Source organism: Salvelinus namaycush, chromosome 5 (assembly GCF_016432855.1).
Source record: "Salvelinus namaycush isolate Seneca chromosome 5, SaNama_1.0, whole genome shotgun sequence".
Lineage (NCBI taxonomy): Eukaryota > Metazoa > Chordata > Actinopteri > Salmoniformes > Salmonidae > Salvelinus > Salvelinus namaycush.
The window spans coordinates 19,428,702-19,717,059 of NC_052311.1; the positions used below are offsets into that span (position 1 = coordinate 19,428,702).

The 288,358-nt window shown below is 41.3% G+C and overlaps 5 protein-coding genes and 1 pseudogene across 8 annotated transcripts; 3 read left to right on the plus strand and 3 right to left on the minus strand.

Annotated features, from left to right (window-relative positions):
- The first annotated feature begins 5,289 nt into the window (after positions 1 to 5,289).
- LOC120046957 (uncharacterized protein C4orf45-like) lies at positions 5,290 to 6,953 on the plus strand. The gene is given in 4 exon segments (XM_038992509.1): positions 5,290 to 5,356; positions 5,727 to 5,950; positions 6,568 to 6,626; positions 6,809 to 6,953. Coding segments are annotated over 4 exon segments (495 nt in total).
- An 11,418-nt stretch (positions 6,954 to 18,371) lies between these two features.
- On the plus strand, positions 18,372 to 22,324 carry LOC120048029 (peptidyl-prolyl cis-trans isomerase D-like). 2 transcript variants are annotated; one of them, XM_038993703.1, is made up of 10 exons: positions 18,372 to 18,533; positions 19,048 to 19,188; positions 19,477 to 19,583; positions 19,719 to 19,907; positions 20,129 to 20,251; positions 20,484 to 20,590; positions 20,787 to 20,931; positions 21,193 to 21,279; positions 21,509 to 21,551; positions 21,781 to 22,324. In XM_038993703.1, the coding sequence occupies exons 1-10, from the start codon at positions 18,449 to 18,451 to the stop codon at positions 21,867 to 21,869; spliced, it is 1,116 nt and encodes a 371-aa protein (XP_038849631.1). In that variant the 5' UTR covers positions 18,372 to 18,448; the 3' UTR covers positions 21,870 to 22,324. The 2 variants fall into 2 exon arrangements, with proteins under 2 accessions (XP_038849631.1, XP_038849632.1); XM_038993704.1 differs by lacking the exon at positions 21,509 to 21,551.
- Positions 21,549 to 46,540, minus strand: LOC120048028 (electron transfer flavoprotein-ubiquinone oxidoreductase, mitochondrial-like). Of its 3 annotated transcripts, none has more exons than XM_038993701.1 (13): positions 46,386 to 46,540; positions 45,140 to 45,292; positions 43,655 to 43,884; positions 42,075 to 42,156; positions 41,819 to 41,937; positions 41,430 to 41,507; positions 41,091 to 41,237; positions 40,668 to 40,808; positions 34,240 to 34,383; positions 33,186 to 33,354; positions 32,353 to 32,535; positions 31,875 to 32,096; positions 21,549 to 22,907 (listed from the first exon to the last, which is right to left on the minus strand). In XM_038993701.1, exons 3-13 carry the CDS (start codon positions 43,874 to 43,876, stop codon positions 22,744 to 22,746), a joined length of 1,671 nt encoding a protein of 556 aa, XP_038849629.1. In that variant the 5' UTR covers positions 43,877 to 43,884; positions 45,140 to 45,292; positions 46,386 to 46,540; the 3' UTR covers positions 21,549 to 22,743. The 3 variants fall into 3 exon arrangements, with proteins under 3 accessions (XP_038849629.1, XP_038849628.1, XP_038849630.1); XM_038993700.1 differs by having other exon boundaries at positions 46,314 to 46,540; XM_038993702.1 differs by lacking the exons at positions 45,140 to 45,292; positions 46,386 to 46,540 and adding an exon at positions 44,468 to 44,498.
- A 4,554-nt stretch (positions 46,541 to 51,094) lies between these two features.
- Positions 51,095 to 183,650, minus strand: LOC120046958 (relaxin receptor 1-like). Its single transcript, XM_038992510.1, has 19 exons — positions 183,569 to 183,650; positions 157,719 to 157,865; positions 106,515 to 106,598; positions 80,850 to 80,955; positions 78,917 to 78,988; positions 77,790 to 77,861; positions 77,515 to 77,586; positions 77,239 to 77,310; positions 76,943 to 77,011; positions 76,783 to 76,854; positions 76,442 to 76,513; positions 75,798 to 75,869; positions 75,565 to 75,636; positions 74,847 to 74,918; positions 69,851 to 70,080; positions 67,582 to 67,992; positions 53,297 to 53,515; positions 51,332 to 51,640; positions 51,095 to 51,156 (listed from the first exon to the last, which is right to left on the minus strand). Exons 1-19 carry the CDS (start codon positions 183,648 to 183,650, stop codon positions 51,095 to 51,097), a joined length of 2,367 nt encoding a protein of 788 aa, XP_038848438.1.
- Positions 183,651 to 249,989: 66,339 nt separating this feature from the next.
- LOC120047416 lies at positions 249,990 to 250,333 on the minus strand (annotated as a pseudogene).
- A 1,168-nt stretch (positions 250,334 to 251,501) lies between these two features.
- Positions 251,502 to 260,493, plus strand: gask1b (golgi associated kinase 1B). Its single transcript, XM_038993705.1, has 4 exons — positions 251,502 to 252,601; positions 256,020 to 256,237; positions 256,399 to 256,625; positions 259,122 to 260,493. Exons 1-4 carry the CDS (start codon positions 251,665 to 251,667, stop codon positions 259,327 to 259,329), a joined length of 1,590 nt encoding a protein of 529 aa, XP_038849633.1. The 5' UTR covers positions 251,502 to 251,664; the 3' UTR covers positions 259,330 to 260,493.
- The last annotated feature ends 27,865 nt before the right edge of the window (positions 260,494 to 288,358 follow it).

The window sequence follows — 288,358 nt, forward strand, 5'->3', positions numbered from 1 at the left end:
GGTACATTTACATTTTGTAAAATTGGAGAAGTTCAAAACAACTGGGAAATCTCCGTTTTCCAACTTCAGTGTGTTTAATTTCGCGTTCATGTGCTTTTTCGGGACTAGGAAACTCGGATATGTACGAATTGCTAACTGGTTGAACGCAACAGGTGTATAACTACAATACAGGAGGCTGCTGAGGTTTCGGAGGCTCATAATAATGTCCGGAACGGAGCTAATGGAATGGCATCAAACACCTGGAAACCATGTGTATGATGTATTTGATACCATTGCACTCACTCCGCCCTAGCCATTACCACGAGTCTGTCCTCCTCAATACAGGTGCCGCCAACCTCCTGTGAACTACAACCAGTTAGCAAGTCGTACATTTCCGAGTTTCCTAGCACTTGAAAGCACAAACTTACTTGCACTAGCACAAAAATAAAGAAGACTGGTAAAAATAATTTTGAACCATCATCCAACTCGGAATTCCAAGTTTCGACTTTTCGACTTAAAGATCACTGATGTTATGATTTCGTTTTTTTACAAGTTCCCAGTTGTACAGGGTCTTATTTCACTGATTCCAAAGCCTGATAAAGACCCTTCTTTCATTGACAATTGGAGACCAATTACTTTATTAAATATTGATTACAAATTGATTGCTCTGGTTTATGTCAAAATATTTAAAAAAGGAATAGATACCATTATAAATTAGACTCAAACAGGATTTAGAAATGGCCGTCATATATACTCCGATATTATATTCAGATGAAATGGACTCAAATGCTGTTGTTTTATGTTTGGACTTCTGTAAAGCCTTTGACACAATTGAACATTAATTTCTCTATCGGTCTCTTAAACTTTTTGGTTTCGGTGAAAATGTTATCAAAGTCATTCGCATGTTTTACAAAGATATAAATAGTTATGTGATACGAAACCGTAATACATACAAAGATTCAGTATCAACAGAAGTGTACGACAGGGATGCCCATTTTTGCCCTTTTTATTCTTTTTTGGTAGTGGAATTTCTATCTCTAGATATTATGAATAATGCAAATCTGCAGGGTTTATCCATTTTTAACAGGGATATCAAAATTCTCCAACTTGCAGACGATACTACTCTTTTTTGAAAAGATAAAGACAAGGTTTCCCATGTCCTTAATGCTATCACTGTGTAACAGTTTAACTTTACGTCGTCCCCTCGCCTTGACACGGGCGCGAACCAGGGACCCTCTGCACACATCAACAACAGTCACCCACGAAGCGTCGTTACCCATCGCTCCACAAAAGCCGCGGCCCTTGCAGAGCAAGGGGCAACACTACTTCTAGGTTTCAGAGCAAGTGACGTAACTGATTGGAATGCTAGTAGCGCGTACCCGCTAACTAGCTAGCCATTTCACATCCGTTACAACTGCATTCTCTATTGGATCTGGATTAAAACTAAATGTTTCTAAATGTGAAATCTTATGTTTATGACTCTGATGATAAAGAAATAGAAAATGCCTGTAAAGTACTATGTTAAATATTTAGGAATACATCTATCAAAAAACCACTTAGTCAGACAACATATGAATTTCTCTCCTAAAATTAAGAAAACCAAGAATATATTTAATAATTGTCTACAACGGGATCTTTCTATAATTGGGAGAGTGCTTCTGTCCAAGGCAGAGGGACTGTCTCGCTTTGTGTACCCCTCATTATCTTTATTTGTAAATATCTCTACCTGTAAAGAGATCAACAAGACATTTCTTGACTTCATCTGGAAAAGTAAGTCTCACAAATAAAAAAAAAGTCAGTCCTCTCAAATAAAAAATCTGAAGGTGGTCTGGAAGTGTTGGATTTTGTTTACATAAATAACCCTTTCAAGATCAATTGGTTGAAAAGATGTTTGGTCAATACAGAATTAATTTGGTATTTCATTCCAAACAATGTGTTTAATAAATTGGGAGGTCTTCAATTTTTACTGAAATGTAATTATATTCCAGAAAGATTACCTGCTAAAGTTGCTAGATTTCACCAACAAACTTTAACGTCCCGGAAAATATGTTTCCTGCACAATTTTTCCCCACATAAAGCTCTTTTGTGGAATAATTCAGACATAACTGTAAGGAATGAGTCATTGTTCTACCCTAGCTGGCATGAGAGGAATATTTACTTTGTTCATGTTCTTGACAACAGAGGTAATATTCTTTCATCTGAGCAATTTATGACATTGAATGAGTTTCCAATACCTTTTCAGAGTTTATTTATGTGATCAAAGCCATTTCCAGTGGTCTAACTACAATAATGAAAACTCATTTTAGCTTTGGGGATGATCACAGAGCTTATCCAGAACTCAGTTTGGAAGGTGTGGGTGTCACACCCTGATCTGTTTCACATGTCTTTGGGATTGTCTCCACCCCCTCAAGATGTCACCCATCTTCCCCATTATTCCCAGTGTATTTATTCCTGTGTTCTCTGTTTGTCTGTTGCCAGTTCTTCTTGTCAAGCTTACCAGCGTGTTTTTCCGAGCTACTTTTTTTTCTAGTCTCGGTTTTTCTAGTCCTCCCTGTTCTGACCTCTTGCCTGCCTTGACACTAAGCCCGCCTGCCTGATCATTCAGCCTGCCCTGACCTCGAGCCTGCCTGCCGCCCTGCAACATTTGGAACTCTGAACTGGTTTATGAACTTTTGCCTGTCCTCGACCTACCTCTTACCTGCCCCTTATTGTTCAATAAATATCAAAGACTCGAACCATCTGCCTCCTGTGTCTGCATCTGGGTCTTGCCCTGTGTCGTTAGAGTGGGCGTACTTGTGAAATCTTGTTATAACAAATAAGACAAATTTCCCATTCATGGAACCAACTTGTTGGCCCAGTTGAAACATTTTCTGGAACATGCTTATTACTGACATTGTCTCGAAAAAGCTTAGTTAATGCCTTACAAATATTGTATACCCAACAAATGTAAGGATGTGCACTTTAAGATTCTACATAAGATAAATCCATGTAATTCCATGTTGTCCAAATTTGTTGATATTGATGATATCTGCGTTTTCTGCAAAAATGGGGGTGAAAATCTGACTCACTTGTTCTATGAATGTAAATCTGTGAGATATTTTTGGAAAAACCTTGCAGAATACTTACTTACTTTTTTTAACACAACCCATGTTTTTGACATGAATGATATATGTTACTATTGCAATGATAAGGCAATTGAAATTATTGTGAATGTTTTTATTCTTGTTGCCAAATACTTTACAGAAAAAAATCCAGATTTCTATACTAAAATAACAAATATTTTTGATTGAATTTAATCCTATTGTAAAGACATTGTCCATAGTGAATCATCATAATGCGATTTTCTTCATAGTGAATACAATTGCACTATAATTGTCATTTTATATATATATATATATATGTATGTGTGTTTTATGTTATTTACTGTATACACTACAGTTCAAAAGTTTGGGGTCACTTAGAAATGTCTTGATTTTTGAAAGAAAAGCAATTTTTTTGTCCATTAAAATAACATCAAATTGATCAGAAATGCAGTGTAGACATTGTTAATGTTGTAAATGACTATTGTAGCTGGAAACAGCAGATTTTTTAAAAGGAATATCTACATAGGCGTACAGAGGCCCATTATCAGCAACCATCACTCCTGTGTTCCAATGGCACGTTGTGTTAGCTAATCCAAGTTTATCATTTTAAAAAGCTAATTGATCATTAGAAAACCCTTTTGCAATTATGTTAGCACAGCTGAAAACTGTTGTTCTGATTAAAGAAACAATAAAACTGGCCTTCTTTAGACAAGTTGAGTATCTGGAGCATCAGCATTTGTGGGTTCGATTACAGGCTCAAAATGCCCAGAAACAAAGAACTTTCTTCTGAAACACGTAATCTATTCTTGTTCTGAGAAATGAAGGCTATTCCATGCGAGAAATTGCCAAGAAACTGAAAATCTCTTACAACTTCCTTCACAGAACAGCGCAAACTGGCTCTAACCAGAATAGAAAGAGGAGTGGGAGGCCCCAGTGCACAACTGAGCAAGAGGACAAGTACATTAGAGTGTCTAGTTTGAGAAACAGACGCTTCACAAGTCCTCAACTGGCAGCTTCATTAAAGAACCCGCAAAACACCAGTCTCAACGTCAACAGTGAAGAGGCGACTCCGGGATACTGGCTTTCTAGGCAGAGTTGCAAAGAAAAATCCATATCTCAGACTGGCCAATGAAAAGATTAAGATTGGCAAAAGAACACAGACACTGGACAGAGGAAGATTGGAAAAAAGTGTTATGGACAGACTAATCTAAGTTTGAGGTGTTCGGATCACAAGGAAGAACATTTGTGAGGCGCAGAACGTTTTTTAAAGATGCTGAAGAAGTGCTTGACGCCATCTTTCACGCATGGTGGAGGTAATGTGATGGTCTGGTGGTGCTTTGGTGGTGGTAAAGTGGGAGATTTGAATAGGGTAAAAGGGTTCTTGGAGAAGGAAGGCTATCACTCCATTTTGCAACACCATGCCATACCCTGTGGACGGCGCTTATTTGGAGCCAATTTCCTCCTACAACAGGACAATGACCCAAAGCACAGCTCCAAACTATACAATAACTATTTAGGGAAGAAGCAGTCAGCTGGCATTCTGTCTATAATGGAGTGGCCAGCACAGTCACCGGAACTCAACCCTGTTGAGCTGTTGTGGGAGCAGTTTGACCGTATGGTACGTAAGAAGTACCCATCAAGCCAATCCAACTTGTGGGAGGTGCTTCAGGAAGCATGGGGTGAAATCTCTTCATATTACCTCAACAAATTGACAACTAGAATGTCAAAGGTCTACAAGGCTGTAATTGCTGCAAAACAAAGGATTCTTTGACGAAAACCAAATTTGAACGACACAATTATTATTTCAATTAAAAATAATTATTTATAACCTATGTCAACGTCTTGACTATATTTACTCATTTCATGTATGTTTTCATGGAAAACAAGGAAATTTGTAAGTGAACCCAAAATTTTGAACGGTTGTGTGTGTGTATATATATATTTATTTTCAATTTTTTGGTATGTACTGTATTTAGTAATTTCTTGTTTATACCTGTGTTTTGTTATTTTAGACATAGACAGTTTGATGTAGGGATGTAAATTGTTGATAATTTTGTATAATGAATAAAAAGTAAAAATAAGAGTTCCCAGTTGTCTTGAAAGCATGGCAACAGCCCACTGACCCCATCACCAGCGCACACTGGGCTCACATATCGACCGCGGGCGTCCTGCGGTAACTGTGTATTTGGCTGCTAGTAGGCTATCTAGTATGAAAATAAAAGTTCCAATGGAGATAAGCACAATGATACAAGGAAGGCCCCCAAAAGCCTATGGTCAAAGGATGGTTTATACCGGTATGTGTCATGTAATTATTGGGTTTAATGTAGAATTTTGTATAAATAGGTTACAACAATCACTTCTTATTAGCTACGTAGGCTATGGTGTGTACAGTATGTTCCATTTTATTCATGGTGCAATTATAATTAGGCTTATTTTTAAATTATACATTGGGGATGTTTCATGATATGCTTATTGGTATTTTGTGATTTCAATGACATGTAAATGGTTCAAGACAAGGAACTGTGGGGGGGAGTGGATAACAGATACTTGACACAGCCCTTTCATTGGCAAATGCCCTCTAAAGGGTATTACTTTAGATTAGGGTTCTGTGTTGTTCACTATGTATGAATGGTTCTCACATTTCACTATGTTGATTCTAACAAGGTCCAGATGGAATTGGAGACTACAGTGCAAGATTGATCAACTTTCCCCGCTAGATTGGGGTTCGCCCTTTGTCACCTATGGGTACAAGCGATTTGAATGACCTGTGCCGGCCTACTCCCTGCACCCCACCCCCCAAACAGTGCTACATTAGAGGGGTGGGATGGGGCATGCAATATCACCAGCAGCTGAACAGTAGGACTCCGCTCAGCAATATGCAAATTAAGGTGGAGCCCAAATGAAGCCTGTGAGCTGGATGTTAATTAGATTATTAATAAAGGAGGGAGTTAGGCGTTGTGGTATGACATAAAGCGAATGTAACATGCTAATGTAAGCTTGTCTTATCTAGACTTATATCAGTATTGTTTTGAAAAGTCATTCAGCACGTTTAAATGGTTCATGGTAACATTATTGATTTGACCTGCCACAATGGTAAGAATGTTGTCATAAAACAATACTATAATAATGATGTCATAATGCTCACCTGTCACAATGGTCATTATGTTGTCATAAGAGAATAATGTAGTCATGATGTCAAAATGCTCACCTGTCACAATAGTCCAAATGTTGTCATAAGGCAAAACTGTAATCATATGATTCTCAACAAATTATGTCACAATTGTCCCATGTCATAATGCTCAGAGTGTTGTAAGACAATACTCTAATCACAATTCCCAAAGTTGTCATGGCTCATGACCCTATTCTTACACACTCTCATTCTGATGACAGCATTACATGGGTATTAAGACAAAGCCACTTCAATTGTGACATTTTTATTCAGCCACCCATTTAACTGTTATAACATAGAGGTTTTGAAGTGAATCAGACCATGTTGTTCCGGTAGAGAGCTGAATTCCGCTCCGGCCTTGAGGACAGAGTCACCAACAGATATCAAAACCCATGGTAGGCCCCACATGTGGTAACCCATACTTTATTGAATGTATTTTATTTTCAGTCAGTCAGAATCATTTTACCTGCGCTCTGTGTACATTTCCAATGGGAAAGTGATAGCACCAAAGCAGGCATGTTGAGTAAATGTAGGTGCATTGTTCTCCAACCATTATTCACCACTTCCACTTTTGCAGGCATTCACCGCCCCACTTTCTAAATAAGCAATCTGTCGAGGCCCGCAGCAAATTCGTTTGGGCGCACAACAAGTATGAAAATTACAGCCAAGACAACAACAAATATGTTCTTCTCAACAGTAAGTCATTAACTCTAGGAATGTGAAATTTCCTCCCTTACCAAAGAATGTAGGACACATTTCATAGCTGGATATACGCTATACAGTGCATTCGGAAAGTATTCAGACCCCTTGACTTCTTCCACATTTTGTTACGTTACAGCCTTATTCTAAAATGTATTAAAATAGTTTTTTTCCGCCTTATCAATCTACACACAATACTCAATAATGACAAAGCAAAAATAGTAGTTTTTTTACATTTTTGCAATTGTATATATAAAAAATAAAAATATCACATTTACATTAGTATTCAGACCCTTTACTCAGTACTCTGTTGAAGCACCTTTGGCAGCGATTACAGCCTCGAGTCTTCTTGGGTATCAAATCAAATTTAATTTGTTACATGCGCCGAATACAACAGGTTACAGTGAAATACATACTTACAAGCCCTTAACCAACAATGCAGTTAAGAAAAATATCCCCCCCCCAAAACAATAAATAAAAGTAACAAATAATTAAAGAGCAGCCGTAATATAACAATACCGAGGCTATATACAGGGGGTACTGGTACAGAGTCAATGTGTGGGGGCACCGGTTAGTCGAGGTAATTGAGGTAATATGTACATGTAGGAAGTGTTATTAAAGTGACTGCATAGATAATAACAGAGAGTAGCAGCAGCGTAAAAGAGGGGGGAGGGGCAATGCAAATAGTCTGGGAAGCCATTTGACTAGATGTTCAGGAGTCTTATGACTTGGGGGTAGAAGCTGTTTAGAAGCCTCTTGGACCTAGACTTGGCGCTCCGGTACCGCTTGCCGTGCGGGAGCAGAGAGAACAGTCTATGACTAGGGTAAATGGAGTCTTTGACAATTTTAAGGCCTTCCTCTGACACCGCCTGGTACAGAGGTCCTGGATGGCAGGAAGCTTGGCCCAGTGATGTACTGGGCCGTACGCACTACCCTCTGTAGTGCCTTGCGGTCAGAGGCCGAGCAGTTGCCATACCAGGCAGTGATGCATCCAGTCAGGATGTTCTCGATGGTGCAGCTGTAGAACCTTTGAGGATGTGGCGGATGTGTTGTTACCTACCCTTACCACCTGGGGGTCGGCCCGTCAGGAAGTCCAGGATCCAGTTGCAGAGGGAGGTGTTTAGTCCCAGGGTCCTTAGCTTAGTGATGAGCTTTGAGGGCACTATGGCGTTGAACACTGAGCTGTAGTCAATGAATAGCATTCTTACATAGGTGTTCCTTTTGTCCAGGTGTGAAAGGGCAGTGTGGAGTGCAATAGAGATTGCATCATCTGTGGATCTGTTGGGGCGGTATGCAAATTGGAGTGGTCTAGGGTTTCTGGGATAATGGTGTTGATATGAGCCATGACCAGCTTTTCAAAGCACTTCATGGCTACAGACGTGAGTGTTACAGGTTGGTAGTCATTTAGGCAGGTTACCTTAGTGTTCTTGGGCACAGGGACTATTGTGGTCCACTTGAAACATGTTGGTATTACAGACTCAGACAGGGAGAGGTTGAAAATGTCAGTGAAGACACTTGCCAGTTGGTCAGAGCATGCTCAAAGTACACATCCTGGTAATCCGTCTGGCCCTGCGGCCTTGTGAATGTTGACCTGTTTAAAGGTCTTACTCACATCGGCTGAGGAGAGCGTGATCACACAATCGTCCGGAACAGCTGATGCTCCCATGTATGTTTCAGTATTAATTGCCTCGAAGCCAGCATAGAAGTATTTTAGCTCGTCTGGTAGGCTAGTGTCACTGGGTAGCTCTCGGCTGTGCTTTCCTTTGTAGTCTGTAATAGTTTGCAAGCCCTGCCACATCCGACGAGCATCGGAGCCGGCGTAGTAGGATTCGGTCTTAGTCCTGTATTGATGCTTTGCCTGTTTGATGGTTCGTCGGAGGACATAGCAGGATTTCTTATAAACATCCGGGTTAGAGTTCCGCTCCTTGAAAGGGGCAGCTCTACCCTTTAGCTCAGTGCGGATGTTGCCTGTAATCCATGGCTTCTGGTTGGGGTATGTACGTACAGTCACTGTGGGGACGACGTCATCGATGCACTTATTGATGAAGCCAGTGACTGATGTGGTGTACTCCTCAATGCCTTCGGAAGAATTCCAAAACTTATTCCAGTCTGTGCTAGCAAATCAGTCCTGTAGCTTAGCATCTGCTTCATCTGACCACTTTTTTAATGACCAAGTCATTGGTGCTTCCTGCTTAAATGTTTGCTTGTAAGCAGGATCAGGAAGATAGAATTATGGTCAGATTTGCCAAATGGAAGGCGAGGGAGAGCTTTGTATGCATCTCTGTGTGTGGAGTAAAGGTGGTCTAGAGTTTTTTTCCCTCTGGTTACACATTTAACATGCTGGTAGAAATGAAGTAAAAAGGATTTAAGTTTCCCTGCATTAAAGTCCCCGGCCACTAGGAGTGCCGCCTCTGGATGAGCATTTTTCTGTTTTCCTGCTTATGGCCGTACACAGTTCATTGAGTGCGGTCTTAGTGCCAGCTTCGGTTTGTGGTGGTAAATAGACAGCTACGAAGAATAAAGATGAAAACTCTCTTGGTAGATAGTGTGGTCTACAGCTTATCATGAGATTCTCTACCTCAAGCGAACAAAACCTCTAGACTTCCTTAGATATTGTGCACCAGCTGTTGTTTACAAATATACATAGACGGTCACCCTTTGTCTTACCAGGCTGCTGTTCTATCCTGCCGATACAGTGTATAACCCGCCAGCTCTATGTTATTCATGTCGTTGTTCAGCCACACCAAACTTAAGATATCACAGTTTTGAATGTCCTGTTGGTAGGATATATGTGCTTTTAGTTCATCCACTTTATCTTCTTTGTGTATGACAACAGCCACTTCAAGTGCAGGGCGCGAAATTCAAAATTTATTTTTTAGAAATATTTAACTTTCACACATTAACAAGTCCAATACAGCATATGAAAGATAAACATCTTGTGAATCCAGCCAACATGTCCGATTTTTAAAATGTTTTACAGCGAAAACACCACGTATATTTATGTTAGCTCACCACCAAATACAAAAAAGGACAGACATTTTTCACAGCACAGGTAGCATGCACAAAACCAACCTAACTAACCAAGAACCAACCAAACTAACCAAGAAACAACTTCATCAGATGACAGTCTTATAACATGTTATTCAATAAATCTATGTTTTGTTCGAAAAATGTGCATATTTGAGCTATAAATCAGTTTTACATTGCAGCTACCATCACAGCTACCGTCAGAAATAGCCCCGAAGCAACCAGAGTAATTAGACACCAACGTCAAATACCTAAATACTCATCATAAAATATTTCTGAAAAATACATGGTGTACAGCAAATGAAAGACAGGCATCTTGTGATTCCAGCCAATATTTCCGATTTCTTAAGTGTTTTACAACGGAAACACAATATAGCATTATATTAGCTTACCACAATAGCCAGAAACACAAGCCATTCCCCAGCAGCAAAAGTTAGCGATCGTAACAAACCAGCAAAAGATATATAATTTTTGACTAACCTTGATAAGCTTCATCAGATGACAGTCCTATAACATCAGGTTATACATACACTTATGTTTTGTTCAAAAATGTGCATATTTAGAGCTGAAATCAGTGGTTATACATTGTGCTAACGTAGCATCTTTTTCCCAGAATGTGCGGATATTTTTCTGACACTCACATTCTGACCAAATAACTATTCATAAACATTACTAAAAAAATACATGTTGTATAGGAAATGATAGATACACTAGTTCTTAATACAATCGCCGTGTTAGAATTCTAAAAATAACTTCATTACGATATGCAGTTTACGTTATGGCGAGAGCGTGCCCAAAACCTGGCCGCAAACTACTAGTACACATGTACGACAGATATATGAAATAACATCATATAATGGTTCCTACTTTTGATGATCTTCCATCAGAAAGTTGTACAAGGGGTCCTTTGTCCAGAACAATCGTTGTTTGGATTTAGAATGTCCTCTTCTCCAGTCAATTAGCACGGAAAGCTAGCAAAGTGGCGCGAAGCTCTCCTTCCTGAACATACGCAGACAAAGCAACACGCCTAACGTCCCGAAAAAATTTCAATAATCTAATAAAACTATATTGAAAAAACATACTTTACGATGATATTGTCACATGTATCAAATAAAATCAAAGCCGGAGATATTAGTCGTCTATAACGACAGCTTATCAGAAGGCAATACCAGGTCCCTTCTCGCGCTCTCCAGAAAACAGGAAACTGGTGACACGTCATACAAAGAGCTTTTATTCGACCCCAGATCAAGTTATACACTCAATTTCTTCTCTCACTGCCTGTCGACATCTAGTGGAAGACGTATGAAGTGCATGTATTCTAATAAATATCAAGGACATTTATAGGCAGGCCCTAGAACAGAGCATCGATTTCAGATTTTCCACTTCCTATCAGGAAGTTTGCTGCAAAAGGAGTTCTGTTTTACTCACAGATATAATTCAAACGGTTTTAGAAACTAGAGAGTGTTTTCTATCCAATAGTAATAATAATATGCATATTGTACGAGCAAGAATTGAGTACGAGGCCGTTTGAAATGGGCACCTTTTATCCGGCTACTCAATACTGCCCCTGCAGCCATAAGAAGATTTATTATCCGGCGATTGTACTTTGGCCAATAGTACCGATGGAAAAGGTAGATTAGCCACTCGTCGCCGGAACCTCACAAGGCACCCTGATCTCCTTCCGCAAAACCTCCATCTCTTTCTCCTGCGAATGACGGGGATGAGGGCCCGTTCGGGTGTCTGGAGTAAATCCCTCTCGTCTGACTCATTAAAGACACTACAAGCTTGGCACACCTGTATTTGGGCAGTTTCTCCCATTCTTCTCTGCAGATCCTCTCAAGCTCTGTCAGTTTGGATGTGGAGCGTCGCTGCTCAGCCCTTTTCAAGTCTTTCCAGAGATGTTCGATCGGGTTCGAGTCCAGGCTCTACTGAGCCACTCAAGGACATTCAGAGAATTGTCCCGAAGCCACTCCTGCATTGTCTTGGCTGTGTGCTTAGGGTTGTTGTCATTTTGGAAGGTGATCCTTTGCCCCAGTCTGAGGTCCTGAGCACTCTGGAGCAGGTTTTCATCAAGGATTTGCTCCGTTCATCTTTCCCTTGATCCTGGCTAGTCTCTGCCGCTGAAAAACGTCCACACAGCATGATGATGCCACCACCAAGCTTCACTGTAAGGATGGTGCCAGGTTTCCTCCAGACGTAATGCTTGGCATTCAGGCCAGAAAGTTCAATCTGTGTTTCATCAGACCAGAGAATCTTGTTTCTCATGGTCTGAGAGTCCTTTAGGTTCCCTTTGGAAAACTCCAAGCGGGCTGTCATGTGCCTTTTACTGAGGAGTGATTTCTGTTTGGCCACTCTACCATAAAGTGCCTGATTGGTGGAGTGCTGCAGAGGTGGTTGTACTTCTGGAAGGTTATCCCATCTCCACAGAGGATCTCTGGAGATCTGTCAAAATTACTCTTGGGTTCTTGGTGACCACCCTAACCAAGGCCCTTCTCCCCCGATTGCTTAGTTTGGCCGAGCGGACAGCTCTAGGAAGAGTCTTGGTGGTTCCAAACTTCTTCCATTTCAGAATGATAGAGGCGACTCTGTTCTTGGGGACTTTCAATGTTACAGAAATTTTTTGGTACCCTTCCCCAAATTTGTGCCTCTTCCCAATGCTGTCTAGGAGCTCTACAGACAATTCCTTTGACCTCATGGCTTGGTTTTTGCTCTGACATTATATAGACAGGTGTGTGACTTTCCAAATCATGTCCAATCAATTGAATTGACCATAGGTGGACTCCAATGAAGTTGTAGGAACGTCTCAAAGATGATCAATGGAAACAGTTTGCACCTGAGCTCAATTTCGAGTCTCATAGCAAAAGGGTCTGAATATGTATTTAAATTATTTTTTTATTTTTTTATACATTTGCAAAAATTTCTAAAATCCTGTTTTCACTTTGTTAGTATGGGTATTGCTCCATTGTATGTAGAGTGATTAGCGGATAAAAAAAATATTTTACCCATTTTAGAATAAGTCAATCATAAATTAATGAACAGTTAACTGGAGAGGTTCCAACAAACTTGATGCACCATAGTGAACGTCTGTCAGGAGCTCTAACGGGGCAGTCCCGTTAGTTCCCTCCCTTATACAAGTTAAATTTGTATGATTTAGCTTATTCATCATTCATAATTAATGTTTGCTTCATTCACGTGACGACCAATACCGGGTCATGCATGTGACAGACCAATACCACAAGAGGATTCTTCTCTTTAAGCTGAGACCTTGAAACTGAGAGATCCCTTTCTCTAAACAAGGTTATGGGCGTACTGCCAATTTTCAGATACTAATAGTGAGGATTTGTTCAATCAGTCACTTGCATGAACACAGAAATGGGTTATTTTATGAAGCACATGAATAGAACAGAAATTGGTTATTAGAAAATCACAAACTTAAAAATGTCCATCACAGGCTGTAAAGTATCAAAATGTGGAAAAAGTCAAGGGGTCTGAATACTTTCCCGAATGCACTGTATATAAAAATAAGTATGTGGACACCCCTTCAAACTAGAGGATTGGGGTATTTCAGGCACACCCATTGCTGACAGGTGTATAAAATTGAGCACACAGCCATGCAATCTCTATAGACAAACATTGACAGTAGAATGGCCTTAATCAAGAGCTCAGTGACTTTCAACGTGGCACGTTTATAGGATGCCACCTTTAAAACAAGTCAGTTTGTCAAATTTCTGCCCTGCTAGAGCTTCCGCAGTCAACTGTAAGTGCTGTTATTGTGAAGTGGAAACATCTAGGAGCAACAACGACTGTACCCTGTTTTGTGCTGTTACCATGTTGTGCTGCTGCCATGTTGTGTTGCTACCATGTTGTTGTCATGTGTTGCTGCCATGCTATGTTGTCGTCTTAGGTCCAGTGTTGCCAACTCCTCAGTAAGGAAGTAGCTATTGGCTGTCCTAAAAGTCGCTAGAAGTCGCTAAATGACGTCATCACCTAATTTGCATAATTTGCCATGTGCATGTAATTGTGATGGACGCTGTAGGAGAGAGGAATAACGTCGTGGGAGAGACAAAAAGTGAGTAAAAAAACGAAAAGTGAGTAAACTACAAATGAACTTTCTTCTGTCGATTCTTGTTTAATGTCACAATTCCAACCCTCCTCCTTTATCCGGGTTTGGGACCGGCAAAAGTGACCCAAAAGAGACACTCTGGCGGAGTTACTTAGTTTTTTATTAAATTTTTTGTTTTTTGAGTTTAGTTTTCTTAATTTGGTTTGGGTTTTAACCTCATGGTCCACTTAGGAGCCTACAACAAGTCACAGTAACACATGAACATTTTTAACCATAACATAAAAATTTAAAAAATGTATACAATAACAATCTAAATGGACCAAAAAGAGACAATAAAAAAAACAGTCAATGGCAATTTGAGAAGATTATGGTAACTAGTCTGGCCCTAATTCAGGTTAATAGTTTTTTTTAAATGTAAACCAGGGCGGGATCAGCCAGTGGCGGCTTCCTGCATGCGCGAATCATTTGCATTCTGGACGCGGAAGGGTGAACATCTCCTGCTCTGACTGCAGCTGGGAGGGACTGCTGCGCGAGGACTGGGTTGCCTGTGAGTGCTTTGGGACAGCGGTGGGGCCCACGGCAGCACCCGCTGCTCGTTGAGAAGAGTAAAAATGATACGTGCTTTCACGTCAGTTTCCAAAAGTCTCCAATAACACCAGAAAAAGTCGCTAGATTTGTCGCTAGTCTTTTTTTTGAAAATGTGTCGCTAGAAGTGTCTGAATACTCGCTAAATATAGTGACAAAGTCGCTAAGTTGGCAACACTGGACACGGCGCAGTTGTTGTTATTCTTACGAAGTATAACCCCAGACTTTGAAATTACAGAGGAGCTTGCTTCGGTGAAGTCAGTGAAGAGCACAACCACCGGGAAATATTTATTGGAAGAGGTTAATAAGTGTGTGGCAAAGCTGGGATTGAGTTTTGAAAAGTTATCCACTGATGGATGGGTGCCCAAACTTGACAGGGAAAAACGTTGGCCTTTTTAAAAGGATACAAGATCCAAGTAGCTGAGCTGAACCCAGATCAGAAAATTATTTTCCTGCGTTGCATAATTCATCAGGATGTGCTCTGTAAATGTGTTCCGAAAATGAGCCATGTTGTGGATACAGTCACTAAAGTGGTAAACTTCATAAGAACAAAATCTTTAAACCACAGGCAGTTTGTCTCACTGTTGGAAGAGACAGAGTCGAGTCATGCAGATCTCCCCTACCACACAAATGTGAGATGGCTGAGTCTGGGGAATGTGCTTAAAAGGGTGTGGGACCTGAAGTCAGAGATTGCTGAGTTTTTGCAAATGAAAGGAAAATATATGAATTTCTCTCAACTGCAAGATAAAGTATAGTTGACTGATTTTGCTTTCCCCGTGGATATCACGGCCCTCATGAATGAACTGAATTCCAAACTACAAGGGAAGTGCCTTTTTGCACATCAGATGTACAGCCTTGTCAAAGGCAGACTTAAAGGGAAAATTACTCCTCCTGACCCACCAAGTAGAAGCCAAAAATCTCACCCACCTTCTGACACTACTAGACTGTTCCCTGTCAGATGACCAGCGGGAGAGGTATACATCGCTGCTGCGTGCTTTGAACGGTGAGTTTTCTCGTAGTTTTGAGGATTTCAAAGTGTTGGAAAATTACATGCTGTTAATTTCCTCTCCTTTCACCTTCAATGCGGATAACGCTCCCACTGACCTACAACTTGAGCTCATCGATCTTCAGTCTGATGCAGTGATTGGAGAACTATTCAAAACAATGTCACTGACGAGGTTCTATGCATCTCTCCATGATCAAAACTTTCCAAAGATAACTAGTCATGCTCAGAATATGTTTGTACTGTTTGGGTCAACCTATGTATGTGAACATACATTTTCAGTGATGAAATATAACAAGTCAAGGCACAGATCATATCTTACTGACTCTCACCTCTCAGCAATCCTGCGCATAGCGACGTCAGAAACTATACCTGACTTCAACTGCTCTAGTCAATGCCCATCAGAGACTTCACTCCTCACACTGACTGAGTAGTTTAAATGTAATGTAGAGCTCTCTCTATTTCCTGTGTTTTTGTGCATACCCGTTAACAAGAGTTCTGTCCGTGGTGCTGAATGCACAGTGTACTTTCCCCTCCGTGTAGTTCATTGCATGTTTAATAATGAAAATACCTACAAAAAGGAGAACATGGATGTGGTTTATTTTTGTGCATGTTAAAAAAGTAAAATAAGTAGCATATCTGGAGGTGATTTACAGTAGATATATCTGTCAATAGTCATAGTCATTATGTATAATCATGTAATATGATTCTGGCCCGTGATGGCAAAAATATATTCTAATGTAGCCCTCCATGGAAAATAATTGCCCAGGCCTGTGCTTGCAACTTTGTGGCAACAGTTTGGGGAAGGCCCTTTCCTGATTCAGAATGACAATGCCCCCGTGCACAAAGCGAGGTCCATACAGAAATGGTTTGACAAAATCGGTGTGTAAGAACTTGACTAGCCTGCACAGAGCCCTGACATCAACCCCATAGAACACCTTTAGAATGAATTGGAACGCCGACTGCAAGCCAGGCCTAATCGCCCAACATCAGTGCCGACCTCACTAATGCTTTTGTGGCTGAATGTAAGCAAGTCCCAGCAGCAATGTTGCAACATCTAGTGGAAAGCCTTACCATAAAAGTGGAGGCTGTTACAGCAGCAAACTCCATATTAATGCCCATGATTTTGAAAGGAGATGTTAGACGAGCAGGTGTCCACATACTTTTGGTCATATAGTGTTTATTTGACCCACTAAACTCAATTGTACACACACTCCTATTTCTGCACAGGCCTTGTTCTCAGGGCGTAACTGACCTCTCATTTGCTATATCACTTCTTAGAACTATTATGAAACTATATCCACAGCATTTGAGGTGAATGCTGTGAATGAACCCATTCAAACCACACATGCTAGACCATTTCTGTATGTGGTATTTTAAGTGAACAGTATTCAATAGAGACATCATTATTTAGGGATTGTTATGATATTTTTGACTGACAAATACCTACAACTCATAAATGCTACATTGTTCTTCCCTTCCTAGGGAGATCTACTCCTTCAGAGAAAAGCTGCAGGTACCTCACAATTGAGTTTCCTTTAAATTCATTTAAAGTACGGAAGATGATTCAATCGGCTGTGTTGTCCTGAAGACCTGACCAATTATCTGATATACACCACATTGTTATCTACTGTATATAAACGTGAATCAAACTATTTTACTCTCCGTCAGTACTCAATTACATCCAACAGTCTCATGAATCATTTGCATGTTCTATTTCACTGAAATGGTTTAGGATCACCACAAGTAAGCTACTCTACCACACCTACACTGGTGTATTTTACATTTAGTTATACAGCAACATTTACAGTAAATTAGCAGTCCTTAAAATCCTCAAACAAGGATTTGATTAGAAGGATGAAAACATCCCCAAGTTGTCTGAAGAGTTACATTTGACATTTTAGTCATATAGCAGACACTCTTATCCAGAGTGACTTACAGTTAAGAGTTAAAGTATAGTTTATGTAAACCCGCTTAAGTAAATCATTCATATTTGGTTAAACCCATTGGCTCCACTTTAAAATCTCAAAAGTTTTGACAAACTATTTGGAGATAACTTATCTAAAAGTACTCAAATATTGATAGCTGTACATGGGGAACTAAGAGAATAAAAAAGTTAATTCAGCAAGGATGACTTGGACACCAGTATTGGATACCACAGGTCTGGGATCCAGGTATCTCCTATCGTATGACATAGATTCAAACTTTTGATAACAAGTATGAAGAAGATAATCCATCCCCTGAGCAAAAGCCATTACAATCCCCAAAGTCTAGCTCAGATAGCTGTGCTGCTAACTGAAATAGATTGGGAGAGGAGCCTTTATCGCACTAGAGAATTCCAATGTGTTGTTAGCTCAACTTCAATTTGGTGGTAATCTTGCCTCCAGTTAATGGCTGACCCTTTCTAATACCTTACGAAAAACATGATTTTATCTATTATAGTACAGTATTTCCAATCAATAGATGGCCAACATATTCACATGCACACCTTTGGGACATTCAGGTAGGTTATAGCAGTGGTTGAATCGAATGGGATTAGGCAAAGGGTTCACTACTTTAGGATTGGGGACAGAACACTGGGAATAGAAAATATTTTAGTTAAACAAAAACATTTTGGAAAAGCTATAGTTACTTTTTTGGGGTACAGTTTCCCCGTCTTCAAAATTCACACAGGTTATTGTAGTTGCACATCCAACTCAGTAGATGGCAGTGGTCCATGTTTTGCAACGTTTGAATCAACGCATCGAATTTAGAGGAAGTAAAATCATCGAGATTGAAGCTCGCAGTCAACCGGGAGTACCTTGAAAGTAGATAACAATTAGAATTGTGTAATTTTAGAAATGTCTAACGCAACACCAGTGATCAAGCCTTCAAACAAAGAAAACACCCGTGTCTTCCTTGATGTAGACATTGGTGGTGAAAGAGGTTAGGATAGTTTCAATAAATGCGTTTAGTCAAAAAACTGGACTCGATAGGCTAATGGCTAGCTAGCAGAACCGGGTAATATTAGTTTATTGAAAAAGCACATTCATTCAAGCTAGCTAGCTAACTTTATCGTATTGTTAACGTTACGCTACAGCAAAACTGCAGCGACCAATGTAGCCATGTTAAATAAAAAATGTGCCATTTGCATGCTGTTTTAAACATTTAGATGCTTGTTTTGTTAGCTAATTTTACTGTCTGAGTGTACGTTAGTTAGCCTAGCAACTATGTTACCGTTCATTCGCAATTATAACTTACCAGTACATTGCATTTGAAGCACGTGCTGTCATGTCTTGCATGAATAGTCAACACACACCAGTATCTACCCGAGTATCCAGTTCAGGACTAACTTAAACGGCTTATTTTTATGAGTTAGTTACTACAACTACTTAGAAAATTGCATTTATCAAGACCAGCTGTCCACACAGTCGTGAACTTTTTTGTTTGATGTCACCAGTTGGCCGAATCGTGTTCGAACTGTTTGCTGATGTTGTCCCCAAAACTGCTGAAAACTTTCGAGCACTCTGTACTGGTGAAAAGGGAACTGGCAAAACCACAGGGAAACCACTCCATTTCAAAGGATGTCCTTTTCACAGGAGTAAGTAAATATGGCTTTCCACTGTTTGTGTGGAACTCCGCCCCAAACACCCACAGTTTCAAATTCATAAGTGGTTTATAGCTATGTAACTGATGCTTTATCTGCAGTAGCCATGTAGCTACATTTCCCCTCTCATTTTGTTCTAAATTACTACCTTGAAACCTATTTTACCGATGCATAGCTATTATAGATCACATCTATAATTCAGTAGTAAAAACATTTTATAGCAACAAACTTCAGAAAGTTAATGACCTCTTACTTGTATTTTACACTGTCAATCAATTTCAGTCATCAAGCAATTCATGATCCAGGGAGGTGATTTCTCCAACCAGAATGGCACTGGAGGAGAGAGCATCTATGGGGAGAAATTTGAAGATGAGAACTTCTATTACAAGGTAAGGATTTTCATAACGGCATGGAATAACATATAGCTGGGGCTAGTATAAATACCTGGCCCTAATCATAACATATACTTTTAGTTTTCTTCGTCATCTCTAAATTAACATGTGGGTGTTGGGTCTCCTCTCCAGCACGACAAAGAGGGCTTGCTGAGTATGGCCAATTCTGGACCAGCCACCAATGGCTCCCAGTTTTTCATCACCACTATGCCTACTGCTCATCTAGATGGCAAACATGTGGTCTTTGGACAAGTCTTGAAGGGGATGGGGCTGGTGAAAACACTGGAGGCCATAGAGACCAACGAGGACACGCCTGTCAAGGTAAATCAGTGAACGCAACTGCCACATTAAGTAGGAGCTTGGTGTAATGTGTGTGATGACATTATCATCAGAGGTTGTTTTGGGGCATATTAAAACTGCAGCAAGCTGTATGTTTTGTAGCCAGCAGGTAGATTACCTAGTATTTTTCTGTAAGGTGTGTGACACTTGTGAAATGCTCATCATGTATTAACAGTTTTGCTCTGATGTTTCTTTCCACATAGCCATGTGTAATTGCTGAGTGTGGTGAGCATAAAGATGGCGACGACTGGGGAGTAGCACCGAATGATGGCTCAGGGGACACCCATCCAGACTACCCAGAGGACTCCAACGTTGACCTAAAAGATGTTAGTAGGCCTACCTTTTTTTCTCTGAATGCTTCTCTTAAAATTTTCAGAGAATATTAGTAGTTCTTACTACTAAGTATTAATAAGCAAAGAATATTGTCTTAACCCTTATTCAACCTGAATCAGCATAGGTGTATTGATTTAGTCTGTCAAATTAAAAGTGTATCATGAACTATGAATTGCTATGATTGTGAAAATGGCATAAAAGTCTCACACTTGTCTTTTTGGTTAGGTTGACAAAGTCCTGTCTGCTGCTGAAGATATTAAGAATATTGGGAACAACTTCTTCAAGAACCAAGACTGGCAGTCTGCAATCAAGAAGTACTCCAAAGCTCTCAGGTGAAACATGGTCCCGAGCTCACTCTTTTCTTGCTGTGATTTGTGTGTGTACTAGGCCTGCTTGTGAACTAGGCCTGTCTGCTTGTTCATGACATGCTTTTGAATGTGCGATGACCATAGAAGTTGGCCAAATGGCACAGACCTGGGACCAGGCTAGCAAAGTGTGGACTAAATGGTGAAATGTGTCTCTTGCCAGGTATCTGGCGCTTGGCGGAGACGAGCAGGAGATTGAGAAGGCCCAAGCGAAGCTGGAGCCCACAGCGTTGAGCTGCATTCTCAACACAGCTGCCTGTAAACTGAAGATGCAGCTCTGGCAGGAAGCCATGGACAGTTGTGACGAGGTAAGTATTTTAGGCCAGCCAAAATCCTAGAAGCAAGCCCTATCACGCTACCATCACTAGGCTACAGTATGATTGTTTATTAATGGCAAAGATTCAAAGGCCATTCGTGGTCAGTACTGTAAGTCTCTATGGAACAGATTGAGTGCAACTTAGGATACGTGTATTTGTAGGTCAATTTGTAGATAAACATTTAAAAGAAACACTGAAGTGTGAAACTTAGTGCAGTTACTATTTAGTCTGATTTTGTGTGTTTGTTTTCAGGCACTGGAGTTGAACCAGAAAAACACTAAGGCTCTGTTCAGGAGGGCCCAGGCCTGGCAAGGACTGAAGGAGTACAGTAAAGCCATGGTAAAGAAAAACTTATCATACCAGACATATTTCTGACTTCAAAATGTGTAGCCTTGGTGCCAGCCTAACTAAAATGTGCTCTTTCTGGACTGGAACCCATGCCACAAAACTATTTATTTGCACTAAAGGATGCCGTCAAGAGTTGGGCCGACTCGTTTCTTAAATCAGTGAAGTTGACTTGTCACGGTGTCTGTTGACTCACTGAAATGTTTTCAACTTGTTCCATTAGAGTGATCTGAAGAAAGCTCAAGAAATTGCACCAGAGGATAAAGGTTTTTACTGCTTTTTTATTGTGACAATCAATGTCCTCACGTGTTCCTTTCAATATCCCAAAGGCTAACTATAGAATACATGGTCAATAGTGAGAGCAGTATATTTATCAAATTAAACTTGTTTAGAAACCCCCGTTGACAGATGTGCAACATTAGATTTTTCGTTTCATCATGATCGGTTGTTTTCCTTGCCTGACCAAGTGAATTTACTTTTTGCATCCTTTAACAGCAATCGGAAACGAGATGAAGAGAGTCCAGATAAAAGTGAAGGAGGAAAAGGAGAAAGAGAAGCAAATCTATTCCAAAATGTTTGCATGAAGGTATCGGACAATAATTTGATATAGGCCTATCCTTAAAGTCCACTTGCCAATAGTTATTTCGTTTAGGCAGCTAGCTCCAATACAGGTCCATATTGAAAACCAGGACCGTATAATCATATTGGCTGTTTAATGAGTGGCACACAAGGGTAGCTGAAAATGAAGTATAGATACGTAACAAAATGTAAGCATTTTTTTTGTTGAGGAAGCATAAACCTGTCAGCATTTTGTCAAGAGTATTTCACTGTATTAATTTCATATTCTGTCATGTTTACTCTGAATAACTAGTGTAATATCCCTTTATTTATATTTCTGAATGTTTAATATAAGCCATAAAGATGAAATGTGGTTGGTTAGTTGACTCTATTTCTAGAAATTTCCGTACTCCACCTGTATACAATGCAATTAAATACTACCTGTACGTTCAATGAGAGAAGTATAGAGTAAGACACCGAGGCACGGTAAATATTTTATTCACCCTCATACATTCTACCCACTAATGACATTATCTCATAGATCACATGCTGTTGTTGCTAATGGCACCTGCAACTAGCTAATGAAATAACCCTAAATTTTGGCACTGATTCAAAGAGATTTTGATCCATGTCAATGTAGCTTCTTCTGCTTATGGCATACAAATATATAAAATACTTTTTAGCTGCATTCAGAAAACCGTACATGAACCAAAGTCACTGTTTAATGCCCGTACTTTACAATGTTGACATTCAGTTCCATATCTAGGCACACAGTATAGTAGATTCTAAAAGCTGTCTTGGCAGCAAGCCCTGAATGTGTTTTTGCAGACACCACACTTGAGGTTTCTGACCTCACTGCTACAATTGGTGCCTCGTGATATGTCTGAATGAAAAGGGCAATCACATTCCGTTGTAGGCTGGTCCTCCGCTGCCTTCGGGCACCACCCAGTTGATGTTCTGGCTGGGGTCCTTGATGTCGCACGTCTTGCAGTGGACGCAGTTCTGAGCGTTGATCTGCAACCTCATACCTTCTCCAGTTTCGAGTGGAACGTACTCATATACACCTAGTGAAAGGGGAATGAAGGGAGTTAAGACAAATCTATTGACAACCCTAACTAATACTGTAAGTCTACTCTTGTGAAACATAGGTTAATGACTGATGTGAAAAATTATAGCTGTGCAGTGCAGTCCTCCCAGACAGTCACAATTCATTATCCATTAGATAATGAAATTACATTTCAATGGTGGTACTACTTACAATGAACAAAAATATAAACGCAACATGTAAAGCGTGTTGGTCCCATGTTTCATGACCTGAAATAAAAAAATCCCAGAAATGTTCAATTTTGTTCAGTGTAAATGCATGGTACTGCACAGAACAAAAATGCAACGATTTTACAGAGTTAGTTTATTTATTTCAATTTACAGATTTCCTGAAATTAAGGTTAAATAAAATGAATTTAACTAGGCAAGTCAATTAAGAACAAATTCTTAATTACAATGACGGCCTAACCGGTCGACGCTGGGCCAATTGTGCGCCGCCCTATGGGACTCCCAAACATGGCCGATTGTGATACAGCCTGGAATCAAACCAGGGTATATAGTGACGTCTCTAGCACGGAGATGCTGCGCCACTCGGGAGGCCCTAAACTATGGCTTTCACATGACTGGGGGGGGGGACTAGAATACGCTGTCATACTTGTTGATCCAGAGCATCCCAAACATGATCAATGGGTGACATGTCTGTTGAGTATGCAGGCCATGGAAGAACTGGAACATTTTCAGCTTACAGAAATTTTGTACAGATTCTTGCGACGTATGGGGCCGTGCATTATGTTGAAACATGAGGTGATGGCGGCAGATGAATAGCACAACAATGGGCCTCAGGTTCTCGTCACGATAGCTCATGCCTGCCCATACCATAACCCCACCACCACTGGGCACTCGGTCCACAACATTGATATAGGCAAACTTCTTGCCAACACATCTGCCCCATACAGTTGAAACTGGGGTTCATCCATGAAGAGCACACTTCTCCAGCGTACCAGTGGCCATCGAAGGTGAGCATTTTCCCAATAAAGTCGGTTACGACGCCAAATTGCAGTCAGGTCATGATCCTGGTGAGGACAACGAGCAAGTAAATTAACTTTCCTGAGACGGTTTCTGACAGTTTGCAGAAATTCTTTGGTTGTGCAAACCAAAAGTTTCATCCGCTGTCCGGGTAGCTGGTCTCAGACCATCCTGCAGGTGGAGAAACCGGATGTGGAGGTCCTGGGCTGGCGTGGTTACACGTGGTCTGCGGTTGTGAGGCCGGTTGAACGTACTGCCAAATTCTCTAAAACAACATGGGAGGCAGTTTATGGTGGGAGAAATGAACATAACATTTTCTGGAAACATCTCTGATAGACTTTCCTGAAGTCAGCATGCCAATTTCACGCTCCCTCAAAACTTGAGACATCACGGGCATTGTGTTGTGTGACCAAACTGCACATTTTAGAGTAGCCTTTTATTGTTCCCAGCACAAGATGCACCTGTGTAATGATCTTGCGGTTTAATCACCTTCTTGATATGCCACACCCGTCAGGTGGATGGATTATCTTGGCAAAGGACAAATGTTCACTAACAGGGATGTAAACAAATTTGTGAACAAAATTTGAGAGAAATAAGCTTTTTGTGCGTGTGACAATTTTTGGGGATCTTTTATTTCAGATCATGAAACATGGGACCAACACTTTACTTGTTGCGTTTATATTTTTGTTCAGTGTATTTAATGGGTGGTACTAAAAAGTTTTTAATTTACATTCTTTATGGATGGGAAACCATGAAAGAGATGCAGAAATATAAATCCCAGGTTCTAGGTCAGTAATTTAGGCCAGACATCTGGAGAAGACTGATTTCTAACAGTGTTGTCTGCATATCAAATCAATCATACTGTATTTATTACAGCTCTGCCTCTGTAGCAGTATTGGGTTTGATATTAATTTCACAGAGAATAAACCTGGCTGTGCCGAACAATATCAATGTCGAGTCATATTGGTTGTGCAGGCAATGACAGCACTTGGAAGCAGCAATGGTGTGCACTCTGCTTGGGTTTACTTTATTGATAGAGGGTCAGGTCTTTCAGTGGACAGTCATAACAGAGAGGAAGAGGCGATGCGAGAGGTTTTAAATCTGTCCAGGAAAATAAGCCCACCAAGTAGGGTTGCACATTTTGGGGAATATTCAAAAAGGTGGAAACTTTCCGTGGGAATTGACAGGAATATATGCAAATTAATATTAATACCATTTAAATGTAGATGTTTTTTGCATTGGATATATTTACCATATGGGGACAGAAACATAAACCTTTTACCTTATCATAAGTAGACATAATTGCAAATGATTAAATTCTTCCAATAGAAAAAAACAAAACAATTTAGTTACAAATTGAACATTAATTAAATGAGTTGACTCTTCATATGGGATGATATCACTGAGCAACAAAACAAAGTGAATATTGAATGAACCCCATTGATCCATCGCATCTCCCAAAAACATTTTCAACGTAGATCTGTAAAATGATAGTCTAGAAACTAAAGCTTTGGTTGTCTTCCTCTCAGGCTTCCATGTCTTCTTCCTGGAACTCCTCAATGTCCACCTCTTGAACATCAGACTGAGGCCTCATCTTCACTGTCACTTTCCAACCTTGTTGAGGATGGCTCGTTGTCAGGCTCAAAAAGCCTCAAATTTGCCCGGATGGCCACCAACCCTTGTATTGGTCAGAAACAAGGACCAGTTGCGCTCTGAGGCGACTGATGTTGGTGGGATTTGGAGGATGATGGAGGCAACAGGGGAAAGAGCCTCAGATCCACAAAGTCCCTTCCACCAGGTGGCTGATGAGATACGTTGGCACGACTGCCATATTGCATCTCCATCCCAAAGCCCTTGCTTGGAAGTGTACTTTGTCAGACTGGCAAGAATCTTGCCCTCATCCAGGCCAAGGCAGCGATAGTAGTGATAACACCATAGGCCTTGTTGATCTCTGCACCAGGCAGGATGCTCTTGCCAGCATACTTGGGGTCCAGCATGTACGCTGCGGAGTGTATGGGCTTCAGGCAGAAGTTAACACGCTTTTTGATGTATTTCAGAACTGCAGTTTCCTCTGCTTGGAGCAACTGTGAAGTGGGCAGGGCAGTACGGATTTCTTCTCTTACATCTGCAAGCAGTCTGAACATCAGACAGGATGGCATTGTCTCCATCAATCCGTGCAATGGCTACTGCGATAGGTTTCAGGAGTTTCAGGCTTCTTACCACTCTCTCCCAAAATACATCATCCAGGAGGATCCTCTTGATGGGGCTGTCTATATCGGCAGACTGTGATATGGCCATTTCTTGAAGATACTCCTTCCCCTCCAGGAAACTGTCAAACAAACCTTAACAGGTGTTGCTGGGCAGCTTCAATGTGGTCTTCTTATTCTTCTCACTTTGCTTGGTGAGGTAGATTGCTGCTGTAACTTGATGACCCTTCACATACCTAACCATTTCCTTGGCTCTCTTGTAGAGTGTATCCATTGTTTTCAGTGCCATGATGTCCTTGAAGCAGATTCAATGCATGAGCAGCACAGCCAATGGGTGTGATGTGAGGGTAGGACTCCTCCACTTTAGACCAAGCATCCTTCATGTTCGCAGCATAGTCTGTCACCAGTGCAAATACCTTCTGTGGTCCATGGTCATTGATGACTGCCTTCAGCTCATCTGCAATGTAGAGACCGGTGTGTCTGTTGTTCCTTGTGTCTGTGCTCTTGTAGAATACTGGTTGAGGGGTGGCGGTGTAGTTATTTATTCCTTGCCCACGAACATTCGACCACCCATTAGAGAAGATTGCAATACAGTCTATGATTTGCTTGACCTTCACTTGAACTCTATTGAATTCTGCATCCAGCAAATGAGTAGATAAATCATGTCTGCTTGGAGGGGTGCATGCTGGGCGAAGAACATTCAAAAATCTCTTCCAATACACATGGCCTGTGAGCATCAGAGGTGAACCAGTTGCATACACAGCTCGAGCAAGACATTCATCAGCATCTCTCTGACTACATTCCCCCATTGAGTCAAAAAACATCTAATTCCAGGAGGACCATGAGCTGTTGATATCAATAAGGTGTCTGATTCATAATTTTCACCTCGAATAGAAGTAGAAGGACTTTTGTCAGAGGTTGTGAGCGCTGAGGGAACTTTATGCACTTGGCCAGATGATTCTGCATCTTTGTTGCATTCTTCACATATGATTTGGCACAGTATTTGCAAATGTACTAAGCTTTTCCTTTTACATTAGCTGCAGTGAAATGTCTCCACACATCAGATAGTACCCGTGGCATTTTCCTGTAAAGATTAGGGGGGAAAATGACAAGAAAAAAAACTAAATACAATTCCATGTACAGATAAATAGTTAAGCAGTTAGATTAAACTCCTTTGTAAGATAAATGTTTTAAAATGAAACATGGAAACGGGTGTGGAAACAGGTGAATTAACACTCAGTTAGCAGGCTCAAGCAAGCTAAAAACCCACATGGTACCAAAAACAAACTAGCAGAAATTGTTAACAAGTTAGAAATTATTTAAACACTTTGCTGTAGGCTACTATTTACTAGCTAACAAAAAAATAATGTGTCATATAAAATACACTGCTCAAAAAAATAAAGGTATAAAAATAAAAATAAAGTCAATCACACTTCTGTGAAATCAAACTGTCCACTTAGGAAGCAACACTGATTGACAATAAATTTCACATGCTGTTGTGCAAATGGAATAGACAAAAGGTGGAAATTATAGGCAATTAGCAAGACACCCCCAAAAAAGGAGTGATTCTGCTGGTGGTGACCACAGACCACTTCTCAGTTCCTATGCTTCCTGGCTGATGTTTTGGTCACTTTTGAATGCTGGCGGTGCTCTCACTCTAGTGGTAGCATGAGACGGAGTCTACAACCCACACAAGTGGCTCAGGTAGTGCAGTTCATCCAGGATGGCACATCAATGCGAGCTGTGGCAAAAAGGTTTGCTGTGTCTGTCAGCGTAGTGTCCAGAGCATGGAGGCGCTACCAGGAGACAGGCCAGTACATCAGGAGACGTGGAGGAGGCTGTAGGAGGGCAACAACCCAGCAGCAGGACCGCTACCTCCGCCTTTGTGCAAGGAGGAGCACTGCCAGAGCCCTGCAAAATGACCTCCAGCAGGCCACAAATGTGCATGTGTCTGCTCAAACGGTCAGAAACAGACTCCATGAGGGTGGTATGAGGGCCCGACGTCCACAGGTGGGGTTGTGCTTACAGCCCAACACTGTGCAGGACGTTTGGCATTTGCCAGAGAACACCAAGATTGGCAAATTCGCCACTGGCGCCCTGTGCTCTTCACAGATGAAAGCAGGTTCACACTGAGCACATGTGACAGACGTGACAGTCTGGAGACGCCGTGGAGAACGTTCTGCTGCCTGCAACATCCTCCAGCATGACCGGTTTGGCGGTGGGTCAGTCATGGTGTGGGGTGGCATTTCTTTATGGGGCCGCACAGCCCTCCATGTGCTCGCCAGAGGTAGCCTGACTGCCATTAGGTACCGAGATGAGATCCTCAGACCCCTTGTGAGACCATATGCTGGTGCGGTTGGCCCTGGGTTCCTCCTAATGTGTCAGAGTGTGTCAGCAGTTCCTGCAAGAGGAAGGCATTGATGCTATGGACTGGCCCGCCCGTTCCCCAGACCTGAATCCAATTGAGCACATCTGGGACATCATGTCTTGCTCCATCCACCAACGCCACGTTGCACCACAGACTGTCCAGGAGTTGGCGGATGCTTTAGTCCAGGTCTGGGAGGAGATCCCTCAGGAGACCATCCGCCACCTCATCAGGAGCATGCCCAGGCGTTGTAGGGAGGTCATACAGGCACGTGGAGGCCACACACACCACCGAGCCTCATTTTGACTTGTTTTAAGGACATTACATCAAAGTTGGATCAGCCTGTAGTGTGGTTTTCCACTTTAATTTTGAGTGTGACTCCAAATCCAGACCTCCATGGGTTGATAAATTTGATTTCCATTGATCATTTTTGTGTGATTTTGTTGTCAGCACATTCAACTATGTAAGGAAAAAAGTATTTAAGAATATTTCATTCATTCAGATCTAGGATGTGTTATTTTAGTGTTCCCTTTATTTTTTTGAGCAGTGTATATTCAACCCACCCAGTATTGTAATCAAAACTTACCAGAAAGGATGTAGTCCTTGGCTCAGACAGTGTAGTAGTGTGGGCTCAATAGCATCTCAGTAGTATGCAAGATATTGAGAATCAGCTGTACATGTGATGGAAGAGTGCGCTGCAAGTGCGCTGATGGAAGAATGCACTGTGCATGCAAAGGTTGCAATTCCATTGAATTGGGGATAGTTTAACCAAAATATGCCACTATACTAAGAATTGCCTCATGTGTATCCCACAAAAAAAGCTAACTGTTTTGATGAATTTAAGCAAAATTCCCCCAAATTCCCAGGCTTAATTTGCCATGGAAAATTTCTGAAATTTTTCGTCCCTTTGCAACCCTACCACCAAGTGAGGCATTTTTGTATAGAGGTCAACGAGTGACGAATTTGGTTAACAAATAATGTATTGCTAATGTGCTACGTGAGGTTTATTTGATCTAATATAATTTCGTAATGGTTAGGTTGTAATGAATGCACTGATAAGTGGACACACGTGGCATTTCGGCAACTTTGGAAAATAAAAATACTTCTTTATATCAGAGTTTTGCTGGTTGTAATAGAGATCGAGGACTCATGGATATAACACTTTTTAGCATGGACATTGCCATAGAGGGCTTCCACCATTTTAAAGTAGTCAACTGGGTGGGGATTCCTATGAGCTGAGAGCAATCAGCCAATGAAGAAGAAAATTGACTACTATGTTGCCACAGACACTATAATGCAGGGCTGCCCAACCCTCTTCCTGGAGATCTACCGTCCTGTGGGTTTTCAGTCCAACCCTTTAACACACCTGATTCTACTAATTAGCTGATCAACAAGACCTTAACTAGCTTAATCAGATACGCTAAATTAGGGTTGGACTGAAAACCTACAGGACAGTAGATCTCCAGGAAGAGGGTTGGGCAGCCCTGCATAATGGCACAGATCCAAAGATAAGTCCTTCATCACTATGGCCCATTGTTCACACGCGTTCTAGCGCACCTGATCTTGCCTCCTCCCGCCTGCCTTCCATGTTTGAGGACATGTATTACCATTGTTAGAGTGGTCACGTCTATCTTGTCAATATAATAATCAATCTTTGGTAATATCCAATTATACCCCTGGCCTAGCCCCATACCTCCTACTTGGAGTTCCATGTTCCAGGTCGTCCTCATTGCAGTCATGCTGCACAGATTATCCTACACTACAAAAGTATGTAGACACCTGCTCGTCAAACATCTCATTCCAAAATCATGGGCATTAATATGGAGCGATTAGACCTGGCTTCTCCAAACTGTTGCTACAAAGTTGGAAGAACAGAACCGTCTAGAATGTAATTGTATGCTGTAGCGTTACAATTTCTCTTCCCTTCACACAACTAAGGCGCCTAGCCCGAACCATAAAAAACAGCCCCAGGCCATTATTCCTCCTCCACCAAACTTTACAGTTGGCACTATGTATTAGGGCAGGTAGCGTTCTCCTGGCATCCACCAAACTCAGATTTGTCCGTCAGACTGCCAGATGGTGAAGCGTGATTCATCACTCCAGAGAACGCGTTTCCACTGCCCCAGAGTTCAATGGCAGTGAGCTTTACACCCCTCCAGCCGACGCTTGGCATTGCGCATGGTGATCTTAGGCTTGCGTGCGGCTGCTCGGCCATGGAAATCAATTTTATGAAGCTCCCGACGAACTCGGTAGGGAGTGTTGCAACCGCAGACAGACGATTTTTACGCGCTTCAGCACTTGGTGGTCCTGTTCAGTGAGTTTGTGTGGCCTACCACTTCACGGCTGAGCCGTTGTTGCTCCTGGACGTTTCCACTTCACAATAACATCACTTACAGTTGACCGGGGCAGCTCTAGCAGGGCAGAAATTTGACAAACAAACTTGTTGGAAAGGTGGCATCCTACAACTGTCCCACATTGAAAGTCACTGAGCTCTTCAGTAAGGCCATTCTACGCCAATGTTTGTCTATGTAGATTGCATGGCTGTGTGCTTGATTCTATACACCTGTCATATACACTTGTCAGCAACGGGTGTGACTGAAATAGCCAAATCCACTCATTTGTATCTCAAAACGCCTGGAGGCACCACAGTAATATTACACAGCAATCTTCAGAGATGCGAAGCACGACTGCAGTAGAAGACAACCTGGCAGAGGTGGAAAAAGTACCCAATTCTCATACTTGAGTAAAAGTATAGATACCTTAATAGAAAGTTACTGAAGTAAAAGTCACCCAGTAAAATACTACTCGAGTAAAAGTCAAAGTATTTGGTTTTAAATATACTTAAATATGAAAAGTACATTTAATTGCGAAAATATACTTACGTATCAAAAGTAAAAGTATAAATAATTTCAAATTCCTTATATTAAGCAAACCAGACGGCACGATTTTCTTGTTTTTAAAATGCATGGATAGCCAGGGTCACACTCCAACACTATTTACAAAAGATGTATGTGTGTTTATTGAGTCTGCCAGAACATAAGGCAGTAGGGGTAACCACGTGTTCTCTTGATAAGTGCATGAATTTTACAATTTTCCTGTTCTGCTAAGCATTCAAAATTTAGAGTTCTTTTGGGTGTCAGGGAAAATGTATGGAGTAAAAAGTACAATATTTTCTTCAGGAATGTAGTGAAGTAAAAGTTGCCAAAAATATAAATAGTAAAGTACAGACACCCAAAAAAACTTTAGTACTTTGAAGTATTTTTACACTACTGCAACCTGGAACACAACCCTTAACATATTGCTCAATTCTATCCAACCCTTTAAGATCTAAGTGATGTTCCTATGGTGTATGGGCGAAGGATGGATGTGTAATTGTGCATCAGTGGTACCTGCTGGACAGAAGCGCTGCTCAGGCCCATCATAGATGGCCAGGTTGTTGGTCACGGGGATGCTGTCATCCTTCAGGGTGAGGTGGGGGGGCTGGTCCCCCTCGTGGTTGGTGCCACTCAGAGCCACCGAGGAGAGCAGGTCGAAGCTCAGCTTGCCGTCGGGCTTGGGGTACTCGATGGCCGTGCACTCCTTAGCCGGTTTCAGCTGGGCCGAGTCCAGGCCTAGGGTAAAAGAGTTGGAAGTTATCAAACCTTACAGGGCAGACCAGATAAAATAACCTTGGTTTGTTCCCTGAGGCAATACACTCAGCCTGAGCATGATTTTGCTGTTGCCTTGTCCGAAGACAACTTGGCTTAAACAGAAAGACTAGCATCCAGGAGAGGGCTACTTGTTGTTCTTACTTTTTCTCACATTTAAAGAGTTGCTATATAACCATCTGATGAACGTATCATACAAAACAACCTCAATATGTTGTACCTGCATGTTTCAGTGTCCATGGCTCCTTCCCTCTGAGTATCCAATAGAAGACACCGGTGTAGACCATGCCCCCGTACAGCCCAAAGTAGTTGTGGAACGAGGGCCTGATGTTCCTTACTGAGTACAGCTCTTTCCAGATCCAAGACTTCTTTAAATTGTCCTCATATTCAGGTACATGAAGTCCTGGAGGACATCAGATAATAACTCATTGTAAAGCAGAAGATGTTAGAATATCACCCACAAATTAAACTGCTCATTTACTTTGTGTAAAAACTCCATTCATGTACATACAAAAATGAAACTGGAAAGAAGCAATTAACATCAATGTTCTCCTATTGGCTTTAGTGATAAGAGTCTCTTCAACAAATTACACTCTTTAATAGTGTATTGAGTGCATATTTTATTGTGTTGAAATGTGCCTCAGGTTTCACCTCAAGTAACCAGAGGTGTGTGTGTGCATTTAATCAAAGGAAAGGGTTTTGGTCTGGCTTAATCCTTAAGAGTCCCCGTGCGTCAGTCTCATTACCACAATAAAAAAATCCCCATCAAAATCTGTCTGTTTAAGCTAGATATGTTTTTTTTTTGGTATGGGCTGCATCTTAATCCACCGCATCCGCTTATGTGGGCCTTCCGCCGCTGAGGTGGAAGGTGGCTGAGCTACAGTGGTGTTTGTCAGACCAGGAGATATCCCGAAAATCGGTCTTCTCACAAAAACGTTTGTGGAGTCCAACTGGTTTGGCCTAGAAAATAATATGATCACCATGGAAATGAGACTCTCACAATGGTCTTCTCCATTTTGCTCTAAGACACCCCCCCCCCAGCAGTTAGGTTACCTGCAGTTTCAGATGCTAGGTCCTTGGCTGTGACTTTGGGGAAGATGGCCTCTGCGGCCAGCATGCCACTCTTCATGGCCGTGTGGGTGCCTTTAATCTTTGGTACGTTCATGAAGCCCGGACTGCATCCGATAAGCATACCCCCAGGGAATGTCACTTTAGGTAGGCACTGGATGGAAGAACAGACAGGTAAAGATTATAATCTTGAATGTAACCTCAGAACCAGTGGAAAACCTGACATCAGATTGATGCATTTCCCATTTTTGCTGCCAAGACACACAGTAGCCAGGTTTCCATTGACCCAGGTTTATTAAACACAAGCAATGTCGCTAAAATGTTTTTCAAAAATCAAAAAACATTTTTATCTATTTGACAGGGATGGATTTTTCTTTTGTGAAACTTTCTTTATAATGGAAACTGATGACTGATTAATAATTTCAAGGTACGTGGGGCACATGATGTCATCACGTAACCATAAAGCTCCACTCCACATTGAATTGTAGATGCTACTGCTTGCTAAAATCACATTTTTCAACTATAAAGTGTTTATTTGCAGGATAAGGATTGTCCTGACTTTCGAGAATGCCTGTATTGCTTCACCTTGCATTTCTGGTTGGCTGGCAAGTTTTGCCATCCAATTATTTCAGATCTGAAGGAGTGCAAGTTGGCACATGAGAATTATTAGAATATGGATGATATTAGTTAATTCTTGAATTCTATCCATGCTGGCTTTAGGGTCTATACCTGAGACATATAGGTAAGAGGGCATATAGGCTGTCCCCAATTTATTAATGCACAACATCTAAATGAATAATGGAAACACTTTATTTTTTTTGCGACTTCATTACATCATGAAGTCCAGCTGTTTTTATTGACACAAGACAGTCCAATGGAAACGCACCGTAGCAGGCAATTGTCACATCTACTTTCTATGCAAACTCTAAAAAAACTGGACAAGTTAATGGAAGCAGTTATCGTCACTGAAGCATGCACAGAGCAACACACTCACACACCTTTGAGTAGTTCATAAATAATATACACATGACACACACACCTGATAGCCTCCCTCATTGAGCGCCCTGGCTCCGTAAGCGATTCTGTTCCCTCCCTCCAGGGTCTTGGCAATGAAGGGGTGGTGCTTCCATCGCTGGAACTCTCTGAAAGGGCTGAGGTACGGGTTGGTGTAGTCAAGCCCAACCTGGGAGTGGGGTAATACACAACATTCGTTTTTGACCTCAATGTATGATCTACATAAAAGTTTTAGCTATACACATCTCAAGTAGGGCTGTGGTGGTCATGACATTTTGACAGACGGTTATGCCAGTCTCACGGTAATTGACCGTTAATTAACATAAACACATTTAGCATCTCCAGGCCTCAACGCAAACATGCCACTGATGCACGCCTTTGGAACATCCACATAAAAAAGGCTAATAAATCCATTTAATATACACCATCACAATAAATCCACTATTTATTTTAGGCAGTTCCAAAGAAACATTATATGAAGAAAATGTATTTTAGAAGAACAGAATTTGAGTGTCTGCTGTATGGTATCTGGTTATGCGCCATGCCATAGGCTTGTTAATTTAGCAGACAAGATATGCTTAGAAGTCTCCTGCAATTATTTTATATTATAGTAAGAATAATATAATTGAACTTAGCTGAATAAAATAGAGTATGCATATAAAGTGGCTATGTTGAGCGTAAGAGTGATAACTTTAAACAGTTCCTATACGCTAGATTTAGAGTTATTTAGCAACTTTATTTGTGAATTATACAAACCTTAGAATGTCTTAGAAATCAAAACATAACATGGTGCGACTATAGGCTATTGATGATTTAAGAAAGTCGCAAAAAAGCTTGCCCCCTGTTCCTTGCCTCAGGTTGCACATGCTGTTCTCTCATCAAGTGATCATATTTTCACCCTCCAGACTATTCTCAATGTAATTTTGTCTTTACTTACATGTAAAATTAGTTTCGATTTAGAATGGCCCATTATCAAATGGACAGGAACAGGTGCAGGGGCCAAAATACATCCTTATGCACCCGAATAGCGAATGGAGGCCGCTTTCCCACGGTTAGTTTTTTAATCATGCCAGGTAACCAAGTGAAATATGTTCAGAAACATCGATAGTAACACGTTTTCACAATGAAACACATTTCATTAAACTGTTGACAGCCCCTCTTTCTGCGCGTTTGAGAAAGGAATGAAGGAGAGATGGAGATATTCTGTAGCTAAACGTAAATGTGTCAGCCTATTAATTATGAAAATATATTATTACTAGGCTATTCAACATCAAATACAAATTCACTATCATTGTAGGCTAACTCTGTAAGCCGCCCTGCACAATAAATGAACCAACAGCATCTCCTAGGCCTACAGTATATATTCTCTCCCAGACTCATGCATAGAACGTTTGGAGCGTAACATAAGATAACTAGTCCATCCAGAACGTATACTATTACAGTCCACACTCAAATGCGATTACTAGAATTTGTAAAAAAATAAATAAAAAAAAGACAGCGATTACCGCTGTGAGTCTTCCTGGGTAAGTCTAAGAGCTTTGCACACCTGGATTGTACAATATTTGCACATTATTCTTAAAAAAATTCTTCAAGCTCTGTCAAGTTGGTTGTTGATTATTGATAGACAGCCATTTTCAAGAATTGCCATAACATTCTTCTTGATAAGCAACTCTAGTGTATACTGTATTTGGCCTTGTATTTTAGGTTTAGGGCTGTCCCCCCCCAAAATTATAATCTTGGTCAACCAAGAATGTGGGAGATCTGTCGACGTGCCCTTGAGCAGGGCGTTGACCCTGGATGCTTCGTTGTGTCGCTCTGAATGGGAGTCTGTTGGATGACTGGTGTGGTGTAGTTGTTGAGCGGCTTCACTGCAAGTATATTGTATGTTTTTGGATATTCAATAAAAATAATAATTAAACATATATATTTTTTTTTTAAGTTGTCTGTTCTTTCGACCAATCAATTGGCCGACATTTTTCCACGTATTTTTCCACATATTAGATACATCCTGTGTGTTTTAAACAAATCAACTATACGCACTGAGCTTGTCTGATGCCTTAAGCGAACTGTTTGATTAAATAATTAAGACACACAAATGACTAGAGGGATTCCAACCGCAACTGATTTGATTGTGCCGGGCCTGGCTCAGACTTGCTGTGACGTGTAAAAAAAGACAGCTAGTGACAGTGTGACAAACACCCGTTGTCTTGCTCTCCTCCCTGCTGCAGCAACTACCACAGAACATCAACAGTGTATCGCACCTTCCGTGTTGCTGAAGCTGCAACATAATTACAGCCATTTGACTGAAAGGTTGTTTACCGAAATCACTCAATTGTTTCGAAAAATAACATTCCCTATTCCCTCAACCCATGCTCTCTTTATGTGACATGTAACATCACATGTACGTGACAAATAAGGCCTGACCTATAGCTAATCATAATCACATTAATAAATAGGTTATAACACATGTAACTGCAATATGGATGCAGAGGATGTGACAAATAAACTCGAAATGGGGGAATGTTTACTGGTTGCTCAGGAGGTAAAGGGGAAGTCAGATGTGTGGAATAAAATTGATTAGTTGTGGAAAATACTGGAGATCAAGAAAAAGGTCCTGTTAGATTACAATATAATTTTTCTGACCGTTTGGAACAATGTAAACACTAATTAAATTAAGCGTATCAGAGAGTCTGTTGCAAAAAATTGTAAAGCCTTTATCACAGCAAAGACTAAAAACTGTTGCATTCATTCGGGTTAGGCCTATTTATTGTTTATGCTAATTATTCAATGGTCGCTTTGTTATTTTATTTTAAAACAAATGCTTGTTTGCATTTCACATCATAAATGACCCGTATACTGTGTGATGACATGAACAAACACATTATTGATTGATACAGTGGCCTATATGTATTGAAATATAAGCCAGAGTACGCTACGGTATTAAGACTAAACACTACGCACTCTTAGGCCTACAGCTAGATGGTGGTTATACAACACCGCTATACTAAGCCTACTAATGATAATGACATTACTTATAATGATCATAATAATAACAATAAGTAGCTCAATGAAAAAGGGTTATTATTATAATAAATATAATTTTAGACAATTTGGAACAGTGTAAACACTAAATAAATTATAAATAATACCAGAGAGGCTGGTCTAACAAAAAAAGTGTAAAGCCTTTATTACAGCATAGCAAAGATTAAAAACAGACGAATGTGTTGCGGGAGGCTTGGTGCTCACGGAATCAGTAGGCTATTAAACAAACACTCAACAGAAGCAGGATCTGTCTAATTTCTAAAGATGTATGTGGATGATTTATTTAACAGTTAGGCTATTGATTATAGATCAAATTAAGTTGGGGTTTCCTCTCCAACTTTCTTAGACAATTAAGGCCAGGGCTGTTTTCTCGTCCCCTAACGCTGCTGCTGCCTCCACTGCATTGTTTTCAACACCAATATGCTGGTTAACTTTGTTATTATGCACATAGCAACATGGTCTAGGAAAAGGCGCCAATTTAACAGTGCACTGATGGGTTTTAGAACCACTATGCAATGTGGGAGAAAGCGCATGTTATAAAATGTATAATACCGTGTAATAATATAACCATATACAATTTTAGTAGCACGTCTTAGACTGATGGACTGTGCCACCCCCACGGCCTCCACAATGGATCAGTCCACTCAAATAGGCACGAATCAGACAGGTTTCTTGTACACCACGATTTCTTTGTTTATTTGCTACTGCTCGACTAAAGAAATCTCGACCAGTCGACTAAATGGGGTCAGACCTATTTAAGTTATTGTCCTGCTGAAAGGTGAATTTGTCTCCCGTGTCTGTGGGAAAGCAAACTGAAATGTAAGTAGTTCTGTCCTTGACCTGTTCTTGTCTACTGATGTTCTGTATTATATGGCAATCTGTATTGTGTTTCATGTTTTGTGTGAACGCCACGAAGAGTAGCTGCTGGTTTTGCAACAGCTAATGGGGATCCTAATAAAATACCAAATACAAAACCAAGTTTTCAAATTAGGTTAGTATTGTGGAATAACTACAATGTTGTTGATCCATCCTCAGTTCTCACAGCCATTCAATTCTGTAACTGTTATAAAGTCACTATTGGCCTCGTGGTGAAATCCCTGAGTGGTTTCCTTCATCTCCGGCAACTGAGTAGTGACTGGGTGTATTGATATACCATCCAAAGTGTAATTAATAACTTTACCATGCTCAAAGGGACACAACAAAATGTGGAAAAAGTCAAGGCATGCGAATACTTTATTATTTTGTATAATACCCCCCCCCTTTTCTTTACTCCAAACTTACAGAAACAAACAGACTACATACATGTCATCATCAGACTACATATAATCTGCCCAGATCTCCATCTCTAGTGTCTGAATTATTGTTTGCCACTTGGCCTTAAAATTGTATGGTCGCCCATGCTATTTCAATAATAAGTAATTAGATTTTTCCATTGCGTCTCAATGATGGCGGATTGATTGACTTCCAAGTTTTTAGTATACATTTTTTCAAGATAAGTAATGAGAAGAATCATCCAGCCCATTGGGCATCTCATGTCTTCAAATATGCAGACAGACGGATTAAAGTAAGTTTACATTGTAATACCTCTGACAGACAGCTTTCTAGCTCCACCTACAAGTTCCAGACTTTATAACATTCCCAGAAAGCATGGGTTATTGAGTCATTATTAGTTTTACACTTAAGTCATGACTCTGCCATTGTGCTGTAGAATTTGTGAATTTTGACTCTTGTATAATCAATTCTATACATTAGGTTTATACTGGATTAAGAGTACATTTTCATTAACTGTAATTGCATTAGTTATGCTCCAACTTTCCTCCAAGTCTTGGTTCCAATAGTTTATATATTTTTTTCTAAGAGATTTTTAGTTGGATATGCTCTCTGCAAGGTTTTGCATATCTGCCCTATTACATGAACATCCTTTGACTCAAATACGATTCCCTCAAGGTTGCTCTGATACCACAACATTTTGATTTGAAATCTTCTGGATATGTAAATTGCATGTATTTTAAACTAATCTACATTGGTCAGTACAATATTTTTATTAAAATGTATTAATTCAGCTGGAAAGTTGAAAGCTTCCGAAGTTGACTGGAAAAGGCCATTCAAGATGAACGCCTTTTCGCCATGAACAGCCATTATTGATCAATCTATATCTTGTTTTTTTGCATATTGTATTAAACTTGTTCTTGTATTTGTTTGTAAGTGTCAATTTTTAATAAACTGTTTGGTTGATATGTGTCAAGTCTGGTAAGACTTTTGCCATTCTATTGATTATAAGCTTTGTTATTATTCGTCACAATTTATTAAACTTAGGGGTCTATAAAATCAGCAGGTGACTACAGATTTTCCTGGTTTTAATATAACCGAAATAACTATTTGATACCTGGAACTAGGAAGCACTGAATTGAATGATGTGTGTTGTCATTTGTGTAAATAGAGTGGGGGGGGCTACTTTGTCCCAAAATGTTGAATAGAATTCCATGGGAAAGCAATCCATTCCTGGTGCTTTTCTCCGTGTGAATGTTTAACAGTATCTAATATTTATTCTTGGGTGATCTCTGTTTTTAGTGATTATTTTTGGTTTGCTGATAGTTGCTTCAGAGTTGTTGAGTCTAAGAAGGATATAGGATCCGTCCAACTGTTGTTTAATTCTGATTTATATAAATTGTGAATGCTTTCTGAAGGCACTGTATAGGCCTATGCGTCTGCATAAGCTAATGGTCTACATGCTACGTATTAAACGCTTTGAAATAATCGTCACCTTAGAAAGCACTGTCCTTTTCGTTGTGTTTGGCTTTGAAACATCCTCAACGACCATGTTTTCCACTCAGTTTCAACCTGCTGTTGAACATCTTTCTTCAAATTGATCGATCACAGTGAGGTCAAACAATGTAGCCTAACGGTAGGTTTTAAAACCATGATACTGTTTTGATTATGTGTTTGATATGAATTTCGAAGGTATTTGCATTGATGTCAGAGCGGTTAGAGGGACAATAGAGCGCTGAGTAACAGACCATTAGCGACTTGATGGTTAGCGAGTTGGTACCATACCAATGCATGTCCAGAGTGCATAAAAGGAGATTACCGTGACTCAGCGGTCACGTGGAATTTGACTGCGGTCATGTCTCATGACTGCCGGTGTGGTGGTAATACGGTCACCGTAACAGCCCTAAGTTGTTATTTTAGGCCTAATTAAGATTCACATGATAAGCTGACAAACATCCCCTTAAAAAGGCCAATAAGATAATGGGTAGAGGTATACTACATTGACATACACTGACCTCAGTGGTAAAAAGGTTACTTCATTTAGAGTTCAGACCGTTTGAAAGTGTTAGCATGTCTAGTAGTTTGACTGTTGCCATTAAATGGCATCAAGAAGCCAAAATGGCCACCATAACAGGGACTCACCACAACGCCCAAGGCCACCAGTGGCTCGCCCTCGTTCAGGTGGTAGAGGAAGGAGCCGCCGTACGTGTTCCTGTTCAGCGGCCAGCCCACCGAATGCTCCACTCTGCCCGGTCTCCACTTCTTCTCATCAATCAGCCACACCTGGTCAAACAGAGAAATAACACCATTCATGGAAGTCGTTCTGCATAAAAGCATCTGCTAAATGACTCCAATGTAAAATGTAATCAATATGCCATTCTAATTTGGATCCATTTAGAAATAATAGCTACTACAAATTATAATAAATGAATGGACCATTTCAATCTGTAATGGATGACTGGTTGAAAACAGAAGACCAAGTATAGAGTATTTGTTTAATTCTGCCCAAATACAAAGACACTTTGAGAAAGACACTTTGGGATTTGAGTAGGCAGGGGGAGTTACCTCTTTTAGGCCAATGGCGTAGGTCTGTGGTTCACAGTTCTCCCTGAGGTTGAACTGCCTGTAGAGCTGCTTGGCCAAGTGGCCATGGCAGCCCTCTCCGAACAGTGTCACTTTAGCATGGAGTTCCATCCCCCTCTCAAACACGTCCTGCAGAGGCAATGTAGAGGAGCATGTTATTCTGATACACCAGGGATGAGGCTACTTGTCATAAATACTCTATTCAGTGCTGATTCTTCCTTGTTTTTAATCAAACTTGCCGTTTTTACAGTCCAACTCTAAACTTCCAAAGTCATACTGTATGCTTCACATTGGTGAATAAGTGACTGTACTGAAGTTTACCTTTGGCGAACCATCCTTAGCGATACCCACGTCATTGGTGGCAATTCCTTTCACACTTCCATCTTCATGAAATAAAACCTAAAAAACACAATCAGAAATTAAACACTTTTGAAAGTAGAATACAAGCGAACACGATCAATGAAAGCCAGTCATGTCCCGTCAACACATCGCAGTGAAATCAGTTATCGATCTCAGGCATGAAAACGACTCAAAATATCACGGCCTATATTTGGACAACGGCATCCAATTATGTAAATGTTTACAGAGAAAAATCTGACATTCGAGAAAAGATCAATGTAGCTTGTCAACAGTAATTGTCACCCCTACATTAGTAAGATGGCCTGTGTTTTCTTAAAATGTGAGAGAGGTAGAGAGTGGGCAGGGCTCACCTCAGCAGCAGCGTAGCCGGGGTAAATCTCCACTCCCAGCTCCTCAGCCTGCTCTCCCAACCAACGCACAAAGTGGCCCAGCCGCACAATGTAGTTCCCATGGTTGTTCATGGGCAGACCTATAGGAAAATCAAACAATTGCACAGAAACAGACTGAACATTCAAGGCTAATACCATAATTTCTGTATGTTTATAACAGAGCTTACAGGTGACAAGCTAGAGGTGTCATTTCATGTAAACATGCATGTGACTTTACCTGGCAACATTGGGACAGGGATTCTGTATTTCTTGGTTAGAAGGCTAAACACATCCTCTGTCACTGGTGTGTTCAAGGGTGCCTAAGGGAAGAGTACAAAAATAGCGTTAGCACTTTATCTTTAGCCTGTGTTGCTTGAAGACATTCCAGTGGGAAGTATCACAGTGTTGTCTGGGACTGTGATGCACTGTCATAGTTGTCTAAGAATGAAAAAAAAGACCAAGAAAATGCCAGGTCCATATCCTGTGTGTATCCGTCTAACACAAGATGTCTGTGAATTGAGCATATGCTGCATATCCCTCACAGCCTTTCTAATAATAAAGAGCAGAGATGTGGACAATTTCATTTTAATCTCTCTCAGTGGAAAGAAACTACTGCAGAGTAAACTCAGTGAGAAGATGCTTCTTTCCTCTGAATGACATTGTAATATTGTAACATTTCCAACAGACCGACTGAAGCAGCCTCCAATTTTATTTTTTACTTTAGTTTCTTTAGTAAATATTTTCTTAACTCTATTTCTTGAACTGCATTGTTGGTTAAGGGCTTGTAAGTAAGCATCCATTCTATCCTACCCTGCCTTTCCAACGTCTTCGAAAGCCAAGTCAACAAACAGATTACCGACCATTTTGAATCCCACCGCACCTTCTCAGCTATGCAATCTGGTTTCAGAGCTGGTCATGGGTGCACCTTAGCCACGCTCAAGGTCCTAAACGATATCTTAACCGCCATCGATAAGAAACAATACTGTGCAGCCGTATTCATCGACCTGGCCAAGGCTTTCGACTCTGTCAATCACCACATCCTCATCGGCAGGCTCAATAGCATTGGTTTCTCAAATGATTGCCTCGCCTGGTTTACCAACTACTTCTCTGATAGAGTTCAGTGTGTCAAATCGGAGGGCCTGTTGTCCGAGCCTCTGGCAGTCTCTATGAGGGTGCCACAAGGTTCAATTCTTGGGCCGACTCTCTTCTCTGTATACATCAATGATGTCGCTCTTGCTGCTGGTGAGTCTCTGATCCACCTCTACGCAGACGACACCATTCTGTATACTTCTGGCCCTTCTTTGGACACTGTTTTTTAACCTCCAGACGAGCTTCAATGCCATACAACTCTCCTTCCGTGGCCTCCAACTGCTCTTAAATACAAGTAAAACTAAATGCATGCTCTTCAACCGATCGCTGCCTGCACCTGCCCGCCCGTCCAGCATCACTACTCTGGACGGTTCTGACTTAGAATATGTGGACAACTACAAATACCTAGATGTCTGGTTAGACTGTAAACTCTCCTTCCAGACTCACATCAAACATCTCCAATCCAAAGTCAAATCTAGAATTGGCTTCCTATTTCGCAACAAAGCATCCTTCACTCATGCTGCCAAACATACACTCGTAAAACTGATCAACTTGTTCTCAACTGCCCTACCCGGTTAAATAAAGGTGAAATAAAATTTAAAAAAATATCTAGCATTGAATACCTGAAGACTTGGTGCGACCAAATCATGTGTTGGTGCCATCAACTTTAAAAAGTTGGTCGCAAGTGTCACCAGTGGAAAAAGTCTTAAGCCCTGCACACTAACATACCCCTCTCTCCTTCCAGTCTGGGAAGAGCTCGTTGAGGGCGCTGGGCTCCAGGCAGGCCCCGGAGAGAGTGTGTGCGCCGATCTGAGAGGCCTTCTCCACCAGGCAGACACGCAGCTCCTTCTCCTGCTCGTTGGCCAGCTGCTTCAGCCGGATGGCTGCCGACAGCCCTGCGGGACCCCCGCCCACTATCACTACATCAGCCTCGTCGGCAAACCGCTCCATCTCCACACCTGGCCATAGACAAAACACCACACACAAATAGGTATGTCACCAATTGGGTTTGGAACTTGGGTCGTCTGAGCGGCACAGGACTGTGTTAGCCCACTGAGCTACAGCGACAGTCATTAGCTTGGGAGAGCTCACACAAGTCTTCAGGACTCGGGCAAGGTTACACAAGCCTCTGTATGACAAACTGGAATGAATAGCAGTATGTAGTACTATCTAATATCAAAAGTGGAAATGTGTAGTGCTGACATCAGAGTTCCAATAACTTAACTTACAATAGTATACACTGAAGGACAAATGTTTGTTTTAGGAAGACATAAGCCTAATATATTCCCCAGTCACTCACATATGAGATTATTTAAAAGTTAACATGAGATTAGGTGAGAAAAACAAAGGTGTTTGGGTGTTGCATAATGCAATACATTCCATTTCAGACTGTGTGCCATAGATGAGGTGAACCATAGATGAGGAGGATTACCCCCATAGCAGGTCTTTGTCCCTGGGGCAGATTGTGTAATGTGATGTTATGTACCTTCACGTAGCAGGGCTTTGTCCCTGGGGCAGATTGTGCAGTGTGATGTTCTGTACCTTCCCATCGTGGGTCTTTGTCCCTGGGGCAGATTGTGCACTGTGATGTTATGTACCTTCCCATCGTGGGTCTTTGTCCCTGGGGCAGATTGTGTAATGTGATGTTATGTACCTTCCCATCGTGGGTCTTTGTCCCTGGGGCAGATTGTGCAGTGTGATGTTCTGTACCTTCCCATCGTGGGTCTTTGTCCCTGGGGCAGATTGTGCAGTGTGATGTTATGTACCTTCCCATCGTGGGTCTTTGTCCCTGGGGCAGATTGTGCAGTGTGATGTTATGTACCTTCCCATCGTGGGTCTTTATCCCTGGGGCAGATTGTGCAGTGTGATGTTATGTACCTTCCCATCGTGGGTCTTTGTCCCTGGGGCAGATTGTGTAGTGTGATGTTATGTACCTTCCCATCGTGGGTCTTTGTCCCTGGGGCAGATTGTGTAGTGTGATGTTCTGTACCTTCCCATCGTGGGTCTTTGTCCCTGGGGCAGATTGTGTAGTGTGATGTTATGTACCTTCCCATCGTGGGTCTTTGTCCCTGGGGCAGATTGTGTAGTGTGATGTTATGTACCTTCCCATCGTGGGTCTTTGTCCCTGGGGCAGATTGTGTAGTGTGATGTTCTGTACCTTCCCATCGTGGGTCTTTGTCCCTGGGGCAGATTGTGTAGTGTGATGTTATGTACCTTCCCATCGTGGGTCTTTGTCCCTGGGGCAGATTGTATAGTGTGATGTTATGCGAGGCGTTACTGCGGACGAGCATTTCCATCTCCATGTGTAGAGCTGTGGAGGTGCATGTTCTGCTTTCACTGTTTTCAACGCTCTTATACACCTCTGGGCTGCAAAGAACAAGGCAGATCCGGTCAGTGCCGACTGGGACTGGCAAGGAAGCTGATTAAGACAGATCCTACTTTACACAAGTTATCTTATGCACTGTACTAACAATCACATAGTCAAAAGTATACTCATGGTGGCCTGGGCAACTCATGTCACTGGTTATGATGGATCACACAACTGAAGGAGAAGTAACAAATTATCATGACGTCATTATGTGAGTGTTTATTGTGCTATACAGCAGAACTGTATAATACACTGCAACTGAATGTGTCACTATTCTTCTGCCTAGCAGCTTGTGATATATTTGTATGGGCATGTGCACTTGTCAATAGGCACTCTCTTTTCTGAGATTGTCAGCAGAGTACTGGTATCAGCCAGATAAGTTATCACATATAGTAGTAACAAATCAGTACGAAAGAAAAAAAAAGTCCTAGCCCTCTACATGATCCTCAAGACTCTTCGTCAATCATCTCCCTGACCACCTTCCTCTGATCAAGCCATAAACTGTCCCTCTGAATCTTTGGAGGATCCATGCACTCAAAGACTTGGCCTCTATTGGTTGCAAGAACTATAGCAAGCTACAAAGTTAGCTAGCTAGCCAGCCAAGTTACTTTCAAAAGTTAATATATTTATATTATTCTAAGAGTGGTTTCAAAACACACAAAGTAAGAGGAAACGTAGCTACCAATTTATCTTTGTTATACACGTACTAAAATAATATTCTGACCCAAGGACAGTCGTTCGTGTGCACTATATCTGATTTCAACTTTGCCCTACATTTGGTTTGGCTAGTTAGCTACAGTGCCAGAGTGGAGATAGCTAACGTTAACTAGTTAGCGTTAAAAGATTTCACAAAGCTAATGTCACCCATCTTATTATGAAAATCTTAGTGCATGCCACTCTCAAATTATAGCTAGGTAGTTTTGATAACTATCATTGACAAGTTAGGGGGACCAATATGTGTCAAAAGGCAAGAGAGAGAACATGGAAATTGACACGCGTGTGCATAGATAGCTAACTTACCTTGAATTGAATATCTGCTAGCTGGAAACATTGTATGAATTAAAATTAGTCAGCTAGTACTAGCTAGCTCACCAGTTAGCAGCGGTAGTCTTTGGGTACAGCCGAAGTGCTCTCGCAGCTCAGCCACCCCAATGCTCGTGTAAGTCTGATTGGACCACAAATCTCCTCCAGAGACACCTTATGAAATTCGTCTCATAACACATACATAACATACCGTCGAGATGATCAGTAACTGCGCAGAAGCTGCAATGTTCTGACACGTTCACGTGAGTGAAAAGAGGCGGTACCTGCGTAAATGTAGATCTCACACTGACTGGATTGACTCAGAGACATGTACACTGTAATTAGTATCCATTTCATAATCAAATCAAATTTTATTCGTCACATGCACCGAATACAACAGGTGTAGTAGACCTTACAGTGAAATGCTTACTTACAAGCCCCTAACCAACAGTGCAGTTTCAAAAATGACTGATAAGAATAAGATATAAAAGTAACAAGTAATTAAAGAGGAGCAGTAAAAAATAACAATATATACAGGGGGGTGCCGGTACAGAGTCAATGTGCAGGGGTACTGGCTAGTTGAGGTAGTATGTTCATGTAGGTGGAGTTAATTAAAGTTACTATGTATAGATGACAACAGAGAGTGGCAGTGGTTTGGGGGGGGGGGGGGGACAATGTGAATAGTCTGGGTAGACATTTGACTAGATGTTCAGGACTCTTATGGCTTGGGGGCAGAAGTTATTTTGAAGCCTCTTTGACCTAGACTTGGCGCTCCGGTACCGCTTGCCGTGTAGTAGCAGAGAGAACAGTCTATGACTAGGGTGGCTGGAGTCTTTGACAATTTTTAAGGCCTTCCTCTGACACCGCCTGGTATAGAGGTCCTGGATGGCAGGAAGCTTGGCCCCAGTGATGTACTAGGCCGTTTGCACTACCCTCTGTAGTGCCTTGCGTTCGGAGGCCGAACAGTTGCCATACCAGGCAGTGATGCAACCAGTCAGGATGCTCTCGATGGTGCAGCTGTAGAACCTTTTGTGGATCTGAGGACCCATGCCAAATCTTTTCAGTCTCCCGAGGGGGAATAGGTTTTGTCGTGCCCGCTTCACGACTGTCATACTGTGCTTGGACCATGTTAGTTTGTTGGTCATCTTGAAGCTTGAAGCTCTCAACCTGCTCCATTGCAGCCCTGCTGATCAGAATGGGGGCGTGCTTGGTCCTCTTTTTCCTGTAGTCCAAAATCATCTCCTTTGTCTTGATCACGTTGAGGGAGAGGTTGTTGTCCTGGCACCACACGGCCAGGTCTCTGACCTCCTCACTATAGGCTGTCTCGTTGTTGTTGGTGATCAGGCCTACCACTGTTGTGTCATCGGCAAATGTAATGCAAGTTTCTTTGTTTTTACTCTTCTAGAAGCCAAATAGGATAAAATAACAATACATCTGTAAAATATTAGAATTATCAAGTTACATCTAGAAAGCAAACAAATCATGCATATTTGTTTTTATTTCCAAGTTTGATGCTGTGCAAATCTTAAAAACATCTTATGTAAACAACAGTGTCTTGAAACCACCACCAGGGTCAAATGCACGAGACACATAACTCTCCACTAAAAACACATTCAGTAGTAGTGACATAATGTAGGCTACAAAGCCAGCGCTCACGTCCAAACTATAGATTACATCACTTTTGCAGTTCTCCTCGTCCTTCCATTATTGAAGTCTGAGCACGTATGGGTTTATCATATGAAAGCAAGTTTCAATTCAGCAGATAAGCCTTTTTAATTATTTTGGTCATCATGTGATTCAGTTCATGAAAAATAGCAAGAATCAAACAATATGTCCACAAAATAATATCCACAAAATCATTGAATAAAAAATATTTTAAGACCAATCAAAACTTTTTGGCTCTTGATTTTATTATATATAATTACAACAAATAAAATAACAAATGATAACACACATATTGTAATGTGTGGGAGTGACTGAGGGCAAATAATGTTATGATGACTTCCTTCCAAAGGAATGACACATTACCACTGTTATCAGCAACTGTAAATTGAGACCTTTGAACAAACATTCTATCATGCCTTTGAGAAAATGCCTCCTGCGGTCATCAAATCAAAATCAAATTTTATTTGTCATATACACATATTTAGCAGATGCTATTGCGGGTGTAGCGAAATGCTTATGTTCCTAACTCCAACAGTGCAGTAGTGTCTAACAATTCACAACAATACACACAAATCTAAAAGTAAAAGAATGGAATTAAGAAATATACAAATATTAGGATGAGCAATGTCGGAGTAGCATCGACTAGAATACAGTAGAATACAGTATATACATATGAAATGAGTAAAACAGTATGTAAACATTATGAAAGTGACTAGTGTTCCGTTATTAAAGTGACCAGTGATTCCATGTTTATGTACATAGAGCAACAGCCTCTAAGGTGCAGAGTTGAGTAACTGGGTGGTAGCCAGCTAATGATGGCTATTTAGCAGTCTGATGGCCTTGAGATAGAAGCTGTTTTTCAGTCTCTCGGTCCCAGCTTTGATGCACCTGTACTGACCTCGCCTTCTGGATGATAGCTGGCCATCAAAGATGGACGCAAACCCAAAATCGACTGCCCTTGGAACATGACATACTGTATCTTTGTGTTGCAATAGCAAATGCCATGAACAAGTCACCTCTGCTGTCTCCATAGCCTGCCTGTACATTAAATAAACAACATGAATTTGTCAGCAGTTCACTACTCTTCTCAGAGATGATGTCATAATTATTTCAAAGACAAAATGAAAACCATTAAAACATACAGTACCAGTCAAAAGTTTGGACACACCTAGTCACTTAAAATCAGATACCACCTGGTGCCTCTCCCCTGACAAATAGATGTCTGACTCAGTAGCATCAGTTGCCCTCTTTGTGAAGAACATGCAGATTGTTTTCTTCACATTGAGATGCAAACATGAGCCACTGAGCCACTTTATATCATGGACCATTACAGTAGTGAGTTCTTGTGCAGCTTGTTGTTTGCTCTTTGCATGCACATACAGTACCAGTCAAAAGTTTGGACACACCTACTCATTCAAGGGTTGTTCTTTATTTTTACTATTTTCTACTTTGTAGAATAATAGTGAAGACATCGGAAACTATGAAATAACACATATGGAACTCCTTCATGTAGTAACCAAAAAAGTGTTAAACAAATCAAAATATATTTTATATTACAGTAGCCACCCTTTGCCTTGATGACAGCTTTGCATACTCTAGGAATTCTCTCAACCAGCTTCACCTGGAATTATTTTCAAAACAGTCTTGAAGGAGTTCCCACATATGCTGAAGACTTGTTGGCTGCTTTTCCTTCACTCTGCGGTCCGACTCATCCCAAACCATCTCAATTTGGTTGAGATCGGGGGATTGTGGAGGCCATGTCATCTGATGCAGCACTCCATCACTCGCCTTCTTGCTGAAAAACAAATGATAGTCCCACTACACATAAACCAGATGCAAAGGTGTGTCGCTGCAGAATGCTGTGGTAGCCATGCTGGTTAAGTGTGCCTTGAATTCTAAATAAATCACAGACAGTGTCACCAGCAAAGCACCCCCACACCATCACACCTCCTCCTCCATGCTTCATGGTGGGAACCACACATGCGGAGATTATCCGTTCACCTATGCTGCATCTCAAAAAGACACAGCGATTGGAACCAAAAATCTCAAATTTGGACTCATCAGACCAAAGGACAGATTTCCACAGGTCTAATGTGTTTCTTGGCCCAAGCAAGTGTCTTCTTCTTATTGGTGTCCTTTAGTAGTGGTTTATTTTCAGCAATTTGATCATGAAGGCCTGATTCACACAGTCTCCTCTGAACAGTTGATTTTGAGATGTGTCTGTTACTTGAACTCCGTGAAGCATATATTTGGGATGCAATTTCTGAGGCTGGTAACTCTAATGAACTTATCATCTGCAGCAGAAGTAACTCTGGGTCTTCATTTCTTGTGGCAGTCCTCATGAGAACTAGTTTCATCATAGCGCTTGATGGTTTTTGTGACTGCACTTGAAGAAACTTTCAACGTTTTTGAAGTTTTCCGCATTGACTGACCTTTATGTCTTAAAGTAATGATGGACTGTCATTTCTCTTTGCTTATTTGAGCTGTTCTTGCCTTGGTCTTTTACCAAATAGGGCTATCTTCTGTATACTACCCCAGCTTTGTCACAACACAACTGATTGGCTCAAACGCATTAAGAAAGAAAGAAACTCCACAAATTAACTTTTAACAAGGAGCACCTGTTAATTGAAATGTTTACCAAGTGACTACCTCATGATGATGGTTCAGAGAATGCCAAGAGTGTGAAAAGCTTTCTTCAAGGCAAAGGGTGGTTATTTTGAAGAATCTCAAATATAAAATATATTTTGATTTGTTTAACACTTTTTTGATTACTACATGATTCCATTTGTGTTATTTCATAGTTTTGATGTCTTCACTATTATTCTACAATGTAGAAAACAGTACAAATAAAGAAAACCCCTGGAATGAGTAGGTGTGTCCAAACTTTTGACTGGTACTGTACATGACGAAACATCCCATTCCAGAACAGAGAATGGCAGTGATTGATTTATTATATACAATACTCTATACAGTCTAGTCTGTACATGAAGAGTGGTGGACTTTACAGAAATTGATGTTTATGGGAATGATGATTGATGTTTTTTCTTATAACCATAAATCATAGAAGTGTGTCAATAATCACATGGAACTGAAAGCATGAACAAAGCCAAGGTCTAATCCTCAACAGAGTAGAACGGCACATAGTCCAAAGTGTACCAATGAGCTCCTTTGATGTCTGTATAAATCACAGAGGAAGAATGTTATCAACTCTACAACAATCAACATGCTGTAAACATACTATTGCACATGAAACGTCGGCATAAAAAAAAGACCTGCGTGGGAGTCAAGCCGCTCCTCCCTCTCTGCCGGGCAAATTGTTGAACCTGAAGGGCATTATTTGGGGTTTGTACTTTCCACAGGCAGTGGCTGAGACGTGCCTGACGTGCACGATATTGTGCAGGACATTTCCAAGGGATGCGTCAGGTTGTCGCCGGGCGAAGTCAGAGTCTGGTTGTTCTCTTGGAGTGGCCACATCTCCTGCAACGTCAATGAGGGGTGGTGGGCTGGGTGGCTGCTCATTAGTGGTCTCCTCTGCCTGTAGTTGGCCCACACCTGGAGGATGGTTTCTTTGAATGGCCGTGTGGTCAAGGTGTACAGGATGGGGTTGAGGGCACTGTTGATGGGCAGGATGAAGATCACCACCCAGGAGCTGATGGTTCCTATTCGGGAAGAAGAAGATTACATTATTATCCATTTAATACATCAGCAACGGAAATTGATATTCTGCAATCCCATTCTCCTCGGTAGACATACACATAGGGCCTACATTTAGTCACGGATGGTAGAAAATGTGCCTAACTAAACTAGCCAGTCTGGCCAAATTTCACAAGGCACACATTTTTTACCTGAAAGTTACCCAGGCTAGTTGAAATTATGTTCTACAAGCCAGGCTGGCTTGTGCTCTAAATCCTTAAGTTCCATTCCTGTGTATAAAGTTCATGCATGGGAAGTGGGGTGAGGTGTGGTGGGTTGAGAAGAGACAATGATGGCTCGAAGATGTTCTGTGATGCTGGTCCATTTGTAAACATGCTTTGAGTACAACCACACATTTACATTTAGAGTACCCATCAGTCTGGAAGTGTGCTATTCAATTTACAACCATAAAATAGGATTAATTATGGAACTAATCTGAATGATGTAATGTTACAAACTCCCTGCTGGAGACTCATAGCAAACCATCTCAGAGTCCTCTCAGAGACACAAACACTAACTTTCTAACCTTTGCACTAGGCACCCCTCACCCACTGGAACCTAGCAGGCCAGGCTATGGGTTATAATGTCATAAACTGTCTTCACACCTAGGGCCTTGGCCACTGATTGGTTGACAGGGCAGTTGCTAGGGGGCCACACATCTGCTCCTCTTTCTGACTCTCCAGGTCACACACTTTCCAGTCTCTTACAAGCAGTCACAGAGAAGGCAGCAAACTCATCTCTGTCCTGCACAACAACTGGACTCATTCATATCTCTGGACATGAGGCATATCTCTGGACATGAGGCATATCTCTGGACATGAGGCATATCTCTGGACATGAGGCATATCTCTGGACATGAGGCATATCTCTGGACATGAGGCATATCTCTGGACATGTGGCATATCTCTGGACATGAGGCATATCTCTGGACATGTGGCATATCTCTGGACATGAGGCATATCTCTGGACATGAGGCATATCTCTGGACATGAGGCATATCTCTGGACATGAGGCATATCTCTGGACATGAGGCATATCTCTGGACATGTGGGATTGCGTGCATGTTTAAAGTTAGTTGTGTATTTGTGTATATTACTGCTAGTTGTTCAGCAGTATATCAGCTTATATTTCTATACAGTCCTTTATCATTTATTACTGCTTTATTCTTCAAGATTCTGTATCTGTGCATTCTTGCCCTGGTGTGTTCATTCGGTATGTGTATATTCATTGCCTCTGTTTCTCCTGTTACAGAACCACTACCATTCCACTACCTTTCTAAATGTCCATTGCATGTCCATTTCATTCCTGTGTGTGTCAATAAAGTATACCATGTGTGTAACTCTGAGGTTGCCTTATTCCCCTCTGACCGGGGGAGGTGCTAGCAGGTCACAGATTGGCCCAAATGGAAAGTTGCTCTCTTTCATGCAAGTATAATATCTGTAAAAGAGACTGATTGAAATACTTATCTTTGATGTAAGATGGCACTGCACAGTAGCCTACATATTGTATGTTTTATAGCCTACAAATTGACCTTGTCTGTTTGATACAATGTTAGGGTTTCAAAATAACATGTTTGAAATGATAAAAGTAGTCACAGATTATGACAGTACTGAAACTCCTACCTGGAATCTCCACCTGCAACAGTGATAGAATCTTGAGAACAAAGATGGGTATCCAGCAAAGGGAGTCTGTGATGACGATGGAAAAGAACCTCTTGGCTATGGTCACCTCGTTCTTGATATGGTTACTATATTTAGTCGTCTGTGTCCCTGTCCTCTGGATGTTGTAGAACATACTCCCATAAGACAATACGATTATGAGGAACGCTACCAGGTTCAGGCCTGTTGAGGAAATAACATTCATTGTGAGCTCCTTTGAACTCCTTGTAATCATACAAAGTAAAATTGTTAAAATACTTTAACTTTCAGAACAATTCAAACAATTGTTACAGTTAGCAGATAATAAGAAAAGACAAACAATATTTACCTGGCTTAAAGAGAAGGAATATAATACACTGCTCAAAAAAATAAAGGGAACACTTAAACAACACAATGTAACTCCAAGTCAATCACACTTCTGTGAAATCAAACTGTCCTCTTAGGAAGCAACACTGATTGACAATACATTTCACATGCTGTTGTGCAAATGGAATAGACAAAAGGTGGAAATTATAGGCAATTAGCAAGACACCCCCAATAAAGGAGTGATTCTGCAGGTGGTGACCACAGACCACTTCTCAGTTCCTATGCTTCCTGGCTGATGTTTTGGTCACTTTTGAATGCTGGCAGTGCTTTCACTCTAGTGGTAGCATGAGACGGAGTCTACAACCCACACAAGTGGCTCAGGTAGTGCAGCTCATCCAGGATGGCACATCAATGCGAGCTGTGGCAAGAAGGTTTGCTGTGTCTGTCAGCGTAGTGTCCAGAGCATGGAGGCGCTACCAGGAGACAGGCCAGTACATCAGGAGACGTGGAGGAGGCAGTAGGAGGGCAACAACCCAGCAGCAGGACCGCTACCTCCGCCTTTGTGCAAGGAGCAGCACTGCCAGAGCCCTGCAAAATGACCTCCAGCAGGCCACAAATGTGCATGTGTCTGCTCAAACGGTCAGAAACAGACTCCATGAGGGTGGTATGAGGGCCCGACGTCCACAGGTGGGGGTTGTGCTTACAGCCCAACACCGTGCAGGACGTTTGGCATTTGCCAGAGAACACCAAGATTGGCAAATTCGCCACTGGCGCCCTGTGCTCTTCACAGATGAAAGCAGGTTCACACTGAGCACATGCGACAGACGTGACAGAGTCTGGAGACGCCGTGGAGAACGTTCTGCTGCCTGCAACATCCTCCAGCATGACCGGTTTGGCGGTGGGTCAGTCATGGTGTGGGGTGGCATTTCTTTGTGGGGCCGCACAGCCCTCCATGTGCTCGCCAGAGGTAGCCTGACTGCCATTAGGTACCGAGATGAGATCCTCAGAGCCCTTGTGAGACCATATGCTGACACATGCACATTTGTGGCCTGCTTTAGGTCATTTTGCAGGGCTCTGGCAGTGCTGCTCCTTGCACAAAGGCGGAGGTAGCGGTCCTGCTGCTGGGTTGTTGCCCGCCTACGGCCTCCTCCACGTCTCCTGATGTACTGGCCTGTCTCCTGGTAGCGCCTCCATGCTCTGGACACTACGCTGACAGACACAGCAAACCTTCTTGCCACAGCTCGCATTGATGTGCCATCCTGGATGAGCTGCACTACCTGAGCCACTTGTGTGGGTTGTAGACTCCGTCTCATGCTACCACTAGAGTGAAAGCACCGCCAGCATTCAAAAGTGACCAAAACATCAGCCAGGAAGCATAGGAACTGAGAAGTGGTCTGTGGTCACCACCTACAGAATCACTCCTTTATTGGGGGTGTCTTGCTAATTGCCTATAATTTCCACCTTTTGTCTATTCCATTTGCACAACAGCATGTGAAATGTATTGTCAATCAGTGTTGCTTCCTAAGAGGACAGTTTGATTTCACAGAAGTGTGATTGACTTGGAGTTACATTGTGTTGTTTAAGTGTTCCCTTTATTTTTTTGAGCAGTGTATATATTGTTTACAGGAAACTCATTCAACAATTTTAGATTAAGTTGTGTGAAAAAAGGACTGGGTGGGGTTGAAATATACTTCTCCCATGGGCAAAGAAAAACTCAAAAGGGTTGATGATATTAATTAACAGTAATTTTGATCTGAATGTACAAATTGTCCAAACAGATCTGCAAGGTAGATGGATGATTTTAAATATGTTATTGGACCATAAACAGATATGGCTCATTAACCTTTACGGACCAAATAATGATGATCCACGTTTCTTTGAAAATATATATAATAAATGATCAACCCTACAAGCAATACAAGACTCTATTATTATGTTGGGAGATTGTAATACTGTTTTAAATACCTCTATGGACCGTAAAAGGAAATCACACTACAAACTATCACCTTCATGGAAATCCCGAATGTCATGGATATATTGGACCTAGTGGATATATGGAGGCTTAAATATCCTGACCTAGTGAGATAAACTAGTGAGATAAATGGCCGAAGCTCATACAAGCTAGTCGTCTTGACTACTTTATGTCATTCTTGTTTGCACCAAAAATGTAAAAAGTGTTGATAGGGGACAGAATGCGGTCGGACCATCAGATAATTGGCATATACATTACTCTTACTGAATTTTCACATGGGCGAGGATATTGGAAATTTAATCAAAGCCTATTGGATGATAACTTGTTTTTAACTATGACAGAGGAATTTTAACTGAATTTTTCTGACATAACATAGGTACAGCAGATCCCGTTATAGTATGGGACACTTTTAAATGTGCCTTTAGAGGCCATGCAATTCAGTACTCAGCTCTAAAACAAAAGCAATTTAGGTAAAAAAGGAGTCCATTTTAACAAAGGAAATAGAAGGTCTAACAGAACAGATACAGTCAATAGCAATACAAACTGTACCATAAAGGCTCAGAATAAGTTAGAGGAAAAACAAAAATAAATGGAGGAACTTATTCAAGAAAGGTGAAGTGTAATGTATTATAAAAATCAAGCACACTAGATAGAATATGGGGAAAAAGGCACCAACTTCTTTTTTAATCTAGAAACATAGAAATGCTACCAAAAATAATTTTCTGAAACTTGTTACAAATGATGGAGTCACCCATGATTCACCAAATTATATTTTGAAAGAGGAAACAAAGTCCTTTAGCATATGTTTTCATTTCAGTCTCCTCCATCTCCTCTAACCGAAGCTAATTGTATGGATTTTTTTCTATTAATGATGTAAAATTAACAGCTGTACAGAAAGACTCATGTGAAGGCGAAAAGTCCGGGAAAACTCCAGGGCTGGATGGCATACCAGTTGAGGTATACCAAACGTTTTTTTGATATACTCAGAGGACTGTTATTAGCATGTTTTAACCACTCCTATGTGAATGGTAGATTATCGGACACTCAACAAGAAGGTCTGATTTCATTATTACGGAAACAGGATACAAGTGGTAAATATAAACATGCTGTACATTTAAAAATATTGGAGTGTTGTGATGCAAAAAGTCTAGCAAAAATATATAGCACAAGAATTAAGAAGGTATTGTCGGATATTATTCATTCTAATCAGACAGGTTTTTTACATGGACGATACATTGGAGATAATATAAGACAAGTACTGGACACAATAGAATAGTATGAAAAATTTGGGAACCAGGCCTGCTATTCATAGCTGACTTTGAAAAGGCTTTTGATAAAGTACGACTGGAGTTGACATAATTGCCTGGAACTTTTATTTATTTTATTTAATAAAGGTTAAATAAATAAAGAATATTTGGAGAATTTCTTTTAAAATGGGTGAAAGTCATGTATAGTAACCCTAGGTAAAAAATAGTAAATATTGGTGTCACGCCCTGACCTTAGTTATCTATGTTTTCTTTATTATTTTGGTTAGGTCAGGGTGTGACGAGGGTGGGTATGCTTGTTTTTGTATTGTCTAGGGTTTTTTGTATATCTAGGGGTTTTGGTATGTCTAGGTATATGTAGGTCTATGGTGGCCTGAATTGGTTCCCAATCAGAGGCAGCTGTTTATCGTTGTCTCTGATTGGGGATCATATTTAGGTTGCCATTTTCCCTTTTGGTTTTGTGGGTTCTTGTCTATGTGTAGTTGCCTGTTCAGCACTCTTTGTATAGCTTCACGGTTCGTTTTGTTGTTTTGTTAGTTTTGTTCAGTGTTCATTCTTATAATAAAAAGAATGTACGCAGGGCCTCCCGGGTGGCGCAGTGGTCTAGGGCACTGCATCGCAGTGCTAGCTGCGCCACCAGAGTCTCTGGGTTCGCGCCCAGGCTCTGTCGCAGCCGGCCGCGACCGGGAGGTCCGTGGGGCGACGCACAATTGGCATAGCGTCGTCCGGGTTAGGGAGGGTTTGGCCGGTAGGGATATCCTTGTCTCATCGCGCTCCAGCGACTCCTGTGGCGGGCCGGGCGCAGTGCGCGCTAACCAAGGGGGCCAGGTACACGGTGTTTCCTCCGACACATTGGTGCGGCTGGCTTGGGATAAAAAAATAAATAAAAAAAAGAATGTACGCATACCACGCTGCGCCTTGGTCTCCTCCCTACGACGCCCGTGACAATTGGCTACTTCTCAGAAAGTTTTAAACTGTCAGGAGGAGTAAAGCAAGGTTGTCCACTATCGGCATATCTATTTATTATGGACATCGAAATGTTAGCTATTAAAATCAAGATCCAACAATAATATCAAGGGGTTAGAAATCCAGGGCTTAAAAACAAAGGTGTAGAGAGCTCCCGAGTTGCGCTGTGATCTAAAGCACTGCGTTGCAGTGCTAGCTGTGCCACAAGAGATCCTGGTTTGAGTCCAGGCTCTGTTGCAGCCGACCGTGACCAGTAGACCCATGGGGCGGCACACAATTGGCACCGCGTCGTCCAGGTTAGGGGAGGGTTTGGCCGGCAGGGATGTCCTTGTCCCATTGCGCTCTAGCGACTCCTGTGGCGGGCCGGGTGCATGCATGCTGACACAGTCGCCAGGTGTACGGTGTTTCCTCCGACACATTGGTGTGGCTGGCTTCCGGCTTAAGCAGGCATTGTGTCAAGAAGCAGTGCGGCTTGGTTGGGTCATGTTTCGGAGGACGCATGGCTCTCAACCTTCGACTCTCCCGACTCTCCGTATGGGAGCTGCAGCAATGAGACAAGACTAACTACCAATTGGATACGATGAAATTGGAGAGAAAAAGGGGTGCTTTTTTTAAATAAAAAAATATAAATTAAACAAAGGTGTTATTGTACAGTGATGATTCATGTTTTCTTTTAAATACACAATTTGGATCCCTCCACAGCCTTATAGAGAATCTAGATACTTTTTCTAACCTCTCTGGAGGTTACAACCAAATTATGATAAATGTACTATATTACATTTTGGATCACTAAACTCTTTAGTCATATCCCAGTTTACCTATTTGCTTATGGTCTTGCCTACACCTAGTGAACAGTTATTTAAATTATATGAGACAAACAATATTCCATTTTATTAGGAACTGCAAGCCAGACAAAATTAAACGGGCCTATTTATATAATGAATATGAATTCGGGGGGGCAGAAATTATTAAATATTAGAGCATTAGACGTCTCACTAAAGGCTTCAGTCATACAAAAGTTATACTTAAATCCGAACTGGTTCTCATGCAAATTAATAAGAATGTCTCACCCCATGTTCAAGACTGGCCTTTTCCCCTTTATTCAGATTACAACCTCGCACTTTCAGTTATTTGAAAAGCAAATCATCTCCCAAATATCGCAATTTTTAAAACATGCCATAGAAAGTTGGTTGCTATTTCAATTTAATCCACCAGAAAAAAAACAGAACAAATAATACAACAAATATTGTGGTTAAACTCAAATATACTAATAGCTATATAAACAATATTTTTTTATTCAATAAAAAGGTATAATCTTTGTAAACGCATGGAGATATGTCACACATGCAGCTAACAAAAATATATGGAAATGTCTGCTCTACCCGAAATTACAACCAACTAATTGCAGCATTACAGCAAAAAATGGAAGAGGAAAGTCGAAGGGGAAAAATAGGGAACTTGTCTGTCAGCCCTGCATTAAAGACCATAATTGGTTAAAGAAAATTGTGATAAATAAAAAAGTATACCAGTTTCATTTAAGGACCAAAAATGGACAGCTGTGCCATATAGATTGCAAAATAGTTGGGAAGAGATTTGAGGTACGGATTCCATGGCACATGGTTTATGAACTGATACGCAAAACGAAGCCAGATTCAAAACTTTAATGATTATACAAAATTCTTGCAACCAATAAAATGTTATATATACAGGCGATACAACCTTCCCAGCTCTGCAGATTTTGCTGCAAAGAGACAGAATCATTAGATCATTAGTTTTGGGTACTGTGAATATGTAGCTTGTTTTTGGTCACAGGTCCAGGAATGGCTGAAGAATTGCAACATTTACCCGGAGGTAATTCTGCAGATAGCACTACTGGGTGATCTGAAAAGTCATAGTCAATCGAGCAATTATATAATAAATACTTTCAGGAAAAAAGTGTATTTTTAAATTACAATCTGTAGAAATTATGAAAATAGAAAGGTTCAATACTTTTGTGAAACATCACAGCACAGTTGAAAAATATATGGCAAATAGAAATCCCATATGGATGGTGTTAAGAGATAAATGGGAGGGGTTGAATGGAGTTGAAGGTTGGGAAAAATAACAACTAATAACAACAAGATACCTAATGTAAAACATACTGTGTCCATAAAACGTATATAGGTTCATAACATTTGTGAAAGAAATAGATGGATAGGTTGAGGTTACAGGAAGGACAGGAGTAAAAAAAAATAAAAAAATAGAACTGTAAAATAGACTGTGCCCGTAAAGTGTATATAGGATATAAATTGGAAGAAGAAGCCTAAGCGTTTTTGTTCACTAGTTTACTACATTTACGGGAGGGGTGGTAGGGTTAGAAAGTAATAAAGGAAAATATATATATTTTTAAAGATGTGTATATATACAGTTGAAGTTGGAAGTTTACATACACCTTAGCCAAATACATTTAAACTCAGTTTTTAAGAATTCCTGACATTTAATCCTTGTAAAAATTCCCTGTTTTTGGTCAGTTAGTATCACCACTTTATTTTAAGAATGTGAAATGTCAGAATAATAGTAGAGAGAATTATTTATTTCAGCTTTTTTCTTTTTCATCACATTGCCAGTGGGTCAGAAGTTTACATACACTCAATTAGTATTTGGTAGCATTGCCTTTAAATTGTTTAACTTGGGTCAAATGTTTTGGGTAGCCTTCCACAAGCTTCCCACAAAAGTGTGGGTCAATCTTGGCCCATTCCTCCTGACAGAGCTGGTGTAACTAAGTCAGGTTTGTCGGCCTCCTTGCTCTTTTTCAGTTCTGCACACACATTTTCTATAGGATTGAGGTCAGGGCTTTGTAATAGCCACTCCAATACCTTGACTTTGTTGTCCTTGAGCCATTTGCCACAACTTTGGAAGTAAGCTTGGGGTCATTGTCAATTCGGAAGACCCATTTGCGACCAAGATTTAACTTGCTGACTAATGTCTTGAGATGTTGCTTCAATATATCCACATAATTTTACTGCCTCATGATGCCATCTATTTTGTGAAGTGCCCCAGTCCCTCCTGCAGCAAACCACCCCCACAACATGATGCTGCCACCCCCGTGCTTCACGGTTGGGATGGTGTTCTTTGGCTTCCAACCCTCCCCCTTTTTCCTCCAAACATAACGATGGTCATTATGGCCAAACAGTTCTATTTTTGTTTCATCAGACAAGAGCGTACTTTCCAAAAAGTACGATCTTTGTCCCCATATGCAGTTGCAAACCGTAGTCTGGCTTTTTTTATGGTGGTTTTGGAGCAGTGGCTTCTTCCTTGCAGAGAGCCTTTTAGATTATGTCGATATGACTCGTTTTACTGTGGATATAGATAATTTTGTACCTGTTTCCTCCAGCATCTTCACAAGGTCTTTTGCTGTTGTTTTGGGATTGATTTGCACTTTTCGCCCCAAAGTACGTTCATCTCTAGGAGACAGAACGTGTCTCCTTCCTGAGCGGTATGACGGCTGCTTGGTCCCATGGTGTTTATACTTGCGTACTATTGTTTGTACAGATGAACGTGGTACCGTCAGGCGTTGGGAGGTCTACAATTTTTTTCTGAGGTCTTGGATGATTTCTTTTGATTTTCCCATGATGTCAAGCAAAGAGGCACTGAGTTTGAAGGTAGGCCTTGAAATACATCCACAGGTACACCTCCGATTGACTCGAATTATGTAATTTAGCGTATCAAAAGCTTCTAAAGCCATGACATAATTTTCTGGAATTTCCCAAGCTGTTTAAAGGCACAGTCAACTTAGTGTATGTAAACTTCTGATCCACTGGAATTGTGATACAGTGAATTATAAGTGAAATAGTCTTGTGTCATACTTGTGTCATACAAAGTAGATGTGTCATACAAAGTAGATGTCCTAACCGACTTGCCAAAACCATAGTTTGTTAACAAGAAATGTGTGGAGAGGTTAAAAAACGAGTTTTAATGAATCCAACCTAAGTGTATGTAAACTTCCGACTTCAACTGTATGTATGTATGTATGTATGTATGTATGTATGTATGTATGTATGTATGTATGTATGTATGTATGTATGTATGTATGTATGTATGTATGTATGTATGTATGTATGTATGTATGTGTATATATGTATATGTATGTACAGTCGTGGCCAAAAGTTTTGAGAATGACACAAATGTTAATTTTGACAAAGTCTGCTGCCTCAGTTTGTATGATGGCAATTTGCATATACTCCAGAATGTTATGAAGAGTGATCAGATTAATTGCAATTAATTGCAAAGTCACTCTTTGCCATGCAAATGAACTGAATCCCCCCAAAACGTAATCATTGTTCTTTCTCTGTCAACCATGGTTACTGTAACGGCTTTCTTCCTGGGGTGAAGGAGAGGACCAAAATGCAGCGCGGCTAGTGTTCAATATGATTTAATAAAGAAGAGACAATAACGTGAACACTATACAAAATACAAAATAACAAATGTGAAAACCGAGACAGTCCTATCTGGTGCAGAACACAAAGACAGAAGACAACCACCCACAATCCCCAACACAAAACAAGCCACCTATATATGATTCTCAATCAGGGACAACGATTGACAGCTGCCTCTGATTGAGAACCATATCAGGCTGAACACAGAAACAGACAAACTAGACACACAACATAGAATGCCCACCCAGCTCACGTCCTGACCAACTCTAAAACAAGCAACACACATAAGAACTATGGTCAGGACGTGACAGTACCCCCCTCCTGAGGTGCGGACTCCGAACGCACCCCTAAAACTCAAGGGGAGGGTCTGGGTGGGCATCTGTCCGCGATGGCGGCTCCGGCGCAGGACGAGGACACCACTCCACCATTGTCTTTGTCCCCCTCCTTAGCGTCCTTTGAGTGGCGACCCTCGCCCCCGACCCTGGTCTAGGAACCTTCACAAAGGTCCCCCCTAGATAGAGGAGACAGCTCAGGACAGAGAGGTAGCTCAGTACAGAGAGGTAGCTCAGGACAGAGAGGTAGCTCAGGACAGAGAGGTAGCTCAGGACAGAGAGGTAGCTCAGGACAGAGAGGTAGCTCAGGACAGAGAGGTAGCTCAGGACAGAGGGGCAACTCCGGACTGAAGGGCAGCTCCGGACAGAGAGGCAGCTCTGGACTGAAGGGCAGCTCCGGACTAATGGCAGCTCCGGGCTGAGGGGCAGCTCATGACTGGAGGGCAGCTCATGACTGGAGGGCAGCTCATGACTGAAGGGCAGCTCATGACTGAAGGGCAGCTCATGACTGGAGGGCAGCTCATGACTGGAGGGCAGCTCATGACTGGAGGGCAGCTCATGACTGGAGGGCAGCTCATGACTGAAGGGCAGCTCTGGACTGGAGGGCAGCTCATGACTGGAGGGCAGCTCATGACTGGAGGGCAGCTCATGACTGGAGGGCAGCTCATGACTGGCGGGCAGCTCATAACTGGAAGGCAGCTCATGACTGGAAGGCAGCTCATGACTGGAGGGCAGCTCATGACTGGAGGGCAGCTCTGGCAGCTCCTGACTGGCTGGCGGCTCTGGCAGCTCCTGACTGGCTGGCGGCTCTGGCAGCTCCTGACTGGCTGGCGGCTCTGGCAGCTCCTGACTGACTGGCGGCTCTGGCAGCTCCTGACTGACTGGCGGCTCTGGCAGCTCCTGACTGACTGGCGGCTCTGGCAGCTCCTGACTGGCTAGCGGCTCTGGCGGCTCCTGACTGACGGACGGCTCCTAGCGGCTCCTGACTGACGGACGGCTCTAATGGCTCGGGACAGACGGGCGGCTCTGACGGCTCGGGACAGACGGGCGGCTCAGATGGCGCTGGGCAGACGGATGGCTCAGATTGCGCTGGGCAGACGGATGGCTCAGACGGCGCTGAGCAGACGGATGGCTCAGACGGCGCTGGGCAGACGGATGGCTCAGACGGCGCTGGGCAGGCAGGCAGCTCAGACGGCGCTGGGCAGGCAGGCAGCTCAGACGGCGCTGGGCAGACGGATGGCTCAGACGGCGCTGGGCAGGCAGGCAGCTCAGACGGCGCTGGGCAGGCAAGCAGTGCAGGCGGCGTTGAGCAGACGAGGAGTGCAGGAGGCGTTGGGCAGACGGCCGACTCTGACCTGCTGAGGCGCATAGTAGGCCTGGTGCGTGGTGCCAGAACTGGTGGTACTGGGCTGGAGACACGCACCTCAAAGCTAGTGCGGGGAGCAGGAACAGGGCACACTGGACTCTCGAGGCGCACAGTAGGCCTGGTGCGTGGTACCGGCACTGGTGGTACCGGGCTGAGGGCACGCACCTCAGGGCGAGTGCGGGGAGAAGGAACAGTGCGTACAGGGCTCTGGAGACGCACAGGAGGCTTGGTGCGTGGTGCCGGAACTGGAGGTACTGGGCTGGGGCGGGAAGGTGGCGCCGGATATACCGGACCGTGCAGGCGTACTGGCTCCCTTGAGCACCGAGCCTGTCCAACCTTACCTGGTTGTATGCTCCCCGTAGCCCGACCAGTGCGGGGAGGTGGAATAACCCGCACTGGGCTGTGTTGGCGAACCGGGGACACCATGCGTAAGGCTGGTGCCATGTATGCCGGCTCGAGGAGACGCACTGGAGACCAGACGCGTTGAGCCGGCTTCATGGCACCTGGCTCAATGCCCAATCTAGCCCTACCAGTGCGGGGAGGTGGAATAACCCGCACCGGGCTAAGCACACGTACAGGAGACACCGTGCGCTCTTCCGCATAACACGGTGTCTGCCCGTACTCCCGCTCTCCACGGTAATCACACACCTCAGGGCGAGTACCGTGTATACTACGCCAAACCAACATCTCTCTCTCTTCGCTCTCCTCCAATATCACCAACAACTCATCAAATGTCTCATAATCTCTCATCCTTTCACTTTCCTCCAATCTGTCCAATAACTCCTCTACATTCCCCGACTCGTACCTCAATTTAGCCAACTGCTCCTTATGGTAAGCACGGGGAACTGGCTCAAGTCTCCCACTTGACCCAACCACACTCCCCGTGTTCCCCCCCCCCCCCCCCAAGACATTTTTGGGGGAGCCTCTCGGGCTTCCAGCCACTCTGCCTTGCTAGCTCCTGCTGCTGCTGCTGCTGCTTCCCGTAGCCACGCTGCTTGGTCCGAGTTTGGTGGGTGGTTCTGTAACGGCTTTCTTCCTGGGGTGAAGGAGAGGACCAAAATGCAGCGCGGCTAGTGTGCAACATGATTTAATAAAGAAGAGACAATAACATGAACACTATACAAAATACAAAATAACAAATGTGAAAACCGAGACAGTCCTATCTGGTGCAGAACACAAAGACAGAAGACAACCACCCACAATCCCCAACACAAAACAAGCCACCTATATATGATTCTCAATCAGGGACAACGATTGACAGCTGCCTCTGATTGAGAACCATATCAGGCTGAACACAGAAACAGACAAACTAGACACACAACATAGAATGCCCACCCAGCTCACGTCCTGACCAACTCTAAAACAAGCAACACACATAAGAACTATGGTCAGGACGTGACAGTTACCTGCAAGGAAACACGTGCCGTCATTATTGCTTTGCACAAAAGGGCTTCACAGGCAAGGATATTGCTGACAGTAAGATTGCACCTAAATCAACCATTTATTGGATCATCAAGAACTTCAAGGAGAGCAGTTCAATTGTTGTGAAGAAGGCTTCAGGGCGCCCAAGAAAGTCCAGAAAGTGCCAGGACCGTCTCCTAAAGTTGATTCAGCTGCGGAATCGGGGCACCACCAGTACAGAGCTTGCTCAGGAATGGCAGCAGGCAGGTGTGAGTGCATCTGCTTGCACAGTGAAGCGAAGACTTTTGGAGGATGGCCTGGTGTCAAGAAGGGCAGCAAAGAAGCCACTTCTCTCCAGGAAAAACATCAGGGACAGACTGATATTCTACAAAAGGTACAGGGATTGGACTGCTGAGGACTGGGGTAAAGTCATTTTCTCTGATGAATCCCCTTTCCGATTGTTTGGGGCATATCCGGAAAAAATCTTGTCCGGAGAAGACAAGGTGAGCTCTACCATCAGTCCTGTGTCATGCCAACAGTAAAGCATCCTGAAACCATTAATGTGTGGGGTTGCTTCTCAGCCAAGGGAGTGGGCTCACTCACAATTTTTCCTAAGAACACAGCCATGAATATAGAATGGTACCAACACATCCTCCGAGAGCAACTTCTCCCAACCATCCAGGAACAGTTCGGTGACGAACAATGCCTTTTCCAGCATGATGGAGCACCTTGCCATAAGGCAAACGTGATAACTAAGTGGCTCGGGGAACAAAACATCGATATTTTGGGTACATGGCCAGGAAACTCCCCAGACCTTAATCCCATTGAGAACTTGTGGTCAATCCTCAAGAGGCGGGTGGACAAACAAAACCCCACAAATTCTGACAAACTCCAAGCATTGATTATGCAAGAATGGGCTGCCATCAGTAAGGATGTGGCCCAGGAGTTAATTGACAGCATGCCAGGGCGGATTGCAGAGGTCTTGAAAAATCTTTGCTTTAACTTCATGTAATTGAAATGCTTGTAATTATACTTCAGTATTCCATAGTAACATCTGACAAAAATATCTAAAGACACTGAAGCAGCAAACTTTGTGGAAATTAATATTTATTTCATTCTCAAAACTTTTGGCCACGACTGTATATATATATATATATATACACATATATGTATATATACAGTACCAGTCAAAAGTTTGGACACACCTACTCATTCCAGAATTATTCATATTTTTACTATTTTCTAATTGGAGAATATTAGTGAAGACATCAAAATGATGAAATAACACATATAGAATCACGTAGTAACCAAAAAAGTGTTAAACAAATCAAAATATATTTTATATCTGAGATTCTTCAAAGTATCCACCCTTTGCCCTGATAGTAATTAAAAATAGTAAAAATAGAGAAAAACCCTTGAATGAGTAGGTGTGTCCAAACTTTTGACTCGGAATGTTTATATTTGCAAAAAATATATATGGGGGATTGGAAGTGATGCAGACAATTACATTGGTGGATGCTACAATCTATCTGACATTTTAAAGCTGATCTACCCCCTCCATTTAAAAATATATATAAATAATTAAATAAAAAACAATTATTACAGTTCGACACACATGGGACAAAGGCCTGTGACAACTTTCATGAGCCAAAATCAATTTGTTTTAGGGGCCCAATGTGGTACTGCCTTTGTAACAGATAACGAGATACATTATAGAAAAGCACTTATATAGAAACCTTCAGCGATTATGGAAATATGTCTTCTGTTCTCAACCCCATGAGAGTATGTACCCCTCATTGACAGGCTGAAAGCGCAACATTACCACCCACAGTGTAGCAACCCTAGAGCAATTCGCTCAAGGGAACAATGGAAGTATACATGGTAGTTGGGATTCTGACAACAGCAATCTTCTTGTTGCCAGTTCTTTTACCAGACTTGGGATTTGAACCAGGCAGCAACCCTCCGGCTACTAGCATGCCTCTTTAAGCTCTGGGCTAATAAGTGAGCCTCATGATTTTAAAATGGAAGCTACAATTAATAAGCAGCACTTGGAAATACATAGAAATAGGCCATCTTCCTGTCAGTGACATTGGAACAATGCTCATGTCAGAGTGGCATTGGAACAATTCTAATTTCAAACTGATATTGGAAATGGACAATACTCATTTCAGAATGACATTTACATTTTGACCTTGACAGTGACATTAAGTTAGATAAGACACCCACCCAGGAAAATGACGATGGAGTACACCTGCGCCCCTGTCGTCTCGGGCTGCTCCGAGTGTAACGGAAAACACACGCCGTTGGTACCGTAGAAGTTCCGGAACAATCCCTTGAAGACCAGGGGGAGGAAGGCGATGACGAAGCCAATAAACCAGATGCTGAGGAGAATGGAGACGGTGCGCCGGCGGCCCGGGGTTAGATACCGGAAGGGGTAGACGATACAGATGTACTTCTCCAGGGTGAGGTAGGTGAGCAGCAGGACGGAGACCTCAGTGGAGAGCATGGCGAGGGAGCCGATCACCTGACACTGGACGCTGTCCATCCAGGCCTGGGCGTGGCGGTTGTACTCGCCACGGAACTTGAGATCATAGGCGCCGATCATGAAGAGGTAGACACCCATCAGGCCATCGGCACCTGGGTGGTGGAAGTGGGTTGCAACAGTAATTACTATGATCCAATTGAACTCAGTGTATAGATTGATTCTGCTGGACTTTTTACAGTGAAATAGATCCCTAACGTCGTAGTTCGGTTACCTGTGCACTACTTTTCAATCTATCTCCTTGGTTAAAGGGACATCTCACTCCATAGTCAATCAATTCTACTGTCATTTGGGAGTCATAAAGTGCAGAAAAGAGTTACTGTAGAGTTACATCAATGCAAACTTCTGTAATTTAATGGGCCAAGCTTTTAGTCACAGTAGTATGCCTTCAGAGCATCTACAAGTGGAATATAGGCACAGCTCAACTTCAAGACACTTCTGAGGTATAAATTTGACGGACAAATTGATTTCAGAGTGGATCTGTTCAGGATTAATAGCAGTGTCATGTACAAACTGATATGTTATAATCAGCAATGACAAACTTCTGGTAATATATTAACTTTATCTTACACAAACTTTGAAGTCTATTTGACTCTGCTGAGATGTCCCCTTTTTCAGTAAGCCATTCATTAACATAGAGATGAAATATTTGTGCAACAAAATCAAACTAAAATTTAAATCGAACTGAAATTTCAGACGTAAATGAAATACATCATTTTGGTCCAAGATGAATTTATCTGTCTGGTGTTTGACTTTGGCCACGGTGATGCCAAAACAGACAACATATTTACCGCTCACACTTCCCCTCAGTAAATGACACTAGGGTCTGTCTAATACAACATTCAGTGACTCATTGTATAACATAGCGCTAGACCATGTAATTGCACTTCCTTTGATATGAAAAGGTACCAAATGTGCATGTCAAAAGCATTTTTCATCTGACACATTACAGTGTGAAGCATGGTGGATTGCCAAACCCATTCTGATCTTCACAGGGATAAGTCCTAAACATATACTGTCTATCTAGTTAAATTGAACAGAAAGGTGTGTCTTACAGTGCAGGGCACAGAGACAAGTCAGGTAATCTAGCTATCCCACTGACTTCCAAGGGACTAAGACATTAATATGTCTCTCATTCCCTGCATCACGGTATCTGAGACAAATCTAGTTTAATTGAGCAAAAATGTGGGCCTGACTTTGTAGCAAAGGCATAAAGACATGAAATGTAGCCATGTAATGTTGACTCCCTCTGACTCCTAGGGTAGTACAACATTAACGTACTAATGGTTCAGTGGTGGTTACTGCGATTGTCGACAGTTCAATAATTAAATAAACCTGCATATTAAAGCTAAAGACCCCAATTCAATAGTTTGCGGATCAAGGAAACCTGCACTGAGGGTTCACTAAGAATGTTCACTCTGTATCTGTGATGTTCACATTTTAAATCGACACACCCCGGAAGTTGTCCCTCTCTTGGACATTGGAGCCAAACCTCAACTTCCCTTAGGATACAGAGTAAACATTCTAAATGAAACTGAAACCTCACCTTCCCTTATGATACAGAGTAAACATTCTGAATGAAGCTGAAACCTCACCTTCCCTTACGATACAGAGTAAACATTCTGAATGAAGCTGAAACCTCACCTTCCCTTACGATACAGAGTAAACATTCTGAATGAAGCTGAAACCTCACCTTCCCTTACGATACAGAGTAAACATTCTGAATGAAGCTGAAACCTCACCTTCCCTTATGATACAGAGTAAACATTCTGAATGAAGCTGAAACCTCACCTTCCCTTATGATACAGAGTAAACATTCTGAATGAAGCTGAAACCTCACCTTCCCTTATGATACAGAGTAAACATTCTGAATGAAGCTGCAGTAAGGTTTTCCTTTATCTGAAATCAATTGACTGGAGGCCTGAGTTGAAAGATCTGAAAGCTGTTTCTTACAACACAAGGAGATTATACACATGGCATGGAGCTTGTTCTCCGATCGGATGTAGGAGCGCATGCAGATGACAAAGATGTTGCCGAAGCACGTGGTGGCCGACACCACCCAGACGAAGACCCTCAGGACGATGTTGGCCAGGAGGTCCTCGAAGGAGGAGATACCATCCGTGTTGGGCTTGCAGCTGCGCACATGAGGGGCGTACCCACAGTACTGGAACTTCTTAAAGTAACTAAACACAACAGGAGATAAAATCAATGAACAGGATGAAAGAGGGAGACTGTCCAAAAACAATCCCTAGCCCCTAGGCTCTACCCCTAGCCTCTAGTCTCTTACCCTAGACTATAGCCTCTAGGCCACTCTCTAGCCCCTAGTCTTTAGCCCCAACCCCTAGCCTCTAAGCAGTTCATGATCTTTAATAAATGGACAGGTATAAGCAACATGGGAGTTCTCTACTTTGAGCTTTAATATGCTAGGTGGCATTTCTGCCACATTACTTACAACCACACATGTAGAATCTTAATTTGAGCCAGTTTGCTACAGCAGAAAAATTATCCTGCAGCAACAGGAAATGTGAATTATTATGTGGATTATTGGACATTTTTGAAGGGGTTGATACATTTTCCATAACAGAAAATCAAGCCTGAAATGTCAAAGTGGAAATTATAAACTTCAGAAGCATTTTTAAACCCAAAATGCACTACAAGTTTTACATTTCCTGCATTGCAGTTAAGTTCTCCTTTGACAGGGTGATCAAATTAAGATCCTACATCTGTAGCATGTCCTTTGTGATCTACACATGCGTAGAGTGTAGCAGTTAGGGATGGTTTCAGGGCCCCTATCAGGATAGGGGATAGTGCACATCCAAAGGTTGCACAGAAGCTGGCCAAAAAAGTATGTGATACAAAGTTGTGCAGCATATGGCGGGAGTATGAAGTTTTCAGTGAATCTCAGAATGGACCTGTGTTTTGTGTTCTGGGATGACCTTACTCAAAAGTATATACAGTGCCTTCAGAAAGTAATCACACCCCACAGTTGAGCTCATTCAGTCTAGCTGATTGGCTATTATTTTTGGCTATTATTTTATACTTTTTTATCAAGGGAGGCCAAATGCTCGTTGGCTTCCCTTGCATTCAATGCTATGGGCGGCAACAATGTCAAACGTTTTTTGACCAGACAGCATCAGATAGATGGTCTACACATACAGAGACAGAGGGGCGCTGTTTCACTCACTCGGATGCTTTCTCCGGTGAGATACAATCAGCCTCTTGTGAAATGAAGGAAAATTATGAAACAGAGAGAGACAAAATATACATCATTATTATTTAATATACACTGCTCAAAAAAATAAAGGGAACACTTAAACAACACAATGTAACTCCAAGTCAATCACACTTCTGTGAAATCAAACTGTCCACTTAGGAAGCAACACTGATTGACAATAAATTTCACATGCTGTTGTGCAAATGGAATAGACAACAGGTGGAAATTATAGGCAATTAGCAAGACACCCCCAATAAAGGAGTGGTTCTGCAGGTGGTGACCACAGACCACTTCTCAGTTCCTATGCTTCCTGGCTGATGTTTTGGTCACTTGAATGCTGGCGGTGCTTTCACTCTAGTGGTAGCATGAGACGGAGTCTACAACCCACACAAGTGGCTCAGGTAGTGCAGCTCATCCAGGATGGCACATCAATGCGAGCTGTGGCAAGAAGGTTTGCTGTGTCTGTCAGCGTAGTGTCCAGAGCATGGAGGCGCTACCAGGAGACAGGCCAGTACATCAGGAGACGTGGAGGAGGCCGTAGGAGGGCAACAACCCAGCAGCAGGACCGCTACCTCCGCCTTTGTGCAAGGAGGAGCACTGCCAGAGCCCTGCAAAATGACCTCCAGCAGGCCACAAATGTGCATGTGTCTGCTCAAACGGTCAGAAACAGACTCCATGAGGGTGGTATGAGGGCCCGACGTCCACAGGTGGGGTTGTGCTTACAGCCCAACACTGTGCAGGACGTTTGGCATTTGCCAGAGAACACCAAGATTGGCAAATTCGCCACTGGCGCCCTGTGCTCTTCACAGATGAAAGCAGGTTCACACTGAGCACATGTGACAGACGTGACAGAGTCTGGAGACGCCGTGGAGAATGTTCTGCCGCCTGCAACATCCTCCAGCATGACCGGTTTGGCGGTGGGTCAGTCATGGTGTGGGGTGGCATTTCTTTGGGGGGCCGCACAGCCCTCCATGTGCTCGCCAGAGGTAGCCTGACTGCCATTAGGTACCGAGATGAGATCCTCAGACCCCTTGTGAGACCATATGCTGGTGCGGTTGGCCCTGGGTTCCTCCTAATGCAAGACAATGCTAGACCTCATGTGGCTGGAGTGTGTCAGCAGTTCCTGCAAGAGGAAGGCATTGATGCTATGGACTGGCCCGCCCGTTCCCCAGACCTGAATCCAATTGAGCACATCTGGGACATCATGTCTCGCTCCATCCACCAACGCCACGTTGCACCACAGACTGTCCAGGAGTTCTGGGAGGAGATCCCTCAGGAGACCATCCGCCACCTCATCAGGAGCATGCCCAGGCGTTGTAGGGAGGTCATACAGGCACGTGGAGGCCACACACACACTACTGAGCCTCATTTTGACTTGTTTTAAGGACATTACATCAAAGTTGGATCAGCCTGTAGTGTGGTTTTCCACTTTAATTTTGAGTGTGACTCCAAATCCAGACCCCCATGGTTTGATAAATTTGATTTCCATTGATAATTTTTGTGTGATGTTGTTGTCAGCACATTCAACTATGTAAAGAAAAAAGTATTTAATAAGAATATTTCATTCATTCAGATCTAGGATGTGTTATTTTAGTGTTCCCTTTATTTTTTTGAGCAGTGTATTTAAAAAAATGTTGATTGGTTAATTTTTGGGGGAGGCGTCCCTCTGCATCCACTGTTTGCAGTATTACTTTAGTGCCTTGATGCAAACAGGATGCATGCTTTGGAAAAAAATGTAGTCTGTACAGGCTTCCTTCTTTTCACTCTGTCAATTAGGTTAGTATTGTTGAGTAACTACAATGTTGTTGATCCATCCTCAGTTTTCTGCTATCACAGGCATTAAACTCTGTAACTTTTTTAAAGTTACCATTGGCCTCATGTTTCCCTCCTCTCCAGCAACTGAGTTAGGAAGGACACCTGTATCTTTGTTTTGACTGGGTTTATTAATACACCATTCAAAGTGGAATTAATACATTTACCATGCTCATAGGAATATTTCATGTCTGCTATTTTTATTTTTACCCATCTTCCAATAGGTGCCCTTCTTTACGAGGCATTGGAAAACCTCCCTGGTCTTTGTGGTTGAATCTGTGTTTGAAATTCACTGCTCGACTGATGGACTTTACAGATAATTGTATGTGTGGGATACAGAGATGAGGTAGTCATTCAAAAACCATGTTAAACACTATTATTGCACACAGAGTGAGTCCATGAAACTTATTATGTGACTTGTTAAGCACATTTTTACTTCTGAACTTATTTAGGCTTGACATACAGTAACTAAGGAGTTGAATACATTTCAGCTTTTCATTACATTTTTTTTTATTTTAAATACTTTTAAATTCAGGCTGTAAAAACAAAATCCTGAAAGTCAATGGGTGTGAATACTTTCTGAAAGCATTGTATGTGATGTAATGCACAGCTTGGGATCATACAGTTGGGAGTGGACATTCATGGGTCATTGTCCTGTTGAAAAATAAATGATAGTCCCACTAAGCGCAAACCAGATCGCTCCAGAATGCTGTGGTAGCCATGCTGGTTAAGTGTGCCTTGAATTGTAAATAAGTCACTGACAGTGTCATCAGCAAAGCACCCCCAAAACATCACACCTGCTCCTATATGCTTCACGTTGGGAACCACACATGTGGAGATCATCCGTTCACCTTCTCTGCATCTCACAAAGACACGCCGGTTGGAACCAAAAATCTCAAATTTGGACTCATCAGACCAAAGGACAGATTTCCACCAGTCTAATGTCCATTGCTCATGTTTCTTGGCCCAATCAAGTCTTCTTCTTATTGATGTCCTTTAGTAGTGGTTTATTTTCAGCAATTCGACCATGAAGGCCTTATTCACACAGTCTCCTCTGAACAGTTAATGTTGAGATGTGTCTTTTAATTGAACTCTGTGAAGCATTTATTTGGGTTGCAATCTGAGGCTGGTAACTCTAATTAACTTATCCTCTGCAGCAGAGGTAACTCTGGGTCTTTCTTTCCTGTGGCGGTCCTCATGAGAGCCAGTTTCATCATAGCGCTTGATGGTTTTTGCGACTGCATTTGAAGAAACATTTAAAGTTCTTGACATTTTCCAGATTGACTGACCTTCATGTCTTAAAGTAATGGACTGTCATTTCTCTTTGCTTATTTGAGCTGTTCTTGGCATAATGTGGACTTGGTCTTTTACCAAATAGAGCTATCTTCTATATACCACCCTTACCTTGTCACAACACAACTGATTGGCTCAAACGCATTAAGAAGGAAAGAAATTCCTTTAAATTAGCTTTTAACAAAGCACACCTGTTAATTGAAATGCATTCCAGGTGCCTACCTCATGAAGCTGGTTGAGAGAATGCTAAGATTGTGCAAAGCTGTCATCAAGTCTAAGGGTGGCTACTTTGAAGAATCTAAAATAGATTTAGATTTGTTTAACACTTTTTTGGTTACTACATGCTTCCATATGTGTTATTTCATAGTTTTGATGTCTTTACTATTATTCTACAATGTAGAAAATAGTAAAAATTAAGAAAAATGAGTAGGTGTGTCCAAACATTTGATTTGTTTTGTATGCATTTTGTATTTTATTCCAGAAATAAGAGGTACAAATGCTTTTTAAACAACTTACCACAACATCCATCACAAATCAATCATAAAAAAGTGTTCAAAGTTTAATTTGGGATTGATCTTCAAATACACTTCCCAAATCTTTATGATGAAACAAAATGAACTAAGTACTCACATGTGGGTCAAGTGTTTGAGTGGTTCAAACATCCTTCGCTGTATGTTCCCAATCTCAATTCCCTCTATGCTCCTTAAAAACACAAACAAAAGTTGTTCCCCTTAAGAGCTTACATAGAAAAACAAACGAAACAAAATATTTGAATTTCAGAGGCCCTCTTTGCAACGCTCTTTACACAAAATTGTTGGTCTTTCACAAAGTGCTTTTGATAAGCTTTGATATATTACCTACAATGCTATTTGTTCTCTTTCTTGATATGTGTGAATGAGAGAATTCCTGATGTGTGGGCCAGTAAGTGCACTCTGTTCCAATACGATAATACATTGAACACATAATACACAAATGACATGTTAAGTGCCACATAATTATCTTGTATGATAGGGTGCAAATTGAAAAAGTGCATCATCAGGGGATGATGCAAGCTATGATTATAGTGTATGTAATTGAAATGAGTTAAATAGATGGATGGATTTTTAGTTAGTCTGAAAGAGCCACAGAAAGGGATGTAGAAAGAGGATGTACTAACTGTACACATGTTCTTGTGGTTGGGAAATTGTTCAAAAAAAAAAATGATTATGTAGATTTCATTTAAATAGTCTCTTGCATATTTACAAGAACTATATATTTTTTCTAAACCTGATATTACTACTAATGGATCACCTCTCAAGTGTAACATTCATTCAGAAAGTGAGCAGTGAAAAACATACAGGCTACTTACAATGATTTTAATTTATGCAAGTTATCAAAGTGGTCAATTTGTAGATCCGCGATAGGGTTATACGAGATGTTTCTGTAAGAACATAAATTATTAGACATAATATTCAACAATAACTATAGCACCATAGCTGTATTATAATTCCTATGTGTATGTCTTTCAACGTTAGTGCAAGAAAAACATTTAAAATATTCAAATAACGTTTGTGCATAGATTCGAGTGTGGATCTGACTCACAGCTGTAGTAAATCTCCCAGATGAACAAAGAGATTGGGAGGGATTGCCAGGAGTCTGTTGCTGGACAGATCTCTGTGGAGACAAAGCTATTTATTCGAAATAACATATGAAACTTACATTAGGTTTACATGGCTTACATGACCACCTAATCACGCATGCATGCTGTGTTCCCATTCATGTTAATGATAAATTCCTGGAATCCATTAGTCTACTTGATAAGCATCGTGTTAAGCTAGATGCACCACATATTTGTGTTCACCATGACTAACATGGTTATGTGTATGCGTATATTGGAGACACTCCAAGACTCCCCACTGTTCTGCAAATCCGGAAACCAGTGGAAGAGCATGTTAGGATAAATACTAGGATTAACCAAAACGCATAAAATATAAATCATAATGAACATCTTCTTGGCTTGGGAACATGTTGTTTTCCTATTCGGGCACATTTTGGGTTGCAATACATTTCAGCCTAGTACTGCACTGTATATTTATAGTGCAGTCTTTACTAATAATATGGTAGTATCTGAGTTCTTCAAAAAGTCAGTGGAATAGATGATGTGCAGTATCACTGTGTGTCTGGGGATGATAAAGGAAGATGTCATGCAATTTCATGTCTGAGGCAAACAAAACATAATAACTTACAATTCCCCAAGTTTTTGCAGAAATGAAAAAGCCTGTTCATGTATGTGACTGATTCTGTTACTCTGTAGGACGCTAGAAAGAGTTGAAGAAAGACAGTCAAAACAAGAATTATAAAACAGAGAAAGCAATTTTCTTACTTTATTCCCCTCATCTTCTCTGTTGGTTCTAAAAGCAATTAAACAAGAGTGTTGCTTTTGGGTCTAATATTTCGAACCCCTTGTGGAATCAAATTGCTGTTGATATTTGGGATTGTAATGGGTTATCACCTACTGAGAAAGCCAAGGACACAGATGGGGAAAACAGAATCTCTTCTGAAGATTGAAATGTATTAAGTCACTTACAGCACAGTCATCATGTTGCATGACCAGAATGTTACGTTTCCGACACTTTCGATTTGATTCCCCTCCATGTCCCTGGAGACACACAAGTGCACAAAAACATATTTAAAAGTAATATCATGCCGATAACAAAGCTCTTTGATTTGCTGACTTCCAAACTTACAGCCAGTTAAGTCTTGGCATTTCCAGGCAGATGTCATCCAGCTTTGTCAGAGCGTTGTTCAACAAAACCCTGTGAACCAATACAACAAAACAAGAGCGGTCTGATTTTTGTAACAAACAAGAGCGGTCTGATTTTTGTGCCGATCAAAGAAAACACTCCGCCAATATACGTAAGCATATCAAATAGGCCCTTAAAAATACTGGGGCACTTCAATTAAGTGCATATGAAATAACTTCTTAGAGGGTAAAAGCAAAACATGACCAACTCAAGAAGGTAGAGGTAGAAATGAAACTCACAGGAGTACCAAGGAGCGCAAGCCTGAAAAGGTTGTGGGGGATATCTGATGGATACTGTTGTTTTCAAGGATCCTACAACCAGAGGGTAGAGTTTATTTTCAGCTCTTTTATTAAGTGAAGTATTTGGCTGAGCATTGGTTCAAAGGAAACTGCAGCGATACAAGCTTTTTTTGCTGAAGGCTGTCTAAAAATGTGATGTCTTTGTTCCATTTATGTTAGCAGTATGTCTATATTGGCACACAGGATATACAGAATGTGCCAGTAAGGAAAACCTACAACCACTCCAGTTTGTGTAGATCTTGGAACACCCCAGGCATCAGGATGGATATCTTGTTGTAGCTTAAATATCTGAGGCAGAGAATACTTATTTTAAATATGCACGGTTCTCTGAAACAATTCATAGGAATTATTTACCCTTTATTTCAAACATAAGCAACTTTGATGAGGAAAACTTAAATCAACAACATTCATTATGAAGGACATATGTTTGATCAAGAACAAAGTTCAACATAACACTCAATTGCATGGATGGATGAATATAATGAACTCACAGTCTTGTTAGATTGTACAGTCCTCTGAATGCATTAGGGCTCACAGCTCGGATTCTGTTATGTTGTAGATATCTGAAGTAGTTTGTTAGAAGTATGTTACAAACATTCATAGAATTTGTGTGTTGAGGGGAAAAACTGCCACAATGGCTAACACGTTACAACACGTTACATCAAGTTACAACACGTTACAACACGTTACATCAAGTTACAACACGTTACATCAAGTTACATCAAGTACAGAAGCCTCACATTTCTAACATGAACTGCACTTCAGACGAAATTTAGATCACAGGCTGATCAACCCACCCAAAATTGTATTTTATGTCAGGTGTCGTATAAAGCCTTTCCAATTTAGCTTGCAATACTGCTAAATAGAACAGACAGGCAATGTTTACAGTGCTGAGGAATCTTTTTGGCAAGCTGTCAAGCGAGATTAGGATTTTGGCATGGTTGTGAAAGCAGCTGACAGAAGATTTCATCCATTGAAGGGCTTTTCAATAGAACTTAGTTGAACCATAGCATCTACATAGCAATAACTGTCTTGTTATTTTATACATAAAACCTAAATATAAATGGCTCCCTGTAGATTAGAACAACAAAATAAAAATACCAATTGGTACATACTTTCATGATATTTGGTTTGCTAACATTTTTTTGAATAAGAAAAATAAAATTGCAAGCAACACTTGAATGAAAGATTACCCAAACAGTACTACATAGCTGACTTAATTCGATAGATAGTTCTTGGCAGTCTATGAAGCATGTGTTCAGTCTCCTCATCACTCTACTACTTCCACGATGCCAATATGTTTCAGGCACCACAGATAGACTGAATGATGTGGTGAACAATCGTGAAAGTCCACTTTCCTCACAACCATCATCCAAAGGTGAGTCTTGATAAGACATCCTTTTTAAGCTTGTTTTGGCCATCAAAAGGGGACAAACAATGCTTAGAATTTTGTCCATGTCTGTCACAGTGGACTTGACAGGTTGGTCTATCAGTGTGTTTTTGAAGTGCTAACAAAATGATTTCTGAACAACTGAATGCTTTACTAGCAGACTACAACTCAACCAAGTGACTTCTCTTGCCTGAATGCATTTTTTAAATAAATGTAATGACAACTTACAATTTCTGAAGACTCTGGTACTTATAGAATATGTCGCCATTCAATATCCGGAGTCGGTTCCTTTGCAGTGACCTGTGAGATGTGAATAGTTCATAAGGTCGACTAGGTAAAATAAAAAATGTCATAAACATAACATTGTGCCACCAAACAATACTGTGTCAATTAAAGGCCAAAACCTTTGATCCATTTTTATTACTATGTTCTCGGTCCAGTGTCTGTTTAAGGTTTCTATGTGACCACACGTTGTCCCGAATGCAAACAATCTTCCAATTATGTTTCAAATGGGACTGGTGATAAAACACATCATTATTCCAAACAGAAGAGGAACATCTTTCTTTATGGAGTGACAGAGATAATGCATAATTTTGACATTTGTAGCTGAATCGTTATCTAAGTTCATTCCACCTCGATTAGCACTATGGCCACGTTTACCCGAGGTTACGGAGATACACTTTGAATTAGTGAAGAAAGCATTTTAATTGAAAATGAACAATGTGGAAAATGCTGCAGTAGTCTACAGCACCTTGATGAAAGCTGAGCCAATTGGAGAAGGAAAAGGCGGCGATGATAAGCAATTGACATAATTGAATTATTCTGCATGCAAATTGGGCCTTCGAGGTTTACCCATCAAGCAAACACATTGTTTTGTTGATGAATAGTCAAGTGGAACTGGATGTCCCCAATATGGAAGGATGAGAAACATGGGGCCCAAATGGGCCATTATCTAAACGATGTAGGGCCAATATGATAGGGAGACATACTAGATTGTGAGACTGAGAAAGGGCGAGCTCGATGTGATAATTTATAGTCATTGTTGTCATTCTTTTGCATAATGTATGAATTGTGTATGTATGAATTATTTTATACATCATCTTGTTATAAATACATTTTGTTATAATCGTATCCTTACCTTCAGTTTGTCTCACATTCCAGTAGGTTTTAGTAGGCTTCAGTAAAGAGATTCCAGTAGGCTTTAGTTTGCTTCAGTAAAGAGATTCCAGTAGGCTTCATTAGGCTTCAGTAAAGAGATTCCAGTAGGCTTCAGTAAAGATATTCCAGTAAGCTTCACTAGGCTTCAGTAGGTTAAGTAAAGCGATTCCAGTAGGTTTTGGTAGGCTTCAGTATGCTTTAGTAGGCTTCAGTAAAGAGATTCAAATAGGCTTTATTAGGCTTCGGTAAAGAGATTCCAGTGGCCTTCATTCGGCTTCCGTAAAGAGATTCCAGTAGGCTTTGCTAGGCTTCAGTAGGTTAAGTAAAGCGATTCCAGTAAGTTTCGGTAGGCTTCAGTATGCTTTAGTAGGCTTCAGTAAAGAGATTCAAATAGGCTTTATTAGGCTTCGGTAAAGAGATTCCAGTGGCCTTAATTCGGCTTCAGTAAAGAGATTCCAGTAGACTTTATTAGGCTTCAGTAAAGATATTCCAGTAGGCTTCAGTAAAGAGATTCCAGTAGGCTTCAGGAGACTTTAGTAGTCTTCAGTAAAGCGATTCCAGTAGCATTAGTAGGCTTCATTAAAGATATTCAAGTAGGCTTCAGTGGGCTTTAGTCGGCTTCAGTAAAGATATTCCAGTAGGCTTCAGTAAAGATATTCCAGTAGAATTCAGTAAGTTTCAGCAAGCTTCAGTAAAGAGATTCAAGTTTCATTTTCCTCTTTCAAAAAGACTGTTCCAGTACAGCAGAGAACAGCCCTAGGACTTAAACCAACCTCCACAAACAAACTTCCATCAAGACACTCATTAGCTAACTGAGCGAGACACTTTGTTTAAATCCTTTTTCTCTTCCAATTCATAGGAGAAACAGAAAAAAGTATGCACACTTCCAGTCAGATGCAAATGTCTCAACGAAGAAGGCTATCAGGTGTGTATGTGTGTGAGTGAGCGTCATTATGTGCATAGTATTTATGAACTACTCAAAGGTGTGTGTGTGTCAACTCACATCATGGTGACGTTAATGGACACTGCTGGGACATGGTGAAACTGGGCGCCGTCACAGTCCAGCTCCAGGTCTCTGCACTGGCACAGCTCTGGAACAGCCCCCAGCACTGGAGGAGGAAGAGACAAGACAGAGGAAGAATATATTATTGTCTAACGCCAGAGGAGGTTGGTGGCACCTTAATTGGGGAAGACTGGCTCGTGGTATTGGCTGGATCCGAATTTGTGGAATTGTATCAAATACATCCAACACATAGTTTCCATGTGTTTGATGACATTCCATTCGCTCAGTTCCAGCCATTATTATGAGTTGTCCTCCCCTCAGCAGCCTCCTGTGTCTGACGAACATCCACGAGTCATACTGGACCAAAAAAAGATAGCAATGAAAATAAATTACAACAAGGAATTTGGACAACATTGTTGTTATAGAACTAGCGTTAAAGAGAAAATCCACTCACAAACTATCTTTCGGTATTTTCTTAATTAGTCCACCCACTGTTGATACAGTCCCAAAATGCATAGGCAAGACATTAGACTTTCAAGTTTTTGACTGCTGTCACGAATGTCGTAGAGAGGAGACCAAGGCGCAGCGTGATTTGAATACATACTTCTTTTAATAAAGAAATATACTGAACAAACGAAAATACAAAACGAACGTGAAACGTATAAACAATGATTGCAGACATGCAACATCACAAAGACAATAACCCACAAACCAAACTGGAAAATGGCAACCTAAATAGGATCCCCAATCAAAGACAACGATAAACAGCTGCCTCTGATTGGGAACCAATCTAGGCCACCATAGACCTACATATGTCTAGACTAGACACATACACCTAGACATACACAAAACCCTAGATAAGACAAAAACACACATACCACCCTCGTCACACCCTGACCTAACCAAAATAATAAAGAAAACAAAGAATACTAAGGTCAGGGCGTGACAACTGCTGACATACAAAACATTTTGGGATTGTATCAACAGTGAACTAATAAAAAAAATAAGATCTGAGAGACATAGGAGAGCATCAGGGACCAATCTTAATCACTGCCTATGTACGTTAGAGACACGTGACTTGTACTTGCTTTGCAGTTTTGCTTCCTTCCCTGTCTGGGCACACTGTTCTTACAAAGGCTAAAATCAGAGACCTTCTGCATCGCAAACGCGTGACCCCCCGCCAGACAACGTATTTGCCCATTACTCCACCGAAAAGGTACCAATTCGATAGCACTAGCGGAGACATTTCAAGATGTGGAATGAGGTTACGGCACAATCTCAACACCGTTACAAATGGCCACAGAGAAACAATGCGAAGCTGCAATCGATTGAATTGGGGCCTCATGTCAGAGGCTGACTCGGAGGCTCCAGGAATAGAGAGGATGACTGTGATTATGTGAGTAGTTTATGGATTATTTGTCAAAGACAAGAAGTCCAGGTTCCGGCAGGACATTTTTAAATGGATAAGGGACCATGTTTGATATAGGATACAGTAAAGTGGATATCATCAGAAAAAAATCCTTTATATCTGAGGGGAATTATAATCAGTCATAAAGGAATGGGAATACTAAAATATCAAGGGTATTCAAATCACGTCTTCAAGTTCTGTAGTGTTGATTTCCTTTTTCATTACTAGTTAATTTTTTGATCAGTGTCATCGAGTACACATATATTGTGTCATGACTAAATTAGGGGAAGAATGACAATCAGCAGTGTAATATTGATGTACTGTTGAGGACATATTTGAGGACACATTTGAATCATGTTCTGATGTTCAAAGAAAGAAACATCTGTAGAAAAAGAATGACATCTAATGCAATGCATATCTAATGACTAAAATGAAGAGGAGGTTTGCATTTGACCTGAAGTGTGACATCTCATATTCCTCACTCATTTCAAAAGTATTTTTGATACTATTGACGAAGAGATGTGGGAGGACATTTGGAGATATGCAAAAACAATATCTATATGTAATCGTACTAGAGCAATTCAATGAAGAATAATACACATATTGCATATATCCCCAAATCGCAGACATGCTTTTAGCCCCTCTTCCTCTTCTCCTCAGTGTCTTAAATGCAAAACTGATACAGGCACCCTAACACATTGTTTATGGTCATGTACCAAAATACAAAGATACTGGTCTGGTGTTCTGCAAGAAATTGAAAAGATCCTAGGGGTTGATCTAGAATTGGACCCAGTTTCTTTACTGTTGGGTCTCCCTAGTAGGCATGTTACTTCTGTGGGTAAGAGGAGGCTTTACAACATCCTTACCTTTGCAGCAAGGAAAAACATCATTTTACAGTGGATTAGTGATAAGGTTCCTTCTATTAAAGATTGGCATAAGACACTATTTGAATGGGTGCCTCTGGAATATTTGACATGTACATTGCATTCTAAAACAGATCAGTTCTACAAAGTATGGGAACCCTATCTAAATTACCTAGAACCTGAGGTATCAGCTAGTATGCTGCAAGGATTCTCTTAGAATGGTGGTGATCTATGTATTTCAGAATTACACTGTACGTTCCATGTGTGGAACCTAACTTCTTAGTTTAAACTGAGCTTTTTTGTTTAATTTCTGTTTGTAAGTTTGTTTAAAATGTATGTATTGAGAGACGTAATGATGGGGATGGGGTGAGAGAAGAGGGGAGAGGAAAATGGTGTGGGTATGTGTGTGTATGTGTATGTATATGTATATATATATATGCGCAGGTATGTGTAAGTGAGTGCTGTTTTTTTTGCTTTGTCTCTGTTGTTGTATCTCATAATATGGGTGAAAATTGTGAAATTCCAATAAAAATACTGTTTAAAAAATAAATAAAAAAGTATTTTTGAAAGAAGGGAAATTTGCAATTTTAAAACTTTCTTATCAGTGACCTCTGTCCTACTAACAATTTAGGAATGTTCTAGCAAGGAGATGTCAGACAAATCCTCATCTGTTTAAAGCACTGTCTTAATGCCTCGAGGCAGCACAAATGGACCATTCGAAACTGCTAGACTTCCATCTGGCCTGTATTATTCAGTTCCAGAACCACAAACTTAAATAAATAAAGACTTCTGAATGTTAGAATTGGAGATTAGGGACATCAGGAGAATTGGAGTGAAGCAGTTGCTATATTAAAACTTTGCTTCAGTCGATACGTTTTGGCTACATGTAAAGTTAGTATAGTTGTTCTACCTTTGACCTTACAGTACACAACAAATCAAATCATCAAATCAAATTTTATTTGTCACATACACATGGTTAGCAGATGTTAATGCGAGTGTAGCGAAATGCTTGTGCTTCTAGTTCCGACAATGCAGTAATAACCAACGAGTAATCTAACCTAACAATTCCCCAACTACTACCTTATACACACAAGTGTAAAGGGATAAAGAATATGTACATAAAGATATATGAATGAGTGATGGTACAGAACGGCATAGGCAAGATGCAGTAGATGGTATAGAGTACAGTATATACATATGAGATGAGTAATGTAGGGTATATAAACATAAAGTGGCATAGTTTAAAGTGGCTAGTGATACATGTATTACATAAAGATGGCAAGATGCAGTAGATGATATAGAGTACAGTATATACATATACATATGAGATGAGTAATGTAGGGTATGTAAACATTATATTAAGTGGCATTGTTTAAAGTGGCTAGTGATACATTTTTACATACTTTCCATCAATTCCCATTATTAAAGTGGCTGGAGTTGGGGTTTCAAACAACTAACTCACACATGTGGGAGGAGCACAGGGTCAGTTGAAGGGTCAGCTGCAGTGCCGCGGCTCTGGAGATATTAAGAGCACGTACCTTGGATCTGAAACCCTGGCCATCTAATTGCCAGTTCAACCCCCACATGTTTTACTGCCCTACCATCCACTTGCCCGTTCAATCCCCTCATGTTTTACTTCCCTGCCATCTCCTTGCCAGTTCAACCCCCTCATGCTTTACTGCCCTGCCATCTACATGCCAGTTCAACCTCCCCATGTTTTACTGCCCTGCCATCTACATGCCAGTTCAACCTCCCCATGTTTTACTGCCCTGCCATCCACTTGCCAGTTCAACCCCCTCATGCTTTACTGCCCTGCCATCTACATGCCAGTTCAACCTCCCCATGTTTTACTGCCCTGCCATCTACATGCCAGTTCAACCCCCCCATGTTTTACTGCCCTGCCATCCACTCGCCAGTTCAACCCCCTCATGTTTTACTGGCCTGCCATCTACATGCCAGTTCAACCCCCTCATGTTTTACTGCCCTGCCATCCACTCGCCAGTTCAACCTCCCCATGTTTTACTGGCCTGCCATCTACATGCCAGTTCAACCTCCCCATGTTTTACTGCCCTGCCATCCACTCGCCAGTTCAACCTCCCCATGTTTTACTGGCTTACCCCAGCCATACAGAGTGATTTCATTGAATTAGCTAAATATAACCCGAGGGCATTGTTCACCCATGGCTGTTTAATCATTCACTATAATATGCTATGTCAAATACATCATAAAGTATAGTAATATTCCAAGTAGCTCATCATTAATGAATGCGTATCATGGATGTATAATGAATACTTTTATCATGGTTGTGTAATAAATACTTTTATCATGGCTGTGTAATAAATACTTGTATCATGGCTGTGTAATAAATACTTTATATACTCATGGTTTATGTAAATGACTAAAGGAGATTTACAGTATTCTCTTGGATGAATTTCTGATGTACAGTACCAGTCAAAAGTTTGGACACACCTACTCATTCAAGGGTTTTTCTTTATTTTTACTATTTCCTACATTGTAGAATAATAACGAAGACATCAAAACTATGAAATAACACATATGGAATCATGTAGGAACTAAAAAAGTGTTAAACAAATCAAAATATATTTTACATTTGAGATTCTTCGAAGTAGCCACCCTTTGCCTTGATGACAGCTTTGCACACTCTGTAACTACTGGGGAGAAAAAGGAGTAAAAAGTACCCCCCCCCCCCCCCCCCAAAAAAAATAATACTGTGCAGTGTTACCATTCCCCAGATTACCAAGTTTTCCACAAATTGTGTGTAATTTGTTAATCTGCATGATTAAAATCTGTGTTCAGACGTGTTAGAAATTGAGAGTTCCTGCACCCTCGCAAAAGGAAAATCTCAGCTAAAGCACCCCCCCTTCTGATCTGTGTGGGCAGATGCAAAGAACTCGAGGTGAATCCGTTTAAGCACCGCCTTCGCCCAATCCTGATACGTTCAAATAACCAGTGACGAAAACCCACAAACCAGAACTAATGCTGCTCATTATCTCACGCATCCCATTCAGTGCCGGCAGATTCTTCGGTCTACACACATAATCTGCCCACGGGAGATTAGGCATTGCTAAACCATGTTTTTTTTAAACACAGGGGAATCAAAACTATTCCTAAAATGTTACGTGGCTCCTATAATATCTAGGTTGAAGTAATCTATACTCACAGAAATTAGTTAAAGTAAAGCTTCAAAACTTGAATTTATTATCCTGAATTAAAATATATAACAGTAGTTGAGAGCTGCTAACTTCACTGCAGCTCTGAAATCTGTTCAGCTCTGGTATTTCAAGTGAAGTCAACAGAGATGATTCTGAGAGAAGTGGTGATTGACAACACCCAGTGGCGACCCGTCATTCAGGGTGGGTGGGGCAGAGCTCCGATTGAGAAAATACGTTTTGAACAGCCACCCAACTCGGAATTCCAAGTCGGGAACTCGGGCCTATTTCTAGAGCTCTGATTCGACCTTGTTTTTTTCCGAGTTCCCAGTTGTCTTGAAAGCACCATAAATACAGAGAATGACAGACTTTGATGACTAAATTTGCCCACAAGAAGGACCCCAGCGCCACCTTCCTGTTCAAGTGAGCACAGCACAACAATGGTCCCAAAATGTATTGTATGCTGCTGCATAAATTATGTAATATGCCAGGGAGATATGTATACTGTAGCTAAGAAAGTAATACCAAGTGTATGTTGTGTAGTAAGCTGTTAGTAACCCATGTGCCTCACCCTTATAATTTGGTCCCTTTCCCCGTCAGAACTTAGCCTACTGTTCTGACTTGGTGGTGCACATGTAGCCTGTAGCCTGTGTTAGAGAAATCATTGAATATTGTAAGAGCTTTCTTTGTCTGCTTATATGCCCCCGTTATTTATCCTATGGTTCTGACTTGGTGTACAGGGAGAATACTGTAAGAATGGCCCATGTTCTGAATTTTGTCACTGTACATTTCAAAAGTGCTGAACAAATAGTTGTATTGACTATGTCCATCGTAGCTTGCTAATTAATGTCTTCATCAAAATTACAGATTGCCTCTTATGCGCTCATCATTCCCTTATGCCATAGTTTGTACATCTCAATTGTTATAGGCCTATTGCTTTATATATTCATAATTTTAGGCAATGTTGGAAGGATTTCATTGTTTTGCTTACTTTGTGTATTATAACTAGCTCATGTGCTTTTCTTGACGAGGAGGAGATACTATATAATGTTGTTTGGTCTGTAACCATGTTTGCCAGTGGCAATCTCTTCCCATTCAAATATTTGTTTTCAACAAAAAGTTCAGTAATAGACCCATGTAATTCCAGTTGATATTGTGAGGTTTGTTATGTTTGCACAATGCGCTGTATGTGCGTCAGTGTATTCTATATAAAAGTGGATTCTCATGATTGTATTTTCCTTATTTTTTAGACCACATAGGCCTAATAAAATAGTTTAAATGGTAGGCTAGCCGAGTCTCTCTCTCTCTGTCTCTGTGTGGTGTTTTTCTGTGGTGACTTAAAGAAGAGTAAAGTTGAGGCCTCAACATCTTGCCGAATTTATCTGAACTAACATCTCCATTTTTAAAGTGCTGAACAAATAGGCCTACCTCGCTGCAGCTCTTTTGCTTGCATTTGCTTATACTTAGAGCTAAGTGTTAATGATATAAGAATAAACATCATGAATTTAATGAACATAAATGTAATAATGTTTGTGTATGGTTCAAAAGTCAAAACTAATTTTGGCATTTGTTATTATTGAAGGAGAATGCAGCTCTTATCGACTTACACAAATCCACAAGGATTTGTTTAAGTTCACTCCATGGTGCTGAAAGGAAAGCTCTGCTGTTGGGACAGCTTTATGGAGGTCTTAACAGTGTGTGGGCACCATTTGTTCCCATTACAGTGCAACTATTATGTATTGTTTAGTGTTGTGTGTTGTGTTGTGTAGTTGCTTTGCTGGAATGCATAAAGAAAAATATGTTGAATTTGCCACACCAAGATTTACATACTAAAATCACCACTGACAACACAACAACAGATTCCGGAGAAAATTAGCGGAAGGGAAAGTTATCAGTGTAGGCAGATTGATGGTATAAAACTATATTAAAGAACATACTTTTAAATAACAATGAAATGTGAATCAAATGGATGTGGAGAGAGCAATTGGACTAGGATTGTGTTTTTCTGTCAAATACTTTTGAAGAGCAGTAATTGTAGATGAGCACACCCCATATCCTACACAGACTGTTATATGGACATCTGATGAAAGGCCTCATTTAAATGTGATACTCTTATCGTCTATTAATGATGAAAACTCATTTCCGATGCCGTGACATTTTGCATTGTACACTGATTGGCAACCACTAAAGACATAATTATGTCCCTATAAATACTTTCACTTTGAAACATCCAGAGAAGCAATATCCATCTTCATATCCATGCCCAAAAGTAATGAACATGGTTAGTTGGAGAACAATAATAGATTTTGGGACCTATAAAAGGTAAAACAACTGAAGGAGTCATATTGCTCCAGACAGTGGTGGAGTCCATTCATTGTTCATTTCTATCATATTTTATGACCATTTTGCTCTAATGTTCATTGAAAAAACACATATTTGACCATATCACTTCAAGACAATTGTCACGCCCTGACCTTAGTATTCTATGTTTTCTTTATTATTTTGGTCAGGTCAGGGTGTGACGAGGGTGGGTATGATTGTTTTGTATTGTCTAGGGGTGTGTGTGTAGTCTAGGCATATGTAGGTCTATGGTGGCCTGAATTGGTTCCCAATCAGAGGCAGCTGTTTATCGTTGTCTCTGATTGGGGATCCTATTTAGATTGCCATTTTCCAGTTTGGTTTGTGGGTTATTGTCTATATGTAGTTGCATGTCAGCGCTCGTTATATTAGCTTCACGGTCGTTTTGTTGTGTTGTATAGTTTGTTCAGTATTCTTCGTTAAATAAAGAAGTATGTATTCAAATCACGCTGCGCCTTGGTCTCCTCGTTACGACGAACGTGACAACAATAACAATGAATAAACCTTTGTGTGCCCTTTCAAACCTGAATTTGTAATAATCTTCTGTTGAATCTGACAATTAATCTTGATGGTTGTACAGTCGTCTTAAATAAAACTGTGAAGGACCTCGGCGTTACTCTGGACCCTGATCTCTCTTTTGACGAACATATCAAGACGGTTTCAATGACAACTTCTTCCATCTACGTAACATTGCAAAAATCAGAAACTTTCTGTCCAAAAATGATGCAGAAAAATTAATCCATGCTTTTGTTACTTCTAGGTTAGACTACTGCAATGCTCTACTTTCCGGCTACCCGGATTAAGCACTAAATAAACTTCAGTTAGTGCTAAATATGGCTGCTAGAATCCTGACTAGAACCAAAAAATGTGATCATATTAGTGCTAGCCTCCCTACACTGGCTTCCTGTTAAGGCAAGGGCTTATTTCAAGGTTTTACTGCTAACCTACAAAATATTACATGGGCTTGCTCCTACCTATCTTTCCGATTTGGTCCTGCCGTACATACCTACACGTACGCTGCGGTCACAAAACGCAGGCCTCCTAATTGTCCCTAGAATTTCTAAGCAAACAGCTGGAGGCAGGGCTTTCTCCTATAGAGCTACATTTTTATGGAATGGTCTGCCTACCCATGTGAGAGACGCAGACTCGGTCTCAACCTTTAAGTCTTTACTGAAGACTCATCTATTCAGTAGGTCATATGATTGAGTGTAGTCTGGCCCAGGAGTGTGAAGGTGAACGGAAAGGCTCTGGAGCAACGAACCGCCCTTGCTGTCTCTGCCTGGCCGGTTCCCCTCTCTCCACTGGGATTCTCTGCCTCTAACCCTATTACAGGGGCTGAGTCACTGGCTTACTGGTGCTGTTCCATGCCGTCCCTAGGAGGGGTGCGTCACTTGAGTGGGTTGAGTCACTGACGTGGTCTTCCTGTCTGGGTTGGCGCCACCCCTTGGGTTGTGGCGTGGCGGAGATCTTTATGGGCTTGTCTCAGGATGGTAAGTTGGTGGTTGAAGTTATCCCTCTAGTGGTGTGGGGGCTGTGCTTTGGCAAAGTGGGTGGGGTTATATCCTGCCTGTTTGGCCCTGTCCAGGGGTATCATCGGATGGGGCCACAGTGTCTCCTGACCCCTCCTGTCTCAGCCTCCAGTATTTATGCTGCAGTAGTTTATGTGTCGGGGGGCTAGGGTCAGTCTGTTATATCTGGAGTATTTCTCCTGTCTTATCCGGTGTTCTGTGTGAACTTAAGTATGCTCTCTCTAATTCTCTCTTTCTTTCTTTCTCTCGGAGGACCTGAGCCCTAGGACCATGCCTCAGGACTACCAGGCATGATGACTCCTTGCTGTCCCCAGTCCACCTGGCCATGCTGCTGCTCCAGTTTCAACTGTTCTGCCTGCGGCTATGGAACCCTGACCTGTTCACCGAATGTGCTACCTGTCCCAGACCTGCTGATTTCAACTCTCTAGAGACAGCAGGAGCGGTAGAGATACTCTCAATGACCGGCTATGAAAAGCCAACTGACATTTACTCCTGAGGTGCTGACTTGTTGCACCCTCGACAACTACTGTGATTATTATTATTTGACCATGCTGGTCATTTATGAACATTTGAACATCTTGGCCATGTTCTGTTATAATCTCCACCTGGCACAGCCAGAAGAGGACTGGCCACCCCTCATAGCCTGGTTCTTCTCTAGGTTTCTTCCTAGGTTTGGCCTTTCTAGGGAGTTTTTCCTAGCCACCCTGCTTCTACACCTGCATTGCTTGCTGTTTGGGGTTTTAGGCTGGGTTTCTGTACAGCACTTTGATATATCAGCTGATGTAAGAAGGGCTATATAAAATACATTTGATTTGATAATATCAATTCATTTAATGTGGACCCCAAGAAGGGGTCCAATAGGAAAGCTACTGAAATAAAAGATCCCAGAAATGTTCCATACGCACAAAAAGTTTATTTGTCTCAAATTTTGTGCACACATTTGTTGACATCATTAGTGAGCATTTTTCCTTAGCCAAGATAATCCATCCACCTAACAGGTGTGGTATATCAAGAAGCTGTTTGAGCAGCATGATTATTATACAGGTGCACCTTTTGCTGGGGACAATAAAAGCCACTCTAAAATGTGCAGTTCTTCCACAGGAGGGGTGCGTCACTTGAGTGGGTGCCACAGATGTCTCAAGTTTTGAGGGAGCGTGCAATTGACATACTGACTGCAGGTGTGTCCACCAGAGCTGTTGCCAGAGAATTTAATGTTAATTTCTCTTCTATATGTCGCCTCCAACATTGTTTTAGAGAATTTACCCCATGGTGGCGATGGGGTTATTGTATGGGCAGCCATAAACTATGGACAACAAACACAACTGCATTTTATCGATGGCAATTTGAATGCACAGAGATACCGTGACGTAATTGTTGTGCCATTCATCCACCACCATCACCTCATGTTTCAGCATGATAATGCACAGCAATATGTCGCAAGGATCTGTACACAATTTCTGGATGCTAAAAATGGCCCAGTTCTTCTATGACCTGCATACTCACCAGACATTACAGCTATTGAGCATGTTTGGGATGCTCTGGATTGACGTGTATGACAGCATGTTCCAGTTCTAGCTAATATCCAGCAACTTTGCACAGCCATTGAAGAGGAGTGGGACATTCGACAGCCCACAATCAACAGCCTGATCAACTCTATGCGAAGGAGATGTGTCGTGCTGCATGAGGCAAATGGTGGTCACACCAGATACTGACTGGTTTTATGATCCTCACCCCTGTGTGACCAACATATGCATATTTGTATTCCCAGCCATGTGAAATCCATAGATTAGGGCCTAATGAATTTATTTCAGTTAATTGAATTCCTTATATGAACTGTAATTCAGAAAGATCTTTGAAATTGTTGCATGTTATCTTTATATATTTTTTCAGTATACATGGGAATGGTTTGTGTTATGTCATTTCAATTGAAATGGTTGCCATGAGATGTTTGAAATAGCATAGTTTATAGGGAAGGCTCAACATTTATTTTGAGTACAAAAATGCATTTTTCACTACAGCTATAACCACTGAGAGGAACTTCATACAAGTGGGAGGAACTTCATACAGGCCAAATCAATGGAATAAACCCTCAATGATACATGCTTCCTACGTTGGTCTTCAGTCTGTGACAAAAGGACAGGAATCCTCTCTTCTACCTCGAAATGAAAACACATATAAGCTCAATCTTGAGCAGTCCAAACAGTCCTGAAGATTTGAACAGAGCATGGAAAAAGGTTCATTATTCATACCACTGGTCTTGGAATTCCCTCTAAGCCAACCTACACCTCCAGGACCTGGTGTCCCTGGAGGAGTTCAAAGGACAAATAGATGAACAGGTTGTTGAGACGTAGTTGTTTCTAGTTGTCACCGAATGTCACTAGTTTGTTTTGCCTTAAGTAAGGAAGCATGTTGTTTTACTTCTCACACACCACACACATGCCTGCAAACACACACACACACACACACACATCCACTGTTTGTTTGCTGTTGTGTTTGTGCTGTTGCCAGTCTTCTGTCTGTGCTGTCAGTTTTGTCTTACATTGAACCCCGCACCCACAGGAGGCCTTTTGCCTCTTGCCAAGCCGTCTCTTTAAATAATAATTTGTTCTTAATTGACTTGTCTGGTTAAATATAAAATAGTTGGGTTGCAATATTGCAGAACTTGTATTCTTGTTTGCAGGGAATTGGATTTGGAATCAGTGGTACATGACATGACTTGAGTCTGGACAAAAAGTACATTTAAATTAAAGTGTGATATATGTCGAAGCAATCACATATAGGACCGTGGCGGTCACAAAATTTCATCAGCCGGTGATTGTCAAGCAAATAACTGTCGGTCTCATGGTAATTGACCGTTCATTAACATAAAACACATTTAGCATCTCCTGGCTTTCACACATAGCATGAAAGTCACTGATGCAGACCTATGGAACATCTACATTTTAAAAAGTAAAATAAATCCATGTAATATAGCCTACACCTTCACAATAAATCCATTATTTATTTTAGACAGGTATAAAGAAACATGATATGAAGAAAATGTAGTGAAGAACAGAATAGCATACTCTGAGTTGTCCTTATGTTAGGTCCTGATCTGGCTATGCCATATATATATATGTCTGTGGGCTACACTAGCTCATTTAGCAGACAAGGTTTGCTTAGAATTCCATGGCATTATTTTATATTAGTTTAAAGTATGAAGAATACAATGGAACAAAGCTAAATAAAATAGAAAGGATATTTTTTCCAAACGATTTGTGGTTAACAAAGAAATAGGTACTCCTATATGCTTCATTTCGAGTTATTAAGGTCATTTTAGTTGTTCTCCAAATGCTGGGCTATATGTTTTGATATTTAATACATTGTAAGGCTGCATGATGTGACTCTAATGATGATTTGAAAAAAGTTGCTTGAAAGGCATGAGCTCTGCTTTGTTTTTTTGCGCAGGCTGTACACACAGTCTCTCATTCACAATTTGAGAAGCACTTGATAATGCTTCGAATTTCCCGGCGGCATCCCCTTTGTGTGGCCATAATGCACCCTAAAAAAATCCAAGCCTTTTGCAGCCCTTCACACATCTCTCCATCACGTCTGGTCTTTCTCACAGGCTACAAGTGAAGAACAGACACATCGGGGACGCAACTGCTCGCGTTGTTTCCAATTCCGAGGTGCATATTGTACTATCCCCCATAGTACAAAAGTTGACCTATTATATTCTGTGCGAGAAATAAATATAACAAACATAGTCTGGGACAGTTGTGGGATGCGATAGATCCCAAATTAATAACACCAGCATACATTTTTTTTTTTTACACAATGAGGCTGACACAACAGATCAGAACTTTCAGATTAAAATGATGATAAACTATTAGGCTATTTCTTAATATTACGGCAGTAGGCTATAAGCACAAAAGTTCCATATGCGGGAAAACGCCATTATCAGAAGTGACCACAAATGCGATTATCCATGTAATGGTTTTGTTATGAAGGTGCATTTTTATGGTGAAAATGATCTTACCCAAACTTGAAACTCATGCGCTGCTTATGTATGCCAGTAAGGCTCTACACCCCTTGTAAAGCAGATTAATGTGCTTAAAGTTATTTGGCCACTTTAGTTATGATACAAACCTTATCAAAACATATAGAACTATGGGCTAGGCTTCATGAGGTGTGCGACTATGATTAAAAAAAGTTTAAAAAAAAAGGGATTGTTCCTTGCCTTAAGCTGGGCATCATTCACAAGTGATAGGCTAATATTCTAACCATTAGACTATTCTTGATTGAATCTTGTCTTTACATCTACTAAATAATAGATGTGTGAAATTTGTTTTGATTTAGAATCGACCATTATCATGCACCTGTCTCAAAACAGGGGCAGGGTAAAAAAGACATGTCATCTCGGCACTTGGAGGACGCTTTTCCTATGGTTCATTTTCATGCCAGCCAGGTAGGCTATACTCCCATTGTATAGATAAGCAATGCGCTTAGTATTAGCTTAATATTAGGAAAGTATTTGAGAAACAAATATAGTAGGCCTAGCATATAGAAAGCTTTTGGGATCCTCCTCTTTTTAATAGAGGCCATCACTCTGTTTTCTCGCGCAATTTCATAGCCTATAGAAATGTTGCGCAAAATGAGCTAATGGGCTCTCATGAAGGGTTTGATTAGATTTTCGATAACATTTGCATTGATGTCAGAGTGATTAGAGGGACAGTAGAGAGCTAAGTACCAGGCAGTTAGCAAGTTTGGTTGGCTACTAATGACCAGCAGCAGCATCAGAGCTTGGAGAAGACTAATTACCATGACTAAACAATCACATGGAATTTGACTACTTCATGACTAGTGACCACCGGTGTAGCGGTAATAGGGTCACCGCAACAGCATATCCTGAGGCATGCACAGGTGTGCTTTACTCTGTTGCAACGGAACAACTGCAGGACCAAAACAGCGGAGAAGTGTAGCCGTGCGCTTCACACTCATAGCTTTTACGGAAGTCGGCTTAATATTGCTGTTTACTTTGTGAATCAGGTGAATCACTGACTCTACCTTTAACGACGAAGTAACAGTAACATTTTACTTGAAGCAGCTTCTTATAGACCCGATGTCACAGGAAGGCCAAAAAGATCATCAAAGACAACAACCACCCGAGCCACTGCCTGTTCACCCCGCTACCATCCAGAAGGCGAGGTCAGTCCAGGTGCATCAAAGCTGGGACTGAGAGACTGAAAAATTGTTTATATCTCAAGGCCATCAGACTGTTAAACAGCCATCACTAACACAGAGAGGCTGCTGCCTACATACAGACTTGAAATCATTGGCCACTCTAACAAATGGATCCCCAGTCACTGTACTACTTTAATAATGAGGTTTACATATCTTGCATTACTCATCCCATATGTTTATACTGTATTTTATACCATCTATTGCATCTTGCCTATGCCGTTCGGTAATTGCTCATCCATATATACATATTCTTATTTCATCCCTAAACTTAGATTTGTGTGTATTAGGTAGTTGTTGTGGAATTACTTATTGATATTGCTACACTGTTGGAACTAGAAGCACAAGCATTTCGGTACGCTCACAATAACATCTGCTAACCATGTGTATGTGACCAATACAATTTGATTTGATTCATAGCACCTTATAGATGCAGTCATAACGTAATACTGTATGATACTGGTATCTCTCGAATATATCACAGTAAATGTGTCTCTCATGTAATATCACATGATCATCCTGTAGTTTCATAATATTGTTAGACTTTTCTATGCTTATACGCTGGAGGGTGTCTCCCTGTTGAAACTGAATTTATTCATGATTGACTTGTTCAGAGAACACTCTTCTCTTGTATTCACCTGAAAATCCCTTTTATAGACAAAAACTTTTGAACAGTTTAACATTTGTATTTTAAGTATAAAACACTTGGACTCAAACTTGAAAAGAGAAGTTGAATGTTCATGACTTCACTAAAGTAGCCTACATAAGCTAAGTGTGGTGTCAGGAAAAATAACCTCACACTCAATGTCAACAAAACAAAGGAGATGATCGTGGACTTCAGGAAACAGCAGAGGGAGCAGCCCCCTATCCACATCGAACGGGACAGTAGTGGAGAAGGTGGAAAGTTTTAAGGTACTCGGCGTACACATCACGGACAAACTGAAATGGTCCGCCCACATAGACAAGCGTGGTGAAGAAGGCGCAGCAGTGCCTCTTCAACCTCAGGAGGCTGAAGAAATTCGGCTTGTCACCAAAAACACTCACAAACTTTTACAGATGCACAATCGAGAGCATCCTGTTGGGCTGTATCACCGCCTGGTACGGCAACTGCTCCACCCACAACCGGAAGGCTCTCCAGAGGGTAGTGAGGTCTGCAAACGCATCACCGGGGGCAAACTACCTGCCCTCCAGGACACCTACACCACCCGATGTCACAGGAAGGCTAAAAAGATCATCAAGGACACCACCACCCGAGCCACTGCCTGTTCACTCCGCTATCATCCAGAAGGCGAGGTCAGTACAGATGCATCAAAGCTGGGACCGAGAGACTGAAAAACAGCTTCTATCTCAAGGCCATTAGACTGTTAAACAGCCATCACTAACATTGAGTGGCTGCTGCCAACATACTGACTCAAATCTCTAGCCACTTTAATAATAAAAAATTGGATGTAATAAATGTATCACTAGCCACTTTAAACAATGCCACTTTATATGTTTACATACCCTACATTACTCATCCCATATGTATATACTGTACTCTATACCGTCTATACCGTCTGTCTCTATACTGCATCTTGCCTATGCCGTTCGGCCATCGCTCATCCATATATTTTTATGTACATATTCTTATTCATTCCTTTACACTTGTGTGTATAAAGTAGTTGTTGTGAAATTGTTAGATTACTTGTTAGATATTACTCAATGGTCGGAACTAGAAGCGCAAGCATTTCGCTACACTCGCATTAACATCTGCCAACCATGAGTATGTGACAAATAAAATGTGATTAGATTTGATTTGGAAAGGCACACACCTGTTTATATAAGATCCATAGTTGACAGTGCATTTCAGAGCAAAAACCAAGCCATGAGGTTCTCCGTAGAGCTCAGAGTCAGGATTGTGTCGGGGCACAGATCTGGGATAGGGTACCAAAACATTTCTACAGAATTGAAGGTCCTCAAGAACACAGTGGCCTCCATCACTCTAAAATGGAAGTTTGGAACCACCAAGACTCTTCTTTGAGCTGGCCGCCCGGCCAAACTGAGCAATCGGGGGAGAAAGGCCTTCGTCAGGGAGGTGACCAAGAACCCGATGGTCACTCTGACAGAACTCCAGAGTTCCTCTGTGGAGATGGGAAAATCTTCCAGAGGAACAACAATCTCTGCAGCACTCCACCAATCAGGCCTTTATGGTAGAGTGGCCAGACGGTAGCCACTCCTCAGTAAAAGGCAAATGACAGCCCGCTTGGAGTTTGCCAAAAGGCACCTAAAGGACTCTCAGCCCATGAGAAAGAAGATTCTCTGGTCTGATGAAACCAAGATTGAACTCTTTGGCCTGAACGCCAAGTGTCATGTCTGGAGGAAACCTGGCACCATCCCTACGGGGAAGTATGGTGGTGGCAGCATCATGCTGTGGGGATGTTTTTCACGGACAGGGATTGGGATACTAGTCAGGATCGAGGGAAAGATGAATGGAGCAAAGTACAGAGCGATCCTTGATGAAAACCTGCTCCAGAGCGCTCAGAATGGGGCGAGGATTCACATTCCAGCAGGACAATGACCCTAATGCACACAGCCAAGACAAAGCAGGAGTCACTTCGGGACACGTCTCTGAATGTCCATGAATGGCCCAGCCAGAGCCTGGACTTAAACCAGATCTAACATCTCTGGAGAGATCTAAAAATAGCTGTGCAGCGACACTCCCCATCCAACCTGACAGAGCTTGAGAGGATCTGCAGAGAAGAATAGGAGAAACTCCCCAAATACAGGTGTGCCAAGCTTGTAGCATCATACCAAAGAAGACTCGAGGCTGTAATCGCTGTCAAAGGTGCTTCAATAAGGTACTGAGTAAAGGGTCTGAATACTTACAGTTGAAGTCAGAAGTTTACACATATTTTTGTAATTCCTGACATTTAATCGTAGTAAAAATGTCCTGTCTTAGGTCAGTTAGGATCACCACTTTATTTTAAGAATGTCAAATGTCAGAATAATAGTAGAGAGAATGATTTATTTCAGCTTTTATTTCTTTCATTACATTCCCAGTGGGTCAGAAGTTTACATAGTATTTGGTAGCCTTGCCTTTAAATTGTTTAACTTGGGTCAAACGTTTCGGGTAGCCTTCCACAAGCTTCCCACAATAAGTTGGGTGAATTTTGGCCCATTCCTCCTGACAGAGTTGGTGTAACTGAGTCAGGTTTGTAGGCCTCCTTGCTCGCACACAGTTTTTCAGTTCTGCCCACACATTTTCTGTAGGATTGAGGTCAGGGCTTTGTTATGGCCACTCCAATACCTTGACTTTGTTGTCCTTAAGCCAATTTGCCACAGCTTTGGAAGTATGCTTGGGGTCATTGTCCATTTGGAAGACCCATTTGTGACCAAGCTTTAACTTCCTGACTGATGTCTTGAGATGTTGCTTCAATATATCCACATAATTTTCCATCCTCATGATGCCATCTATTTTGTGAAGTGCACCAGACACTTCTGCAGCAAAGCACCCCCACAACATGATGCTACCACCGCCGTGCTTCACGGTTGGGATGGTGTTCTTCAGCTTGCAAGTTTCCTCCAAACATAACGATGGCCATTATGGTCAAACAGTTCTATTTTGTTTCATCAGACCAGAGGACATTTCTCCAAAAAGTACGATCTTTGTCCAAATGTGCAGTTGCAAACCGTAGTCTGGCTTTTTTTATGGCGGTTTTGGAGCAGTGGCTGCTTCCTTGCTCAGTGCCTTTCAGGTTATGTCGATATAGGACTCGTTTTACTGTGGATATAGATACTTTTGTACCTGTTTCCTCCAGCATCTTCACAAGGTCCTTTGCTGTTGTTCTGGGATTGATTTGCACTTTTCGCACCAAAGTACGTTCATCTCTAGGAGACAGAACGTGTCTCCTTCCTGAGCGGTATGACGGCTGCGTGGTCCCATGGTGTTTATACTTGCGTACTATTGTTTGTACAGATGAAAGTGGTACCTCCAGGCGTTTGGAAATTGCTCCCAAGGATGAACTAGACTTGTGGAGGTCTACAATTGTTTGTGGTCTTGGCTGATTTCTTTTGATTTTCCCATGATGTCAAGCAAAGAGGCACTGAGTTTGAAGGTAGGCTTTGAAATACATCCACAGGTACACCTCCATTTGACTCAAATGATGTGAATTAGCCTATCAGAAGCTTCTAAAGCCATAACATAATTTTCTGGAATTTTCCAAGCTGTTTAAAGGCACAGTCAATTTAGTGTATGTAAACTTCTGACCCACTGGAATTGTGAAACAGTGAATTATAAGTGAAATAGTCTGTCTGTAAACAATTGTTGGAAAAATTACTTGTGTCATGCACAAAGTAGACGTCCTAACCGACTTGCCAAAACTATAGTTTGTTAACAAGAAATTTGGAGAGTGGTTGAAAAATCAGTTTTAATGACTCCAACCTAAGTGTATGTAAACTTCCGACTTCAACTGTATGGAAATGTGATATTTCAGTTTTCTATTTTTAATACATTTGCAAAAGTTTCTAAAACCGCTGTACCGTGGGTCTATTCTCTGCTGATGCACAGTGAATTGAATATTCATTCAGATTATTTATTGGACATCCATGTAATGTTTGTTTATCTGGGCTGTATTATGTTCATAGACACTGTGATTAAAAAACATATGCAGACAGTGAAAGCTATTACATTGCCAATTATAATAATAATAATCTGTCCCACATGCTCTATAATTGTTTACAGCACTCAATAATTGTTTACTGCATATATTATAGTTTATGTAGATTCAGAAGCTGTTAAGACTCATAAAGTGAATGTAATATCAGAGACCTTGAATGGTTGCTTTTGTCTTGCTGTTGTAACTTCCACTGAGGGTATCTTATCTCAAATCAAATCAAATTTTATTTGTCACATACTCATGGTTGGCAGATGTTAATGCGAGTGTAGCGAAATGCTTGTGCTTCTAGTTCCGACCATTGACCGTTTTTCTGTCTCTCGGTCCCAGCTTTGATGCACCTGTACTGACCGCGCCTTCTGGATGATAACGGGGTGAACAGGCAGTGGTGGTTGTTGTCCTTGATGATCTTTTTGGCCTTCCTGTGACATCGGGTGGTGTAGGTGTCCTGGAGGGCAGGTAGTTTGCCCCCGGTGATGCGTTGTGCAGACCTCACTACCCTCTAGAGAGACTTACGGTTGTGGGCAGAGCAGTTGCCGTACCAGGCGGTGATACAGCCCGACAGGATGCTCTCGATTGTGCATCTGTAAAAGTTTGTGAGTGTTTTTGGTGACAAGCCAAATTTCTTCACCCTCCTGAAGTTGAAGAGGTGCTGTTGCGCCTTCTTCACCACACTGTCTGTGTGGGTGGACCATTTCAGTTTGTCCGTGATGTGTACGCCGAGGAACTTAAAGCTTTCCACCTTCTCCACTACTGTCCCGTCGATGTGGATAAGGGGGTGCTCCCTCTGCTGTTTCCCGAGGTCTACGAACATCTCCTTTGTTTTGTTGACATTGAGTGTGAGGTTATTTTCCTGACACCACACTCCGAGGGCCCTCACCTCCTCCCTGTAGGCCGTCTCGTCGTTGTTGGTAATCAAGCCTACCACTGTAGTGTTGTCTGCAAACTTGATGATTGAGTTGGAGGCGTGCATGGCCACGCAGTCATGGGTGAACAGGGAGTAGAGGAGAGGGCTTAGAACGCACCCTTGTGGGGCCCCAGTGTTGAGCATCAGCGGGGTGGAGACGTTGTTTCCTACCCTCACCACCTGGGGTCGGCCCGTCAGAAAGTCCAGGACCCAGTTGCACAGGTCGGGGTCGAGACCCAGGGACTCGAGCTTAATGACGGGTTTGGAGGGTACTATGGTGTTAAATGCTGAGCTGTAATCGATGAACAGCATTCTTACATAGGTATTTCTCTTGTCGAGATGGGTTAGGGCAGTGTGCAGTGTGATTGTGATTGTGTCGTCTGTGGACCTTTTGGGGCGGTAAGCAAATTGGAGTGGGTCTAGGGTGTCAGGTAGAGTGGAGGTGATATGATCCTTGACTAGTCTCTCAAAGCACTTCATGATGACGGATGTGAGTGCTACGGGACGATAGTCGTTTAGCTTTCTTGGGAACAGGAACAATGGTGGACCTCTTGTAGCATGTGGGAACAGCAGACTGGGATAGGGATTGATTGAATATGTCCGTAAACACACCAGCCAGCTGGTCTGCGCATGCTCTGAGGACGCGTCTAGCGATGCCGTCTGGGCCGGCAGCCTTGCGAGGGTTAACATGTTTAAATGTTTTACTCACGTTGGCTGTGGTGAAGGAGAGCCCACAGGTTTTGGTATTGGGCCATGTCAGTGGTACTGTATTGTCCTCAAAGCGAGCAAATAAGTTGTTAGTTTGTCTGGGAGCAAGACATCGGTGTCCACAACTGAGCTGGTTTTCTTTTTGTCATCCGTGATTGACTGTAGACCCTGCCACATACGTCTCGTGTCTGAGCCGTTGACTTGCAACTCTACTTTGTCTCTAAACTGACTCTTAGCTTGTTTGATTGCCTTGCGAAGGGAATATTTCCGGTCGCTTTGCCATTTTAAAAGCAGTGGTTTGCGCTTTCAGTTTTGCGCGAATGCTGCCATCAATCCACGGTTTCTGGTTGGGGAAGGTTTTAATAGTCACCGTGGGTACAACATCACCGATGCTCTTGCTAATAAACTCGCTCACCGAATCAGCGTATACATCAATGTTGTTGTCCGATGCTATCCGAAACATTTCCCAGACCACGTGATCGAAGCAATCTTGAAACGTGAAATCAGATTGATCGGACCAGCGTTGAATGACCTGAGCACGGGCGTTTCCTGATTTAGTTTCTGTCTATAGGCTGGGAGCAACAAAATGGAGTCGTGGTCAGATTTGCCGAAAGGAGGGTGAAGGAGGGCTTTGTATGCGTCGCGGAAGTTAGAGTAGCAATGATCCAGAATTTTGCCAGCCCGGGTCGTGCATTGATATGCTGATAAAATTTAAGGAGCCTTGTTTTCAGATTAGCCTTGTTAAAATCCCCAGCTACAATAAATGCAGCCTCAGGATATGTGGTTTCCAGTTTACATAGAGTCCAATGAAGTTATTTCAGGCCCGTCGAGGTGTCTGCTTGGGAGTGATATACACGGCTGTGATTATAATCGAAATTCTCTTGGTAGATAATGCGGTCAGCATTTGATTGTAAGGAATTCTAGGTCAGGTGAACAAAAGGACTTGAGTTCCTGTATGTTGTTATGATCACACCACGACTCGTTAACAATAAGGCATACACCCCCGCCCTTCTTCTTACCAGAGAGATGTTTGTTTCTGTCGGCGCAATGTGTGAAGAAACCGGGAGACTGTACCGACTGATAACGTATCCTGAGTGAGTTTCCGTGAAACAGAGAATGTTACAATCTTTGATGTCTCTCTGGAAGGCAACCCTTGCTCGAATTTCGTCTACCTTGCTGTCAAGAGACTGGATATTGGCGAGTTGTATACTCGGGAGCGGTGAGCGATGTGCCCGTCTACGGAGCCTGACCAGAAGACCGCTCCGCCTGCCCCTTCTACGCCGCAGTTATTTTGGGTCGCCTACTGGGATCCGATCCATTGTCCTGGGTAGAGGTCCAAACAGAGGATCCGCTTTGGGAAAGTCGTATTCCTGGTCGTAATGTTGGTAAGTTGACGTTACTCTTATATCCAATAGTTCCTCCCGGCTGTATGTAATAAGACTTAAGATTTCCTGGGGTAACAGTGTAAGAAATAATATCCAATCAAAAAAATCATGTCCAATCAATTGAATTTACCACTGGTGGACGCCAATCAAGTTGTAGAAACATCTCAAGGATGATCAATGGAAACAGGATACACCTGAGCTCAATTTCGAGTCTAATAGCAAAGGGTCTGAATACTTATAAGGCATTTCTGTTTTTTTGTAGATGTTCAAACATTTCAAAAAAGCTGTTTTTGCTTTATCATTATGGGGTATTGTGTGTAGACTGATGAGGCAAAAATGTATTTTATCCATTTTAGAATAAGGCTGTAACGTACAGCCTTATCATAAAACTGCCACAAAAAAGATGGATGGATATTTGTTTTATTCAAAGCTACTGATCCAGTAGGTAGGTTGTCATTCTGCACTAACATACTTGCTCATTGGTTCTTGAATACATTTTACCCAACTTACCTGTCATAAGCATAATGGATATTGGAACAAGGCAAGGCAGAGTACACTGACTAGCCCTTTCCTGCAGTCAAATGACCTAGGGGCCTCATGAGTGGAATGTGATTAATATTTTCACAATTATTAATTTAAAAAGAATTAACAACAAAAATCCAGTGCTTCTATGTCAAACGGTTTTGTTATATTTCAGTCTTCTGTGATTGTAACGAGTGCGCTGCACTGCGAGTTGGGATGCAAGTACAGGGAGCGAATATTTAATAAATAAATGGAACATAATACAAAACAAGAAACACGAACAGCACACATGAAACTGAAACAATAACGCCTGGGGAAGGAACCAAAGGGAGTGACATAAATAGGGCAGGTAATCAAGGAGGTGATGGAGTCCAGGTGAGTGTCATGAGGCACTGATGCGCGTGACGATGGTGACAGGCGTGCGCAGTAATCAGCAGCCTGGTGACCTAGAGGCCGGAGAGGGAGCACACGTGACAGTACCCCCTCCTTGATGTGCGGCTCCAGCCTCAGGACGCCAACCAAAATGACGATCCAGGGGATCAGGAGTGGACCGGTCACCTCTGCTGAAGAGCGGAAACCTGTCGATCCGGGAGCATGGCGGCCTAGAGCACCGGAGAGAGCATACGTGACAGTACCACCTCCCCGGCACGAAGCTCCAGCTGCAGGACGCCAACCAAAGGGACGATCCAGGGGATCAGGAGCAGACCGGTTGCCTCCGCTGAGGGACGAAACCTGACAAACCGGTTGAGGCGTGAGAGCCTGACGAGCCGGCTGAAAACTCCCCAGGTGCGTCGGTCGAGGCATAGGAGCCTATCCAGCCTGCTGAGGCATGGGAGCCTGTCGAGCCAGCTGAGGCATGGGAACCTGTCGAGCAAGCTGAGGCATGGGAGCCTATCAATCCCGCTGAGGTATGGAAATCTGTTGAGCCAGCTGAGGCAGGGGAACCCGTCGAACCCGCCGAGGCTTGGGAACCTGTCAAGCCAGCTGAAGCGTGAGAGTCAGACGAACCGGCTGAGGCCTCCCTGGTAGCTCCAGTACTGACACCCAGACCCGACATCACCCTCAACACAAAAACAAAACAAACTCTCCCTGATGCTTTCCTTTGGTGAGGCGTTATTCTGTAAGGAGTGCGCTGAGAGTACAGGGAGTGAGTACAGGGAGTGAATATCTAATAAATAAATGGAACATAACACAAAACAAGACACACGAACAGCACACAGACATGAAACTGAAACAGAAACAATAATGCCTGGGAAAGGAACCAGAGGGAGTGACATAAATAGGGCAGGTAATCAAGGAGGTGATGGAGTCCAGGTGAGTGTCATGAGGCGCTGATGCGCGTGACGATGGTGACAGGTGTACGCAATAATCAGCAGCCTGGTGACCTAGAGGCCGGAGAGGGAGCACATGTGACAGTGATGTACAGTACAAGTCATAAGTTTGGACACACCTACTCATTCAAGGGTTTTTCTTTATTTTTACTATTTTCTTCATTGTAGAATAATAGTGAAGACATCAAACCTATGAAATAACACATATGGAAGCATGTAGTAACCAACAAAGTGTTAAAAAAATCTAAATATATTTAATATTTGACATTCTTCTAAGTAACCACTCTTTGCCTTGATGACAGCTTTGCATACCCTTGGCATTCTCTCAACCAGCTTCATGAGGTAGTCACCTGGAATGCATTTCAATTAACATGTATGCCTTGTTAAAAGTTAATTTGTGGAATTTCATTCCTTTGTAATGCGTTTGAACCAATCAGTTGTGTTCTGACAAGATAGGGGTTGTATACAGATGATAGCCCTATTTGGTAAAAGACCAAGTCCATATTATGGCAAGAACAGCTCAAATAAGCAAAGAGAAAGTAACAGACACATCACAACATCAACTGTTCAGAGGAGACTGTGAATCAGGCCTTCGTGGTTGAATTGCTGCAAAAGAAACCACTACTAAAGGACACCAATAAGAAGAGACTTGCTAGGGCTAAGAAACACGGGCAATGGACATTAAACCGGTGGAAATCTGTCCTTTGGTCTGATGAGTCCAAATTTCAGATTTTTGGTCCCAACCGCTGTGTCTTTGTGAGACGCAGAATAGGTGAACGGATGATCTCTGCATGTGTGGTTTCCACTGTGAAGCATGGAGGAGGAGGCGTGATGGTGTGGGGGTGCTTTGCTGGTGACACCGACAGTGATTTATTTAGAATTCAAGGCACCCTTAACCAGCATGTCTCCTACCGCATTCTGCAGCGATACGCCATCGCATCTGGTTTGCGCTTAGTGGGACTATCATTTGTTTTTCAACAGGAGAATGACCCAACACACCTCCAGGCTGTTTAAGGGCTATTTGTCCAAGAAGGAGAGTGCTGCCTCAGATGACCTGGCCTCCACAATCACCCGATCTCAACCCAGTTGAGATGGTTTGGGAGTTGGATCGCAGAGTGAAGGAAAAGCAGCTAACACGTGCTCAGCATATGTGGGAACTCCTTCAAGACTGTTAGAAAAGCATTCCAGGTGAAGCTGGTTGAGAGAATGCCAAGAGTGTGCAAAGCTGTCATCAAGGCAAAGGGTGGCTACTTTGAAGCATCTAAAATATACAATATATTTTGATTTGTTTAACACTTTTTTGGCTACTACATGATTCTATAAATGTTATTTCATAGTTGCGGTGTCTTCACTATTATTCTACAATGTAGAAAATGAGTAGGTGTGTCCAAACTTTTGACTGGTACTGTATATTAAGTGTAATATTGGGATGCAAACTCTAAATATCTTTATCTGACATGGTACAGGTGTCTTTTTTTTTTTTTAAAGCTCATAACCATGTGTGAGGTGTATACCTTTGTAACAATGTTGATTTGTTTAAGACTATCAAGAAACTCTCTGTGTGACCCTGATTTAGCCCAATGCAGTAAAAGGATAACTTTCATATACTTACAGCATTTATCGGACTTGGTCCCGATGTCGATGATGGGCATCCCAAAATACTTGTCAAAAAGATGGGGCCATCCGTTGTTATCTCCTAGAAAACAAAATATCAACACATTATTATACTGGTCAGAAATAATACAAAGTAAAACCCTACAGCAAACATCAATGTTGTATCATACTTTTATTAATAATTTAGACGTGCAGGCCAAGGTGTCATTTAACGCCTTCTACAAGACAGCAGGAATAAACTACTTTCAGCCTGGCATCAGCTTGATATCCATAACTCAGCCAGTAGGCTTCAAGTTTTGACACTGTAGATTCTCCCTCAATAAGTCTGGGGCTTAGCCTTGATGTCAATCTGTTTCTACTCTCTTGCCAACTCCTTATGGAGCTGCCATGTTTGGCTTGACAATGACAGCAATGAAGTTGGCAGGAACACTAACAGATCTGGGGCCAGGCTTTCCAGGGCTCATTCGTTGAACCATGAGAAGATAAATAGATTGCCTATTTCGGTAGATCAATCTGGAATGAAGTTTGGGTTTGCCGATATAAATACTACAAGCTTTTAGGTCAATCCATCTCAATAGATCTGTTTTTAAAAAATGGACAGAGAAAGAAGTAATTATGTTTACAAGGTAAGTGTGTCATTTCTAACAGCTTCCTCATTACCAGTGCAAATGGATGTGCTGTTTTAGCTGCCTTCCAACCTAATGCAGCATCATCAATCACAAGTGTCACAGATTTCAAAAGTTCAGCATTGATTTTCTGCTTCAGTGATAACATTCAAGTTAGGCCTTAAAGCTATGGGCTTTCTTCGGCTATTTGCTATGGGGATCAGTATGGTCTTTCAGTGAGTAACAACCTCCTCTGTATCCTGGCTTCACGCACCAGTTTCCTGCCCAAATGGATGTGACATACTTTGATAATACAACTCTTACATCCTACTCATATTAATTAGACCAATAGAACCCTCCATGTAGTTTCTGAGTGAAAAATACCTTCCTCAACCCATATCACGTCGCATGGCTGAACTGCTGAGCTCTTCCCATGATTAAAATGGTAGCTATCCAGGAGAGTTTGCACTACGGAATCCCAATAGTCGACCTTTAAAATATCATCATGACACTGAGGCTGCATCTCATCTCATCATGGGTCAGGTGAAAGTGTACTGTTCAACAACAGTTGAAATCAATCAGCAAATGCATTTTTAAACCATATGTCAATTATTTGCGACGTGAGCAACTATTTCCCTGTTTTGTTGAGCTAAACTTATTTTAAGGCTTTTAATAAGATCCAGTGTTTGTGGGCTTGGCTGCTATACGTTCAATAACTTCCTTGTTGTGCATTGACACAAACACATTAAATCAAGGTATACCATTCAACAACAGATTTCTAAAACACATATGTTCAAGTTATTATTTCCAACATGTGGAACTATTTAATTGTCTTTGATGAGGTAAACTTATTTTAAGGCTTTTAAAGAGATGTAATCCCAGTGGATTTGCTATTAGGTTCAATGATTAAAATTCCCTGTGGAGAGCACGGTCACAAATACATTATTTCATTATGAAAATATCATGCAAGGCCACTTATACTCAATACTAACATGTGATTGTGATTTGCATACTCATATGGTGTATAGGGACACATTCACACACACTGGCAGAGCTGAAACAACATTCAACTCTACTGCTATGGAAACCTGTGTCACCTTTTCAAATAGTGTCAGACATCCTTTCAAAACCAAGTAATATTAAAGTTATGAGTGACTGGCATCAGAATGTTATGTTTTTCCTCATCTAAAGAGTTAATAAACTCAGTCTTATTCAGTTCAAACTTTTAATTCAATATAGTCATATCAGTGACTTCCTGGCCCATGACATAATGACAGCAAATCAATGCACTGTAAGGGGCTAAAAATTAATTAAGGGTTGATTTTGCAAACACGGGCACTTTTGGATGTTAAATGTTTTGAAAATGAAACCTCTTGAAAATGCTTTTTATCTATCTGAATATTTTCTTCACTCTGTCTGGAAACAAGATCTAATAGTGGCTGAGACCATACTTTTTAAGAATATAAAGATTTTTATCGATTTTCCCAAATGCCCAAGCAGAAATAACATTACCATCACGTCATAAAATGTGCGATTTTAGATGAAAAGGAAATTACAGAAATCGTGACTAAGGTATTTTATATAACATTTCACATGATTTGTTTTTACTATTTGGATGTTTTAATTATATGTATTCATCATTGTCAAGTCTAAATGTTTATATATGCCTTGATGATACTCAGAAACATGTATTTACCAAATCAAAATGTTAATATTTGACATTATTTTAGGAATTATCTTAAGAACATGCATATAAGGTTCACATATGGGAAAAATCATCAATATCAATTGTAATTTAATACACCCTTTCCTCAAAAATATGTACCGTGATGGAAATAACTTAGCATTGTGGTAATGACAGAGTGTGGTGGAAATGACATTTCATATAAAACAACTGATGAAAAATACAATTTTGTCACAGTTATACATGTTTAATGTATGAACTAATACATTTGGGAATTACATTTTTACAGTATTTGGTCATAAATAGCAGGGATTCTAGCATGCTATCTCCAGTTGAACAGCTAGCATACAATGTATCCTAAATACGTATAATTAAAACATAATTTCTAAAATCTTACATCATTTAATGAAATTATAGCCTATTTGGTAATGACGTACAATAAAATATTATCTTCTCAAGTCATATTTACCTTTATTTTTCTATCATTTCCCAGCATAAAAATGTGAATCTGCCTCCATGACATCCATGTGCTCCAGTCACTATTTACATCCATGGTAACCAAGAACACAAACTTTTGAAAAAAACTTTATTATCATGTAATCCGCTTGTCGTGGTGGTAATCACCCAAAATTTAGACACGACTGTATTTTGTGTAAAAACAATTAACAAGTGGCTTATACACATCTAATATGTATATAGTTTCCATTTATTTGAATATTTTTTTAAACAGATGCATTAAATATTTTCTAATTTTAAAGACCTTTGTAAGTGTAATACTGTACATAGTAGAATGTCAAAAGTATGGGTGTGAAACAGGACAATTTTAGTCTCTACTTAATGGATGTGAAATAAAAACATCTAAATTCACATTTTATCAGAAAAATCTAGCCTTGAGACACAAAAAGTCCCGTATTTGCAAAATCACCCTAAAATGAAAACTCACTGAGAAATGGAAGTCTTGAGGGTGTTTAAGGTGGAACATTAAATCACCACCGTTCTCCTTATAACTCATTTTAATAGCAAACGTAATTCAATGAACAAAGGTTTACATCTCTGACGTTGTTCCCACACAGACAGTTTGTAGACACTGATCTTAGAAACTGATGCTGTATCCTTCTGCAGCCCATGTTATTTTAGACACACACAAGTTTTCACAAAACAAGACAGTCCATAACTTCTTTAGTGACCCCTGGAGTCTGAACGTATTTTGTTGTCATGCTGATCTCGCTCTTTTCCCTCTTGCATTTGGAGAGAGCGTCCACGAACTGAGAACTTTGAAGCTGAAAGAAACCTAGAAATATTGAACGTTGATAACTTACTGGAAACAAAGTTGTAAAGTATATATTTACTACTACAGCATAATCAAGTGCTTAGATAATCAGAGTGAGCTGAACCAGAGGGTAATTGGATATTTTCCTTTGACGCTTATGAACAGAGAATCCTGGTGAGTTAGCTTTATGCTAGCTAAATGATATGCCTGTCTTGATGAATAACAAAGGTGTACATGATATTTACGATCTAAAACCAGTCAGGATATTGACATAAGCATGTATGACTTTGAGAGTGATGATCATTTAGATTTTAGAATGTTTAGCATTTAGCATTTGCTATCACTACATGTGCATTTTGTAACCCCCTTTTGATTCGACAGCACCAGCGCCACATACCATCTTCTGCAAACTACTTGGCCATTTACAGAGGGTTATCATCTACAGATTCTACGATCATCATTGTTGCCTCATCTCTATAGAGGGACATTTGACTGGTACATTGTGGAATGAACTGAACCGAGATAATTGAGTGCACTCACATTTTACTTTTATTGGGTACCCCATTTTTTTCTTATTTTTATTACTGTATTGGACAAAACTTAATTGTTGAAAATGAATGGTCGTTGTTGATAATCTGTTGTTATGATACTCTGTTATTGTGATCTTTGAACATAAAAAAGAGAAAACAAACAAGTCCTTGCATATTCTTCCTTTTTCCTTGCTTAATTAGATTCCATTGCTTTAGATAACAGTCTCCTTATAAATTCATGATGAAATCTTGTATTCACAAACAAAAAATGCAAGATATACACTATATATGGGGCAGCAGTTAGCCTAGTGGTTAGAGCGCTGGACTAGAAACTGAAAGGTTGCAAGATCGAATCCCCGAGCTGACAAGGTAAAAATATGCCGTCATTGAAAATAAGAATTTGTTCTTAAGTAACTTGCCTAGTTAAATAAAAGTAAAATAATAAAATAAATATATACAAAAGTATGTGGAAACCTGTTCAAATTAGTGGAGTTTTGTAATTTCAGCCACACCCGTTGCTGATAGGTGTATAAAATTGAGCACACAGCCATGCAATCTCCATAGACAAACATTGGCAGTAGAATAGCCTTACTGAAGAGCTCAGTGACTTTCAACATGGCACTGGCATAGGATGACACCTTTCCAACAAGTTAGTTAGTCAGATTCCTGCCCTGCTAGAGCTGCCCCGGTCAAGTGTAAGTGCTGTTATTGTGAAGTGTAAACGTCTAGGAGCAACAACAGCTCAGCTGCAAAGTGATAGGCCACACAAGCTCACAGAACGGGACGGTTAAGTGCTGAAGCGCACAGCGTGCAAAAATCGTCTGTCTGCAGTTGCAACACTCACTACTGAGTTCCAAACTGCCTCTGGAAGCAACGTCAGAACAATAACTGTTCGTTGGGAGCTTCATGAAATGGGTTTCCATAGTAGAACAGTCGCACACAAGCCTAAGATTACCATGCGCCAAGCGTCAGCTGGAGTGGTGTCAAGCTTGCAGCCACTGGACTCTGTAGCAGTGGAAATGCATTCTCTAGAGTCTAGAGTGATGAATCACGCTTCACCATCTGGCAGTTCGACGGACTAATCTGGATTTGACGGAAGCCAGGAGAACGCTACCTGCCTGAATGCATAGTGCCAACTGTAAAGTTTGGTGGAGGAGGAATAATGGTCTGCGGCTGTTTTTCATGGTTCGGGCTAGGCCCCTTAGTTCCAGTGAAGGGAAATCTTAACTCTACAGCATACAATGATATTCTGGACAATTCTGTGCTTCCAACTTTATGGAAATAGTTTGGGGAAGGCCCTTTCCTGTTTCAGCATGAAAATGCCACGTGCACAAAGTGAGGTCCATACAGAAATGGTTTGTTGATATCGGTGTGGAAGAACTTGACTGGCCTGCACAGAACCCTGACCTCAACCCCATCGAACACCTTTGGGATGAATTGGAACGCCGACTGCTAGCCAGGCCCAATTGCGAAACATCAGTTCCCAACCTCACTAACGCTCTTGTGGCTGAATGGAAGCATTACCTGCAGCATTGTTCCAACATCTAGTGGAACGCTTTCCCAGAAGAGTGGAGGCTGTTATAGGAGCAAAGGGGGGACCAACTCTATATTATTGCTCATGATTACGGAATAAAATGTTGGACAAGCAGGTGTCCACATACTTTTGGTCATGTAGTGTATATATGAGGGCATAACAAGGTCCCCAGAAGAGTTGAAGGGTCATTTCTCTTTGTAATTTCAAAGTTTCATCTGCATTCTGTTTTGGGTGAAATATGAATATGACTCACATCTTGAATGCACAGATTCACACACACACACACACACACACACACACACACACACACACACACACACACACACACACACACACACACACACACACACACACACACACACACACACACACACACACACACACACACACACACACACATACATACACACACACAATACATTAGCTGCAGACAGACACCGAGGCACCCAACCCGACCCAAAATGATTTGGTTTGGGGCCGTCTTTCATCTTGTCAAAACAGTAGTTGGGCTCATCTGGGCCACAGCAAAAAGACACTTCCAAACCGTTTTGCTTTGAAAAATGTTTCTTCAATATTAATGTTGACGGGAGAGTATGATGAAAAATGTTTCTTCAATATTAATGTTGACGGGAGAGTATGATGAAAAATGTTTCTTCAATATTAATGTTGACAAGAGAGTATGATGAAAAATGTTTCTTCAATATTAATGTTGACAAGAGAGTATGATGAAAAATGTTTCTTTAATATTAATGTTGACAGGAGAGTATGATGAAAAATGTTTCTTCAATATTAATGTTGACGGGAGAGTATGATGAAAAATGTTTCTTCAATATTAATGTTGACAAGAGAGTATGATGAAAAATGTTTCTTTAATATTAATGTTGACAGGAGAGTATGATGAAAAATGTTTCTTCAATATTAATGTTGACAAGAGAGTATGATGAAAAATGTTTCTTTAATATTAATGTTGACAGGAGAGTATGATGAAAAATGTTTCTTCAATATTAATGTTGACGGGAGAGTATGATGAAAAATGTTTCTTCAATATTAATGTTGACAAGAGAGTATGATGAAAAATGTTTCTTCAATATTAATGTTGACAAGAGAGTATGATGAAAAATGTTTCTTTAATATTAATGTTGACAGGAGAGTATGATGAAAAATGTTTCTTCAATATTAATGTTGACAAGAGAGTATGATGAAAAATGTTTCTTCAATATTACTGATGACAGGAGAGTATCATGAAAAATGTTTCTTTAATATTACTGATGACAGGAGAGTATGATGAAAAATGTTTCTTCAATATTAATGTTGACAAGAGAGTATGATGAAAAATGTTTCTTCAATATTACTGATGACAGGAGAGTATCATGAAAAATGTTTCTTTAATATTAATGTTGACAGGAGAGTATGATGAAAAATGTTTCTCCAATATTAATGTTGACAAGAGAGTATGATGAAAAATGTTTCTTTAATATTAATGTTGACAGGAGAGTGTGATGAAAAATGTTTCTCCAATATTAATGTTCACAGAAGAGTGTCATAAAAAATGTACATTCTGATGGCAGAATGATGACAGATGCAGGATTAGTAATTAACACAGTTTCTAAAGATAGTGTGAATTTTCACCAGCTGTAAGTCTGACAATAGTAAATATAATCGAACACATTTTATTCTCCTGACATTCTCCTTTATGGCGCCAGGCAAAGGCATTTGCATATTAAAAATCCACGACAAAAACCACAATGTCCAATCCTTTTGAAGACTTTCCAATTCTTCACGAATTTGTGACCAAATGATCTATTATTAAGTAAATATTCGTAGTTGTTACCCACTAGTTATGAATTCTTCGACTGATGGGAGTAGTATGTTTTCTTCTTTTTCACATTGCATTGCTGTCTGTAGTCGTTAAGGCTTGACTTCAGACCTAGCCATTAGAAACAGATGGTCATGGAAATTCATATCTCAATGGACTGCACCAGATGCACTAGTCATTGGAACAAGTACCAATGGACGTGGTATGCTAAATAATGTTTGTTGGAGAATAATCTGATTATGTTTATTGGATCTTTATTCAATTAAGTTGAGCTTGTCATTATCAGTTGTCAAAGGGAGAGCGCTGGAATAATTGTGCCGTTATCCTAATCAACTTTATATTGCCTCAATGGTCTGCTCTCTGCACAAACAGCGACTGTGTGATGGTGTTTTATTAAGTGTGCAGTGAGACAGCTGTATCATCTCTGTGTGTTGCCTGGAGTCTAAGAGATATGGTGGTGGCCGAAGCCCAAAATGATTAACTGTTTTGAGGTCAGTAAAAGCTCAAACAATGCTGTTACCCTCAAGGTGTCTGTCTCTTGCAAACAAACAAACACAGCACGCATGCACACAAACACATGCATGTGCACACTTAATCATACACACACACATACTTTCGTGAACACTTACGCTCATACACACACACAACCAACCTCACAATGGGGATGACTCATCTAATTTCCCCAAAACAGTTTGGACCAAAACCATCTATCTGTGTGGCACACATGGCCACCTACTAAGCCTCATGGTCCTCTGCACAGACGAGACGTTTCCCAATCTATCAAACAATACCACCATGCATAAAGAGGAAAAAATAACCCGTTTGTATGGTAACTGCAAAGAATGAAGCACACAGCCACCAGACATGAATCATAATTATAAATGATATAGTAGTTAGCAGCCTATGTACACCACTATTTGACATTATCATGATTATATGCACTCCACCTACTTGAGAGACTCTCTGAACCATAGGTGGCTAGGATGAGAGTGTTTGGCACACAGAAGAAAGGGGGGATGAAAACAACTTGAAAGAAAGAAGATGAAGTTCAAGGGAAAAGTGTGATTCGGCTTTACAATTATGCAGGAGTATGGTGAGGCAGATATAGAGGGATGGCTCCCCTGCCTTTCCGTTCACCACCAATTGGTTCTGACTCATCCTCGAGTAAAGGGGAGGGATTTCGACAATCTCAATTAAATCAATCCCACCTTGTTTGAGAGTAAGGGGGGGGGGGGGGCTTTGCTTCCAGGAAGCCACAGCAGGAAGCACAGTGAATTGATTAAGAGTGAAATATACATTGACAAGGTCAATGCCATCTACGTTATAGCTCATCCTCTCTCGTAAACATGTTAAAATAAATTAAAAACAAAGCTTCATTGTCTTGGTGGAAGGAAGGCAGTTGCCAAAGAGCAGTATACTCTCCTTCTCCCCCTCCCCTCCCTTCCTTCACTCGCTGGAGGGCTTAAGGCTTGTCTTAAGCAGGGCTCAGAGCAACACCTACTTGGTCAAACCCACTCTCACCAGATGGTTATAAGTGTGGCAGACTGGCAATAGAAGCTGGATCAGCCCAGGTGGTCAGCTTCTGAAACAGATGTAGTTTGTTGAGTTTACTTATTATATACACTGAACAAAAATATAAACGCAACATGTAAAGTCCCATGTTTCATGTGCTGAATTAAAAGATCCCAGAAATGTTCCATATGCACAAAAAGCTTATTTCTCAAAAATGTTGTGCACAAATTTGTTTACTGCCCGGTTAGTGAGCATTTCTCATTTGCCAATATAATCCATCCACCTGACAGGTGTGGCATATCAATAATCTGATTAAACAGCAATGAAAGGTTAATCTAAAGTGTGCAGTTTTGTCACACAACACAATGCCACAGATGTCTGAAGTTTTGAGGGAGACTGCAATAGGCATGCTGATTGCAGGAATGTACACCAAAGCTATTGCCGGAGAATCAAATGTTAATTTCTCTACCATAAGCCACCTCCAACGTCATTTTAGAGAATTTGGAAGAACGTCCAAACGGCCTCACAACCGCAGACCACGTGTAACCACGCCAGCCCAGGACCTCCACATCCGGCTTGTTCACCTGCAGGATGGTCTGAGACCAGCCACCCGGACAGCTGATGAAACTGTGGGTTTGGACAACCGAAGAATTTCTGCACAAACTGTCAGAAACCGTCTCAGGGAAGCTCATCTGCGTGCTCATCTTCCACACCAGGTTCTTGACCTGACTGCAGTTCTGTGTTGTAATAGACTTCAGTGGGTAAATGTTCACCTTTGATAGCCACTGGCATGCTGGAGAAGTGTGCTCTTCATGAATGAATCCCTGTTTCAACTGTACCGGGAAGATTGCACACAGTGTGTATGGCGTTGTGTGGGCGAGTGGTTTGCTGATGCCAACATTGTGAACAGAGTGCTCCATGTTGGTGGTGGGGTTATGGTATGGGCAGGCAAAAGCTACGGACAATGAACACAATTGCATCATATTGATGGCAATTTCAATGCACAGAAATATCGTGATGAGATCCTAAGGCCCATTGTCGTGGCCATTCATCCGCCACCATCACCTCATGTTTCAGCATCTTAATGCACAGCCCCATTTTGAAAGGATCTGTACAAAATTCCTGGAAGCTGAAAATGTCCCAGTTCTTCCACGGCCTGCATACTCATCAGACATGTCACCAATTGAGCATGTTTGGGATGCTCTGGATCGACGTGTAGGACAGGATGTTCCAGCTCCCACCAGCCATTGAAGAGGAGTGGAACAACATTCCACAGGCCACAATCAACAGCCTAATCAACTCTATGCGATGTCTCAAGCTGCATGAGGCAAATGGTGGTCACACCAGATTCTGATTGGTTTTCTGATCCACGCCCCTACCTTTTTTTAAGGTATCTGTGACCAACAGATGCATATCTGTATTACCAGTCATGTGAAATCCGTAGATTATGGCCTAATTTATTTATTTAAATTGACTGATTTCCTTATATGAAAGGTAACTCAGTAAAATCTTTGAAATTGTTGCGTTTATACTTTTGTTCAGTATATACTGCATCTCCAGGTGTTACAAACAATTGAGCCGCCGCTTCCACAGCCCATTGGGATTCTGTAGAGATGTAACAACGTTACATCGAGATGTAACAACGCTCTATATCCAATTGAAGATAGTGGGGAGTGAGGGGGCTTAGAACATGAAGAGGGGAGTTAGCGAGGTGGATTTGAGAGCAGGTGGGAATGGTGCAGTGACAGCTGATCTAGATAGCAGTTTGTCGTACAAACAAGCAAACATGATTGCACTTCTATTTTTGAGAAAATAACAAGTTTACCCATACAATGGAGTAAGACCTAAGTGTTCAAAATTGTGCTGCACGTAAACACACTTGTGCAGATAAAAATATACTTATTTTGCTGAAACTCAAAGCGCAATCATTCTTGCTGTAACGGTGCGTAGAGTGATGGGTGTGGAGTCAGGCGCAGAGAGCAGAGGACTCGGAAAAAACTCTTTATTCCGTACAATCACCGCGCACAAAGAGGGTGACGCCGAACACAGGCGTACAACACTCCAATAATGTATTACACAGGCACATACGCTGTACAGCGGACAATCCAAAAAAAACAGGAACACTCCTTGACCAAAAACAGCAAACAATCCCGCACGAACACAGGCGGGCTAACTGAACTTAAATAACCCCAACCCAAAACCCCAAACAAGGAACAGGTGAAACCAATTAGACCCAACAAAACGAAAAGGGAAAAAGGGATCGGTAGCAGCTAGTAGACCGGCGACGACGACCGCTGAGCGCCACCCGAACGGGAAGTGGAGCCACCTTCGGTGATATTCGTGACACTTGCAAACACACACCGAGATCATTGCCACCATACAATTCCCATTCGTCTCAAATCCACCTCTTATACTCCTCCTATTCCAAAAATATAAATGATCCATGCAACAATTTCAAAGATTTTACTTAGTTACAGTTCATATAAGGAAATCACTCAATTGAAATAAATTCATTAGGCCCTAATCTATGGACTTCACATGACTGGGAGTACAGATATGCATCTGTTGGTTACAGATACCTTAAAAAAAAGTAGGACCATGGATCAGAAAACCAGTCAGTATCTGGTGTGATGACCATTTGCCTCATGCAGCAGGACACATATCCTGTTGATTGTAGCCTGTGGAATGTTGGTGGATTGTGGCCTGCAAAGTTGGTGGATATTGGTGGGAACTGGAACACGCTGTCGTACACATCGATCCAGAGCATCCTAAACATGCTCAATGTCTGGGGAGTATGCAGGCCATGGAAGAACTGGGACATTTTCAGCTACCAGGAATTGTGTACAGATCCTTGCGACATGGGGTTGTTCATTATCATGCTGAAACATGACGTGATGGTGGCGGATGAATGGCACGACAATGGGCCTCAGGATCTTGTCAGGTATCTCTGTGCATTCAAATTGCCATCGATAAAATGCAATTGTGTTCGTTGTCTGTAGCTTATGCCTTCCCATACCATAACCTCACCACCACCATGGGGCACTCTGTTCACAACGTTGACTTCAGCAAACCGCTTGTACACACGACGCCATACACGTGGTCTGCAGTTGTGAGGCCGGTTGGACGTACTGCCAAATTCTCAAAAATGACGTTGGAGGCGGCTTATGGTAGAGAAATGAACATTCAATTATCTGGCAACAGCTCTGGTGGACATTCCTGCAGTCAGCATGCCAATTGCACACAACCTTAAAACCTGAGACATCTGTGGCATTTTAGAGTGGCCTTTTATTGTCCTCAGCACAAGGTTTTAGAGTGGCCTTTTATTGTCCTAAGCATAAGGTGCACCTGTGTAATGATCACGCTGTTTAGTCTTGGCAAAGGATACATGCTCACTAACAGGGATGTAAACAAATTCGTATACAACATTTTAGAAAAATAGTTTTTTTGTGAGTACGGAACATTTCTGGGATCTTTTACTTAAGTTCATGAAACATGGGACCAACACTTCACGTGTTGCATTTATAATTTTGTTCAGTGTAATGTGTTGATATTGATATCTAGCATCTGTTCTATACTTTCTCATCCACCTTATTTGTAGGCATAGGTCAGAAAAGGTGTACTCAAGTCAGAACTACAATATTGTACTCCTACAGGGACAGCTTGAATAGAAACTGAACCAGGTACTTTTCATTTGGGGCTAATTCACCACCTGAGTAAGTGGAAACTCAAAACACATTAGCAATATTGCTAACTGCAATTATCGCTGATAGTTAGCCATGTAGTTGGTTCATCTAACAGTAAAATGTATGTCCTAAAAACAATCCAGTGGTACCCTACTAGCACTCACCGCAAATGGCCAACGTGTGCCTCGTGCACTCTGCATCTCAAAGACATACCATCATTTTTTTTTTACATGGTGCCTATCATTGAATATTGAGAAATACATGTCATACCCCCAGGAAGCTAAGACCCTACTCTCTTCAACAAACAACATAATACCAGCGATTGAATTTTGAAATATTGCACAATCAGAATGCATTTTTCTCTATATACAGTACCATTCAAAAGTTTGGACACACCTACTGGTTTTTCTTTATTTTTTACTATTTTCTACATTGTAGAATAATAGTGAAGACATCAAAACTATGAAATAACACATATGGAGTCATGTAGCAACCAAAAAAGTGTAAAACAAATCAAAATAGATTTTAGATTCTTCAAAAAAGCCTTGATGACAGCTTTCCACAATCTTCTCTCAACCAGCTTCATGAGGTAATCACCTGGAATGCATTTAAATTAACAGGTGAGCCTTGTTAAAAGTGAATTTGGGGAATTTCTTTCCTTCTTAATGCGTTTGAGCCAATCAGTTGTGTGTGACAAGGTAGGGGTGGTATACAGAAGATAGCCCTATTTGGTAAAAGGGGGTGGAAAAAGTCAAGGGGTCTGAATACTTTCCGGATGCACTGTATATAAGTGGGGTTGGCTCAGCTTGTGAATTTTTGCACATTCCCCTATTTTTCTAATTATTGCATCACCAGCTCCAAGGGATAGCTGGCCTTGATCTTTTCAGATGCTTTATTAAAGACTAACAGATCAGTCTCCAGCTGTGTCACCTGAAGTTAAAAAAGCAAAACCTCTTGAACTCTTTGCCAAAGTCGATGAAGAGTTGTCAAGATCCTAAACCCGGTTTAGTCATTGTACTGATTCATGACACCTCACAACTGTGAGTTATGTCCTGGACTCTGTAAACCCTCATTCATTGGACAGTGCCTTTCAATCAAAGCCCTTATTCTTATCTCCAAGATGTTTACACAGGCAGCCCAATTGGCAGGGCAATTCTGATATTTGTTTCACTAATTTGTGTTTTGATCAATCAGCTCTTTGTCAATCATTTGGCATAAGATAATAATTGGGCTGCATGTGTAAACGCAGCCAAAATGATTCTTCTGAGACGTTGATTAAGAAGATTTGGCAGACAAAGTTCAGATGGCTTTACTGTTTCACACATGCCAACAATCTTCATGTGACCCCCCCACGGATATTTAGTTGAGGTTGTTCTGATTCATCAAATCTCCTTGAGGCAATATAAAATCAGCAAAAACAGAAACGTCCTCTCACTGTCAACTGCGTTTTATGTTCAGCAAACTTAACATGTGTAAATATTTGTATGAACATAGCAAGATTCAACAACTGAGACATAAACTGAACAAGTTCCACAGACATGTGACTAACAGAAATGGAATAATGTGTCCCTGAACAAAGGGGGGGTCAAAATCAAAAGTATCAGTCAGTGTCTGGTGTGGCCACCAGCTGCATTAAGTACTGCAGTGCATCTCCTCCTCATGGACTGCACCAGATTTGCCAGTTCTTGCTGTGAGATGTTACCCCACTCTTCCACCAAGGCACCTGCAAGTTCCCAGACATTTATGGAGGGAATGGCCCTAGCCCTCACCCTCCGATCCAACAGGTCCCAGACGTGCTCAATGGGATTGAGATCCGGGCTCTTCGCTGGCCATGGCAGAACACTGACATTCCTGTCTTGCAGGAAATCACGCACAGAATGAGCAGTATGGTTGGTGGCATTGTCATGCTGGAGGGTCATGTCAGGATGAACCTGCAGGAAGTGTACCACATGAGGGAGGAGGATGTCTTCCCTGTAAAGCACAGTGTTGAGATTGCCTGCAATGACAACAAGCTCAGTCCGATGATGCTGTGACACACCACCCCAGACCATGACGGACCCTTCACCTCCAAATCGATCCCGCTTCAGAGTACAGGCCTCGGTGTAACGCTCATTCCTTCAACGATAAACGCGAATCCGACCATCCCCCCGGTGAGACAAAACCGCGACTCGTCAGTGAAGAGCACTTTTTGCCAGTCCTGTCTGGTCCAGCGACGGTGGGTTTGTGCCCATAGGTGACGTTGTTGCCAATGATGTCTGGTGAGGACCTGCCTTACAACAGGCCTACAAGCCCTCAGTCCAGCCTCTCTTAGCCTATTGCAGACAGTCTGAGCACTGATGGAGGGACTGTGCATTCCTGGTGTAACTCAGGCAGTTGTTGTTGCCATCCTGTACCTCTCCCGTATGTGTGATGTTTGGATGTACCGATCCTGTGCAGGTGTTGTTACACGTGGTCTGGCACTGCGAGGACGATCAGCTGTCCGTCCTGTCTCCCTGTAGCGCTGTCTTAGGCATCTCACAGTACGGACATTGCAATTTATTGCCCTGGCCACATCTGCAGTCCTCGTGCCTCCTTGCAGCATGCCTAAGGCAAGTTCACGCAGATGAGCAGGGGTCCTTCTTTCTTTTGGTGTTTTTCAGAGTCAGTATAAAGGCCTCTTTAGTGTCCTAAGTTTTCATAACTGTGACCTTAATTGCCTACCGTCTGTAAGCTGTTAGTGTCTTAACGACCATTCCACAGGTGCATGTTCATTAATTGTTTATGGTTCATTGAACAAGCATGGGAAACAGTGTTTAAACCCTTAACAATGAAGATCTGTGAAGTTATTTGGATTTTTACGAATTATCTTTGAAAGACAGGGTCCTGAAAAAGGCACATTTATTTTTTTGCTGAGTTTATGATCAACTAACTAATTAATGCACAACAGTGAGACAATCGTGGAGTTTAGCAATTTTCCACTGAGGACAAGGTTGGAATGGGTGTCTGGCATGTTAATTAAGGGAAATTTAATTTACAACCAAACTGCTGCGATCCTCTGTGGACCTTGTGGGATTCAAACCCTCATAACCATGGGTTGTGCTCAATATGACATATTTCAAGATGTTTTGCATTAGAAAGTGTTTCTTATTGGTTTTTATAAGTCCAGGTAGTCTCTCCCTGTTTCAGCCTGCTCTTTTCAGATTGGTGCACAATGAACAAGACTCTGCTGCAAACTATCTATAAAACCCTGTCATAATCAATCTAACAAACAAATGTGTTTGTGTGCACGTGCATGCGTGCGCATGTGTGTGTAAGGGTTTCCAATCGGAAAATGTGGTGCCGGACAACATGACCAGGAAGATTTTAATTTACCGGCCATTTGAGAAATTTACCAGACCCATATGCATTGGGTGCATAACCCATTAGGGCGTAAACCCACGGTGCTCAGAATGACAGAAATCCAATTTAGATTATGTTAATAAATATTAACAGAACATGCAACTCCTGTAATGAAGCAGCCAATAAAACATCATCTTCAAAGTGCAATTCACGGGAAAAATCCATTCTAAACAGCGCACCTGATGCGAGGGGATCCATATCTGACAGAGATGAAAATCTCTGTTAGAAACTTAGAAAGAGGGGAAATCTAAACATGCAACAACTAGGATGGGTTTCTAATATGATTAGGATTGTGCCTTTGGCTTCTGGACAACGAAAGAAAGTTGATATGATAGAACAGGAGAGAAATGGCATAGCGTTGAGTCCAATACGGATGTAAATGGAAATACATTTGTCAAAATTAAATAGTTACTCTTGTCTACTCCTGTCTATACAGAAATAAATAAAATAATTCATAATACTTCCCAGAAAGCATGACTTAGCCACAGAGGAATTGAGGATATTAGCTTATTTAAAAAAATAGCTGTGGATTGTTTCAAATCATAAGCTCGTAAGCCTATGCCTATTTGGGAAGCGCGCAATTTGGGCTGCACTTGTGGCAATAGGCCTAGCTGATTATTGAGTTGTGGCTGTCAGTGAAAAGCATCTCAAATATGTGTGAAGATAATGTGTCTTTAGTATAATTTAAAATGTTGAGACAAGAAGAAGGGGAGGTGTGGCAAAGATATAGGCGAGTCTCTCTCCAGAATGGCTCAGCTGTCTCCTGTCAATTCTTGGGCATTCATGGTTTCATTGTGTGAATTGTTTTCCCTTTGCTTTTTTTCTTTGATCAATTCACCATTACATATGTCACCAGTAGTAAATGCATCGTTAATCACTGTCATTTAGTTACATTCATTTCTGTTAATGCATGTTTTAATTACAGCAATTTACCCTTCTCATTCTTAGAGTGGAAATGTTGTTTGCAGAGTTCACACTTTTGGTTTATTTTATAACCATCATTTTTTTCATTGTCCTTTTTTAAAAGTTTTCCATGTGAGCAATGGTTTTTCTTTCCTGATAATGTTGAGGGAGCGCAAGCACCTGAGCACGCATATTTGTATTTTATTTTTTTATCACCTTTATTTAACCAGGTAGGCTAGTTGAGAACAAGTTCTCATTTACAACTGCAACCTGGCCAAGATAAAGCAAAGCAGTGCGACACAAACAACAACACAGAGTTACACATGGAATAAACAAGCGTACAGTCAATAACACAATAGAAAAAAAGAAAGTCTATATACAGTGTGTGCAAATGGCGTGAGGAGGTAGGCAATAAATAGGCCATAGGAGCGAATAATTACAATTTAGCAGATTAACACTGGAGTGATAAATGAGCAGATGATGATGTGCAAGGAGAGATACTGGTGTGCAAAAGAGTAGAAAAGTAAATAAAAACAATATGGGGATGAGGTAGGTAGATTGGGTGGGCTATTTACAGATGGACTATGTACAGCTGCAGCGGTCGGTTAGCTGCTCAGATAGCTGATTTTTAAAGTTAGTGAGGGAAATATAAGTCTCCAGCTTCAGCGATTTTTGCAATTCGTTCCAGACACTGGCAGCAGAAAACTTGAAGGAAAGGCGGCCAAAGGTGGTGTTGGCTTTGGGGATGACCAGTGAGATATACCTGCTGGAGCGCGTGCTATGGGTGGGTGTTGTTATCGTGACCAGTGAGCTGAGATAAGGCGGAGCTTTACCTAGCATAGACTTATAGATGACCTGGAGCCAGTGGGTCTGGCGACGAATATGTATCGAGGGCCAGCCAACTAGAGCATACAGGTCGCAGTGGTGGGTGGTATAAGGGGCTTTGGTAACAAAACGGATGGCACTGTGATAGACTGCATCCAGTTTGCTGAGTAGAGTATTGGAAGCTATTTTGTAGATGACATCGCCGAAGTCGAGGATCGGTAGGATAGTCAGTTTTACTAGGATAAGTTTGGCGGCGTGAGTGAAGGAGGCTTTGTTGCGAAATAGAAAGCCGATTATAGATTTGATTTTGGATTGGAGATGTTTAATATGAGTCTGGAAGGAGAGTTTACAGTCTAGCCAGACACCTAGGTATTTGTAGTTGTCCACATATTCTAGGTCAGGGTAGTGATGCTAGTCGGGCGGGCGGGTGCGGGCAGCGAACAGTTGAAAAGCATGCATTTGGTTTTACTAGCGTTTAAGAGCAGTTGGAGGCCACGGAAGGTGTGTTGTATGGCATTGAAGCTTGTTTGGAGGTTAGAAAACACAGTGTCCAAAGAAGGGCCAGATGTATACAGAATGGTGTCGTCTGCGTAGAGGTGGATCAGGGAATCACCCGCAGCAAGAGCGACATCATTGATATATACAGAGAAAAGAGTCTGCCCGAGAATTGAACCCTGTGGTACCCCCATACAGACTGCCAGAGGTCCGGACAACAGGCCCTCCGATTTGACACACTGAACTCTGTCTGCGAAGTAGTTGGTGAACCAGGCGAGGCAGTCATTTGAGAAACCAAGGCTATTGAGTCTGTCGATAAGAATACGGTGATTGACAGAGTCGAAAGCCTTGGCCAGGTTGATGAAGACGGCTGCACAATACTGTCTTTTATTGATGGCGGTTATGATATCGTTTAGTACCTTGAGCGTGGCTGAGGTGCACCTGTGACCAGCTCGGAAACCGGATTGCACAGCGGAGAAGGTATGGTGGGATTCGAAATAGTCGATGATCTGTTTATTAACTTGGCTTTCGAAGACTTTAGAGAGGCAGGGCAGGATGGATATAGGTCTATAAATCAAATCAAAGTTTATTTGTCACGTGCGCCGAATACAACAGTGAAATGCTTACTTACAGGCTCTAACCAATAGTGCAAAAAAGGTGTTAGGAATTTGGGTCTAGAGTGAGAGTTTGAACAGACTGGTAATAGGGGTTGCAACAATGGCGGCGGATAGTTTTAGAAATAGAGGGTCCAGATTGTCTAGCCCAGCTGATTTGTACGGGTCCAGGTTTTGCAGCTCTTTCAGAACATCTGCAATCTGGATTTGGGTGAAGGAGAAGCTGGGGAGGCTCGGGAAGTACTTGGCCTGCTGTTCTGAAATGTAGGAAAGTGTTTCTTTTAACATCCATTGCGAATTATAATATTTTTAAACTATAGTTCCTTATAGTAAACTATTTGAATTTTTTTACAATAATCTCCCCCTCGATAATCACCAATCATTGGTGTGAAAGAGCAATGGAAGTTATAGGCCTACTGCTGCATTGGCCATAGGCTATGAGTTCCATGCGCTCATTTCTATAGCCGCCAATGAATCCCAGTGTATCAATGTTTCCATATGGCAGAGGCTGGTGCTCTAGAATTGTATCATTTTAATTCTGATTTTTATGATTAACCACGTGACAATAATTTTGAGAAACGCAAATGTTATTATTGAAATGAAACTGTTACCCAAAAATGAGCATATGAAAATCATAACTGGCGCGCAGAGTGGTAGAAACGGCGGGATAAATTGTAAGCTTCCCCAAATTTGTAACTCACGTGCCGCCTATGAAGTCTTTATAAAATAATTGCCTCCACATTTACATGGTCGGATTTTGACAATAAACTACTTTAAAGCAAGGTAAGACATGCCTCATATTAGGAATTAAAACATGCAGGATTCAAACAATTAAGTATGTTTTCAAAATGCATACTGCCTCCAGCTCACATGTTGATGCGCTGATAGTCTGTTGCCTGCACTTAAATGGTGAATAGTAGATATTTTTAATAGTGCACCCAAACTGTTTTTAACACACATTTGCATTTAGAATTGTTCCGCAATGAATGGGCTTATAAAAGCACATGTTTTACTCCAGCAGCAACTTAGCTGAGGAGCTGTAGGAGAAATCCAGCTCAAAATAGGCTCTGTATGCTGTGGCGTGTGATAGTTGTGTTGGATAAATAAGATATATGATGACTAACCCACAAGCCAATTTAATTTAATTTCCACAAAAGTATGCAAATTACCCTATAGACCGATAAGGATGATTGTGAAATGTATTTCCATCGACTGGTATTTCCATCAATGAATAAAAAGCATTATTTTGCAATAGGATTTCAAATAAATTGTCCAGCAACATTTTTATTTATCAGCTTTTCATTTGCTGGCTAACGGAAACACTGGTGTGTGTGTTTATGACAGAGTCATCTTCAACCTGTAGCAGAGTTCTTGAAGTTCAAAGTTCAGAGTTTGAGTCTATTTTTATTTTTACAGGGGCAGTGCACATTACTCTACATTTCAGTAAAAGTGTCGGTTTTAGCCAGCCAGCTAATTTTCAAACTTCGTCCCTGGGCAGGTTATTAAAAACAATTACAATAACAATACAGGCAAACAATGAGTAGTGAGCACATGCAGAGCAACATAGGACTAGCAACACGTAGCATCCAGAGCAATAGCACAAAAAGCAACAAAACTAAATACATAAAAGCAACAAAGTGTTTCCACACCTCACAAGCTACAGACAACAGATAACATGGAAGGCGGCAATACACAGCTAGGGATTATGTTCACAAGTCTGATTGTCCTTTAGCCATGTCTTCATGTTTTTTGTGAAGGTGCGATAGGTGTTACAGTTGTGTGTGTCTGATGGCAGTGTGTTCCAGACATGGGAAGCTCTCACAGAGAATAAAGCAGAATGACTAAAGGTGCTTTTCCTTAAGGGAACTATACAGACCTTGTGGATCTGCTGCCATGGGTTTGGGTTTTCTGTTTGACAAAAGTACTAAGTGGAGGGGGAGCCAGGCCATTTAGGATCTTGAATAAAAGACATGTGTCGGTGTATTGCACAAGATTTTCCCAACCCAGGAGCTCATGCTTTCTGGGGATGTAACAGTGATGATGGCTATTGGGCTTTCTATCAAGCACGTTGAGAGTCTGTTTGTAGACAGACTGAATGGGTTTTAATGTTGTACAGCAAGCTTGGGGCCAACTAATCAAACAATATGTTAAGTGGGGGAGTATCATAGCATCGAAGTACAGTTTTGCTACCTCTGTAGTCAAACAATTTCATATGAATCGGAAATTAGCTACGTTGAATTTGGTTAGTTGAGTTAACTTTTTCACCTGCTTTTTAAAAGAGATAGAGTTAGAATCAGGTATGATACCAAGGTACTTAAAATCAGATAGTACCTGGCGCTTCTCCCCTGACACATAGACGTCTGGATCAGTAGCATCAGTTGCCCTCTTTGTGAAGAACATGCAGACTGTTTTTTCCCCACAATGAGATGCAACCATTACAGTAGTGAGTTCTTGTGCAGCTTGTTGCTTGCTCTTTGCATGCACATACAGTACCAGTCAAAAGTTTGGACACACCTACTCATTCAAGGGTTTTTCTTTATTTTACTACGTTCTAAATTGTAGAATAATAGTTAAGACATCAAAACTATGAAATAACACATATGGAATCATGTAGTAACCAAAAAAGTGTTAAACAAACAAAATATATTTTATAGTTCAGATTCTTTAAAGTAGCCACCCTTTGCCTTGATGACAGCTTTGCACACGCTTGGCATTCTCTCAACCAGCTTCGCGAGGTAGTCACCTGGAATGCATTTACATTTACAGGTGTGCCTTGATAAAAGTTAATTTGTGTAATTTCTTTCCTTCTAATGCATTTGAGCCAATCAGTTGTGTTGTGACAAGGCAGGGGTGGTATACAGAAGATAGCCCTATTTGGTAAAAGACCAAGTCCATATTATGTCAAGAACAGCTCAGATAAGCAAAGAGAAATGGCAGTCCATCATTACTTTAAGACATGAAGGTCAGTCAATCCGGAAAATTTCAAGAACTTGCAATCTCAAAAACCATCAAGTGCTATGACGAAACTGGTTCTCATGAGATCACCACAGGAAAGGAAGACCCAGAGTTACCTCTGCTGCAGAGGATACGTTCATTTGAATTACCAGCCAAGTAACAGACACATCTCAAAATCAACTGTTCAGAGGAGACTGTGTGAATCAGGCCTTAATGGTCGAATTGCTGCAAAGAAACCACTACTAAAGGTCACCAATAACAAGAAGAGACTTGCTTGGGCCAAGAAACACGAGCAATGGACATTAAACCGGTGGAAATCTGTCCTTTGGTCTGATGAGTCCAAATTTGAGATTTTTGGTTCCAACCACTGTGTCTTTGTGAGACGCAGAGTAGTTGAACGGAGGATCTCCGCATGTGTGGTTCCCACGATGAAGCATGGAGGAGGAGGTGTGATGGTTATCAGCTGATGTAAGAATGGCTATATAAATAAATTTGACTTGATGGTGTGGGTGTGCTTTGCTGGTGACACTGTCTGTGATTTATTTAGAATTCAAGTCACACTTAACCAGCATGGCTACCACAGCATTCTGCAGTGACACACTTTTGCATCTGGTTTATGTATAGTGGGACTATCATTTGTTTTTCAACAAGAAGGCGGGTGATGGAGTGCTGCATCAGATGACCTGGCCTCCACAATCCCTCGACCTCAATCCAATTGAGATGGTTTGGGATGAGTTGGACCGCAGAGTGAAGGAAAAGCAGCCAACACGTGCTCAGCATATGTGGAACTCCTTCAAGACTGTTGGAAAAGCATTCCAGGTGAAGCTGGTTGAGAGAATGCCAAGAGTGTGCAAAGCTGTAATCAAGGCAAAAGGTGGCTACTTGGTTTAACACTTGTTTGGTTACTACATTATTCCATTTGTGTTAGTTCATAGTTTTGATGTCTTCACTATTATTCTACAATGTAGAAAATAGTAACAAAAACTTTTGACAGGTACTGCATATCCCGGAATCATCTGCATACATTTGAATTTCAGACCCAGTACAGACAGAAGGCAGATCAGTAATGTACAGCCTAAACAGGAGGGGCCCCAGTATTGACCCTTGGGGCATGCCCAAATCATAGCTGAGAGTGGGCGACAGCACATTGCTCACTCTGACAAACTGGGTTCTGCCTTTAAGGTATGAGTTTATCCATCTCAAGGCATCAGGGGAAAAGTTGAACTTGGATAGTTTTGTGATGAGAACCTCATGATTAACCTCATGTTGTCTTGTTGTTTTCTGTTGTCAACATCAGATATTATTAGCAGGTGGAAACCAGCAATAATCTGATTAGTTCTGTATTGCACTGTGCTTAGTTTAGCCATTGATGGCCTATAATTTGAGATTTTTCAAATGTAATCTTCTTAAACATTTCTCTCTTTCTTTCATGTGCCTAACAGCATCTCTCTCTCTGTCTGTTTCTCTCCGTCTCCCTCTTTCATGTCTATTAATCATTTGGGACGCCTGCCAATTGACCAAGTTGAATACTCAACGGGAGGTTAGGCCATGTTAGGACGACTCCACACCCTGCTCAGTGTAGGCCAAATTGTTGGCAGTAACATGGGGAGAGTTTGACAAAAACACACGTGATAAGACTTGACTTTTCAAACTGAACTTCATAACAACGCCTCCCTCTGACTTACATGCTGACTACACCGCTCGCATCGCGTGCGTGAGCATTGCAAAATAAATTTAGAAATCTATATTATTCAATTATTGCACCCACACTGCTCGCGCGTGCCAACGAGCATCTGCGTTGCCATGGGCTAAAATAGAAGTCAGTTCTATTTGTGACGCAGATCGCGCTGCAAGTCCTGCCTCTCCCATCTCCTCATTGGTTTATAGAAGCAGGTACCCACCTGCCATCTCCTCATTGGTTATACCCACGTGTGTGACTGAAAGACGAACGAGGTCTGTGGCGGTAATGCACCTAATTTATGAAAGTTGCCAATCACAATATAAAGTCAAGAGAAGAAAAAGCCTAGAAGGAGGAGAGATGACTAGAAACGACTCGGTTGACCGTTTTATGTGTGGATTAATTGTCGGAGTAGAGGACCTTGTGCATTTCAGGTAAAATAACATCTTAATGTTTATATCCCAGGACAAATTAGCTAGCAACAGCAAGCTAGCTAAATAGGACAAATTAGCTAGCAAGTGCAAGCTAGCTAGCTAAATTGCCATAAATGTTTAATGCTTTTCGACCTGTCCCCAAATTAACGTAATTGGTTCAGAGTTTGTTTTGATATTTTAACCTGCGTGTCATGATCGCGTTTGGTGTGGGGGGACAAAATAAATGTATGCACGATGGCACACGATGGCGCACGCGTGCAACCGGTTTGGCTTCAGTGTTATTCTCATTTTATAATTACCTTCAATATGTTTGAGTAACCTTCAACTAATTATGTACTTTCTGACATTTCTGATCAAAAGTATTTTATTTGTGATCTTTTCCAGGTGAGGGAAAAGGTCATTTTTAGATTCCATATATCTTTTTGTGCTATCAAAAGATATTTCTCTAGAATGTACTATTGTATTCTTGTCACCTGTCAAACTCTTGATTTACTGCGTGACTAGCCAACTAAGACATTGTACATTCCACACAGATAGATTCCCTCTAACCAAAATCCTCTTTATTTTTTTATTTTTCTCTTTCTTATTTTCATTCTTTCTTTCTTTCTTATCTTGGTCTGAATCTTGGTCTGATTGTGATATGAATCTTTTTTTCAACGGAGACCTTGCCAAGAGACAGAAGCATACAATACACAAACAACAAAAAAGATCAACCATAAGTCCTAGTGATCTGACAGCAGACACCAAAACGTAATCTGCTAAAACAAGTACATCTCAGTAGAAGGTATTTGCTAAACCATGACAGAGCACTCCAGTTCGCTGACAATTCAAATACCACAAATATAAAATTGGTAGCCATGCATATAAATTAATATTGGGATTGCATTCATAACATCTAACATGAATATTTCATGAATCTTTATGATTTGTTGCAGTTTCTTTCAAAACTAACTTGCTAGCACATTTATCTAGCACCAGGGTAATTTCTGAATGTCTGGAGAGAGGATATTAAAATACAAATGCTGTTTATCGCAATATTAAAAGCAATTTGAATGTTATTTTTAAATTTTTTATTCTATGATGCAATTGAAATTCTGAATGAAATTCAGTTGGACGGTTTTCTTGCATGTATGATTTTTATTAGGTGTACTTGAATAACAAAAAATATAAATAAAGAATTGGGTGTCCTTGAATAACAAGAGCAATGGAGAAACAGTAAATTAGTACGTACTTGTTTTTGTTTGATTGTTTGTTTTTACATGTAAAGATGTAATTACAGTATGTCACAGCTTTTGTTCACTATGACATTGCGTATGCAAACCCATTTTGAACAACAGAATACCCCTTAATCATTTAAAATGTGGCTGTCAATTCAGTGTTAACATTGGTATTGGACACACATTTACCAATCACATTTTTTTCTGCTGGGCTGGGCCAGGGCCTGTGGATTTTGAGCATTAGCTTGAAAGTTTAATTATAAAGTCAAAAGGAGGCAGCATGATGCATTTCTGCATGATTCCTCTCAGCACGGCCCATGGATGTTCATCAGATCTCCTGCTATTGATCTCCGTATTACACACTACAAAGCTGTGTAGCTGTCAATCACAACACATCATATTCATAATACATCCTAAATTCACTCTGGGCCTTCAGTGTTAACAAGTTTGCATTGAATAGCCTGCATTTTTCAAAACAAGGTTCCAGAAGAAAGTTCTTTGTTTCTGGCCATTTTGAGCCTGTAATCAAACCCACAAATGCTGATGCTCCAGATACTCAACTAGTCTAAAGAAGGCCAGTTTTATTGCTTCTTTAATCAGGACAACAGTTTTCAGCTGTGCTAACATAATTGCAAATGGGTTTTCTGATGATCAATTAGCCTTTTAAAATGATAAACTTGGATTAGCTAACACAACGTGCCATTGGAACACAGGAGTGATGGTTGTTGATAATGGGCCTCTGTACGCCTATTTAGATATTCCATAAAAACATCTGCCGTTTCCAGCTACAATAGTCATTTACAACATTAACAATGTCTACACTGTATTTCTGATCAATTTGATGTTATTTTAATGGACAAAACATTTGCTTTTCTTTCAAAAACAAGGACATTTCTAAGTGACCCCAAACTTTTGCACAGTAGTATAGCTTTTACCTTGACATGCAATCACTGAAAAGTCCATCACACACACACACATGCTAAATTTGTCGCTCGCAACTTTTAACATTATCTTAATGTCACATATAAGTCTGCAGTGTTTAAGACACTTACTGACATGGGGACTTAGGTACGGCTTTCTTCAACTCAATAGCATTAGTAACTCATTAGTAAATTGATCTAGATTGCTTTGTGACTCTGACAATGGGAATACTTAGTTCCAGCATTTGGATCATATTAATTTGCTTGCCAGGACTCAAAAAGTTACTTCAACGATATTCTCCATACAGAGCTGTGACCAACATGCTCTATATGAGGGGACAACCAAATTAGAGGATGGAATTATTCCAAGCGTTTCTTAACATGCCAGAAAATACTGGGTAATCATTACCATAAAATACTGGGTAATCATTACCACAAAGAGGGCTGCTGTTTATAAAAAGTGCAAAGCATGGCAACCTTAACTAAAGACCACAACATTAACTTGAGACCACAACCATAAGACTATACCTGTGAAATTAGATTCCACTAGTTTAACTGACCAAGCAGCAATGCTCAAAACTTGCTATTTACAGAATTACAATCAGCACTGTACCAAGTCATGCGTTCAGAGATGGAGGAAAAATAAAGCTCAATTGTTAACCTTCAAATCAAAGCTGTCCCAAGTCTCTAATCAGCAAGAAAAGTTGAACAAGGTCAAACACATCAGGATGGAGACACACTTAGAGATAAGGGAACAGGGGGGTCGTTTGACACCCCAGTCACCCTCCCAGCCCCAAACTCTTGGTCCAGCTCCAGAGAAGGAGTCCCATGTCACCATCAGCACCCTTCTCCACCAAGCTGAGAAAGCAAAAGCACAGCCAGAAACAAAAGAGACCAATTGACACCTACTGAAAAATACCAGGCAACCATCAAAACTCTGCTGGGCTTACAAGAACACTAAATTCACTCCAGGCATCAACCACTGTTTGAGAAGCATGCAGCCTCTCGCTGCGTGACGTGATATTCCACCCAAATGCTGTATGCCATGGGCCCTCCAACCCTGTTCCTGCAGTTACCCAGTGCTTAATTTGGGAAACCAAGTGATATTCTGTTCGGGAACATCGATAGTAACATGTTTTCACAATTAAACATATTCCAGTAAACTGTTGACAGCCCCTCTTGTCTGCGCTCTCGAGAAAGGAATGAAGGAGAGAAAGAGATGGAAATGCACGGATATTCTGTAGCTAAAGGTAATGCTTCAGCCTATTAATTATGAAAATATATAAAAAATGCCCTATTAGCAATTGTAGGGTAAATGTAAGCCACCCTGCACAATCAACGAACCAACAGCATCGCCTAGGGCTGTATGTTCTCTCCCAGACTCATGCTTTGAAAGTTTGGAGCGTAGCATAAGGTAACCAGTACATCCAGCATGCATAATAATACAGTCCACACTCAAAGGGGATTACTAGAATTTGTTTAATTTTGGAGTATAGGCTAGACCAATTATGTACCAAAGACTTCTTAAATCTGTTTATTTTTTAAATGTATTTTTTATATGCTGTAGGCTATTCGGCTATATATTGTATAACGGCACAATAATGATTTTAATTCAGAATTTTTAGGGGGGCTTGGACGTGTATATATAGGCAGGCCTATGCGTATGCTGAAGCTCTAATATGTGTATGGGCATTTTGAATTAATCATCACCATAGAAAGCGCTGTCCATTTCGTTGTGTTTGCCTCTGAAACAACATCCACTCAGTCTCAACCTGTTGTTGAACTTGAGTGATCACAGTGAGGTGAGTTTTAAAAGCATGATACTGTTTTGATGATAAGCGTTTGATGTGATTTTTGATTGCATTTTGCATTGATATTAGAGTGGTTAGAGTGCCAACAGAGTGGTTGGGTACTACCAATGCATGTCCAGAGTGCATAAGAGGAGATTACCATGACTCAATGACTCATGACTGCAGGTCTGGCAGTAATACGGTCACCACAACAGCCCTATGCCCACGCACTAAACAGGCTTAGAAGAAGACTTAATCTCAGAAGAAGAGCTATTGTAGCCTGAACAGTACTGTCACGCCCTGGCCTTAGTATTCTTTGTTTTCTTAATTATTTTAGTTAGGTCAGGGTGTGACATGGGGAATGTATGTGTTTTTTGTAGTGTCTAGGGTGGTTGTAAGGTTTAGGGGGTTTATTAGAGTAGTTGGGTTTATGTTTAGTATAGAAGTCTAGCTGTGTCTATGGTTGAGTGTATGTTTCTAGGTATGTCTATGGTTGCCTGAGTGGCTCTCAATCAGAGACAGATGTCTTTCATTTGTCTCTGATTGGGAGCCATATTTAAGGCAGCCATAGGCATCATGCATTTGTGGGTAATTGTCTATGTTATACGTCTGTAGCCTGTGTGTGCACTACGTTCATAGCTTCACGGTCGTTTGTTTGTTTTGTTAGTTTTTTTGTAAGAGTGTTTCTTTTCATGTTACGTCTTCGTCATTCAATATTAAAAGGAAGATGTATTTCTCACACGCTGCGCCTTGGTCCAATCTCTCTTATCAAGACGATCGTGACAGAATTACCCACCAATCCAGGACCAAGCGGCGTGTCAAGCGGCAACAGGACCCACCTACACAGGATTCATGGACATGGGAGGAGATACTGGATGGTAAGGGACCTTGGGCACAACCGGGAGAATATCGCCTCCCTCGTGAAGAGCTGGAGGCAGCTAAAGCCGAGAGGAGGCGATATGAGGAGGCAGCACGGAAGCAAGGCTGGAAGCCCGTGAGTACAACCCAAAAATTTCTTGGGGGGGGCCTTAAAGGGAGTGTGGCGAAGTCAGGTAGGAGACCTGCGCCTACTCCCTGTACTTACCGTGGAGAGCGAGAGTACGGGCAGACACCGTGTTACGCAGTAGAGCGCATGGTGTCTCCTGTACGCGTGCATAGCCCGGTTCGGTACATTCCAGCTCCACGTATCGACCGGGCTAGATTGAGCATTGAGCCGGATGTCATGAAGCCGGCCCAACGCATCTGGTCACCAGTGCGTCTCCTCGGGCCGGCTTACATGGCACCAGCCTTACGCATGGTGTCCCCGGTTCGCCTACATAGCCCGGTGCGGGTTATTCCACCTCCCCGCACTGGTCGGGCGACGGGGAGCATACAACCAGGTAAGGTTGGGCAGGCTCGGTGCTCAAGGGAGCCAGTACGCCTGCACGGTCCGGTATTTCCGGCGCCACCTCCCCGCCCCAACCCAGTACCACCAGTGCCTCCTCCACGCACTAGCCCTATGGTGCGTGTCTCCAGCCCTTTACCACCAGTGCCTAAACCCCGCACCAAGCCTCCTGTGTGTCCCCAGAGTCCTGTGCGTCCTGTTGCTGCTCCCCGCCCTAGCCCTGAGATGCGTGTCCCCAGCCCGGTACCACCAGTTCCGGCACCACGCACTAGGCCTAATGTGCGTCCCCAGGGTCCAGTATGCCCTGTTCCTTCTCCCCGCACTAGCCTGAAGGTGCGTGTCCCCAGCCCGGTAACACCAGTTCCGGCACCACGCACCAGGCCTACAGTGCGCCTCAGCCGGCCAGAGTCTGCCGTCTGCACAGCGGTGCCTGAACTGCCCGTCTGCCAAGCGCCATCTGAGCCATCAGTCTACCCAGCGCCATCTGAGCCATCAGTCTGCCCAGCGCCATCTGAGCCATCCGTCTACCCAGCGCCATCTGAGCCATCCGTCTACCCAGCGCCATCTGAGCCATCCGTCTGCCCCGAGCCGTCAGAGCCGTTCGTCAGTCAGGAGCCGCTAGAGCCATTCGTCAGACAGGATCTGCCAGAGCCGCCAACCAGACAGGATCTGCCAGAGCCGCCAACCAGACAGCCAGCCATGAGCAGCCAGATCCGTCAGCCAGCCATGAGCAGCCAGATCCGTCAGTCAGCCATGAGCAGCCAGATCCGTCAGTCAGCCATGAGCAGCCAGATCCGTCAGCCAGCCATGAGCAGCCAGATCCGTCAGCCAGCTATGAGCAGCCAGATCCGTCAGCCAGCCATGAGCAGCCAGATCCGTCAGCCAGCCATGAGCAGCCAGATCCGTCAGCCAGCCATGAGCAGCCAGATCCGTCAGCCAGCCATGAGCAGCCAGATCCGTCAGTCAGCCATGAGCAGCCAGATCCGTCAGTCAGCCATGAGCAGCCAGATCCGTCAGCCAGCCATGAGCAGCCAGATCCGTCAGCCAACCATGAGCCGTCCAGCCAGGATCCGCCAGAGCCGTCCAGCCAGGATCCGCCAGAGCCGTCATCCAGCCAGGATCCGTCCCTCAGTCCGGAGCTGCCGTCCCTCAGTCCGGAGCTGCCCCTTATCCTGGTGCTGCCCCTTAGTCCGGAGCTGCCCCTTAGTCCGGAGCTGCCCCTTAGTCCGGTGCTGCCCCTTAGTCCGGTGCTGCCCCTTAGTCCGGTGCTGCCCCTTAGTCCGGTGCTGCCCCTTAGTCCGGTGCTGCCCCTTAGTCCGGTGCTGCCCCTTAGTCCGGTGCTGCCCCTTAATCCAGTGGGGTTAATGTGGAGGGTGGCCATTTGGAGGAGGCTACGGAGGCGGGTAGTGACTGTGGTGGGGTGGGGACCACGACCAGTGCCGGAGCCGCCGCCGTGGACGGACGCCCACCCAGACCCTCCCCTAGACTTTGTGCTGGTGCGCCCGGAGTTCGCACCTTAAGGGGGGGGGTTATGTCACGCCCTGGCCTTAGTATTCTTTGTTTTCTTAATTATTTTAGTTAGGTCAGGGTGTGACATGGGGAATGTATGTGTTTTTTGTAGTGTCTAGGGTGGTTGTAAGGTTTAGGGGGTTTATTAGAGTAGTTGGGTTTATGTTTAGTATAGAAGTCTAGCTGTGTCTATGGTTGAGTGTATGTTTCTAGGTATGTCTATGGTTGCCTGAGTGGCTCTCAATCAGAGACAGATGTCTTTCATTTGTCTCTGATTGGGAGCCATATTTAAGGCAGCCATAGGCATCATGCATTTGTGGGTAATTGTCTATGTTATACGTCTGTAGCCTGTGTGTGCACTACGTTCATAGCTTCACGGTCGTTTGTTTGTTTTGTTAGTTTTTTTGTAAGAGTGTTTCTTTTCGTGTTACGTCTTCGTCATTCAATATTAAAAGGAAGATGTATTTCTCACACGCTGCGCCTTGGTCCAATCTCTCTTATCAAGACGATCGTGACAGTACACTTAATAAGCTAACATTCAATGAAAGAATGAGAAGAGAATTAGAGTACAGCTTCTGCAACTCAAGCAAGGAGCCAACAGAGAAAAAACAACAAGCATAAGGACACCAACTCAGGACCAAAGGAGCAACTTGGAGGAACCCCAACTCAACCAGGAAGGACACACAGCCATCTTCTTCCTTTGTTCTCTTCTATGCGGCCTGAACAATCAAGAAGCCACAACAGACAACAGGATCTCCATGTCTTCACTTCTGGTCTTTCATTATATTTCCTAACTCTCATTATGTTTGTACATATTTTGATTAGTGTTATTAAATGTTGATTGTATGAAGAAACTGTGTTTGTCTTGTTATTCTGGTAAATAACTCTAATTGATTCTCAAATAATTAATACCTTCAGATAAGTCTATTATTATTGTTCTACTTCTTCTAGAGCAGTTTCCCAACAACACTAACATTAACAGGGGGCGGGGGGGGGGGGGACTGGGTTCGGGAAACCCTGTTATAGAGTTATTACTAAAATAAGTCAGGTCTCCTTACAATACTTTTTTTTTTCTTCTCAATAACTGAACTGGTGTCCCATTAATAATGTCATAGTGTACACACTACCTTACACTATTACATTACTATGTCTGTCCCTCTGTTTTATGCCATAGGTGTTACCGCCTTGAAAATCACTCATTACAAATATAAACAAAGACTATGAGCATTACCTCCTGTTTCACGCTGCTGGTATGAACTGCTAAAACAAAAACAAAAAACATTTTATGTTGGCTTTCAGTTATAGCTTTCACTACACAGCAGCAGGAGTTGATTGAGCTTGATGCACAGGGGCAGCTTGTACATGACCCAAAGCCTGTCTGATCTCACGTGGTATGAGACTGTAATCCATCACCAAGAAGACAAAATGCTATCGTAGAGGACAAAAAAAATCTATTCCAAAATCTCCCGAAATCAGAAATTGTGGACGGCTGGGCATGGGGCGAGCAACGCCATCCCATAAAACCCTTGTGCTACAGAAACAGCAAAAAATCCCAGACTTGTATGACCGCCATCAGTGAAAGCCTATGGGGGAACTGCTAACGTGAAGATGGGAGCACTGAACACAAAAGACAAACTGCGCGTTGGCTTATGGAATGTTCAAACAATGTTTGAGTCCAGAAAGCTGGTACAGGTTACCAGCGAAATGAGGAGATACAAGCTATAGATCCTGGAGGTGAGTGACGCCAGGTGGAATAGCTCTGGATCCACTGGAAACAGTACTACTGTCACGTTCGTCATAAGGAGTAGACCAAGATGCAGCGTGGTATGTTTCCATCCTTTATTTTGGAATAGAAAACTTCAAAGAACAAAACGAACAAACGAAACATGAAGCTAGAATAATGCTCACAGGCAACTATACATAGACAAGATCCCACAAAGCACAATGGGGAAATGGCTACCTAAATATGATTCCCAATCAGAGACAACGATAAACAGCTGCCTCTGATTGGGAACCATACTAGGCCAACATAGAAATTGAATTCACCTAGATAACCCACCCTTAATCACACCCCGACCTAACCAACATAGAGAATAAAAGCTCTCTATGGTCAGGGCGTGACAACTACACTGGACGGGAGGATAGACAACATAGTGACGGTGTCACCATCATCCTACAGAATGGTGTATAGAAAACTCGGATGGAATGGAAACCAATCAGCAGCAGAACGACAAAAGCCAGACTCAATGGACAACATACCAAACTAACAATAATCCAATGTTGTGCTCCCACAAACAATGCCAAAGATGAAGAAAAATATCTGTTCTATAACACCCTCTAATCTGGAGTAGAGAAGACGCCTGCTCAAGACCTGCTCCTCGTCACTGTAGACCTGAATGCAGAGGTTGGTACCAAGAACACCAACTACGAGAGAACAATGGGGAAGCACGTCTGTGGAGAGAGGTTTGACAACGGTGAGATACTGTTAACATTCTGCGTCACAAATAACCTGGTGATAGGTGGAAGCCTGTTTCCCCACAAGAATATCCACAAGCTGAAATTCGTACTCTCCTAATGGAAGAGACAAGAACCAGCCGATGATCAATCACCCGGTGATCGACGGCAAGTGTAGAAGCTCACATGAAGGGGGCAGATGTCGCCAGTGATGACCATCTAGTGACTGTCGACATCAAACTACAAATGAATTGTTCAGGACCACCAACAAAAGGAACACCAAGATTTGATGTTGGCATGCTGAGGGACCAAACCGTCAAGAAAACCTTCATAATACAAGTTCACAACAAGTATCAAGCCTTTTCAAACAACACAGAAGAAAAAGATGAGGAGGAACAGACATAGACAGGAATATAGATAGGAAGTAGGAGAAAGTGGTTAAAGCTTACAGTGAAAGCATCAAGAAAACCATAGGACAGAAGAAGGCTATGCAAGGAATGGATCAACCCCGAAACATGGGACATTATCAAGTAAAGAAGGGAACTAAAAAATAAAACAGATGCCAAATCACAAAGGCTGAAACAGAAATAAGAGGAACAGTACAGAAAAATCAACACATGAGACAAAAGGCTAGTAAGGAGAGATGAGGAGTGAGTGATGAGCTGGCAAGTGCAGCTGAAAAAGCAGCCGCAAGTGATCAGCTAGGAACATTACACAGAAATCACTAACCTAATCTGTGGCAAAAAATTCACGTCAAATACCCAAATCAAAGACCAGCAAGGCAATCTTCTGACTATAAAATTAACAGGAAGCAGGATGGACAGAACATTTCAGAGAGGTTCTCAACAGAGAACCCCTTGTGGATCCAATGAACACACCTGAAGCTGCTTCAGAAGATCTAGACATAAACACCGACCCACCAACCAAAGAAGAAACAATCACTACCATCAAGTCACTAAATAATGGGAAACTTAATGCAGACATGTTCAAAATCGATTCAGTATTGTCTGCAAACATCCTTCTTCCACTCCTCACTGACATCTGGATGGAGAGAAGGATACTTTCAGATTGGACCAAGTGGCTCATCATACAGGTACCTAAGAAGGGCACACTATCCGACTGCAACAACTGGAGGGGCATCACACTTTTATTCATTCCCAGCAAGATATTTTGAAAGATTATCGTACAACGGCTTCAGCTGTAAACAAGGTGCTAGGAACGAACAAGCGGGAAGGTGCGTTACAGACCAGGTCTTTGCCCTCAGGAACATCATCGAACAATGTAGGGAGTGGATACAGCAGCTATGTATGAACTTTATTGACTTCCAGAAGGCTTTTGACAGCATTCACTGAAAAAGCCTATGGAAGATCTTAAGAATTTATGGAATCCCCACCCATGATGTTAACATTATAAAATAATTATACTGAAACTTTTCATTCACTCTGGCTTTGCTGTGAAGTCTGGAGTTGGTCAAGGTTGTGTGATGTCAGCCTTACTCTTCTACCTGGCAATAGACTGGGTCATGCGGCAAACAACAGAAGATCAGGCAAGAGGAATACGACGGACCTTGTAATCTACTCTAGAATACCTTGACTTCGCCGATGACCTGGCTCATTTACCACACACACACCAACATCTACAAGACAAAACTGACAGACTCCAGTCCTTTGGCCAGCAAGTCAGCCTGATTATCAACTGCAGCAAAACAAAGGTAATGCTCATGAACATCAACACAATAGCAAAAGCAGTCAAAATCAAGGAACAAGACCTGGAGTTAACCTGCAGTTTTACTTACCTTGGGAGCACCATATGCCATGATGGAGGCACGAACAAAGACAGCTGAACCAAAATCAATAAAGCAAGAGCAACTTTACAAAGTTCAATAAAATCTGGAAATCCGGACAATATAGCACAAACCCAAAACTCAAAATATGCCACAGTTGTGTACTGGAAATTCTCCTTTATGGTTCGGAATGCTGGAAAATTACAGAAGCAGACCTGAAAAAACAATCTACTTTCCACACAACTCGTCTCCAGAGAATCATGCACATCTTCTGGCAAAACACAATATCAAACACCAAATGGGAATGCCTTTGTTTCTACCCTACACTCTTAGAAAAAAAGGGTTCCAAAAGGGTTATTTGGCTGTTCCCATAGGATAACCTTTTTTGGTTCCAAGTATAACCCTTTCGGGTTCCATGTAGCTCAGTTGGTAGAGCATGGCGCTTGCAACGCCAGGGTTGTGGGTTCATTCCCCACGGGGGGACCAGGATGAATATGTATGAACTTTCCAATTTGTAAGTCGCTCTGGATAAGAGCGTCTGCTAAATGACTTAAATGTAAATGTAAAAATGTAGAACCCTCTGTGGAAAGGGTTCTACATTGAACCCAAAAGGGTTCTACCTGGAACCAAAAAGGGTTCTTCAAAGGGTTCTCCTATGGGGACAGCCAAAGAACCCTTTTAAGTTCTAGATAGCACCTGTTGGTTAACTTTAAATAAAATATTACTTATTTTTTTCATCAGCGGGAACTTCCAGTGTCTCCCGCTGCTTAATTGTTGCCGCCACACCCCAAAAATATGGAACAGGAAAGAATATTGATACCGAGGCACACTTTGAAGATGCTGGAACCGTCCACATTTACTTGTCCTCTGCCAACAAGATGAGTAATGAACAGCAAAATCAGACAACCACACAGTATAATAGTTTACCTAGCTATTTAACTAGGGTGTGTTCGTAAATTCACTCAGAGTGCACTCTGGGCGTTCATAAATTCAAAGCGTTGTCAGATTGTCCTTTCGTAAATTCAGAGCATTTAGCTCTCGGAGCATTCAGAGTGCACACTGCACGATTGACACTGGACGCTCTGGCCGAAGAGTAGGGTTGATCCAAGCGTCCCTTACAACAGCAGTCAAGCACCCATGCTAACTGGTTAAAGTGGGCTAGCTTGCTACTTCCGGACACAAATGAGAGAATACCTCACTCTGACCATTTTACTCGCCCTAGCAGAGCTGGTTAGGCTGTTTTCATGTTATATAGAGCGTTGGTGACTGTAACTGGGCTGCTGGCAACAATTTAATTCAGTTTTTTTTGCCGATGTTTACTGACACCGGTCATATTCAACAGGTGTTGCGCGTTCGTAATTTAATCAGTTATTCTGTGCTCTGGCACACTCTGACGAGAGTGCTCTGAAATCAGGGTAGATAGCCAGAGTGAATTTACGAACGCACTCCGAGTCAACTTGTCGTTGTGCATTATATGAGAAAAATAAACATTCCTATTGAGGCACATTCAAGTTTGGAGTGTCACAGGTAGGCCTACAATATATTCACTGTTGCAAGTTGTTTTTGGGACATTAAAGTCATCAATATGTTGGTATCTAGTAACAAGATCATGTTTGGACTTTGGATCTAGCTAATGATTAGCCCACTAAGGTGTGCATTAGAGGTTAATATTTTCAGGTATTTTACAAATGTTCCATCCCGAGAATAAATCACTTTTCTCCCGGGTAACCCGGTATTTCCCACCAAAACCAGAAGTGTCATTCAAAAGCATTAGAAACCATATAAATATGTCTGGATTTGATTAGAGCTTTGATCAGCATGAACATTCAGACCTGATACAACCTGAGCCTGATGAGCCATACATTAAATACATTTTATGAGCCTACATTAACGACATTTAATGAGCCCAAGCCAAAAAAAGTCCAAATGATTGTGCCGCTATCCAATACATATACTGTGTGATATAGGCTACTTCACATTACTTACGACAGAAAAACATAAAATCCCATGGATGTAGCTGGCTATATGTTCTCTTGGGTAAATAAATAAAACTAGCTCCAGTAGGCTAATCTTTTTGAGTGTATTACTGTATTACTGTACTATACAGTATTATATGCACTGGGATTAAGCACATCGTTCAAACCATGATAAGGCAGAAGAGAACATGCGATACAAAGTTACAAGTATAGGCTAGGGTATTTGATTACAATTTTGAAATATAATAGGGCATATTTGTATAATTAGTAGGCTGACACATACTTTTCATAATATTGCACGCTAATGTTACAGTATTAGCCTAGTAGGCTCTTTCGCTCCCTTTTGTTGCTTCATTCCTTCCTCGCTTTCAACAGTTAAATGAATACGTTTCGTTGTCCTTCATCACTCTAATGACATCCTTGAATAAAATAGGACTAGAATAAGATCCAGAAGGCTTTCACTTCTCCTCATAAAGACTGACTAGCTATGGGTCTGAATAAATAACTGCTATAGCCATCGCGTGGTCACTCTACTTTCAAACTACCCGTGAGTTCTATTGACTGCTCTATTTAACATTCAGCAAAAAAGAGCTTGAGTCCCTCTTCGAATAGTTTATTGGTATAAGAAACGTTACAAAAATGATGTCCAGCAAGATATTCTAGTCTAGCTTTTCCTGCATGGGACTCCATGCGTTTTTTAAGGAGATGCCAGTGGAGCACAGGTGCGTGCGTATTGTGCAAGAGATATAGGCTACAAGTTAGAAGCTTATTATGCACAACCCATCATTAATTAGCTAAATATACACTACCATTCAAAAGTTTGGGGTCACTTAGAAATGTCCTTGTTTTCCATGAAAACATACATGAAATGAGTTGCAAAATGAATAGGAAATATAGTCAAGATGTTGACAAGGTAATAAATAATGATTTTTAATTGAAATAATAATTGTGTCCTTCAAACTTTGCCTTCGTCAAAGAATCCTCCATTTGCAGCAATTACAGCCTTGCAGACCTTTGGCATTCTAGTTGTCAACTTGTTGAGGTAATCTGAAGAGATTTCACCCCATGCTTCCTGAAGCACCTCCCACAAATTGGATTGGCTTGATGGGCACTTCTTACGTACCATACGGTCAAGCTGCTCCCACAACAGCTCAATAGGGTTGAGTGTGGTGGCCACTCCTTTGTCCAGTGTCTGTTTTCTTTTGCCCATCTTAATATTTTCTTTTTGTTGGCCAGTCTGAGATATGGCTTTTTCTTTGCAACTGTGCCTAGAAGGCCAGCATCCCGGAGGCGCCTCTTCACTGTTGACGTTGAGACTGGTGTTTTGCGGGTACTATTTAATGAAGCTGCCAGTTGAGGACTTGTGAGGCGTCTGTTTCTCAAACTAGACACTCTAATGTACTTGTCCTCTTGCTCAGTTGTGCACTGGGGCCTACCACTCCTCTTTCTATTCTGGTTAGAGCCAGTTTGCGCTGTTCTGTGAAGGGAGTAGTACACAGAGTTGTATGAGATCTTCAGTTTCTTGGAAATTTCTCGCATGGAATAGCCTTCATTTTTCTCAGAACAAGAATAGACTGATGAGTTTCTGAAGTAAGTTCTTTGTTTCTGACCATTTTGAACCTGTAATCGAACCCACAAATGCTGATACTCAACTAGTCTAAAGAAGGTCAGTTTTATTGCTTCTTTAATCAGAACAACAGTTTTCTGCTGTACTAACATAATTGCAAAAGGGTTTTCTAGTGATTAGTCTTTTAGTCTTTTAAAATGATAAACTTGGATTAGCTAACACAACGTGCCATTGGAACACAGGAGTGATGGTTGCTGATAATGGGCCTCTGTAACGCCTATGCAGATATTCCATAAAAAAATCTGCCGTTTCCAGCAACAAAAGTAATTTACAACATTAACTTCTCTAGGGTAGGGGGCAGCATTTTCACGTTTGGATGAAAAACATACCCAAATTCAACTGCCAGTTACTCATCGCCAGGAGATAAGATATACATATTAATAGTAGATTTGGATAGAAAACACTCTGAACATTCTAAAACTGTTTGAATCATGTCTGTGAGTATAACAGAACTTATTTAGCAGGCGAAACCCCGAGGACAAACCATTCAGATGTTTGTTTTTTTGAGGTCACTGTCTTTTCAATGAGGTTTCATTGGGAAACCAGATTTCTAAGCAACTTGCTTGCAGTTCCTACGGCTTCCACTGGATGTCAACAGTCGTGAGAAATAGGTTGAGGTTATTCCTTTGTGTAATGAAGAAATACGGCCATCTTGAAGTCACAAGCACTCCTGGTGTCCTAGACATGCGTTTCAATCAAACAGAAGGCATGCTACATATCGTTTTAATCCTGTATTGAACACATATCATTCAGTCTTCAATTTTATCAATTATTAACGTTAAAAAATACCTAAAGTTGTATTACATAAGTAGTTTGACATTTTTTGGCAAAGTTTACAGGTAACCTTTGATATATTTTGTCGTCATGTTTGAGCAAGTTGGAACCGGTGTTTTTTTGGATCAAACGCGCCAAATAAATGGACATTTTGGACATATATCGACGGAATTAATCGAACAAAAGGACCATTTGTGATGTTTATGGGACATATTGGAGTGCCAACAACAGAAGCTCGTCAAAGGTAAGGCATGAATTATATTTTTATTCTGCGTTTTGTGTCGCTCCTGCAGGGTTGAAATGTTTTCTCTCTTTTGTTTACAATGGTGCTATGCTCAGATAATAGCATCGTATGCTTTCGCTGAAAAGCCTATTTGAATTCTGACATGTTGGCTGGATTCACAACCAGTGTAGCTTTAATTTGATATCTTTCATGTGTGATTTAATGAAAGTTTGATTTTATAGTAATTTTCATAGTCATTCATTTTAATGTGGTGCTATGCATTTTCTCAGGCTTTTTGCCAAGTGATACAGTAGCGTCTTGCCTAAACTCAGATTTTTGGATATAAATATGAACTTTACCGAACATAAAATACATGTATTGTGTAACATGAAGTCCTATGAGTGTCATCTGATGAAGATTATCAAAGGTTAGTGATGGATTTTATCTCTATTTCTGCTTTTTGTTAATGCTCTCTTTAGCTGGAAAAATGGCTGTCTATTTCTGTGACTTGGCTCATACCTTACATAATCATTTGGTGTGCTTTCGTCGTAAAACCTTTTTGAAATCGGACACTTTGGCTGGATTTACAACAAGTATAGCTTTAAAATGGTGTAAAATACTTGTATGTTTGAGGAATTTAAATTATGGGATTTCTGTTGTTTTAAATTTGGCGCCCTGCAGTATCACTGGCTGTTGATGAGGTGGGACGTTAACGTCCCACATACCCTAGAGAGGTTAACAATGTCTACACTGTATCTCTGATCAATTTGATGTTATTTTAATGGACATAAAATGTGCTTTTCTTTCAAAAACAAGGACATTTCTAAGTGACCCCAAACTTTTGAACAGCAGTGTAAGTCTAATACTACATTGAATGTCTTACCTGAAAGAGGTAGGCTAGGACACCTATGTATAGAGCTATATATCAATCTAGAACAGGATTATCTATTTTGATGGAGAAAGGAAGACTGCGATAGAACGCTCGCATGTGCACTGATTTAAAGCAACAAAATTCAAGTGATAGGCTGTTTCAAAACTCTGCAGCTAAAATAAAAAGTATATATTTACAATGAAAAAACAAGGTGACCTCCGAAAGCCAGATGGAGATGGGTAAATTAGACACACATTCTGTCTTTATATTACTGTAGCATAGGCTATGCTGCAGCAAATATAGGCCTACCTGTCACAAGAAAAAAAGTTACAATGATGAGATCATAGGTCTACATGCATTGTGAACTGCGCTCCATACTGAGATGTGCTGTCTGTCCCCACCCTGGGCATTGATTCATCATGCAGAAGCCATAGTAATTTAACAGTAATTTAACAGTTCCATTTCACGCCATGCTGTCCATATAAATAATTCATTATAATTTACCGGTTTCCTACAGTTATTTATCCCGAGAAAAAGGCGTGGCTTTAAAAGTCAACAGAACTGGCCTTCTCTACACTGACGATCTAAATGTTATTTGTTCAATGATTTATTCTGCCTATTGCTTGAACATATAATTAAAAAATGTAAAAAAGAACTGACCTTCTCACAGTCCTACAAAACATTTATCCTGGTGGGGCATTCCCCTCGGACCCCTCCCCTTCCCCTTGCCACCGCTGCAAAAAATGTATCTTGGGGAATCACTGACTTCAGTATTTTACTTACCATATGCTGACATAGAGCCAGGATACAAGCCATTCTAAACAATGGCCAAATTTATAGTTAGGCTATTCATATATCCCTACCTAGTAACATTTGCTGACACGTTTCTACTTTGCTTCCGATTGATTGTCACACTTAATTATGTATTGCAGGCACAACTACTGGCTTCTTGCCATCCTCTCGCTCTTATATCTGGTGTACATGCATTTGGAGGGCAGTAAAATCCATGTGCATGGGGGGCGGAGCTAGCATGTTGGAGTGAACGGCGGTGTGTGAGAGGCTCCTGCAACTTTTTTGCGAAATAATGTAACTTAACCTACTTTATGATACTTTTTACAACAAACGTTTCTTTCTAATACAACATTGTAACTTTCTGTGTAAAAATGCCGAGTAATAAGCGACCAAAGGACAATAAATCCACATCGGAGGCCTACTCCACACCAAACAACGAGACAGACATGGCGGAAGGCACAGGTAACAACGTGACACTTAAAGAACTTACCCGGGCTTTGGGAGAACTACGTGTTGCTTTAGCTGAGGATCTTAAGGCTACTATTGCTGAACTGGACACCAAAATCGAGAGCACCATTCGCACGGTCGCTTCGCAGGGCCAGAGTATTGTGGACCTTGAGAAAGCTTCTGAATTCAACGCTGGTAGGATCGACGAGTTAGAGAAGCTATGCTCGTCACTGCAGGATAGTGTGCAGAGGCTTTCTGTGAAAGTGGTCGACCTGGAGGGCCGTTCCAGACGTAATAACCTTTGCGTTGTTGGTCTGGCAGAGGGGGTAGAGGCGGGCTCTCGCCCCACCGACTTCTTCGCCAAGCTATTGAAGGATGCAATGGGATTGGATGTTTTGGCTTCGGTCCCCCAGCTGGACCGTGCACATCGCACCCTTGTCCCGGTGCCTGGACCGGGCCAACGTCCTCGCCCAGTAATCATCTGTTGTCACAGTTTCAAGACCAAGGATCTTATCCTGCGCGAGGCCCGAATGAGGGGCAACCTGTTACATAAAGGGCACCCCTTCCATGTCTATGATGATTACGCGCCCGATGTGGCAAAGCACCGCGGCGGCTACAGAGATGTCATGACCAAACTCTACAAACTCCATCTTCGCCCAGCCTTGCTCTTCCCTGCAAGACTAAGAATTACCCCGCCTTCCGGTGAGAAGATTTGGCTCTCCTCGGTTTTGGACGCAGAGAAGTTTATCCGGGAACATACGCCAATCCCCCGTACAGGTTAGAGTGCCTTGTCATTGTGTGTTAGGGTCTGCTCATGGAATCGAATCCATACTATACCATAACGGGTGAAACCGTATTGAACGGTCTCAACAAGGGCTACCGATCATGTAAGATGCTGTGGAGGGCGGTCTGAGCTCTCAGTTAAACTCACTTTCATTCTGGCTGTGTTCAGAGCGATGCCTATTTGGGATGCCTTCCAGGTTTGATCATTGACACTTTCGGATGAATATACTTATATTCCCCCATTTTTTGTTTTGTTTCGTTATTTATTTTTCAATTCTTACATTTATTGTTATTACAATACCATTAATTTATTGCTTGCAGGGGACTGGGGGTGATGGTTGGGAAGGGGCAGACACAGACACCTGGATAGCAAGTTGATGTTTTGTGCCGTTCTGCCTTTGTTTTAGCCGAGGGCCGCTCTCCCGATTAGATCCCCACCAGCCCTCTGTAGTGTCTGTGTAGGTGTGCGTACATATAATTATTATTTGTACTTTATAATTATTTTCTCTTAGCATTTTACTATTATGTATGTGTATATTTTAAATTAGTGTAGATTATTACTCTGGGGCATGAATGTTTGTATGTATGTGTATGTATGTGTATATATGCATATGTATATAGGTATGGGTGTGTGTATATGTATATATATATTTTTTAAATATATACTTTTATATGTATTTTTTGGGGGTGTATGTGTGTGTGTGTATGTACGTATGTATGTGTGTGTATGTGTGTGTGTGTATGTATATATATATATGTATGTGTATGTACATGTGTGCATATATATATATATATATATATATATATAACCTTTTTATTTATTTATTTTCTGACTGGGGGGTACGTTTAATTTAGAAAAATTCTTGTTTCCGATCTAACCCACAATATGTAAATGTACTGCTGTCCATGTCGGTTGCGGATGGTTCATGTTTAGACCGGCATTGCTTAGCAATATAATCTTGTGATGCTATATCTTGCTTATCTCAGGGATTGACCCAAGATGACGCTTAAGTGCGCAATATGTTTAAGTTGCAACTTATTCTCTTTAGGTTTATTAGATGCTAATTGAACACTTATTCGCGGGAGCCTCCTCAGTTCATATGTTAGTAGAAGTTCTAGGATAGTGAGAGGTGAACTTATAGTTGGGATTTTACTTTTGTTTTACCTCTTGTTCGAGGTCGCGCCGTGCTTTTTTGGCATCGGCCAGACAATGTGTTTATTATTTTTATTTTTCTATTTTTTTCTCTCCTATTTGTGTATGCCTGTTAAAGGTGGGCTGATCGGGGGGGGGGGGGGGGTAAATAGGGGGGAAAGTAGGGGAACAGGGTGGGAAGTAAAGGTGCTTGCAGGGGGGGAGGGGCTGGCTGGATACTGCTCGGGTGTAGCTGCTACATATGCTGATCGTGATGGTTTGGTGCGCTTTCTTACCTTTTTATTGAGTTACATGTTATGCAGGCCACCATAGGAACTACAAATGAGAGGGGGGCGGGGCTCACATTCACTTCCTGGAATGTCAAGGGTTTAAACAAACCAATTAAGAGAGGCAAGGTCCTAGCCCACTTGAAAGCACTCTCGTCTGATATTATATTTTTGCAAGAAACCCATCTGAAAAATAATTCTCATAGCAGACTTAAATGTAGGTGGGTGGGGCAAGTGTATCACTCTAACTTCTCTGCCAAAACGAGAGGCACAGCGATTCTGGTACGGAAAGGATTTCCCTTTCTACATAAAACCACTATTGTGGATAAAGAGGGTCGTTATGTGATCGTAATAGGAGAGATCCACTCTACTTCTGTAACTCTACTAAATATCTATGGGCCAAACATTGATAACCCCTCTTTTTTCAAAAGAGTCCTTGCCCTGATTCCAGATATCTCCCATACTAACCTGATCATTGGAGGGGACCTTAACTGTGTGCTAGACCAATATTTGGACAGATCCTCTACCCGGCGAACCCCCACCTCCTATTCAAGTGAATTCTTGAATACCTACATAAAGAATTCTAACTTATTTGATATATGGAGGATCACTAACCCTACGGGTAGGGAATACTCCTTTTACTCTCATGTTCACAATGTTTATACTCGAATTGACTACTTTTTGGTTGATGCTAAACTACTCCCCTATACCTGTAATGTGAAGTATCATGATATTATAATCTCGGACCACAGTCCACTCACCTTCTCCCTGAGATTGGGTGACATCGTACCAAACGAGAGGGTCTGGAGGTTAAATCCTCAGCTCCTCACAGAACCAACATTCTGTGAACATCTTAAAGACCAAATTACATTTTTCTTTGATACCAACGACAACACAGAGACTTCCCCAACATTACTGTGGGAAACACTTAAGGCTTATTTGAGAGGCTGTATCATCTCCTATCAGACTGCCAGGAGTAGGCAAAACAGGGGAAAATTGGTAGAACTGGAGGGACAAATTCACTTACTGGATAGGGAGAATGCTAGACATCCATCTATGGAGAAACATAAAAAAATTACCTCTTTAAAATTTGAATATAATCAGATTCTCTCAGCTAAAATTGCTAAATCTTTTCTCTACGCCAAGCAAAAATATTTTGAGTTTGGTGACAAACCACACAAATTACTCGCCAGACAACTTCGAAAAAATGTGAGTGACCGAATGATTCACAAAGTTAAATCTGCATCTGGGGAATTACTCTCTTCCCCCAAAGACATCAATGACAGATTCCGTCAGTTTTATGAGACTCTATATACATCTAAAGCAGATCCTAACCCCTTAATTATGCAAAACTTTTTGGAGGACTGTAATCTTCCTGCCCTGAACCAGGAAGATTCTATCTTCCTGAATAAGGAAATATCTCTTGAAGAAATTCGAGAAACAATTAAAACTCTAAAGAGTGGCAAGACCCCGGGCCCAGATGGATACCCTGGTGAATTCTATAAAACATTCAGCAACATGCTCTCTCCCTACCTGCACAAAATGTTGGTTCAGGCCAAGGAGGATGGAGCTCTCCCATCTACTTTGGATGAAGCATTCATTACAGTTATACATAAGAAGGGTAAAGATCCGGAAGAGGTAGGGTCATACAGACCAATATCCCTCCTTAATACAGACCAAAAGATTTTAGCAAAAACCCTGGCTAACAGGCTTAGCACTTTAATTGGCAAATTGGTCCATTCGGACCAGACCGGCTTTATCCCGAACAGAAACTCATTCTTCAATCTCAGGCGCCTCTTCAACATTATGTATTCTCAGAGGTTACCAAACGTGGACCTTGCCGTTATATCTCTTGACGCCGAGAAGGCTTTTGACCAAGTTGAGTGGTCCTATCTATTCAAAGTCCTACAGAAATGTAATATTGGAGATGGGTTCATAAATTGGATCCAGCTTTTATATAGGAACCGCTGTGCTAGAATACTCACTAACCAATCATTGTCGCCCCGATTTAACCTCTACAGAGGGACAAGGCAGGGTTGTGCGCTGTCGCCTATGCTCTTCGCCCTAATCATTGAACCTCTCGCTCAGGCGATTAGATCCGATGCAGCAATACACGGCTATAATACTAAAGATACTCTAAATAAGATTTCCCTATACGCAGATGACATTCTCCTCTATGTAACAGAACCCCAAGCTATTATTCCAGCTATTCTTGATGTGATTAATTTGTTTGGTACCTTCTCGGGATACAGAATAAATTGGAACAAGAGTGAATTAATGCCCATACGGTTACAAAACACCTCCTGGCTAGAACATCTTCCAGTTAAGTTATCTTCAGAAAAATTTACCTATCTAGGAATTGTAGTTACCAAACAATACTCCTTACTATTTAAAGAGAATTTCCCCTCTCTGATGCAAAAACTCAAGACAAACATACACTTTTGGAGAACTCTCCCAATTTCTCTGCTCGGAAGAATTAATGCCATTAAAATGGTTTTCCTCCCACAACTGCTCTACCTATACCAGAACATCCCAGTATTCATACCTAAATCCTTTCATAAACAACTGGACTCAATTATCAATCCTTTCATCTGGGATTATAAAACACACAGGATAGGTAAAAAACACCTCTGCAAATCCAAAATGGAAGGAGGATTGTCTCTCCCAAATTTTATATTTTATTACTGGGCTGCTAACCTCTGCTCTGTTACGTTTTTGCTGGATGACGCACGTCCGTCACCCAGCTGGCTTAGTATGGAGCGGGAGGAGTGTCACCCCTTCTCTATTGTGATTTTGTCGCCTGTCAATCTGGAGAGGTCACTTTATCGTAACAATCCTATTATACATAGCACAGTCCGAATCTGGAAGCAAATTAAAACCCACTTTGAGCTTAGAACAATGTCATTCATGCTCCCTGTTGCCAGGAACCCCTCCTTTTCCCCCTCTAACCTTGATAACACCTTTGAGCAATGGGGAGAGTTGGGGATAGGTACCATAGGGGATTTATATATAGAAGGGACCTTTGCTTCCTTTGAGTTGCTGAGGGAAACTTATAATCTTCCCAGAAGTAACTTTTTCAGATACCTACAAATCAGAGACTATGTTAGAAAACACCTCCCAACATTTGGGAACGCTAAGCCTTCCATGTTTGACGGATGCATAAAAACATCCCCCACCTCAGACAAACTGATATCTCGTTTATATGATGCTTTTCAATCGGTTAGCACACCTTCTACAGATGCCATTAAGGCAAAATGGGAGGAAGAACTAGGGACTGACATTTCGGTGGCAGACTGGGAAGATAGCTTGGAGTATATCCACACCTGCTCCATTAACTCCAGACATCGTCTCATACAATTCAAGGTATTACACAGATTACACAATTCCAAAACCAAACTGCATAGGATATTTCCTGATACATCCCCTATGTGTGATAAATGTCAGGCTGCACAGGGTACACTACTCCACTGCTTTGCCCTATGCTCTAGCTTGTATGGTTACTGGTGTGGAATTTTTAGGATCCTCTCTGAAGTTCTGGAGACTTCAATTGACCCAGACCCGCTTCTGATAATCCTGGGAGTGTCTGATTCCCTAAACGGATTAACCAACCCTCAAAAACAACTCATCTCTTACAGTCTCATTACGGCAAAAAAACTAATCTTGTTGTTTTGGAAAAAGAAGGAAGCGCCCACTACCAAATTATGGCTCAGCGAATTGGCAAACACTGTACACTTAGAAAGGATTAGATATATTCTGAACAATAAATTATCAACATTTGATCAAATCTGGCAGCCTTTCCTCTCTTACTTGGACCATTCGGCGCTGTGAATTTGTACTTTTTAACGCACTCTCAATAGTAATATTTTAATCCACCTTTGGGCAGCATGTGCTGGCACCGCCACCCGAGCAGTCGGGAGGGGAATAAGGGGAAGGGATAAAGGGGGGGAAGAAGTGGGGGAGGGATAAAGGGGGGGAATAAGTGGGGGGTGACACCTACCCTCTTTCTTTCTACCTGTCCCTGTTCTGTATGTCTTGTTTTGTAATATTTGTTTTGTACCCAGAACTCTGGGTCTTGTTGTTTCTGTCTGCTCTTTTATGTTTAGATAAAAATTGTATACCTGCCTTTTATACCTATACACCATTCCTGTGTGTGTTCAATAAAAAATATTTGAACGAATTGTAAAAAATAAATAATAATAATAATAATAATAATTTAAAAAAAAATCCATGTGCATATCATGTTCGCAGATTTCTCCTCTGCATGTAACACAATCAGTTTGTCCTCGCGGACAGACTGAGAGGAGACTTATGCTATGCTTATCACATGGATCACCAACTTTCTAACTAATATGTCTCAGTAGGTACGAGTTGGCAACACACTCTCTGAGGTGCGCACTACTTCAGTTGGAACCCCACAGGGAAGTGTTCTTTCACCAGTACTATACATACTGTATAGTACATACTGTATAGTACTGCCGGAGCCGGTTCCCAGGGCGCCACCTGATCAAATATGCTGACGATACTGCTTTGGTCAATCTTCCCGAAGGGGATGAGACGGAGCACGGACCGGCTCTAAAAGATTTTACTGTCTGATGTGAGTCATCCCATCTAATATTAAATACATCAAAACTAAGGACAAGGTGATTGACTTTCGAAGGAACATTACCATGCACACACCATCACTGATAAAAGGTGAGCCCATTGAAATAGTGGAGGAGTACAAATACCTTGGGCTAGTCATTGACAACAAGCTGTCCTGGGATCAGTGTACTGACGCTATTTTTAAGAAAGGCCAACAGAGAATGTATTTCATAAGGAAACTGCACTGTTTTAATGCTGATCTAACCATCATGGTTCTATTTTATAAATCTTTCATTAAGAGCATTCCGTCCTACTGCTTGACCTGCTGGTTTGGGAATTTCAAGGTTGCACAGAAAAATAGGTTGGGCAAGATAGTCAGGACTTGTGGAAAAATCATGGGGCAGCAACAGCAAGAATTGTCATCTCTCTACCTGGGCAGAGCCCTCCAGAAGGCGAATAAAATAGCGGTTGACTCTTCGCATCCACTCCACCCTGAATTACAGCATCTTCCTTCTGGCCGCAGGTACAGACTACCTACGGTTAAAAGAAGTAGGTACTTTTATTCCGAATGCAATTCTGCAACTTAACAAAATGTTGGACTAATTGCACTTAGCACTTGCACTATGAAACTGCACTTACCCTGCCTATTTGTATTTAAATATCCTTCGTTATTTATTTTACATTTTTGATGTGATATGTTTTATGACTGCTGCAAGATCAACAAATTGGATGCAGTCTATCACAGTGCCATCTGTTTTGTCACCAAATCCCCATATACTACCCACCACTGCGACCTGTATGCTCTCGTTGGCTGGCCCTCGCTTCATACTCGTCGCCAAACCCACTGGCTCCAGGTCATCTATAAGTCTTTGCTAGGTAAAGCCCCGCTTATCTCAGTTCACTGGTCACCATAGCAGCACTCACCCGCAGCACACGCTCCAGCAGGTATATTTCACTGGTCACCCCCAAAGCCAATTCTTCCTTTGGCCGCCTTTCCTTCCAGTTCTCTGCTACCAATGACTGGAACGAACTGCAAAAATCGCTGGACACTCTTATCCCCCTCACTAACTTCAAGCACCAGCTGTCAGAGCAGCTCACAGATCATTGCACCTGTACATAGCCCATCTGTTAATAGCCCATCAAACTACCTCATCCCCATACTGTATTTATTTCTTTATTTTGCTCCTTTGCACCCCAGTATCTCTACTTGCACACTCATCTTCTGCACATCTATCACTCCAGTGTTTAATTGCTATATTGTAATTACCTCACCACTATGGCCTTACCTCCCTTATCTTACCTCATTTGCACACACTGTATATATACTTTTTTCCCTACTGTATTATTGACTGTATGTTTGTTTATTCCATGTGTAACTCTGTGTTGTTGTATGTGTCGAACTGCTTTGCTTCATCTTGGCCAGGTCGCAGTTCTCAATTAGTCTACCCGGTTAAATAAAGGTGAAATATATATTTGTTTTTTAAATTGAATAATCCTGAACTTTCCTTGATGGAAAAATTTACATCTGATGCACTGCCACACTTCATTATCAAATATCCAAATATCAAAGTCTGGAGTGCAAGGATCAAAGTGAGCACAGTCAGAATACAATTACTTATAATAAATGAGTCAATAAATCAGGGGTGTCAAACTCAATTCGTGAAGGGCCGTGTGTCTGCTTGTCCAGGAGGGCCGTGTGTCTGCTGGTCCAGGAGGGCCGTGTGTCTGCTTGTCCAGGAGGGCCGTGTGTCTGCTTGTCCAGGAGGGCCGTGTGTCTGCTGGTCCAGGAGGGCCGTGTGTTTGCTGGTCCAGGAGGGCCGTGTGTCTGCTGGTCCCGGAGGGCCGTGTGTCTGCTGGTCCAGGAGGGCCGTGTGTCTGCTGGTCCAGGAGGGCCGTGTGTCTGCTGGTCCTTGAGGGCCGTGTGTCTGCTGGTCCTGGAGGGCCGTGTGTCTGCTTGTCCAGGAGGGCCGTGTGTCTGCTGGTCCAGGAGGGCCGTGTGTCTGCTTGTCCAGGAGGGCCGTGTGTCTGCTGGTCCAGGAGGGCCGTGTGTCTGCTGGTCCAGGAGGGCCGTGTGTCTGCTGGTCCAGGAGGGCCGTGTGTCTGCTGGTCCTTGAGGGCCGTGTGTCTGCTGGTCCAGGAGGGCCGTGTGTCTGCTGGTCCAGGAGGGCCGTGTGTCTGCTGGTCCAGGAGGGCTGTGTGTCTGCTGGTCCTGGAGGGCCGTGTGTCTGCTGGTCCAGGAGGGCCGTGTGTCTGCTGGTCCAGGAGGGCCGTGTGTCTGCTGGTCCAGGAGGGCCGTGTGTCTGCTGGTCCTGGAGGGCCGTGTGTCTGCTGGTCCAGGAGGGCCGTGTGTCTGCTGGTCCAGGAGGGCTGTGTGTCTGCTGGTCCAGGAGGGCCGTGTGTCTGCTGGTCCTTGAGGGCTGTGTGTCTGCTGGTCCAGGAGGGCCGTGTGTCTGCTGGTCCTTGAGGGCCGTGTGTCTGCTGGTCCTTGAGGGCCGTGTGTCTGCTGGTCCTTGAGGGCCGTGTGTCTGCTGGTCCTGGAGGGCCGTGTGTCTTCTGGTTTTTGTTATTTCATTTCTATCGGAGTCTCGTTAAGACCTAGACAACCAGGTTATGGGAGTTCCCAACTAATCAGTGACCTTAATTGATCAATCAAGTACAAAGGAGTTGTAAAATCCCCAGACACTCGTCCCTCCAGGACTGGAGTTTGACACATAAATTAATAAACTGACGACTCACCACAGTTCTCCTCGTCCGCTTCATTTCCACAGTCATCGACGCCATTGCAGTGCATGAGCTGGGGCAGGCACATGCTCAGGTTGCCACAAGGGAAATATCCTAGGGGGCAGTTCGTCTTCTCCTCTGAGATGTTGAACGAAGTTCCTGCTGAAAATTCAAGAGCCGTGTTTCAATTTCAAAGTCTGTGTTTCTCATTGAGTGGGGAATGGGAACACATATTATAAGTGGGGAATGGGTACACATATTATAAGTGGGGAATGGGAACAGATATTATAAGTGGGGAATGGGAACACATATTATAAGTGGGGAATGGGAACAGATATTATAAGTGGGGAATGGGAACACATATTATAAGTGGGGAATGGGAACAGATATTATATGTGAGGAATGGGAACACATATTATAAGTGGGGAATGGGAACACATATTATAAGTGGGGAATGGGAACACATATTATAAGTGGGGAATGGCAACACATATTATAAGTGGGGAATGGGAACAGATATTATAAGTGGGGAATGGGAACACATATTATAAGTGGGGAATGGGAACACATATTATAAGTGGGGAATGGGAACAGATATTATAAGTGGGGAATGGGAACACATTATAACACCACGGAAAATTAAAGAGCGGTTGCTAATTTTAAAGTTGGTGTATTTCCTGAGTGGAAACATAATATTATAAGAGCCCTCTAAAAATGATGAAAGTAAACATATTTCAGTATCGTCCACCCAAGGGGAGCTAGCTCATCAGTCAGTCGGCTCTGGATGGGCTTGTCCAAAACACTTGAGCATTTTCCTATCAATGTTTCAATTAGCAGTCAATTCTGAAAATGTATGAAATACGAAATATTAACAGGGCTCCCATGGTGTTCAGTTCATAGAGATGATTTATTCTTAGTTCAGAGTGTTCGTGTGCTCTCTGGAGTATAGGCTAGTTGCATAATGCAACAGGGGAACATATCCACCATCCTTTATCTGCTTCCATGATAATCAAACTAAACGGGTGCACTTTTACATGCAAAGGCCCCCCACTGCCTTTTTGCTCCTGAAATATACCCACACATCATACTGTATCTAGTCAGTTATGTTTCTGAAATATACCCACACATCATACTGTATCTAGTCAGTTATATGTTTATGAAATATACCCACACATCATACTGTATCTAGTCAGTTATGTTTCTGAAATATACCCACACATCATACTGTATCTAGTCAGTTATATGTTTATGAAATATACCCACACATCATACTGTATCTAGTCAGTTATGTTTCTGAAATATACCCACACATCATACTGTATCTAGTCAGTTATGTTTCTGAAATATACCCACACATCATACTGTATCTAGTCAGTTATATGTTTCTGAAATATACCCACACATCATACTGTATCTAGTCAGTTATATGTTTCTGAAATATACCCACACATCATACTGTATCTAGTCAGTTATGTTTCTGAAATATACCCACACATCATACTGTATCTAGTCAGTTATGTTTCTGAAATATACCCACACATCATACTGTATCTAGTCAGTTATATGTTTCTGAAATATACCCACACATCATACTGTATCTAGTCAGTTATGTTTCTGAAATATACCAACACATCATACTGTATCTAGTCAGTTATGTTTCTGAAATATACCCACACATCATACTGTATCTAGTCAGTTATGTTTCTGAAATATACCCACACATCATACTGTATCTAGTCAGTTATATGTTTCTGAAATATACCAACACATCATACTGTATCTAGTCAGTTATGTTTCTGAAATATACCCACACATCATACTGTATCTAGTCAGTTATGTTTCTGAAATATACCCACACATCATACTGTATCTAGTCAGTTATGTTTCTGAAATATACCCACACATCATACTGTATCTAGTCAGTTATATGTTTATGAAATATACCCACACATCATACTGTATCTAGTCAGTTATGTTTCTGAAATATACCCACACATCATACTGTATCTAGTCAGTTATGTTTCTGAAATATACCCACACATCATACTGTATCTAGTCAGTTATATGTTTCTGAAATATACCCACACATCATACTGTATCTAGTCAGTTATATGTTTCTGAAATATACCCACACATCATACTGTATCTAGTCAGTTATGTTTCTGAAATATACCCACACATCATACTGTATCTAGTCAGTTATGTTTCTGAAATATACCCACACATCATACTGTATCTAGTCAGTTATATGTTTCTGAAATATACCCACACATCATACTGTATCTAGTCAGTTATGTTTCTGAAATATACCAACACATCATACTGTATCTAGTCAGTTATGTTTCTGAAATATACCCACACATCATACTGTATCTAGTCAGTTATGTTTCTGAAATATACCCACACATCATACTGTATCTAGTCAGTTATATGTTTCTGAAATATACCAACACATCATACTGTATCTAGTCAGTTAGGTTTCTGAAATATACCCACACATCATACTGTATCTAGTCAGTTATGTTTCTGAAATATACCCACACATCATACTGTATCTAGTCAGTTATATGTTTCTGAAATATACCCACACATCATACTGTATCTAGTCAGTTATATGTTTCTGAAATATACCCACATATCATACTGTATCTAGTCAGTTATGTTTCTGAAATATACCCACACATCATACTGTATCTAGTCAGTTATATGTTTCTGAAATATACCCACACATCATACTGTATCTAGTCAGTTATATGTTTCTGAAATATACCCACATATCATACTGTATCTAGTCAGTTATATGTTTCTGAAATATACCCACATATCATACTGTATCTAGTCAGTTATGTTTCTGAAATATACCCACACATCATACTGTATCTAGTCAGTTATATGTTTCTGAAATATACCCACACATCATACTGTATCAAGTCAGTTATATGTTTATGAAATATACCCACACATCATACTGTATCTAGTCAGTTATATGTTTATGAAATATACCCACACATCATACTGTATCTAGTCAGTTATGTTTCTGAAATATACCAACACATCATACTGTATCTAGTCAGTTATGTTTCTGAAATATACCAACACATCATACTGTATCTAGTCAGTTATGTTTCTGAAATATACCCACACATCATACTGTATCTAGTCAGTTATATGTTTATGAAATATACCCACACATCATACTGTATCTAGTCAGTTATATGTTTCTGAAATATACCCACACATCATACTGTATCTAGTCAGTTATATGTTTCTGAAATATACCCACACATCATACTGTATCTAGTCAGTTATGTTTCTGAAATATACCCACACAATATACTTTAGTCAGTTATATGTTTCTGAAATATACCAACACATCATACTGTATCTAGTCAGTTATATGTTTATGAAATATACCCACACAATATATTTTAGTCAGTTACATGTTTCTGAAATATACCAACACATCATACTGTATCTAGTCAGTTATATGTTTATGAAATATACCCACACAATATACTTTAGTCAGTTACATGTTTCTGAAATATACCAACACATCATACTGTATCTAGTCAGTTATATGTTTATGAAATATACCCACACAATATACTTTAGTCAGTTACATGTTTCTGAAATATACCAACACATCATACTGTATCTAGTCAGTTATATGTTTATGAAATATACCAACACATCATACTGTATCTAGTCAGTTATATGTTTCTGAAATATACCCACACATCATACTGTATCTAGTCAGTTATGTTTCTGAAATATACCAACACATCATACTGTAGTCAGTTATACAGTGCACCAGGAAAGTATTCAGACTTTTCCCACATTTTGTTACGTTACAGCCATATTCTAAAATTGATTAAATCGTTTCCCCCCCCTCATCAATCTACGCACAATACCCCATAATGACGAAGCAAACTGTTTATTTTTTATTTTTGCAAATGTATAATTTTTTGCTGTTGTTGAAATATCACATTTACATAAGCATTCAGACCCTTTACTTAGTACTTCGTTGAAGCACGTTTGGCAGCAATTACAGCCTTGGGTCTTCTTCGGTATGACGTTACAAGCTTGGCACACCAGAATTTGGGGAGTTTCTCCCATTCTTCTCTGCAGATCCTCTCAAGCTCTGTCAGGTTGGATGGGGAGCGTCACTCCACAGCTATTTTCAGGTCTCTCCAGAGATGTTCGATTGAGTTCAAGTCCGGGCTCTGGCTGGCCCACTCAAGGACATTCAGAGACTTGTCCCAAAGCCACTCCTGCGTTGTCTTGGCTGTGTGCTTAGGGTTGTTGCCCTGTTGGAAGGTGAACTGTCGCCCCAGTCTGAGATCCTGAGCTCTCTGGAACAGGTTTTCATCAAGGATCTCTCTGCACTTTGATCTGTTCATCTTTCTCTCGATCCCGACTAGTCTCACAGTACCTACCGATGAAAAACATCCCCCCCACCACCATGCTTCACCATGGGGATGGTGCTAGGTTTCCTCCAGACGTGACGCTTGGCATTCAGGCCAAAGAGTTCAATCTTGGTTTCATCAGACCAGAGAATCTTGTGGCAAACTCCAAGCGGGCTGTCATGTGCCTTTTACTGAGGCGTGGCTTCCGTCTGGCCACTCTACCATAAAGGCCTAATTGGTGGAGTGCTGCAGAGATGGTTGTCCTTCTGGAAGGTTCTCCCATCTCCACAGAGGAACTCTGGAGCTCTGTCAGAGTGACCATGTGTGCATTTCCAAATCATGTCCAATCAACTGAATTTACCACAGGTGGACTCCAATCACGTTGTAGAAACATCTCAAGGACGAACAATGGTAACATGATGCACCTGTGCTCAACTTTGAGTCTCATAGCAAAGGGTCTGACTTAATGTAAATAAGGTATTTCTGTTTTTTATTTGCAAACATTTCAAAAAAAATGTTTTCCGCTTTCTCATTATGGGGTATTGTGTGTAGATTGATAAAAAAAAGTAATACATCTTAGAATAAGGCTGTAACGTAACAAAGTGTGAAACAAAAGAAGGGGTCTGAATACTTTCCAAATGCACTGTATGTTTCTGAAATATACCCACACATCATCGTGTATGTAGTCCATTATTTGTTTCTGAATAGCACAGCTCTGACTGCTTACTGAAGCATTTGTCAATGCAGGATTGAACCTCAATTTCTACTCTTTTCCATGTTGATCCATATTACACCAATGGACCAGGAGAAGTGTTGCTCCTTATGTCAAAGCCATCTTAAATTCAAGTTGGCGGGATCATCCTAGATTCTATTGCTCCTACTGCTGTACAACCAACCAGCCCCTAACTGCTTTACAAGAGAGGCACTTACAACAACATAATGGGCATTTACCTGGTTTGCTCCCGTTTGTCACACAGAGAGCGTAACCAATGAATATTCCCAGCGGGAATTGGTTGCAATTAAGTGAGGCATGCTTGACACATGGCCATCATGGTTTACTGACCAGATAATAACCAAAAAGATGGTGTCATTCCCAGTTGTCTTGATGTTATCATGCTGGGATCATGAGAATGAAGACTACATGAACCCTAACAGCTGATAGTGACACCTCAGTACTTATTGGGGTGACTAGGAGTCTTTGTCGATGTGCCTTTGAGCAAGGCACTTAACCCTGAATGCTTCTGTTAAATGACTGAAATGTAAATGCATTGTAAAGATGGACATGGTAAGTCATGTGCAAACTTCAGGGCTTTGGCTAACCTCAGCCATGCACTTCATCACAACAGAGACATGAGTGAGGGACCTAGTTTCACACTCGCTCTGAGAAATTCACTGCTCTCAAAATCAATCATGGAGATACTGATGTTGTCTAACACAGTTAGACGAGAAGGATGGTTCCAACATCAGAGCTTATACACTAAGATAAAATCACAGGTAGGAAAACCAATCTACCGGCTGCAATCTATAGCCACCAACATACTGAGGAGAACTGCAGTCCTCTTGGTGTCTCGTATCATTTCAGAAGAGATACATCAATTATCTTTTAGAAGCCATTGCTCATCTATCCTAATAAGAGTATGTTTCCTTAACAATTCTTGAAACCATGTCTCTAGAGGAACATCATTCTGGATACAGCAATGCATGATGCAACAAGGAAACTCCTTCAAAGAGACTTGCAAAGCTGTTTATGTCTAACATCTGTTCCCACCATGACAGGTGATGCAGTGAATTTGAGTTGAGCAAACACATCATTTTATATTAACAGAATTTTTGTCACAGCTGTCTTAAGTTGGAGCTATGTTTTTCTTTTGTTCAGGTAACACTTTGAACGAAAAGTTGAGTAAACTAAAAAACGCTATGGAACCAGTTACTTAATAATAAATAGTTGAAACAACAACATTTGCAGGTGTTTTTTTTTGTTGTTTTTTTTACAGTGCATAATAATTCCATTTCAAGCAACGGAAATTGACATCAAATATCCGCCTGTAAAGTCCTACTCCACATTTTCCAATATTTAAAGTGGTTCGATGCTGAGATGAGTCCACGTCCCATTCCATCTGTTGCATTGCAGTTCCAGATCAACCCCAAATAAAATCTGACGTTTGAAGCAAAATAACATTTGACACACTTTGTTTTGGGAATGAAGTAGCACTTTACGTCAGTCTGCATGAGACACTTTGTTTTGGGAATGAAGTAGAACTTTACACTAGTCTGCATGAGACACTTTGTTTTGGGAATGAAGTAGCACTTTACACTAGTCTGCATGGGACATTTTGTTTTGGGAATGAAGTAGAACTTTACACTAGTCTGCATGAGACACTTTGTTTTGGGAATGAAGTAGCACTTTACACTAGTCTGCATGGGACACTTTGTTTTGGGAATGAAGTAGCACTTTACACTAGTCTGCATGAGACACTTTGTTTTGGGAATGAAGTAGCACTTTACACTAGTCTGCATGGGACATTTTGTTTTGGGAATGAAGTAGCACTTTACACTAGTCTGCATGAGACACTTTGTTTTGGGAATGAAGTAGCACTTTACACTAGTCTGCATGGGACATTTTGTTTTGGGAATGAAGTAGCACTTTACACTAGTCTGCATGGGACATTTTGTTTTGGGAATGAAGTAGCACTTTACACTAGTCTGCATGGGACATTTTGTTTTGGGAATGAAGTAGAACTTTACGTTAGTCTGCATGGGATACTTTGAAATACATCTACCTTCCATGTAGCCTGTGTGCTCAATTACTTTTTCATGACAAATTAATCTGAGTCAATACTAAGAATATCTCTTGATCTGTGTACAAAATCCATGCACATTAAAGATCAAATTTGAGGAAGAAAGTACTATTGCAGTGTCCCAAATAACCCTGTGGCAAAGTTATTTTGGTCAACTGATGTCAACTGATGTTAGACAGTCTCTCAGTCCATCTGTCAATGTGGACACTTTCCAGCACCGAGCCACAGAGCAACCTGTCACTAACATGGCTGACTTGTCAGTCATGATACTGTAGGAGGTCTACCTTTTTTCACCCCAAATATTTGCATATAATTTTCATTCATTGGAGCTCAGCTGATTTCATCAATTTGTGACACCTGTTGTGCTGTGCATTACAGGGTGGTCTAGGGTGGTTGAGCCTTCATCCTCCTAGATGAAGGGGAGTGGATTTAACAAGTGACATCAATACAGGTCAGTCACTGTCATGGAAAGAGCAGGTGTTCCTAATGTTTCGTACACTCAGTGTATGTGTTTGTGTACCAATGCAATCAAAGTTTGAAAGTATTATGTTTTGGGCTTCTTGCGTCAATTTGCAGAGTACAAATTATTTATAATTATGTTCCGGCCCCCGACCATCCACTCAAGAAAAAATGGGCCCGTGGCTGAATCTAGTTGATGACCCCTGGCCTAGGGTATGTGGTGACTGACAAGCACTTATAGCTGGATTACTAATTTCACTGATTGAAATTGATGCATGCAGGCTCAACAGTTACTCAATGATCTTGATCATCACTTTTAAACAAGCTACAGTTGTCATGGAAATACTGAATAAAGCAAATGTTCTCAGATGTGTCATACAATATATGTAATACTAATACAGTATTTTGAATGATTGATTTTACTAATCAATATTTGTTTGATATCTGCAAGTGGTGAGAATGTAATTTTAGAATATGACTCTCAGGGCCAAAATCTTTGCCATGCTAATTTCAGAAAAGCCCAGGGCAAGATCCTGACATGTTATATTTAGTGTATGAGCCACAATATGTATCTCTATGGTATGAGCATCATAAAGGAGATGGTTTCTATATAATTCTCTACTGGTGTTCATTCCACATCATTGAAATAAGGTGAACAGTTATGTAAAAAGGTCCCATGATGACCTCAATGCTCTCTTGTAAACAAATGGTGGGAAAATACATTATTTATATGACTGAGAATAATATTCCTCAACCCCAAATGAGTCTCTCCAAACTGCATAAACAGCACCACAGCAATGTAATATCTCAATGTGAAACATCAGCAGCCATCAGCCAAAAAAGGTGCAATATGCAGAAATCGCTCCGCCAATTCCTGGTTGCTAAATTCTATTAGTTTGCCTAATTTCAGGTTATTTGACAAATCAAGCAATGTATAGTGTAGAGCCCTCAAAGTCAACTCTCGACCTCAAAGCCAGTTCCACTGCATTTTTTCATTGTTGCACTCTAAACAGGAACTGATTTAGACCTGGGACACCAGGTGGGTGCAATTAATTATCAGGTAGAAGAGAAAACCAGTAGGCTCCAGACCTCCTAGGGTAAGAGTTGAGTAAATAGTTGAGGAGGATAGTTCGGATTTACGTACAGAATAATACGAAATGCTCTGAGACCAGGTTGGGACTCAGGGGTAGACATAACATTATACATGTAAATCCAGGACACTCCAATTAGTATGATATATTATGTTTTGTATGGTATGGTATGTATTGATTTGTGTCCATGTCCATCTTCCGTTTCATTTGATATCTTACGAATTACAATTCGTAGATGTTACAAATTGCAATATTTACAATATGTTATGAATTTGACATTTATATAATATGTTTCGAATTAGCAAAACTTATGATGTTCCAAATTCCAATTTGTTGTGGCTAATGTTTGCTAGGTGGTTAACACTAACGTTAGCAAAGCTACAGTATAGGCTGCATTTAGCTGCATCTATTGCAATATACACGTCTAAGACGTTCAAGCTAAGCAAACTTCCAGAAGACCAGTATCAAAAATAAATGCAAACAATGCCAGAATTGGAGGGGAAAACAGATAATATACAGGCTTAAACCATACATTAGCATAAATAAATATTGGTCAATTTCAGAGTTAACAAACTGATGTGCAACATATCATTAGGTTAAACATACCTGTCACTCCATACATGAGAATCCAAGCGACAAAAGCTTGCATATTTAACTGTAACGACATTAAAAACACGAGAAAACAGACGTTTTAGTTTCCTTCCAAGCTTCCAACGCGTAAAAGCTGTAGACTAAGAACTGCAGTTACCAAGATGGGCTAGACTACTTAGTAGTTAAGTTTGTCAAGATGACGTTGGTAAAGATGTTTGGCGGCTGTCTGGTGCCAACAGTAGAGAAACCGATTCGAAACTGCTCCAGAGAATCTATTTCCACCAACTGGCGCGCGGAAATCTCCACTGCCGCTCTAGAGCCCGTGCGAACCGTTTGTCATCAACAGAGGGAAAGAGGGACGGGGAGAGCGAGAGAGAGATACATACAGAAAGAGAGAGAGAGAGAGAGATACATACAGAAATAGAGAGAGAGAGAGAGAGCGCGCGAGGGAGAGAGAGAGAGAAAAAGAGAGCGATAAATACAGAGAGATTAAGACAGAGAGAAAGAAAGATGGAGATATAGATATACATAGAAAGAAACAGAGAAAGAAAGACAGAAAGAGATGGATACATAGAGAGAGAGAGATACATAGATAGAGAGAGATAGAAAGACAGAAAGAGTGAGAGGCAGAAAGACTGAGAGAGAGATACATAGAGAGAGAAAGAAAGACACAGAGAGATGGATACATATATTTATAGAGAGAGAGCGAGAAAGAAATACAGAGAGAAAGAAAGACAGAGAGATATGGATACATAGAGAGAGAGAGAGAGAGAGAGAGAGAGAGAGACCATAGTTTGTGTCTGCAGGTAAAATTATGAAAATAGTTTCCAAAAATAAATGTTTACCACTGAAGGGGAGCATTTTTGAGTAGGCCTACCCTGTAAAAATAAATACAAGTTCCTTATTAACAAGCACTATTGTGCCCAGTCGTGTTTTGCGTATGAAGCATATGAAGAATTGGGTTATGTTTGTCGCACCCTGGAAAGCTGTTTGCTGGCAGACGAAAACATAATGGCAGATTTAGCAAAAAATTGCACCGGGTACAAAGCTGGTGCCTGGTTTTTACAGCAGGTGATAAAACACACAAACTGTTTTCATTTACACTTCTCTACAATGCCTTTTTATTTAGCCTATTTAAATAGCCTATTTGTTGAGAAAATAGCGAACTTTTCTCCTGATGCAAAAGTGTAATATTTCATATTTAAAATAATGCTGATTAGACAATACTCCTGAAATAGCTTGGGGTCAGACACAACTCAATACATGTTTTGAGTTAGAACCAAACAATTATTTGGTTTAACATCAGAAAAACTGCTGAACTATGGTTTTCAATTTTGCAATTTCTTACACTTCATACTCCAACATTGATAAGATTGCTCTAGTTCATTTCAGAACCTTCCCACTGGGCACAAATTCAACGTCTATTCCACATTGGTTCAACATCATTTCATTGAAATAACAGGGACACAATGTTGATTCAACCAGTGCGTCCAGTGCTTTTTTTCTAATGGAAACTTCTTGAGTGGCATTTGGTGCTGCATGAAACACTGACAGCAAAATAATGTCCCTTAGCAAATTCTGACAGTCCGACACCTTACAGATTACACCAAGTGGTCAAAACATCTACGCACAAAAAAACTATTTTTCTAAAATGTTCTGCACAAATTTGTTTACATCCCTGTTAATAAACATTCTCCTTTGCCAAGATAATCCATCCACCTAACAGGTGTGGCATATCAAGAAGCTGATTAAACAGCATGATCATTACACATGTGCACCTTGTGCTGTGGACAATAAAAGGTTACTCTAAAATGTGCAGTTTTGTCACACAACACAATGCCACAGATCTCTGAAGTTTTGAGTGAGCGGGAAATTGGCATGCTAATGTCCACCAGAGCTGTTGCCAGCAATTTTATGTTAATTTCTCTACCAGAAGCCGCCTCCAATGTCATTTTAAAAGAATTTGGCACTACATCCAACTGGCCTCACAACCGCAGACCACGTGCAACCACGCCAGCCAAGGACCTCCACATCTGGCTTCTTCACCTGTGGGATCGTCTAAGACCAGCCACCTAGACAACTGATGAAACTGAGGAGTATTTCGATCTGTAATAAAGCCCTTTTTGTGGGGAAAAAGTAATTGTGATTGGATGGGCCTTGCTCCCAGGTTGGTGGGCCTGGCTTCCCAGTGGGTGGGCCTACCAATGGTTGCACCCTTGTCCAGTCATGTGAAATCCATAGATTAGGACCTAATTGATTTACTTCAGTTGACTGATTTCCTTATATGAACTGTAACTCAGTAAAGTTAACTCAGTAACTCGTTGAAATTGTTGCATGTTGCGTTTATATCTTTGTTCAGTATAGAGTTTACTGACCGTGCTAGCCTGAAGTGTGGAAGGCTGACTGTGAGTGAATGAGGGCTACTTATTTCACCTTCATCCTTGTCTTTATTCCCAACAAGGCTTCAGCCCATCACTAATACATCCCACTCTAACACATTAAGCCCGTACTGTATTGTAACTATAAGAGTGCTTTATTACCAAGTACTGAGGGCAGAGTTGATTAACCAAATAGAATGGCCCATTTACATCCCAATTCCAAAGTAGGGCATGGAAATCCTCAGAACAATGTTGAATTAAATCAATGTATCGGGCTCACATAAGGAAGAAGGAGTGGATTTGCTGCAATATTGTTGTCAGTGGGGGTTTCTGTGGATGGGCATTAACATACAACATGCCTTGGGGCATGTGTTCTGCTACGGCCTAGGGGTTTTGACAGGACAGAGTGATCCATGCCTGCTATCTGATATGCAGCTTGTGTGTCCATCTTATCACCCTCTCTCCAGCAGCTTTAAAGGTATCCGTGAAATGAGTCTCTCCGCTATGAATTTGCATGCAATTTCAAGTGTCCATCTCGCTTGTCCTTGTGTCGACATTTTGCGAGGTTTAACTTGTTAGGAAAATAGGAACATTGGAGGTGACATGAAGTAAAGTGAGACCAGAAAGTGCCATAAAGATTGTGTGTGGTAATCAGAGCTATGAATGATTAAAGTAGTCAACATACCTGTTATTCAAGCCACAGAAACAAATAATGAGAGTGGTGTGGATGCAACACGTTTCAGGTTTCTCCTTCAGGCAGTGTAAACAGGTAAATGGGAGTTCTTGACGTAAGGAAATAAGAATCTTGAGGGTATTCACAGGGCAACTTACTGTACAGTATATCCTGTGAGATAAAAACTTCAAACATCAAACGTAGGTAATTTAATGAGAGAAGTTACCTTTCACGCTCTCTCAAAAACGCAATGAGACAGAATGTAATATGAAATACAAATTCTTTCGTAGGAACATATTTGAACTGAAGGGGTTTGATATCAGTTGATAGAGGAAATAACGGTTGGTCTTTGTGCTGTGATAATGGCATTCATGGCATTGTCACATGCCACACAGCACGGGCACTGCCAACCTCGCCAACACAATTGTCTTCTCATTAGCTTGCCTCATTACTGATTGGGGTCGTATCTCTCTTCTCACAAAACTTGGAGTACATTTGAAGTTACTCTGGAAAGATCTGCCTCTCTTCTGTAGCCCATATATTTCTCTGCCCATAGCTGCCATACAATGAATGCCTATTATCATTTGGACTCCATATGGCTGCACTGCATTGAGAATATCTTGAGAATACACTGAAAAGGTTTATTTTCTTTCTGATAAATTTATGTTGATTAACTTCTAGAATATTCTCCACACATTCCCTGTCGTTGGGCTCTCTGTATACGTACTGCCGACCACTGGCTTTCTATTAGGTTGTCAGGGATTCAAAGCTGAACTCCAGTCTTGACATAGATGAAATTGGCAGCTTTTGCATGTTATAGAAAACCATAAAAATCCAAATATAATTCCCTCCCTTTCACTCAATGGCTTCACGACCTGCATGAATTTGGATTGGAATTTAAAAAAAGGAAAATATAACTTTATTAAACTAGAAAAGTTATTTACGTTTGAAACCATACTGTGCAACCATACTGTGTGTCACGCCCTGACTGTAGAGAGCTTTTTATGTCTCTATTTTGGTTTGGTCAGGGTGTGATTTGGGTGGCCATTCTATGTTCATTTTCTATGTTTTGCATTTCTTTGTGTTTGGCCGGGTGTGGTTCTCAATCAGAGGCAGCTGTCTATCGTTGTCTCTGATTGAGAACCATACTTAGGTAGCTTTTCCCCACTGTTTAGCTGTTTTGTTTGCCTGACAGAACTGTTCGCTTTCGTTCTCCTGTTTGTTGTTTTTGTTTGATTGGTTTTTGGATTCAATCATGAACACTTTAAACGCTGCACCTTGGTCCACTCTTCCTTCAGCCCACGAGAAGCGTGACACTGTGAAACCATACATAGAAACTATACTGTGAAACCATACTGTCAACTGTACTGTGCAACCATACTGTGAAACCATACTGTCAAACCATAATATGCAACCATACTGTGAAACCATACTGTGAAACCATACTGTGCTTTTGTACTCAAATCAATACTGTATTTACTCTTTATATTGCTTATATAGTTTTATTTTGACGCAAGCAGCATTTGAATGATTACCCTCTTACCTGACCTGAATCTGTTAAGATGCCGACAACACAAAACAAGCAAGATGAGGTAGCATGTCTGTGCCAGAAGTCAGGGAATGAATGAATCTCATTGATAGCCCTTATAAATGTCAAGTTATTTAGGAACATTATCGAGACAGTCTTTATTTGGCTTTTTCATTTGGTTGAATTAGAAATATTTTAGGGTTTATGAATACCAGTTGACTAAATTTAAAATGTTCATTTGATTTTAGATTAGATTGACTTGTACAGTACTGTCCTACAAGAGGAACATCTTACCACAGCTCACACATTAGACACACAATCCACACAGGAACACAGTCCACACAGGAGCACAATCCGCACAGGAACACAATCCACACAGGAACACAGTCCACAAGGGAACACAGTCCACACAGGAAGAGAGTGCACACAGGAACACAGTCCACACAGGAAGACAGTCCACACAGGAACATAGTCCACACAGGAACACAGTCCACACAGGAACACAATCCACACAGGAACAGTCCACACAGGAAGACAGTCCATACGGGAAGACAGTCCACACAGGAACATAGTCCACACAGGAACACAGTTCACACAGGAACACAATCCACACAGGAACAGTCCACACAGGAACACAGTCCACATAGGAACACAGTCCACACAGGAACAAAGTTCACACAGGAACACAGTCCACACAGGAAAACAGTCCACACAGGAACACAGTCCACACAGGAACACAGTCCACACAGGAACACAGTCCACACAGGAACACAGTCCACATAGGAACACAGTCCACACAGGAACAAAGTTCACACAGGAACACAGTCCACACAGGAACAAAGTTCACACAGGAACACAGTCCACACAAACACAGTCCACACAGGTACACAAACAGTAGACAGTTAGACAAATAGTATCCAACCTGCACATGTAAGAGTAGAAGGAAGGAAGGGAGGAATCACCATTGTTGATAATAATAGCCCCTTGGATGAAACTCCTCCGAAGCATGCAGTTCAGCATTTAATTCATTTGACCTGATGGGAGAAAGGGAAAGGGAAAGACAAAAGACAAAACAAACAGCAGAGACCTTTCTTCTTTAAGGATGCTTCCCCTATCATCGTCAAGCCTATCTAGAACTTTTTTAACCTGTCTCTCCTTTCTGGGGAGGTTCCCATTGCTTGGAAGGCAGCCACAGTTTGTCCTTTATTTAAAGGTGGAGATCAAGTGGATCCTAACTGTTATAGGCCGCTTTCTATCTTGCCCTGTTTATCAAAAGTGTTGGAAAACTTTCTTGATGTCTATAGTATTCTCTCGGGTATGCAATCTGGTTTCCACTCAGGTTACGGATGTGTCACTGCAACCTTAAAGGTCCTCAATGATGTCACCATTGCCCTTAACTCTAAGCAATATGTTGCTGCTATTTTTATTGACTTGGCCAAAGCTTTTGATACGGTAGACCATTCTATTCTTGTGGGCCGGCTAAGGAGTATTGGTGTGTCTGAGTGGTCTTTGGCCTGGTTTGCTAACTACCGCTCTCAAAGAGTACAGTGTATAAAGTCAGAACATCTGCTGTCTCAGCCACTGTCTGTCACCAAGGGTGTACCCCAAGGCTCGATCCTAGGCCCCACGCTCTTCTCAATTTACATCAACAGCATAGCTCAGGCAGTAGGAAGCTCTCTCATCCATTTATATGCAGATGATACAGTCTTATACTCAGCTGGCCCCTCCCCGAATTGTGTGTTAAATGCTCTACAACAAAGCTTTCTTAGTGTCCAACAAGATTTCTCTGCCCTTAACCTTGTTCTGAACATCTCCAAAACAAAAGTAATGTGGTTTGGTAAGAAGAATGCCCCTCTCCCCACAGGTGTGATTGCTACCTCGGAGGGTTTAGAGCTTGAGGTATTCACCTCATATAAGTACTTGGGAGTATGGCTAGACAGTACACTGTCCTTCTCTCAGCACATATCAAAGCTGCAGGCTAAAGTTAAATCTAGACTTGGTTTCCTCTATCGTAATCGCTCCTCTTTCACTCCAGCTGGCAAACTAACCCTGATTCAGATGACCATCCTAAACATGCTAGATTACGGAGACGTAATTTATAGATCGGCAGGTAAGGGTGCCACCAATGCTCTTTATAGGACACATCACTGCACTCTATACTCCTCTGTAAACTGGTCATCTCTGTATACAACTCGTAAGATCCACTTATTTATAAAACCTGTAATTGCTGCCAAAGGTGATTCTAACTTGTATTGACTTAGGTGGTTGAATACTTATCTAATCAAGATATATCAGTGTTTTATTTTCATGAATCTTTTACAAATGTTAGAATTTTTCTTCCACTTTGACATTATAGAGTATTTTGTGTAGATCGTTGACAAAAAAATACAATGAAATCCCTTTTAATCCCACTTTGTAACACAACAAAATGTGGAAAAAGTTAAGGGGTGTGAATACTTTCTGAAGGCTCTGTATAGGGCCTGAATATAAGTTCTACAATACAATACAGAACAAATGCACACATGCTTAAGGGTATGAGTGTTATTGGCACATGACTTGATTATTACTCAATGATCATCACCAATAGTCGCACAGTAAACCTTCTGGACCTACATTTTCCAGTAAATGAATCTACCTCAAAACCTATTAACAAGGGAATGCAGCAGCATTTATGATTAGTTTACTTTGGAATTCTCTCTCAAGGGCAGCAACTACATAGAAGCATGGTGTGCAATACATACTTTCTTTCTGTGCGATAAAGATCCGCCTCTGCCCTCGAATATCGACACATTATTAATCATCTGAAAGGAAGCTTGCTCCATTGTTTGAGTGTGAGGGAAATGTTTATTGTCATCAATAATGCTTATACTCTCACTTCTTTTTCTAGCTATAGTACTGTATGTACTTTATGGAGTATTTGAGGATGCCATGCTTTGTATTCTACAGGAGTAGTTCAAGCTTTTTGTGACATCTAAAGCCTTTCGAAATATCCTGTATCCACACAGATGAACCAAACTATAAGTATACCCCAGCCCAGACAGGCTAAGCCTTGACCCAGCAGGAATTGGTTGGAACTAAGTCACAATTTTGGAAAGACCGTTCTGTAGTGTACTGCCAACACCAAACCACTGCCCAAACCACAGGTGCAAACTGTGCAGTGCTGTTCACCAGTCACAATTTCAATACATTCTATTTGACTTGGTTATCTCCATACAGTACTCTGGTTCCATGCATGCATTGATAGTCAAACACCATAGTATTCATCAGGAGTACACTGTCCTCTAGCGCAAGAAGATTGACATCTCATTTTCAACATAGTGGAGCTTTGTTGTGGCATACTGCATATTTATCATGTCGAACAGGAAACAAGCTTTGCTAAATTCTCACCATTATCATCTTATAACATTATAACACGTTTTTGTGGAGTTTTCTGGAGACAACTCGTGGGGATTTGTCAACTGGATGACTTTCTTAAGGTCTCTTTCTGACTTTTTCCAACAGGCCATGACAGCTGACATGTCACTGTTGACATGTAAACACCGATGATGGATGAAAACACAGAACACCCTCTCTCACACAGACCTCTGTCTGTCTCTCTGTGTGCCACCCCCCCCCCCCCCCCCCCCCCCCCCATCTCTCAGTTCAATTACATTCAAGCGGCTTTATTGTTATGGGAAACATATGTTTACATTGCCAATGCAAGTGAAATGGATAAACAAAAGTGAAATAAGCAACTCTCTCTCTCCCTCTCTCTGCTCTTTGAAACTGCCCTTTCAGCTGGAGCTGGATGGCAATCAAACAGAATGTATGGAAACAGAGGACAAGTCTGTCTGACAGACATCAAAAAGCAGCTGAAAGCAGAGTGGGAGTGCCGTTTGGCTCTTCAAAATACGTATAACAAAGGAAGTAATAACACTGTTCAGATTGGAAGGCTGGCACTCACAATGCTGGGTTCTGCCTGACCTTTGTGACCCCACAGTACTCACATATAAAGGTTGACACACGTCCAGTGCTGTTGTCTGGTTCTTGAAACATAGCCACTTTTGAGGAGCATGGATGGTTCTTGGAACACAACCACTTTTGAGTAGCATGAAGGGTTCTTGGAACACAGCCACTTTTGACGAGCAAGGATGGTTCTTGGAACATGACCACTAGAGTGTCCTTTGTTTTTTGTGTTTAGGATCGTTGAGTAATTATTACTGGTTATGACACCAAACTATGTGAAAGAGGGTATGCATTTTATTACTGACTGTAGTATTTTACCACTGACTGTAGTAATTTACTACTGACTGTAGCATTTTACCACTGACTGTAGTAATTTACTACTGACTGTAGCATTTTACCACTGACTGTAGTAATTTACTACTGACTGTAGTATTTTACCACTGACTGTAGTAATTTACTACTGACTGTAGTATTGTACCACTGACTGTAGTAATTTACCACTGACTGTAGCATTTTACCACTGACTGTAGTAATTTACCACTGACTGTAGTAATTTACTACTGACTGTAGCATTTTACCACTGACTGTAGTAATTTACCACTGACTGTAGTAATTTACTACTGACTGTAGTATTTTACCACTGACTGTAGTAATTTACTACTGACTGTAGCATTTTACCACTGACTGTAGCATTTTACCACTGACTGTAGTAATTTACTACTGACTGTAGCATTTTACCACTGACTGTAGTAATTTACTACTGACTGTAGTAATTTACTACTGACTGTAGCATTTTACCACTGACTGTAGTAATTTACTACTGACTGTAGCATTTTACCACTGCTCATATTTACCCGAGAATAATTCCCATTCCATATCTCACCAGGGTTTGCACTGCCTTTGCAAAAGTGTCAACTTTAACTGTAGTGTGAAAAATGAAGTTGAGGTATTGACTACTCAGTTCTACAGTATGCGAGAGGCTTTAATGTTGTACTGGTATGTGGAAGCACGTTTATATTTTCCCAGACACTGTTGGTTTTCTTCTCAAGGCTTTCCTAGAACCTGTCAACGCATCTCTCATCTTCAATTTCTAAAATATGTTAAATAATCAACTGATCTGTGACAGACACTGTGCCAAAGCTGCATAGAGATGTAATAAGAATGTTTCCCATTACTGATAGAAGCGGCATAGATGAAAGAAGAAGCTTGGCCACCATCTTGGATTTGATCAACCGATCCCTTTCAACACTTTTCCACTGTAACATTCTCCGCAATATGAAAGCATGTTGTGTGGAACGGATTCTTTGTCGATGTTCACCTCACAGATTGTGCTCAAGAGAAGTATGTGTTCATGTTCTTCATGTTGTACAGTACCTATGGCCACTCGTATAACCAGTAATACACAATTGATTTTCTTCTTTCAACGATGTAAGGCGCAATGGGGTGTTTTTACACTCTATGATTTTGATTTCCCAATAGCGTTCTATGGTGAGAAGCCCAACTAGTCGATTAGCCTATAACATTGGCAACACATTTTCAAAGATGAGAAACATGCATCCAAGACAACAAACTGGCCGAGTCAAATCATGACCCTAACATGCACTCATTCAAATTGGTTCTGCATGAACAACCTTGACTCATTGAGGCCAGCGAAACCAGGCACGGAAGTGTAGTCTATTTGTGCACCCAACATGAAATCAATTGTGGTGGGGGAATTACTTGTTCATTACTTGTTCCACGCAGTCACACTGTCCAAGAACAACAGGATCCATTGTGCAATGGTGGCATCTTGGTTTTTTACTGTTTGTGCAACACAGTCGCTAGGTCATTATGCCAACTAAATCGTTTTCAAACATTGGCGAGCCAGTCAGAGAAAGTGTTGTAGCTTGTATCTCTGGTTAGTTTTAAAGAATTGCCTTGTAAATAATGCGTACCTCAAGCTACGTAAGCATGTCCACAAATGGATCTCTGTAGGAGTGAGCAATTATTCTTTATAAAAATTCCAGACACTTCCAGTCTCACAGTAGCATATTTACTGTGAGGGTGTTTAGTGTTGGCGTTGTCCACTTAAGAATGCAAAAACATGATCATACAAATAAAAAGAGATGATATATATGTATCTTGATACATGCTCTGTAAGGAAGCAAGGGAAGAGGTGTGTGTTTATGTGTCACATTCAAATATATTGCCTGCATGTGTTCATTACCTTAAAGATTGCGATCATGGACATTATAAACATGGAAATATCTATAGGATACACGCATGGGGCGAGTGAAATAAACATATTTGCTTTTTCATCAACATATGACTCTGTAAAAAGACTGCTATTGTGAACAACTAATTTAACTTTGGGTTGGGGAAGTCCTGTGGGTGGGGGACTGTTTGTCTTATTTGGTATTTTCACTTGTTTTTCTGTCCATGTGTGTCACGTATACTCCCTCTCTGGCCTCTAGGTCACCAGGCTGCTCGTTATGGCGCACACCTGTCACCATCGTTACGCGCACCAGCGCGTCATCAGACTCACCTGGACTCCATCACCTCCTTGATTACCTTCCCTATATATGTCACTCTCTTTGGTTCCTTCCCCAGGCATTATTGTTTCTGTTTCTGGTCTGTGTGTGGTTAGTGTTTCTTGTTTTGTATTATGTTCCGTTTATTTATTAAATATTCACTCCATGTACTTGCTTCCCGACTCTCAGCACACAACATTACAATGTGTACCAAAAAACAATGTGTAACAAAAAATGTAAAACACAAAAAAGAATTTGAGAACATTATCATACAAATAGAAAAATATGATACATATTGATACATGCTCTGTATATAAAGAGGCAAGGGGTGTGTGTGTGTGTGTGTGTGTGTGTGTGTGTGTGTGTGTGTGTGTGTGTGTGTGTGTGTGTGTGTGTGTGTGTGTGTGTGTGTGTGTGTGTGTGTGTTCACATTCAAATATATTGCCTCTGTGTTCATTATGTTAAATATTGCAGAGGAGCCCCTGAATGCACGGAAACAAATCAAAGCTGAAAACAGATCACTGTGAGAAATCCGAAGGCAAAATCCCTCCAAATGGTAAATTAGACATACAGGCATTTATTTGCCTTTCGTCTTTCTAGGTAATGGAAATATAAATTGACCAACTAAAGTCAATGAGACCTTTAATGTCTTCCAAGGTAGAAAATACATTACTTTTTTATTGAAAATACCTTTTTAAAAGTCAACAGACTGAAGGAGGCAGGATGTGTGTGGAAGGCTAGGGATGTGAGGCAGGGAATGACTTACATGTGTCATTAATATGCCTCTCATCTCTAGTACTGATCAAGAGAGTTTTGAATGTATAGCAACATGGAGACTTACAGGTAACTGACAAAATAAAGGAAACACCAACATAGTGTCTAAATAGGGAGTTGGGCCACCACAAGCCAGAACAGCTTCAATGCCCGTTGGCATAGATTGTACAAGTGTCTGGAACTCTATGGGAGGGATGCGACACCATTCTTCCATGAGAAATTCCATTATTTGGTGTTTTGTTGATGGTGGTGGAAACGCTGTCTCTGGCGCCGCTCCAGAATCTGCCTTAAGTTTTTAATTGGGTTGAGATCTGGTGACTGAGACACTCAGACCCACACACACACAATTAAGATGTTTTTTTACACTGATCTTAACTTTTTGGGTAGACTCCGCCAACATTTTCTATGACTGAAAACAACTTCTGGACATCAGAACAGCAATCACTAACCTCAATTTGGATGACAATTTCTACTTCAACGAGTCGGCAGCTCTGGACGTTCTACACACTCCGGACCAGTTCCTAATCCCCGGGACTCGAAAGAGGAAGCAACAGTGCAAGAGAAGCAGACGAGCCGGCATCCTGACGAGACTACGTTAGCGAGCAAATAAACTGCCTCTACCCTCCGTTCTATTGGCGAACATACAGTCACTAGAGAACAAACTGGATGAGCTCCTTTCGAGACTATCCTATCAACGGACCTGAAGAACTATAATATTCTATTTTTCTCGTAGGTGTGGTTGAACAAGGACATGGATAATATACAGTACATCTCGCTGGTTTTTCCATGCATTGTCAATACCGGTCGGCAGCCTCGGGTAAGACGAAGGGTGGAGGGGTGTGTCTCTTTTTTAAAGGGAAGCTTCACCACTGGACATTATTTGGGGTGTTTTTCCAGTCTCCCTACATAATTATGAGTGACGAGAGGTATTTCAGACATAATTATGCACCATAGTGGTATTTTTAGAGTGTTTGCACCAGGAGACTTCAACCAATGACGTAATTGGTTGATTGCGCCTGCTGTCTGATCAAAACATTTATAGAGTTGTGTTTTGTAGCAATTATTGTGGCCTTTATGTTTCACAGATTGCACGATCACGCATCGAGTAGATATGGTTGTCCTTGTTCAATAGAGAGATTGAACTTGTCTCAACAATGTTCCTGTCTGCCACGACATTGACGGATATGTAGGTTGAGTCATTTTCTCTGGTTTTGTAAAGACTACAGCCTGACGGGAGCCCTACCTCCTTGTTCCCACCCTCGAAGGTATGCTTTTAAAAATGGGGGCGGTACTAGATTTGACAGGTTCACAGGTAGCTACAGTATGCTACTGTGTCTGTCAGGTTTTGGCCAGGATTATTCAGGTTTTGGTCACTAGATGCCCCCATTGCGCCTTTTTGAACCTTTTGTTTTTCCCTTGTTCTAGTTATTATTTGCACCTGTGCCTCATTTCCTTGTAGGTATTTAAACCCTTAGTGTTCCTCAGTTCTTTGCTCTGTGTTTGTATGTTAGCACCCAGCCCCAGCCATGCTGTGACCATTTGTTTCTCAAGTTGGATTTTCCTGAGGTACTCTGGTTTTGTTCTTGTTTATTTTTGATTATTCTTTTGAGGTTTGTTTTTTCCCTGCTGTTCTTACCACTTTGTGGATTTTCTTTGTATCTTGGAGGATATTCATTTTTTCTCTTGGCATTACTTTTGACGTTGTGGATTTATATTTTTTGTCTGAAGATCTTTTTCCTTTATTAAACCACCGTCTCTAGTACTGCTGTGTCTGCCTCATCTTCTGGGTTCTGCCAACTATTAGTGACTGTTTCTCACACCGGGTCCTGACAGTGTCTGTCTGAGATGGATAGCGAAATAATTACAATGGCTGTTTCTGATGATTCCTCTTTCCAAGAAGAGCTGGACGAGGAAACTGGTTTTGATATAATTTTACATATGAACAAATAGTATGACAAACAAGTAAGTTGTTTTGCTGTTGGTAGCTCTAGCAATATATCTAAGCTCTCTTTTCACACGAGGCAGTGTCTTTCAGTACAGTATAATTTGTGATCAATTCGGCCATAACGGGGCTTGCCAGTACCAATACAAGTTGAGCTAGCTAACTAGCTAACCTCAGTGCATCTCATTAGAACTAGGAGCAAAACTGGATAAATGTTTTGATGATGATGATGATGAAGAGTAATGAAATTACTTTGGCTTCATGACTCGTCTTTGAGTCGATATACCTGTGTGTTGTAGCTGGCTAGCGAATGTGTGTCTGTGAGATGTCTCATATTCTACACCATGCTGCTACAGTAGGAATACAGACAGTACACAACAATTGTCCATGAATGTCTAATAGTGTTTTTGTCATTCTCTTACAGACAATACCGCTTGGTGGCCTACAGATTGTTTTAGGAATTTGCTCTAAGTGGGGAGAAGCTAGGTACAGGACACCAATCCCCTTGCCTGCGTGTGTTGTTGGGGTCATTTAAGCAATTCAAGAGATGTGAAAGGTCCATAACAACAATCTCCCCTTGTATCAAAGGAAATCCGAACATCTCACTGCACCCCCCCCCCCCGAACACATCATATTAAAGTATTCCATTTGTAGAACTGTAGTATTGATTATAGGCATTAGTAGTATATTTTCATTCTACTGTATATACTGTATGTCATACATTGCCATAACTGTTCCTGCATACTGCGGTGTAAACTGACCTCAGTCTCAAGAGCAAATAAACTTTGTCTTGAATACAAGCCATATCTACTTATTTGCTACATTGTCAGTCTAATCCACTGTTTAATACCAATACACCAACCCCATGCATAATTTGATTTAGCTTTAAGATTGTAGCTAGTTTATGCAAATACATTTCATGAACCTCCTCTTGTGTTGGGCAATGGCAGCTGGTCTGGCAGAACTTCATGAGGTCCATGCCAGCCCCGTGCATTCTTTTCTTCTTTCGAGTCAGATGATGTTGAGCTTGAGCGTGTTCCCGGCTGAAAGCTTTCATCCAATGGGTGTACACTACAGGATCTGTACTTCTAATACTGTTGTCAAGGTCGTCATCATCAGCAGCAGTATTAGTCGGTAGGACATACACTAGTCAGTGATTAGCCAACATTTGACTACATCAATACACATTCAAACAAGCTACTATATCCACTATACTGACTAAGCTTCACACACACACACACACACACACACACACACACACACACACACACACACACACACACACACACACACACACACACACACAAACACACACACACACGCACACGCACACGCACACACATACGCACACACACAATACCGACCCCCAACAGACACAAGACAGTCACCCATACCATCCCCTCCTTACTAACAACTCTGCTTTTCTCCAAGTTAGACTTCAAACTTTGCATAACTTGATATGGCTGCATCCCTTGTTCTCAATTTCCGCCTGAAGACATACCCTAATCTAACTTCCTGTAGCTCAGCCCCAGAGGCAAGGATATGCATATTCCTGGTATCATTTGAATGGAAACATTCTGAAGTTTGTGGACATGTTAATTGAATGTAGGAGAATATAACACAGTAGATCTGGTGGAAGAAAAGAGAAAGAAAGAGCATACGTTTTCTGTTTCTGTTTTCATCTTTCACATGTACTAGAATAGCCACACAGTCAGATAGGATGCTGGAGATAATTTTGATGGATAACACAAGAGGGCAACTGTAGGTGTGCAAAGCTTCAGGAATGGGCGAGCTACATGACATTTAGCATGAAGTCACCCAGGTGTCCCACACAAGTTGCCCAAATGTATCCAAGTGGCCGAATTGGTGAAATGACCTATAACTATATACAACAGTGCAAATAACTATATACAACATATCAAAAAGCAATTCTAACACACAACAAAAATGTATACAAATGTTTTAAAAAATATTAGAAAAAAGAAATACAAAAAAACGGGGGTAGACCCTTTGGAAGTCCTCTACACAATATTTTGCTGCCTGTGCCATGTCCCATAGCAGTCTCTTTCTGATGTAAAGCAGAGGCAAACTGAACAAGTGGTGCAGGTGATGGGGGACTTCATGCGACACAGAACACAGCGACGCCTCCATGCTTTGCCCTTTTGGCCCTGAGGCACAGTCATGCCTGCAGTAATGAACTGTGGCATATGAACACATATGTGTGTGTTTGATGTTCTACTCCATTATATTTGAATAAAAAATTGAAATATATATATCTGACATACACATACATATACACACACACACACACCCAAACAAACAAACAAACAAACAAACAAACAAACAAACACACACACACACACACACAACACACACACACACACACACACACACACACACACACACACACACACACACACACACACACACACACACACACACACACACACCCAAACAAACAAACCAACAAACAAACAACACACACACACACACACAGGTTATGGGTCGTACACATACATACACACAGACACACTATAGCCAATGTGTACTTTACACATTTCATCACACATTTCATTGCAAATTGCAAAAAATTATGTTTAAAAAAAATAATTTTTGCAAAAAAATAAAATAATATATATTTATATTTCATAAAACGACATTAGCACTTACCAGTCCAGAAGTACGTCCTGTCCTTGCAGAAACAGCTCCTCAATGTTTGGATCATAACTCTGTTCACTCAAAGATTCCTCAAACAAAAAATCTGTCTCACTTTCCCGATCAATCTCTTCTATAATCTGGTGCAAATCTGTATACTTAGACTTGGACTTCGCTTTCCCTGATTTATTCGCCATGATGTCTTCAATGAAATCGTTGAAAAAACACTTTCCAAAATACTACTTTCCAAAACACAGCTGTGCGTAACAAGCGTGACTGCAACTAGTCTGTTGGTCAATGGCGAGAATGTTTTCGTTACGCGTGCGTTTACAAACAAGGGATGGTGGTCCAACCCATAACCATCACATACTGGCGTTTACCTCAGCTCATTGGCTATCTACCCAGCTAGATTTCAATAAGATCAGTGGTCATTGGGCAGAAATACAGTCAATCAACGAAGCTTCGCTAATATTATTGGTGCGCAATGAACTCTTTGCTCGTTGTCTTCAAATCAGTTCACATCAGTCAATACTCCCCGCAAAAAAAACAATATTTTTGGCTGTGTTACAAACATCCAGTGGATTGCAATGGAACCAACCATGACTAGATAAACGATAGTTTAGTGTGTGTAATTACGTCGAATGCTCCGTAAAAAGTTGATAGAGATGGAAATCACGACACAAACGGTTTACAAAATGTTTCGTTTTAGGCTATAAAAAATGGATTTTATCAAAGAAAACGGCACTTCATTTGATCACTGGGACCCTCAGGAAGAGAAATAAGAGCAAGATATCAGAATGTAAGTCATAATTTTACCTTCAGATGTGAATTTGTCAAAACTGTCATGGCGGAAAATGTTTGTTGTTGTTGATCGCTCTTCTCAAACAAAAGCATGCCATTTGTTCTCTGTAATAGCTATTTTAAATCGGAAAACGTAGTTTGATTACCAAGATTCTAATCTTTTGAAGGATGTAAGACACTTGCATTTTCAAGAATGTTTAATGTTTCGACGTTGTATTTTTAGTTAGTCACTCTGAAATTTCCCCGGATGTTGATCCCTGTACGGGGATCGCAGCCATAAGAGGACAAACAATCAGCTAAGCCTCCATAATACAGAGAAAACTACAGTAGAAGTTGTAGCCTACTTATAAACACACCAACCATAACAAAAAGACACAGACCATGTCAATGCCTAGCTCCAGTATATGTATTTGCTCATCATGGAGTCATGGAAAGATTTAGCAAAGGTGATTTACACTAGTTCCTGGTGCTGAGCTTGATGTTGATGCAGCTTTAGATGTTGAAGGGATTGGACACTGCATATAAAACACATACAGTTGAAGTCGGAAGTTTACATACACCTTAGCCAAATACATTTAAACTCATTTTTTCACAATTCCTGACATTTAATCCAAGTAAAAATTCCCTGTTTTAGGTCAGTTAGGATCACCACTTTAATTTAAGAATGTGAAATGTCAGAATAATAGTAGAGAGAATTATTTACACATCACATTCCCAGTGGGTCAGAAGTTTACATACACTCAATTAGTATTTGGTAGCATTGCCATTCAATTGTTTAACTTGGGTCAAATGATTCGGGTAGCCTTCCACAAGCTTCCCACAATAAATTGGGTGAATTTTGACCCATTCCTCCTGACAGAGCTGGTGTAACTGAGTCATGTTTGTTGCCCTCCTTGCTCGCACACACTTTTTCAGTTCTGCCCACAAATGTTCTATAGGATTGAGGTCAGGGCTTTGTGATGGCCACTCCAATACCTTGACATTGTTGTCCTTAAGCCATTTTGCCACATCTTCGGAAGTATGCTTGGGGTCATTGTCCATTTGGAAGACCCATTTGAGACCAAGTTTTAACTTCCTGACTGATGTCTTGAGATGTTGCTTCAATATATCCACATAATTTTCCATCCTCATGATTCCATCTATTTTGTGAAGTGCACCAGTCCCTCCTGCAGCAAAGCACCCCCACAACATGATGCTGCCACCCCTGTGCTTCACGGTTGGGATGGTGTTCTTCGGGCTTGCAAGCCTCCCCCTTTTTCCTCCTAACATAATGATGGTCATTATGGCCAAACAGTTCTATTTTTGTTTCATCAGACCGGAGGACATTTCTCCAAAAAGTACAATCTTTGTCGCCATGTGCAGTTGCAAACTGTAGTCTGGCTTTTTTTATGGTGGTTTTGGAGCAGTGGCTTCTTCCTTGCTGAGCGGCCTTTCAGGTTATGTCGATATAGGACTCGTTTTACTGTGGATATAGATACTTTTGTACCTGTTTCCGCCAACATGTTCACAAGGTCCTTTGCTGTTATTGTGGGATTGATTTGCACTTTTCACACCAAAGTACGTTCATCTCTCGGAGACAGAGCGTGTCTCCTTCCTGAGCGGTATGACGGCTGCATGGTCCCATGGTGTTTATACTTGCGTACTATTGTTTGTACAGATGAACGTGGTACCTTCAGGCGTTTGGAAATTGCTCCCAAGTATGAACCAGACTTGTGGAGGTCTACAATTTTTTTCTGAGGTCTTTCTGAGGTCTTTCTTTTGATTTTCCCATGATGTCAAGCAAAGAGGCACTGAGTTTGAAGGTAGGCCTTGAAATACATCCACAGGTACACCTCCAATTGATTCAAATGATGTCAAGTAGCCTATCAGAAGCTTCTAAAGCCATGACATGATTTTCTGGAATTTTCCAAGCTGTTTAAAGGCACAGTCAACTTAGTGTATGTAAACATCTGAACCACTGGAATTGTGATACAGTGAATTATAAGTGAAATAATCTGTCTGTAAACAATTGTTGGAAAAATACTTGTGTCATGCACAAAGTAGATGTCCTAACCGACTTGCCAAAACTATAGTTTGTTAACTTCTCTGCGCTACGGATCCCTTTTACGGGATCATTTTCCTAAACAACCGCTGAATTGCAGGGCGCAAAATATTACTACAAATATTTATAATCATGCAATCACAAGTGAAATATACCAAAACACAGCTTAGCTTGTTGTTAATCCACCTATCGTGTCAGATTTTGAAAATATGCTTTGCAGCGAAAGCAATCTAAGCTTTTATGAGTGTATCAATCAATGCTAGAACAGTTAGCCTTATATTAGCTTGGTTAGCTTGGTCACGAAAGTCAGAAAAGCAATAAAATGAATCGCTTACCTTTGATAATCTTCGGATGTTTGCACTCACGAGACTCCCAGTTACACAACAAATGTTATTTTTGTTCGATAAATATTACTTTTATAACAAATAAATGCCATTTGGGTTGCGCGTTATGTTCAGAAAACCAAAGCCTCGTTCCGTTCGGCGAAAATTCCAAAAAGTATCCGTAATGGTTGTAGAAACATGTCAAATGTTTTTTATAATCAATCCTCAGGTTGTTTTTAACAAACATAATCGATAATATTTCAACCGGACCGCAACCTATTCAATAAGAGAGAAAAAGAAAATGGAGAGCTACCCCACTCGCGCACAGTAACTATTCAGAGGACACCTGACTACTTTTGAAAAATCTCGCTCATTTTTCAAAATAAAATCCTGAAACTATGTCTAAAGCCTGGTCACAGCCTGAGGAAGCCATTGGAAACGGAATCTGGTTGATACCCCTTTAAATGGAAGAAAGACGGGCCAGGAAACACAGAAAAAAAAAATAATAATCACTTCCGGGTTAGATTTTCTCAGGTTTTCGCCTGCAGAATCAGTTTTGTTATACTCACAGACAATATTTTGACAGTTTTGGAAACTTTGGAGTGTTTTCTATCCTAATCTGTAAATTATATGCATATTCTACGATCTGGACCTGAGAAATAGTCCGTTTACCTTGGGAACGTTATTTAAAAAAATAAAAATAATAATCTGACCCCTAGCGTCAAGAGGTTAACAAGAAATTTGTGGAATGGTTGAAAAACAAGTTTTAATGACTCTAACCTATGTGTATGTAAACGTACGACTTCAACTGTACCTTCAAAATTATTCAGCAATTATAATTTATTTGAAAAACACAGTTTCCATCAACATTTGTCGCAATAATTTTTGCTGTCAAACTAATAAAAATGTTGTTGGTCTTTAGAAGATTTTTCTTATATCTGCCGTTTCCATTACACATCGCAATATTTTTTTTTGCAACATTGCTTATGTCTAAATAAACCTGGGTCAATGAAAATCTTCCTTCTCAGACTTGGAAGGCCTGAAAGCAGTCTAAAGCTGTAGGCTGCCATATCTGAGTCTGACACTGACAGCAACATTTTCTATGAACACCGTACATTGATAAGATGGTCAGCAGTTAGTCAAAGACTTTGACATCGGGCTTCTGCTGTTTATGGAAAGCTGAAACCAGCTGTATTGGAAGTGATATAATTTGGTTATGCTATGCTATCAATCACATATTCAAACTTTATATGAAACAAGGTACTTGTGCTAATGTTCCTTCAAAAGTCATAAACATTCTGTAGGAATACCATTTTTTTCATATAGGAAATGGGGAGGAAAGTAATTGATTTATGTGACAATACATTATGTATCTATCTATCTATCTATCTATCTATCTATCTATCTATCTATCTATCTATCTATCTATCTATCTATCTATCTATCTATCTATCTATCTATCTATCTCTTTCTATGACAATCATTGTCACATTTATCTAGCATGATGCTGATTAAGATCTATTAGAGAGATAGGAAAACTAGAGCACATTTGTAATCACAGATAGATCTCCTTTATAAAGGATTAAAACATACATGAAAATGATGGATAATTGAGATAAATTGATCTTTAATATACAGGTACAGTAACTGCCAGAATAAAGGAAACACTTGAGTAAATGAGGAATACAAATTAAATTGAAAGCATGGCTTTCAACAGGCGTGATTCCTGTGTTAAGCAATTAACATCCCATCAGGCTTAGGGTCATGTATAAAAATGCAATAATGATGCAAAATTGATCATACCGGATGATTTCTGTATTTTGAAAGTTACATATATTGAAAGCTTGATTGCTGTCAAGTTAAACATTTTGGAACTTTGTCAACAATGGACTAATGAAACAAATACCAAAATAGTTTTTGGGTGGGTTTTTCTTTAAGAGGTTTGGAACCATAGAGATCCTATTAAATTACTAATTATTAATAGTATTAGAATTAGTATTCAAATTCCGAACTCTATGTTTGGAACTCTTTGTTATTGGTCTATTAACTTACATGTATACCACCTGGTGATGTCACCAGGCAAGCAGAAACTCCACCCATGCAAAAGTTGCTGAATATAACACATTTACATTGCCAAAGCAAGTGAAATGGATGAACAAATGTGAAATAAACAATAAAAGTCAACAGTAAATATTACACTCACACAAGTTACAAAATCATAGAGACATTTTATGTGTCATATTATGTCTATATACAGTGTTGTAACGATGTGCAAATAGTTAAAGTACACAAGGGAAAATAAATAAACATAAATATGGATTGTATTTACAATGGAGTTTGTTCTTCACTGGTTGCCCTTTTCTTGTGGCAACAGGTCACAAATCTTGCTGCACTGATTGCACACTGTTGTATTTTACCCAATACATCTCTCTCTCTCTCTCTCTCTCTTATTTTAGGGGCTTTATTGGCATGGAAAACATATGTTTACATTGCCAAAGCAAGTGCAATAGATAATAAACAAAAGAGAAATAAACAACAAGAAATTAACAGCATACACTACACTGACAAAAGTTCCAAAAGAATAATGTAATTTCAAATGTCATATTATGTCTATATACAGTGTTGTAGCGATGTGCAAATAGGAAAATAAATAAACATAAATATATGTCTCTATCTCTCTCTCTCTCAAAATATGCCATCATAACTCTGACTTGCATAAATCATGCATTATGTGAAGGAGAAATTGTGATTAGGCCCTGGATTCAAAGGAACATGTTCCTTCGTTATTAACTAGAGCCCTGCAATGAAATAATAGAATTATAATAATTCTAATTTAATAGAATCTCTATGGAAATAATACTGTACTGCATCAGGGGCAACCTTCCAATGAGCCTTTTATTTTAAATGAGGGACCTTTAATATTGACCACATGGACAATTTAACACATCTGATGTTTAATATGAATAAAGACTTGCTACAAAGACTTGCTATAAAGACTTGCTATGAATAAAGTCTTGCTTAAAGTGCTACAATTCAGCATTTTGGCCCTCTGTGCATCCTCTGTAACTGAAGGATGATTTTAGTCCACTTTTTTTAACTCCAGCATTTCTACACATTTTTACCATAATTGTAAAGCCCTAGTTATTTTGTTGCTTTGACAAAGTAACTTCTGAAGATTCTTATTTATTTCATGTGATTAGTGATTCATTTTAAGGGGGAAAAAACCTGTCCCTCATTTTAAGGTCAACCCTGTTATGTGAAATGTACTCTCATTTTAATATGGTGAAACTATTCCTATTAAAATATTTTTTTATAATGAAACAGAAAATTGAATATTCGAATCACAGTATAAAAACAAATGAGCTGGTTGTACTCTTTTTGGCCAATTTCTGGTGTTTTGTAGTGGGTCGAGCATAACACGACAACCCTATTACCCATAGACAGACAGGCTACAAATGTTTTCACAATAAAAACATTTGGGGTGAAGCTTGCATTCAATTGCCCCTACCTGTTGCACACAGCACACTTCCATCATTCCCCTTGTCATAAGGGCCCTGTTACTTTATTTGGCACTTAATAATAGGCACCTATGTATTTCATTAAGTTGAGCATGTGCTCTTTATAACAGAATGTTAAAATTAAGTGAAATCAAAAGTACTTTTTCACCACAACCCTAACCCTCAAAAGGCACCTAATTGGTGGAATGACCCAAATACTCTTAAAACAACACCCCCCCTCCCCCACCTTCTTGAATCTCACACATGTGTCACACCCTGATCTATTTCACCTATCTTGTGCTTGTCTCCACCCCCCTCCAGGTGTTGCCCATTTTCCCCTTTATCCCCTGTGCATTTATACCTGTGGTTTCTGTTTGTCTGTTGCCAGTTTGTCTTGTCAAGCCTACCAGCGGGGTCCCACCCCTGTATGCCTGTTTCTCGTTAATTCCTGTTTTCTAGTTCTTCCGGTTTTTGACCATTCTGCCTTCCCTGAGCCTGCCTGCCGTTCTGTACCTCTTGACACTGCCCTGGATTACTGACCCCTGCCTGCCCCTTTTGTACCTTATGGACTCTGCCCTGGATTACTGACCTCTGCCTGCCCTTGACCTGTCATTTGTTTTGTAAATAAACATTTGTTATTTCGAACTGTCTGCATCTGGGTCTTATCCTGAGGTCTGATAGCATGTAACTTATGATTCTCTAACTATTGTGAGCATGGATCATGGTAACAATCAGAATTAAATTGTGGTATCAACATCATTTATTGAACAGATTACTGCAGGACATCCTTGGAGACAATTTAACTTCTTAGGCCATCCTAATATGGGCACCGTACTACCATGACCATTTGTGATTGATGTGCATCTCTGGAGAAAGGAATTGCTTTTCTGCAAATCAAAGATACAATTGAATACATGCACATTGCATGAGGAGACGACTCCTCACCTATTGTCAACTCATCAGTATGAACAACAGCGGTCATTTTATAAAAGCTTTCATCCAATTTCAATTTTTTTTGCCTCCTGACCAATCCTAGATATGGATATGAAAGAATATGAATATGTACATCTCCGACTATGGCCGTCCATGGGCTGATCATACATGCTGCATTCTATAACATCTTGTTAGTAGAAGGTCTTGTTATCTAAAAGAGTAATCCAATAGCCCCCTGACATGCATATGAGAGTTGACAGAAGTTTCTGTTTATTTTAAGTCTTGAGCATATCCATGTTATTAGACAGGTCCCACTCCAACTCCAACCAGCCAACCCTCTTGTTGATATCCACCAGCTGTCTCTTTGATTAGATATATGAGAGAGGCCCTCGTCCTATCCTTTCTTCTTCTTGTTCCTCCACTCTCTCTCTTTCCTTGCCTCTCCATTTGACTGGAAACCCTTAGCACCGTTTTCTCTTGAGAGTTGACGAACGCCTGAAGTGGAATTGGCTACATACACTTAAGGACTCAACATGTTCAAAGAGAAAATGTGTGAAAAAAACACAAAGTTCTTAGCTGGTGGTAGAGCGACAGAGAGAGAGGAGTAAACTTGTGAGGTCTTTATATGGGGTCTGCAACTTTGGTCCCTGGTTTCTATGGGTTATCCTCTTATGTTTTGGTCCTAAGCCTTTAAAGGGGCCATCTGTGATTGGTACATACATTTGAGAGTGGTTACATTTCTCTAGCCCATCACAAAAATGTGGTGGGGTGTCAGCTTGGTTTTTAAAAAATCTTTAATTGGCAAATAAAGGACATAGTTACAGGATGTATTCATCTGTTTTTATTGTTGGATCACTGTAATCATGCAGTCATACAGAATAGATCACAGTTGTGTAGTATGAAGACCAACATTTGAAATTGAAAGGTTATCAAATCCAAATGTGTCAGGGAAATAATTGTTGTCTGATAAAGCTACGCCCACTCAAAATAACTATTTGAAATTGGTGAAAGTCATGGTGAAAGTTTAAATCTTATTCAGCACAGAAACATGTTGGAAGACCTTTTGTGTTTAACTTTATACATTTTGAGCCATTATCCTTTTTCAGAACGATCGTAATGATCACAAACGCACAAATAGATGAATCCGGTTTAATGTAAACTGTATTGCGTGTGTCATGACGTTGCCTGCTTGGGTATTGCAAACCCCATCCCCCTCTCCCTGCCTTTCCCTGCCCCTTCAACCCATGCTGTGGTCACAGAGAGACGTCGTAAATTCTTGAGAATCTCCTCATGGCCCAACAGTATTAGACAGAGGGTAAACTTTCAGGACAAAGGAATATTCTCCCACCTCACAGAACTTGAGGTACGAACATATTTCATGTTCCTGCAAAAGTATAAAAGATCGGTGGAGAGTCCAGCTATTAACATGCCCATTGGTAACCATGTGGGAAACTCATGAGAGACTGTGGGACTACATTACCATACCGCTGTTTATATAATAACCTCAGATATGAGGTTTACATCTGTTTGTTGTATAAAATGAATGAGTGAGTATGATACTGTTTGTATAATTGTGTAATATGATTTTGGACTGTTTAATGAAGAAAAATACAAATCCCTTTTTGATTTGAACTAAACCCGAGGACCCGCCCCTGAGCCAGTTGGGTCAGACATCCAAGGACAGCCCCTTCCTGCTATCTGAATAAAAGTCAACTCTGAGAAATTACCATCAGACCATGTTTATCCTCCATGGGGAGAACGAAGGTTAAGCACCATTGCTGAATCTTTAACCATAGCACGTGGTTAAACTCTTAGCTGAATAAGAACAAGACTTTGATATTGCCTACTAGTCTGCAGCTAGGAATTCGGTATCATTGAACGCGAAGAAAGACAACCGCCGAAACATCCATTCTATAACGAATGTCACTCTGAACTATCCACAATAACCGAGACAGAAGGAACTCCAACAGAAACTAACTTCACTCCAACAGAAACGAACTTCTCTCCAACGATCAAGACGACACACACCAAGCGTAACTATATATATATTGATTGCAATTGTTCCCGAATGAGTGAGCGTTCATGTGTAAGGATTAGCATGTCAATTGTTATAATTGTGAACTCTGTAGTGAATTCTTAGTCGAACGCAACTTTCCCTTTGTCTAACAAGCCGCTATGCCGGTTCAGCCCACTAGGGCATATTTCTCCCATTATTTCATGTAACTATTTTAAGTTTGTTTGTTTGTTTATGCATTTCTGTGAATTAATTAGTTAGTAATAAATAAATGATTTAAGACAATTGATGTATGGATGACTCATAGTGAAGACTGGGTTCGTGCAGATAATCAACAATTTACGACGTTTGGAATGAGACTAACGTGAGGTAAAGTAAATAAATCATTAATTAGAAGACTATTGATCAGATATGAAAATATCTGAAAGGTTATATTGGGAAATTATAACTTTGTAATCTGACTACTTTCCCTGGTGCTCCCAAATTCATAGTTAATTAGTTACATTATTACTCAGTTGATCGCGTAATCCCTAATTACAGGAATCTTTGATAAAAACTATAAGTCTTCAATTTAACGATAGCAAAGACACGACACGTGGAACACGGAGAAAGTGGGCTTGCTGAGATTTCCTTTCTGTTGTCCAATTCTAAACCCTGGGATGGGAGTATTTGTGTTGTGAGAGCCTTGAGGAATCCTTTTGTTCTGTTAAAGGCTTAGCATATACAATACGCCAACCTCTCAAATCTTCCACACACATGAAAAGGATAGATGGTAAGATTCCAGAAAACTATCTCTGTTCAATACAGTAAACTAGACCATTGTACTATGTATTGTACTTTAAACATCGAAGGATTCATTCAATCGATTAAATTAGAATATCTTTGATTAAAAGCTTTTCTGATTGGAAGCCATTCTGACAGTGAAAGTGAGGTGAATATCCCCTGTGTCTGTGATTATCAAGTGTCAGGTAATAATTTTTAAATTCCAAAATGGAGCGCTGTGTGACAGTATGGTCCTTTATTTTCATTGACGAAACCAGCAGGTGTGTGTATTGCTGTGAAAACCCCTATGGCAACTGAAGTACACTGAAATAAGGACTAGCAGACAGACATTGAGGTGCCCTGTCAAGACTAGCAATTTTAGTTACCGACTGAGCTCAGTTGCTTGTAATAGAAAGGTTGTTCGGTGAACTAGCAATTATGTTGGTCATGACATTACCTCCTGAAATTATTTTATGACAATGTTGACAGAACGTGGAAAACGCTACAGGATGGAAGAGAGGTACTAGGTCAAAGCAGGTAGCCTGGTCACAGATCTGTTTGTGCTCTTGGAAACTCCTATGGTCATTGTTATGCATGGCAGAATCAACAGATCTGGGACCAGGCAACAACAAAAAAACGTTATTCAGAAAACGAAATAGTTGTGTGAGAATAATAAGCATAACTCAAACTCTCTTCTTAATCTTGACATGATGAGGTTGCAGCATCTGAAGAATTCAACTGAGACTGCTATTCATTGTGAATGCGTCATCAATATACCACAATCAAATGCAAGAGGAATTCTAATGGGAAATTGAGCTGGTGCACTGAGAATCACTTAGTTAATTCTCAATGTTGGTATGCGTTAGAACGCATATAGATCACATACTGTATTTAGAGAGAAAATAGTTGCTCCAATGTTGTTTTCTGCACACACCTATCTATGAAAGCAATCAATTGATAACTTAAAATGACTCACAACAATTACAACTAGATGTACCAATCTACTGCCATGAAAGTTGTGAAGGAGAAAATCACAGGTTCTGTATTAAGGATAACTCGTATACTGTATGCATGTCACCCACTCTCCAAGAACTCAATATCTTCATGCTCTCTCAATGCCAGAAAATCCCAAATCCAATCAGCTGACTCAATGCACATTGAATCATTTCCATTCATTGAATCGCATTGAACTTGGTGACTCATAGCAGAAGTTTACTGTTTCAAAACCCCTCATCCATAAACAGAGGGCCTTAATCTTCCGTACAAACTGCCTTTGATACACCATGTGGATATAATGGCCTGACAAAATTACCAACAAAGACTACCAAGCAGGAACCCAGCAGCTTCATCATGGAAAGATAATAGAGGTGGATACCACACAACACTCATAATCCCAACACATAACAACACTGGGCTACAATCAATAGGACAGAAAGCAGGGAGGACCAAGAGACAGATTGAGACACTTAGCTTTCCAACAATCAATATTGTAGGGATCTCCGAGCATGAGGCAAAGCCATCACACAGACATGACTCAGATGGAGAGGCACATTGAAAGTCACGTGCTCCAAAGGTGTCCAAGAGTTACTTAAGACAGGGAAGTTAAGTTTGGTTCTGTAGTTAGCAGCATACATTGTATGGCAGTCACGTCACCCATTCTCTTAAGCTACCTTGTCTCTTTAGAGTCAGGAACAAGATCAAACGTCTAGCAGACAGAATAGAGAAGGCAGAGCAGACACTTTCTCTCAAGAGAAAGAAACGAGTTTATGAAGACGTAAAATTAGGCTACAGCTAACCAGAACATCTAGAATCATGCTCTCTGATTGGAAATCACAATGCAACCAATCTGTTTGTTCACTCATGACTTTGAGTGCACTGAATTGTTGGGATTTATTGAATTACATTTCTCTTTTTGAATAAATATTAGATAGCTCTAAGCTGCTTTTATTCAATTTCTACAGAAAACAAAAACCTTATTTTGACATGAATTGACCAAGAATAGTAAAATAACAAAAGGAAAACAAATCAATAAATGCACTTTAGGTCACTTTGAGGATGATCCATTGAAAGCTTCTAGGGCATTATTTTACACTCATAGGGTGTGTTCGTAAATTACCTCTGTAGTGCCAGAGTGTGCACTGGGCTTTTGTAAATTCAGAGCGTTGTCAGATTGTCCATTCGTAAATTCAGAGTGTTTGGTTCTCATGAGCGTTCAGAGCGCACAGGAGTAGGGTTGATCCGAGCGTTCCTCACAACAGCAGTCAAGCACCAAGTTAACTGGCTCAAGTTTTCTAGCTTGCTACAGTAGCTACTTCCAGACACAAATAAGAGAACTCACTCTGACCATTTTACTCATTCTAGCAGAGCTGGTTAGGCTGTTTTCATGTTATCTAAAGCGTTGGTGACTGTAACTGTGCTGCTGACATCAATTGAACATTTTTTTTTTTTGCCAAAGTTTAATGACACCGAACATATTCAAGGGGTGTTGCACATTTGTAAGTTTATCAGTTATTCTGTGCTGTGCTCTGAAATTGGAGTAGATAGCCAAATCCCAAAAAATAATATTTGTCACATACACATGGTTAGCAGATGTTAATGCGAGTGTAGCGAAATGCTTGTGCTTCTAGTTCCGACCATGCAGTAATATCTAACAAGTGATCTAACCTAACAATTTCACAACAACTACCTTATACACACAAGTGTAAAGGAATGAATAAGAATACGTACATAAAAATATATGAATGAGTGATATCCGAACAGCATAGGCAAGATGCAGTAGATGGTAGAGAGTACAGTATATACATATGAGATGAGTAATGTAGGGTATGTAAACATTATATAAAGTGGCATTGTTTAAAGTGGCTAGTGATACATTTATTACATTAAGATGGCAAGATGCAGTAGATGGTATAGAGTACAGTGTATACATATGACATGAGTAATGTAGGGTATGTAAACATTATATAAAGTGGCGTTGTTTAAAGTGGCTAGTGATACAGTTATTACATCAATTTTTCCATTATAAAAGTGGCTAGATTTGAGTCAGTATTTTGGCAGCAGCCACTCAATGTTAGTGATGGCTGTTTAACAGTCTGATGGCCTTGAGATAGAAGCTGTTTTTCAGTCTCTCGGTCCCCGCTTTGATGCACCTGTACTGACCTCGCCTTCTGGATGATAACGGGGTGAACAGACAGTGGCTCAGGTGGTTGTTGTCCTTGATGATCTTTTTGGCCTTCCTGTGACATCGGGTGGTGTAGGTGTCCTGGAGGGCAGGTAGTTTGCAACCGGTGATGCGTTGTGCAGACCTCACTACCCTCTGGAGAGCCTTACCGTTGTGGGCGGAGCAGTTGCCATACCAGGCGGTGATACAGCCCGGCAGGATGCTCTCGATTGTGCATCTGTAAAAGTTTGTGAGTGTTTTTGGTGACAAGCCGAATTTCTTCAGCCTCCTGAGGTTGAAGAGGCGCTGCTGCGCCTTCTTCACAACGCTGTCTGTGTGGGTGGACCATTTCAGTTTGTCCGTGATGTGTACGCTGAGGAACTTTCCATACTCTCCACTACTGTCCCGTCGATGTGGATAGGGGGCTGCTCCCTCTGCTGTTTCCTGAGGTCCACGATCATCTCCTTTGTTTTGTTGACATTGACTGTGAGATTATTTTCCTGACACCACACTCCGAGGGCCCTCACCTCCTCCCTGTAGGCCGTCTCGTCGTTGTTGGTAATCAAGCCTTCCACTGTAGTGTTGTCTGCAAACATGATGATTGAGTTGGAGGCGTGCATGGCCACGCAGTCATGGGTGAACAGGGAGTACAGGAGAGGGCTGAGAACGCACCCTTGTGGGGCCCCAGTGTTGAGGATCAGCGGGGTGGAGATGTTGTTACCTACCCTCCCCACCTGGGGGCGGCCCGTCAGGAAGTCCAGGACCCAGTCGCACAGGGCGGGGTCGAGACCCAGGGTCCCGAGCTTGATGACGAGTTTGGAGGGTACTATGGTGTTAAATGCTGAGCTGTAGTCAATGAACAGCATTCTTAAATAGGTATTCCTCTTGTCCAGATGGGTTAGGGCAGTGTGCAGTGTGATTGCAATTGCGTTGTCTGTGGACCTATTGGGGCGGTAAGCAAATTGGAGTGGGTCAAGGGTGTCTGGTAGGGTGGAGGTGATATGATCCTTGACTAGTCTCTCAAAGCACTTCATGATGACGGAAGTGAGTGCTACGGGGCGGTAGTCATTTAGCTCAGTTACCTTAGCTTCCTTGGGAACAGGAACAATGGTGGCCCTCTTGAAGCATGTGGGAACAGCAGACTGGGATAAGGATTGATTGAATATGTCTGTAAACACACCAGCCAGCTGGTCTGCGCATGCTCTGAGGACGCGGCTGGGGATGCCGTCTGGGCCTGCAGCCTTGCGAGTGTTAACATTATTAACATTAAATGTTTTACTCTTGTTGCCTGCAGTGAAGGAGAGCCTGCAGGTTTTGGTAGTGGGCCGTGTCAGTGGCACTGTATTGTCCTCAAAGCGAGCAAAGAAGTTGTTTAGTTTGTAATGGAGCAAGACATCGTGGTCTGCGACGGGGCTGCTTTTTCTTTTGTAGTCCGTGATTCACTGTAGACCCTGCCACATACCGTTGAATTGCGACTCTACTTTGTCTCTATACTGACGCTTAGCTTGTTTGATTGCCTTGCAGAGGGAATTGTTACACTGTTTGTATTTGGTCATGTTTCCAGTCACCTTGCCCTGATTAAAAGCAATGGTTTGCGCTTTCAGTTTTGTGCGAATGCTGCCATCAATCCACGGTTTCTGGTTGGGGAATGTTTTAACTTCTAGTTCCTCCCAAACCCGGATCCGGGAGCACCCCCACCAGTAAAAAAGCTGACTAGCATAGCCTAGCATAGCGTCACAAGTAAATACTAGCATCTAAATATCATTAAATCACAAGTCCAAGACACCAGATGAAAGATACACTTCTTGTGAATCTAGCCACCATTTCTGATTTTTAAAATGTTTTACAGGGAAGACACAATATGTAAATCTATTAGCTAACCACGTTAGCAAAAGACACCATTTTTCTTACTCCACTATTTTTTCACTCCACCAGTAGCTATCACCAATTCGACCAAATAAAGATATAAATAGCCACTAACCAAGAAAAAACTTCATCAGATGACAGTCTGATAACATATTTATTGTATAGCATATGTTTTGTTAGAAAAATGTGCATATTTCAGGTATAAATCATAGTTTACAATTGCAGCCCCCATCACAACTCTCACTAAAATGACTAGAATAACTACAGAGACCATCGTGTATTAGCTAATTACTCATCATAAAACATTTCTTAAAAATACACAGCGTACAGCAATTGAAAGACACAGATCTTGTGAATCAAGACAATATTTCAGATTTTCTAAGTGTTTTACAGCAAAAACACAATATATCGTTATATTAGCTTACCACAATAGCAAACCAGACAACAGCATTGATTCCAGCCAAACACAGCGATAACGTATTCACCACCAAAATAAAATTAATTTTTCACTAACCTTCTCAGAATTCTTCAGATGACAGTCCTGTAACATCATATTACACAATCCATATAGGTTTTGTTCGAAAATGTGAATATTTAGCAGCACAAATCGTGGTTATACAATGTGATCAGTGGCAACAGGTCATGCATTCTGGCCGGCGCCATCTTGGAAAGGCACCTAATCTAATCAATAAATAATCGTAAACTTGACTAAAAAATACAGGTTGGACATCAAATGAAAGATGCATTAGTTATTAATGCAACCGCTGAGTTAGATTTTTAAAATTAACGTTACTAGACATACAGTGTGCGTTACAGCCAGACTAGTGCCGCAATAATGGCGGACAAATCCGTTTACATTTTTCCACATAAATACGGAATAACATCATAAATAGCTCTTACTTTTGGACGAGCTTCCATCAGAATCTTGGGCAAGTGGTCCGTTGTCCAAAAGAATCGTTGCTTGGTTGTAAAACGTAGTCTTCAACTTCGGAATTAGCAGCTAACAATAGCTATGTGGCCACAGCATGCCCAAATCCTCAAAACGCAATACTAAGGAAATTCCGAAAATAGCAATATACTCGCATAAACTGATATAACTCGGTTTAAAATAACTTCGTTATGATGTTTCTAACACCTATATCGAATTAAATTACAGACGGATATATCTAAGGTCGATAACTGAGCGTTTCAAAATGCCATTCTGAGGTCCTGCTTTGCGCAATGACGAACGTCGAAAAGAGAGCTCCCCTCGTTCCTTGGCCTTTTATAAACTCTGAGAATTACGTAGACACTCCATTCCACTTCTCATTGGTTACTGACATCCAGGGGAAGGCGGGTGCAGTTCATGTCGACCCATAGGATACATACAGAGCTTTAAACTGATCTGAGAACAGAGCCTAATTTTCAGACCTTCGCAGTTCCTGTCATGGATTTCGCTGCAGAAAGAGTTCTGGTTCACCCACAGACATAATTCAAACGGTTTTAGAAACTAGAGATTGTTTTCTATCCAATAGTAATAATAATATGCATATTGTACGAGCAAGAATTGAGTACGAGGCAGTTTAATTTGGAGACCAATTTCTCCAAGTTCGAAATAGCACCCCCCATAGGCTCAAGAGGTTAATAGACGCTGTGGGTACAACATCACCGATGCACTTGCTAATAAACTTGCTCACCGAATCAGCCTATTCATCAATGTTGTTGTTTGACGCTATGCGGAACATATCCCAGTCCACGTGATCGAAGCAATCTTGAAGGGTGGAATCCGATTGGTCGGACCATTGTTGAACAGACCTGAGCACGGGTGCTTCCTGTTTTAGTTTCTGTCTATAGGCTGGGAGCAACAAAATGGAGTCGTGGTCAGCTTTTCCGAAAGGATGGCGGGGGAGGGCCTTATATGAGTCGCGGAAGTTAGAATAACAATGATCCAGGGTTTTTCCAGCCCGGGTCGCGCAATCGATATGCTGATAAAATTTAGGGAGCCTTGTTTTCAGATTAGCCTTGTTAAAATCCCCAGCTACAATAAATGCAGCCTCAGAATATGTGGTTTCCAGATTACAGAGTCAAATGAAGTTCGTTCAGGGCCGTCAATGTGTCTACTTGGGGGGGAATATACACGACTGTGATTATGATCGAAGATAATTCTCTTGGTAGATAATGCGGTCGGCATTTGATTGTGAGGAATTCTAAGTCAGGTGAACAGAAGGACTTGAGTTCCTGTATGTTGTTATGATCACACCACGTCTCGTTAATCATAAGGCATACACCCCTGCCCTTCTTCTTACCAGAGAGATGCTTGTTTCTGTCGGCGCGATGCGTGAAGAAACCAGGTGGCTGTACCGACTCCGATACTGTGTCTCGAGTGAGTCATGTTTCCGTGAAACAAAGAACGTTACAGTCTCTGATGTCTCTCTGGAAGGCAACCCTTGCTTGGATTTCGTCTACCTTGTTGTCAAGAGACTGGACATTGGCGAGTAGTATGCTTGGGAGTGGTGCGCGATGTGCCCGTCTACGGATCCTGACCAGAAGACCGCTCCGTCTGCCCCTTCTGCAGCGCCGTTGTTTTGGGTCTCCGCCGGGGATCCGATCCATTGTCCTGGGTGGTGGGCCAAACAGATTGAATTTACGAACGCAACCATAATAAATGTTCAACGTTTGCATAATCATGATACTTGAACATTTTTACAACTATTTGGCATATAATGTATTTTCACTTTGGTCTGTATATACAGTATAAGTGTACAAAACTTTAGGAATAGGGTTGAATGGCGGGAACCCGGTTACCGAGATTTACCAGGATTTACCACCCAAAACCATTCCCTTTTCCCCAGGATAAATAACTGTGAGAAACCGGTAAAGCATGGCGTGAAATGGAACTGTTAAATTATATGCAATATCTAAATCTGGCTTCTCTACAGCATCTGCATGAAGAATCATCAACGCTCAGTGTGGGGAAAGACCATCTCAGACTGGAGCGCAGTTCACAATGCTTGTAGATCTATCATCTCAGCATGGTAACATTTTTTATGGTGAAAGGTAGGTCTACATTTGCTGTAGCATAGTCTATAATATGAAGACCGAATGCGCCTCTAATTTACTAATCTCAATCTGGTTTTCGGGGGTCACTTATTATTTAATTGTAAAGATGTACAGTATCAATCAAAAGTTTGGATACACCCACTCAGTCAAGGTTTTTTCTTTATTTTTACTATTTTCTACATTGTAGAATAATAGTGAAGACATCCAAACTATGAAATAACACATGGAATCATGTAGTTATATATATTTTTTCAAACAAATCAAAATATATTTTAAAAGTAGCCACCCTTTGCCTTGATGACAGCTTTGCAAACTCTTGGCATTATCTCAACCATCTTCAGCTGGATTTTTTTTCCAGTCTTGCAGGAGTTCATACATATGCTGAGCACTTGTTGGCTGCTTTTCCTTCACTCTGCGGTCCAACTCATCCCAAATCATCTCAATTGGTTTGAAGTCGGGGAATTGTGGAGGTCAGGTCATTTGATCACTCTCTTTCTTGGTCAAATAGCCCTTACACAGCCTGGAGGTGTGTTTTGGGTCATTGTCCTGTTGAAAAACAAATGATAGTCCCACTAAGCGCAAACCAGATGGGATGGCGTATCACTGCAGAATTCTGTGGTAGCCATGCTGGTTAAGTGTGTCTTGAATTCTAAATAAATCACCAACAGTGTCACCAGCAAAGCACTCCCACAACATCACACCTCCTCCTCCATGCTTCTCGGTGGGAACTACACATGCGGAGATCATCCATTCACCTACTCTGCGTCTCACAAAGACACAGCGGTTGGAATCAAAAATCTCAAATTTGGACTCATCAAACCAAAGGACAGATTTCCAAAGGTCTAATGTCCATTGCTCTTGTTTCTTGGCCCAAGCAAGTCTCTTCTTATTATTGGTGTCCTTTAGTATTGGTTTCTTTGCAGCAATTCGACCATGAAGGCCTGATTCACGCAGTCTCCTCTGAACAGTTGATGTTGAGATGTGTCTGTGAAGCATTTATTTGGGCTGGAATTTCTGAGGCTGGTAACTCTAAGGATCTTATCCTCTGCAGCAGAGGTAACTCTGGGTCTTTCTTTCCTGTGGCAGTCCTCATGAGAGCCAGTTTCATCATAGCGCTTGATTGGTTTTTGCGACTGCACTTAAAGAAACTTTCAAAGTTCTTGACATTTTCCGTATTGACTGACCTTCATGTCTTAAAGTAATGATGGACAGTCAGTTATTTTAACTGTTCTTGCCATAATATGGACTTGGTCTTTTACCAAATAGGGATATATTCTGTATTACACCCCTACCTTGTCACAACACAACTGATTGGCTCAAACACATTAAGAAGGAAAGAAATTCCACAAATTCACATTTAACAAGGAACACCTGTTAATTGAAATGCATTCCAGGTGACTACCTCATGTAGGTGGTTGAGAGAATGCCAATATTGTGCAAAGGTGTCATCAAGGCAAAGGGTGGCTACTTTGAAGAATCTCAAATATAAAATATATTTGGATTTGTTTAACACTTTTTAAATGTTATTTAACCCTGTAAGTTGACTGAGAACACATTCTCATTTACAGAAACAACCTGGGGAATAGTTACAGGGGAGAGGAATGAGCCAATTGTAAACTGGGGATGATTAGGTGGCCATGATGGTATGTAGGCCAGATTGAGAATTTAGCCAGGACACCGGGGTTAACACCCCTACTCTTACGATAAGTGCCATGGGATCTTTAGTGACCACAGAGTCAGGACACCCGTTTAACGTTCCATCCAAAAGACGTCACCCTACACAGGGCAACGTCCCCAATCACTGCCCTGGGGGATTGGGATATTTTTTTAGACCAGAGTTAAGGGTGCCTCCTACACCACTTCCAGCAGGATCTGGTCTTCCATCCAGGGACTGACCCCGACCAACCCTGCTTAGCTTCAGAAGCAAGCCAGCAATGGGATGCAGGGTGGTATTTTTTTGGTTACTACTTGACTCCATATGTGTTAGTTCATAGTTTTGATATCTTCACTATTATTCTACAATCTAGAATATAGTAAAAATAAAGAAACATCCTTGAATGAGTAGGTGTGTCCAAACCTTTGACTGGTACTGTATATATATATTTTTGCAGCTGCAGAGTTTTAAAACAACCTATCACTCGAATATCGTTGCTTTTTATCAGTGCATGCGTGAGCACTCTCTTGCAATCTTTTTCTCTCTCCGTCAACTCCATTCAAGCCTACCTCTTTCAGGTTATAAATGCAATGCAGTATTAGCCTTATATTTAGCTAATTAATGGTGGGTTATGTATAACTAGCTTCTAACTTATAGCCACTGTCTCTTGCACAACACCCACGCTGGCCTCCGCTGGTCTCTCCTTAAAAAACTCTCCTTAGCTCTTGGAGTCCCATGCAGTAAAATCTAGGCTAGAATAACTTGCTGGACATCATTTTTTTGAAGCATTTCTTATAACAATAGACTATTTGAAGAGGTATGCAAGCTCTTGTTTGCTGAATGTTAAATACAGCAGGCAATAGAACTCCTGGGTAGTTTGAAAGAAGAGCGAACGCGCGATGGCAGTAGGCTGTAGCAGTTATTTATTCAGACCCATAACCATTCAATCTTGGTGAAGAGAAGTTAAAGCCTTCTGAATATAATTCTAGTCCTATAATATTCAGATATGTCATTAGAATATTGAAGATAAGGACAACTAAACTAATTTAATTTAACTGTTGAAAGCGAGGAAGGAATAAAGCAACAGCAGAGAGAGAAAGAGCCTACTAGGCTGCTAACACTAGGGGAAATATTATGAAAGGTATACAGTATATGTGTCAGCCTACTAATTATACAAAGAGGCCCTATCAAAATTAAAATCAAATTCGCTAGCCTATACTTGTAACTTTGTAGGCCGCATGTGATGCACCAGAATCATATGTTCTCTTCTGCTTTATCATGGTTTGAACGATGTGCGTAATTCCAGTCCATATAATACAGTTTATACAACACAGTACAATAATACAGTTCACACTCAAAAAGATTAGCCTACTGGAGCTAGTTTAATTTATTTAACCAAGAGAGCATACTGTATAGCTAGCTACATCCATGGGCTTTTATGTATTTCTGTCGTGTGTAATGTACAGTAGCTTAGATCATTAATGTATTGGATAGCGGCACAATCATTTATGCTTTTTTGGGCTTTGGCTCAATACATTCCTATAATGTAGGACTCATAAAGCATATTTAATGTATGGCTCAACAGACCCAGCTAGCATCAGGCTTGGATTTTCAATCAAAGCTGTAATCTACTCCAGACATTGGCCTATTTACAGTGGGGCAAAAAAGTATTTAGTCAGCCACCAATTGTGCAAGTTCTCCCACTTAAAAAGATGAGAGAGGCCTGTAATTTTCATCATAGGTACACTTCAACTATGACAGACAAAATGAGAAAAAAAAATCCAGAAAATCACATTGTAGGATTTTTAATGAATTTATTTGCAAATTATGGTGGAAAATAAGTATTTGGTCAATAACAAAAGTTTCTCAATACTTTGTTATATACCCTTTGTTGGCAATGACAGAGGTCAAACGTTTTCTGTAAGTCTTCACAAGGTTTTCACACACTGTTGCTGGTATTTTGGCCCATTCCTCCATGCAGATCTCCTCTAGAGCAGTGATGTTTTGGGGCTATTGCTGGGCAACACGGACTTTCAACTCCCTCCAAAGATTTTCTATGGGGTTGAGATCTGGAGACTGGCTAGGCCACTCCAGGACCTTGAAATGCTTCTTACGAAGCCACTCCTTCGTTGCCCGGGCGGTGTGTTTGGGATCATTGTCATGCTGAAAGACCCAGCCACGTTTCATCTTCAATGCCCTTGCTGATGGAAGGAGGTTTTCATTCAAAATCTCACGATACATGGCCCCATTCATTCTTTCCTTTACACGGATCAGTCGTCCTGGTCCCTTTGCAGAAAAACAGCCCCAAAGCATGATGTTTCCACCCCCATGCTTCACAGTAGGTATGGTGTTCTTTGGATGCAACTCAGCATTCTTTGTCCTCCAAACACGACGAGTTTAGTATTTACCAAAAAGTTATATTTTGGTTTCATCTGACATTCTCCCAATCTTCTTCTGGATCATCCATATGCTCTCTAGCAAACTTCAGACGGGCCTGGATATGTACTGGCTTAAGCAGGGGGACACGTCTGGCACTGCAGGATTTGAGTCCCTGGCGGCGTAGTGTGTTACTGATGGTAGGCTTTGTTACTTTGGTCCCAGCTCTCTGCAGGTCATTCACTAGGTCCCCCCGTGTGGTTCTGGGATTTTTGCTCACCGTTCTTGTGATCATTTTGACCCCACGGGGTGAGATCTTGCGTGGAGCCCCAGATCGAGGGAGATTATCAGTGGTCTTGTATGTCTTCCATTTCCTAATAATTGCTCCCATAGTTGATTTCTTCAAACCAAGCTGCTTACCTATTGCAGATTCAGTCTTCCCAGCCTGGTGCAGGTCTACAATTTTGTTTCTGGTGTCCTTTGACAGCTCTTTGGTCTTGGCCATAGTGGAGTTTGGAGTGTGACTGTTTGAGGTTGTTGACAGGTGTCTTTTATACTGATAACAAGTTGAAACAGGTGCCATCAATACAGGTAACGAGTGGAGGACAGAAAAGCCTCTTAAAGAAGAAGTTACAGGTCTGTGAGAGCCAGAAATCTTGCTTGTTTGTAGGTGACCAAATACTTATTTTCCACCATAATTTGCAAATAAATTCATTAAAAATCCTACAATGTGATTTTCTGGATTTTTTTTCTCATTTTGTCTGTCATAGTTGAAGTGTACATATGATGAAAATTACAGACCTCTCTCATCTTTTTAAGTGGGAGAACTTGAACAATTGGTGGCTGACTAAATACTTTTTTTGCCCCACTGTATATGGTTTATAATGCTTTTGGATGACACTCCTGGTTTTGGCGGAAAATACCGGGTTATCCAGGAGAAAAGTGATTTATTCTCAGAATGTAACATTTGTAAAATACTGGGAAAATATTCAACACTAATTTGGAACACCTTCCTAATATTGTAGCCGCAATTCGTCGGGGCATTGACTCTACAAGGTGTTGAAAGCGTTCTAGTGGATCTCTGCTCCGAATAGCTTGTTCCATCTCATCCCACAGATGCTCAATTGGATTGAGATCTGGTGACTGCCACTGTATTAAGCTGAATTCACTGTCATGTTCGTGGAACCATTCTTGGACAATCCTAACCTTGTGGCATGGGGAATTATCCTGCTGAAAAAAATTTATTTGCAGAAGGATTCACTGCTGCCATGAAGGAATGCGCCTGATTGGTAATGATGTTCAGATATCCTAAGGCATTCAAATGTTGCTCAACTTCTCTTTTTTTGTATTTTACCCACTTTTTCTCCCCAATTCTTTCGATCTTGTTTCATTGCTGCAACTCCCCAACAGGTTCGGGAGGCGAAGGTTGAGTCATGCGTCCTCCGAAACATGACCCGCCTAACCACGTTCCTTATTACCCGCCAGCTTAACCCGGAAACCAGCCGCACCAATGTGTCAGAGGAAACACTGTTCAACTGGCGAATCGTACTACACCGGCTCTGAAACTCATCGGATGTGGCTTGCAAACCATTACAGACTACAAAGGGTAGCACAGCCGAGAGCTGCCCAGTGACACAAACCTACCAGATGAGCTAAACTACTTCTATGCTCTCGTCGAGGCAAATAACACTGAAAGATGCATGAGACCACTAGATGTTCCGGAAGACTGTGTAATCACGCTCTCTGCAGCCGATGTGAGTAAGACTTTTAAATAGGCCGCAGGGCCAGACGGATTACCAGTACGAGTACTGCGAGCATGTGCTGACCAACTGACAGGTGTCTTCACTGACATTTTCAACCTCTCCCTGTTTGAGTCTGTAATACCAAAATGTTTTAAGCAGACCACCATAGTTCCTGTGCCCAAGAACACTAAGGTAACCTGCCTAAATGACTACCGACGCGTAGCACTCACGTATGTAGCCGAAAAGTGCTTTGAAAGGCTAGTCACGGTTCACATCAACACCATCATCCCAGAAACCCTAGACCCACTCCAATGTGCATGCCGCCCCAACAGATTCACAGATGATGCAATCTCATTTGCACCCCACACTGCACTTTCCCACCTGGACAAAAGGAACATCTGTGTGAGAATTCTATTCATTGACTGCAGTTCAGCGTTCAACACCATAGTGCCCTCAAAGCTTATCAATATGCTAAGGACCCTGGGACTAAACACCTCCCTCTACATCTGGATCCTGGACTTCCTGACGGACCTCCCCCAGGTGGTAAGTGTAGGTAACAACACATCCGCCACGCTGATCCTCAACACGGGGGCCCCTCAGGGGTGTGTGCTCAGTCCTCCCCTGTACTCCCTGTTCACTCATGACTGCACGGCCAGGCACAACTCCAACACCATCATTACATTTTCCGATGACACAACAGTTGTAGGCCTGATCACCGAAAACAACGAGACAGCCTATAGGGAGGAGGTCAGAGACCTGGCCATGTGGTGCCAGGACAACAACCGCTCTCTCAATGTGATCAAGACAAAGGAGATGATTGTGGACTACAGGAAATAGAGGACTGAGCATGCCCCCATTCTCATCGCTGGGGCTGCAATGAAGCAGGTTGAGAGCTTCAAGTTCCTTGGTGTCCACATCACCAACAAACTAACATGGTCCAACCACACCAAGACAGTCGTGAAGAGTGCACAACAAAACCTATTCCCCCTCAGGAGACTGAAAAGATTTGGCATCGGTCCTCAGATCCTCAAAAGGCTCTACAGCTGCACCATCGAGAGCATCCTGATGGGTTGCATCACTGCCTGGCAAGGCACTACAGAGGGTAGTGCGAACGGCCCAGTACATCACTGGGGCCAAGCTTCCTGCCATCCAGGACCTCTATACCAGGCGGTGTCAGAGGAAGGCCCTAAAAATTGTCAAAGATTCCAGTCACCCTACTCATAGACTGTTCTCTCTGCTACAGCACTGCAAGCGGTACTGGAGCGCCAAGTCTAGGTCCAAGAGGCTTCTAAACAGCTTTTACCCCCAAGCCATAAGACTCCTGAACATCTAGTCAAATGATTACCCAGACTAATTGCAGTGCCCTCCCCCACCCCCTCTTTACACCACTGCTACTCTCTGTTGTCATCTATGCATAGTCACTTTAATAATTCTACCTACATGTACATACTACCTCAACTAACAGGTGCCCCCACACATTGACTCTGTATCGGTACCCCCCTGTATATAGTCTTGCTGTTGTTATTTTACTGCTGCTCTTTAATTACTTGTTACTTTTATCTCTTATTCTTATCCGTATTTTTTTAAACTGCATTGTTGGTTAAGGGCTTGTAAGTAAGCATTTCTCCTCCCCTTCATCTATACTGATTGAAGTGGGTTTAACAAGTGACATCAATAAGGGATCATAGCTTTCACCTGGATTCACCTTGTCACTATACGTCATGGAAAGAGTACTGTCCACTCAGTTTAAAGTGCACTTTTGAAAACTATTATTTAAAGGACCTTCTCTAATAGAAACAGTTCAAACAAGCATTGATATGATTAGGTTAATGTTTAAGTTGATGATTTAGTTCAAAAGTGCAAAAGTTGAACATGATTAGCCTAAGTTCTAAAATGTAAAAGTGGACAACAGCAGCAGGATGTGAATATGAAAATGTGTAAAAAGCAAACTGGGAACATTGTGTTCAAGGTTATGTGCCTATTTAAAATGTGTCGCTATTTTAAACTTCTGTTGACCTTCTGAAATGCAATCACTCCATATTACCACAAAGAAGAATGAACATGTCATTTAATGATGGCGGCTTCAAACACATCCCAGTTTTATCTCCACTTGCAGCTGGTAAGCTACAAAGGCTTCCAAAATATTGCGTTGCTACTTATTTCCACACATTTCCTTTCTCCATATCGCCTCAAGTACATGGCCTCACTGAGGCCTGACCCAGAAATCTAATTCAAACACTAAAACACTAATGGGAATACATACAGTGTGTTGTTATAAATGAGTTTGAGAAAGCAAACATACACATATTGCAGATACACACCCATACACAAACACACACATCTACACAGGTATTGTCAACCTGGCCATATATAATGAGTGCACAAAACATTAAGAACACCTTGCTAATATTGAGTTACACCCCCTTTTGCCTTCAGAACAGCCGCAATTCGTCGGGGCATGGACTCTACAAGGTTTTGAATGCGTTGCACTGGGATGCTGGCCTATGTTGACTCCAATGCTTCCCACAGTGGTGCCAAGTTGGCTGGATTTGGGTGGTGGACCATTCTTGATACACATGGGAAACTGTTGAGTGCGAAAACCCAGCAGCGTTGCAGTTCTTGACACACTCAAACCGGTGAGCCTGGCACCTACTTCCATACCCTGTTCAAAGACACTTAAATATTTTGTCTTGCCCATTCACCCTCTGAATGGAACACATGCAAAATCCATGTCTCAATTGCCTCAAGTCTTAAAAATACTTATTTAACCTGTCTCCTCCCCTTTATCTACACTGACTGAAGTGGATTTATCAAGTGACATCAATAAGGGATCATAGCTTTCACCTGGATTCACCTGGTCAGTCTATGTCAAGGAAAGAGCAGGTGTCAATGTTTTGTACACTCAGTGTACATGCATAAAACAGTGTCACTGACCACGTTTCCATCCATAGCTTTTATGTGAGTAAAGTCATACCATATAAAATTACGACAGCTGTGATGGATCAGAAAGTGTCGGTACGATTGTTTAAATGCCGACAGGTAATTTGTCCGTTCAACATGGTGTTATATTTTTGTAAAATGAATTATGTGAGAAATGGCGGTTGAAATGCCTTTATGCTAAAATATTTGCATAATAACCATCATATTGAAGTAAACTTGGAGTGATGTGATGATATGGTGTATGGTCCTCCCACTACGACTCGGGAAACCATGCAGTTCTTAGGCTGCAGAGTACAAACAAAATAAGTTATGATGAACTTCACAGGGTGGTGAAAGTACACGGTGATGAGATTCACGCTCCTTTCCAATAAATATTGAGGGTCTTATTCTGGTGACATGATGATCAATGCTTGACTTGCGTTTGAAACATTTTAATATTCTTGCTCACAGTATCTGCGAGCTGATAGCTAGAGCAGGGGTTCCCAACTTTTTGGAGTCGGGGACCCCTTTTGTGATAGCAAATTCATCAGGGACCCCCTCATAACTCAATTGTGATAAAAAAATAGCATAAAAGGGATTTTACTATGAGTTCGGCAGTGCATGGCCGGATGAACCAAGTCTCAGGCCCTGGGAAGGAACATTTTATAGGCATTGGAGAGAAAAGAATTTAAGCAAATTTCATGTAATTCTACACATTTTGCCATTAGACAGAGAGAAAATATTTCAGTTTTAAAGCTTAAATTACAGTGCATTTATGTAAAAAAAATGTTTAAACAGTGTTAAGTTGAACATTTGTTAATTGGTGGAGTACAGTACTGTGGATACCAATATCCCTACGAGATCCCAGGCCCATGTTGCCCAGGGTTAAAGAGCGACTGTGCCTAAAAAACAACTCATCCCTTTGAAAACACCCAATGTGGCATCGATATGAGTCAGAATAATTTATTATAGTGTCAAAATTGACTACAAAGTGTAAATAGTATAATTTTGGTCATAAAGTCAGTCTCGCATAAAACAGAGTTTGGAACCTGAGTCGTCACGAGTAAATTAAGGTTCGTTTTGGATTACAATTATGTCAACAATTCATGCCCCCTTTTGCCAAGCTCCACATGCAAATCGCCGCTCCGCTTCCCTTCATTGAATGAGGCTCCTTTGTTTCATTGCCCTCAACATGTTTAAAGGATCCTGGCCGTTTGAGACCGAAAAGCCCTATATGGATTTGACCAGTCAAATGTTGTTTGCATGCCCTGCCGAAGGACCCTAGTACCCTACCATGCAGAATAGGTGGTTGGAGTTCATTGGTCCCTAGTAGTGGTAATTACACCACTAGCTAGACCATAGACTGCTGGGTTTTGTAGCTTGTTATGTATGTTTTGACAATCATTACCACTATCATCAGCTGACATTAGTTAGCTAGTTACCCAACTAACTTGCTACCTACCTACCCCTTGATCATGACTCTCAGTTCCATTGCATTACACACACTGTAAGAGTCAGTGGACGAAGGAGTCTTCTGTATGGTGGAATTTTGTTAAAAGCCCTGACGCTCGGTCTGAACATTAACACGCATTACTTGCGGTATGGTTTTGGAAGCATAAGGGCCTTATCTTTCATATCAGTGAGAAATAATGATACAAAAAAAGGTTAAATTGATACATGTTTATAGGGTTAGTGTTCCCACACATCCATATCTCAGCGCATGTTTACAGAAAACAGACAGTGGACTACCTGTGCTAATTAACTATCTGCGTCTCCGAACACCTGTGTGTAAATGGAAGACAGACGCCCCAAACGTGCTTAAGTATTTAAAACAGTGTACAGTAAGTACGGTTTTATTTTGATGTGTAATGAAAGTGCAGGGATGTACTGTATGTTTCTAGAACCGTACAGCAACCAAGAATCGATTCACGTTTAGATGGAGTATTTGGCTGTTTCGGCTGCCAGAGCCAATTGACCTTTTAACAGAACAATAAGGTCCTTGGACTATAAGGATTAATTGTAGGCTCCTTTAGTCTAGCTAACATTAACCTACCTCAATACAACTCGGATTTGACTTGGAAACAAGATAACATTTCAAAGAAGGCAAATAATTAGTAGGAAAACATTTTGTAACGATTGTGGTGTTGACTTTAGATGCAGTATAACTTTAGCCAGCTAACTAAGATTGAGGAGGCCTCCCGAGTGGACGCAGAGGACTAAGGCACTGCATCTGCTAGCTGTGGCACTAGAGAACCTAGTTTGAGTCCAGGCTTTGTTGCAGCTGGCCGCAACCGGGAGACCCATGGAGCGGCGCACAATTGGCCCAGTGTTGTCCGGCTTAGGGGAGGATTTGGCCGTGAGGGATGTTCCTGTTCCATCACGCACTAGCAACTTCTGTGGCGGGCCGGGCGCAATGCACGCTGACACGGTCGCCAGGTGTACGTCACTTCCTCCGATACATTGGTTCGGCTGGCTTAAGCGGGCATTGTATCAAGAAGCAGCTTGGCTTGGCTGGGCTGGGTTATGTTTTGGAGGACGCACGGCTCTCGACCTTCGCCTCTTCCGAGAGTTGCAGCGATGGAAAATAACTGTTATTACCAATTGGATACCACGAAAAAGGGGGTAATAAAATAAAATAAATAAGATTGAGGGGACCACTGCATTTTTGCTAGCAAACATTAGCATTGATAGCTATTTTGAAAAGCTTTGCTAGTAACAGTAATGGAAACATTTCCATCTCTCTAAAGTCAATTTTACGACATCATAATATGGCAAAGTTGTGTCGTACAAATGATTTGCCTACTTTAGCGATGTCATCGCGATGTCACCATGACCACTATAAGTTTGTGTAATTTAGACATAACCTCTGAGGTGCAACCCATGTCTAGGGCACAAATAAACATTGGATGCAGCTATGGTGGAAATAGCTAACTCATGTCTGACTACAACAGCATACTAACTACCTGTCATTGTTTATGAAGCCAGATCACTATCAGAGGCGGCAGGTAGCCTAGTGGTTAGACTGTTGGGCCAGTAACCGAAAGGTTGCTGGATTGAATCCCCGAGCTGACAAGGTAAACATATGTTGTTCCCCGGTAGGCCATCATTTTAAATAATATTTTTTTCTTATCTGACTTGCCTAGTTAAATAAAGGTTCAATTTAAAAAAACGAATATTTTTTAATAATAGCAACAAGCCCAAAGCAAAACATGTCACGGTTGGTTGCGTAGTTTAACGGCGTCACCGGCCTGAATTTAATCCAATCTGGAGCCAGTCAGCCTAAACATACATTTAGCTTCCAAACGAGATTACTTTATTTCTCAAGCTATGTTCATTGAGGGATGATCATGCCAATGGCTGAGCCTGTTTTACTGCTAGACAAAGTGCACAGTTGGGTGCCAGACTGATCCCCTGGTCATGAACGGATGCCAGGACCTACCAGAAGAATCAAAGGTGCGTATCATAACATCTCCAGCAATGTAATTGCAATGGTTTAGTGACATCCAAAAATAATTTCATTCACTGTTCACTTGCCATTTTCACAGCTTGTCAGGCGACATCTCATGCGACACAAGTACCCTTATGACACCTCCTCTGTTCTTGTCAGTACCAATACCACATAATGACAATACTACATAATGTCAAAGTGGAATTATGTTTTTAGAAATATTTCCACATTTATTAAAAATAAAATGTTGAGTCAATAAGTATTCAACCCCTTTGTTATGGCATGCCTGAAGAAGTTCAGGAGTAAAAATGTGCTTAACAAGTCACATAATAAGTTGCATGGACTCACTCTGCGTGCAATAATAGTGTTTAACATTATTTTTTAATGACTACCTCGTCTCTGTACACCACACCATATAATTATCTGTAAGTATCTCAGTTGAGCAGTGCATTTCAATCACAGATTCAACCACAAAGACCAGGGAGGTTTCCAATGCCTCGCAAAGAAGGACATCTATTGGTAGATGGGTTGAAAAAAAGCAGACGTTGAATATCCCTTTGAGCATGGTGAATTTATTAATTACACTTTTGATGGTGTATCAATACACCAAGTCACTACAAAGATACAGGCATCCTTCCTAACTCAATTGCGGGAGAGGAAGGAAACCGCTCAGGGATTTCACCATGAAGCAAATGATTTTAAAACAGTTAGAGTTTAATGGCTGCGATAGGAGAAAACGGAGGATGGATCAACAACATTGTGGTTACTCCACAATACTAATACTAATGACAGAAAGAAAAGAATAAAACATATTCCAAAACATGCAAAAAGTAAAACTGCTATTTTTTTTAAATAAAAAATGTACTTTATGTCATGAATACAAAATGTTATGTTTGGGGCAAATCCAATACATCACTGAATACCGCTCTTCATATTCATATTTTCAAGCATGGTGGTGTTAGGGGTATGCTTGTCATCGGCAAGGACCTGGGAGTTTTTTTTGGGGGGGGAAATTAAACGGAATAGAGCTAAGCACAGGTACATTTTGTACAATCCTGGTGTGCAAAGCTCTTAAAGACCTGCCCAGAAAAACTCACAGCTGTAATCTTTAAAAAAAAAATGATTTTAATATATTGACTCAGGGTGTGAATACTTATGTAAATGAGATATTTATTTTCACTTAATCATTATGGGGTATTGTGTGTAGATGAGTGAGACTATTATTATTATTTTTACATTTTGAATTCAGGCTGTAAGACATCAAAATGTGGAATAAGTCAAGGGGTATGAATACTGGCCCTGTACATCACTTCTGTAATTGTATTATTGTCATATTACTCTGTAGGCTACTGACCTATTCAAAGCTTCCTTTGGCATCTCACCATACATCTGCCTGTAGTAACTGAACTTTCTTTTCTTGTGATTGAGTGGGGGTAACAGATGGCTTCTGACAGATGGGCATCTTCGTGGTGACAAGGACACACCCAAGAAACACCCACATCAAACCACAACCCCAAGACGACTCACGTTTGGCTAAAGGAGCAAACCCAACTTTTTTGCCAAATCAGCAGGTGCAGTTCCCCTTTAAGAACATAATTTGTAGATTAATAATATTACATTGTGTTGTTTTCTACGCTTTAAACTTATTCCACGGTTCCCTTGGCCAAATGCATTACATCTGTGGTTGTTAATAAATAAAGAAATACAAATGTAATGTATTTCTTTTTAATAGTATATGTCAATATTTTGAGATCAGGCTGCGGACCCTGCAATACTTCCGTGGCCAGTTTGAGAACCCCTGGGCTAGAGACCAGGTGCCGAGACCAGAGTAGGCACAAGTGCTATTTAACGCAACAGTTTTTGTGACAAAACTATCCGTAGAGTTGAAAATGCAATAGAAACACATTGAACTTTAGATTTTCATTCGGTACATGAACATTTAAGCGAAAAATATAATTTTGTGAGCACTACGTCATCACACACCGATATTTAATCTGCAACAAGTCAGACGGTGGAAACACACCACTGGTGGGAAAATGCGCATATTGTCAAATTTTCTCATGAAAATCTGTCGCCTATTGGATGGAATCAAATCAAATCAAATCAAGTTTATTTTATATAGCCCTTCGTACATCAGCTAATATCTCGAAGTGCTGTACAGAAACCCAGCCTAAAACCCCAAACAGCAAGCAATGCAGGTGTAGAAGCACGGATGGAAGCATGGAAACCTATCATAGTGAGATAAAATATTCAGTCTACAGTATGTTCCTCGTTGATATAGAAAACCCATCTTTCCATACAATTACTGGTGAAGTGCGAGTGGTCATTTCAAGAAATTTCCCTGCTTTCTTATTCTTTCTTACGTCATTGTACTATTCCAGTTACCTTCCAAAATATTTACAGCTTATGGTCCATGATAAATTGCGGTCATTGTCAGAAAAAACTGTCTGTGAGGAGAAAAAAACGGACATGTTTTAAATGGGGATGACGTCTTCATAACTAATTTGACTCATTTCCAAGAACTTTGAACATAATCATGATTTACCAATAAGAAATATGATGTGATTAACAACTAACAGTTGGACTAAATATACATGTACAGTATAACCCCAAGCCACCTGGCATAGAGCTAAACCATTGAAATGCAACACATGCCCACCTAACTTTCGTTGACTCTAAAAACTGAATTGACAGTAGCATACGGTGTTATGTAACTAATGTCACTGCCAATCCATACATCCACACACATAAATGACACATTGGTTGTTCTAACCCCTATATTTACTTCCAACAGTAGCTTTGTAAGTGCTGCCAGGACATGTACTTGTCAATGCTTCAGGTAACACCCTCCGGTATACCTTGTTGAGGGTATTGATTGAACACAGCTGTAAGCCCTACCTACACTGTGTCTTGTCAACAACTATTATGTATAGGGACATCTATGTTATATCTCCCCCTGAGGCCCTGCAATATGATACACTGCGTGTGTTGATGTAGAAGTTGGAGGTGAGGGGTCATTATGTTGCCATGCCATGGTACTCTCACCTTGCATGTACTATAACTAGCTACCATCACTGTTCCAGTCTGGTACTGTATGTACTATAACTAGCTACCATCACTGTTCCAGTCCTGTACTGTATGTACTATAACTAGCTACCATCACTGTTCCAGTCCTGTACTGTATGTACTAAAACTAGCTACCATCACTGTTGGCGGCTTTCCTTTAAAGGATACTATGTGGATTGGAGCACATTGGCTCCTCTCTTCATCTCATTACCCACCCCTATGGACCCCGTATGGCCATGTTGCTGGAGTACAAACAGATCCATGGTAAATGTGTTTCTCCCTGTCCTAGCTCTTTCGACGGAGATGTACACGTGTATCGGAAATGTGACGTGTGGGCTATTACGGAATATAGATGTCCCCACGCAGCAGCCAATCTCCACCCCTTTCACTCCTTCTAATACAATACACCTCTTCTCTCCCCATTTATAGAGGTACAGGCCCCTCCATTCCAGAGTATCCTCCCCAAGCTATCGCCTCGTCTTTTAGCGGTTGCATAATGTGTCCTGTTGGGTCATTGTAGTTGCAACTCAAGTTGAGTGGGTCAGTGTTCTTGTTTGTATTCAGGTTCACCTTCCTTATTTCGCCCTTGCTACGCAGATCTAAAAAGTGTGAAGGTTGGCAAATATTTGCAGTTTTTAGTATGATAACAGATGATCAATGGGCCACACCCTGCTTACTATAATTTTAGATAGCTGGCCACTAGACTAATTTACCAACATTTCTGGGCTGACCTGGGCTAATTGAGTAACTTTGGATGAACAACCACATTTAGAATTTGCACCTTCTGTATTTTATTATTCTAACTCTCAACAGTAAGTTGAGACCTAAACTGAGTTCCCCCAAAATTATATATACAGTACCAGTCAGAAGTTTAGAAGATTTTAGATTCTTCAAAGTAGTCAGCCTTTGCCTTGATGACCACTTTGCACACTCTTGGCATTCTCTCAACCAACTTCACCTGGAATGATTTTCCAACAGTCTTGAAGGAGTTCCCACATATGCTGAGCACATGTTGGCTGCTTTTCCTTCACTCTGCAGTCCAACTCATCCCAAACCATCTCAATTGGGTTGAAGTCGGGTGATTGTGGAGGCCAGGTCATCTGATGCAGCACTCCATCACTCTCCTCCTTGGTCACGCAGTCTCCTCTGAACAGTTGATATTGATGTGTCTGTTACTTGAACTCGGTGAAGCATTTATTTGGGCTGCAATCTTAGCTGCAGTTAAGTCTATTCAACTTATCCTCTGCAGCAGAGGTAACTCTGGGTCTTCTTTTCTTGTGGCGGTCCTCGTGAGAGCCAGTTTCATCATAATGTTTGATGGTTTTTACAAGTGCACTTGAAGAAACTTTCAAAGTTCTTGAAATTTTCCGGATTGACTGACCTTCATGTCATTTTTCTTTGCTTATTTGAGCTGTTCTTGACATAATATGGACTTGGTCTTTTACCAAATAGGGCTATCTTCTGTATATCACCCCTACCTTGTCACAACACAACTAATTGGCTCAAACGCAATAAGAAGGAAAGAAATTCCAGTTAATTGAAATGCATTCCAGGTGACTACCTGATGAAGCCAGTTGAAGCTGTCATCAAGGCAAAGGGTGGCTGCTTTTAAGAATCTGAAATGTATTTTGATTTGTTTAACACTCTTTCGGTTACTACATGATTCCATATGTGTTGTTTCATAGTTTTGATGTCTTCACTATTATTCTACAATGTAGGAAATAGTCAAAATAAAGAAAAACCCTTTGAATGAGTAGTTGTGTCCAAACTTTTGACTGGTACTGTATATACTGAACAAAAATATAAACACAACATCCAACATTTCTTCGATATTACTGAGTTACAGTTCATATAAGGAAATCAGTCAATTGTAATAAATTCATTTCGCCCTAATCTATGGATTTCACATGACTGGGCAGGGGAGGGCATATGGCCACCCACTGGGGAGCCAGGCCCAGCCGATAAGAATGAGATTTTCCCCACAAAAGTGCTTTATTAAAGACAGAAATAATCCTCAGTTTCATCAGCTGTCTGGCTGGCTGGTCTCAGATGATCCTGCAGGTGAAGAAGTCCTGGGCTGGCATGGTTACACGTGGTCTGCGTTTGTGAGGCTGGTTGGACTTACCTCCAAATTCTCTTAGCATGCCAGTTGTACGCTCCCTCTAAACTTGAGACATCTGTGGCATTGTGTTGTGTGAAAAAACTGCACATTTCAGTGGCCTTTTTGTTCGTATGGAACATTTCTGGAATCTTTTACTTCAGCTCAAGAAACATGGAACCAACACTTTACATGTTGTGTTTATACTGTATTTTTGTTCAGTATATTTTATTTGTATATATTTTATTTTTGTGAAATTGGTCTGCAGGCTTACAAAAAGGGGGGCCGCGGGCCGCATCTGCCAGTTGCCCATCCCTGGTATAGGGAGAAAACGTGGAACAAAAATCTTGCTCAATTTGGTCAGATGCTCAATTAGTGTGTCAACCGCGAGAGATAAGGACAAAACTAATCTGCTATGAGGAGAGTTTAGAGATTTGCCTCAAGTTGGAACTTACTCAAAGCCAATCCATGTAAATCATTTCATGTTCATAATTTGATGTAAATCATCAACAATTGAAAAGAGAAAATGGCATGTATGAGTCATAAATATCCTGGAAGTACTTGCTGAATGAATTGATATCATTATATACATAAATCACAGGAATCCCTAGAAGCAATAACAAATCGCATGTTTGTTGTCAGTAGCCATACAGTATTTCAATAAGATATTCAATGAATGGTAAACCTGGTGCTGGTTTGTTTGAAATACATGCATACAGCCCTATTGAGCTACGCCTTGCTGTACAGGGCCTGGGATATGAGAAAAGTATTTGCACTATTTTGAAATGTTATGTACAGGAAATTATGTACGATGCTTGAATTCTTACTATTGGAAATACTTGACTATAAAATACCACCACAAGTCCTTACACCAGACATCTTTCTCCATAGAAATACTTGAAGTAAAGCTGTCGATGATATCCAACATTTGTTGGTCACAAGGGACCAATCTAAACAGGATATATGAATCCAAACTCCAATTTCACACAAATATCCCCCACTGACTTCAATGCATGATTTGAGAGTGCATCTGAAGGGTATCAGCCAAACTGCCTAACAGCTAACTGCAGCCCAGCATGCATTGGAAGAGGTCCTGAGATGGAGAGATCAAGGTCTCTTAGGAATGCAGACCAGCCATGATGCAATCATATGTGACCATGGCTCCAGAGAGGCTGGCTCATCAGGCAGTACTCTAATGAGTTGCCATTGGAATGGCAAGGCATTACACAGAATACATTCATTAGCCAGTGTTTGTTTGGACTTCCCATACAGAGGGAGAGATTACTCGCTTACTAGATTTCCAGTAAAAAAAAACAGAACTGTTCACTACTGTATAATTTCAAGAGTGTCAAGAGTTGGGCTCATTGGGCTCGTTTGAAATGAAATGTGTTCCAATTACTAAGTTGACTTTAATAGGAATCATGTGCCTAGCTGGCTGGGAATTAAGGTTGTACTATTATTAAATACAGTTGAAGTCGGAAGTTTATATACACCTTAGCCAAATACATTTCAACTCAGTTTTTCACAATTCCTGACATTTAATCCTAGGAAAAATTCCGTCTTAGGTCAGTTAGGGTCACCACTGTATATTAAGAATGTGAAATGTCAGAATAATAGCAGAGAGAATGATTGATTTCAGCCTTTATTTCTTTCATCACATTACCAGTGGGTCGGAAGTTTACATACACTCAATTCGTATTTGGTAGCATTGCCTTTAAATAGTTTAACTTGGGTCAAACGTTTCGGGTAGCCTTCCACAAGCTTCCTACAATAAGTTGGGTGAATTTTGTCCCATTCCTCCTGACAGTGCTGGTGTAACTGAGTCAGGTTTGTAGGCCTCCTTGCTCGCACACGCTTTTTCAGTTCTGCCCACAAATTTTCGATTGAGGTCAGGGCTTTATGATGTCCACTCCAATACCTTGACTTTGTTGTCCTTAAGCCATTTTGCCACAACTTTGGAAGTATGCTTGGGGTCATTGTTCATTTGGAAGACCCATTTGCGACCAACTTAACTTCCTGACTGATGTCTTGAGATGTTGCTTCAATATATCCACATAATTTTCCTACCTCATGATGCCATCTATTTTGTGAAGTGCACCAGTCCCTCCTGCAGCAAAGCACCCCCACAGCATGATGCTGCCACCCCCGTGCTTCACGGTTGGGATGGTGTTCTTCGGGCTTGCAAGCCTCCGCCTTTTTCCTCCAAACATAACGATGGTCATTATGGCCAAAAAGTTCTGTTTTTGTTTCATCAGACCAGAGGACATTAATCCAAAAAGTACGATCTTTGTCCCCATGTGCAGTTTCAAACCGTTGTCTGGCTTTTTTATAGCAGTTTTGGAGCAGTGGCTTCTTCCTTGCTGAGCGGCCTTTCAGGTTATGCCGATATAGGACTCGTTTTACTATGGATATAGATACTTTTGTACCTGTTTCCTCCAGCATCTTCACAAGGTCCTTTGCTGTTGTTCTGGGATTGATTTGCACTTTTCGCACCAAAGTACGTTCATCTCTAGGAAACCTAACACGTCTCCTTCCTGAGCGGTATGACGGCTGCGTGTTCCCATGGTGTTTATACTTGCGTACTATTGTTTGTACAGATGAATGTGGTACCTTCAGGCATTTGGAAATTGCTCCCAAGGATGAACCAGACTTGTGGAGGTGTACAATTTTTTTTCTGAGGTCTTGGCTGATTTCTTTTGATTTTTCCATGATGTCAAGCAAAGAGGCACCGAGTTTGTAGGTCTTGAAATACATCCGCAGCTACACCTCCAATTGACTCAAATGATGTCAATTAGCCTATCAGAAGCTTCTAAAGCCAATACATCATGTTTAAAAGCACAGTCAATTTAGTGTATCAAAACTTCTGACCCACTGGAATTGTGATACAATGAATTATAAGTTAAGTAATCTGTCTGTAAACAATTGTTGGAAAAATTACTTGTGTCATGCGTAAAGTAGATGTCCTAACCGACTTGCCAAAACTATAGTTTGTTAACAAGAAATGTGTGAAGTGGTTTAAAAATGAGTTTCAATGACTCCAACCTAAGTTTATGTATTCTTCCTACTTCAACTGTAAATGGCAAATGATGTAGGTTGATTTGAGCTGTTACTTTCAAACTCTCTTTCAAACTTCATCTGAAAACTGGGAGGTTTGGGGATGTATGGCTCTTCTGGAGGTGGATAAGACAACTTGAAAATATGCTAAGATCTCAGAAAGCTCTCTGCATGCTGCAAGTGGAATAGGTGAACTGATCTTCAAAGAGCTTCTCTTCTCCAAAGTGGAGAAGTATCCTGGCGTACGTTTGCCCAGCCTCTGGCCATAAAATACATATACAGTATGAACTAGATTTGGAAGAAATGAAGGAATAGTGTGATCTATAACATCTTTGGCCATCAAAAGAAGGAATCAAGTCACAGACGGACCCAAGAACATCATGCACCCCCGAAATCTGAGGGGGCACAAAGTACGTGAGGATGGCTGGGGGGTGGTCCAGAAAGGGGCTAGGCCCCCCGTCCTGAAGTTGGAGAATTGTGCAACACCTGGAAATCTAGAGCCATAATCATTATTCTTAATTAAATGTAAAAAGTATGTTTATTTTTCTGCATATCTAAGCATACCTCTTGAGCTGTCTGTAAATATGCATCTCTGCATCTCTGCTAAAATCTGGGTAAAAGATTGAAAGGAATGTGAGTCTTATTCATAACATTACGTTATTGATTGCTTTTCTAAAGTCTACCAACCTTGCCAGCAGGCATGCCAGCTAAGTTAGTTAGACAAGCCAGCGACACTAACTTGATTGATAGCCTGAAATTTATTTTTAGTAGCGAGTTATGAAGTTGGGAGAATGGGAGAATTGGAACTTATCTGGGCTAGCTAAAGCCAACTACATAAAATTGCTAGGTGGCTAATAGTATTACAGAGAAAATAAATAATTAATTTAAATCTTCTCCCAGACTCATCTAATACTTTAAGCTCTGTCTAATGGAAAGACTCTCCACAAATTACCTTCAAGAAACTCTTGATTTTGCCCACTGTGAAGTTTCATCGAAGGAAACTAATTTCAAGAGGGAACATTCTCCACTTTGTGGGCCATTATCTATGGTGAGGAGTAATGCCATTACCTGTGGTGAGGAGGAATGCCATTACCTGTGGTGAGTAGGAATGCCACAACCTGTGGTGAGGAGGAATGCCATTACCTGTGGTGAGGAGTAATGCCATTACCTATGGTGAGGAGGAAACACTTACTGTTGATGTCACATATTGCAGAAAATAACAGCCACTCACTCTAGGTGGGAAGTCTGTTATTTTCTTGTTATTGCATCAAGGTCTTAGGTTACATAAACGAAGGAAATAGTGCAGTATTAAAGCAATCATGTGTCTCCAAGGCAACCTTCCCCTTGGGGACAATAAAGGATTTATCTGCTAAACTTTTTTCAGACCATCGCTTCATTAAGATAAAAACATGAAACTTAAATTTCCTGTTTCAACAATAACCGCCCCCAAAACCCATCAGTTTTGACAACTTCCAACAAAACAAATTGGTTGCGGTGTCATCCCAAGAAATCCATGCCTCTAGTCATATTCATTGGATATGTTGTTTACCAGGTGCAGTCTGTTTTCATTTCATATCAGTAACTGTCAAAAGGCTTAATGTGGTGCCTTCAGAAAGTATTCATACCCCTTGACTTATTCCACATTTTGTTGCGTTACAGCCTGAATATTTTTTCTTACCTATCTACACACACTACCCAATAATGACTAAGTGAAAACATGTTTTTTTAAGGTTTTGCAAATGTATTGATATTATTATTATTGTCAAGGAATGTATGAAAAAATTGTATTATGTTAAATATACCGTTCAAAAATATAAATGCAACATGTAAAGTGCTGGTCCCATGTTTCATGAGGTGAAATAAAAGATCCCAGAATTTCTTTTCAGGCACAAAAAAACATATTTCTCTCAAATTTTGGAGGAGGTGTATTTCTGTCTGTAATAATACCCTTTTGTGGCGAAAAACTCAAACTCATTCTGCTTGGCTGGGCCTGGCTTCCAAGTGGGTGGGCCTATGCCTTCCCAGAACCACCCATGGCTGAGCCCCATCCAGTCATGTGAAATCTATAGATTAAAGCCAAATACATTTATTTAAATTGACTGATTCCCTTACATGAACTGTAACTCAGAAAAATATTTGAAATAGTTTTTGCGTTTATATTTTTGTTCAGTATGAAGTCATGTACACTATATATACAAAAGTATATGGACACCCCTTCAAAATTGTGGATTTGGCTATTTCAGCCACACCTGTTACTCACAGGTGTATAAAATTCGAGCACACAGCCATGCAATCTCAATAGACAAACATTGGCAGTAGAAGGGCCTTACTGAAGAGCTCAGTGACTTTCAACGTGGCACCGTCATAGGATGTCACCTTTCCAACAAGTCAGATCATCAAATTTCTGCTCTGCTAGAGCTGCCCTGGTCAACTGTAAGTGCTGTTATTGTGAAGTGGAAACGTTTAGGGACAACAATGGTTCAGCCATGAAGCGGTAGGCCACACAAGCTCAAAGAACTGGACCGCCGAGTGCTGAAGCACAGCGCGTAAATATCATCTGTCCTCGGTTGCAACACTCACTATCGAGTTCCAAACTGCCTCTTGAAGCAACGTCAGCACAAGAACTGTTCGTCGGGAGCTTCATGAAACGGTTTTCCGAATAATGGTCTGGAGCTGTTTTTCATGGTTCGGGCTAGGCCCTTTAGTCCCCAATGCTTTTGTGGCTAATTGGAAGCAAGTCCCCACAGCAATGTTCCTAAATCTAGTGGAAATCCTTCCCAGAAGAGTGGAGGCTGTTATAGCAGCAAAGGGGGGACCATGAGATGTTCGATGACGAGGTGTCCACATATTTTTGGTAATGTAGTGTACTTACCTAAGATCACCATGCACAATGCCAAGCGTCGGCTGGAGTGGTGTAAAGCTCGCTGCCATTGGACTCTGTAGCGGTGGAAACGCATTCACCATCTGGCAGTCCGACAGACGAATCTGGGTTTGGCGGATGACAGGAAAACGCTACCCCAATAGATTTGCTCCAACTGTAAAATTTGGTGGAGGAGGAATAATGGTCTGGGGTTGTTTTTCATGGTTCGGGCAAAGCCCCTAAATTCCAGTGAAGGGAAATCTTAACACTACAGCAAACAATGACATTCTAGATGGTTCTGTGCTTTCAACTTTTTGGCAACAGTTTGGTGAAGATCATTTCCTGTTTCAGCATGACAATGCCTCGATGCACAAAGCGAGGTCCATACAGAAATGGTTTGTCAAGATCGGTGTGGAAGAACTTGACTGGCCTGCACAGAGCCCTGACCTCAACTCCATCAAACACCTTTGGGATTCATTTGACTGCGAGCCAGGCCTAATCGGCCAACATCAGTGCCCAATCTCACTAATGCTCTTGTGACTGAATGGAAGCAAGCTCCCGCAGCAATGTTCCAACGTCTAGTGGAAAGCCTTTAGAGAAGAGTGGAGGCTGTTATAGCAGCAAAGGGGGAATCCACTCCATATTAATGCCCATGATTTTGGAATGAGATGTTCGACAGGCAGGTGTTCACATACTTTTGGTGATGTAGTGTATTTATTTATAATTTATACAGGTGATTCCATCGTTCAGATGGTTCTGAGGTTTAAACAATGAGTTTGTAAATGAGTGGGTCAGTAAGCAACAACGATGGGCCATTTAACAAGATGTGAGACCCAGTTCATAGCATGGAACAGGTAATAGGGTGAAAGAGTATAATATCTGAACTCAATGACCTCCCTGCTGTCAAATGTTGATGCTGTTGCACTTTTTCAATATATTATATTACCTTGAGACTGTCCTCCTTTTGACTTTGGGCAGTCTGAGCATTGATGATGAAGGCGGACTTAGAGTTTCTTTTAAATCAGTGGACAAAGTGCTTTATGGCACAGGATATCTAGGCAACTGGAGAGCAGAGAGACTTGTGTCAATAGAGGGGATGGAGGGAGAGAGAGATGATGGGATGATACAATCATATGGTTGCCATCTTTCAATGGTGGCATGTCTGCAAAAATACACAAGAAATAGTACATCAATCAGAACATCCTGAACATCCTCAGTATAAATTGGATGTATTGTCACATTATATGTACATGAAAGATTGAACAAAATTGTTTGATGTCAGGCTCTTTCATCAGGTCCAATCTTTTGATTTCCGAGAGATCAGTGTCCCAGAGTAGGAGTGCTGATCTAGGATCAGTTTTCCCTTTCAGATCATAATGAATAAGATTACATGGACGGGGGGACCTGATCCTAGATCAGCACTCCTACTCTGTGACGCTTTGTGAATGTGGGCCTGGTATCCTTTTGAGCCTGCCAAAGCACTCATTTAGCAAACACACTGACTTGCCCTAAAATTGCTGCCTTAAAATTAACATTAAACATGAAATGAATTGTAGCTCCATTTTAACTTCATTGTCCCATAGTTTGAGTTTATCGTGTTTTAAAGGAATAACACAATTTTGACAGGAATTTATTTTTTAATCTGAAAGCTCTTGGCTAAGGTGCGAGGATGCATAGCATGGCTATTCTATTAAAGTACAGTCTTTTTTCCAATTTCATGCCTCATGCTCAACGTAGAAATAAAATAAGCTGAACGCATATATGAAATATAGAAAGTTGCCTTTACAAGTTCGACAAGAAAAGCGTTCCGCAGAAGTATTTGATCAGTATTATGTAATGTCCATTGTGAGAAGGGATTACATTTTTGAGTGCAGATCCTTTACACAAAATCTTACTTTTTAGTTTTGTGCCCGTTTGGAGTGCAGTGGTTTGAAGAACCTGAGGGTGGATAAAATGCCATGGATGCAGTGGCGGTTCTAGCTTGTATGGCTCCCTGGGCGAACCCCTCCTTCAGCGCCATTCTGCACTAACTGTCATTTTTATTCAGACATTTGGAACAACACAAATAAAATAATCATAACATTTAGAACTGTTTAAATATAAAAATATATACAAAAATTAGACTCATAAATATCAAAAAGAAATAACAAAGACAAATAGAAACAAATTTGTGTTGATTTGGCACTCAAGCATCAATACATTACCCATCCCCCAACACTGTCAACCAAGAGTCAAGACAAAACCAATTCCCCTTGGTGGTGTGCAGACAGGTTTTATATTATTCTTAACTATTTCGCACAAACCAGAAAACAATGCAACAATATGTCTGTGAAACTATGTATTCACAGTATTATGAATGAATTGTGGTTTATTTGGTAGCATTTCGAAGTGTGACTGATTTTACGAATTGCATTAGTACTGTACAAAGTTAGAGGTGTGCTATTGGGCTTCCATCTCGTACTTCTGAGTGGGAGACCTTCCCACGCAGTAGCCTGCCTAGCTCACCAACTTGAATCAGGGCGCCCACTCCGACAAGGTTAATTGACCCACAGTCCCACACGGTGACATGATATCATTGACGTGACGTGCAAATGAGCGATAGAAAACCGATCGTGCAAATGTCACCATTCCAAATTTTCTGGTTTGGGCGCCCATGCCGCTCCCGGCAAGATGCCGCACTGGGCGGCTGCCCATGTTGCCTATACCTAAATACGCGACTTCATGGATGTATTAGTACAGTAGTATCATTATATTCTACTGTAGTATCATTGTATTCTACAGTAGTATCACTATATACTACAGAAGTATCATTATGTCCTACCAGTGGAGGCTGCTGACAGCTCATAATAATGTCTGGAATGGAGTAAATGGAATGGTATCAAACACATGGTTTTTATGTGTTTGTTACCATTCCATTCACTCCATTTCAGACATGACACAGTTCCCATAAAACACAGTTCCAGCCATAAGTCTCCGTTCCAGCCATAAGACTCCGTTCCAGCCATAAGACTCCGTTCCAGCCATAAGACGCCGTTCCAGCCATAAGACGCCGTTCCAGCCATAAGACGCCGTTCCAGCCATAAGACTCCGTTCCAGCCATAATACTCCATTCCAGCCATTATTATGAGCCATCCTGAATTATTGGACTATATGAAAGACAAAAGTCATGCTGCTTTTAATCAAGTAGAGTTCTTGGTCAATTGTGTTACAATGATGTGTTATGCTCTTGATCAGTGGTAGGGTATTAAGCTACATTATATTTACAAAAGTGTGTGGATTTGGTTATTTCAGCCACACCCGTTGCTGACAGGTATTTAAAATCGAGCACACAGCCATGCAATCTCCATAAACAAACTTTGGCAGAAGAATGGCCTCACTGAAGAGCTCAGTGACTTTCAAAATGGTACCATCGTAGGATGCCACCTTTCCAATAAGTCAGTTTGTCAAATGTCTGCCCAGCTAGAGCTGCCCCGGTCAACTTTAAGTGCTGTTATTGTGAAGTGGTAGGCCACACCACTAGGAGCAACAACATCTCAGCTGCGAAGTGGTAGGCCACACAAGCTCACAGAATGGGACCGCCGAGAATCGTCTGTCCTTGGTTGCAACACTCACTACCGAGTTCCAAACTCTTGAAGCATTGTCAGCACAAGAAATGTTCGTTGGGAGCTTCATGAAATGGGTTTCCGTGGCCGAGCAGCCCCACACACTCGCCGCCATTGGACTTTGGAGCAGTGGAGATGCGTTTTCTGGAGTGATGAATCACGCTTCAACATCTGGCAGTCCAACGGACGAATCAGGGTTTGGTGGATGTCAGGAGAACTCTACCTGCCCCAATGCATAGTGACAACTGTAAAGTTTGGTGGAGGAGGAATAATGATCTGGGGCTGTTTTTCATGGTTCGGGCTAGGCCCTTTAGTCCCCAATGCTTTTGTGGCTAATTGGAAGCAAGTCCCCACAGCAATGTTCCAACATCTAGTGGAAATCCTTCCCAGAAGAGTCGAGGCTGTTATAGCACAAAGGGGGGACCATGAGATGTTCGACGAGGAGGTGTCCACATATTTTTGGTAATGTAGTGTACTTACCATCTACTATTCTTTTTATTCAGCACTTCAAAAAGAACAGTTATGAAATGTGTGTCTTGTGTTTTTGGTATTGGATTAAATGGTAGTTAAAAATACTAAATGGTGAGCCTATCATTCATTATCTTATATATTTTATGGATTTTCCATATCTATCCCCACCACTAGTAAATTTCAAGGTCCGCACTAACATAATACAACTATCTAGTTGATGTTTTTTCAAACCATTTACCACACTGCTGAATTTCCTATTTATTGTTGAACAATCATTCAGCCAAAACAAGAAAATATCTTGTGTGGCCTACCACTTCGCGGCTGAGACGTTGACATATCTTGACAACCTAGGGTATAATGCTATGTCATCTTATAACTGTACATCAAACATCGTGATCTTAAACGTTGACACTCTATATGACATGAGTTTTATGATATGGAAATGTGTAGTGCACGTTTCGATTCACGGGTGTTTGGCTTGCTTGTATGGCACCAAAGCGGTATTTATTATAATCCTCAACGTCTCATCTTTCAAAATACAGAGTCCTCTTAATTTACAGCATTTCCCTCACTCAGACAACAAAAAAATTCCAAAAGTTGACAAATAGTGGGAGGGATGAGGACAACTTCTTGTCGCGCGCACTGCTCAAGTTTAGAATGTCTGTCAATCAAAACCCATACAGAACTGTGAAGCACAAAGCCCGAGCTCTGACGTTTATATCATGTTACTGTACAGCCAATGTATTCCAGTTTAAACATTTATCATTGCCCAAATCTGCCATTTTCAACCTGTATACGGTTACGAGTGTAAAGGGTTACCATTTTGGATAGTAGTACAATAGCAGTATGTTATAATGTAGTTGTTGTGTAGTAGTACAGTCCTACCATGTCTTGACAACTAAAATATATATTGTAACATCCTTTAAAGTGTAAAGCTTTTTGTTTATTGTCAGAACCAGCCTTCTGTATATGTCTAGTATGTAAAACATCAGTGTCTCCCTGTTTCAGCACGGGGTCTTTTTTTCAACAGTTTGATTATAAACAACATCTATTTTGAGTATAAACATGTGAAATGGGGATGCTAAGATAACCAATGTATTGTCATGTCATACCCATCAAAAACCAAGGGTGGGTCAAAATGATTGCCAAGATATGGTATGGAAAACCTTTAGTATTAAGACACTGGGGGGGGGTATGTTCGAATGTTTATATAAAACAACTTGGCCATTATGAAGTTTCAGTAGATTAGGAACTGCTTCAATTGTTAAGTAATGCCACACAATTAAATTACTTCTTATTGAAATTCAAATCAAATTCAAATCAAATCACATGTATTTATATAGCCCTTCTTACATCAGCTGATATATCAAAGTGCTGTACAGAAACCCAGCCTAAAACCCCAAACAGCAAGCAATGCAGGTGTAGAAGCACGGTGGCTAGGAAAAACTCCCTAGAAAGGTCAAAACCTAGGAAGAAACCTAGAGAGGAACCAGGCTATGAGGGGTGGCCAGTCCTCTTCTGGCTGTGCCAGGTGGAAATTATAACAGAACATGGCCAAGATGTTCAAATGTTTATAAATGACCAGCATGGTCAAATAATAATAATCACAGTAGTTGTTGAGGGTGCAACAAGTCAGCACCTCAGGAGTAAATGTCAGTTGGCTTTTCATAGCCGATCATTGAGAGTATCTCTACCGCTCCTGCTGTCTCTAGAGAGTTGAAAACAGCAGGTCTGGGACAGGTAGCACGTCCGGTAAACAGGTCAGAGTTCCATAGCCGCAGGCAGAACAGTTGAAACTGGAGCAGCAGCACGGCCAGGTGGACTGGGGACAGCAAGGAGTCATCATGCCAGGTAGTCCTGAGGCATGGTCCTAGGGCTCAGGTCCTCTGAGAGAGAGAAAGAAAGAGAGAAAGAGAGAATTAGAGAGAGCATACTTAAATTCACACAGGACAACGGATAAGACAGGAGAAATACTACAGATATAACAGACTGACCCCACTCAACACATAAACTACTGCAGCATAAATACTGGAGGCTGAGACAGGAGGGGTCAGGAGACACTGTGGCCCCATCCGATGATACCCCCGGACAGGGCCAAACAGGCAGGATATAACCCCACCCACTTTGCCAAAGCACAGCCCCCACACCACTAGAGGGATATCTTCAACCACCAACTTACCATCCTGAGACAAGGCCGAGTATAGCCCACAAAGATCTCCACCACGGCACAACCCAAGGGGGGGGGGGGGGGGGGGGGGGGTGCCAACCCAGACAGGAAGAACACGTCAGTGACTCAACCCACTCAAGTGACGCACCCCTCCTAGGGACGGCATGGAAGAGCACCATTAAGCCAGTGACTCAGCCCCTGTAATAGGGTTAGAGGCAGGGAATCCCAGTGGAGAGAGGGGAACCGGCCAGGCAGAGACAGCAAGGGCGGTTCGTTGCTCCAGAGCCTTTCCGTTCACCTTCACACTCCTGGGCCAGACTACACTCAATCATATGACCTACTGAAGAGATGAGTCTTCAGTAAAGACTTAAAGGTTGAGACCGAGTCTGCGTCTCTCACATGGGTAGGCAGACCATTCCATAAAAATTGAGCTCTACCCTTTATTCGACCCTTGAATGAATAAGAAAAAGACATGAAAGCATGCTTTAAACAAATCTTTTAGTTTTATGGAACTGTAAAACAAAATCGATATATACACTGAGACTTAATGATTATGAAAAACACTAATAAATATAATCAAATCAGCAACAGCTAAATCTTTCAGAAAAGTGACCATGCCTGTTATCTGTATGGAGTAATGTTAATACAGATTGTATTATAATGTTTGTGTTTTGTCTGAATGATTGTTCAACAGTAAATAGGACATTCAGCAGTGTGGTAAAGTGTCTGAAAAAACACCAACTAGATAGTTGTATTATATTTGTGCGGACCTTGAAATTTACTTGTGATGGGGATAGATATGGAAAATCCATCAAATACAGTATATAAGATAATGAATGATAGGCTCACCATTTAGTATTTTTAACTACCATTTCATTCAATAGTAATAACATAAGATACACATTTCAAAACTGTTCTTTCTGAAGTGCTGAATAGAAAGAATAATAGGTGGTAAATATAATTGTTCATACAGTATTTGACTATAACTTGACATGCACAAGTTCTTTTCAATAATTTGTATCCAATGGCAGGTTGTGAGCATGTTGAGAAATGTTTTAGTTGTATTATCCTTATATAGTATATATGTTGGACAAATCATCAGAAATAGGGGTATTGTAAAACAGTTGGCTACTTCCCCCCCCATGCAACACTGTAAAAGATCACCTTTGTTTTTTTGTGACTTGTCAACTGATACAGTATCGCCTGTTTCTCTGCTTACAGTGTATCATTGAAATTCAGATCATTATTATATATAACCCAGGTATTTCAGCAGTGCATTGTACACTACACTATAATCCCAAACGGTAACACATAGAGTGACTTTTTACACTTTGTCCTACTGGAGCACCTTGTCCTACTGAAGCACTTTGTCCTACTGGAGCACTTTGTCCTACTGGAGCACTTTGTCCTACTGAAGCACTTTGTCCTACTGAAGCACTTTGTCCTACTGAAGCACCGATGGAGAATGATAATTCAGCCACAGACATACATGATTTGGTTCCCTTGAGCAAGGCACCTAATTGCTTCTGTTAGTCGCTCTGGATAAGAGCGACTAAAATGTAATTGTAAAATGTAAACATATATTGGTGTTATTTTGATACATTTATGGATTATAAAATATAGAAATGTAGTGTTCTTCAGTTATCAAACTATGCACGTTAACTAGGCACTACATAATTATGGTTCAGTTGTTATCAGTTTTGAGTAGTTTGATTAAGTGATAGTTAATTGTACTGTTAACATGACAAGTGTCACGCCCTGACCATAGTTTGCTTTGTATGTTTATATGTTTTGTTTGGTCAGGGTGTGATCTGAGTGGGCATTCTATGTTGTATGTCTAGTTTGTCTGTTTCTGTGTTTGGCCTGATATGGTTCTCAATCAGAGGCAGGTGTTAGTCGTTGTCTCTGATTGGGAACCATATTTAGGTAGCCTGTTTTGTCATTGTGGGTTGTGGGTGATTGTCTATGTGTAGTGTTTTGTATCAGCACTTTTATTCGATAGCTTCACGTTCGTTGTTTGTTATTTTTGTATAGATCATTCAGTGTTCTCTTTTGAAATAAATATCAAGATGAACACTTACCACACTTCCAACTACTCCTTCTCAGAAGAGGAGGAAGATGAGCGTGACAACAAGAAAATCAAAAGTAAAGTGAACATTGCATTTTGAAAAGCAGTTTTGAAACATGATCCATTTTGATGATCTCTTCTGAAAACGTACCACATACTTGTGAAAATTGCAACAAATTGATTGAAAAAGAAAACTAACTTGAAGAATTTGTGAAGTCCGGACAACTGCTTGTTGACTCCCTATTGGGACAGGTGTGAATTCTCTGGAGGCTTACCAGTGTGAAACCAATGAAGAGCCCATCAACCATAAGTTGAGAGCCTTCATGAAGGTTTGTGAGAGAGATTTGTGCCTACAGGAACAGTTATGAAATATATATAGTGTCGTTTAAAAGAAATGATAAACTGATATCACAATAAGCCTTGCTCATATCGATATGAAAAAAATATCAACAACATATTTAAATAGCGAAATCGGTGCCTAAAATTTACATATTGAGAAGTAATTGTATTGATCGTAACATGCTTGTATGCTTAGCGTTGTTTTGCTTGAGTGCTAGTTTTTTTTTTAAACAACAGTCTGAATGGGGAATTGTAGCAAATACATATAATTGTATGTTTGAATTACCGATGATATATAGAGTTCAGAGAAATTAAATATCACGATATGCCTCGCTCATCGATATTGAAAGATATCAAAAACATATTGAAATAGCGATATTAGTGCCTACTAATATCTAGGATGTAAAATATCATCCTTAATCCTAGAAAACTAATGTCTGTAGCATCAGTGAATATAATATTTGTGTGTGTGTGTGTGTGAGAGATCGTTCTTGATCTTAAGTATATAAGCTACCATTCAAAAGTTTGGGGTCACTTAGAAATGTCCTTGTTTTTGAAAGAAAAGCAACATTTTTGTCCATTAAAATAACATAGAATATATCAGAAATACAGTGTAGACATTGTTAATGTTGTAAATGACTATTGTAGCTGGAAACAACAGATTTTTAATGGAATACCTACATAGGCGTACAGAGGCAAACTGGCTCTATCCAGAATAGAAAGAGGAGTGGGAGGCCCCAGTGCACAACTGAGCAAGAGGACAAGTACATTAGAGTGTCTACTTTGAGAAACAGACGCCTCACAAGTCCTCAACTGGCAGCTTCATTAAATAGTACCCGCAAAACACCAGTCTCAACGTCAACATTGAAGAGGCGACTCCAGGATGTTGGCCTTCTAGGCAGAGTTGCAAAGAAAAAGACGTATCTCAGACTGGCCAATAAAATGAAAAGATTAAGATGGGCAAAAGAACACAGACACTGAACAGAGGAACTCTGTCACCAGCACAAGTATTTATACTCTACTATTAGGCAGATGTCTCCTCCCTTCACATTTCGACAGCCAATACATCATTGTTGCTAGTCAGGAAGTTAAGTGATGTGTATAATATAACTGTTCCTTCTCTGTACCTGACCTACCGCAGCCCACATTCCCCACTAATCCACAGCTATCCAACCTGATCAGTGACCCCACAATATACATTCCTCATACATGTAATCATTAACTTCTAGTATAGCAAGTATTTCAAACTAGAACCCCAAAATAGAATGTATAAGCTGGAAGTAAAAGCCTAAGAGTTCTTGTCCATTAGTATACTCCAATTATGGGAAGATGGTAGGGTTAGGGGAAAATAATATAAATAGAAAGTACTCAGACCGCTTCACTTTTTCCACATTTTGTTACGTTACAGACTTATTTTAAAATGGATTAAATCGTTTCCCCCCCTCATTAATCTACAGACAGTACCCCATAATGACAAAGCAAAAACAGGTTCATAGAAATTCTAGCAATTTAAATAAATATTACATTTACATAAGTATTCAGACCCTTAGTACTTCGTTGAAGCACCTTTGGCAGCGATTACAGCCTTGAGTCTTCTTGGGTATGACGCTACAAGCTTGATACAACTGTATTTGGGGAGTTTCTCCTATTCTTCTCTGCAGATAATCTCAAGCTCTGTCAGGTTGGATGGGGAGCGTCGCTGCACAGCTATTTTCAGGTCTCTCCAGAGATGTTCGATTGGGTTCAAGTCCGGGCTCTGGCTGGGCCACTCAAGGACATTCAGAGACTTGTCCCAAAGCCACTCCTGCGTTGTCTTGTCTGTGTGCTTAGGGTCGTTGTCCTGCTGGAAGGTGAACCTTCATCCCAGTCTGAGCACTCTGGAGCAAGGTTTTCATTAAGGACCTCTCTGTACTTTGCTCCATTCATCTTTCCCTCAATCCTGACTACTCTCCCAGTCCCTGCCGCTGAAAAACATCTCAAAGCTCTACGGACAATTCCTTCAACCTCATTTTTTACCTTTATTTAACTAGGCAAGTCAGTTAAGAACAAATTCTTATTTTCAATAATGGCCTAGGAACAGTGGGTTAACTGCCTTGTTCAGGGGCAGAACGACTGATTTTTACCTTGTCAGCTCGGTGATTCGATTTTGCAACCTTTCGGAAAACACATGGCTTGGTTTATGCTCTGACATGCACTTTCAACTGTGGGACCTTGTATAGACAGGTGTGTGCCTTTCCAAATCATGTCCATTCAATGTAATTTACCACAGATGGACTCCAATCAAGTTATAGAAATATCTCAAGGATGATCAATGAAAACAGATGTCTCATAGCAAAGGGTCTGAATACTTATGTAAATAAGGTATCTGTTTTTGCAAATTTCAAAAATGTCTAAAAATGTTGCTTTATCATTATGGGGTATTGTGTGTAGATTGATGAGGGAAAAAAGTATGCAATATATTTTAGAATAAGGCTGTAACATAACATAATGTGGAAAACATGTAGGGGTCTGAGTACTTTCCGAATGCACTGTATTTTATATATAATATATAAATATATTTACAAAAAAATGTATGGGGGATTGGAAATAATGCAGAAAATTACATTGATGGAAGCCACAATCTATCTGCAATATTAAAGCTGATCTACCCTGCTAAAAAATATATTATGCAGATTCAACCTGTGTAATGGCTTCTGGGGGTGATCTACTGTATCCCGTCCAAATGTGCACTTCACATTTCCATATCATAAAACTCATGTCATACAGTGTCAGTATGTTTGATATACTCAGCCAATTGAAAATGTGATTAGTTTTGAAACATGAGCCATTTTGATGATCTGATTGGATATTTGTGCTAAGACTTGAAATAATTTTCCAGACTTGTAAAAAAAGCACCACAGTTATTGGGGAAGAAAACCTTTAACTTCCAAGGCTCTGTGAAGTCCAAACAACTAGTAGTGAATTCCCCACTGAGCCAGGTGTGAATGCTCTGGGAGGCCTACATCTACCCCCAACCAGTTTGATTACAATGTTGGATTACAACCTAGACCCCCAAAATACACCCCATTAAAAAGAGTTTCAGCAAGCTCCCCAACAAAAACCCTACCCTCCACACCAAAACTGTGTGATATTCACATCATAGTGTGAAGTCCCGTCCCCTCACAAATCACAGTATTTGATTGACAGTTTGACAGTTTAAGCCTGATACTAACTACTTATGTGAAATCAACAGAGAGGTATATTTTCTGGATGACCTAAATATTGTCTGGCTTTCATTAAGCTGTCCACTCAAGAAAAAAGTGCCTGCAACCTTGTTCACTTTATTGGTCAACCTACCAGGGTATTTACAAACATAACAAGAATGAAATCATCCACATGTATCAATCACATCTTTACTAATGCTGCAGAAATCGGCTCTAAAGCAGTATCCACATCCATCGGATGTAGTATTCACAAACTGTCAGACACCGTCTCAGGGAAGCTCTTCTCATCATCCTCACCAGGGTCTTGACTTGACTGCAGTTCGGCGTCGTAAACGACTTCAGTGGGAAAATTCTCACCTTCGTTGGCCGCTGGCACGCTGGAGAAGTGTGTTCTTCATGGATGATTTCTGGTTTCAACTGTACCGGGCAGATGGCAGACAGCGTGTATGGGCGAGCGGTTTGCCCATGTGTGGGCGAGCGGTTTGCTGATGTCAACATTGTGAACAAAGTGCCCCATGGTGGTGGGGTTATGGTATGGGCAGGCATAAGCTACAGACAACGAACACAATTGCATTTTATCGATGGCAATTTGAATGTATAGAGATACCGTGATACAATCTTGAGGCCCATTGTCGTGCGATTCATCCGCTGGCATCACCTTATGTTTCAGCATGATAATGCACGGCCGGCCCCATCTCGCAAGGATCAGTACACAATTTCTGGAAGCTGAAAATATTGTAGTTCTTCCATGGCCTGTATACTCACCAGACATGGATACGTCAGGCATACCCATGTTGTCGCATAGAATAGATGTCTCGGCGGTTGTCGGTATTCTTGTTCAAGGCTTCGTACATTTCTGGGTGCAGACTATTAGTTCGACGGCATAGTATTTCTTACTTCTGTAGTGAATCGATAGTCTCAGAGTTGAACCATTTCCAGCCGTGTGGCCAATGGTCCACGCTGTATTGTCTTGTCCTTTGGTAGAGTTGAAGTGCCAACCATTTCAACATGTAACTACTGCTTCATATTCTCTTTTTGTAACCTTAGCTTACACCGTGGTTTACGTGTTCTGGTGTGAATTGCGTCAAGGGGACTTTTATACTTGGGTAGAAAAGAGCCGTCTCATCATGTTTGTGCCCACCTGGGAATGGCTACTAACTGTGCATAAGTTACCATAAAACATTAATCTTATACTACCTTCAGATGTAAACCTGACAGCTGGGAAATGTACACTCATGTGTACACTGAAAGCAATGCTAATGTATGTAAATACACCCGCGTTGTGAAAAGCATCTAGTTGCACAGATCAGATGAGAGGTTATTTTTCCAGTTAAATGATATTTATTAATCATTATTCCAATTGATATCAATGGCAAAAAGGTACAAAAAATGGTATGACATAAAACAATTTAAACGGTAGAAAACTGTAACTACATGGCATCTTCCAACTCCTCAGGCTCCAACACCTGTCCTAATTAGTGCTACTGACACCATCTTTACCAATAAGCCTTAATGCTCTATTCTTACAGGTAAACCATATGAGAACACCAGGTGTCACAATAGCATCCATAAAAGTTGTATATTATACATATTTACCATAATGAATAGTTTCCATACATTCCTCTACAATAATACGCATTTTCTATGCATCTTTCATAAATCAACCAAAATAAGTTCAATACATGTTCTTTCTTACATCAAAATGTCTCTAACAATCTCATTAGACTACACGATAACAAGTGTGGGCTCAGTTTTAATCCGCTTAATGGATTTATGTTGATTTACCGCAGTATTTTTAAAATCCTGGTCGTTGGGATGCAGTTTTTGCCCAAGCACTACACACCAGATTCCACTAACCAAAGGTTTGAGAATGAGTTGATTAGTGGAATCATGTGTGTTAATGCTAGGGCAAAAACGGTGTATCCTTTTGGATCCCAGGACCAGGATTAAGAACACTGATTTATGCCATTAAAGATCTTGGACAGTTCACCTTCCAACAGGACAACGACCCCAAGCACACTGCCGTACAAGTCTCTGAATGTCCTTAAGTAGCCCAGCCAGAGCCGGACTTGAACCCGATCGAACATCTCTGGAGAGACCTGAAAATAGCTGTGCAGCGACTCGCCCCGTCCAACCTGACAGAGCTTGAGAGGATCTGCAGAAATGAATGTGAGAAACTCTCCAAATACCGGTGTGCCAAGCTTGTAGCGTCATACCCAAGAAGAATCAAGTATGTAATTGCTGCCAAAGGTGCTTCAACAAAGTACTAAGTAAAGGGTCTGAATATGTATGTAAATGTATATTATTTATTTAAAAAATATATATATATTTCTAACAACCAGTTTTTACTTTGTCACTATGGGGTATTGTGTGTAGATTGAAAAAACAATTTAATACATTTTAGAATAAGGCTGTAACGTAACAAAATGTGGGAAAAAAATCAAGGGATCTGAATATGGGATCCGAATGCACTGTATGTGCAGGGACACCAAATGCAAATTCTGAGCAATTAGAATGTCCCAAAGAACTTGAGCCAACATTGTCCTTCCCTTTCATATTTAAAAAAAAAAGATAAATACAGTCAATAATAAGCCATCAATGTGGGGTGCGTATATCTGCAAATAAAGTTCATTCATTCGATATCTCAACACTTCTGTTTGGACTCCACTAAGTACATGGCCACTATACTGTAATGTATTGTACATTATTCTATATCCTGACACCCCACTATACAGTAGCCACAGGTTATTTCAGGATCTACTCTTTTGTCCCAGTGGTAAAGCATCAAACAATGTCTGTTGTCCTGATGTACACATCTCACAATTATCCGGGAGGTTTTGAAAGTAGAGGGTCATGCAAGTTCTTTTCAAACTCATTACTAATAAGTTCTAATTTACATAATGAATACATAGAGGGGACTTTAATCCTAGGATTAAAGCTGAGGAACAATAAGCTGTCCCTGGGGTCCTAGTCAAAAGTAGCCTGGGGATGGCTACTATAGCTACACAGATTCTGAAGTGTGTTATTCCCGGATTCATCACAGTCTAACAAAAGTACAAAAAAGATCCATTGTCATATACCCCAAAAAGTCATTAGTATTCATCAAGTACTGGTCTTTTACATTTGAATAAAAAGCCCATTGTAGATTCAGAAGCAAAGAGCGGAATAAAAGCACGTTTCACCTTCTATTCAAGGGTAACTTTAACTAAATATTTTTAGGTTAGTTCCCATCTCCATGCATTAAGCTTTAACATAGAAATAATCAGATTCAGTCCCCCAAGTTCCACTTCAAAATACACTGAACTAAAATACAACACTTTACAGTTACAGAGTTACAGTTCATAGAAGGAAATCCGTCAGTTGAAATAAATAAATTTGGCCCTCGTTTATGGATTTCACATGACTGAACAGGGGTACAGCCATTGTTGGGCCTATGATGTCACAGGCCCACCCACTTGAGAGCCAACGAACAGCCAATCAGAATGAGTTTTTCCCCCTCAGATGTTCCCGCAGGTGAAGAAGCTGAATGTGGAGGTCCTGGGCTGCGGTTGTGAGGCCGGTTGGACTTACTGCCAAATTCTCTAAAACGATGTTAGAGGTGGTTTGTGGTCGAGAAATGAACAAATTATCTGGCAATAGCTCTGTTGGACATTCCTGCCGTCAGCATGCCAATTGATACGCTCCCTCAAAACTTGAGACATCTATTTTGTTGTGTGACAAACTGCACATTTTAGAGTGTCCTTTTATTGTCACCAGCACAAAGTGGCACCTGTGTAATGATCATGCTTTTTAATCAGCTTCTTGATATGCCACACCTGTCATGTGGTTGGATTATCTTGGCACAGAAGAAATGCTCACTAATAGGGATATAAACAAATGTGAACAAAATGAAAGAAATAAGCTTTTTGTGTGTATGGAAAGCAGTCTTTTTTTTCCAGGAACTAATTATAATGTAGATTAGCATACCAATTAGGGTTACTGCTTTCTCCACCAGTTTCCCTTAAAAAGTGAAGTGCTCAAAAACCTGTGTGTTCCAATATTAGGATTTTAATATTTTAAGTTCATAGATTTTCACATTTCATAAAAATGTTTCACTCAAATTCAGAGAAAAGTGCCACAGACAACACCACAAATTGATATCAGCACTGTATAAACATTGTGGAAGTTATATATACATCTTCCCTGTCAACATATTCTGAATGCAATTGAATTAATCTATTGAGAGTTATTTAAAACATGACAACAGAAGAGCGAGTAGCAGCAACAGCTGAACCCTAATTGAACAGGTGCTCCATTAGACGCACGGACAAAACTGAAGGACTATCACAGACATACTTCACCATCCAGGGCTCTGTTCAGAGGGTGTATTATTATTATTAATTTAACCTGCCAAGTCAGTTAAGAACAAATTCTTATTTACAATGATTGCCTACCAGAAGGCAAAAGGCCTCTTGCGAGGACGGAGGCTGGGTTTAAAAATGCAAAATAAATAAAAATATAGGACAAAACACACATCATGACAAGAGAGACATCACAACACTACATAAAGAGACCTAAGACGACAACATAGCATGGCAGCAACACATGAAAACAGCATATATTTCGATAGAAATATATGTTCTCGAACAGATATGATTGTCTGAGGTAGATGAATAGGGGACTGTGAATTGGTTCTGTCCTTTCAAATCTGTAACATTCAGAACATTTCACTTCACGAATACACCCCAGGCCTCCTCCAGGAGGGCCATTGATGTATAATGTTGCCACCTAGTGGTGTATTGAGTGTTCCACTACACCTTGGAGAAGGCCATCAGCAGTGATCCAGTCAGGACAACACAGGACGCTACTATGAAGATGAAGCAGTTTACCAGGCCCTGAAAAGACACAAGCATTAGTTAACACCACAAATATCTGATGGCATGTCACACAGAAAACAGTGTCAAATTGGGCTGGCTCACTTTAGGGCAGAGTTATCCCAAACTCGCCCCCCCCCCACGACTGCACATTTTGTTTTTTTCCCTAGTACTACACTGCCGATTCAAATAACCAACACATCATCAAGATTTGATTATTTCAATCAGCTGTGTAGTGCTAGGGCAAAAACCAAAACGTGCAACCAGGGGGACCCCAGAACCAAGTTTGCGAAACCCTGCTTAAGGTATCGATGAGCTAGCGGAATTGTGTTGAAAACGAAAGTGTAATCACAGAGAAGTGATGCAAAATATCTGGCCTGGAGCGAGCTAATCAGAACTGAATTAGATGATAGTATTCTGAATCAGCTGGTGTCAAAACGGATGGGATAGGCCGATAGTACATTTGCAAAATCAGCACAGCGAAATCAGGGCAGAAAATCAAAGGGGAGCTTGAGTTTGTCCGTCTGCAAAAGTTCATACTTAAATTTCAGCAATTGTCAAGTGTGCCTTGTTCCCAGGAGCTGAGTCAGTTTCTTAGACTAATCGATTCCCAAAAAATTGAGATACTTACCTTGACTTCTTTGAAAACCAGACTTCCCCACAGAGCTGCGACTAGACCATAACCCTAAGGACTGAGGAAAACCTTTTGAATTATGTTGATTGAATGACAGGATGACATACACCTTAGGTTTTTCCGAAGGACCGTTGTTAGGTTCTCCACTTTGTGTTACCATTCCTGGTAATGCTTTCTCAAAAAAATGTTGTATTCTGTAAGAGGACAAGACGGAATCTCAATGTCAAAACCTAAACACAGACACAAGCTGTGTACTACGCCAAGTATGAGTCATCTAACGATGATACGTCAAGGGGCATCCTTTGCAGACATTGGGAAAGGTGACCACGGCACTAAGGTAGTGGTTAGCCAGTAACCAGTCCTTGGCCAATGTCCACATCAGACCTGACAAAATGCCTGAACACAGGAGAAAGAGATTCAGAAACACCCTCCTTTACAAAATAAAATCATATTGTACATTACGTTATCAAACCCGGCCCAAGTCTCTAACCCAGCACAATTCTCTAACCCAGCCCTTGACCCACTCCCCTCATGGATAAAAACAAATTTGACTGGTGGTGTGAAATAATTATGATAGAAACCCCCATGATTGCATCAATCCAATACTTAAAAATACAGGAGGGTGAGTGAGCAATTTAGGGCACAGTTCAGGAAGAAGGGGAGACAATTAGAATGCCTGGGGGGGTATCATTTTGAGTGGAGAGACTGAGCACCAGGCAGGATGGCTCTGGACAACACGCCATGTCTGTTCCTCATGGCTGCACAGTAGATGGAGAAATACGCTGTGCTGGTTAGGAAAATGCCACAGCACATTGCAAACACATAGTCAAGATCCAGGAAAATAAAAGCACATTGGGTTCATGATAAAGTATTTGTTAACTTAGCACATTGTTGTCGAGACCTATCCCTCTTCAGCATTACACATAGGCTACGGAGTTCAATGTGCGGCTGGCTACTGTCCCACTCTCCTAGTACCTCCTCACTGTGTAGACTGGCTCCATAGAAGATGATGCTGTCATGGACCGAGGCATGGCTTTTGATGTAGAGGATTGGAACAAAGGACATCCCATAAAACAGCCCTGAAACAATGGCCAATAAGCAGCCTCTACAGAAGTAAAAAAAGGAAGATGTGAGTTTCTATGACCGCATGGGAAATTGCAAGACGTGTAACTAAGTTTGCTGCAAATGTCCATGTCTTCTTGATTAAGCCCAATGTCAGTCCCTTGTCAAGTCAAAAGGAAGAAAAAAAATCTGTCCAAATCAATTGACTTTAATCATGACCTCATGACCTTGTATAGGCCTGCTTCAGTCCCAGCGTATGATAGCAGGAGTGTTTTAGGAGCATATTCACACACAGTGTTTCGTCTTTGGTCGCATGACATCCACCCAGGACACTGAAAACCCATAGCTACCAGAGTTCCCCCTCTCAAGTACAGATAAAATCGTCAGTACAGTACATAAGAAAATCACCACAGCAGTCACCCACTGTTATCTCAACGCAAACTTTAAAATACATCTCTGGAGTTTTGACAAGTCTGTTCTGTGGTGGCAGGTGCATTGATCATTCAACTCACCGAACAGTGCTGTTTGTGCAGCACTGATATTTCTGGAGATCAGTTCAAATCATGTCATGACATCATTTTTAGATACACCGGTCATTAGCTGCTAATGTATGTGTGGTAATGTCTTGGGCATTATATCCGGCGTTATCTTGCTGTGAAGTTGCTGTGTATGGCATGTAATTTGTGGTATGCTGTCATATCGTCGTTGCTGCGGTCTGACGTGTCCAAAGTAATTGCCCACTGGGATAAATCGGTTTTAAAAATTTAACTGAATTGATACTTCTATACTCGCTTTGAGGACAACATAGTGCCACTGACACGGCCCGCTACCAAAACCTGCGGGCTCTCCTTCACTGCAGCCAACGTGAGTAAAACACTTTAACGTGTTAACCCTCGCAAGGCTGCCGGCCCAGACGGCATCCCCAGCCGCGTCCTCAGAGTATACGCAGACCAGCTGGCTGGTGTGTTTACAGACATATTCAATCAATCCTTATCCCAGTCTGCTGTTCCCACATGCTTCAAGAGGGCCACCATTGTTCCTGTTCCCAAGAAAGCGAAGGTAACTGAGCTAAATGACTATCGCCCCGTAGCATTCACTTCCGTCATCATGAAGTGCTTTGAGAGACTAGTCAAGGACCATATCACCTCCACCCTACCCGACACCCTAGACCCACTCCAATTTGCTTACCGCCCCAATAGGTCCACAGACGACGCAATCGCAATCACACTACCCTAACCCATCTGGACAAGAGGAATACCTATGTAAGAATGCTGTTCATCGATTACAGCTCAGCATTTATCACCATAGTACCCTCCAAACCCGTCATTAAGCTCGAGACCCTGGGTCTCGACCCCACCCTGTGCAACTGGGTCCTGGACTTCCTGACGGGCCGCCCCCAGGTGGGGAGGGTAGGTAACAACATCTCCACCCCGCTGATCCTCAACACTGGGGCCCCACAAGGGTGCGTTCTCAGCCATCTCCTGTACTCTCTGTTCACCCATGACTGCGTGGCCATGTACGCATCCAACTCAATCATCAAGTTTGCAGACAACACTACAGTGGTAAGCTTGATTACCAACAACGAGGAGACAGCCTACAGGGAGGAGGTGAGGGCCCTCGGAGTGTGGCGTCAGGAAAACAACCTCTCACTCAACGTCAACAAAACAAAGGACATGATCGTGGACTTCAGGAAACAGCAGAGGGAGCAGCCCCCTATCCACATTGACGGGACAGTAGTGGAGAGGGTGGAAAGTTTTAAGTTCCTCGGCGTACACATCACGGACAAACTGAAATGGTCCACCCACACAGACAGCGTGGTGAAGAAGGTGCAGCAGCGCCTCTTCAACCTCAGGAGGCTGAAGAAATTCGGCTTGTCACCAAAAACACTCAAACTTTTACAGAGGCACAATCGAGAGCATCCTGTCGGGCTGTATCACCGCCTGGTACGGCAACTGCTCCACCCACAACCGTAAGGCTCTCCAGAGGGTAGTGAGGTCTGCACAACGCATCACCGGGGGCAAACTACCTGCCCTCCAGGACACCTACACCACCCGATGTCACAGGAAGGCCAAAAAGATCATCAAGGACAACAACCACCCGAGCCACTGCCTGTTCATCCCGTTATCATCCAGAAGGCGAGGTCAGTACTGGTGCATCAAAGCTGGGACCGAGAGACTGAAAAACAGCTTCTATCTCAAGGCCATCAGACTGTTAAACAGCCATCACTAACATTGAGTGGCTGCTGCCAACATACTGACTCATCTCTAGCCACTTTAATAATGAAAAATGTATGTAATAAATGTATCACTAGCCACTTTAACAATGCCACTTTATATAATGTTTACATACCCTACATTACTCATCTCATATGTATATACTGTACTCTATATCATCTACTGCATCTTGCCTATGCCGTTCGGCCATCGCTCATTCATATATTTTTATTTACATATTCTTATTCATTCCCTTACACTTGTGTGTATAAGGTAGTTGTTGTGAAATTGTTAGGTTAGATTACTTGTTAGATATTACTGCATGGTCGGAACTAGAAGCACAAGCATTTCGCTACACTCGCATTAACATCTGCTAACCATGTGTATGTGACAAATACAATTTTATTTGATTTACTGCATGGCTATTACTGAGCAAAAGTATTTAGACTTCCCAAATGTCAAGCAGACTTACCCTGTGAAATCAGTACGGGGGTTGATTCCGAATGTTTTCCAAAATCAGTCTTCACAAACGAAAAGATGATTCCACTGGAAACTAAACAAGACTTTGTATATGCCATATGATTGTCATGAGAGCTTCAAAGTATTTAAGTGATGCTCCAGAGCTTTTGTATAATTTTCCCAGTAGTTTTGAATGTGGTGCTCACGAGCCAAAACCGATCCCAGTTTGTGTACTAAGTCATCCAATTGAGTACTACGTCATCCATGTTCTATGACAGGGTTCCCCAACTGGTGGCCCACGGCTTCGGCCCGCAGGTGGTTTTATTTGTCCCCTCAAAAAAAAAAAAAGGAAATCAGCTCGACGTGATTTTAATTTAGGAAATATGTTCCCATGTATTCCCACGCATAATAGCGAGACATGAAATGCCTTGAGAAAATATTCACACCCCTTGACTTTTTCCATGTTGTGTTACACAACACCTCATAATGTCAAAGTGGAATCATGTAAAAAAAAAAAATAAAAAAAAAACATTAAGAGCTGAAATGTCTTGAGTCAATAAGAATTTAACCCCTTTGTTATGGCAAGCCTAAATAAGTTCAGGAGTAAAAATGTGCTTAACAAGTCACATAATAAATTGCATGTTTGCAATAGTGTTTAACATGACTTTTAAATGCAGGGCCGGTCCTGGCCGTTCTGCCACCCTAGGTGAGACAAAAAAAAAATGTCTCCAAAAGAAGTGGGTCGGTGCTAACTGGGGTGAAGCCTACCATGTCGGCCCCACAGTGGAATTTTAGGAATTCTCATCCATGTGGTAGACCCACCGTTTGTAAAACAGGCCGTTCCATTGGCTTTATTAGTCCTGATTCCTGTGACTAATCAATTTGGCTATTTAAACTCTAAATATCAGCTACTCAACATCTGGAGGAGTTATCCTGAGCCTATTTGCAATGTGTTTACACAGTGGTAAATGCAGAAGTATTTTATTTTTTCGCTATGAACAGCTTGTAAAACATTGACTAATAACAACATGAAACCACAATTTAGCCCACATGGGATGAAACTCCTGGACAGCAGTTGTTAGTAGCTTGATTGTCCATTCCATATTGTCCATTTTACTTTGACCTTTGGATATATTGTTTGTTAATATGTCAGCGTTTCATTTGATTGGGCGCCATTTAGGTTAGGCTATTTGATCAGAGAAATCTGCATGATGTAGCCTAAAAGTTTCCGTCTCATTATATTGTCATACATTTTATCTCCAACCTTTAGGCTGCAGAAAAGACCACATACTTTTTCTACCATATCCTATATCTGCTTCATGGTTTATGTTAATTATTGTTTTGATGGAGTGCTGGTAGAGCGGCAAAGCGATGCGTCTCTCCAACAGCACCCTGGAGAGTCGCACTGGGAATGGACAAGAAATATTGTGTGACCCTACCTTTGACAAAGTGGGCACTGCTTATCATAGGGCGGCATCAGCGCTAACCTAAAAAGTCCATATGCCACTGGTTTAGAGAAATTGACATTATTTTTGGCCAAAATTATGTGACATTTATGTGTTATTGGAGGTGTGTCTTGGTCAGTTTAGCTCAGAAAAATCTGTAGGAGGGCGCCTAATCCTACCTAATGAGGGGGCCGACCCTGTTTGAATGACTGCCTTATCTCTGTACCCCACACATACGATTATCTGAAGGTCCCTCAGTAGAGCAGTGAATTTAAAACACAGATTCAACCACAAAGACCAGGGAGGTTTTCCAATGCCTCGCAAAGAAGGACAAAAAAAGAAGTAGACATAGGATATTCCTTTGAGCATGGTGAAGTTATTAATTACACTTTGGATGGTGTATCAATACACCCAGTCACTACAAAAATACAGGCATCCTTCCTAACCCAGTTGCCAGAGAGGAAGGAAACCACCCAGGGATTTAACCATGAGTTCAGTGGTGACTTTAAAACAGTTACAGAGTTTAATGGCTGTGATAGAAAACTGAGGATGGATCAACTACTTTGTAGCTACTCCACAATTTTAACCTAAATGACAGAGTGAAAAGAAGGAAGCGTGCATCCTGTCGGGCTGTATCACCACCTGGTATGGCAATTGCTCCGCCCACAACCGTAAGGCTCTCCAGAGGGTAGTGAGGTCTGCACAACGCATCACCGGGGGCAAACTACCTGCCCTCCAGGACACCACCCGATGTCACAGGAAGGCCATAAAGATCACCAAGGACAACAACCACCCAAGCCACTGCCTGTTCACCCCGCTATCATCCAGAAGGCGAGGTCAGTACAGGTGCATCAAAGCAGGGACCGAAAGACTGAAAAATAGCTTCTATCTCAAGGCCATCAGACTGTTAAACAGCCACCACTAACATTGAGTGGCTGCTGCCAACATACTGACTCAACTCCAGCCACTTTAATAATATAAACATTTATGAAAAATGTATCACTAGCCACTTTAAACAATGCCACTTCATATAATGTTTACATACCCTACATTACTCATCTCATATGTATATACTGTACTCTATACCATCTACTGCATCTTGATGTAATACATGTATCACTAGCCACTTTAAACAATGCCACTTTTATATGTTTACATACCCTACATTATTAATCTCATATGTATATACTGTACTCGATACCATCTACTGCATCTTGCCTATGCCGTTCTGTACCATCACTCATTCATATATTTTTATGTACATATTCTTCATTCCTTTACACTTGTGTGTATAAGGTAGTTGTTGTGAAATTGTTAGGTTAGATTACTCGTTGGTTATTACTGCATTGTCGGAACTAGAAGCACAAGCATTTCGCTACACTCGCATTAACATCTGCTAACCATGTGTATGTGACAAATACTATTTGATTTGATTTGTTTGCAACAAGGCACTAAAGTAATACGTCAATAAATGTGGCAAAGCAATTCACTTTTTGTTCTGAATACAAAGTGTTATGTTTCTGGCAAATCCAATACAACACATTACTAAGTACCACATTACTGGGGATTCTTTCAGGATAAAAGAGAAAACGGAATGGAGCTAAGCACAGGCAAAATCCTAGAGGAAAACGTGGTTCAGTCTGCTTTCCACCAGACACTGGGAGATGAATTCAGCTTACAGCAGGACAATAACCTGAAACAAGGCCAAATCTACACAGGAGTTGCTTACCAAGAAGACAATGAATGTTCCTGAGTGGCCAAGTTAGTTTTGATTTAAATCTGCTTGGAAATCTATGGCAAGACCTGAAAATGGTTGTCTAGCAATGATCAACCACCAATTTGACAGAGCTAAGAATTTTGAAAATAATTACAATTGGAAAATGTTGCACAATCCAGGTGTGGAAAGCACTAAAGACTCACAGCTGTAATCTCTGCCAAAGGGGCTTCTACAAAGTATTGACTCGGGGGTGTGAATACTTAGGTATATTAGATTTCTGTATTTCATTTTCAATAGATTTGCAAAAGTTTCAAAAAACCTGTTTTCACTTTGTCATTATGGGGTATTGTGTGTAGATCAGTGAGAAAAAAAAGTAATTTAATCAATTTTGAATTCAGGCTGTAACAACAAAATGTGGAATAAGTCAAGGGGTATGAATGCTTTCTGAAGGCACTGTATGTGATCGTAGACAAGGTTTGAAATGATTATGTTTAGGTCAAATATTACATCTGTTTGGGCTTCTTGCGGTCATTTTGCAATCTAAAATGTATTTGTAATTATATTCCGCCCCCCCGACCATCCGCTCAAGAAAAAAAGAAAAAAAAGAGAAAGCAACAGAAAGCATGAAACTTGCAGAAGCCCAGGTAATGGTCCAGAGTCTTGCACCTAGTGTCCATATTTCTGAAACTCCCACTCCCTGTTGTCTAAGGGACACACCTGCCTGGTCTTCAACCAACGGGAGATACAGTGGAAATGGAATACATGATTGCAGACTCCCCAGGCTACGGTGCACTCCTCTGACGTGGCAGAGGCCTGGTTAGCCTGGCACTCTATGCAGAGATCCTTCATGTGATTGCTACAGATGGCACAGTTGTCCACCACAATGTCCCAGGCCCAAAGTACCACTTCATTCCACTTCAAAACGTTTCTTGCTTGCTCCACTATTCGTGGCGCTTGGGGTATCAACATCCATTACTGCCGCCATTCTATCCATGCTGGCTTTCGTGGGCTACCTGAAACATGAAATATACAGCCTGTCGCCAATTTATTGTTGGGCAATTTGCCTAAATGGGTAATGGAACACTTCAACCACTACATTTATGTTCAACACCGTAGTTTTTTGTTGTTGGTGTGACATCATTACATCCAGCTGTTTCCATCGACACAAGAGTCAAATTTTGAATGAAAACGCACCCTAGCAGGCAATTGTCGCATCTATTTTCTATATGTTGACAGAATAATAACAAAATCACTGGACAAGTGAATGGAAACATAGCTAGTGATAATTTCAATGGATATCAAGCAATATGCATTGTTGATTTTAGGACTGCAAATCTAGGATTGGACTTTTAGATAATAAAGAATATAATTACATGGACAGGAGGGGACCTGAGCCTAGATCAGCACTCTTACTCTTTATTAATACAGGGTCTGGCTCCCTTGTGTGCTTAGGGTCAGAAAAATTCAGTCAGAGATATTTTGCATATTTTATCAAGATGATTGATATACCTTTTAACACTTACAAACGCTCGACTACAGGAAATCCTGCATGGTCACAGAGATTGTTGCTAGTGCTAGTCTACATCATTTAAGTATATCTAATCTGCTCAAACCAACACTTCCTGGAAGGTGTGATGATGCTGATGGACTGTTTCCTGTTTTTACATTCTGCCCTACCTTGCACATCCCAAGGAATGTTTCCTTTTCCCCTGTCTTATTGTTCTGCAGCGCTGACATCACAATAGAGAAGGTATTTCTGACCTTCTATTTTGTTATCCTAGTACCACTGACCAGGTTCAACAGTTTTTCCACATACTAGACAATAGGCTAGACCAGACAAACAGGCACACACACACACACTTTATCACATCGCTGTGTGAAACTACACCAGCAGATGTCGCCTGAGGGATGTTACTTTTACACAGATTCAAACCACTGACCAATGCAATATTATATGCTGTTAATATAGGTGAAAATAGGTGATATGGATTGTTTGGGCTATTATTGTCATACATGTATGATAGATGGGGCTATGTCATTCATTTATTCATGTCCTGACATGATTATGCTATCTGTTTTGACAGTTGTCCCTACTAATTCTCTATAGCAACAAAGCCACCCTTCCTCTGTTGCGATGACACATAGACCCAAACAAGGGTTACCACAGCCCCTCTCATCGCGTTCTGATTTTGGACATCACTTTTTTTCAGTTGAAAATTACTTTCGGGAAGTTATGCGCCGGCAGCGCCGCCGCTGTCCTTATCCTTATTCGAGCTCCGGGCAAAGACAAACAGAAAACCTAACCATGTCGGATCACAAGTTCTAATGGAGACGTTAATACGTCCTGGAGACATCAAAAAGTCTCTCATTCTTTGGTCGTGTTCGTCTTTTCTGAGGATATCTAACTGCGTTCGGAGGTATCCCCCGTCGAAAAGGAATTTGATCATCGTGGGTGCATGTTGTGTGTACCTGTTTTTCGTGGTTTCCCAGGTTGGACATTCGTTGCTGCACCAGGATAGACGGTTGGGCAGACACGGGTACAAGAAGAGTCTGGGACTATACACTCTGAAGTTCGATGATGATAGCCCGTCGGAAACAGCCGACTCACCAACCGGTGCTAACGACGACTCTTTATTACCCTCAGTGGTTCCAACGCGGTCCAATGTGGTGTACATAACACTAAAGTCAAGGCGCATTAAACCATCTATTATGAGGGGAACAGTGAGACCGAAACTAAGGAGAAAAGCGAGGAGAACCAAACCCAATGAGGGATTTACGCAAAATAAAATTGGCACATTGAAGAGGGAGGAATGGAGACAAAAGCGCACTAACCGAATCGACATAACTTGGAAACAAATTAACAGCATAAATCATGCAACAGGAGATGTAAGCTCGAATTTAAAGATGCAAACAGAACCTCACGTCAGTTCTATCCGAATATACAGTGAGAGGGCACCGCCGTGGTTCAGCAAAGAGGACATTGGTGCCATGCGCTTTCTTGCTGATGGTAAAGTTTCGCATATTCATGAAGTGTCCCATAAGGAATTTATCCCCCTTTTGCTGTTTGAAAGCACATCATATTTGTCATTGATCCATTCTGACAAACATAACGATTTCAAGGCACATAAAGTGTGTATAGGACAATGTGGAGTTATCAAAAGTCCAGTGGACACGAGCGAGGTTTTCGCTTTCCATTTGGATAGGGTCTTGGGACTGAACCGGAGCGTTGCCGCTGTCAGCAGGAAGTTTCCGTTTGTACAAGGTAGGCCCATTGCCCACCGACTAGGGTTGAAAAGCTACCGGAAATTTTCCAAAGTAACCGTGACCTTCAGTAATTTTGGTTATTAACAGAATCTATGGCAACCTATGGCACTTTTGGTAATTTATACTTGAATAACAAAAATTATAAATGTATAGTATTAATGTATTATATATTTGTCCTTATTGTCCATGGATTTGTTGTAGATAGACCATATGGTTCAAGAGAAAAAACTTTAATTAATGAAAAAAGCATCTAATCAACAATGGCATTATTTTCCAATTAACTGTGCAACTCTTCCAACTATTGACTGTGTTCACAACTGCCACTAGTTTGAAGTCAAAACATGACGACAAATACATATTGACATAGTAAAATAAATATAAGTATAAAAGGAAATGTCATGCTAAAACCCTCATATAAAACACCAATTGTTTTCACTAAGTTTATGGTTTATATTTAGGATAATGTTTTACAGATTTGTCATTCTATTTTTTTAAATCATATTTATTTATTTCATATTTTACATGTGATAAGGCTAATGAGAGGGCCAGAGATTAGACACCTGTAATAATCTGAAGTACTCAAAAGGGCCACTAGATGTCTTGTGATAGATTATTTTACATTCTGTCCCTGCAGCAGTGAAGCATCACTTACCCCTGTTTAAAGATTTTGCAAATGAGCTAAAGGCGACCTGGGATTCCCCTCATTCAGCCAGGCCGGTGCTGCCATGAATGTAGACAGTATGGAGAAAGTGGGGCTCGATTGCACACTGCCGATGGATGGAAAGCTAGCAAGTTATTTATCTCCAGAGCCTAATAAGGGGGCTAATCCGAGCCTGGAGCTTCTGAATAAACAGTGCGTATTTTCATGTGCTATACATCCTCCCCACAGAAAGTTTTGGATGTTTCATTTAGATGGTGTGGCCTATGAGTTTCTGGTGCGGCCTTTCGGGCTCTCCCCATTACCCACAGCTTTTCTATGGTGGTGGAAGCGGCTTTGGCACTTGTGCGGTGCAGGGGATCAGAGTATTGGTCTATCTGGACAATTGGCTGGTCATATTGGAGTCGAGGGAACAGCTGGAGCTCCACACTGCCACGCTGGTTTCCCATATTCAGTCTCTGGAGTTCATAGTGGATCACAAGAAAAGTTGTTTCGCTCAAGCTCTGCGCATCTTCCTATCTCTACGGAGTGGAGACTGCACCCCTCGGTGGTTGCCCAGATATGGGACCGGTTCAGCAGGGCTGATGTAGGTCTTTACGAATCGTGAGAAAACATGCATTGTCGTCTTTTCTTCTTAATGGGGGATCTGGGCACTCCATTGGGAACGAATGCTTTGATGTATCAGTGGCCTCAGACCCTGCTTTATGCGTTTCCTCCGATGGACCTGATTAAGGCCACCTTGGAGTGGCTCCACATTGGCCCAGACAACTCTGGTTTCTGGATGTCATCTACCTGTTGGGCGGGAATCTGTGGACGAATCCATGTCGTTGGGATCTATTGTCCTAGACGCACGGGAGAGTTTGGCACCCATGACTAAAGATATGGGATCTATGGGTTTGGCTACCGAAAGGTTGAATTTGATGGCTAGGGATTATAGGGTGCATGCGCCAACGATACAGTCGGCACATGCTCCCTCTACGAAAGGGTTGTGTACGTATAAGGGGTGCTTGTTTGAGGGTTGGTGTCAGGTTGAAGGAATGTCTCCTTTTCAGAGCTCTTTGATGGAATGAACTTATCACTCTTTGATTATTTGAATCAGCTGTGTAGTGCTAGGGCAAAAACAAAAGCATGCACCCCTTGGGGTCCCCAGGACCGATTTTGGGAAAGGCTGGTCTAAGCCTATGGCACTGACCTGGGACCAAGCTTTGGTCCTGGACGCTTTGTGTGAGCCTCCTTTTGAACCATTGGAGTCTGTGTACCTGAAGGTCCTTTCCTACAAGACTGCTCTGCTCATGGCCTTGGCCAAGCACGTTGGAGATCACCACACGCTGTCAGTACACCCTTCCTGTTTGGAGTTCGCGCCTGGCGACTCCAAAATTATGTTACGTCCTAATGCAGCTTTTCCTCCCAAGGTTATGCCTATTGTATGTCTTACAGGTCCCTGGCTTTCGAGCTGTTCGCTTTCTCACCTCTTCCATTTGTTTGGCCTGTGTCCAGTGCGAGGTTTACACACATATACAGATAGGACCAAGGATATCCACGTTTGTGACCAGCTTTTTGTCTGTTTAGCTAATCCAGCTAGGGGTAGGGCGCTTTCTAAGCAGCACCTTTCTCATTGGATTGTAGAGGCCATCTCCCTGGTACTCTCTGACCCGGGTTGGGGCATGATTGTATGTCCCCATAGTATGTTATACCGAGTGTCCGATTGAAAGGTAACATACAGTTATGAAAATAACTACTGTTCCCTGAAGGAGGGAACCCGGTATAATATATTTTGGCCTCGCGCCATCAGGGCTCGTTGAAGAGCAGTACTGAATTGAGGAAATTCATGTGGCCCCAGGAAGGCGGAGCTTCGCCATCCATTGGCCCTTTGGGCGTGATTCTTCAGGTGAATATGATTGGTGATTGACTTCCCATATTATGTTATACCTCATTCCCTCCTTCATGGAACAGTAGTTTTATTCATCACTGTACGTTTTATTTGTCACATGCAGTGAAATGTTTAACTTGCAAGTCCTACCCAACAGTGCAGTATTCAATATTAAAATATAATAATTTTATTTGTATTTAGTTTTACGACAAGACTAATTTACACGTCAATGTTAAGGTGACAATTTAATAGCATATAGGCTACGTCACGTCTATCTCTTCCCAAATCAGCATTCCAGGAATGTTGTAGCCAATGTAATATTATAAGGCCAAGCATATTTGTGAGCAGAAGTATCAGCCCTGGAGCTGCGAGTGCTCGCTCCTTTAGCCAGCAGAGCATGCAGCTGTCTGAGTCCTCATAAGTCTGTGGGAGAGATTGAGAAACAGAGGTGCAAATGCATAACGCCATGATATCAATCCTCAAAGCGTAGGATCTTTAATCATAGCTTTGCACTGGCTATGTTTGGGCGTCAGTTGACGTTCTTTATACGGCCGCCCTTGACCCGAATTATATCTGTAGCCCTCATACGTATATTTGTTTCCCTGTTGCGTTTTCGTGGTGTCTGGTCCTCCTCAACAGGAATACACTCATGAGCCTTCGTCTTCCTTCTCCTCAGTGTTGTATGCTAATGCTAGTTTAGCAGTGGTGAATTAGTGAACTATACATGTGTGATGACTAACCTTGTCTGGGACGTGAAGATGCTCTTTAGCTTAATGGACTGAGTCTAGAGTTAACTCAAAGAGCCAACACAGACATTGCAGATACGGCCCATGTTCGAAGCCCGGTCGGTCACACTAACATTACCTCTGGATCCCCCTCATCCCACAGATGGCCAGGCCTGCCCCGTGGTGCTGTGGGATGGTTATCTCTCTCCAGGGGACAATGCAGAGGGCCAGTCCACTGTGAGGATGACATGGGGGGAGTACCAGAGCTCCCTCAAACAGAGGTGCTGGAACAGGAACGTCACGCCCAAGCCTAACTCTGGCTGCTCCAGCATTCACCATTATGAGTGGAGCAAACTAGCCCTGTTTGATTTCCTGTTGCAGGTATTGTACGATCACACGCGTTTGGTCTTTCAAATGAACTACAGTGTTAAATGTCTTCAGAAGGAAGCTTGTCAAACTAGGACGCTGTTGGGTTGAGATAATTGGCAATGGCATCACTCTTTTGAGGTAATAGCTTAGGTGAATAATGTTTATCTCTTCAGATATACAGCCGATTGGACCGGAACTGCTGTGGGTTCAGGCCTCGTCAGGAGGACGTGTGTGTGGAGCAGGGCCACCATCTGGAATGTGGGGACATGGACAGTTTGACGCTGGCCAACATCATCCACAGGGATCACGACCCCAGGCACTTGGTCTTCACTGAAAACAAGGGCTTTTTCGACCGCGACGAGGACAACTTGGACTACAGACTACTGGAGGGAATCAAGGAGTGAGTCCACGTCGAAATACAGTACCAGTCAAAAGTTTGGGTACACCTACTCATTCAAGGGTTTTTCTTTATTTTTACTATTTTCAACATTGTAAAAATAATAGTGAAGACATCAAAACTATGAAATAACAGATATGGAATCATGTAGTAACCAAAGAAAAGTGTTAAACAAATCAAAATATTTAGATTCTTCAAAGTAGCCACCATTGTCTTGATGACAGCTTTGCACACTCCTGCCATTCTCTCAACCAGCTTCAGTTGGAATGCTTTTCCAACAATCTTGAAGGAGTTCCCACATATGCTGAGCATTTGTTGGTTGCATTTCCTTCACTCTGCGGTCCAACTCATCATAAACCATCTAAATTGGGTTGAGGTCGGGTGATTGTGGAGGCCAGGTCATCTATTGCAGCACTCCATTACTCTCCTTCTTGGTCAAATAGCACTTACACAGCCTAACGGTGTGTCAGGACATTGTCCTTTTGAAAAACAAATGATAGTCTCACTAAGCGCAAACCAAATGGGATGGCATATCACTGCAGAATGCTGTGGTAGCCATGCTGGTTAAGTGTTTCTAGAATTCTAAATAAATCACTGACAGTGTCACCAGAAAAGCACCATCACACCACCTCCTCCATGTTTCACAGTGGGAACCACATATGCAGAGGTCATCCGTTCACCTACACAGCGGTTTGAACCAAAAATCTCAAATTTGGACTCATCAGACCAAAGGACAGATTTCCAATAATGTCCATTGCTCGTGTCTCTTGGCCTAAGCAAGTCTTCTTATTATTGGTGTCCTTTTAATAGTGAGGCACCAGAGGCATCACCACAGTCCCTGGTTTGATTCCAGACTGTGTCACATCCGTCCATGATTGGGAGTCCCATAGGGCGGTGCACAACTGGCCCAGCGTCGTCCGGGTTTGGCTGGGGTAGGCCATCATTGTAAATAAAAATGAGTTCTTAACTGACTTGCCTAGTTAAATAAGGTTCATGCAGTCTCTACTGAACAGTTTATGTTGAGATGTGTCTGTAACTTGAATTCTGTGAAGTATTTGTTAGGCCTGCAATTTCTGAGGCTGGTAAATCTAATGAACTTATCCTCTGCAGCAGAGGTAACACTGGGTCATCCTTTCCTGTTGTGGTCCTCATGAGAGCCAGTTTTATCATAGTGCTTGATGGTTTTTGCGACTGCACTTGAAGAAATGTTCAAAGTTCTTGACATTTTCTGGATTGACCTACCTTCATATCTTAAAGTAATGATGGACTGTCGTTTCTCTTTGCTTATTTGAGCTGTTCTTGACATAATATGGACTTGGTATTTTACCAAATAGGGCTATCTTCTGTATACCACCCCTACCTTGTCACAACACAACTGATTGGCTCAAAAGCATTAAGAAGGAAAGAAATTCCACAAATGTTATTTTAACAAGGCACACCTGTTAATTGAAATGCATTCCAGGTGACTACCTCATGAAGCTGGTTGAGAGAATGCCAAGAGTGTGCAAAGCTGTCATCAAGGCAAAGGGTGGCTATTTGAAGAATCTCAAATTTGTTTAACACTTTTTTGGTTACTACATGATTCCATATATGTTATTTCATAGTTTTGATGTCTTCGCTATTATTCTACAATGTAGAAAATAGTAAAAATAAAGAAAAACCCTTGAATGAGTAGGTTTGTCCAAACTTTTGACTGGAACTGTATATAGACAGCATAGTGAATTGATAATTAGTCGGATAATACAGTGATTCTTCTGAATAGTACTATGGTCTTTGCAATATGACTGTATTATCTTACAGCAATATTACTGTACAGTGTGCAGAATTTTTTTATTCTCAACTTTCAAATCAGCAACTATCTACAATGTACCCCCTGCATACAATGTGTGGTTGATTCAGCTCTTAGTCTAGAGATTCCTCCCTGTTGACTTAAAACTGTGGGAAAATACTGCATTCTAACACGTAATCGCCAAGTGCATGCCTTTGTTAGGAAGTCTATTATACCCACCCATAGGCATGGTGACACACCCAGGGACATTCCCTGTGTTTCATCTTCATTTTGTGATTAATAAATCAGTGGAACAAACCACTGGGAGGACCTAGCGGAGGGACTTTCTGGCACTGACAGGTGTCACCTCTCCTCTTACATGGCTTGTAGTGATCTTCTTCAAAGCAGAGGCTTTCAACTGGATTTCACATTAGTTAAAGATTAGAAGGCTCCGGCCTGGATAATGTACTCTAGGCATGGGCAGAATTAGATTATATTACCTTGAATTACATTATGCCATTGTAGAATTTATGAATTTTGGGAGTACATCTTTGTTAATTAAGGAATACATTATTTCTTTGCATTTGCATATAAATGTACAGTATATGCATATGGATCAAACAGTTGTGGTCATAGTTTGTTAAACAGTTACTGACTATCCAAATAGATCTAACCAAATAGTGTTGCCAACTGTCCAAGTAAATGAAATTACCAACCTCTTCTCCACCCAGGCTTCCAGAACAGGCAGTGGCTGTGTTAATGAGCCAGAAGCTGAGGGAGAAGCTCCTCCAGTCACTGTTCCTGGATCAGCTGTACTGGGAGAGCCAGGGAGGACGGCAGGGCATCGAGAAGCTCATCGACGTCATTGAGAGACGGGCCCAGGTTCTCCTAACATACATCAATGCCCACGGCATCAAAGTGGTGCCCATGAATGTATGACGTCACAGGGTTTGGAAAAGGAGAGAAAATGGAGAGTAGATATAGACATGGAATTTGATCTTCCACAAAGACCAAGCCATTTGTAATTTTTTTAAGTTCCCTTTCCGAAAGCCAGAAAAACAACTTCCATTCCTCGAATCAAAATATTTGCCAGTGAAAGAACTACCAGGGTCTCGAGGGTTTTCACTCCAACAGGACATACTGTATTGGTTGATTTGGTATCAAGCCAGAATCTCACAGCTCTGAATTGTCAAGCTGAAACATTACTCTTAGTATTCATTATACAAAGTGGCTACAGTTCTGTATTCAATAACCCACCAGTCTTACTGTAGTCTTTTGCTTTGTTATTATAATATTTAACGTTACTCATCTCTAGTATAACTGTAATACAGTAAACAATTATTTTTAGCATTTCTTTGGGCCTTATTCATGTACCATAGTGCTCCTCCGACTTCACCTTACAGTAGCCTACAACTCTTTGATGGTTTAACATCTGTCTAACTTGCCATAAGAAAAGGACATTAGTTAGAAATTATGTTTCATTTGTACCGCTTAAGATGTTAGTCCTCCAACATTACCAATTTCATTGTTTATATTTATTTTAATATTATTTCAAATGTTGATAAAAAAATACATGTAAATGAAAATAAATGTGCTTTTACTTGAAATACATCAGACTTTGACCCAGAAACAAATTAGCATAACATATACAGTAGGCTGCCCCCTCTCTGGTCTTTCAACCATTACATCATCAGCCTTAAAAGTGTCAGACAAATCAAGGACAGAAATAGTTGGTGCCTATGAAACATGAGCCAAAGCACTGTGTCTGTTTTGCAAGGCTGTTATAAACAGGGTCTTGCGATTGAGCCTATATAGACTATGAAGCTTTGTGGGGTCATTTTCCATGTCAGTGCCGGGAGTAAGAGCGGTTGTTGTTTTAACTCCTTTGAACCCTCATTAACACAGCCCTCATTAACACAGCCCTCAGTGTGTGTTTTTCATGGAGGGCCCCACTCTTTCCCAGTTAGTTTCAATGAGTCTAAGCCAGTGCTTCCAGGCTCACACGCATACATATCTATACCTCCATTGACAGTTTTCCCCTGCCTCTTTCTGCATATGGGTGGCAAGTAGCCTAGTGGTTAGAGCGTTGGGCCAGTAACCGAAAGGTTGCTAGATCGAATCCCCAAGCTGACAAGGAAAAATCTGTTGTTTTGCCCCTGAACAAAGCAGTTAACCCACTGTTCCTAGGCCGTCATTGTAAATAAGAATTTGTTCTTAACTGACTTGCCTAGTTAAATAATAATTTTAAAAAATGGAACGTTTTGGGGATCTTTTATTTTCTGCTCATGAAACATGTGACCAACAATTTACATGTTGTGTTTATATTTTTGTTCAGTATATATTTTTTTTGGCCAAAACATTCGGACGCTACAGACGTTTTCGTGAGAAGACCGATTTTCTGGATGTCTCATGGTCAGACAAACATCGCTGTAGCTCGGCCACCTTCCACCGCAGATGTGGAAGGATTGAGACACAGCCCATGCAAAAATATCTTGAGCTTTAACTGACAGATTTTGATGAGGATTTTTTTATGTTACTTGGGGTTACTTAGAAATGTCCTTGTTTAATGTTGTAAATGCGTATTGTAGCTGGAAACGGCAGATTTTTGGGGGAATATCTATATCGACGTACAGAGGCCCATTATCAGCAATCCAAATTGATCATTTTAAAGGCTAATTGATCATTAGAAAACCCGTTTGCAATTATGTTAGCACAGCTGAAAACTGTTGTTCTGATTAAAGAAACAATTAAACTGGCCTTCATTAGACTAGTTGAGTATCTGGAGCATCAGCATTCATGGGTTCGATTACAGGCTCAAAATGGCCAGAAACAAAGACTTTCTTCTGAAACTCAAGTCTATTCTTGTTCTGAGAAATGAAGGCTATTCCATGTGAGAAATTGGCAAGAAACTGAAGATCTCGTACAACGCTGTGTACTACTGTCTTCACAGAACAGCGCAAACTGGCTCTAACCAGAATAGAAAGAGGAGTGGGAGGCCCCGGTGCACAACTGAGCAAGAGGACAAGTACAAATAATTATCATATCAGCTACAAGCAGCCGATCTAAACCAAGTGTGGAGCATTTCTGAATAAGTAAGATGTGATCAATGGTGTCAAAAGCCTTGGACAGGTCAATGAAGAGGGCAGCACAGCGTTTCTTCATATCAAACAATTTATGACATTTAAAACCATAGAAGTAGCAGAGATGTTACTATGACCTGGTCTGAAATCCTGACTGTTTTATATTCAGAAAATATGTAGCAGTTTAAAGGGATCTAAGCTGAGTATTGATCAATGATTCCAGGATTTTTGCTAGGCAAGAGAGTTTGGAAATGAGACGATAATTATTTAGATCACTCGGGTCCCCACCTTTATGTAAAGGAAGCACATGGGCAGCCTTCCAACCTCTAGGGATAGTATTCAATACAATTGTGAAGCTAAACATATGTGTTAATGCTTCCGCAATCAATGGTGCAGAAAGCTGTAAAAAGCAGGGATCAAGCATATCAGCCCCAGTAGATGTTTTAACATCAAACATAAGTAGTTGTTCCAATACATCAGAAGTAGACAGTTATTCCAGAGAGTACAAGCATTCACTGGGGGTTGTCTGGCCCTCTATCAAGACGACCTGCGGATGGGAGAAGAATGAGCAGTTTACTGACACCCGGGTCTATTAAACCAAGATTCCCTTCAAATAAAAAACCGGTGGACATAAAATGTTGATTTAAAAGCATCTCATTTTTTCAATAATGATGTCAGAGTTCAATATAACTTGCTTCGGTCAGGAAGGAGAGGAATTTCCACGCTTTAACGCCTTAACAGTTTTCCAAAATGTAGATGAATTACCAGCAGAGTCAGCGATAGAACTTAGGAAGTAGCTTGATTTAGTCTTTTTTACTAAGGACTCACATTTATTTCTCAGTTGCCTGAAAAGCTGCAAGTCCACAACAGCATCAGTTAGTCTAGCTTTGGCCCAGGCATGGTTTCTTGCTCTAAAGATATCTGAAAGTTCTGTAGAAAACCATGGATTAGATTTTTTTTTAGTCTATAGCGTTTAAAGGAGCGTGTTTATTTGCCAGTGATATAGAAATAGATGAGAAATGCTCAAGAGTTAATTCAGTCATGCATAAACGCTTGGAGAGAAAAGTTTTTAAAATGTCTCTTCCTAATAATACGAGGATCAGAATTATGCTGTCTGGTATTTATAATTCAGGCTATAGGGCAATGATAACCAAGGTCAATTGCAAACACACCAAAAGACTTGTACTTATGAGGGTTATTTGTGGGAATGACATCTAATAATGAGGATCTATCTAGATTTTTCACATTTAACCGAGTGGGTTTTGTGATTAGCTGGGTTAAATTAAGACCAAGACAAATGTTCTTAAAGTTATCTGAGATAGGTATCAGCCAGTCCAGGTTAAAGTCACCTAAGACCACCAGTTCAGATGATAGCTGAGCATTTAAAATATTTTCTATGATTCTAATTGCATCAACTAAAGCAGCAGGAGGCTCATGCACTCCAGCAACAAATACATGCACGTTTTGTCTTATGGTCACATCTAAAACCAGGATTTCACATTTCTGGGGTATAGTGATATTAAGAGCACAAGATGCTACAAAAGCGGATTTCACATCGCCACCCTCAACCTTTTCTCTGCCTATCACATCAAAAATGTTGTAATTAGAAATGTCAATGTCCTTATCCATGATAGAATCATTTAACCACGTCTCTGATAAAACAAGAATGTCTGTGTTCGTGTCATGCATCCAGATATCGATAAAGTCCATATTTGACATCATACTTCGCACATTTAAATGTAACAAACCCAGCCCTTTACGAGACCTAAAAACAGCAGGGGTGTCCATATTTACCCTAACCAGGTCGTTATAAACTTGATCATTAGGTAAGTCAGAAGATTTCATAGGAATAGATATTAAGTTATCAAAGCTTGCCCCGATGGGCCTGCGGCTGCATCTATTTGGTGGCTGTTTAAAACCTATTGAAATTAAGACGGGTAATGTAGATTTCCTTGACTTGACTAGAGTATTTAACGTCAGAAACAGTTTGATGTGTGAGGGTGGTTGGGATAACATGGGTAGAGTGCAGGTTATATCCCAGTCAGTTTCTCAGAGCAGCCTAAAAATAAGCCCCGGGATAGTTTGGGTGAATTCCATTCCTTTGTTATCAATAAAGACAACATTGACAGAGTTACAGTAACTCTTTACCCAGATCTGAAGTGATAGCAACCAACTGAATCTACTGTATCCATGTCTCATCGTGGTATGGGACCCGATATAATGGGACGCTTGTTTAGGTATTGCAGTTTTGCAATTAGTTCCGGTGTCCATACGCCCTGAGGAAGACAGCAGGGACAGTGGCTCAAAACAATTTAAGAGTTTGTCATGACTCTACCAGAAAATGGAACCCTGGGGTGCAGGTCTCTTCCTCCTCCTGGATCCAATCACACTCCATTCACGCCCGTCAGGGGTAGAGTTGATAGTATCCGACTTTTGGCTAGGTTCAGAAGCCCGTAAGGTGGGGAAATGCTAAAGATCCATAAAAGTTCCATTACAGTCGTGTCTCTGAAAAGAGGCATCAACAAATGCGGTTAAATGTGAGGCATCCTTATTCAAACTTAGACGCCTGTCTAGATGTTTAATTTCCTCAAGTAAAGTAATGATCCTCTTCTTGGCAGCATTTAGTTCGTGGCATTTGACACTGGTGAAGTTTTCAGAAACATCCTTAAATCAAATAAAATGTCACATGCACCGAATACAACAGGTGTAGACCTTACAGTGAAATGCTTACTTACAAGCCCTTAACCAACAATGCAGTTGAAAAAATACCTACAAAAATAAGAATAACAAATAAAAGTAATAAAAAGAGCAGCAGTAAAATAACAATAGCGAGGCTATATACATGGGGTACCGGTGCAGAGTCAATGTGCGGGGGCACAGGTTAGTTGAGGTAATTGAGGTAATATGTACATGTAGGTAGAGTTAAAGTGACCATGCATAGATAATAACAGAGAGTAGCAGCAGCGTAAAAGAGGGGGGAAATGCAAATAGTCTGGTTAGCCATTTGATTAGATGTTCAGGTGTCTTATGGCTTCGGGGTAGAAGCTGTTTAGAAGCCTCTTGGACCTAGACTTGGCGCTCCGGTACCACTTGTCGTGTGGAGCAGAGAGAATAGTCTATAACTAGGGTTGCTGGAGTATTTGACTGTGATTTAATGGCCTTATGGTCGGCAATAGAGTCAAAGGAGTTTTCACTGATTTCTGGAGAAGCAAGAGAACACCCTTTCCTCAATTCAGCCATTTGCTTGCTAGCCAAATAGGCTACTAATTAATAACTTCACCATGCTCAAAGGGATATTCAATGTCTGCTTTTTTCACTTTTACTCATCTATCAGTAGGTGCCCTTCTTTGCGAGACATTGGAAAACCTCCCTGGTCTTTGTGGTTGAATCTGTGGTTGAAATTCACAGCTCAACTGAGGGACCTTAACAAATAATTGTATGTGTGGGGTACAGAGATGAGGTAGTCATTCAAAAATCAAGATAAACACTATTATTGCACACAGAGTCCATGCTACTTATTATGTGACTTGTGAAGCTATTTCTACTCCGGAAGTTATTTAGGCTTGCCATAACAAAGGGGTTGAATACTTCTCAATACATTTCAGCTTTTCGTTTTTAATCAATTTGTAAAAACGTTGAAAAACATAATTCCACGTTGATTTTATGGGTGTTGTGTAGGCCAGTGACACAAAATGTAAATGAAATGCATTTTAAATTCAGGCTGTAACACAACAACATTTTAAAGAAGTTAAAGGGTGTGAGTACTTTCTGAAGGTCCACTTTTTCATACTAAAATGACGCAGAAACACATACATACATACATAGATAGATACATAGATAGACAGATAGGCCCATGCTCACATGCACAGGCTGTGTCGAGTTAATACAGGGAGGAGGAAATACCTGCATGTTTAATCATGTCCCTTCATGTGAGTAACTAATGGCCTACAGCTAGTGGTCTAAGGCACTGCATCTCAGTGCAAGAGGCGTCATTACAGCCCCTGGTTCGAATCCAGACTGGTAGCAGGATTAATAATAAACAATATAGCAGTTGGCCCCATTACTGACTTGTCTTTCTTGCCTCTCTATATCCCCCTTGCCTCAAGTTCACACTCAAATGTGCTGAATTGGCATGACTGTTAAGGGTCCAATAGGGTTGCCAATTATTTCTCTCTCTCTCTCCCTGTGTGTGTGTGAGAACAGTATTTGGGAGGGCACAGTTCATGTGAGTTCCAGACAGCTGGGCTCACCCAGCACAGACTTTACATCCAAACAGAGAGGTTCTTTCTTCTCTCTGTATTCAGCCCAGTACTGATAATCACTGCATTAAACCATGATGTCAATTTTCCCCATTCACAGCTCTCTCTGCTCAGCCAATGACCCTCACTGAACCCACAGGGGGAAAAAATATAATCTTGTGTTTCAGTGTAAGCCCGATGGATAGTTTTGTCCTATACTTTAATAGATTGGGATTGTTTTTCAAAACCAGCATCGTCCTTAGCTAAATGTTGTTAAGTTATCATAATTGTCCAGAATATGAACCTGCAATGTATGCTTGTGTGGAGTATAATTATCCTCATGATTATGATCAATTGAACCATGGTGTTGTGTGTATTCAGCTTATTTTTGTATTGAGATATACCATGGGAAACTGCATCTTATTAACGCCAAAGGTGTAACTTCCAAAGTTAGTGACACTGCATTTGTTTCAGGAGTTAAATGACTATACCATAAAAGACAAAATATGCACTAATTGTCCCATCCCTGTGGTTAGGAACACTAGCTGCCTACTCAGGCAGTGACCTAGTTAACTCTTCAACCATGTGGAATCATAGTGCTAGCTGGAATTTTGCACCGCCTTGACTTTCCTTCCAACGCCAAAATGGTTTGGAGTGCCTTGACAACATCACACCTGGGTGGCAGACAGCACATGGAAAGTGGGGCGACCTCAACGGAGAGATGGAGAGATAAAAGGCCAACATAGATGGGACTCTCGTTCTTCTTCAAAATACAGAAAGGTAGACACAACAGAATGTCCTCCCAAGTTGCTTCCCATTAGCTAGAGGAAGCGGTGTTCTTGATAAGGACTCACATCCCCTTGTGAGGGAAATAATAAGAAGGTCAACAAGTCTCAAAGAAAATGTTGCATTCAATTCCTGCTCATTCCAGAGGCCTTTACTTTTGAAATAATATATAGACCTGGAATTTGAATCCTCGATAATGTATCTTTGTGATGTTATACTCTGTTATGCTCTATTTCGTGGAGTTTGGCGTGAAGATATGGTTTCTGCATGTACACACAGCTCTGGCTCTGGGCATACAGCCAGGTTATTTTCGTTTATTTTTTCACTTTGTCAAGGCCACAGCTGTCTTGTCTGAAAGGGATGTGTCCTCCTAACATTTAACTCTTCCCTCACTGCTCTGGCCAGATAGTCCATCTTCAGTGTAGGGGAGAGTGGGGTAAGTTGAGATATTTTTTACATTCAGCATCACTCTGTCAAGGTAAATATAATATTAATTCTAACAAATATATCTACATATATTTCAGGATGTTGTGTATCCCTGGAAATAATCAGAATGAATGTAAACACTACAGTTTTGGAAACATAGCTTATACAAAAAATGCGGTCTCTTGGCACAACTTACCCTGGGTATGGCGTAAATTTTGCGGAGGGACAGGGTAAGTTGATCCACCAACACATTTCTGTACTGAATATAATTTTTATTTCTCAAACACAATAACTTGGTCTTTTAATAATTGTAAGAATATTTGAACACAGGCTTAACAACTAAACAAACACTTTGTTCTTTTAAAAACCCTTTTAACATAGGCCAGGCCCTGGTGTTACCGCATATCCCAGCAATAATGCCTTGCATTACGCCTGGGAAGAAACACTTCAATTTGCTCAATTTGCCATTGGCTCAACTTACTCCAAGGCAAACTTTTTAGCCCACACAGCTACAAGAAGGGACTTTCATGCTAGGTTTAGGACCTCATATTGGAGCTTATAGAGACACAAATGGATGTATAGAACAATCTTAAAATTAGATATTTGGGTTTAGATACAAACATCATGAAACCTCTAATACAATAAATACATTTTACTTTGTGACCTAACTTGCTTACCACTTTTTTTCCATGTGGTTTCTTCCTTCACAGACTCCATGAAATGATGACCTCTTCCAAAATATTTGGTCAAATTATTAATTTTGTGTATGGCTCCCTAGAAACAAGGGGTGGCTCAACTTACCCCATTCTCCCCTATCATAGTATAAAGTGAAATTAAGAAGAGACAGTCATGTTCACTTTGTGACTGAACTTGACCCATAATTACATTTCCAATTGTAGACACAAAGAGGAATGCGTATAGGCCTAAGGTTTTCTGTCAGGTTAGAATGCAAGCAAATGAAAAGGTTTAGCCAGAGGCGTTCTGTGCACAGCCAAAGTCAATAATCTTTTAAAGCCGATTTAATGAAAGCTTTGGGTCGCTAACTAAACACTTTGCCTGAGAACCTTTCTGAAACAACAAACAGGGATTTCCAGTACAGGATTTAGATGGGAGTGATACAGAAATTTGGCACAGATCTTATGATCACTGGACCCCCGAAAGGCCTGTTGCACCGTACTCGTTCTTCTATCGCGCACACACAGACATTTACATTTAAGTAATTTAGCAGACACTCTTATCCAGGGCGACTTGGTAGTGAGTGCATGCATTCTTATCCAGGGCGACACAGTAGTGAGTGCATACATTACATACTTTTTTTCCTTCTCCATACTGGTCCTCCGTGGGAATCGAACACCACAACCCTTGCGTTGCAAGCGCCATGCTCTACCGACTGAACGCACATGTCACTCCTGCTTTTCAGGTCACTCCTCTCACTCATAGACTGACCTGCATGGAGCTGTATCCAACCTAGCAATGACCATGTAACACTTAGTTCCTAGGGTTCACACTCTTTCACATGGAGTGATGAAAGAAGGTAAAAGGCAGTGTGAACCCAGACCTAACACAAGCGGCCCATACGCCCATCCATAAATAAGGGTGTATGGGGTGAGGCACCACTGCCATGCACTGGAATGCCAAACATCTGCCCTGGGGATATCTAGGGCAATATGACAACTGCCCTGGGGATATCTAGGGCAATATGACATCTGCCCTGGGGATATCTAGGGAAATCGGACAGTTGTCTGTCTATTATGTCATCATCTGTAAATAGATACCTTGTGATGGGAAAAGGAGACAGAAGAATGCCAGCAAAAAAATCTAATGAGGCCATTGAGAATGAGCGCCCATATGATTGAAGAGACATGTCAACCTATCACGAGGGAAATGTCCAGAAGGGTTTACAGATGTAGGATCTTAATTTGAGCCAGTTTGCTACAGCAGGAAAATAATTCTGCAGCAACAGAAAACGTTAATTATTATGTGGATTATAGTTAATATACATTTTTGTAGGGGTTGATACATTTTTCGTTTAGGGCAAATCAAAGTGGAAATTGCATACTTTAGATTCATTTTTAAAACTCAAATACACTTCAAGTTTAAGCAACAAGATTGATCAAATTAAGATCCTACATCTGTAGTCAGTTGGTTGGTTTTTGTGGCTTCAAACAGCTTTCTCAACAGAGGCAAGGTCAGAAAGAAAGGGACTATTTGAGCTAGCCAGAGTTTAGGTATTTTATTCATAATTAATTTATATGAGGTTCGTTTTTTGGGGGCCATTCTGAAATGGCAGACTACACCCTAATCTCAAACCACAATTACAGCTCTCATGAGCTGAATGATTGAGGAGAGAAAAAGCTCAGATTGCTCTTTTTCTCTTTGTGTTCGTCTTTTCCTTTTGACCATTTACTATACTGATACAGATAGATACATTTCAATGGTGCTGTAATAATCCTCCAATGATTTCTCCATGGAAAAATATCTGCTAAAATACTCACCACCAGGAAATCAAACGAATGGGAAGAAAAGGGGCATAATGAGAGCAAAACAAGAGCTCTTGGATCCATTTGGTCTGGCAGTCTGCAGCTTATGACCGGGCCAACGACAGACATTTTGTTAAACTGACAACATACTCTACTATTAGCACTAAGGGGACACACATGCAGAGAAACCACAGGACAAGGCCTAAATAGATTGCTAAAGACAGTGTTAAAAACAGCTTCAGTTCCTCCTGGGTTAAAGGATTCCTACAATCTTAAAAATAAAGGTTCTTAAATGGTTCTTCGTTGATTTGTAAACGTTATTTTTGTGGAAAATATAGTTCTTAAGAATGTGAAGTTTCCTGACCCCTGTATTGGTGTGTTGAGATACGATTCTGACATTTAGCATCAAATATTTTCCGTATTAGGCTACATCATGGTCTGAATTATAATGTTAAGAGGTAGTCCTATAATAGGCTAATGTAATTGATGGCTTCACTTTGGGCAGGCTATTCCATCTGCATGTGTAGCACATGGAGATGTGTGAAACTTACTCCCCAGCCTGAAGTGTCTGTGGCACTTTGGGAGGGCGGTTACATGTGCTAGTAAGGCAGAGGTCCTGGGTTCAAGCCTCATTGGAGGAAGTGATACTTTCTAAGCAAGCAGTGTGATGTCTTTTACACATAAACATATTAACGTTTAGGCCAGGGGTACTCAAATATTATTCGAGAAGGTCAGGTCACACAAATTTGCGAACATGCTAGTGCTTTCTCATTTCACCACAATGGGAACAAGAAAGCATTCTCACACACATATCACTCGAGTCCAACATGTTGCGGATAAAGTTCAGAATTACACAATTTCATGTGCACAACATCTAAATACCTTTATCACTATACTGAGAGCTTTGCCATTTCTAAAAGGACATATTTGGGTGTTTTTGGACAACACAACGAGGATGAGGAAGTCTATTGCGGGTGCGGTACGTTTCTCAAAACCAAATGATGGTCTGGACCCTTCTATAACATGCCATTTACATCAACAATAGAGATTTGATTTAAAAAATAGTGAACCAATTATTTAATAAACTAGCAAAATACTGTATAATAAACATCAATCAGATTTTAAGAACAGTGACTGAATAAAAGCCACCACCAACATAAGCATATAATGCCTCTGTTATTTTACAATAATTTGCTTTAAATTATATTTAAAGATTGTGTGAGGTCATACACATCAACCTTTTCTCCATGTCCTCCTCCTCCTCCTCTTCCTCCTTGACTTTCTATATTTGTCCTGCAATATAGTGGAATAGCCTAGCCTGTTAACCTGACTGTTGAGGGGAGTGCAGGCCAACTAGATTTCGGTGGCCATCCTTCCATCAAATCCAGATAATATAATATATTACCACAGAGTTTCTTAACCCAGTTGCCCAACATCGCGATACTTCTGGGAACGCTTCGCAGAGCAGACTGGACAGACAAGCCCGGGGTTTGGGAATCCAATGAGATACGTGATTTTTTTCCCCTTAATTCTTCCTTAGTACTAATTCTTCAGACTATTACTGTACTGGCATTGTATCCCTGTGGAATATTGTAGGGATTTGTGTCCTCTACAACTTTACTAAGAAAGTCATGAATCCACTCCAATGGTAGTGCCCAGGCCTTTTATGGTCTACCCTTTTGTGGGCCCTAAGCTCCATTTTGTAATCTAATTTCATGAAATTCTAAAAATGTTGACATGGGTCAGAGACAAAAAAAAATGTTTTACAGCAAATGTCCTGAAATTCCACACATATTGTCATAGGGTGGAGATAATTTTTTTATTAAAAAAATATATAATTTCCTGCAATTCAACACAATTTTCCATAATAATATGATATCTGAGAGTGACTAACAAATTCTATGTGGGCACCCTGGAGGTCAGGGCCCCTTGACCATGATTACTACAACTTTAGATAGCTGGCTAGACTCATCTAAAAAAATGGGCTGACATGGGCTAATTGAGTGATTATCAGTGACAGACAAAGGGACTCCTGAGTGGCGCAGCGGTCTACGGCACTGCATCTCAGTGCTAGAGGTGTCACTACAGAATTCCAGGTTCGATTCCAGTCTGTATCACAACTGGATGTGATTGGGAGTCCCATAGGGCGGTGCACAATTGACCCGTGCGTCATTAGGGTTTGGCCGGGGTAGGCTGTCATTGTAAATAAGAATTTGTTCTTAACTGACTTGCCTAGTTAAATAAATAAGAGAAAAACTGCTGATGTACAACCAAATGTCAAATTTACACCTTACAACTATTCTAACTCTCATCAGTAAGTTGAGACCCGACTGAGTTCAACATCAATAATAATGCATTTGAAAAAATGGGTCGGGGGCCCATTTTATGCCCATGCTCGGCCCTGTTAGTAGCCATTGACGGCAGTAGCTATTTTAGCATGACAGTCCTGAAGTTAAGGGAAAGGTGAGGTCATGTACTGTACATTCAATGTGTCTATTTAGGAGCCTTGACCTTGGCTAGCTCTCTTTGGGAGAGAAATGGACCATATATCAAACTCAAGAGACAGCTGCTAGGCTAGCTAGCTGCCACAGCCTCTTAAAATGTGCGAAGGAACTGCTACTGAGTGACAAACGTAGTCAAAATGTCAGTGGGAGAATAAAACAAAGTTGTAGAGGGGGAGCACAGTGAGGCAGACATGAGTATTGAGGGATGGAGATTGAGGGAGACAATGGAGATATTGTTTCCTAAATTACAAGTAGCATGAGTTGGAATGTAAGGAAGCTTGCTATGACATCGATTTTCTTTCCCTTGTGTGTTCACTAGAGCAGATTTCAAGTTTGTCATAAAATTACTTTTATCTTCAGATAGAGTATAGTGTGATTAAGAGCAAATTCCTTTCATGGGTTAATTAGGGATAGGCTGTTACGGGTTACTTTTTAACCCAAATATACGGTGTTGTGTAACTTTTTGGCCTTGGAGATATTGACTGTGTAGTATGTCACTATCGGAGCTGGTAAAACAATATTAAGTTTTGTTTCACCAGATATTGTGCTAAAAAAGTTGTTGTTCAAGTGAAGTTGGGGGTGTCCAGGCTCCTCTGTAAAACCATTCCAATCCAGGAATAATTCATATTAAATGAAACCATTGAGAACATACTAAGCAATAGCTACAAAACATACATTATGTTTTTGATTGTGCTTGTCTGGGTAAGAAAGAACACTGTTACATTTGGACCATTTTGTTGATGCCTTAACCATACACACCAACAGTTAATTCCAATGCCCTTCTCAACCTCCTTAACTACTAGCTAATGTCTGGTGGACAAATAGGGAAAGAACCTGGCACCACAGCAAACCAGGGCAGCACTCCAAACAAAATGTTCCATGGCGAATGTAGCTCTTCCTATAACAGGAATCCAAACAGGAACGGCCTGGTCAGGCCCAACATGCAGCCAGAATGGGCAGAGAGGAAATGACTAAAGACAAGAAAGGGCAGGGTGGGTAACTAATGTCCATCCCTGGACACAGGCACCATCTGAGCGACAGGGTTAGCACATTATAATGTGGCATTTTCAGTTTATTTTCTGTTACCCTCATTGACCCCAAAGTGGAGTTTTTGGATGTTAAAAATAGCAGTCTCCTAGTTTCCTATGATGATGTGGCGCCACTTTACAGCTGTTGATGAGGCGCTGGACTTTAAATATCTGCTCTTAGCCAACCACAAAGCTTAAATTAGCCTCTTGGCCTCTGGAGATTGATCAATATCGCTCTCTGGTGTCTTGGCATTCCACTGAACATATGGACACTATTTGAAGGATGACGGCGTACTGTATGGCTGCCGTCTTGCGAGCTCTGACCCAACTTTGCTATTTTGTGATTCTTTTGGCGTTTATCTTTATTTTTTGGCACAAAATGTATCCACCATCATTTGTGATGATTGACAAAAACCTTTGAACAGCTTCTGAACATCAGATTGCCAGTTACTAACCCCAATTCCGGCTTCAACTTCAACTCAACTTCCAACCCAATTTTTGGGCTATCCAAGAGGAAATGCAAATGAATATGCAGGAGAGCGGGAGCCCTGGTGAGATTAAGGTGAAGAGAAAACTGGCCACCACTTCCCTTCATTCTATTGGCCAATATACAGTCACTTGATAATAAGATGAATGACCTCCGATCATGGATTTGCAATCAACGGGACTCTCGTAACTGCAATATTCTCTGCTTTTCTGAAACATAGCTTTCAGACAAGATACCCCCCATGGCTATCCAACTCGATAGATTCAATATTCACAGAGCAGACAAGACATTGGATTCAGGGAAATAGAGAGGCGGAGGAGTATGCCTCTTCAGCAACCGCAAATGGTGTGCTGGCTCTAGTTGAATACCTGATGGTCAAATGCCAACCCTTCTACCTCCCAAGAAAGTGTTCAGCTGTTATTGTTACTGCAGTATATATTCCACCTCAGGACAAGAAAAACAACATGCTGGGACTGAACAAATTGTAAGAGGCTATAAACAAGTAGGAAACCATACACCTGGAGGCTGCTTTCCTTCTTGCTTTCCTTGTTGCGTCATTAAGACAAGTAATGCCCAACTTCCATCAATGCGTTTTCTTTGCCACTAGGGGCGATAAAGTCCTAGACCAGTTTCTCTACCCCAGCGTTTCCCAAACTCGATCCTCGGGACCCAAGGGGTGCACATTTAGGTTTTTCCCTAACTCTAAACAGCTGATTGTAATGATCAAAGCTTGATGATTAGTTGAATCAGCTGTCTAGTGCCAGGGCAGAAAACAAAACATGCAGCCCTTGGTGTCCCGAGGACCGAGTTCGGGAAACCCTGCTCTACCCACAAGCAAGCATACAAGGCCCTCCCGCACCCCCATTTCTCCTGCTTCCTTTCTACGAGCAGAAGATCAAACAGGAAGTACTCATTACGTTCTCCGTTGAGGAATGATCCTACAAATCGGAGGCTATGCTACAAGACTGCTTTGCTTGCACTGACTGGAATATGTCCCGAGACTCCACCGATAGCATGGATGAGCTAACCACCTCCGTCATCGGCTTCATTAGGGAATGCATCGCCGACGTTGTCCCCACAATGAAGATTTTCTGCTTCCCAAATCAAAAGCCCTGGATTAACACTGAGGTTTGTGCTAAGCTAAAGGACAGGGCTACCGCACACAGGGCTATTGCAGTCAACCCCGAGGCTACAGCTGAGGACAGGAACAAGCACAAGAAGTCCCGCTATGACCACGACAGAGTCATCAAACGAGCAAAAGGACAGTAGAGGAACAAGGTGGAATCCTACTACACAGGCTTACTTCCTCGTGTTCTTCTTATTTCTCAGCTCTTTTTGTTCTACCTGACAATTTTTTTCTACTACAAGCAAGAAAAGCGTTTCACTGTGCTTGTTGACGTGACAATAAAAATTTGAAAGTAATTAGTCCAATGCTAAGAGTACGGGAGGTTTGTGAACTGTTGTTCTCTAATGACCTGTTACTATTATACACCATTAGACATCATGTCAAAATGTAGTATTCTTAGCAGTAAGCATTTGATTTGAGTTTTGGCTAGAAGGGATACACATGGTCAGAATTGACCAGAATTTACTTTTCGTGGCAGCCAGCAAGAGAGAGAGAAACAGAGAGAGAGAGAGAGAAAGAAAACGAGAGAGAGAGAGCAAGAGAGAGAGAGAAAGCGAGCGAGAGAGAGGGTGAGAGAGAGAGAACATGATGAAAGAGAGAACTCTGCTGTCATCTTGTGTTCTGTTGGAGGACTTGTGTCTTCTCCCATTTACTCTTGTCTATGTCCTCACCAAGACTTTGGCTGCATCTTAAAAGTCTAAAGTGGCTGTCTCTCCTCATCTTTCCCTCACTGATAATTGGAAAATGCCCCGTAGTTGTCTACCACATCGCTTTAACCTATCCTGTGTCTTCCCATTAATTCAGAGGGAGAGAAGTCGAAGTTACTGATTTGGATTGAAAGACATTGTTAATTTGACGTGTTCTTGGCCAAACATATTCCCAAGGCAGACACAAAATATTCTGACATAAAATCATTGTCAGCATTTCCCAACAACAGCATGTTATACATAGAGGAAAATCCAAGGACAGCTGTGTGTTGAAAGAGAGAATGCATTTTACATTAAATAAAATGTATTTTTCAGCTAGCTACTCTAATCTGGTCTAAATCATCATAGTGATGGAGCATTTTGCACTTGTGGGATTGTTTCCATGGCGACCACCTAGATGTGGGAAGTCGTGCTTCGATTTGAACACTCACACAGTCAAGACTTTTCCAGCATGGAGAATAACACTCACTATGAATCCACACTGAATATGTTGACACACAACAAAACATATAGCCTATCTCACAGTAAGCCTCCTTTCACACATATTCTAAATACCAAAAATACCCAACAAGACAAAATGAATAGAATTCTACCTCAAACAAGAACTCATTTGTATTGACAAATATGAGAAACAGAGACCTACTCAATGTATGTACAGCACCGTGTACATCAATCATTGAAAAACAGGGGATATGCATTCAATGAATGTCTTAAATCAATGAAGTTCCATCCTATAGTGTAAACCTATGCAGTTTTGTGGCTCTTCATGATTGCTAGCCTATTGGGAGGTGAGGGACTGGCGATGACGTGACGGTGACCTCCACATGTGATACGCTCCAATCTCCCAGGACTGACTCCTTTTGTGCCATAAACTGACAGTGACAAACTGACAAAAACTGAATCCTTCAATTCACGTTTCTAGACCTCAATCTCGGAGCTTTTCTTCATTCTTTCTCTCTGTAGAATTGGGGAGAAAAATGGATGCATTCAGTCGGTGCACTTTTATATCACCTTTGCTAAGATATGTCTCATTCAAATCATTCCATTGAGTCCTATTATCTCATCTTTTCCATTAATGTGTTGAGTTCTCGTGGTCTGGGGTGTTTGAGTGGTCTAAGCCACTGTGTTCAGTTCTATATAGGTACACTGCAATATTGTATGTTTCAGAGCTGCATATTATATTCTCAATAGGTTCTCAAATGTTTGTTTCAGTCCAACGTAGAACTTCCGTCGTGATTTCTTGAAATAAAGGCAACATTTGATACGTAGCATCATCTTCCTTTATGGTTGGATCAGTAGAAATGACAGTCTTTGATGGTAATATGGTGTGACATACAATGGTTGAAGTTTTATTGTGGCTACTGTTTTACTCAGTCAAATTTATGCAGAACTTGGTTTTGAATTGATGACCTTGTAGCGTCAGACGGCTGTCTTGAAAAGTGCATCCTGTCACAAGAACTGAATTAATGAGATGGGACAGTCAGCCAGCGCCGTCATTACTGTTTGATTTCAGCCCTGAATTAGCATATTTTGTCATTTTCACAGTAGTACAATGCCAGGCAAAGATTGTATGATTGACTTGGAAAATAACTGATATTGACCATCCTTTATTGGTAGCTTAGCTTGTTATCAGGCTTATATTTTAGACATAGCCTAATCTTGGTTAATATCATTGTTAGTTAGGAACCTATCGCCTTCTACAAGGACCAAGTCTGAATCTTGATGGACAAATGCATGCGTCAGTTACATTACCTATGGAGAAATTGACAGAAACGTCACCTGTTGAGGGCCACACTTGAAAACAATGCTCCAGACAGTCTTCCATTTTGACCCAATCACCGGGGTGACATTCATGGAAATGTATCTCCCTAATCTCAAAGTTGGCCTCTGAATAAAGAGTAGCCCTCAAAGTAGCACTCTTAAAGTAGCCCTCTGAATAAAATATTATTAACAACTGAATCATCATTGGAGTGCAGATTCAATGGCCCCCAAAATACAAAAGATCACGCGAAAACAGAGGCTATAGTAATTTTACCTTGTCTATCAAAGCCCCCCCACCATCACCTCCCTCTCCCCTCCAAACCCAGCCAACCTGTTTCCCTTGGTACCTTCCTTAGAGTCAAGTGGCCGAATTCTGATGAACGAGCTGACATTTGGACAGGACAATGCCGATGGCTAAGCCCCTCCCCTCCTTCTAGGGGAGAGTAGAGTATAATAACATTCAGCTCTCCGATAGAGGAGGATCGTTTTTTTGCCACAATGTGGTGTATTGAACATGACACTCAGCATAGCATAGACCCAAGATTTCGAGGTAAGGAACATCCATCAATGAAATGTCAAGCCAAGATTGCTTACTCCCATGCTTCCCTACGCCAGGTGATATCATGTTGTATTTGTATGTTCGAGATTCAGCTGTCGGCTGAGTATGTTGAAAACATGAAAAGGCCAAAAGTAAGCTACAAGAAAAGTATAACCTGTGTTAGTGTGGGTTTTCAGTGAATTTATGTAAATCACAAAGCTCATCTGCATTTCCTGTGGTGCAGGAAAATTCTCAGCAACAAAAGAGTGATCAAATTAAGATCCTGCATCATTTGTACGAGAAATTGTCACCCATTCTTTTATTGTATGTGAGATATTTTTTTGTTCCTGTCTGCATGATGTCATTATGACATCCATTTGATTCCGTCAAGAAATGCCACCCTGTCATCTTGTGAACAACAGTCAGTTTTAAAAGGATTACATTTGGATAATGACTCATGAAGGATCTAAAAATGTATGTGGAACATTGTGTAAAGCCAGTGGATAAATGATTAATGTATTAAAGAGCTACCACTCATCAACACAGACGGAGGTAGGAAATGAGGAGAGAGCGAGAGGGAGGGTGAGTGAATGAGTGTGTGTGTATGTATGGTGGGCAGAGGCAGAGGGGGAGAGAGAGAGAGAGAGAGAGAGAGAGAGAGAGAGAGAGAGAGAGAGAGAGAGAGAGAGAGGCTGGATTCAATCCATATCGCCAAAGTATCGTGGAAGATCCAATATACATTTAAAAAGGCAATTAAGCTGAAATATGCAGTGTTTACTGTGAATGCAGTCCCTGCAACCGCGGGAACATAGCCCTTAAATGTCAAATTGCAAAAAAGCAACTTTTCAGTGCTACTGATTGAATAGAGCCTCTAGATCAGATCACACCCATAACTTGCTTACTTCATAAAACTTCCAGCCAGCGTTTGATCCACTCTAAACCACTGGAGGACAATGTTGTCCTGTATTTCATACCCTGCAGCTGGTTACTCTGGTAACACATGGGGAGTTGGGGAGCTATCACAATTAACATGTTTTCAAAGATTTACACATGCAATTCATCTGAATATATCACTACAATTAAGAGAGGTAACGAGACACACCTTCAATAAGAAAAAAACCCCACTGAGTCTAGGGTACACCTTGTCAAATACCAAAATAACAGAATAATGCAGATTTCATACCATCTATAGGTAAATGTGCAAGACGCTGTGATGATAAAAAAAGTTAAATTAATTTACTATACATATATGTATTGATGTGTCACACAGTATTACTTTCTAGTGAAGATTTAGAGTTGAGAGCACATAGAGCGGACTAGGCTATGGGTGTTGAAGGGAGTGTGATAAGGACTAGACATAACTCTCAACTGAACAGCATCCTGAATGTATTTTTTCAGAAACAGGAAAGAAGGGGAGAAAACTGGGCCGTGTATCCTTTTAAAAGTCACGTGTTATCGTTGGAATGAAGGCAGAGGAAATTTGCTTGAAATGAATAATGTTACACAGTGGCTGTTAAAACGCTAAGAGCTGTGGGTCATATCAAAGTTTAATTCCTGCATGCCACGACATTTGTAATGAGACAAGCTCGCCTCGTTTACTAATACATTATACAAAAGAAAAATGCTGCCACTCCCTGGGGAAATGTTTTTTTCAAGATATGAAAAAAGCAGATCTAAACATAGAGATAACAGGAGAACTAACATTGCCACTGAGTATTAAAATAACTTGAAATATGACAGAAAGGGGCAAGCAAATCATATCCCTGTTTCTCAAGGAAAGTGAATCCAACTTTGGTGTGTAGAATCAAGCCCACTTATTGCACCCTGTGATGTGACATAAAAACCTCGGGGGTCGCTAGGGGTCAGAATTTTTTATTTTCTTAAAATAACGTTCCCAAGGTAAACAGACATTTTCTCTGGCCCAGATCGTAGAATATGCATATATTTACAGATTGGGATAGAAAACACTCCAAAGTTTCCAAAAACTGTCAAAATATTGTCTGTGAGTATAACAAAACGTATTCTGCAGACGAAAACCTGAGAAAATCTAACCCGGAAGTGATTATTATTTTTTTTTTCTGTGTTTCCTGGCCCGTCTTTCTTCCATTTAAAGGGGTATCAACCAGATTCCGTTTCCAATGGCTTCCTCAGGCTGTGACCAGGCTTTAGACATAGTTTCAGGCTTTTATTTTGAAAAATGAGCGTGATTTTTCAAAAGTAGTCAGGTGTCCTCAGAATAGTTCCTGCGCGCGCGAGAGGAGCTCTCCATTTTCCTTTTGTCTCTTAATGAATAGGTTATGGTCCGGTTGAAATATTATCGATTATGTTTGTTAAAAACAACCTGAGGCTGGATTATAAAAAACATTTGACATGTTTCTACGACCATTACGGATACTTTTTGGAATTTGAAGAACGGAACAAGGCTTTGGTTCTGAACATAACGCGCAACCCAAATGGCGTTTTTTTGTGATAAAAGTAATATTTATCGAACAAAAAGAACATTTGTTGTGTAACTGGGAGTCTCGTGAGTGCAAACATCCGAAGATTATCTAAGGTAAGCGATTAATTTTATTAATTATCTGACTTTCGTGACCATGCTAATTTGGGGTTAGCTGTTGTAGCATTGATTGCTACACTCACAAAAGCTTGGATTTCTTTCGCTGTAAAGTATATTTTCAAAATCTGACACGATACGTGGATTAACAACAAGCTAAACTGTGTTTTGGTATATTTCACTTGTGATTGCATGATTATAAATATTTTTAGTAATATTTTTGCATTTGGCGCCCTGCAATTCTAGCGGTTGTTTAGGAAAGTGATCCCGCTAACGGGATTCGTAGCACAAAGAAGGACATTAAGAAGCTCTTCTCTTTTAGCTCTGTTACTCTATGGATGAGTGAAGCAGTTCAGTGTCCCTTTGCTGAATACTCTATAGCCATTGAAAACCCCTCTTTCCAGACTGGTAAAGTATGTCTATTCCAGACTCTGGCTTAGATGAGGGGAAAAACACTGAGTCATACACAGACAGCAACAAGAATATCTCCTACTTCCACACAAACCCTATAAGCCCACAATAGTGAAGTGGGAAGGATAAAGGAAGCAAGCCATACTGGCAAAACTAGACCTTATAGGCACTAGGACTCCTTAACGCACAAAAAAGCACATCCTCATCCGGAGAGGTGGCTATCTCCAACCCCCCCTCTGACACTTGTCATTCTGAGTGCATTCCCCACTGGGTGACCAGAGGCATAAATAAACCCAGCAATTATCCGTCCGTGGTCCCCATACTTCTCAGTCTCCTTCCACACAGTGGATTAGGGGTGGGTGGTGAATAGAGGCGGAGGTGAGAGGCGTATAGAGGCAGATAGGCTGTTACACAATGGTATCCTGGGTAATTACTGCCACTCTGCTTACAATAGGCGAGGCCCAACACAGACTCACGACAGTCCATCTTTATTCCTGGCTGTCACCATCATCATCCTCGCCACCGCCTGTGCCATCGGGGCTCAGCTGGCCAGTGCCAGTGCGTTTTCCGATCACCCCCCCGTGGGTGTTCCCAGATACCCAGAGCCTTGGGTGATGAGAGGGGGGAGGGAGGGAGGAGGAAATCTTTCCCTAGGGAGTTATGAGGGGATACAAATCAACTACTGCTGAAAACATCCTGCATCCACATTCACACACGGGTAGTGCACGTGTGCAAGCATGCATACATATACACGCACAAGCACACACACACATGCATGCACACACAGGAATATGTACACACATACCACAGGAGGTCAGTGGCACCTTAATTGGGGAGGACGCGCTCGTGGTAATGCCTGGAGCAGAATCAGTGGAATGGTATCGATGCCATTCCTTTCGCTCCGTTCCAGCCATTATTATGAACTGTCCTCCCGTCAGCAGCCTCCACTGACACACACATCCCCTGTCTATCCCTCATCCACTATAGCAGTGTGTTTGCTGATAAATGGCTGCCTTGCTCATGCATGATGCTGATTCAATTCCACCCTCTCCTCCCCCGCCTCAACACACACACACACACACACACACACACACACACACACACACACACACACACACACACACACACACACACACACACCCTCCCCCTCCAACCCCAGCAAGTCAACTCCCATTGGAGAGAGCGAAGGGAGAGGGAGAGAGAGAGAGGCAGAGTAGATGTGAGAAACCAGCTCAAGCCCATGCAAGACTAGAGGGAGAATGTACTCCCCTCCGTAAATTCAGAATCTCCTTCTACTTTGTCAGCAGGAAAGGAAAAAACACCCAACCCAAACATGCTCAAATCTTTAAAATAATGTCGGTAGTAGAAAACAAGGCATCCGGTCCCCAGGTGCATGGAGGGCCACAAATACTTAGGAGTCCCAGTCAGGTTCCCACTTTGGCCGCTTAGGTATTTTCTGCACTTCATAGCGTACCACCCAAGGGGACGAGCTGATCAACTGAATCCCTTCCTGTGTCACGCCCTGACCTTAGAGAGCCTTTTTATGTCTCTATTTGGTTTGGTCAGTGTGATTTGGGTGTGGGTGTGATTTGGGGTGGGCATTCTATGTTTTGTTTTTCTATGATTTTGTATTTCTATGTTTTGGCCGGGTATGGTTCTCAATCAGGGACAGCTGTCTATCGTTGTCTCTGATTGGGAACCATACTTAGGTAGTCCTTTTTCCCTCCTTTCTTTGTGGGAAGTTAACTTTGTTTGTGGCACATAGCCCTTAAGCTTCACGGTTGTTTTGTATTGTTTATTGTTTTTGTTGGCGTCATTTCGAAATAAAAGGAATATGTACGCTAACCACGCTGCGCTTTGGTCTAGTTCTTTCGACGGCCGTGACATCCTGGTTCCCTTCTTCTATGGTATTATGGTGGTCCGCAAACATACATTAGAAGTGCATGCCACCTCCCATTGTACAGGGTAGTATACAATTTTAAAAAATACTTGTATTTAACAAAAGGTAAAGAAACAAAAATCAATGTACTCCTTTAGTCAGATTCAAATATCAACTCCAATCCCTACAGGCTCTGGGGCATCTTCGGACACTACTTCAGCCCTGAAGTCCTGTAGACCCAAGAACCTTTCAGTCGCAGATATAGTCCAGTTTCTTAGACTACTTGTTATTTTGTGCAGTACAATTAATCACATGCTTCTTCACAAATCAGCATATCAGTTTCCCTCAACTATGGAACGACACTGAATCTCCACCACCATATCTTCAGCTCCACTCACTCCTTCAACTATTTTGTGTTCCTCCATGTAGTTGACCTGCTGTACAGCCCTGACCCTTGCGACTTCAAACTCCTTTACCCTAACCAGGCACTCTGGGGAATTGGGAATGTGATTTCCAGCAGAATTGCAACACCTTATATCATCATATTCTTCATCAAAAATTCCTTTGGCACACACTTGATACATGGCCATACATGCCTTTTGCAATTCCAGAAAAACAACTGCTTCGACATGAAAGCTCTCACCGCATATCTCACATATTCCAGCTTCACATACTCTTCGGCATGCGCCAACTACTCCTGGTATGTTCCTGGTAAACCATAAGGCCTCAACATCCAAGGCGACATCAGAGATGACACCTTTTACAGTGCTCTGCTCCAAAAATGTTGATTGTTTGTTAGTAGAGTTTGTATAGTGTAGTTAGTAGAGCCATAATGCCTTTCCTTGGGCTCTTCTGATACACAAGAAATCACAACAAAACCCTTTCTGGTCACTGACTGACTCAACATTTCCTACATCCTTTACCATCCTCAATACTTCAAATGGATTTCCCCAAAAAACATTGTTATTGAATCTTAAATTCTCCTTGAGCAATGTCTTCCATTGTTTTCACTATTTTAGCTCAACACGCCATCAGATTCAAGTTTGTCCATCTACCTTCCATATTCCTCGATTTCGGAAACCGTCATCCAAATTGTCCTCTTGTTGTCTCCTGGTTCACTTATGGGTCCGGCTTACTAAAGCTTACTACAAGCTCTATGCAGACGCAAGATTCCGAGTGTTGCAATGTCATTTTTCGTCACAAAAGGGGCAGCTTCTTGTAATACAATGTGCTGGAATTTTTTATGTTTGTGCTTCAACTAATTTCTGTGTTCTATTCATGTACTTTTCTAATAACCGTTTTCTGTGTTCATGCAAGTGACTGGCTGAATGAATCCTCATTTTCAGTAGCTGCAATTTGGCAGTACGCCCAGACCTTTGTTTTCAGAACAAAAGACATCTCAGTTTTAAGGTCTCAGCTTAGAGAGAAGAAGCCTTGTGAGGTATTGGTTGGTAATGATGAGTTAACTATGCTAAATCATGCAAATATAACTTATCTGTGCATAGCTGTATATAAAGACAACTGCTGGGACGGCCACAGCAGAGCTCCTGATTGACATGTGTACTATGGTGCATTGAGTTGGTTGGAACCTCTCCAGCGTGCTGATAATTAAGGATGATTCATTTAAGATTAACTTCGAGTGTCCCTGTTGGTAATTACCACGACATGGTAGTGAATTTCCACGACAACACTTTGGCATTCAACATACTTTTTTACTACCTGGAAAATGAGGCGCACTGTGTCATTCCTTCCGCAGCCGTGGGGGCAGTGTTGTGGATTGGTTCCTTTATCTGATCTATAGACTACAGTATATTAGGCTATTCATCAAAGTAGCCTATTATAACTAAATATAATCTCAGCAACTGTTCAAACAGTAAACCAAACAACAAGAATTCATCCCAAAATGTATTTTGTTTAGAAGTAATAACTAGTGATTCCAGGCTATTGTGAAATGATAGAACCTGCTGTAGCCATGTGCTTTGTTCTCTGTGACCAAAACATGACAAAGTTCTATTTTTAGCTGATTTGGGGATGAATGCAAGCAGCATATCAAACTGGGAGAATGTTTTAGGTTACACCGGCAAGTAGAACAATATTTGCCAGGAAATATTTTAAATTATAATTCGGATTATTTCACATAGAGATGTGGGAAGCTAAAAAGGCTAGCTAGCTTGATATCTTTTTAGCCAGACTAAGGCGGCTCGTCCTTGCTTTCAAAAAATGAAAAGACAACAATATAAAACGTTCCTATTGCCCCCTTGTGATTGGGAGTGAGACCAGCGAGGATATCATGTTACGAAAAGGTGTTCACTACTCCAAAAATCCCACTCCACCCAGGCAAGTAGATCAACAGAGGGAAGCAGTATGTAACTTTCAGGCTTCATGTACACCGGCAGTCAATTCAGATATTTTTTTGACTAATTGGTCTTTTGACCAATCAGATCAGCTATTAAAAAGATCTGATATGAAAAAAATCTGGGAATTTATTGTTGGCTGGTGTTAAGGCCGTGCTTGTTTTAAACGCACAACCTTTGGCAATTTCAACATAAAAAGCCAGTGCTCTGCTATTTTCCAACTCTGGCACCAGGGTTGGTAATTTACCTGTCTTTTATCAGCTCACTTGCTCTGAGGTGGGAGGGGTGGAAACATTTGAGGTGTGTCCTTCACACCTCAAAACACATTTGGCATCCTGACATGCTTGGGCGCCTGGATAACCATCTGTATGTCAAAGCGGAGAAGTGCCTGTTTCGTCAGGTCGCCGTCTCCTTCATGGGATATCGGATCAACCCGCAGGGAGTGGTTATGGAGGAAAGGAAGGTAGATGAGGTCAGGTCATGGCCAGTCCCAACCACCATAAAGGGACTACAACGGTTTTTGGGGTTGGCCAACTTTTACTGCCATTTCATCAGGAACTTCAGCTCCATCGCCTCTCCTCAAAAGGTGGTCCTTGTAAGTCGCCATGGAATCCTGCAGCTGATGAGGCCTTACGCCTGCTGAAGGGGCAATTCACCTCAGGCCCGTTGCTGAAATACCCAGACCCTACGCTGACCTTTGTGGTGGGCATGGGGGAATTGTCACGATGTCAAGGAAATCCACAAAAACTGTATCCATGTGCATTCTACTCTAAAAAACTGTCCTATACAGAAAGGAACTATGACGTCCATGATTGGAGCTTCTGGCGGTGAAGTTGGCATTAGAGGACACTGGCTGGAGGGCGCCATGGACCCGTTTCTCATCCTTACCGACCATCGGAACTTGGAGTACATACGGTCAGTGAGGTGACTGAACCCGCACCAAGCAAGGTGGGCCCTTTTCTCTACTAGATTCAACTTGACCTTGTCATACCACCTAGGTTCAAAGAACAAAGAACAGCCGATGCCCAGTCCCGTCTCCACGATTCGGGGGAGGTCCCTGTCCTGAGAGGTCCCATCATACCGCCCCCCGAATCATTGCCCCCGTACTCTGGGACATAGACGTGGACATCTGCCAGGCTCTGGAGATGGAACGCGCACCGGCTACCTATCCTCCGGAGCACACCTACGTTCCCAAAGGAGGTAAGGGATCGGCTTTTGACCTGGGCACACACATCCCTTGCTGCTGAACACCCAGGTATGACCTGCACCACTCAATCCATTTCAGTTAAGTACTGATGGCCCACCTTGGCGCAGGACGTCGCCCGCTACGTCAACTCCTGCTCTGAATGTACCCAAACCAAGTCTCCACGGAACGCTCCAGAAGGGAAACTTCTTTGCTTCTGGGCTTCTTTGCTGATCTTCCCCTGTCTGATGGTTTCACCACTGTTATGGTTGTTTTGGACAGATTCTCCAAATCCTGCCGTTTTATCCCTCTCTGGTCTCCCTACCACTCTCCAGGTCACTGAGGCACTGTTCCAGCAGGTCTTCAGGCACTATGGCCTTCTGGAGGATATCGTCTTTGATCGTAGCCCCCAATTCACATCACGTGTATGGAGGGCTTTCATGGAGAATCTGGGGGTTCACGGTGAGTCTCACTTCTGGGTACCGGCCTCAATCTAACCGGCAGGGGGAAGAGGCTGAACCAGGAGCTGGCAAGGTTTCGGATGAGTCACTGCCAGGACCGGCAGGAGGAGTGGGCACGATTTCCTTCCTTGGGCTGAATACACCCAGAATTCATTGCGACACTCCTCCACCGACCTGACTCCCTTCCAGTGTGTCCTGGGTTATCAGCTGGCCCTTGCTCCGTGAACTCCGAGCCAGACCGATGCTCCTGCGATGGACGAGTGGTTCAGGCATGTAGAAGAGGTATGGAACAATGCCCACGTGAGACATCGTCAGAAAAAGCAGGTGGATCACCACTTCAGTGAGGCTCCCATGTTCCATCCCGGTGATCGGGTCTGGCTCTCCACCAGGAACCTCCCTCTCCACTTGCCCTGTAAGAAGCCGAGTCCCCGGTTTGTGGGGCCATTCAATGTCCTCTAGAGGGTCAATGGGGTAACTTACAGATATACATCTCCCCACTAAATACCGGATCTCACCATCTTTTCATGTTTCCCCTCTTCAAGCTGGTGGTTCCTGGTCCCCTGGCTGATGCCGTCCCCCTTGACACCCCTCCGCCTCCCTTGGACATCGAGGGGAGCCCCGCCTGTGCCGTCAGATCATCGTGGGGGGTCGGCTCCAGTACCTGGTGGACTGGGTGGGGTACGGTCCAGAGGAGTGGTGCTGGGTTCCGGTGGACGACATTCTAGCAACATCATCCGAGAAATCCACCTTGGCTGTCCTGACTGGCCCACTCGTCGCCATCCTCCCGGCTGACGTTGTTCTGCTTTGATTAAAAACATCACTTATTAGAAAGATTCACCATCTGTGGGTTTTTGGTGAGAACGTACATGGATCAAATGCAATGCTATTTCTGGAGAAGTGCAAATCTGATCTGTAAGATAGATAAACATTGTGGAACTAACATTATATTTACAAGCATTAAAATGGTGAGTGGACATTCCCCCTTTCTCTTTATAGTGGATATTTAAAAGTTTGGTTGTGTGTAAAACCCTCCATAATCTTAGTTGCCTTGTCGTTATTAATGTATATGCCCACGGGGAGTAGTTATGGTGCCTGTAACTATATTTTGACAGCCTATTTAAAACCAGTTGTTTAGTTTTATTAGAATTATGCACCGTCTTTGTAGGCCTAAGATTCACAATTGCATTTTGTTAGTTCAAATATAGCCCCCGATGTGCTTGATCAAAAGACCAATGAATGTAAACAAATCACATTGGGCTGCCTAAACACACCCAAAGTAGCCTGGCATTACATGAGTGGCTACTGGGTCTAGAGATTCATTGAGTGGGTGTCAACCGAATCAGTTAAAGTTACTTAATGCTGGTATCTAAGTGAATACTTAGAAATGCATTGGAACTAGAGTCCCTTCCACCGTGACACTGGAACTAGAGTCCCTTCCACCGTGACACTGGAGCTAGAGTCCCTTCCACCGTGACACTGGAGCTAGAGTCCCTTCCACCGTGACACTGGAGCTAGAGTCCCTTCCACCGTGACATTGGAGCTGAAAGAGAAAAATACAGTACAAGTGCCATATTGGATTATGCATAATACGGTGATATCCTTATCTATATTGCAGTGTTTCACTCTAATGCTCTGTTCACTGATGCCGTTTCGCAGAACTCCCTCCCCCTTTCTTCCCAAACACTTTGCTATCTCTTCAATAAAAGCTTCCAAAATTACAAAAGAAGTGGGACAAAAAAAAAGTTCAGTCACTGCGAAAACATGAGAATATATGCCAGAACCAGCGCAAAGTAACACAACCCAACCAATTGGCCATTTGAAATGACTGGAAACCCCTTTTGCAGTTAGTGTAATCAAAGCATATTGTATGCTGTGCTGTTTGTAATCTCTTGTGACAGACTCTAGCCAGCAAGCACTCAGGATTTGGTTCTGAGTGCAAAAATTATGCTGTAAGAATGACGTGCA

Coding starts and splice junctions, on each gene's coding strand:
- gask1b (XM_038993705.1), top strand. CDS start 251,665: ATGGAGACGTTAATACGTCCTGGAGACATCAAAAAGTCTCTCATTCTT. Junction 256,238..256,398: donor TGTTTGATTTCCTGTTGCAG/GTATTGTACGAT, acceptor TTATCTCTTCAG/ATATACAGCCGATTGGACCG. Junction 256,626..259,121: donor CTACTGGAGGGAATCAAGGA/GTGAGTCCACGT, acceptor TTCTCCACCCAG/GCTTCCAGAACAGGCAGTGG.
- LOC120046958 (XM_038992510.1), bottom strand. CDS start 183,650: ATGGCGAATAAATCAGGGAAAGCGAAGTCCAAGTCTAAGTATACAGAT. Junction 157,866..183,568: donor AGAAGAGATTGATCGGGAAA/GTGAGACAGATT, acceptor TTGAATTTTCAG/CAGGAACTTCGTTCAACATC. Junction 75,870..76,441: donor CTGCAAAAACTTGGGGAATT/GTAAGTTATTAT, acceptor TTGTCTCCACAG/AGATCTGTCCAGCAACAGAC.
- LOC120048028 (XM_038993700.1), bottom strand. CDS start 46,344: ATGTTTCCAGCTAGCAGATATTCAATTCAAG. Junction 43,885..45,139: donor CAAAGACCCACGATGGGAAG/GTACATAACATC, acceptor GTCTATGGCCAG/GTGTGGAGATGGAGCGGTTT. Junction 42,157..43,654: donor CAGACTGGAAGGAGAGAGGG/GTATGTTAGTGT, acceptor CTCTTCCCTTAG/GCACCCTTGAACACACCAGT.
- LOC120048029 (XM_038993703.1), top strand. CDS start 18,449: ATGTCTAACGCAACACCAGTGATCAAGCCTTCAAACAAAGAAAACACC. Junction 19,584..19,718: donor ATGAGAACTTCTATTACAAG/GTAAGGATTTTC, acceptor TCTCCTCTCCAG/CACGACAAAGAGGGCTTGCT. Junction 20,252..20,483: donor CCAACGTTGACCTAAAAGAT/GTTAGTAGGCCT, acceptor CTTTTTGGTTAG/GTTGACAAAGTCCTGTCTGC.